This window comes from Xiphophorus hellerii, chromosome 19 (assembly GCF_003331165.1).
Source record: "Xiphophorus hellerii strain 12219 chromosome 19, Xiphophorus_hellerii-4.1, whole genome shotgun sequence".
Lineage (NCBI taxonomy): Eukaryota > Metazoa > Chordata > Actinopteri > Cyprinodontiformes > Poeciliidae > Xiphophorus > Xiphophorus hellerii.
Window position 1 is genome coordinate 7,641,745 of NC_045690.1, and position 215,111 is coordinate 7,856,855.

The 215,111-nt window shown below is 39.9% G+C and overlaps 2 protein-coding genes across 9 annotated transcripts; both read right to left on the reverse strand.

Annotated features, from left to right (window-relative positions):
• Nucleotides 1–6: 6 nt before the first annotated feature.
• On the reverse strand, nucleotides 7–45,006 carry pxdn (peroxidasin). 2 transcript variants are annotated; one of them, XM_032547146.1, is made up of 24 exons: nucleotides 44,746–45,006; nucleotides 37,028–37,099; nucleotides 34,181–34,252; nucleotides 29,284–29,355; nucleotides 26,359–26,430; nucleotides 25,622–25,693; nucleotides 23,722–23,891; nucleotides 20,837–20,954; nucleotides 20,046–20,215; nucleotides 18,542–18,814; nucleotides 17,912–18,187; nucleotides 14,695–14,970; nucleotides 14,292–14,404; nucleotides 13,663–13,819; nucleotides 13,082–13,190; nucleotides 8,705–8,862; nucleotides 6,200–7,206; nucleotides 5,578–6,074; nucleotides 4,616–4,750; nucleotides 4,303–4,511; nucleotides 3,132–3,243; nucleotides 2,882–3,014; nucleotides 1,912–2,025; nucleotides 7–522 (listed from the first exon to the last, which is right to left on the reverse strand). In XM_032547146.1, exons 1-24 carry the CDS (start codon nucleotides 44,928–44,930, stop codon nucleotides 379–381), a joined length of 4,716 nt encoding a protein of 1,571 aa, XP_032403037.1. In that variant the 5' UTR covers nucleotides 44,931–45,006; the 3' UTR covers nucleotides 7–378. The 2 variants fall into 2 exon arrangements, with proteins under 2 accessions (XP_032403037.1, XP_032403038.1); XM_032547147.1 differs by lacking the exon at nucleotides 29,284–29,355.
• Nucleotides 45,007–49,642: 4,636 nt separating this feature from the next.
• Nucleotides 49,643–171,786, reverse strand: myt1lb (myelin transcription factor 1-like, b). Of its 7 annotated transcripts, XM_032547132.1 has the most exons (24): nucleotides 170,847–171,378; nucleotides 127,546–127,659; nucleotides 126,406–126,469; nucleotides 118,873–118,918; nucleotides 116,071–116,104; nucleotides 87,605–88,047; nucleotides 82,717–83,892; nucleotides 77,860–77,994; nucleotides 74,603–74,693; nucleotides 71,835–71,942; nucleotides 70,837–71,063; nucleotides 69,476–69,762; nucleotides 63,113–63,343; nucleotides 59,319–59,440; nucleotides 58,004–58,066; nucleotides 57,287–57,355; nucleotides 56,199–56,261; nucleotides 56,027–56,110; nucleotides 54,965–55,186; nucleotides 54,226–54,320; nucleotides 53,779–53,882; nucleotides 53,535–53,678; nucleotides 52,654–52,716; nucleotides 49,643–52,299 (listed from the first exon to the last, which is right to left on the reverse strand). In XM_032547132.1, exons 4-24 carry the CDS (start codon nucleotides 118,916–118,918, stop codon nucleotides 52,159–52,161), a joined length of 3,948 nt encoding a protein of 1,315 aa, XP_032403023.1. In that variant the 5' UTR covers nucleotides 126,406–126,469; nucleotides 127,546–127,659; nucleotides 170,847–171,378; the 3' UTR covers nucleotides 49,643–52,158. The 7 variants fall into 7 exon arrangements, with proteins under 7 accessions (XP_032403023.1, XP_032403021.1, XP_032403025.1 ...); XM_032547130.1 differs by lacking the exons at nucleotides 126,406–126,469; nucleotides 170,847–171,378 and adding an exon at nucleotides 171,416–171,786; XM_032547134.1 differs by lacking the exon at nucleotides 126,406–126,469 and having other exon boundaries at nucleotides 70,837–70,997; nucleotides 170,847–171,377.
• Between the last annotated feature and the right edge of the window lie 43,325 nt (nucleotides 171,787–215,111).

Consider the following 215,111-nt stretch of genomic DNA (forward strand, 5'->3'; position numbering starts at 1 on the left):
TTCCCTTTCCTGCTTGTCAATGGCAGCTGGTCCTGCATTTTCCCATTGAGAGCAAACAGCACCTCAGTGTCAGAGGACAGCTTTTCTCCATCCTGTTTATATAATCCATTAATCTATTCATTGCTACAGAAGTAAATCCATGGAGTGCGTGTTGACTTATTGCTGAACAATTTCAAACTGAACGCCAGACAAATTTGAAAACAAGAGAAAAACAAAAATTGCTCCCCTGATAAAAAACAAACTGAGAGGCTGTTGGGTTTGTCGAGGTCACCCGTGGCTATGAGTCAGTCCCATCTCCTCTCTTGATTTGTCTGATTTTCTGTGGGTTTCAGACACTAGATTGTCAAGGTGTGAGGTTGTTGGGGAGGGTCCTGAAAGTTACTTGTGGTGGGTGTCAGCTTTTTGCCTCTTGTTGTCATCTTCTTCCTGAAGGCACACAGGGCAGCAGGCACCTTTTAGCTTGATGGGCTGTTTGCACTCCGCAGTTGGACACGACTCGATGAAGCAGGTCACCTGGGCATCCTGAGTAGAGGGGATAGTAATGAAATAGAAATAAATATATATATATATATATTAAAAAAAATCTGAAAAATCAATGTAAACAAATGTTTGGACTCTGATAAGTACAAAGAGTCCAATTTATTATCAGTATAATTATCAGTATAAACCCAGCTGTTCAGTTAAGAGTGCACATCACTGACCATGCCATCCTCATTGTGACATAAGGTAGGGGCAGCATCATGCTGTGGAGGAATCACTCAGAGTTGGTGGGAAGATGAATTATGCTAACTGACATGCAACCCTGGAAGAGATTTCAGACAGGGTGGAGGTTCACCTTCCAGTAGGTCTGCAATGCCATGATCTTTTTCAATTCTGTGATTATTTTTGGTCCTGTCGTGCATGGTGCTCCATATTACCATTCTTATTTGTATTTCATCTTTAGCTTTTCTTTTAAAACCTTCTATTCTCTACTTTGTTTCCCTTTAGGTTTGTTTATAGTAGTAATTTTTCCCTGAGCTTTCTCCACGTTTCCCTCATAGTCCCATCTGTGTTTACACGACCAATCAACCTCGCCAGCATTCAAGCCTCTCACTTTCTGCAGTTGGGTCCTCTTTAACCATCAAACAAGACAAAAAAAACCCCTGAAACAAACAACAAGAGCTACAATAGTATGGTTTAGATGACAGCATCCCCAATTGATGGAATGGGACAGTCAAAGTAGAAACCTAAATACAGTTGAAAATTTGAGGCATGACTTGGAAATGTATGCTAATAGACACTCTCCATCTAATTAGACTGACCTTCAGCTGTAAAGAATGGGTAAACATCTCAGTCTCTACATGGGGAAAGCTGGTAGAGACATGCTCCAAAAGATTTTAAGCTGTAATCATAGCAAAGGGTGTGTTTTTTGAGGATTGACTCGGCTCGACTTTTAAGATTTCCATTTGTAAACAAGAAACAAAACATGAACATCAGAAGGTTTTATTTAAGAGTAACAGTTTGCTTTCACTTGCCTTTTGGGAGTAATCCTGAAAAGCCTCCAATTACACAAAACCATATGGGAAAATGAAATGGAGAAAAGACTTACTGGTGTGTTCGTCAGATGTGTAATGCAAAAATGAACTGAAAAGACGAAACTATAAAGAGATCAGTAGCAGTAAGATTTATCATGAGAGAGGCGTATTACAGGTGTGTGAAGTTACGGTCAGCTGGAAACAGACAAGGAATGAAAGACAGAAACGTGGCAAGAGAAAGTGCACTGGTCCCAGGAAAGTGCAAGAGGCAGAAGGTGCTTTAAAATAGGATAGACATCCCATCATCTGTGAGAAACACAGAAACACTAACAGGATCTGGTTGAGTTCCTGGTGATGTGGGGTGTGTTCTGCCTGCTGCACATCAGTGTACACCTACTCTGCATTCACACGTCGAGCACGAGTCCTTTCTCCAGCGCTCTCTATCTGTCCGCTCGCGCCCCTCGCCGTCTGTGCAGGTGGACTTGTGTAGACGAGCTTCCAGTTTCTTAATCTGCAAAAACACAAAAGACAGTTGCAGTTTGCTAATGTGTCAATTTTTTGGGGGAAAAAATGAACGTAGTAAATCAAAACCTGTAACTAATGGATAAAATGCTCTCGTGCATCAGAACAGATTTTCTTTGCAGACAGCAAAAGTGAACAAATGTCTGCTGTAGGAAAATCTATGACCGCTGTCTGCTGGTCATTCCAGTAAATGCAATGTATGTAATAGCCAATTCAATTCTGAATACATAGGAATATTGTCTTCATGTGTAACTTTTAAATAATCCCATTGGGAAGTAATAAAAGAAAGAGTTTCTTTCTTTTGGAGGTTTCAGAGTTTTAAAATGAGGCAAACATGACATCTGCAGTTAAAAATCTGACAGATTTATAAAATAGTGATAGCTGAACTATTACTGGAGAATACTTTGTAAAGTCAGTCAAAACCTTATCTGTTACCATACTTGCTGTCCCAGATGAAGACTCAAAGTTGAGGTTGTCTTGTGACATCTGTCTTGAATTAGAGTCCACATCCTCATCACTCCATTTTAGTTCAGGCATTATTTAAGTTATCATTTATGTTAGATTTTTTTTGTTTTGCTTTTATTAGCAGGACAGGGAAGATAAACATTTCAGATAATATTGTTGTTTTTCATGTAAGATTTTGCTGTCTTTTATGCAGGATAGCAGGATAAAGAGTGCAAACCAATAAGTTAGGAAGAAAAGCTTAATGTTTTAATATCTGATTTTCATGTGTAATTATAAGCAAAAGCAGTTGAACTCTTGTTGGATTTTCTGCATTAAGGAGGCTTGTTGCATATGTTGCCAGATTGGAAACTCAAATAGTGTCAGTGTGTGTCCAAACACACCTGTTTCCTTAAGCTTGTGATGGTCTTCTGCATGTCTGAGACAAACTCCTGGAAGTCACCAACTGAAGGTTCACTGCTCAACTTGGAGCTCAAAGTGACATTTGAAAGACTGTTTTGAGCTTCTTCCAGAGGGCTGGAAAGATGATTGTAAACATATTGAAAAGTTATAAACTCACATAGGCTATCCATATCAGTGGTATTCTGGCTATGATTGAAAAATATTCAATGAAGAAGAGTCAGTGTTTGCTACCTTGTGTCCTGAATGCTGCTGTCATGTTCCTCCTCCTTGTAGCTGTGCTCAGCTGATCTTCGTCCCCTGAAGTGGTATGACAGAGCATTGAACTGACCCTTGGTTCTGCAGTCTGATGGGAAACAGGTTCAACAAGCAATCAGAAGCTGAACAGACAAGTCCAGTTTTTTGATTCTATTTATGCAGCAGTATGCAATCCATTATAAATAATATAATCCTCATTGGGCCCCAAAAACACTTCCAAACCAAACAGCCTGAAGGTTTCTGACACCAAAATCTTTGTAAAAAAAAAAAAAAAGTTCTACATCTGAGGTTTTCAAGCTTCATGTTAAAAAGTCCAAATCTGATCTCCAGATAACATCAAAGTTATACAACTTGCAATGAGTAAATACCTTTAATTAAGTCTTCTTACAGTTTACAAGCAAAAGAAATGATGGATTCTTTCAGAAATTGTTTGTGAACCTAAGGTGTTCAAATTTTCACAGTGAAGTTTATTTAGTACTTTATTTTTTCATAATGAGTTTCCATAACTAAGCTTTAAAGCTACAATTATGGATTGCTAGAGTTGAAAGAGGGGCTTTGGGTCTCTTCAGTGGCTCTCTTTTACAGTAAACTGTAAAGGTTACACTGACTATGCCCAGAAAACCCCAGATTTCTAAGGTCTTCTCCACAAATTACAAGTTTGAAATGGTTTATGTTTCTGAACCTTGAATTGAGTGATTCCATCTGTGTTTTATACACACATATCCAAGTGTCCTAAAAAAATAAAGCATGAATGAACTTGCCATTTGGTTCTTGTTGCTACATAAAATTTATTTTTCTAGCACAAAAAATTTGTGAAAAAGCTTAAATTGAAGGAACACTGCTTGATGTGTTATTCTGTTGGAGTTCAATAGTATTGCTATAACTAGAAATACTAGTTATAGTATTGCTAGTCTGTTGTAACAGCACACAGACTGTTACAACAGTCTGTGTGACCTACTTAAGCGTGGACTTCAAAGGTTTGTGAACATCACAAAGCTTTGACTGCATCCTGCAGTCAGTGTCCATGATATATTTTTACGGTACTTGCCAGCACAGAATAAATCTGGCAGTTTTACCAGGATTAATTGGCTTTTTTTTTAGAAACATAATCAAAGAAACAGCATAAAGTTGGTTTTGCTGGTCTTACCTTCACAGCAATCCTGCCACATTCGCAAGTCGATCTGAGGAACATCATCACAGTTTCCGTATCTGTGGGGCAGGTCGGAAACTGCGAACACGTCCCGCTGGACCCGAGTGATGTTGTCTCCATTGTCACACACAACTCGAGCTAAGGACGCTTGCTTAAGCTGTGTCAGCTGTGCAGGAGTGAACACACCTGGGTTTTCATACCAGAACCTAATCGAGACCCAAAGACATGATGTGGGACATGACGAAAATAATGAAGAAAATTCTGGTCATATTTCAGTATATCTGGAGATGTGTGCATGATACTTCCTTACCGGTCTCCATCTCGGACACGCTTGAATTGCATTGCGAGCAGACACATGAGGGTAGGACCCAATCTACTGCCAGGGACCAGATCTTCAGCCATCAGGGCTGGGAACAAGTCAACGTTGAGAGGCGTACCGTATAGCCTGTCATACAGAGAAAGCTGTCAGTGCAAGAAAAAAAAAACTGAAGCCACCCTCACCACATAATTAGGACATTTCTGTGCATGAGTTTAAAGGAATGTTTAAAATCAACTCAGATATGTAGAAAATGCATCCTCACACATTTTAAATCCCTGGATTTCTGGATGCTGTTAAACTGAAATAGTCAAGATTGTTATGCTTGACTGGGTCTGACCATTGAAAGGCTGCTCAGAAACTATTAAATATTTTATCTTATACTAAGAAACTGCATTCAGTAAAGGCACAATATATAAGTGGTGAGTGAAGACAACTCAGTTAACTGCTTGCACTGTCTATTTGTAAATTAGTACTGTAGACCTTAAAGATAGTGTAAGTTGTGAGCTTTGCATTCATTTTTTTTCAAATATTAGTGAAATTTTGTTTAACTTTGTATCATTAGTTGCTCTTCCACACCCATCAACAATGTCATCTCTGGTCCCAGTACAGATGTTGTGTGGCTCTGGTATATATCATAATTATAATTTACCAAAAGATTATTTCTGGAAAAAAAAAAAAAAAAGTAGTTTTGTTTGCCAATTCCTAAAATTTCAGATTTAAAAGTAGAATTAATACCAACTTAACAAGTAGAAGAAGGGAAAAAACAAAAATTATTATTTTTTATTTTTTAAATGCGAGAACCCACAAATGTCTTCAGTTAATTTTGCAATAGATTCCTATACAAAAGTCAAACCATCTTCCTGTCACTCAGTAGTTCTCAGTCAATAAATATTCCAAATATAGCATAACATAAAATATACAACAATAATAAGCAGCAATTAGTTCACAGTTACCTTCGTAGTTTTTCTCTGACATCAGGGTTTTTGATTTCATTCTTCAAGTCATCAAAAGTCTGAGCGGTGGTCAGGTTACAAAATGTCCTGTAGTCATTGTATGGTGGTATGCCATGATCCCTTCCTCTCTGAACATTCATGGCAGCCAGATCCAGTGCCACAGCATGGGCCATAGAAAATAACTTCTCAGTCAGCTCAGTGTTCAGCAGTTGGGTGGAAACACGCATCTTGCCAGCAACACCAAACAGTCCACGAAGGAGCGGGTCGATGCCTCCCTCATTCACGATGCGGAAAGGAGAGAAGAAGGCCCGGTGCAGTGATATGTGACCCTGGGTGATAGGTTCGAAGTGCTCATTTAACCTGTAGAGTATTGGGTTGATGAGGGTATGTCCAAAGCGGAAAGCTGCTGTGGCGAAAGAATTGAAGATGCCAGCGTTAACATTGGGGTCATAACCGGTGTACGGCCCTAAAATCCTCATGCCTGCTTCACCGAGTATCTATAGGGAAGAAAAAAAAACGAATTATCTTGTCAGTGTCATCTGACTGGTTATCAAGGAAATATGGAGATATCCATAAATGTGATGAAAATGTCAAAATAAAAGCTTAAGGTCAGAGCAGTTACCTTTGGTAACCAGTGATTGTAGGTGATGTGTTGCATCTGAGCCCCCACTATTTTTCTGGTCTCATGGTAGATGGTGTCGCCGTCCCAGTGGGGATTCAGTCTTAGCAGTTCTGTAGCGATGCGGTTGTGCTCCCTTAACCACACAGTGTGCATAGAAGTCAAGGCAAGTTGTTCATTGGCACGGTGATCTCCAGCCAAGAAGCAAGGGATTGGACTCTCGTTCTCATCCCTCATGCACTCAGTAGGCGGTCCTGTGGCAAATGGAAGAAGTGCCTTCCCTGTTCGTTGTATGATGCCTTGACGAAGAAGCCCCCTGTGGCTGGCCATGTCACGAATCTGCTCTGATTCATGTCGTGAGCTGCCATAGACATTGGAGGCGTCAATGTAGGAGGTGATTTGGTTGATCTGTTCTCTGGGATAAACACTATTCATGAGCAGAGATGTCATCCCGCTACCGCACACTGGGCTGGAACGGACAAAGAACATGCAGCGAGCACCGCTTCGCAGCTGCCGCTGGTCATTGGGTGGGAACTGGATTGGAAAGCACGGCGGGTCATTCGTGCAGACCTGAGCACACAGCTGGCCATCAGAAAACCGAGCCTGACTCAGGGCCACTACTGTGGAGTCCAAGTCGTGGTCCAGGAACTGACCCCACTGCATCAGCATGTGAGTGTAGCGATTATCAGGAGTGATGGTCTCTGTTCCAATCATTGTGGTGGACACCAGCCTAGGCAGGGGCAGTCGATAACCATTATGAACCCTGTCTGTGGTTCCTCTGGGGAGGTTGAAGCCATTGTCGTAAACTGGCTTCAGGAGACGTTCAAACGCAGTGAGTGAGGCACCCCACATGGGGTGTTGCAGGTTGTTGCAGGTCCCATCATGGCTACGGTACTTCTGGTGGAAGCAAATGTCTGAGCAGTTGTTGTTGCGGCGATGGGCTGTGCAGCCAGAGAGATTAGCAATCATTTCCAGAAACCGGGGTGATACCAGATCATTGTAACGAAATGCTGTGAAAACACAAAAATAAATTTACTAAGGAGAGAGGCTAAATGGTAAAAGGTTGCTCAACAAAAAATATCTTTGTTTGCTACTGAGAATAATGTGGTTGTATATATGGTTAGAAAAGATTCTAGTGAGCAAAGGTTTTCTAATGTCTATGTAAACACAACTATAATTCAACAAACTGATAATTGAAAAATGCGTTAATCTCTCAGGCCAATATTACCGTACAATGTCATACACACATTTTGAATGACATTCGTCTGATGATTGAAATACATCATAACACATGAAAGACTGTCTACCAGTCTCATTACCGAAATGTCTGTGTTGAAAGTCAGAAAATCCAACAATTTTAGTTGTACTAATGCTTTTAACTTCTGTGGCTGGGACGAATGTAAGATCAGCCAGATGGATGGACAGACAGAATGATGTTGGGTTAGTTCTCTTTTTAAGAACAAATGCCAAGTATTTGCGACCAAGCTCAAGGTGAGATTTCCTGCATATTCGATGTTCCTGGACATTGTCTGTGTACTATGTGCACTTTTGTAAAAGAAAAATAGGAGAAACTGTATTGCTGACCTATAGGATGAGGCCAAAGTAGAGGAAAAATACTGATTTGTTTCTGTTGCAATTATTGCATTAATTTAGTCTGGAGTCATCATCTAACACTTACAGCATTTAAAATGTATCTTGTATCATTACCATTTCCATAATGAGCTATTACCTCTATACTTTTCTGAAAGAAAATAATGTATATCTGCTTTCCCAGGAAATGTACTACAAAAAAAACCCCAAAACAATCAATATGATACATGCTTTGTTTTCACTGCATTTCGCCTTTGACTCTGTTCTCTAAAATGCATTCGTCTCTTAGCCGGATGTTTTTGCTCTCAGGCACACACTAAAGAGAGCAGAGCAACAAAAATTTTGATATTTATGTGGTAAACAATCAGTTACTGCCCCTGCTCCGCCCAAGTCTACCCACACACACCCCTACACACAGGCCTAATTAAATGTGCAACATGTCATGTTAAACTTTGTCCAGTACTTTGCAGTGATTACATTTTTAAGGGTTTCACACCATGTCATGGGGCCAATAAACCTGTGTAAAGGCTGCTTGTCAACTGCTCCATAGTTACGACACTCTCTCAGGTTAAACTATTGGGGAAATAGAGATGGAAAGCTGTGACAGAGTCAACTGTTGTCACAATAACAAAAAGTCACAGTCAGAGGAGAAGAGGAAATTGGGTTTAAGACAAGCAGGAGACTGAATGGAAATGTCTTACTTACCAAAAACACAGCTTCACTGCTTTGCAAAAGTTTGTATAGCTCTGTATAACATTACAACATAAAACTTCACTGTGTTTTATGTAAGTGACAACCCAAGTAGAACAAAGTGGAAGGATATACATGTATTTCAAATGATTTTTTACAAAGGAAGTACCCTCTAGCATATAGAAACAACTTCTATGAAGCAGTGGTGAAGTTTACAATCAGTCTTACCGGTACCGTTGGTGTCCACCATGAGACCCTGGTTGACGTGGTTTTGGATGAGCAGAAGAGTCTGCTCAAAAATCTCCCCGGCACGAGCCTGCTCCACCGTGTAGGGATCACGTGGATATCGGAAAAGAGCGAGCAGCTCTCCTGGAGTACGAGGCTGACTGGAGAGATGAGGGGCATGAAGATTGTGGGGAAGGCAGAAGATGAGAAGCATATATTAAAATAAAAAACAGAATAGATCAAGAACATATCTTCTCCTAAAATTTTTCAGGTATCAGAGACAGACAGAGCTTGCTATAGTTTCTCCTTTGAAGCATTTCAACAAGAGGAAATGTGTATGCAAACAAAACCTTGCATACACATGTGAGTCGCTTCACTGAGCTTATGAAAAGCCAGTCACTGAGTTTCTGCAGCTTCCACTCACTCAAAAGTGGATATTGGCGTTATTCTAAAATCTTTTGGAGCTCTTTCAGCTCAACCTATCTTCCAAAAAACACTTAACTTCCCTGGCCTTTCCTAAAGAAAAGCATCCAGAAAGCATAATGTCATTTGCTTGCATTATGGGTTATGATACTATTCCACCACACATATAATAGAGCTCTTTCTTCCACACTATTTGCTGTCACTACATGACTTGTTGCAAACAGAAAATTTGAGTTAGGTTTTATTTCAACAATAAACTTTATTTGCTACTTCCGCAAGACCAGGTTTGTGGATTGCTCAACTAGTATCTTTTCTGTCAACAAATCCTTCTAGTTGAGCTGTGGATCTCTGCAGCTCCTCCATAGTTATCATAGACCTCTCAACTGGGGAGATCTTGGGACGATGGTGGCCCAAAATGGCGGCCCTAAAGTGGTAGGATGCTGCAATCAGTGGGTCGCCGGTTGAATTCCCGCTCCACCCACCTTGGGCAAGACACTTCACCCATCTTGCCTGCTGGTGGTGGTTAGAAGGGCCGGTGTCAGACCGCCCCAGGTAATGCAATCCAGTAGCTTGCGATTATCAACATATGAATGCATGTATGAATGAAAATGATTAATTTCATGAAAAACATCTTTGAGTTTTCTAAAAAAGAGCTATTTAAGTCTGACATCCTTAACTGCTTCCATTTGTGGCTGAGCTGGTTTTATGGTAAGATTAAATCCCACACAGGTGGAGTCTATTTATTTATTAGGTTACTTCTGAAAGCAATTTCCTGAACTGGATTTTATTTATGTGTACAAAAGAATAAAGGAGACTCTTATGTTTAAAACCATGTATAATTTTCCTTACACTTTACAATAATGTAATACTTTGTGTTACACATGAAGCCTGTTATTAAAATCCAGTGGTGAGCACACTTCCGATAATCTGTAATGGTAGAGCTAATTTTTCATTTAGCGCTTTAGCACTTATATTTGAAAATGTTCAGTGCACTTAGCTTCCCCTAAATTATTTTTCCAAATAAATTCTAAAGAGCTAATTTATTTCTCTGTTTTGTGACCTCTCAGTTGAATAAAGTTTGAATAAAGTTTGACGTTTATGTTGAAATTTCGATTATCAACTATTAAAAATTCTCAAAGTAGTAATGCGTTTTTATTCATGCTCTTATTTTGAAGTGGGTGAAGACCGTTTACGCAGCAGTTGAGTTTCTTCTCTTTTTTTCCCCAATAATTTTATTTCAAACAAGAAACATATAAGAACAAAATAAAAAATGGACAAAGAGAACAAGATATAAATATAAATAAAATTTCTAAAGATATATATATATATAGATATATATATATATAATACAACAATTCAAAATTGAATTGGTTCTTGGTCTTTCAAGGGCAGACAAAATTGAAATGGGTTGGGGCATATAAATTTGATATTAAGGACTAAATATATAGTCCTGTATATAATTGGAGTTAAGAAAATCTGGAAATTGGGGTTCTGTATCACTTACTCTAGGTCTCATTTTTATATTATAAATAAAACAACATAATTTGTTAAAGTAATTTAATTTATTTTCCTTTAAAAATGTTTGTTATAACCTTCCAGAATATCTTTGTATAGCAATAATTCCAAAACAGATACTCCTCACATTCTCCACCTGTGCTGCGGTGCAGCAAATGATGTTTATTCTGAACCCAGAATGACCAGGCTTACATAAAACATTGCTCCTCTGTCTGTATTTTTTTAGCCATGCTGTTTAAATTCTTGTAGTGTTCTAAAATATTGATAAACTATTTTATAACTGAATAAATAAATAAAAAAACCTATCAATGGTTTAAGTTTTTGGGAAGCAGTGTGCACCACTGTTGAAATTTCGAGGATTTGTCTTGTGTTTTTCAGCAACCTATGTTGTTGAGTCAGACGAAGAAGCATCACTCGTTCCCCATCCCCGCTGTAATTCCTTTTTGTTTCCAGACGACTGACTCAGCCGAAGATAAAGCTGCATCCTATTCTGTGATTGTAATTTAACAAAGCTGGAAATCCCCCTCATCGCAACAGCAGCTATGGCTATGCTGTGTACCGGTGTGAATTTATCATTTTCATGTGCGTGCGCACGCCTGGGTGGGCAGGAGTGTACGGAGTGAGCATGCCAAGAAAAGCACAACTGCTAACCACATCATTCAATAGGATGGAAACTTCTAAAAGGTGAACTGAGGTCATCTCCATTCCTCACAGTGACAGACTTCAATGCCTTTGTTATCACCTTTTGACTCTAATAAGAGCTTCACACAGACAGGAAGGAAAACGAATAAGAGACAAGTTCAAGTAAGACAAAGAAAAGCAATGAAATAGAAATTTATTTCTAGACAAATATGCCTGATGGAGGCATTTGCAAACTAGATGATCTTGAGAGGTGAAAAACATGATTCCTGATCCATGAAGCAACATTTAAGTCATCCGGATGACTTGGGTTTACTTTTATATGCTCAGTTTTTATGTGAAAAAGTCAAGTGCCAACATGAACCGGGGCAAACTTTTGTTTTACACCCCACAATCATGTTGGCCTGCATCAGCTGTGTGTGTGACTGTGTGCTTTAGCACTTGGCCTTCATCGACTAAAAACTATTTTACATTTAATGCAGCACAGTCATTGTATACTGCTATCATCTGAAATATTGAGACATGTGATTTTATTTAACTATTTAAATATACTCCAACTACTTATAATGAAGCTCTTTTAGAAAATACTGTTTTGCTTGATATACTACTTTAATATGCCACTATGATAACCTATAAAGCTTGGAGTTTTGAGTACCTGGAAACATTTGCCACATTTTCTTAGCACAACTTCAATTAGCTTAAGCTAATACATGGCTAATAGACAGCCATGGTTTTGGGGCCTCAAGATGATTCATGAATCAGGGCACAGTTACAAGTCTTGATATTAATTTCAATTCCTTTGAAGTGACATAAAACATCTTTGAGTATACCTGTGGCTTTTTAATATTGTGACGAAAACATTTTTTTTTGAAAAATAAGTTATCCAAAAAAATGAGCAACACAAGCTTCAAAATCTTTTTCATTCCTCGATGTCTAAAGCACAGCTAAAAAAATTTTCATCTTTCAATAGCAACAAGTTCTAAACTAATATTGCGATGACCGGAAAATGCTACTGTGCTGTCATGCTTCGATGGTGGTGGGTTACATTTTCTGAGATTCTTTGGATAAGATCCATGTAAGGGTGGAACTTTTGGCACATTAATATTACCTTCTGATTTGTTCTGAAATATCAATGACAATTACAGAAGCAAAAATCTTGAAAGCAGCTATTGCAAGAATTCTCAGGACATTTTCAATTGAATATCAAGCACTTTGATTGCCTTCTTAAAGGTATTATACGTTAGGCTTAGACAAAAAAAAAAACTTGTAAAAATCATGGTTTGTTGTTTTTCATAAGCCATGCAGGGAACATTAAAATCATGTGAAAAACAGATCAGATCAGACCAAAACTGAACTGTTTGAAATAAAAACAAAACACTTTCTGGCACAAAGCTGACATCGCAGCCTGAGCACATAATCTACATTGTGAGACATGTGGGTGGTAGCATTATGCTGTGGGGATGCATTTTTTGGACGGGAGAGCAGTTCAAAGTTGAGATGAGATAACCCTGAAGGAAAGGAACCCTAAACATGCAGCAGGAGCTTCAATAAAAATGTAGAACACCCAAATCCATGTTTAAGCCTACAAATGCTACAAACCTTTCAGATTTATAATATTCGAAAACAATATATAGTTTTCATTCCTCTTCACTATTATGCCCTTCTTTCTGTTGGTCTGTCACATAAAATCCATATGCTGTTCTTTGATTTTTGGGATTGTTAACATACCAAAATGGAAACAAGTGTGTTTGTGTGATTCGGTGTGTTGTAATATGTTTGCTGTGTGAGTTTATTATGTCCTACCCGTCAAAGAGACGTCTCCTTGTGGACTCAATTGCACTGTCCACAGTACGGATGGCCTGCTCTATGGATGTGCTCACAAATGTGTCTCCCTCTCGGCTGATAGCAGGCACTGACAGAAAAAGATGAACAAATTAATGTAGAATTTAAAACAAAGAGAAGAAAATATAACAGGAGTATGTCTTTGTCTTCTGGTTTCCCTCTCATAAATACATTTAGAAAGTAACTTTGATAAAAATGTTGTGATGCTGACTTTAAAGATGTTTTTTTTTTCTCAACACCGTCAGGCTTCCATGCCTCTAAAAACCATTTCACTGCACATTGATTGACTTTATGGTTCACTAGCAAAGTACTGCAGTCTGACCTCAAGCATTGCACCAGGGAACACAGATACACAGAACTGGCTACATAGATCTGACTAGTCAGCAGTAGCCTGTGACCAGATTACTAAAGGGCATGGTTAAAGATCATTAGCAGGAGTTACTGCTTCAACTCTGAGATTCGGTTTTTACTAAGATAAAAGTGTTATAATGGTTGCTCCATAACAAATTGCACATATACTGTATATATATAAACATTTTTACCTGTGACTGTAAGCACCATTCGAGCAGCCTGGTATCCAATGGGGTTCCGGGCAACACATTCATAGCGTCCAGCATCTGCAGTGCCAACATCTTTCACCTCGAGGTAACCTTCTTCACTGATGTGGAACTTGCCGCTCTCTGTTATCTGAACACCATCCTAAAAGACAAAGCAACTGAGAAGATCAGGGATCTGAGCGCTCCAAGGTCAAATAAATTCACTCTTAGGAGCAGTGGTGGTTCTTGTGTTAATGTCTTCCTTTCCTTGCTTCTGCTGTCCCTAACCAATCAAAACACATGACATTATCTATTTCTTGGGGCACGACAAAAATTCAGGGCAGTGGTGCACAAGGCATGTAAAATAGTTTCCCTATTCTCAGCAAAAACCAGGCACCAACACCCAATTAACTCCACTTGCATAAACGCAATAGAAAACTGGTTCAAGCGTAAAAGATGGACGAGTCATTTTTTTTATCTGGTGTTTGTGCACCCCCCTTTCTAGTGCCCTGGGCAATTGTCAAGATGGCAGTTCTAAAAAACTGATACTGCTCAAGTTCAAACTCAATGTGCTGAGGGACGCCTTTGCCTGAATTCTGTTGTGATAACTAAGAAACTGTCTGAATAATTCTAACCTTGTTCCAGGTGAGGACCGGGCGCGGCTGGCCCCGAGCACTGCAGGAAATCTGCACATCCTGACCAGACTCCACAGTCAGGTCCCTTGGAGCATTTGTGAAAACAGGCGTTACTGAATAAGTTAAAACATACACACACACATGCAAGTTAATAATTTTGCACCACAGCCCAACATAGAAAGTACATACATATATACATATCATTTTGCAATGGACCACCACAAGGAAGAAAACAGGGTTTCATGGCCACAGGCCATATTAATTAAAGTTGTACTTTTATTTCAGGGTGATGTCCAACAGATGGCTTCTGTGTATCAAAAAACCTGTGTTGAGGCAATGCTGCAAATTTTTGTGTTTTTCTTTTTTTTAATATAAGTAATATATTTTTTTAAAAGTTTCTCACCTCTTTGCTCGATGCTAAGCTGCACAGTGGTGCGGACTGTTCCCACCGTGCTCACCGCCTCACATTCATACTGGCCCTCATCGTGTGCAGCAACCCGAGTGATGCGGAGCGTACCGGAGGCCAGGATGACGTGGCGGCGGTCTGAGGGAAGAGGACTTCCACCTCGAGTCCATATGATCAGTGGTGTTGGATAACCGCTTGCCACACAGGGGAAATCCACCGTATTACCCTCCAAGACTGACTGGTCCTGTGGCGTTATGGTGAACTGGGGGGTCGCTGCATAAGAGAGAAGAAGGTAGAAATATATTATATTTAATAATATTCATGTTGTAGATAGAGAATGTGTACATGTAACAGCTTGTGGACTTTTTTTTTTTTACTGAGTGATGCAAAAGGTTTAGATAATTCTTGAAAATCTGATTCCCCAGACGAGGGAGAGATTGTGACTTTTGCACAGGCCTGTAAATCATTGGTCCACTCACCACTGGAGACTGTAGAGCATTGTTAGTCTTTGTGTCATGCTGTACTGTCTAATTTTTCACAATCTAAACTGTCTTCATCATCCCCCCTTTACTTCTCTCATATTTCAGCAAGAGAAAATAAAAAAAAACACAAAAGTACCCCCCCCCCCCCCCCCACACACACACAGATGACATTTTGTACAAGCCTGACTCTAATTAGCTGAAACATATGACTCACTAAAACGAAAAGGACACAACATTTCTGCAGCTGGGAGTGTTTTATTTGATTTTCAGACCACAGCTGCACACAAACTGTTAAGACTACAGAAAAACTGAGAAGCTTAATGAGAAAATCAAAATGTGAAATTCTGTGATAATTCCCATGAGATTCACTTTCTCATCTTACTGTTGAGCTCTGAGCATTGTTTGGAGCTGCAGAGCTGTCATGCTCTGCCACCAGGGTTGTGGTCCAACACACCGCCTTAAACACTGAGGAGCCATTATGCAGCATGTACTTTAAGCCATGTTAACAGCCATTACTACATGGAAAAACATGGTGTCATCTCAGGATTACAGGCTGCCACGCTTTCCTGTGTTATGTCGGGCCTGTAATTTCAGCTGCACACTCAATGAAATCATGTTCACAGGAGGCAATAAAGCTCCGCTACACATAAAACTGAATGGCTTATACTGCGAGGAAAAAAGCCATGCAAACATAGAAGGCATTGTAGTACTGAGCAATCAAGTCCATCACTTCAGCTGAGTTTGTTTTTTTAACTAGTACACAAACTTCTTAAGCCAACCATAAAAAAGACATATGATTTCAATTGTGCACAGGTTTGTAGCTCACAATAGTTAAATTCATTTCTATGCCTCAAAAAAGTATCGAAAAAAAAAAAGCACGAAAGAGCAAAAGTGAGTACAAGACACTTGAGAATGAAGCCAAAACTTTCCAAAGAGTGATTACATAATGTTTGGAACATCTAACTCGGGCATTAATGCATAACATAATGGCCAACTGAAGGGAAAGTAGTAACAACAGTGTCCAGCTTAAAATCCTCCTTAAATTGTCATTCGTACAGTAAAGACTTACATGGGGATTTATCGACGAGCAGGAGAAAGTCAGGAGAAATGCTCAGAGATCTAGCAAGATGGATTAAAAGTACCGGTATTCTGTGGTGAGCCTAGCCTAGTGTTACAAAAATTTCACAAAAAGATCAATCCACCCATTGTCAATATCTGCTTCTAATTGAAGCGTCACAGGGGAGCTAGTGCCTAATTTACAAAAAGATGACTCATCAAGTTGGTCAAATTGAGGTAATCATTGTATTTTTTTTTCTTTTTTGACAAGCATAGGTACTCTGGTGTGAACACGCCATCACGCTAGAGTGTGTTGCTCTATTCACACTCAACAATTTTTTCCAACAGCTTTCATCAAAGGACTTTATCTTAGAAAACTTTGCCATAATTGTGCAAGCCTCACATTTCTATAAAGAATCACTCAATGTTTCACTTGTGTTTTAAATCCCCAAATGGTTTGTTACACTAACTAAACTCTATCAGTCAGACAGTTTAGCCCAAAATGGTATTTGGCCCTTAAAGGTTAATTCAAGGCAAACACTCAGATGGCAGCTCCAGTCAATCGCCTATGGTTATTTCAGACACATATTGAAAACATTTTCCTGCTACTACTGACTACTGAGGGAAACATGCAGGAGGTATGTTTGGATACATAAGTTACTGATTTGCTTAATAAAGCAGGTAAACTTTTGAAAATATTATTTACTTGTAGCAGAACTTTACTGTCTTTTAACTTGTTATATTAAATAAACGTTTATTTCCTCTAATTCCCCCCCAAAATATATATATATATATTTTTTTTTTTTTAATGAGAAAAGCTTAGGAGTACACTGACCAGGGCAAACAACAAATTAGTAATAAATGGGATGCAACACTGCCAGCTCCCAAACACTCGGTGCTTAACTCTCCTCTTGTCTGAAACGATAACACAGCAACAGACTCATTAATGAAAACAATGTGTACTTTTGAAAGGTTTTTGCAACACACTTTTAACACATAACATATAATGTTATATAAAAATAACCCTTTTGCTCCATGGGTGGTTTATGATCTTGTTGCCCAGATGCTTCTTATGCATTATGCTTGTCATTCACACATTATTGTCGAGATGGGGTCTAAAAGTATTCTCTGGGAGAAAAATTTGACTAAAACAGCCATTTTGTATTTTGTGAATACAAATGACCAAGATTCAGAAAGGAGATGAAGTAAGTCAATGTATGACTTTTTACAACAAATTCTTTGGGGAGAGCCCCAGGTTTAGGGCCCCCTAAGCTCTAAGGCCCAATAATGCCCAGGGCAAAAAATGAGAGGGTTGGCATGAATCCAATCAGAATGTTCTGATGGAGGCATTTACATGACACATTTTTATTCAGATAGGCTGTTAATTCTGATTACTTACGTCAAAGTAAACATGGCTGTCGACAGTGAATGGAACGTTTAATAGAACGACTCCTGGATCTGAATCAAAGTTTTTCCAAAACCCAGGCCCTGCACAAACCTTAGTGGTTGGTAGGTCAGTAGTGTGATTCAGAGTGAAAGCTGTACCTCTGTTAGATTCAGTGAAATATTTGATAAATCTCTGAGCAAACCAGATTTCTCTTTTGCATGTACACCAACGATACGGCACTGTGCCGAAGTACTATGAGCTGAGTGATCTGATCCCTTTAGTTTCTCACCTCTTTGCTCAATGTTGAGCTGCACAGTTGCGCGCACTGTCCCCACTGGACTCACTGCCTCACACTCGTACTGGCCTTCGTCATGGGTCGCAACACGAGTTATATGGAGGGTACCAGCAGGCAGAATTGCATGTCGTCGGTCAGAAGGTAGTAAATTTCCACCTCGAGTCCAGACAATCACTGGCTCTGGGTAACCGCTCGCCTCGCAGGGAATATCCACGGTGTCACCCTCCAAAACTGACTGGTCCTGTGGTGTGACGGTAAACTGGGGAGTTGCTGTTCAAAATAGGAGAAAAAATAAAACAACAATATGACAGATAGTTGCAGATCATTACAACTATTAACAAAAAAAAGATTTTCCAAATATTTTTAAAGATTTACAAGAAACTACTTCTCTGTCAAGATGACACAGCTATGTTGTGTTTAGATTGTGATGAATATTTGGAATGAATTTAAGTTTATCCCATGTTTGTTTTTATAAGAATTATGATTGACTCTAATTAAATTTAGCTTAGTTTTTGTGAGATTGATGAATGTTTTTATATGAATAACACAACAGAAAACATTTTTAGGATTTATATAGTAAAAAAAACATTTACACTAATAGAAATCTAAATCTAAAAGCTTTACCTTGGACAATGATGCGTGCTGTAGCATGTATGGTATCCACATTATTGGAGGCGAAGCATGTGTATTGTCCTCCATCTTCTCGGACAACATTCTGGATGTAAAGCCCCCCAGATGGAGTGATGTTGATGCGAGTGTCACTAGGCAATGGCGTGCGGTCACCCTTCGTCCATGTGACTCTTGGCTGTGGCTGACCAGTGGCGCTGCATTCCAGGGTCACGCTCTCACCCACCAGCACCTCCGTGTTCTGGGGTTGAATGACAAAACTTGGCCGGGCTGGAAGAACAAGAGAAGAGGGAGGAGTAAAGTTGAAATGAGGATCAACATAACTTCACTAAGCCCTACAAAGTTCATCAACATTAGAAAATGTTTTCTTCTTTGCAGATGACACAACTACGTTTTGCTAGGGCAAAGTTTTTTCTGTTCCAAATACTACAAAAATCAATAGAAATCCAAATTATGACAACCTGTTACTTCACAAAGCTAAATAGCAAGTTAATCTAGAACCAGACAGTTTTATTAATAAGGGTGTCCTGATCCAATATTGATATCGGAAATCATTGTGATATCAGCCATAATATGAGTATCAGATAATATTGGCCTGCATTGAGCTTGAACTTTAGTACAATTTTCAGATTTCAACACTCTTCAGTGTTTAGAGTATCTATATCAAGCATCTAAATTACTGCCAGAACTTAACTCCACAGTACGGCCCCCAAAAAAATCCAACTGAAGCAAAACAAAAACAAACTCAGTGTTCAAGTTTTGAAAGACAACATAAAACATTTTAAGCAACCAAACAGAGTGATGTATTTGTTGTTGGCAACAACTTTAAAAGTTCTAGAAAACTGGGTTGTAGCTCAGTTACAAAGACCACCTTTGTGTTCATTGACTCAAAACTGAAAACAACTTAACCAATACCAAACAATTTTCAATGTTTATTGAAATAAAATGCAGTGGATATGTATCCTTATTTGGTCAGTGATTACAGTGGAATGAAGAAAATATGTAAGGGATATGTGGTTTACCATCACATAGACAGGAAATGCACAACATCAGTTCTCAGAAACTTCTGATGGGCTCAGTTTCAACCAAAACATGCACAAAAATATTCTGTTATCAGTTGTTTTGCTTTATATTTGTTTTTGTTTTTTTGACACAATAAGTCTCCATAAAGTTAAAACTTGCTTGGCTTACTTTGCTCTTGATAGAGGACAGAGAAGTGCTTGTTGTTGTTTTTTTTTTTTATTGCAATTTAAAATATGCCTCTGTTTGGTAAATTTTGTAACATAATTAACCAGAATATGCTACAATCAAATAATCAACAAGTCATGTCAAAGTAGCCATGCCAACTTTAGCCAGATTTTCCAACACAAACTCACATCCCTGCATTATACTGTAGTTTGTGAAAAGTAATTACTCCCAAATGAGCCTGTATTCAACCTCTATGAGAATGTGTGGGAAACTGCATAACAAGCTGGTAGAGAAAGGAAAGTAGTGGACTTACAGGGGGCTCCAAAGTATCGAAGAGTGACCTCTGAAGTCTTGACTTCCCCAGCTACATTCTTGGCCATGCATTGGTAAACTCCCTGGTCAGTCTCTCTGGTGTCTTGAATCATCAGTGTCCCATCTTCCAGGAGGTTCAGACGATTGTCATCTCGCATATTTAAAGCATTGCTGCAAACAAACAAAACAAAAAAACATGCAAATATTGTTTATTCTAAATGGTTGGATGGTTTTATACTGTGTTTTCTGTGTCCTTGTAATATTATTTGATTTACAAAAATATTCCAAAAATTTTTCGTAGTTCTCAATGGAGCAAAATATAAAAGACTCAGTTGAGGGAAGTGAAAGATATCAAGTATTGGATATAATAAACATAACATACAACATGTGTTAATTCTTCGATGTAAACATCTAAATAATATTTACATTTAGTTTCAGTTGTACATTATTGTTCTAAACAAATATGAAGCCAATGGGGGCCATCACATGGCTCAAAGGTAGAACAACATTTACAGAGGCCATATTTTTCTTTGCAGCTGTCCTGAGTTTTATTCCCAACTGCAGGCTGTTTGTTGCATGTCTCCTTTTTCTTCTCAAGCTAAAAGTGCAATAAAATCTTAGACAATATATAGACAACAGAAAGGTTTGTGAGAAACAAACACCTCAAAATTCCAATAATCCATAGAAAATACATTAATCACTAGGATAGACTACATTTTCTTTTAAAAACTAACATGCGAAATTGGTCTCAGTTCTCTTAATTCATCTTTTTAATGTTTTGATAAATCTTACTTGTTCCTGAGCCAAATAATCTGAGGTTTGGGGTTTCCCTCAGCCCTACAGGTGAAGTAAACAGTGTTTCCTGATGTAACATCGACATCCCGGGGCTCTGAGGTAATCCTTGGTACCTCTGCAACGAGAAAATTCAACAAGAACAATTAATGACAATCACACTAATCAAAGTCCATGCTTTGATTTCACATTTTGTTACCCTAATAATACAGTGGTATACAAAAAAGTTCAGTCAGTTTAATGGCTTTAAGCTACACAGGTCTTATGTCTCCAAACCAAACCACAAAGTTGGCGACGTGGGTGCGTTTGTACTGATATTCTGTGTTGGGTTTTCTTCATATACATAAATCTGCAATCCAGCCAAACATCTCCATTTTAAACTCTCCCATCTGAAGGACATTGTTCTCACAGTTGTGTGCAGCTCAGGTCTTTTCTTGTCATTTTCTGAGAATAATTCCTAAGTGCAGATTGACAAACCCAAAGTGTTTGGAAACAGCCTCATAACCATCCGTAGGGTGAGGGGCAGGAACAACCGCAACCCCAAAATGATTGCTGATATTGTGTCAACAGGAGATAATGCATCTTGAATTAGTTTTCCATAACAACATATGGTAAACTTATTTTTTACCACAACTGTACCGAGCCTTTGTCGAACCAGACCTGTTCTTACATCCATGTTGGAAGAATCTCTAAGCTTATTCAGAGGCCAAATTCCAGAAGTTTCCGACAGGATGTACTTCCTGTACTCAGTGGTGATCTAGATTAATGGTCACCACAAGCATGTGAAATCTAAGACACACAGAAGCAACAAACAAGAACAGTTCCCATGTCCCAAAGGGAGACTCAGCCTCCCACTTTCACAGTGTCTGCTTACCAATTCAGGTCAGAAGCAACTCCTTTAAGCAGTTTCCTCCAAAGTTCTCACACAAGCAACCGCTGTGAGGACGACAGTTTTGCATCCACCAGTAGGTCAATCAATACAAACACCATAACATCTCAACTCCAAAGGGATGGAAGTTGGACTGCAGCTCTTACTAGGCAGCATACCACTCTGCTTACAGGGTCTGAAGTGAACCATGAAGGAAAAGACTGATGGAGAGAGGTGTAGCATGACTTTCACCATGTTTTCAGGAAGACATTCTTCTCCTGGATGTGAGGGAGTGGGAGGGCTACAGTAGGCAGGAGTGGGCACGTTAAGGCCTTTAAAGTTAGTTGCTGTGATTAAACTGTGGTTAAGATACAGTTGCCTGGTTCAGACTGAGGAATTCAGAGGGAGCTGGAGAAAATACAGGTTTACAACAAGTGGATTTAGTTCTGGAGCCCGCATGGAATCAGACTGATTATGGAATTATCTGGGTTTTCTTTTCCACTTTTATCGCAAAGTAGTGTGAATAAACTTACTGTTATTATCTTATCCAAAACAGACAAATTAGAGAACAGATCATTAATCATCCAATAGCTTGCTATACTTCCGTTGTCAATTCTAGAAAGAACAGAACATCAAAAACATGTAATATTCTGCAAAATTAGCACTTGAAAAATGCTCAATGCTGTGAGAGTTAATTCTTGTCTTTACTTAAGTTTGAGAATTAAAATAAAATAGAAAAGAAATGGTAGAGATTATTATTAAATAGCTTCAATGAGCAATAAATTAGCAGCAGTATAAATAATAATTGCTTTTACATTAAAGCAAAAACCATCCCTACTCAACAAATAATTTGACATTCCTTTTGTAAGTGTGAAACTTATGCAAGTTGATTGGAAGGTTCAAATGAAGAAACTTTTCTAATGCCTAGATTGCAGTACAGGTAGAAATGGTGGGACTTCTGTCACAAGTATGAATGCAGATGTTTCTCTATGTCAAGGGTTTCTACACATTTTCCAATTCAAGATGACTGACTTCTTCAGACTTTAATCAATTAAATATTTTTGATCTCTTTTATAACACTTTGGATATGTTTCCATTTCTTTCTTTGACAAACTTAAAGAAACATAAGCACAGTCCATGTTGTTCCAAACTTCTCATGACCTAGTAGGAACATTGCATATGCTTGTTAAATTTAATATTTGTGCTGTAAACATCCTTTCTACTTAAGAAACAAAATAAGATAACTCTTATCCCCTCTCACTGATAAAGTGAACATCTGCTTGTTGTTGCAGTGACCACAGATTGACATTTCCTCCAGCTGGGTTGATTTTTCCAGGAGCAAAACAGCTGCAGAGCTAAGACAAAGAACAGAAACATGCGCCTGTGTGTACATCTGCAGTGTGTGCATAGATTACGAAGTTTATACATGACTCAACACAGGTGCTGCTAGCAGGAAGGAAGGCTAAGCTATTGTCTGTATGTATTAACAATGACTTTATTAGATGCTAAAGAAAGACAAAAACAAATTGGATGGAAGTTGCAATAAAACTTTGCATGAGAAGTTGAGTAAGCATAGACCCAATAAATTTCTGTGGACCAGCGGTATTTGGGCCCCACAAAGCACCAGTGCTTACATAAACTGTAAATATTTTTTGCACAATACACAGGAAAATATCCCTGTTTGTGTACATGACTTCATTTACCAGATTAGATTTTTTTCTTCTTAGTTTCAAAATTAAGCAAACACCGTTTTATTAACTTCTATTGGCACTCTTTCTCTCCTACCTTTGCAATATTTATTTTTTATTTTGTAAAAATACACTGAATTTTGTGGTTGAACAATAATAAAATGTCACAAAGTTCAAGGACTGTGGATACTTTTCCCAGGTGCTATAAAATACCACTGAGGTGAAAACATTAACGCTACAAAGGGCTAAAAGCTGGTTTGAAGAAGCAACATGAAGACACTTTTAAAAAACAATCAAAATAAAGTGTTTATTTTTTCTTCAGTCTTTACCACAATTGAGCTCCTCAGCAGTGAGGGTGGCCACCGATCGGCCCTGTAGTCGACTGGGATGCTCGCAGGTGGCAGCAGCCTGGGCATTTCCTGACTCGGCGTACTGCTTCAGTAGGTCGGCCAGCCACAGCAGCTCACAGTCACAACTTAAAGCGTTAGAGTCCAACCGCCTGCAAACATGGACACAAGCAAAGAGCAAATCAAAAGACGTAAAAGGGCCCCTGGAAGCATCACACATAAATGCATATACATCTTTAAATGACTCAAACATATGCAGGTGTTTTTTGTTCATTATTATCTAATTTCAGTTGAATTGTTTGCAGAAACTAATGCTGTGAGACCCTAATTATCAATAAAATCAAAATGGTTGAAAGTTATAAGATCATAAAAGACTACTTCGATATTTTTGATGAGCAATGGTCCGAGGGCCATGAGGAAGTATGTTCTGATGAACCAAAACAACAAATTCCCCCTTCTCACTTCTGGTACGATGCAGCAGGAGAACATCCCATCAACACCTTCTATTATTTTTTTTTTAGGCTTCCAACAAAATTAAAAGTAAAATAAGCTGTTGCAGCTCATCAGTCATTATTTCCTCCTCATTCGAAGTTGTCAACTCGTAATAGTTGTTCCTCTATGTCCTGATTGTTGTGTTTACTACAGAGTTGTAAATCACTCATATGACAAAAACACCATGACATGTACTGCAGCAGGAGGGGTTTCATAGGAGCTTGTCTTTGAAGGATGTGGTTGAAAATGAACGTGACCGTGCATCAATAGTTCGACTTCGGCTTGACAATATATGCTAGAGTCTGAAGTTTAGATCACTGTTAGAGCAGGCTTTTTGCCTGATTTCCAAAAACGATGGGGCCCACTAGAAAAAACTGGAGCAGGCTGTTTGCCTGTTTAAAGGACAGGCAAATAGGCCTATATAATTTAAGTTTAGGCCTAAATCGGGGTTATGCATGTCATTAATACTGACTGAAGTCTAAAGAGGTATACGATTAGTTTCAGGTATGTTGCTCAGCGGGATACAAAACCAAATGTTTTACTTCGGCTGCATCATAACAAGTCAGGCTTTATAGACAGCACACAATAAAAAAAAAGAAGAAAAAAATCAGAGTGAAAATTTTGTTGACTAGTAAAAGGAAATCTGCTCATTTGGTTCAGGACTGCGTCGGTATTACAGGTGCAGAAATAATAACATCACGTGTTAGAGGCAAGAACACCTCGAAATGCAGCCTGAATAGTTTTGTTTTCAATCCAGTCACACATGCAGCTCAGAGCTGTCGACCTGCGATCACATTAGCTGTGTGCAGCAGTGTTAAAAACACTCCTTTGTGACAGTTCATGAACTACAGTGTGTCTGGCACCACCAAATCCAGCTCAGTGCAAACAGTGGGGCCCACCAGAAAGAAACTGGGACAGATTGTTCTCACTGTGGGAACTGGTCTCGCAGCCTGGACTCCTTTTCTGGTTCAGCTTTACTACAATATGTCACCTAAAAAAGATGCTTTAATTTAATTAACTCAAGAGGTTTTGATGAACAACCTTTGAGGTTTTTAATGATTTTTCACAGTCTAATATTGTTTATATGTTCCTACATAAAAAGCCAAAATCACAGCAAAGTTATTTGTGATTAAATAGGCTTTTGACTTTGTTCTTGAACTCTCATTCAAACATTAGAAGTAAATTTATGAGTGGGAAAATGAACACTAAAACAAGGGCTGAACAGCAGATTTTTTCTCAGAAGATAAAACTCAGTCATTAAAAAAGTTGGCGTCAAGATTAAAAAATGCCATATTTCAGGAGAATATAATCAGCAAGATGCTGTCATTTTAACAAAATATTTCAATGCTGCTCTAAAGATGTGTTTTTATTTAGAATTCTTTTCACTTACAATCGTTTCATGGACTGCAGATGAGCGAAGGTTCCTGGGATGAGCTGTGTTATTCTGTTATTGTGCAAAAACCTGACAGGGAGACAGAAAACAGGAAAATTAACAAGTGACCAATAAAACGGGTAGTGTGGAGACAGGATGTTGTTTTTGGTGACTTAATTTTCCGTTTTTAAAACAGGACAAATATCATTGTCCTTCCAGATAATAGTGCCAACACACATTTTTTTTCCACTGTAGACACAACAAAGCATTTTCCTGCATATGCAAGACTTTTTGATCAATTTGCCACACATTTCTGTATCCTTCCTTTCAGGAAACTGATTCAAAGATCTTTCTTGTCTCTGCTTTGACTGTGTCCATGGAAATCTTCCCCAACAGCGGCTAAACTACGCACCTGGGAATTCCTTCCTTCCCCTATTCCTCTTTTTTTTTCTTTTCTGCAGGTGTTCCATCTATTTGCACAGACTCAAGGCTGCAAGTGCAAATACACCAGGTTTAAAAAATGAAACAAGAACCTAACATATCATTAAGTCTATGAGATACAAGAGAAGGAGGGAGTTTCATAAAACCATGCTAATTATTGCATCTAGCTAAATAAACAAACTCTTATAAACCTAGTAACAGTTAATAAAACAGTTTACTGATTCATAAAAGGAGATTTTAACTGTACTCGTATTGTGTCTGAACTAAATATATTTTATGAATTTTGGCAAAAAGATGAGACAGAGTGCACCTACAGTCGTTCCAACTTCGGCAGATGGCTGAAGGATTCCGGTTCCAAAGAATCGATGCTGTTGAAGTGCAGGTAGCTGAAACAGAACAAAATGTACAAATAGGTATTTCAGGTTTCATGATTATAAATTGTTACATTATTCTATGGAATGGAATGGGTGGGGGCAGGGTGTGGACAGGTTGGGGTTTGGACAATAGTGTGTCAGAAATAACTATGGAGAAAACGGCACTGTGGAACTTGACAGACTGCAGGAGTCTACATGTAAGCATTTATGACATACTTATGTTTAAAATTTAAGGATCCAATTTTAAATTCAAGGAAGTAAAAGTAGAACAATTTCAAGAGAAAATGACTGAAATATGCAATTTATGTAAGGATTCTGACAAACACTTGAGACGAAGTCAAAGCAACTAATTCTGGGTGCTTTCTATTTGGATTTTTTATTAGTGTGAATAATATTTAAATAGTTATGCTCAGTAACTATGCTCAGTAACCAGTTACTGTAAATGCTATTTTTCATTAGATTACAGAAACCTATTTCTTCTCACCTTAAAGTAACTCAAGTGAATTTTTAGCAAACTTCAGCTTTGGTTAGGGAAAAGGTTTGCTATCACTACTGCATTCATACCTGTCAGATGAGTCATGCAGACAAATGAGTAAATTCATAATTATGTCTAATTTCATTCAATTCAGTAGAATAAAGCAGTGGTCAATAAAGCAGTAGAACCATGTCTTATGTAAACAAGATGTAAAAGAAAAAAAAATCAAGTCATTTTTGTTTTGCATATTTCAAACACAAACTGCAGCTAAGGGTATTTTACATCTCAAACAGTTGCATTTTTTTTTCATATGATATGAAATCCGATTTGACCAAATTCTATCAAAATCACCTAATACAATCCAATAATAATGTCAGATTATTGGATTCAGATCCAATATCATAAGGCCAGAGTTTGTCCCAATTAAAATGCAATAAAGTCAAATTCAGTTCATTTGTAATGCTAGTTAGTAAAATGTGATCTACTTAAAAATCTTCATGGAAAAAGGAAAAAAAAAAAGTTTTTTGTTTAGAGAACTACAATATATTAAAATCAGCTTTGCATTTTATCAGATTGGAGACACAAATTATAAATGCAGAAAAAATCAGACAGGTGGATAAAAATAATCAATAAGGTTTCAAATTGGGATTGCTTCCACCTGAGAATCAACACTAATGCAGCAGTAAAACAAACTAAAACAACAAAGAACCTTTTAAACATCAGACATCAGAGAATAAAGCCATGATGAATTTCTTTTAGGCCTAATTCATTGGTGGCTATAAATCATCAGGTTAGGCTGATACAAACCAAAGCCACTGCAACAGCAAATCAGACATGAGACTTAGACACTTATGAATCACAGGAGAATCATCAACCACTGATTTGGGATTTTCCCCATTCAGAACAATGAAGTCACAATGAGACTTCATGCCTTGGCATCTGTTTTAATAGAATTACTGGGATTTACAACTTGCCACCAACACATAAAGTATTCTTTATTGGGGGAAAATTCAACCCAGCTGCTTGGTCTGACACTGAAAATAAATTTTATTACATAGGTTATTTGTTGTTGATTGAGTTAAGAAAGGGCACAGCACATCAAAATCATCGTTAAGATGACCCACTAAAATATATATTGGATTATACTGAGTTAAATTTGTTTCCGACTAAATTAAAAGGATTATTGCATTTTACTGCACATATAATAAAAACAAATTCATTTTCTGTTTTGTCTTAAAATTGGTTTGGTTAAAATTTATTCATTCATGCATTTTGCATCTCAAAACAGTAATCAGTAATCAGGTGTGGTGAATTAATTTGAACTCAGCTATCCAAAGAGATTTAAAGTTCAATCATGATTTCACATTGTAGCCAAACATGGGGCCAAGTTGGTTAGGATGTGTTTTTATTATTATTAATGCATGGAATCACAATTCATACTGAAACATGAACAAAAATGTACAATCTCAGGTTCCCACTGACTGCAGACAACATAAAAATTGAATTAAAGGTAAGAGTTATATATTTTTTTCCAAGCAACATCCCAGTTTGAACTCCTAGTTACTTCTCTTTTACAGCAGGCATCAAGTATTAGTCCAAGGGTCTCCAAATCCCCAAATTGTAGAGATGCACCAATCCGATATTAATAACCGTATCGGTCCCGATATTGAAAGAAGTTCTAGATCGGGTATGGTGACAATGTGCCCGGGCTGTTTTTCAGTATCGGATCGGTATTGGGCGATACTGAGCCTCAGATATATGTATTAGTTTCAAAAGAGAAAAAAGTGGATTGGTGCATCGCTACAAAACTGTGCAATGTTCAGTACTTATGGGAAACAGTTGAACTTTATCACACAAACAAAGCACAAATTATGCATGGTTATCTAGAAAAAAATCACACACACACAAGATTATAGCAAATCATACGGGAGGTGTAAGTTTTGCACCAAGAAGACAGACGTAGGTCAAAGCTTTGTACTACAGTAGTCCTGACTGCAGCACAACACGGCAACATATTAAGTTTTACAGTTTCAGTGGGGTTGGGGCAAAGCTGTCATGATCACCATGCGACTCATGCAGAGGGAGTCAAAGTGGGTCACAGCGCAACAGACAAAGGTCAGGTGCACAAATGGCATGCATAGTGGCAACAAAAAAGGGAAAGAGCCGTCGCATGTAGCAGCATAATGCCCATCTACAACCTAAGAAGCAAAGAACATGCTTTGATTTATGCACTGTATAACTCATAAGCATGTCAGCTTTGCCAGGTTTTGGGATTTCTTTACAGAGATCCTCAGGAGAGGGGAGAGGGGTCAAGCCATGTACAAATGGGCATAAGAAGGCAGAATGCTGCGAGCGAATAGAAAAGGTGAATGAAGAACTCGGTCACTTACAGTTGCTCAAGAGAGACAAGGCCCTTAAATGCTTGTCTGTCAATTGATTGGATTTCATTCTTGTACAAATAGCTGAAAGGAGAGATAATCAGTGACATTAGTAACACTTACACATCTTAATTTTCCCTATTTATAGAGAAAAAGTATTGAGTCCTATAGCATGTTATAAAAATAATTTAATTTGCCCCCAAAAATTAAATAGAGCAACTTTCACAATGGTTTTTACTCCTGGTGATGAATTAAAAACCTTTAAACAAATTCATTCATCCCAATATTGTTTGCCTACAATAAAAAAAGCCACTATCTTCCTGTAAACATGCAAAGCATACAGCTAAAGAATAAAGAGAAATTGTAAAAGGTGATGGCCCAAGAGCTTCCATTATCCTTGTTGATCAATTGACTATTTTTCTTGCTTGCAAATTAATAAAACAAACATTTATGGTATAAACATTTCAATGTATTTCATTAAATAGCAAGCTCTTTCCTCAGTATAAATCACCTTCCACAAGAATAGTTTGAAGTGAAAACTCAATAGTCTCCGAGTTGCACAACAGGCTCACTCAGAATAAGTAGTAAGTTGCTATATCTACATCACAAGGAAACCATTTGCTGTCTTTTCAGTGATCTAAATTGTTACCAAAATATCAAAAACAAATACAAATGTGAGAAATGATCAAAGTAATAAAAAACATAACAAATTTCCGTGGGTGAAATGTTTGCTGCACGTTCCATGTAATAATGTAGAACAGGCTGGAATCATGAACACAATGTTCAGGATCACCAGGCGCCCCTGAAAGGCAAACCACCCTCCTCATGTGCATGTTATTCTTCTGCAATACATGTCAAAGAAATGTGAGCCTAGAAAAGCAATAGCTTCCAGCTGTTCATCCTTTCATCTCCCATCACACACTTCATGATTTTAACCCGGGACTTAATGAGAAATGCAGATCTCCAACAGGACAAGAATTAAATAATAAAAAAAATAACATTAAAACAAGAAGATTACAAAAAGCTGAGTTCTTTCATAGAACAGGAAACCACCAAGACAATTTGAGCTAAACTTTGGTTGAACATAATCACTCTGTAATAAAAATCAAACAAAAGAGTTAAACAGACACATAACAGCAAGATAAAGGACCATTGTATCATGTTTTTGAATGAGTCAGCTGCAAATTATCCCAAAGTTCATAAATCTGAGATAGACATTGGAAATTGTGAAAATGCCTGTCATTCAAGCAGCAGGCACAGTGCCACCCAGACTGCAGCACCATTGGTTAGTATAACCATCTGTGGGTAGACTAAATAGCAAGTTGTCCATTTCGGATTAAATGAGCCATTTTTGTGACTTAAACTTACAACTTTGAAAAGCACTTAAAACCACGTTTACTGTGTCTGTCCAGCACATTCAACAGACTTCAACCGTATTGTTTAGACCAAATAAACAACATCTGCAAATCTAACTTCAAAATACATTCATGAATAAAGAAAATAGACAGACTGAACTTAAAGCGTGATGAGACACTATAACATCAAAACCCAAAGTTAACCAGCAACCAGCAAGAATACAAAAATACTTAGTATGAAAAATGGCCTTGTCTGTCATTCAATTAATCTTCCTTTCCATCGCTTCTAGATCTTACAACCTTTTCCTCTTTGTTGCAGGTAAACTTAAACAACTAATTAATTAACTAAAAGTGTGTTGCTCAAAGAGATCAGATTGAAATGTCTGGAGAATGTTTCAACAACTCTGATGAAATTTGTTCCTTCATCGGCATTAAATCAGAAGGCAAATTACCTTTCACAAAATTGTTCCAACAATAAAGTAATTGTTTTCAAAATGTTATTTTTGAGATGTTTAACTTTTCATTTTCAAGTTTTTCAGATAGTATATTTTGATAAACTACAAAAAAAATAACCAACCAAAATGGATGCAAACACAACACAGTGCTGCAACGTGTAACTTTTAAAGTTCTACATCTATGGAAAAAGAAAACTTTTTGATTCTCTAATTAGAAACAGCATCTGTAAAAGAAAACAATCGGCAAACTCTTTGCATGTTTCCATCAGTCTGATCTGTTTATTGAGCTGGTTCTTACAGAGAAAAGAAAGCTAACCATGAAGCTTTAACTGCATTGAAGATGAATCAGAGACAGCTACACTGTGCTTCAATGAAAGTGAAGAGGTAAGATGGGAACCTCCAGCTTTAAGCTCTGACTAGCAGGAAGATGTAACCAGATACTTCCAACAATCACGAAGGTTCCTGCAGCGGTACAGTCCTCAGATCAGCTGTGTTTTGATGGGGAGGGGCTCCCTAATTAAAAGTGACTAAAACAGCTGCAGGATTTAATTGCAAATATGGGGGAGGACCGTAAGGAATCTGTAGGCTCTTGATTGGAATCCAGTGGAGAGGAAAACAAAAAAGCTGAAATGCTCTTGTCTCGAGCCTCTTGTTTGTTCCTACCTGCTGGGAAGTTGGACTCAAACATTTTTGGGAAACAGTAATTACATCTAATTTCAGTTGTTTTAGGTCAAATGGACCAAACCATTGTGTGGTTGTAGACCTAAATGTGGTCTGCTGTGGAGCCAAAACAAAATTCAGTTTTGTAAAAAGTGAATGTGTTTTTTGGTTGTTTTTTTTTCACTTTTACAATTGCCGTTTCTTTAATTTCACAGATTTAAGAACAAGTCCAGAAAATGTATGTTTGCTCCCAGTATTTACCTAATTTGGAGGTAATCCAAAGTATTATCTTTACCTCCCTTTGACAGGACAATACTAAGTGTTATCTATTAAATATATCTTTTAAAAACAAGCTGAAACCTTCGGAGAGGACCTTAACTAAAAAATGTTAAATTTAAAACATCCAAAGAACATTGACTCCAGTTAGAAACATTCTGTTCTTGATCTTTGCTTGAGAATTGTTTTGATTAAGGGAAACTTTACTTATTCATTCACATCAATGGAAACAGACTAAGTGGGGGACAGACTTTATCCTCTGAAGTCCTTTTCACCTTGGCAAATAACTCAGCTTGCACTGATCTCTAAACAGACACAACTACTTGGCTCCAGTAAGTCTCCTACCAGAGTCAGAGCAATTTTCTGCACACTGCTAAGGCAAATAACTAATTTATACTCAGAGTTCTAAGTGTTTTCAGTTAAACACACTCAAAAAGAAGTGACAACTACTTTTTGTTACTAAGTAGCTGATGTATGACCCAGATCAACTTTACGGTCATATTTAGTAGATTAAAATAAGTATTCCAATGAGGCTTATTTGTGAGGTTTAGTTACTCCAAATACTGTAGCTACCTCTAGATCTTAATAATACTATTTACTAGGCACACATTTTTGGTTTAAAATGTTTTCAATTGGTCTTTTGTAATATTCTAATGTTAAATGTTGGGTTTTCATCAGCTATAAGTGGAAAATTATAAGTAACATAAAACATAACATAAACAAATGCTTAAAATAACAGTTTGTGTGTAATTAATCCATTAAATTGGTTTGACTTAGTGAATTGAGTTACTGAAATAAATTGACTTTCAGTGCTACTCTAATCAATTGAATATGACCATATAGTTGACATACAGAGATTTGTGTCTAGTTGGAAATGCATTAGTCGATTTATGAAGAGTGACAGCATTGTGTTGATTTCCTACAGTAAGTTTTTAATACTATTTTATATGAGAAGCAGTTACAAAGTCACACACGCTACTTGGATGAAATGCAGTGGCTGCACAACACAATTTTACAAACATCCTGAAACAAAGACAACTTAATTTAGGGCTTGCATTTTAAACTCTCATCAACATCTTAGGCTAGTGATCATCACAATTAGCACTGCTAAAAACTACAAAACCTTAAACAGCAATATATGTGTGGCAATGAGAAAAACTAGATTTTACTTTGGTATTTTCAAATGTCTGCTAACACACAAAGACAAGTCAGGTCCAAAACAAGAAACAGCAGAAGTACAAAATGGCTATAAGGTCTTGCTTTCTGTTGTAGCAGCTAAAGTGAGTAGCTATCTCAGTTTCAAATAGGATGTTACATTGTTAGCGCTTCCTTGACGTTCATTAAAAAAGCTTACTTATGTTAATATAGCCCAAGTTGAATCTTTTTCCAACATCCATAGATACCATATAGACGTGTTCTAATAAGCAAAAAAAAAGAGTATATATATATTTATATCTATATGGTTTATTGTTTATGCAAGATTTTTTTTTCTTTAATACAATGTATAATTTGTATTCAAGATCAGATTAGGCTACATATAAAAAAAATAGAGTTAGTGAAATTAAAATAAATATACCAAATATAAAAACCTTCTGTCTGGCACCCAATGGTAATTCTTGCATGAATGGAGCTCTGTGCAAGCCCCTCCTTCTGCTGCCCCCAACCAATTAAAATAAGAAAATGAGATCCTGGGGTCCTGGAGTGCTGTTTATCACAACAGCATGCAAGCTACTCTCCTCATTATTTGCCCCAAGCAGAAGATGCTGCCACCCCATTGACTGCACATGCATAAAAAGGATAGATAACATCCTCAGGACACAGCTGGCATAAGAATACTTTGAACTAAAACTCTTTTTTATAAAGCTACTCCTCCGTCTAGCAACACCTCACTGCAAGAATTTTGCTTCACTATGGGCATATAATTTCCCAAATGACATTCTGCATGATTCATAACAATACCCTCCTTCACAAACACACATAAAAAAAATATGAAAGAGTCAGGCGGAATGATCACCAGGTTCTCCCAGGAGTTAATTTAGCTGTAAGATTGGATAAGAAATACTCAAACGGTTAAGCAAAAATTGGTTTTGTGTCATTTCAGAACCAATGAATAACATCCCTCTTAAACATATAAGGAAACAAAATTAAATGCAGCAAACTTACAGATACTTGAGGTTTTCTAGGTCTTCAAACGCTCCCCTGGGAATCCTTCGTATATGATTGTTGTTGAGGAGACTGTGAAAGAAGAAGTTGCTCTGTCAGTTGCTCTTCTTGAATGTAAAGATAAACCATCAAAGACTTCAAAATGTGCCAAGAGAACCTATTCTGGACTTCAATTAAATCCAGAAAAAAGCTCATTTGATTTAATAACAGGAAAATGTGAGGTTTTTTCCTTCTGCATAGTACATTTCAGCATGTTCTGAAATTGCATCACCTTTTCTGACACATAGGTAACATTGACACTGCTAAATTACAATTTTTTTTTATGAAATTTGTTTGTTTTGTTTTTTTTTTTGTTTTTTTTTTGCATGGTTGTTCATTTTTCCAAATGTATCCGACTTGTATGTGATTGCCTGTGTGAACTGCAAACAACCTAAAAGTGTCCTGCATGCATAGTAGAGGACAGAGAATTGAAAATATAGAATCCTTATCAATGAGGTAAGGAAATTGTAGTACCAAGAAAACTCAGCAAAACTGAAATTTGTTCTAATTTGCAAACTACATCATCACATCATTCTCCAACAACATCACACCCTGTGCAGCACTGTGCAACCATATTAGGATTAATTAACAGGTGCAATCAAAGTCATAAATGGGGTAAAATGCATAATGGCTGCAGATTATCTTGGTGTCACAATTGTTTTATTTCCAATTCACTTTTTAGCAATGTCAAATGAACTTGTTAGGTTCAATAGTCTTGGACAATATGTTGTGTTTGAGTTCTTATAGAATCACAGCATCTGTGAAGAAATATCACTACCAAAGAAAAGTGAAACACTTAAATAACAGATACAGAAAAGTCAAGGAAAGTAACAATAGTTAGGGGAGAGACACAACCAGTGTTCCATATGAGGAACTTATCTTGGTAGTTGGAGACAGAGTTTTGTTTTGTCCTGTTGAGGGACAAATCCTTGACACAGAGCAGGGGTCGACTCCCATGAGGAGCCATTGCAGAACTCAACAGAACAAGCTGAAGAAGTTGGAAAAAAAGAGCAAAATATTTTGTCCAGGAATTAACGCAGGGGCTTTTCTGTCTTTACAGTGGCTAAATGATCCACAATCTGGTACATTCAATATTTTTTGATAGTTTTTTAGGGGTACATTGTACTACTAGGTTTGGACACATTCACCCAGTTTACATCAAGTGTTAGCTCTGAACAGGCCCACTGAAGCTGAACAGTCTGGGGAACCCTGCAGGTGACGATGTGTCTGCTAAGAGTGGAAAATGGCTGTGCTCCAACAACTTAATCTACTTTCTGCCTTTTCAGGAAAAAAACAACCCAACAGAAAGGATCGTTGCAATGAAGACCTGATCTGCTGGTAAAGATTTTATTTATATATTTATATATAAAATAAAATTATTGAAAAATAAAAAGAAATGGAAAACTTTAAATTATCTGGCAAAGGAACAGTTATTTTTCTAATTCTAAAGTTATTTTTACTACTGCTTTTAAGTGTTTAAAGCTTCACCATGACATTGCTACTGATCTGTCAATAATGTTCCCTAACAGACCTTTGAGACCTCCCCAACATGGCTGTATCCATGCTTAAATTACAATATTCAAAAGTGAGCTAAATGGTTCACTTCTGAAGGGAAAGTGGTATTGTGAATTTTGTTTAGGAGAATCATACACTCAATGAACATCTCGCTTCACAGCACATTCTGGGTTTTCTCCCACTGACTTGGATTCCTTTGGTGGAATTTGTACTGGAACCAATTAATAATTTTCTTGGCCAAATGTTTGGGACTAATTTTCTTGAAAATTCAGAGCTGTTCTCTTTAGATTTTAATCAGAAATGTTTCTATTTATCCTTCCTTCAGTTATATGAAGTCAGCCAGTATGACATGCTGCAAGACAGCCCACACCATGAATCTTCTGAAAAAGTCACAAATGTACTTATTGACTCTTGGAGAATTCCTTTGATCATTTCTTTGACTTCTCTACCAGAAATCCTATGAGAGGCGCCTCAGTGTATACGCCTTGTGGTGAAATAATGTTCTGGAATTCAGAATTATGGCTACACTGGTGCTAACAGGAATACCCAGACGTTTAGAAATGCAGCTGTAACCTTTGTCATTACTACACTGCGCAACACAAGGACTTTTTCATTAAGGTTTTTTTTCTTTTCAGTAACCAAACTCTACGCAGTACTTTAATACAAACAGATTTTAGCTGGTTTCTTGGCTTTCTCAGGCTGTTCAACATCCTTTTTGTAAATACTCTATCTCAGGTGTCATTACACACTCATTCATTGAATAATTTGCAATAAATGTATTTGTATGTGTAGACAACTTTATGTGTAGGTTGTGATTTTGCTTGCTTATGAAATATATTTACCGAGAAAAGAAATGCTGGTGCGTTCAGTACTGGTTTTACCCAAAGTGTACATGGAAAGAAAATTGTTTAAAGTTTACAGTGCATGTTTTGCTTTCTTTTGGGTGTATTTCTTTTATTTCACAATATTCTTCAAGAACAGATGAAGAAACAGCTCAACCGCTCAAGCAAATATTTAGATAAGGTGGTGCTTATATAATCACCTGAAAACTGAAAAGATAACTAAAAAAGGAAACATAACAAACCAACATTTCTTATGAATATGAATGTGCTAAATATGTGTGTTAGTGCTAAATATAAGAGAAAAAAACACACAAATGCAGGTGGAGGTGAAAAAAAAATTACTAGAATTTTAGTAATTCTACTAAAATTATATTCTGAACCCAGTTTGTGAAACCACAGAAGAAGAGCTTGGAAATTTTCTTGCTTCTCATACAGAGACAGGGCGACTTACAGTGTGTTGAGGTTCGTTAATCGCCTGAAGGAACCTGGTTGTAAATCCTTGATTTTGTTGAATCTCAGGTCCCTGAAAGAAAAAAAGAGAATGTGTTAATCGTTTAGAATATTTCACTGTGTTAGTACGATATGTGATACCCAATCACCGTCAGGAAAATCCCAAAGTATTACAGGATGCTCATCTCACAAGAATTTCTTTGTTAGGGCTTTAATCTTCTTGGGGGATTTCAATAACGTTTGCCTTAAAGATAACAAGCACAGGGTTGTTTGCTGCAGTCAGCAGGCTTTAGAATCTGTCTCCTGTTTCTCTCTAATTGAATGAGTCTGCAAAAATAGAAAACAAAGCTGACATACTATGACTTTGCATCTTATCTTTTAGAGACTGAAGTGAAATCACTCTTTATTATGTGACATTAGCAGCATTGAAAAAACATGTGAAAAGTGTTGTTTTTTTCTTTTAAAGCTTTTGTGGTACTAGTGGACTTTTTTCACAGCAACAAGTTAAGGTAAGAGGAAGAATGGATGTTCAGCAAAGGTAAAAAAAAAAAAAAGAAGCACCTTCCCCATTAATTTTACCATATGCAAACTTATGAATTTAAAGTACATAAAAAAGTATTTTATCTTAATATAGCATTTTATTGAACAGCTTAATTCAAATACAACCAAAATCAGGTTGCAGACTGACCTTTAATTTCTCAGAATTGAACAGACAAAAACAAGACAGGCAAAAACTCTAAATGTCCCATCATGAACTTTGACATTGGACATATTAACTGAGACCTGTAGAGACTGAAAACGCTCCTGGGTTTGTTGTTGTTTTTTTGAGGATCAGAATGAACTTTCTGAGACCTTCGCGGCTGGAAAAACTGTGAGCTGTCTTCAATGTTTTTCACTTGTATATAATGACTGCCTTGGCAGAATGATGAAGTCCTAACATTTTGGATAAAAACAGTACTGCTTTGTATATCAGTGAAGCAAACTGGTAATTAAACACATATTGTGAGATATGTAACAAAAAGTTAGATCACTTTCAAAAGATTAATGTCAATCCTATGTAAACTGAACCACACAAAAATGTTCAAATGGATCTGAGAAACCGACTACAGTTTGCAGACCTGGGCGTTCTCTAGAAAGCTCAATTGACCCTGTAAGAGTTCAGGCTGCCTCCAAGTGCTGACTTTTCACTGTAAACAATCTCTGCCTGGTTCAGAAAGACATAACATAGTTTTGCTATCTTGCAAAACTGTCAAGACATCGGCCCGATGGAAGGCTTGAGATCAAAATCTTCTAAGTTCTGTAGAAAACCAGCTTTCATTTTGCTTTTGTTTTTTATGTTTCTGCAAATAAAATATTGAAGTTGCTTTTCTTTACTCAATGGGTTATTTAAAGTTTCTTGATTCTGCATGTTTTTAGTTAACTTAATAAATAACAATTATAAAAAAGGAAAAACTTATGCAACACTAAGTCACCTCGTTTTTACTTTTAGTGATGAAAGAAAGCATGAGTCTTGAGGCTTAACTTTACTGTTAAATAGCAAATAGAATACCATATCCGAGTAGGTAAACCTTAAGAGACAAAGCAGAAAAATATTCAAAATATATATTAAAACAAGTGAAGTGGTCTCACCAGGGCCCTAGGGTTTATTTTTGACCAGTGAGTATTTCACAAAGAAACAACAGAAGATCTTTACAAATCCTAAAGTCTGTATTACAATGAACCAGGTCAGTTACAGATGCTTCCTCCAATTGTTTGACACAGCTTGGCTGTAGACTTTGATGGAAGAAACACTGTATAATTTAAGTCTCCAATATGACACTGTTAGCAACATCAACAAACAAGGATGGTCACACTTTTTTGGAAATAAATCCCCACTTAAATGCTCCTGATTCTAGTGTCATCTTAACCCATCTTAGCTGAAGTTGTCAGGATCACAGTAACCCTTTAGAAGTTTTTGTTTGACTTGTACAATTTTTAAAGTCAGTAAAGTTTAAACCACTCTGTGAATTAGAAAGCGTCAAGCACATTCAGAATGAGTTGTCTTCCGTGGATATGAGATACTCTTAGGGAAGGCTTCTCTGCAAGGTAGCATTGCAGGACACATTTTCCAGACATGCTGAGGCAGACACTGTCCTACCTCCTCTGGGCCTGAGGGATGAGAAGCAGGATAAATGAACAAGGCTACGTGCTGATTCAGGCAGCACCTATCAGCAGATAGCACAAATAAGTGCACCAGATTTCGGGTGAGGTCATTCTTATAATGTTTTTAATGATTTAAAAAAAGACACGGTTTCACATATTACAGCTGTAAGAGATAATAGCAGGACATTAGGTGGTTAACTGCACCTCAGATTTTCAGACAGCATTCAAACAACTCTGCTTCTTTCTACAGAAGGCTAAGTAGGGTCAGGCAGAAAGGACAAGATGGAAGGAAATGCTCAACTGATTAGAATGTCCTGAGAGTCTACAAGCTAAACTGAAAACCGACTCTGGATTATGTGTGGAATGTTTAAGTGGCAAAGTGACATCAAGGTGCCTTGGTCTTAGATTTTGTAAAGAAAAATGAAAATCTGCATTCATGTTAGATGTTGATCACTATAAAATACATTTTAAAGACAATTTGTCTTAGCTAAAGCCATGTTAACGCTCTTCTTGCAAGCATGCAACAAAAAAAAAAGTTTAATTCCATGTTACAGTGACTAAAGATTATCCACTATTATGGCAGTCTGTCATCTTACTTAGTCTTTGTTTAGGAACAACTGGAAATTAGAGAGGAAATGACTCACCTCATAGCCAGCAAAAACATAGAGTAAACTATCAGGGACATTTAGCAAGCAAAACATTTTAAACTCATTTAGCAAATTAAGTGACCAAGGAACGCCGTAGTGTTGTTTTAGAAAATTCCAACAATTTCATTAGATTTGTTGTGGAACTCATTAAGGAAGCATGCTAACCCAAAGTAATGAGGTTTGACAGCAAGAAAACCAGAGGGAAGTTTAAAAAATGTATGTTAACAACCCTGTGAAAGGGTTGACAGACCTGTTCTGGCTTTGCCTAAACACATGGCTGGAAAATGAACAGTCTACCAGGCTCAATTACCCACACAGGAAGATAGACCCATAATTCAAGCTGATAAAAACAAAGCCTGAAGTTAAACTCCCCCGTATGGTTTTGCACTAAACTTTGACATTTTTCTCATGAAGTGATTTTGTTTACATGGGATTTTGACACAAGCTAAGTTCATGACTGTTACTTCTTTAGGTGATACAGTGATTATATGCTGTTGGCCACAGATCTTTCCTGTCAATATTCTTGAATTTGCAAAGTTGTCTGTCCATCCATCCATCCGTCCGTCTATGTTAGTGTTGCATTTTTTTTTTACCTAGACCACTGTCTCCTAAACTTATTCCCCAAGACCTACTGCCTTACATGTTTTGAGTGTCTCTCTTAATTAATTAAGAGAAACATGTAGAACATGCCAGGATCCATTAATTTACTCTGCAAACTTTATGACATATTAAAGGATGTACTGTAAATCAGAATAGAATAGAATAGAATAGAATAGAATTCAATCAGCCATTTCATTTAGATTTGTTGCAGCAGAGACACATCTAAACAGCTGTGGTTCCTGATGAGAAACCTAGAATTCTGTTAAAAATGTTCAAAACCAACAATCTTTTGATTGAAGATACTACACTAATACATGACAGTAGAAAACGACCAAATTTTATGTTAATCAGCTTATTCTCAAGCCAAGTGCATACAGCTGATTAGTAATCTGACTACTGCCCCAATAAACTTGCTTTTACACCAGACATATACACAGAAGCCCAGTTTACACAGAGCTGCTCCTCAATTATAAAACTGTAATATTTTTGATGTGATCCAGCTGCTTATTTGTTGTTTCACACTGAGCACTTTGTTCATTGGCGATGGAGACGGGTTAATGTTTACAATGAGGTGGAAGCTAGTGAGGTCTAAGCTAATGGACAAAGGCGCATGTGTGTTTGATGACATATTAAAGTCACAGCACCATATAGTGGCCTGGCATGACAACCCAAGCTGACTCAAAGTGTCATCATCTGAAAATACCAGCAATTTCTAGACAGCGGTCTCATGCAAAGGTAGCCAAGGAGTAGTCTGCATGACAATGCTTTTGGTTTTGTTTAAGATCTTATGTGAAGAAAATTGACCTGTCTATGAAGATATGGCTTTAAGAGATGGACCAGGAGTTACACGAAGTTTTTCTAGATGAGGGTTAAACGAGAATGGTAATCACCCAGCAGAAATTCAAAAGTTGCCAAAATGACACTGTCACTATGTCTTGTAAAGAGTTTATAAATTTACTTATGGTTTTTATGTTGTGGTGACTCTCTTGTCTCTCTCTCAGGTCTCTCTTGTAAATAAGACAACAAGTCTCAAGAGATTTTCCTGTATAAATAAAGGATTATATATTGTGTATAATCATTTCCAGCTCAAATGATTGAAGTAAGTAATTACTGCATAAATAACATTTGACCAATAGCGCCAACAGTAAGAAGTCCAGAGACCCGCAGAACCCAGTGAACTCCTAAGCTGGTAGCAGCAGCGGTAGTAAAGCAAACTGTTGAAGTGGAAGACCTACTTTCAGCAACTGAGAATCTGCCAAATTCCCCTCACAATGGAGTGACTGATCAACAGGATGATCCACCATGTCAAAAAACAGAGGGGTGATGAGCAAGGATCTTGACCTTTGTTTAGAAGCAGAATACTCAAACTATTCATCCATCCATACAACCATGAATACATTGTCAACAGATACTTATCCTTGCAGGGTATTGTAGGGGCTGGTGTCTATGTCCAGGTGTCATCACAGACAAACCCAATATTTCTGGTAATGTTTTACCAGAAAGCTGAGCAGCAAGCGGCTGGTTTATAAATAAAAACAGCTTACTGCTGCTAAGGATTCAGTGCAGAAAGCACTGATTCTTGAGAATTAATATATTTACCATTGAAAAATAAATAAGCTTACAATAAGCAATGAAAAATAAATCTGATGCAGGATAAATGATTCACCTTCCAAGCTCTTGCAGACTGACTGAGTGACAAAAACTCTTTCTCAGAACTCCCCAGCTGTTCTGCTTTAGCAATTCGTGGGAGTAAGGCCAATGGAGCTCCCATCAACAACTGTCTTGGGTCCTATTTCTGTGTGCAAATGAGTAAAGCTTTGGGGATTTCTGCCTTTGCATTCCATAAAGCTGCAGAGACTGACCTCCTCACACAACCTGACTGCAGCACATTCCACCAGAACAGACACCACTGACTCTTCCTGATTCACTCTGTCTGTCTCTCAGGCACACCAGGCCAATGTTTATGATAAATTAGTGGAAAAGAATGGTTGACTTGAAGTAATGGAACATTAATTACTATTGTAATGATGTGAAGCAAGATCATTGTCATTGAAGCAAAAGTATTAAAATAAGAACCTGTTAAATCTGACACACCCAGCCTTTAAATAGTCTTCTTTAAAGGCAATTAACATGTGCCCATTTTAAAATGTTCTTTTTTTCCCCCCAAGTAGTTCTTGACATGTTGTCCTGTGGTGTAGACAGAGATGACTTTTGAAGGCTTTTTCCTAAGTCGGCCATAAACGGAGTGTTGGATACTGGCTAGAAAAAGGAGACGGTGACCCAGTAACAAACAATATATCCTTTTTTTCTGATTCTGGTTATTTACTTATCTCATTTTTGAATATGCAAACACAAACGTTCACAAACAGTGCTTTGTCACTGGTTACTATCAATTCCCAAATTATAACAAAAGGCAGGTTATTTATATACATATTGGCTATGATGCCTATGGCTCAGTAGTCCTCATTTTGTCCTTTTTAGAGTGCCATAAGAAAAATCGGATTCACAATGTGCACACTACATTAGTTCACAAAAATGAAATCCAGACTTTTCAAGCCTACCATTTCCAAGATGCAAAGGAAGTGACAGAAAAGGTTCAAATCATATGCTGACAAAAACATCTACCAAACCTTGCCTGAACTGTTAACAAATCTGTGAGAAGGAATACAGCGGGGTCATTACAGCATTACAGAGAGGGAACGTAATATTCTGTCGCCCCTCAAACAGACAGTCCAAAGAGAAAACAGCTGAATCATTATGATGTAGGCCAGAAGTAATGCAAAAACCAAAGAGTGGAGGAGGGGGACTTTAAACGAGCTCTTGGCGCAAAACGTATTCATTGTTTTTTATGTTTTTGTGCTACAAGACAATGAAACACTGAGTTTTAAGAGTTTAACATGAATAACGAAAAAGATACAAAAATCTAATAACGGAGCTTGAAGGTATAATCTAGCACCCAAAGAGTGAAATAGTTTATGTTTAACAGTGAAGGAAAATAAAGTCTATCTTTAGTTTTTTTTTAGATTCCCCACAACGGTGGCCTGTTTGTCAGAAAATTGGAAACAGTCCTGATCTTTTCGGAGAATATCCCAGGTCAAGTGTCACTATTGCACAAAAGTTTGAAAGAACCTAAAGCTGGAGGATTTGAGACACTGCATTTTCACTTTGACTACAAGTGTCAAACACACAACTTTTTAATGTGATTCCATAAATTGCAGCACATAAAAAGGCTTCCTCGCAGTCTCACCCGGAGAACTGCAGAACTGCAGTTCCGCAGAACTGCAGTTCCGCAGAACTGCAGTTCTCCGGGTCGCTCAAGGAACATTTCAAATGACAGACTAAAAGAAGTCACGTCCTGACATGACGGCCCAGAGAAGCGAAGAGAAGAGTGGGGGGAGCAACAAGTGGCTGCAGCTTCAAAGCCCACAGACATAAAAGCTGGTGGGAAACCAGTTTGCTCTCCTGTGCTGATCATCCCTGTAAAATACAGACCCTTCCTATCGTAGGACTTTCATCTTCCCTTTGAGGGGAATCCGGGCAAACCTCTGTCCACTGCTGTGGACTGACCACAGATATTAGAGGACAGAACTTATTCTGAGTGTGTGGCAAGGGTAACTTGTCCATTTACTGCCATAGAATGTGGCTATTTATAGGGCCACGTTTTTATAGACTGCATTCTGGAGATTTCAGACTGGCACATATCTTGAGGGATTGGCCAGATGTTGAGCTTTGTGTCCAGACAGTCTGTGAAAGGAAACTGTTTAGCACACTCGTGACAAGGAGGCGCCATTCACAAGTGCTTGTTGAGGTAGAAGAATTTCCTTCCTTTCATCTGAGAAGGTCAAACATAGACAACAAAACTAATCAAGGGTTTATTGTCTACACGTTCAACAAATATTCATGCTGGAAATTTTGTCCAGTAAGTAACTTATTATTTGGCTGAACAAGAATTGCTAATTAAATCATACGTGCATACGTGAAATGCTATTGGCTTATGCTGAACGCAGTTGAGGAACCTTATTTTGCAGCTCTGATCCTCCTTAATGAACTCCAACAATCAGGTGAAAACATATTGAGATGTTTGTATTAACCTCTGTTCTAAGATCCCCACATGCCTTTCTACCTAAACGTTTGTGTTAGGACCCACTTTACTGCAATTCCTTATAAATCAATGTGACAAAATACCAGAAGTCCCAAGGCTCAATTTATTTTTATTTTTTCCATGAATGCATTAGATTCTCGGTTTATCCGGTGGAGGGTTCCCGTTAGTAAGTAGAGTGAAGGAGGGGAGAGGGGTAGGGGGGGGGAAACCCAATAAAACGCTACTTACAGAATGGTTGTCTGCGGAGACACAGCCGGCACGGTTTCCAGGTTCAAATGCATACATCTCACCGTGGTTCGGAAACACAAGCAGCGGCTCGGACAGCAAAGCGCAGACTCCGGTCCGCAGGCGATAAGCGCGAAAAGCGCCAGCAGGAGACGCGGAGAACAGAGCTGGCCAGCCCGGATCGCCATTTCCAGCAGTGAGAACCGAGCAGAGAGCTGAGAGCGCCAGCTGCCCCGCTCCAGCACACACACACCCACACACACGCCGGGAGAGGCGGATTCACGCGCGCACACACTGAGACACGCAGCAAGTGGGGCAGGGTTACAATCCTGACAAAGTCCACCCGAATGCTGGACGGGAAAAAAACGCAGATTGCTGAAGTTAATTCATATTAGCTACAGCTTTCTGACCACACAAAGCGAATGCTTTACTTTAATGTAGTCTGTCTGTCTGTCTGTCTGTCTGTCTGTAATAGCAAATGTTTACCACTTTACAATTTCCTAACAATGTACGGTCAGCAGATCGTCCAGTTGAAGCAGGAGCTCAACCTGCAGCATGCAGCCAGAATGCAGCCGATGACTGAGCAACATCAGGCTGAGATCGGGCTTCTAAAAGCACAACATCGGGTGTAAAATCATAAGTAAACTTTGATAAATCACATTTAATGGGAAGTTGACTTCCACTTCACTGGAGCAGAGCAGTAGAATCAAGTTATATCAAACCTATCTGATAACACAAAGTTGGCCAAAAGGAACACATGCCCCAATATAAAAAGAAAAAAAAACTATAAATAAACTCCTTGACATCAAGCATTCTAAAAAAAGTGTTACATAACCTCGGAGATTCTGGAGAACCACAGTGAGAGCCTTCATCGTCTGTTCCAAAAGGTGAAAGAGTGGTGAACTTTCACAGCTGTGGCTGGCTTACCAAAATTACTCCAAGGGTTATTTGATGACTTTCACAGGAGGTCATAAAAGAACTCAGAACAACATCTAAAGCTCTGTCAGCGTCACTTGCCTTGGTTTAGATAAAAGTTCATGATTCAGCAATAACAAAGAATGTAGACAAAATGGGAACCATAGGAACATTCCAAAAACCACAAACATCCATCTCAATTTACCCTAAAAACCTGCAGTAATTAGGTTTTTAAGGTAAATTCTGCTATAATATTATACAAAAAAATCTTGAAGGACAATTTGTCATCAATTCGCAACCTTAACATTAGGCACTCTTGAGTTTTCTTTCACAATGATCTGAAGCACAAAAACAAGAAGGTTTGGAGGAGTGGTTATGTGAACTTTACTTCAATTGGGTTGCCATGACATAGGTTGTTCAAGCTTCAAAACCTCCGTTGTGGCTGAACTAAACCAGCTCTGTAAGAAAAGTGTGGTATAATTCTTCCACAGAAAATATAAAACACATACTACCCGTTTACACAAAAACTAGATGGCAGTTGTTGCCACCAAGTCTGCTAGAGGAAGCCCACCAAATGCATCAAGTTTCTGACTTAACACCAGTCCCTCCTCCAGAACATGTGGTGGTAACGAAAATGTATGACTTTTAATGAAAGAGGCATTTGTTTAATTAAATTAAATTAACATAATTTTCTAATTCCAAAGGACAATAAAATATAAATGATTAAACAGTAGTTAACTTACATCTCATAATAGGTCAACACTTTTAAAAGAGAAGAAGCGTTGACCTTTCCTTGCTTCTTTGCGTCACAGACTTCATGTTTTCAAAGTTTGGGCTTGCTGCCATCTGCTGGAAGATTTGAAAATAATATCTTCCAGCAGAAGCATAGATCTTAGCCAAAGATCTGTGCTATAATATTTTGGGCCTGATCTACAAAGATTCCAAATAAGGAGTGCAAAAAACCCCCCAAAAATCTTGCACGCAATCTGCAAAACTTGCGACTGTAATTGATTGTTGTCCGTACAATTTTGTGGAACACTAAGCAGATCAATCTGATCTGCATCATTGTTTCTCCATACCATAACGCACTGTTATGTCTTGATGCATGCCGAAACAACACCAGCAATCTGGTTCTGGTTCAGTAACTTGCATTGCAGGTCATTACATTTGCATATCCTTCTCCCAGAATTTTTCTTCCTGACTACAAGCACAGTATTTGCATATTCATCAAGATAGGCACTTAATTTTTTGCGCCTCCTTTTCTTCTCATTGCATGTTGTTTGTAGATCAGATTTGCACGTGATTCGAGTTTGCACCTGTTTTTGTACATGCAAATCTTTAAAGATCAGGTCCTTTGAGTACAAATAACATAAGATCATAACATCTAATTTATAAATAATTTTAAAAATACTGTTGTAATTTTAAAGGATATTAAAGGAGTAGGTATGTAGGGTTAGTGTACCGACTAAATGTGGCTTTGACCATCTCCACTCACTCTTCACTTTAAAAAACAAAATGCTTCCAGGTTAAGTTCGTTAGTTGATCTTCGGTCAACTTCTGTCTCAAACTGGAGTCAAGAATTCTCTTTGTTTCTCTTTCTTGTTGTTTTGGGGTTTTATAGGTCAGAGGCAGTTGTATATGTTGTTGTTGGCAAGTCAAACTGTCATTATCAGCTTTTCCTACTAACAATACATTTCCATTTGCTATTGTTTCAGCTTCCTTTTGCTGACGGTCTACAGGCACTGCACTGATTAGCGTTGGCTATGTTTGAGCTCCTCATGGTTTCAGCATAAGCCATGAAACAATAATTTATGACTGCTCTTTGTTGCCAATTAAATAGAGAAGTCCTGTGCTATTTAGGCAGGAGGAAGTCAACTTTCAGGCTCAACAGTCAACAGTGCACCCAAAACCAAATGAGCTGTTGTCTACATCACTGCCCCTCTCCTCCTTGTTCTGTCAGAGGTGACATTTATTTTTAGCTAATTGGGTATAAAACACCAAGTGCTTCATTAGTTCAAATCATGCTGCTACCTAATCAAAGAGGGTCTAGCAGCAGTACAGAAAATTGAGACAATAGTGAGTCCAGCATATCAGTTCAGATCAACAGTCTGGCAGACACTTTGAATAGAAACAAAAGTAACAAAAAAGTCCTAAGATATATTCAGAAATATGACACCTATAAAAACCCAACTCAACAAAATATATAAAATACTACACCCACAAAATTTTTCTTGTGATGGGCTGGCATCCTGCTCAGGGTGTACTCCATTTTTCACACAGTGACAAATGAAGATATTGTAATATAAATGAATTTGTGATTTATATTACAGGTTTAAATTGTGATCTTAGTCTTTTTTATATCCTCAAATATCCTCAAACATTGTTGAGCTAATCACATTTTTTTCCAGGGTATTTGATCAAATCGATTAGTCTCTACACCTTAAATACAGAAGGGTGCCAATTAAATATGAGGAGTTCCAGTTTCACAATTCCACCATCATGTACTGAGTACTAGAAGCATTTCTTCTGAAACATTACAACTGCAGTCTGTCACACATTCAAATTTTAACATACCAAAAACAAACAAAAACATAGAATACAGAATTGATTTGTGTTTGCTTTCCAGTTGTTTTTTTTACAGCTCATGATAAAAATGTGTGTGAAAAGAAAGCAACTGCTATTCCATCTGCCTTCAGCTGGGGGCATAATTAATTAAAACGTGCACAATGGTGGCATCTAGTGGTAAATGCGCAGATTGTAGCTAAACTGAGTGCCCCTCTCACTGAAGCTTTTACTGCATTGAAGAAACATGACAGATTAATAGGATGTAATTCATTTTAATTCATCAAATAGATCCAGCTAATGTTTATCTTTGTAGATAGATTTAACTGGACAGCACTGAAGACAGGTGGACTTGTGAGTGATGTGGAATAGAGTACACATCACTCACAAATACACATTTGTGAGTGAACCACCATTTGAACATCATATTCAAATGAAAAAAAATGATTGTTCAAAGTTTTAATTTATTTAGCTTGTTTTCTGCTATGAGAGTTTTATTAAAAATATAGATATTTTTAAATCCCCATCTTAATTTTGGCACATATCCTTCTCAACTCTACTGAAAAAGAAAATCAAAAGAAAAAAATAAGGAAAAATTAAAACATACAACAACTTGAATCTGTAAGCAAACACAATAATACTAATACTTTGTGATTAGAGTGGGCAACGTCCACGTTGAGATGTGGGATACTGAGAAGACTACCGTCAAAGAAGAATGAATTACATTTTCAAATGATTAGCTGCTATTTTAATGTATTAGTATAGTTTAAGTCTACCAGGTGAAACACTCTTTTGTTCACAGAGTTTATAAAGTAACTTCACACATTTTCTATCATCTGTAAGTTTGGCTAGGCCATTATTATTGATTTTCTTCTGGTGAAGTGAATTATGCTTAGATGTACTGGACTGATGAGAAATTAAGCCTTTATTAGCTTTTGTTCCGAGAAACATAGTGAGAATACCGGACACATTGTTGTTGTTTGCAGTCAAACACATCCAGTTCTTGTCAGAAACTCTGATAGCCCCCCTTCAGAAATGTTGCTGGTCTCAATGCCATCTTCAATCAATTTAGGAGAAATGTCCAGCTTATGCATGTCGATTTAACATATTTTCTCCAAATATAATTAGCTCTGTACCATTGTATATATATAGAACACAGTGGGATTTTTAAAATCACTTTCTCCTGACTTGCATGTACATTAAGCACAGTAAGATCCTTTTGCTCATTTATAAACCTTCTTCAAATTACAGCAATTCCATTCAAATGATCAAACATCTACTGAAATAGCAGAATTTCATCCATTTCACTATAACTGAACACATTTTATCAAAACATCCGTAGCAGTATTTGTGGTGTGCACACCCGCACAACTACAGGATGCCCTTAAAATTATTTTTCATAATAAAGACGCAAAGGAAAGTATTTTACAGGCCTCTGGCAACACATTTTTTTTTCTTTATTCTGAGTAAGATGTGTCAACATCCAGCATGACAAAAATTGTACAAAGTTCACAATTTATAAATGAAATATCACAGCAACTTGTGATCTCACACATTTATAGCAAAATTAAAATGTCAACAAATCCATGCTGTGTAGTACAAAAATAAATCAAACTTCAGTTCCACAGAGAGAGCACAATAGTTTATACAAAATCCTGTCTTTGTTAATGGCGACTGAACTCAACCTCAAAATGAACCGGCTTGAAGAAAATAATAAACTCTAAAGAATTCACAATAATTTATATGAAAATTCAGCATTCTAAATAAGTGACAAACCTCTTGTGTGTCCCTATAGATAGTCACAGATAACTCTTTTCAGATTTATTATTTATGCACCAACGTCTGATGAGCAGCTGGTTTGTGCTTTAAAGTCCCTTTGTCCATTTTTCACCGTTAATGAGAATTAATTCAAAAACTGGTACTAGCTATAACTCTACTGAAGCATTACTATATTGGCAAAAGCTGCAGACACGATGCTGTGGAGAAAAAGGCGTATGCAGTCATGGATGATGGGTAGTAGAGTCCTGAGTGGGGACCCATAAAGTACAATAGATGAGATTCAATCAGGTGAACCACGAGCACCTTTTTGCATTAGCTCTCGAAAAGGCAAATTCTGAACATGATCGCTAACAACTACGGTGACGGAATGGAGGGCTGCCTACTTTTAGTCTGTGAAGGTCTCCAAGCTTTCACCTCCTCTGCTTATTTTGTTTTTCTTTTTCAAACCTTGAACTGATTGACTATTTAATTCTTTGTACAGTGATTAGATATAAAGTGCTGCTGAGGGGGGGATAACTTCATCTTCCTAAAACGTAGCAAAAAAATGAAAGAATTTTAATGTTTTTACAATTGATAACAGCCTAAAATATAACTGCTAAGGTTATAATCCTTCTGTCAGATTTCAGAGTCCTTGTTCCTTCTCTCTTTTTGCTCTCAGTGGGAGGAAATCCACACCTGCAGTGGCTCCAAGCGGTTGGTTGCTCCAATCGTGTGCCGAAGAGGTCACCTGGAAAAATTGCACGCCGCCATATGTAAGGATAATATTTTCAAGGAGAAGTGCAAATAGTCTTACTGGCACATAAGTGGGGACAGCGACCCTGTAAGTCCCGCTCTCTATAAATACTCTCTACAAAACCTTTTCTCCTCCGGCTCTCGGGTAACTGCGTTTAGCTTCTGTAACAACATCAAAACATGGAAACGAAGGTGTCCCTGTGCAAAGTCGTACAGAAAAAAAAAAAGTTCAACTCATATACTTTTTGCTCCTAAAACACAATGTCCAGGTTCCCTCCTCTTTTTTAAAAAGACATTTTGTATTAAAAGATTTGTATAAAAATCAATATTTTACATAGGCTATATTAAAAAGATTCATGTTACCCCGCTATGCTTATAAACAAGAGATTGCATATACCCAACCTTTTTTTTTCTTTTGCAGATTGCATCGCATATACCTCTTTTTAAACAAATGATTTTGTTTTTTTTTTAAATATTGCTGAGACATTTCATGATCCTAGCAACATACCACTGATCAGATTTGATTCTTAAAAAAGGCTAAAATCTTGCCTCTAAAGGTCATTGTCTTTACACATCTTTTCTACCTCCAACTAATTTAGGAATGAGCATGAGAACATGCAAATTGGCTCTGCTAGATACAGTAATGAGGGAGGAGGGGATTTCCACCATCGGGTTTCCGTGTAATGATGTTTACAATATAACTTCATACATTCATACAGACATCAGGTAATTCTCTTTCCCAGAATTCATTTACAGCACCGATTAAAAATGGCCCCACTTACAGTGACACATCTTTACTCTTCATCATAACAAAGCACAAATGATTCTCAAGCATTGTGTAGAAAATAAAGCAATTCGCAAACCAGTTCTTGCTATTTGACAATCTACACGCAGGAAGAAGAAGATAAAGAAGGAGGGGGGAATCATCTCAGTTCATTAAGTCCAGAATCATCCACTAAAAATAAAAAGCTTCTTCCTTGCTTGTAGTTTTTTCTTGTTTCTCGTCGTTACTTTTTTTTTGTCTGAAATGCTTTGTTTTCTCGAGCAATAAAAAGAACCTCTGTTTTCGTTAGCTTACTGTTCAGAAATATACACTAAAAATGTGCATACATGAGCAGCTAGAAACATTACATGACACTATGTCAGCTCATATGAAAACGTACAAAATGTAAATGTCCTCAAAAACTATTTTGCGATTTACTCCTTTACGCTCTTCCTCAAAAGCAAGACTCAAAAACAAAAAAAAAGAGAAAAAAGAAATTATCTTGAGGTATTTTTAAGCATAATACCTCTTTTTTTCTCCAAAGAACAGAATTCAGAATATATATAACACTATATCAAATTACTGCACTGAACTTAGGAGGTCAAACCGTCACTGCCTGTGTCTCTTTCTGTTGCGGAGAACCAACGTGTTCCTTTGCCGAGATGTTACACTTGAATCCCTTGAACTGCTTGCTTGATGTTTTCGAGCAAAGCTTTATTTTCCACACTCTGGTACTGGTCTTGGTTTGTGTAGATATCCGTAAGAGTGGTGACGTAGGCGTCAAAGTTCTGCTCACTTAATGACTCCTGCATGATCAAACACAAAAAATGGTTAGTGACGCTAAAAGTTTTGTGAGATTTTTAAAAACACCCTTTTTGCAGTTCCAGGGTTTTGCAAACCAGAACATAAAATAAACATTGTGTTGTTTACCAGGCTCTCACTAGCACTTAGTTGACAGTTAAACTTTGTTTTATCACTTAAGATTAAACAAAAATATTTTAAAGTTTGTGGTTCTAACATGACGAAATGTGAAAATGCTCATGGACTATGAATACATTTTCATGTGTTCTTGGTTTTTCTGTTGAAGAAAAAGATACAAACTAGAACATTCAATTTCACAACAGGAAAAAGCTTCTCACACGGCCACATGAGATACTTACTTGCTGGTGCATCTGTAAGCAGCTGTTATTCCTCAGAGGAAGCTCTTTTTCTGTCAGAGGTTTCTGCAGGCAGTCAAGAAAGAGAGATTTCTTTAAGCAGGACAAGTTCAAACAAGATGCTATTCCTAAAATCAAACACTAGGTGGCAGTATCTATTAACCAGCCAAATGCTATTGACCTAAAGAAAAAAAAATGCAACTTGAACATAGACAAAAAGCCGTGCGAGGAATCAGGACAAAGCCTTATAGTGATTTAAGAGAGATTAAAAATACTTTTTTTTTTACTTCTTTCATCTGCACACCTCCAGAGATCTAAAAGCAACACAAAATAAGAAAAATGGCCTGCACATTTCAAACAACGTTTGAATCTGTATTTTGTCAGTGATAGATCTATTACGCAAGAAATGATCATAAAAAGAATGGCAGTGTAAGGGACAAAGCGGGACAAAATTGTCTGTGATTGCTTTAAAAACTCTGCAACAAAATGAGCAACAAAAATCGAACGACAGAGAACAGAACAAAATGTCAAAGGAGATAGAAAAGTTGGGATCATATCTTTCAAAAACATCTTCAGCGTGAAATAAAATGACTGCAAAGGCAGATTCTAAGAATTCAACCACTAAAATAACAGTCCTTTAATCATAGCTCCCCTGTAAACGTAAACAAAACCTCAACATATTGTTTTGTTTATGCTGAATTTCAGTTCTCACAGTTGCTGCAACTCATTTCACAACTCCCCCTCAGCCTTTGGAAAGACAAGCGATGCTCCACACTTTAGAGTAAGCATGCACAGAAAGCCGTGGGAAAATATACCACAGAGAAACGCTACGGTTCACTATGTTCTGTGACTTTCTGGCTCGCCCGTTTCCTGGTGGCCCTTACCATATGAGGGAGCTGGACATTAGCTAAACTGTTAATCAGTGAGTGGCTGAGGTTGGCCAGCTCATGCAGCAGAGATTCATTTTGCTGTTCAATCACCTTGTTTTCCTCCTCTATGCACTTCAAGTTGGTCTCCATTGTTGTGATCTGCAGAGAGGAGGGTGGGGTCACAGTGCGTTACATGTTTCCACTTGCCGATTCAAAAAACGACTTCAACGTGGAAGATGGGTGCGGGTGTATGACTCACCTGTGTTCTGAGTTTGATCATGTCAGCCTCCACCTGTGAATTCGATTCACTTAAATCTTTGATTTCATCGTCCAGTTGCTTGATCTCTTCGTCATGATCCAGCCCTGGAGATGATCAGCAGTATTAGTCCCAACCTTATTGTCAGATTTTAAAATCTTTAGAAATGACAAATGTGGTTAAGTTTTTTGGGGAGGTGTTTTGGACGTGTGTGGCGCAACTGGATGATAAAATTATAGCTTCTCTCAAATCTGCACAATTTCTTTCAACCTGTTCCTCCAGATTGGATCCATTCAAATTATTACCCTTGAGTGGCTGTTCATTTGCTGCCTCCCCTCACCCTACACACACAGCACTTTGATTGGTTTATTATCTGTAACTGGAACTCCGCTCTGTAAACCCTTCCATATTCCTTGTTCCTGATTGGCTGCATTGTGTGGCGGAGCTTACCGTTGCTGGCACGTTGGTGCTTTATTGTTAGCATTTCCACTCCCGAGAGCCTGGCTTTCCTCATGGCGGAGGTGGCGCGTGGACAACCCGACAGACTGCAGGCGGCAACCAGAAGCAAGCTTTGTTTCATATGTTGTTCCACATCAAAATACACTGAAAATTGTTAATACAGACTGCCTATATTGTACTTTACATGAATTTAAAGAGACATTCTTCATTGGTGCTTGGGAAATCAGCAACTTTTTAAATAACAGAGTTTTGTTCCGAGAGTAAAAAAATATATAATTGTTGTATATACTTCTATTTTTTCTCTTCACCTGTATTGTTTCTTAGTTGGTTATAAGTAGAGTGAAAATTTAAGAACTGTTAAAATTAAGACTGTAATTTTGATGATTAAGTTTGCAGTGAATGAAAAAAAAAAAAACTGCATCTGGAAAATGACCTAAAAACAGGAAATGTTTGATCACATATGCTTGACGTTAAAATTTTTTGTCTTTTTATTATTTTTTAGGTTTTATTGGCTCTGTTGGCCTTTATTTGATAGTGAATTGACAGGAAAGTGGGGAAGACACTGAAAGAAGGGGAAAGACATGCGGCAAAGGTCGCCAGGCCGGGAATTGAACCTGCGACAGCTGCGTCGAGGACTAAGGCCTCCATATGTGGGTTGTGCTTAACCCCTGCTTTATTAAATCTAACAAAGCTCATGCAGCTGTACTTGATGTACAGCTCTATGACTTACCTCCTATGTGTCAGGAAGCTGCCACTGACATGTCCTGAGCCGTCGCAGCCTGGTGTCGGGCAGGACATGCCCTCTGTTTTTCCAGACTTCCATGTGAACTGGATTCCGTTCAGGTAGCCATCTTTTTGTCTCTTGGCTGCGATGGGGCAACCTGAAGCACTTCTGTGGGATGCATATTTCCCCGTCACGTGTCCCTGACCGTCACAACCTGGGACCGGACACCTGAGAGGGGATGGAGTGAGACTCAGAAATCTTCCCTTTATCATCTAAAAGTTTGGCCGTTTGTAAAGTAGAGTGTGACATTTTGTACCAGAGTTCTTGATTTATATCTTTTGGCCAGCTTTCACCAAAATATATTTTTATGCCTTCATTCCCACAAAACCTTTAAAATATTTAACAAATAATTTGTTTTCAGCAACAGTCTGTTTTAGATTGTTGTTATATTTCCAGATGCCTATCTTTATATGAACACTGTATCCAAAGAGGGTTCGCTATGACAAACTGAATCCAACAGAATGACAAGCTTACGAATGAACAGAGTGTGTTGTTTGTGCTCTGCGCCACCAGAGAAATCAATGCAGCTGCAGGGATGAGGCCACAGAAGCCCATTGTGGGATTTAGGCAGAGTCAATCAATCTCTCTCTGCCTCCATCTTCACTTCTGCTCGCCCGTTTCTTTACTTACATGAGGGTCTACAGGAGTTCGCCAGAGACCACAGAACCACCTCTCTGTAAACTCCTACAACCTTGCACTTCTGAAGGTCCTCCTACACCTTGATACTAGTATTAAAACTTTATATTCTTGGTACATTTGTCTTGTCAGAACTAATTCTGATTTATTCCTGCTTACGGGGATGTGTGAGGTCGAAAGGGAGGATAAGCATGGACTGCACAAGATTTGGTGGGACTGATTATGAATCACATCGAATCTGTTTTGAAGCAGGAAATGAAAAGTCATATGTCACAGGCAGCAGAGGGTGAGCAGCGTTGGTGGCAGGAGGAAGTTCCAGCCTCAGGGTTTAGCGGTCGGACAAAAAACTTATGATCTGTGCCTGCACTATACCTGATGGGCTCCTGGTCCTCCTTATTCTCTTTACTGTGGATGATCTTTATCCCACTTTTCCTGGCCCGCGGACACCCTGAAAGACTGCAGACAAATGACAGTGTTACAAAGCTGACATGGTCAGGAAGAGAGAAGAGTTTGTCACGATGTATCTGCAGACTGTGAGCTGTACCTTCTGTGGGAAGCGTAGTTACCAGTGATATGTCCCGAACCATCACACCCTGGTGTCGGACACCTGGGGCACAAAACATATAGAGGGCTCAGGGCCTAACACAGCTCCCCAGTGTCTTAATGATGCTTATTTAAAAAAAACAAAACTGTTTTTTAAAACCCCTGACAGATTTGCACTTAGAGTAATCTTTTAATAATATCACGTTTCTTTTTACTGGTCGTAATATTAATGTTTTGGGTGGCCCTACCAGAGTCCCAACTTGAATTTGATAAAGAATCTATCGGCATAACTAGAGATTAGAATAATGGAAAGGAGGTCACTCTAAGTTGTGGAACTCCTTGTAAAATATAAATCAAAATAAATTGGAAACTTACAAGAAGCTAGTTGACAATGTGCACAGAGTACAATTGCTGGCAAACATTGGGAATGGCAAACATACTTTTTTTTGTCTAAATGTAAATTAAAACAGACCAATTTTTTAATTTGTGCCTCTGCCTACACATTTCCATTTTATTGTTATGTCCCATTTTATAAACTTCTTGGTTAAATGAATATAATTTAAAATCTAAATCAGCCCTTGGTAAGAATAATTTTATCCAACTCTCATTGTTAAGATATGGAAAATTTCTTAAAATAAATAGTCTTTTTATTGCAGTTGTATAACCACATATTAAAAATGTCCAACCTTCAATTTGAGTACATTTGTAGTTGGGGAAATAATCACATGATAGCATACATATTCCTATTTACCTGACATCCCATGTACTACATTGTACAAACAAACAAAAAAACATTGCCAGTAGTATAGCAATTAGTTTTCCAATACAACAAAAAAGATCACTCAGGCCTGTGGAGACAAACTCCAAAATTGAATCTCGAAATTTTATTTCATTGCACATAAGAAAAACTTCTGAGTGTTTATTTATACTACAAATGCCCATAACAGGGTTCATAAGTAGTCTGGAAAAGTATGCAATTTAAATGAGTATTTCATTAATAAGTATGGAAATAGAAAATCAATCAATCAATCAATCCAAAAGAAGAAGTCAAAGAAAACACAAATATCAATTAGTCATCTAAAACCTTACTTGAGTTCTTGTGCATTGTTGGCTAGCATGCTTCGAATGCTTTTATCAGCCAAAGGACAACCTGAGAGACTGAAAAATACAGCAGCAGAATACCAGATTACTCTAAATGAACAACTATGATTAAAAGACACTGCAGCCACTCTGAAAAACACATGCATGAGTAAAATATCAACCAGGAAATGTAAGGAAGCCATGATGCAAGTGCAAAGAGTTGATTAAGAGAAAACAAAAAGAGAAATGTTAACCCTCTGAATATCTAAAAGTAAACAAATTGAAGCTGTTTTTAAAAAATAAAATTACAATGTTTAACACGTCAGAACTTTTTTGGGAATTGAGAGGCTGTACAAGTCTCAGGATCCATGCAGACTCATCTCACTCTGCAACACTCAGCAGTTCTGCTCAAACCTTTTGAATGGTAAATGCACAGTCTGCACTGGACTGTGAGAAGGTGCCTGGAGGACTAAATAACATCAGCTTAGAAGGCTTTAAACGTGGCCCACTGAGGAAAAACTTAATCCAGGGCTTTACCCCAAAATAAGCATCTGCTCAATATTTAATTATTTTTTTTTTATGTCTTGCTTCGGTACCTCAATATTCAAAGGGCTAACGGAAAACAGTGAAACCCTGCCTACAGACGGTTGACAGCATCGTCGAGGTAAGCTGAAAACAATAAAGAAAAATAGACTTAGAATCCACAAGGAGAAAAGGAAGTCACACCTTCGATGTGAGGTGAAATTGCTCGTCAAGTGACCACTTCCATCACACCCCGGTGTGGGACATCTGCCACCGGAAAAATAGATAGATTTTTTTAAGTCCAAGGGGAAGGAAAGGAAAATGTGAAAATCACAGGAAGAAAGGGGGATTTTTATTTTTTATGGTTTTCATTGTTTCCAGTTTAGCTTCACTGTCTGTGATTAACCTAGTGTTACCTGAGATAGGCTAGTCTTGATGTGGAATGATACTGACAGCTTGAAATGTCTCACACAGATAGCCATTAAATAAAAGTCATATAGCAAGCCAGCAACACAATGTGGGCAGGAAGAGAGCAAAACAGTGGATCACTGAGGTTAACTGAACAGAATGAAGGAAGAAACTACAGGTGCATGTCAATAAATTGGAATATCATAGAAATGTTCATTTATTTCTGTAATTCAATAATAATAATAAAAATGTTCTACACTGTTGGGTCTGGTGTCTCTCATCGTGTTCAATCGCTCACAGATTGACTTTGCACAGTAATTCCATGGTTACTAAAGCTTGGTGCCTTTAGCAGTGTGGGCAGGTGCCAAGACCTATGGAAACAAAATCAGCATCACCATAAAGTTTGTCACCAGAGAAATGCATGGCGTGCTCAAAGATTTTGTATTAGATGGTTGTACAGACCATCTGTCTTTCCAAATCATCAGTTACTGTAGAGGCTTCACACTGGACCATAACTTGGATTCTGTGCCTCTTCACTCTCCCTCCAGATTCTCAGATCTTGATTTCCAAATCAAATAAAAAAAACAATTTTAATCTCAAAAAAGAACATTGGTTGGGCCACTGAGTCTTTCCCTGTAACCCAATTAAGATGCTTCTGACATTGTTTCTGGTTTCGGAGAGGCTTTGTATAACAAATACTGTAGTATCAGTTCAGCTGCTTTTGCATATTTTCTGCCACACATTTCCTTCCACTTAAATGTCCATTAATATGCTTGGATACAGCACTTTGTGAACAGCCAGCTTTTTCAGTAGCACTGACCTCTAATGAACTTGCTTGTGGAGATTATAGGCCATAACATTTTCATTACTTGTAATCCATGATCATCAACAAAATACAGAAGTAAAAGCCTGAAATCTCTTACTCAGCAGGTAGTGAATATATGCAACATACGGGCTTCACTTTCCAAGTACTGTAAATTACAGAAAGAAATGTTCTTCTAGATAATATCCTGATCTATTGAGATGCACCTGTAAATGAAGTGAAAAAAAGCAGAGCATGAGTGGAAAGAAGCAAGTGGGGCTCAGGCAGGAAAAGGACGGGACTCCTTACGTTATCAGGTCCTTCTTACTCTCCTTGCACTGGACGTACTTGGGCTTGGGGCTTGGCATGTTAACATCTGTGGTGAAGGATCGATCCTCCAGCAGATCGTGGAAGGGATCCAGATCATCAGGCTGAAGAGAGGAGAAACACACAAAGTGTTTTCATTAATGTTCACCACAAAAACTGTGCTTCTCTGGTTGTATGTACTCAATAATCTGAAAATGAAAGCTCTTGTTCTGAAGTGAATCGTTCTGTCACCTTTCTTACCTCTTTGTCTACGTTCCACACCCACATACATCATATGCACTTTCAGGCTAAAGAGTTTTGTCAGTTTAGATGCAAATTGGTGAGCCAGTGTGACTATTGAGCCAGTCTAACAGTGCAGTAAAATGGAACAGTAGAGAGGAAATAATGCCGAACAAATGGTGTGAGCGGCCTTACTTGTGATTATGCCCGTGCTTGTAGAGCTAGTGTGTAGGTATGGAGTATTCTGGGAGTCGCCTCTTGTAATGAATCAACTTGCCACTAGATGGCACTGTGGTGTGGGACCATACCACTGTTAGGGTTTGCAGTTTGGGGCTATGCTTTTGTCTGCAGTGCATGCAACCAGGGCACGATGCAAGTTGATGCAAATCCATTTTACCTTTCTATCATATTTTACAGTGTGGGTACAGTAATGGTCATAAAGACAGAAGTCCAAATAAAGACAAAATTGCTCAGCTGAAACCAGTGTCTCCTGGTTTAATTGCACAGAAATGAGATTGATGCATGCATGCAGACAGAGGACACAGAACACAAAAAAGTAGGCTACAAGAATGGGACTTACAAACTCACTCTGACACCCTCCCAAAGAGACAAGGGTTCAGCAGACACGCTCTTATGAATATTCACACACAGGAAAGCAGGCGTGTGCACTTGCAAATGCACGCGCATCAGCGCTCCGACAGGCGCACCCAGCAGTGGTGCATTGATTTCCAGCGGTTCTTTGATGAGATGAGCTATTCCGACTCCCTCCCAAGGTGCTACTTTGCATAATTCATTTTGGAGAGGAGAGAAATGTAAAAACAGAAAGCCAGCATGCAGGGAGCATGGAACAAACAGGGCAGATGACTCTTGTGCATGGGGATGTTGACATCAGTTAATAGACAGATCCATTAGGTTTACCTAAAATTTAAAAATAAAAGCCTTTTTATGACTTTCTACTGATTCTGCAGCAAAGAGTGAGTCAGACCAGAAGGTAGGAGACCAAGAAAACAATGCAAATGTTTGACTTGGAGACTGTGTTTAATCAATGGCTGCAGGGAGATAACCAGACAGTATATTCTCTCAGTTTCGGGAACGGCAACTGCTGCTATATAATTATCATCAGTGACAAAACTGCTCGCTGTTTGTGCTCCATTCTATTCTACCCTCCGCTGCTTGTTATCATTTCTGTCTCCTCACTCAGTCACAAAGATTTCTGAGAAGACAGGTTGTCCGTGCTGGAGCATCATCATGAGCCAAACAGGAGGAGAGTCTACAAAACCGAACATACAAAATTATTATGAATTATTATGAATTTCTTTATGTTTCACTTTCAATTAGCAAAGAAATTCTACTAAATCTTTAAAAATGTCTTGAACAGTTGTTCTCTCTGCTTTCTGGAGCTCTGTCTTAGTTTTACATGGGCAACTATTTAATTCATTCTCTAGCCAGAACTCAAGTTTCTTATGAGTGAATACACAAAGAATTGGTATGTTTTCACTCAATACTCAATACCCTGTTTGAAAACACAAACAGTGAATGAGACAATCGGCAGCAGCCTAATGCATTTACGCATCTACAGTAGAGTTGATAAACATGTTTTGTTGAAGTTCAAACAGAGCACAAGAATGGGTCAAGAAAATCTTAGTTCCTTTAATACAAAGTATGTTTGATGGCTGGTTGTTTACGACCATGTTCATAAGAATAGGAGCACTGTTATGATAATGTCCTGAAGGTGGAGTGTTGGAAACAGTAGTAGATTCTTAAAAGAGACCAATTTCAAAGCATGAAATAGCAATGTCAAATTTATTTTAAGCTATGTGTGATATATACAGCATTCATATCAACTGATGGTAAGAATTAATTGAATGTAATGCCATAAAATGCCACTTTGAGTCGTATCTGGAGTTATGACTTGGTTTTGGGTTTTGTCTATATCTGTTATTTTGGTTAGCTCTGTCTTGTTCCTGTTTTCCTTTAGTTAATTTCTTCTTATTGTTTCTAGTTATTTTTATTTCTTATAGTTATTCTTTGTTTAGTTCTATTATGTATCCTTAGTCTGGTTATTCTTTATTGTTATTTCCTGATCCCCTGTCTACTCTCTCTCGTCCCCTGTGCCACTTTCTCTCTCCGTCTGCTCAGTCTGCTTCTTCCACTTGCACCTGTAATCAATTAGCTCATCAGCCTAGGTCTTTTGTTCAGCATTCAACCTCCTAAGAATGTAGGCTTTTCATTTTCAGTCACTACTTCCCTGATCCCATCACTTCCTTGCTACAATCCCATGTTCTTCTTGTGTTCCTTTGCTGATTTCCTTATTGAGCATTTTTTAATTCTTGCTTTCTGACCTGGTTTTCCACATATCCTCATGTGTATTTTGTTGCACATGAGTATAACACAATACTCCCTTTTTCATCGAAGGGACTATTTTATTCATTAAATCTTCAAACTAATTCCGCCGCCTCCGTTGCCGCTTTTGGGTCCAACATCAACCACTACCCATCATGACACTGTCATACATAATATACCTTCTTAATGCACTTTACTATCCAGTTATTAAATGGAAAATCCAAAAAAATAATCAAAACATTAATCTAACAGAAAGGGCTGAGCTTTTCACATTTTTATGTTAGAAGTTTTTTTTCTTTTTTTGCCGTAGATGATCAATTACGCAGTAATACAATACTATGTTTTTGCATTTTAGCCAATGATGTAAAAACATTATCTTAAAAGGGAATTGAATTGTTTGCATCTTTTAATGTATTTCTAATGCATAAAGTGACTTAAGTGGTCAGATTAAAAATCAGAAAATCAACAATCAACAATTTGTTGATTAATCAATCCTTTATCAGAATAATTGATTGCTAAAAATATCACTAGCTAATGTACTGCATATAAGAACGTTTTTATGCAATAGGTCATTAGAAATCAGAGTTTCAGTAAAGAATTATTCTACATCTATTATGTGTTAACATTGGTATTTTCCACTTAAAAAGGTATTAAAAATAAAATAAAATAAAATAATACATAATAATACAGACAAGTGTCCCAGTCAGGCCAAGGAAACTATAATCTTGAATTTAAAAGGCAAGAAAGATCAGATGTATCATTTTTAGAAGAATCTGTGTTTGGTTCCACTGGTGTCTTAGAACTTCTTTACATACACTGTACATGGTAATGGTTTGCTAATTTGGCTGCTAAGTAGACAGCCACACTTCTCTCAATGGTCAGAGTTAGGTGGCTTGATAAATAACAACTAGATCTCTGTGAAAACAATCAGCAACAAACCATGAACTAAAAGTAAGAGGAAAATACAGTGGTGAAAGAACAAACAAAGACTATAGTATTTTGGTTATATATATACAACCAAAAAAAAAATATATATATATATATATATATATACAGACCAAAAGTTTGGACACACAGTGGTGTCCAAACTTTTCGTCTGTACTGTTTATATGTTATTTTAAAATACTTAATAAAGTTTGTTTGCATTAGTGGGTTCACAAACCTGTAGTTAATCAAATTTTCCAGAGCCACCCTTGAACATTTTCTCTGTTTACCTCTTTCTCATCCTCGTCTATGTGTTTGATCTTGGTGTAGTCTACAGGAAGGTCCCAGCAGTCTGCAGCATCACCCATGCCGTAACAGCGGGAGCCCAGCAGGGCCGCTTGCCTCTGGGGGGACATGGGCTCTAGTGGGGTGAGTACCGAGTCCCCTGCGCCGCCGCCGCACAGACTCTTGCTCATACTCAGGTCCAACGTACCGTTCTCATCAACATCTAGACTGGGGCTCTGGAAGGCATGCATAGGTATGGGGGGAGGGAGGTGGTATGCGTTTATATGTCCAGATTAAGTGAGGAGAAATGGAAGCAGGTTGGATGATTATGGGGAAGGAGAGGATGATGCATAGAACATAAGGAAGGAGAGATGAAGAGAAGGAGATAAAAGACAGAGAGAGGTTCTGATTAATTAGCAATCAAACATGTTCATCTTTACATGGGCAAAGCAGTGCATGATTTTTCCTATGAAAATACATGAAAAGTTCTAAAATCTTCTAAATATTAACTTATTAGGAGAATAAAGTGGTTTAATCACACTTGTAACTTAAATTCCTATTTTTGTTTTGGCCCAAGACTTTGTACAAAAATAAATAAATAAAAAATGACAACAGAATCTTGCGGTGTTGAGTAACAATGTTTGCTCCTAAAAAGGTCAACAGAAGAGGAGGTTCATCAGTTCTCAAGGACGACTGCATCCCTGTGCGAAGCCCTCCTCTATGCCTCTCTGTCTTTCTCTTTCATTCCACGCCTCCATGCTCTGCGCTTTGCAGTCTGAACTGTGTGCGTGTGTTGGGCATGTGTGAACGTAATGTGAGTGGACATCACAAGGGGAGCAAGGCACAAAGGTTAGGGGTGGGGTTGTGAGCAGTGATGAGCAGAAGCAGCAACAACTCGAACTAGACTACTGCAAACCCAAAAATAGAGGTAGAACTCTACAGTGTTCTGGAACAAAGTGGGCCACATCTTCAAGAGCGAAGCGTTCACTTTCCCTACCCACAGTTTAAGTTTCTATTCTAAACTGCACACATTTGTTTGATTTTAAATAAACACTTTAGTTTACTCCCCTCTATAATGACTATATAAGCTTTTTTAGGTAAAGTATTTATGACACATCTATATCTTATTGGTAGTAGAAAGAAATCAGCGTTAACCCAGTTTGAAGAATCAAGGAGACGCTCTCATGGGAGAGTCAAGTTAACTGTAACTCATAGCGGGCAAAAATCAAGAAAGACTTTTCTTGACTTCATCCCATTGTAAAACTGACCTTTCTTACCTGTCTTGATTAAAACCATGAGTGACATCATCACCAAAAATCCACTCTCTAATTGGATGATTAATGTCAATGTTCAAGATGAAGCCAACTTCCCCAACACTGTCAACCCAAAGTCAAGACTGAATCAATTGATCTTATCTAGAAGTTTCTCTTGAAAGTTTAACCAAAATATGTACATGTAAACTCACAAACATGTATTTGAAGAAAAAAATAGCTTTATTTGGAAGTAGTTAGGTGGGATAGCCTTAAACTTTGATGACTGAACCCATTTCCCACAACCCTTGCCTTTGCCCTGTCTCTTAATTCTTCAAATGGGACCTACATCATTCAATGTGATGACCACTTGCTATGTCAATAAGTAATTAAGAAACTGGTTGTGCAAATTATGCATTTTTTCACTCTTTTTTTTTTTACTTTTTGCCATCCCAAAATGAATGCCACCCTGGTCAGTGAGCCATCTGTCTGAGATCCACAATCACTATGGTAAAATCTTCTCAACCAACAACCCTCTGTATTTTTACACATATTTCTGACCCTGGCGAATACTGAATGTGTCCGTCGCCTAACAAACCCTTGGACTTTATTCCACTGATCTGGCACCCAGACAACTTTTGCAGTAATTAAAATGACTAAAAACGTTTTCCAAGGAGATTGAACAATAACTGATGGTTCGAGTGAAGGGAAACTGATGGACCTTTGATTGCCAGAATATTTCAGCAGCCAAAATGCACACAGATAATGGAGCAACAAATAATTTATTGAGTTAACTAGCGACAGCGGTTATAAGCAAAAACCTCATGTTGCAATAATTTTAACAAAGGTTGGACTCTCATAAGAGCTTCTGTTTTAGTCTGGTAAATTAGTAGCCATTCCCTCATTATTTGCCTCTGATCAAATAATGATCAGGAAAAGCTACTAGCTTCCCTCCACCATTAAAATTTGTACAAACATTGTCCAAATTTAGATTAGGAAAAATGATACCAACTCCTCAAAACTACTCCATACAATCGCACCTAAAGAAAAAAAAAAAGCCGTCTCTTTCAGGTTCATGTTTCAGTAGGATGTTTGTGCATGCATTCCTGGATGTTACTGTGCCTTCTTTGCCTCTGACTCCTTCTGCTTATCTCCTCTCTCTTCCTTGTTTTCCCCAACCCCATTTTTCCAGTTTTGTGAAGAGGAAAGCCCGTTATAATTCTGATTCCAGTTGACAGAGTACCCAAGGGTGGATTCTCCTGGTGTCCAAAGCTAAACTCTGTGATGCACTCTGACTCAAATACACAAGGTGATAGATTTACAACTGGACATGAATACTGCAATAAATGTGGTGCAAAAATAAGGCTGGGGATCACTGTTAAAGTAGAAAACAAAGAAAACTTGCTGGATGCTGTTCAAGAACATTAAAAGGTGAGCTAAATAGATCAAGAAGCTAAACATAGTACTACTTGATGTCAAATTGAACTTTCAACATTTTTGCGCAGGTCTGTAAAAATTACAGAGTCAAATTGGAAACTAATGACACTTAAACAGGAATACAAAAAAGATAAAAGCAGAGGACAAGAATAAAATGAAGGAGAAGACAAGAAGGACATTTTGTTGAACAAAGGTCATATTTCTGCAGAGATCCTCACTGGGTGAGGCAGTTAGCAATCTTGTTTTTATTAATGTGTGCAGTACATTGGCCTCTTCTTGTTAGCTGTTTTACTGTGTATCACTGTCACATTAACATGGCCCACCCCTTCATATCAAATTACCAAAGATAATGTGAGAGGACACTGCATCCCGCACTCTCATTACTAGCTGATTCTTTCTACTTTTGCCCTCTGGTAACCCTTGACCTTTGCTGGTAAGACTTGGTCTAAAGGGGGTTTGGATGAGGTTTCCCACTAAAGCGAATCCAGCTTATTTTAATCTGTGTGCTGTGTACATGAGAAGATCTGATTTTGGCTCTTGTGGCAGCAAGTATTCCAGATGGGTTTGGTATGAAAAAAGGAGTGAATCTATCAGTCTTTATGGTGAAGGATCTGATATGCTGTGACCCTGTTTCTCTCCTGGGAACCTTATTATAGCGTGTGGCATCATGGACTCTTTGAAATATCAACTTAAGCAAAAAACTGGTGGCCTGCATCACAAAACCTGCTGAAAGACAATAAGCCTTTCAGCAGGATAAAAATTTGGACTATATCTCCAAAATAAAGAAATGATTCACCGGATGCTAAATTAACTGTATTTTATGGTCATCTCAGTCAGGAACATCTCAGACAAAAGTATTGACTCTGACCACATAAAATGTTATAGAAAAATTCTGGCGGCTGAAAGCTTTTTGCACATCTTTGCAAGGAGGCTGTAAAGAGGACCATTAAAAACTAATATATACTGTGGCTGTTTGTTTAGTTTACACTGGACTCTGAGCAATCTGAACTGTATCAAAACTGGTGATGAAGTTGAGTAAAATTGCGATTCATGACAAAAGTCACATTTTCGCAAAATAAATGAACAAAAAATATAGTGTGTCAAAGTTTTATATTGCAAACTGTTGCTGAACAGTTTGCTTGATTAGAATAACCAAATGTTTTAGCAAGCACAAGCAACTCTCACTTGACCGCTCCCACCTTTGATTTACTCTGAGCCAGAATTTCTCAGGACCTGCTGCCCTGCATATTTTAGATGTTTCTTTGCCTCAACACATCTGATTCAAATGACGCTTCATTAACAAGCATCTGCTGAACTTCATGACCTGCTGAGGAGATAATTCAGTCAGGCATGTTAAAGCAGAGAAGCATGCCAGTGGGAAGGCCTGGACAAGCTCATAGGGGTCGCCAGCAACAAAGGTTCCCGCGGAAACAACAATCCTGTGCAAAATACAATACGTTTTAGACCTTCAGCGACAAATCCAATGAAGTGATTGAGAGAAACAGGCAGATAGACTGGGTGTAGAAAAAAATGAACGAGGTGAGAAAACAAGGTGAGAAAAAGGTGTGCGTGTAAGGCTTCATTCAGACTCAGAAAAAGAACAGCGTGAGCCACAAGGTGAGGTGTTGAGATGAAAGAGGAGGAAGGAAAACAGAATCCTCTGAAGTTTCATATTCTGTCCTGAGAGTTTCCTGCTCATCTCGTCCCAAAGCAGGGGGAGGCGGCTGCGGGTACACACAACGAAATGAGGGGAAACTACAAGAAAAAAAAAAATATAAAGAAAAAAAAAAACAGTCCTGACTGCTTCTGAGCTTGTCCCGCCGAGTTTATTTTGTCTTGAAAATAAGCTTCTTTTGGCCGTTTTCCTTCCCTATCCTCATTGTTGTTTTGCTCTGTTTTCTCCTCCTTCGCTGTGACATTTACAAATCTCTCCCCCTGAGCCCCCTTTCTTTCTATCAGTCTTTATTCTTAACTCCCTCGCTCTGATTTTCCAGCAGTCTCCTCTGTCAACATAAGCCAACGTTACACCTCCACTGTGCACTCCCACTCTGGCCTCCATTTTCCAGCTTAGCATCTGGGCACAGATAATACAGGAGCACTGTCACCTTATCTCCTCAGAAGTGACACACCGGACTCACGCCGTGTCAAACTGCGCTTCGTCCCAGCTCCTATCTGATTCCCAGACGGAAAATAAAGAAAGTGCCTTGCCGAGCCCTGAGTGTAAGACACAGCTCTGGGTCGTTCACAAGTCATGTGCACGCTGGTGCGGTTATATGCAACTCAAATCTCCTTATCTTTGTCAGTTTTCTATGCCAGAATTAGCATAATGAAGGGAGGAAAGGGGTAATCTGGATGTGGATATTTCTGCACCTGCAGCAGGAGGCCACAGCATTACAGAGGAACTATTCAGTACATCTTTGTAAGACTCTTAGAAGTCATATGTGCTTCAGAGTCAAATCAGAAAATGCATCATGATTTCACTATTGAAATTCATTAGAAAAATTTGTCCATATCCATGAAAAAAAAATCTTATTTATTTATTTATTGATTTCAGGAAATAATTTCTCAGTTTCAAAGTAATATGTTGGAGAAATGATTTGCTGCAGTGACCCTTGAAAGAAAGAGCCAAACAAGAGGAGAAGTTTCAAAGTAATTTGTTGAAAATAATGCTGGAAAGCTTACAAGTGTCTCCCTTTTTCCTCAAAATGTATCCACGGTCAATATGGCCAAACACTGGCTTTTGACCTGGGACACAGAACTTGTCTCCTTCCTGAGTAGTTTAATAGTTGGACATTCCTGTTTAGGTTATAGCAGATGGATGCAGCACATTCAAGCAACTGGAAACTGATGAACCAGATGTGCAACTCTTCAATTCCCTTCCAGATAATCTTGGCTGACTTTTTTTGAATTTTTTTATCATGTCAAACAAGAAAGTAGTTCTTGGTGTGGCCTTAAAATACATCCTCAGGACTGCCTACAGTTAACTCATATGTGTCAGCTAACCTATCAGACTTTTCCAAAGCCAAGACATTATCATCGCTATCCCTCATTATTGGAATAGAGTAATCATTCTGTAAGTAAACCAAATTTGAAGACATAAATAAATACACCTCTCACATATTCCTTCTCTTATTATTGTGATATTTAGGAAATAGAAATAATTTTGGTAACTAACTGACCTAAAACAAGAGACATTTGGTCTTATTTTACTGTAGACAGTGAGAAAAAAAAGGTCCATGTGCCTTTACATTTGGTGTAAACTTCTGGTTTCAACTGTATGTTCAATCGTGAAAGTTAAAAGCTATATGCATGAAGGGAGTGGGACTTTCAAACGGCCCCAATTGTTAAAAGCTGCTTCAAGAAGCATGAGACTCAGACTTTCCATCACGGTGAAGGTCTTAACCCCACTGAAGATCTTTGGGATGTTGCAGGAAAAAAAAACTTGAATAGCAATCCGACTCTCCCATCATCTCTACGAGATTGTGGCAAAGTAGCAACCAATCACTGAAATAAATATAGCAACGTTGCCATAGCTTTTCAAAACAATGCCACAGTAAATGTGTGTTGCAATCAAAGCTGGAGGTTGGAATATTAGAGTTGTCTTTTTTACAGTCATTTTATAGTAATTAATTCAACAAGTAAATTTTTGAGTGCATTTAAACCCTGCCCCTCTGCTCCCACCTGTGAACACAAGTCCTGGGGTTTTCCGCCCATGCCATGGGGCATCTCCCGGCAGCGCGTGGAAAGATTGAGGATTGCGGTCGCTGCCATGTGGGCAGCTTCCATGTCATGGCTGTAGTCGAAGCTGCTCTTGCTGCATGTGCTGCTGGCGCTACTGCCCCCTCCACCTCTGCCTCCTCCCGCGCCCCTTCCACCACCCCCACAGCTCAGACTGCTGTTGCTGCTGCTGGGGGCGTAGGTGCTGGTGGTGCTGCTGGCTGAGCTGGAGTTCTTGCAATATCGTTTGGCTGCAGGGACACACAATTAACCAACTTTTTTTTAATTTTTTGCACATCTTGCAATATTTGACCAAACACAATAACTTTTAATGCAAGTGTAATATAATAAAAGTATGATTCACAGAAAAGTGCAAAACATATGAACAAAATTTCTAAATAAGATGAATTTCAGAAATTAAAAAGTCTGCAATAATTAAATTTTTGTTTGCAAGAAGGCAGTCAAATTCATGCATGAGCAGGAAACGGGCTGTAAAATGATTCCCAGAAGGGACTGTGCTTGGGTTACATATTGGCCATAATACTTGGTAGGTTTGATGCAGAACAACTCTGGTTAAAAAGAAGGACCCAAAATTCTATTTAACTGTAAGTTAGAACTCAAATTCTTAACAGCAAATTGAAACCCTTTTAAGATCTATATCAGGTCCCGAGCTGATCTTGCCAATATAGATTGTGTGCCCAAGTGGGCCTTGTATAGGACAACATTATGAGCCCAGGACGATTCAGTAAAATTCACAAACACATCTTGGCTGGATTTTGTGTTATGTTTTGAAGGGTCTTTCTGTGAGAATGGATCACTCTCACAGAAATTTTACTTAAAACCTAAATCTATCTGCCTTGAAAGATAATCCAGTTTTCCATGTCTCATAGAGGCGTTTGTATATTATTAACCAAATAGTATCTGGGACATTTGCTGGATAGAGCTGAGTATCATCTGCATAATGATGGAAGTGAGATGATATTGATCAAATAAAGCATGTACAGAGAGAGCAGACCTAGTCAAGAAACTGTGTAACGTCATAAGTAAAAATGGTAACTATGGTGACAGATCCAATTAACTAAAATCTTTCAGACAGATATGACTAAGACCACCTCACAATTACAAATAAATTAAGATCAAGTAAAGATATTTGGCAAAACCCTGAAAGTTTCAGGGTTTTTTTTTTTTTTTCAAACTTTTGGGAGAAGTCTTCTTGGACAGAAGTAGAGGCAATTCTGAGATAATTCCCTGCATAGATATGTGAAAGAAATCTGACATATTACAATAATCTTTTTAAAGAGTCTTATTCTGCTTTAAAATAGTACCATCATATCCTTTGGGGGATGTGTCCCTGTGCCCGTGAACTTTGGGTGCAATGGCCCGCTTTCCATACACTTGGTGGTTGTTGCTGCCATCAAAAGCGCTGTAGTCGAAGCTGGTCTTGGAGTACTTCTCCAGTTCCTTGGCCAGGTTGGAGCGGGGCGTGCTGGTGGAGACATTGTTCTTGTAACCATACTGTGGATAGTCCAGTTGTTTGACAAAGCACATAGGCCTGGAAAATAAATGACGAGGGGGTGGAAGTTGGACCGAGGCACTGAACATTGCCCAGGGGGAGGAGAAGAAACCTGGTTTTTGGTTAAAAAAAGAAAAATGTGTGGAATGGAGGGAAGAAGAGAACGAGCAGGCTGCTGTGGGAAAATTAATACATGGAGGATGATAGAAGATGGAAAATGACTGAAGGTGCAGGGCTGTTCTGCTCTTCTTTAAGAAAACGAAACTGCTTAGAGTATTTTTAAGTAAATGCAATAAAAGAAAAAAATTGAATCAAGCAATTCTTTTATTTCTCTTTTATGTGCTTTTATCATTTGATGTGCATTTACAGCCTCAATTTAGGCTTGGGAAGAAAACTGTGCCTGATATTCTGTTTGATACGGATATAAAAATTCACAACTACTTATGACTTTTCATCACAGCATTTTCATGTCTATCAAAGACACTCATTCAAAACGCAAGGCCTGAACGATGATAAATGAGGCATATTTTGTTCAACTCTAAAGCGATTTGCCTTCAACAAGCAGAGAAGTGAACGTGCAGTCTCTTGTGTGTATTCTCAGGGGACAGCAGAACTTAAAAATGAAACAAAAAAGGGGAGACATCAAATCTCAATTACAGGATGTACGAGGAAAAAGAAAGAAAGAAATCCCACATGATATGAGTGTTTTTTTTTCTGGGTTTATCTCAGTGCATCATGTCACAACAAATTTCACAGCTTTGTGAAAATTTCAAATTGGACATGAGAAGGAAAGATCTGAGTGAATACTACCTTAAGACTCTGTCAGAGGCTTGGTTGGACTTTGGGCCATTGCAGCTCTGATGCTTCTCTTGGGCTTTTGCCAACTTTTCAGCAGCAGCAATCGGGCATCCAGATAGACTGAAATGAGAAAGGAAATTTAGATTCTACATAGAGCGAACATAATATCAAATGTTTGGCTTGTTAGAAATGCTTGTCATCCTGTCTGTCGAGCTGCCGGAGCGACTGACTGTACATCTGCCTGTCAGCCAGTTTGAAACCCGACTGAAAGCACCTAACTACAGTTCAGGAAGTCTCTGCTTAAAATATGCAGAAATAAAAGATGCAAACTCATTAATTTTCATCACTTTTAACACTTTTGATAACAACGCAGTTGGCAACAGCTTGCATGTTTCTGGTTGAGCAGCTTAAGATAATTCTCAGAATAGATTCTCCCATATGGACAAATCTTAAATTTTTTATATACATTCTACAGCTTGTTGCCTTCAAAGACCAGGAGCTGACAGGAAAACCCACACATGTGGGATGTGTTGTGCAAACCCTATTTTATAAAGAAGAAAAAATGGGGAAGGTTTTCTTCTAATTAGGATTTTGTGCAATTCTAATTTGTTCTGCAACATAGTAATTAATATATTTGGAGTAAATAACTATTAGTGAGAATTTTGAGGATTTAAACTGATGGCCAAACTTATGTAAGCAAGGCCCAATAGTATGGTGGAAGATTATCTTATTAGCAGCATAATTGGTGATAGGTGGGTAACAATACTGGATACGAAAGATTCACCAACAAAGGCATTATCATTCAGAGCAGAGACAGGTCATGCAGCATTTATTTAAGCCAAAATGAAACATCAGCTAACTACAAAACAGTCCCAAAATAATAATAATAAAAAAAAATCAAAAGAGAAAAATGATAGATATGCAACATCCCATGCATTTCTGACTATGTCAATGCAATTTGATGCTGTTTTTTGAAATCAATATTTTGTGTCTGACCAGAGAAGATGCTGTTACATTAAAACATCAAAGGCTTCCACAGCAGAGGACTCATCTAAAACCAGGGCAGAAGAAAAATACAAGGTCTTAAAGTAGAAAACCTTTAATTAGTCTAACAAAAGTAATTTTTAAAATCTTTTTTTGTTTTTTGGGCCTGATGTTATTCATGTTTTGAGAAAGGATTCTTAGGCTTTCATTTTCAATCTAATTTGTATTCTTAATATTAAATAAGAATATTCATGGGAAAAAAAGTGTATTTTATCGGCTCTGATGGCAAGTTCTATTTTGTGTATGTGGGTGTGTAAGTGAGGTTCGTTTCTTTTTGCACTCGTCATACTCCTTTTTGCCACAAGAGGCACTCAGGTGAAATTCTGACTTTTGACTGACTTCTAGCAGACAGAACTACAGTAGATATTTAGAGGTCAGGAGCCAGAGACAAGTCGAGTCCTGCTGTACAACAAAATCCATTCCAAATTTCTATAGATTAATTTATATGGACCGCCAGCCTTCTTTTGATGTGAATGTGCATGTCTAGTTGATGTTTACCAAACATAAATATACATGCTGGAAAGATTCTAGAGAGTCTTGTATTTACTCCCGTTGAGCTGGTTCTCTCTCTCTTCAATGTGTATGGATTGGATTTTTGTAACAGATCAACGTAGAAGTGGAACCAGCATGATAAGTGGCCAACATTTTAAATCCAAATAAAAGTCTCAAAAATAATTTGTTATATGATATTTATTAAGTGATAGAGTAAAACAGGTTGAATTTAAATTGATATTTTTTAAAAACATTTTTGTTTAAAACACTACTTTCTTTAGGTTTATTGCACTAAAACCTTAAAATCTACATGGGTTCGTGGGTCTTACATGCCAAAAATATGGAGAAGGTCAAGGGACATGAGTACTTTTGCAATACATTGTGTAATGGGAATGCATTTAGTTAATCTTAGATATATTTTCTTGCTAACCCGTCATTTTGCTATCTTTAACCTCTATTATTTTCCATCTTGACTGTCAAATGTATCGTGTGAAAAAAATTATTTGTGACAATGGCCTGGAGCCAGTTGTCTTCACGCGCACCTGCCGTGATGAGCACATGCATGGATGAGATTGTGGAAAAAGTGTGAAGTAGTATGTGGAGGTTTATAGCTGATCTTTCGTGCAGAAGTGAAAGTTTACTGTGCGTGGCTGTGTGGTGCCGCAGTTTGTCACCGAGCTCAGCATGGAGTCACCCGTTCTTGGTCCTCCCAGGTCTGCACCTCTCCTGTCACCCTGGCTGAGTGGCAGCAAGGTGCTAATGGCTGCCGCTATGCCCGAATCCCTGAGCATCTGCTGCGGGTGACACTCTTTTTTTTTTTTTTTTTTTTTGCTGTCACCTCACCCCCGTCTGACAGCAGCGCCAAGCAGCTATTTCAGTTCCTACCTCCAAACCTGCACCTGATAGATGGCTTTTTTTTTTTTTGCCTGGAGCTGATGAATGATTTATGCTGTGGGAAGTGTGTCTCGCTGCATTCAAACCAGCCTTAGCTAAATTATGTGATTGTGAAGCAGCTGAATTGTTTTGATCATTCCTAGCGTCCACACACACGCACACAGACATAAAACGTTAAAAAGAATGAATTTACTTACAATCAAATCTAAAAAAAAAAAAAACACTGAAAAAACAAAAAAAATAACTGATGAAAAAAAGAATACCTCAAAGAGGGATGATCAAAAATAATCCCACAGGTAAAAAATGGAAAAAAGGGACAAATACGAGCTTCACACAAGATGAGCTCTTACCTTCTATGAGAGTTTCTGTTGCTATTGACATGGCCGCGTCCCGTGCAGCCAGGCGTAGGACACTTAAGAACATTCTCATACATTGCCACAACTTCGCATAGACAGGAGACAGGAGTGAAAGACAGGGAAGGTTAGGAGCCCTTTACAATCACCCATGAGCGCTATTAGTGTGTGAGGAACCTGGCATTATAAACATCATTAAGAAATGAACCCAAATGACCTCTTTTTCATTTTAATGAACACAAGTTTGAAAGGGCAGGCGAGGTTTCCCACCATATTGCTTCCACTTATCTAGCTCTTTCAAATTAGTATTCATGGAATGAGGGACATTCATGAATAAAAAGATGTCATTTGGGTTTGACAGGACAAAGCCAGTGACAGGAATAGAGGGAATTTTTTGGCGCATGCAAACAGCTTACACTCATGCAAAACAGGAGCCTTAACATCGATATTGGACACAAACAGATGGGATGCAGCTTCTTGACAGTGTGCTTTCTTATCATCCATGCATTATTAGGGCACAAAGTGCAGTCTTCAATACCGTTTACCGTTAAAACAGTCCATAACGCTCTCACATCACCTCAGCAACTAGCCAATTAGATTAATGATCTATGGATGTCCAAGAGGAGCCGTCAGCGCAGCAGGCTTGGGGGAGGAGGAGGAGTCTCCATACTGGTGGCGTGTGGGGCCAAACCCATCGGCATCAGCTTCATCATTATCGCCCCCTTAAACTTTAACCCCACATCATCCTCCTTCCCCTACATACTAATTGGTGTTTGGTGCAGGTAATTGGACAAAGCACCCCCAACTCTCAACATGGCGCAAGACAATACATTATGCATATTCCTAGTTTGTGCTGGCCTTCTGTTAGGGGACAGGACGTGTAACAAAAAATTCAAGCTCTACTCTGAAGAGAAGCCTAAAGTGAATAATGTAATGAATCCAAAGCATGCAGCACAGGATGGTTCGAATAATATTTAGGCTATTTTTGATGTATGCTTGATAGCTTCACCTCTATAACAAAAATTGACACTCATGGATAGTTTACTTTTCTGGTAGTAGGAGTCTGTTACAAGATCTTTCAGCATAAAAATGCCACAGCATTTCTTGTCAAAGTGTACAAATGATTTGTAAGCACTGTAAGAATATCGCTATGTGCTAATAAAACAAAAGTTAGCATCTGCTTTTGAGCCTCTTTTTAACTGAGTCTGGGCCCAGCTAGATCTAGTTCAAAATGTAAAATTTAAACCTGTAAAAATAACTTTCTAAAAACAGATAATCTGATTTACAATTCAAGATTCATAAAATCAGTCTTCTTTTGTGGGAAAATAAAAAACGGGAGTGGTTTCAAATGCTTTTTGTTATTAGGATCATTTAATAATCATAAAAAGCAACCAGTAACAAACTAGTTGAACCTTAAATTAAGTTATTTTACACTTTTTAAAGATTGTTTAAAACAGTGCTTGTCATTTTTGACGACTTTTACTGTGTTTGTGTAAACAAAAAATCTTGAAAAATATTGTTAAAATATGGTCATTTTATTTTCATGAACCCAGTATGGTGTACTGTGTCATTTTGTGAGATAGAAGTATTGTTATTATCTTACTCACTTAATCTGGCCCATTTGTAATCTAATCTGGGCTTAAGTTTTAGGATTTTTATTTCGAGTCTCACAGTTTATTAGCTTATTGTCTTGGATAATGAATAACATTTTATTCAGGATTAAAACACGTTCCCATTGGTTATAGGGAAATCACCTTTTACTCTTTTTTCTCTTTTTAGATTTAATGCTTGCAATAAAACAAAAAGTGAAGATTTCAAACACTGGATCACAACTGCATCACAAAATACAGTTTTCTTCTACTTAAAAAAAAAGAGCAAATAGGCAGAAAGAAATACTCCGAGAACTAATTTAATCGTCATTTTTCACAAGTGTAGTCGAACTGCACTTTGTGATTTCCCAATTACATAAAGTCACTGAATTAATAATACATGCTCCATTCATAACAGAAAATGTCTTAATGGGAAAGAGTAGGAAAGGCTCAACCCTTCAGGTTATCAGATGTAACATATACTATTTACCTTCAACTGTCCTCTTGATGACTGAAAATTCTAAGTCTTGAATTATTCACTTTACATATATGTTTTTTATTTGGAGGATTAAGAACAGAAGAAGCAGCTGTTTTGATTACCCTGCTCAGAGTTTTACTAAAAGGCAGACTGACAGTAGTGGTGGACAGCAGATGGAAGATCTCAATCTAAGCATCTCCAGTTCAGTCTATTCATGACCTTTCCAAGATCTGTTTAAAATCTCCTGGTTCAGGATACCTGCTCTGAGTTATTTTGCAATTTGTTTGGGGTCAAAAACCACACTTGTGTGTGGTCTAGCTCTTTAATAGTTTCTGTTTATTTGAAACTTTAAAAAAAAACAACTTATGTCTGGGTCATGGCACATCCTAACTTAATTTTCATTCCGTCGTTAATGAAAAATACACACGAGACTAGATGAGTGCGCAGCGTGAAAGAGACTGAATCAGCACGCTGAATGCTCTAAAGGGAAAACTCATTTTTCATTCAAGGCTAATGTTTATTGCCACCTCTCTTGATCTGTGGCTTACAGATATGAGACTGCCGTCCTATTCAACAGAATTCAATTGAGCGAGGAATACAAATAAATGAACAGGGTTTATGCCATGGATGACTGAAGCACGCTCAGTGTTATCAAGGTCTGCGAGCATTTTCAAGTTTCAAGAAAATGAAAAAAATTATGACTCTATTAACAGAAAAAAAAGCTCCAGAAATGAACGGAGAGCAAACTGTTTAACCTTTCTTTCCCCTCAGACATGCGCTGACATGCAGTGAGAAAACACACAACCCGACCAGGACTCCGTTCACAATGAGGAAGTGGGATTATCTTATTCTCTCCGTCGCTGTCAGTCAGTGCAGCTGTGTCAAGCAGGCCAGTGAATCTATAACTGACAGCTCTCGACTGTCCTGCCAATTACCGAAACCTCATTTCCCACCTCATCAACAACGGCACCCTTAGCAGACAATCAGAAAACAAAACCACGACCCCGTGCAAAATGTCAGAGGAAGGGTGCAGCTGTAACCCATCCAACCTCTCACAATAAAACAGGTACACAGCGACGTAGCACCAGACATGGCGGCAAGCACAGAGTACATGCTGATTCCTGAACATCGAAGAACAGGGAGGACACTGGCTGAGACTGACTGTTATGTGTAGCTGATTTACTCACTTTCTGGCGGCACTCTGTCTTTGTGCGGACAGCCCGACAGGCTGCGGTGGTGGGGGTACAGGCCTGTCACATGACCCGTTCCGTCACAGCCCGGCGTCGGACATCGGCTCTCCTTCTTGTCTGCGCGGGAAACATCTGTAGACAGAAAGCTTCATGAGACTTTATGAAACTATTAGCTTCACAAAATGACAATTACTCTAAATGTGTTAACTAGTTTAAAAATATTTTAGACATTGAGACCAGAGATCAAAATGCATTTTAATTCTGGTCAGTGTTTCTCCAGCTAGAATCACACTCTCTGAAAATGTATGTTTTTTTAATACTAATTAAGCAAAGGATAATCATGACTAAATAAAAGCAACAACCAGACCTAACATTGAAATAACAGATGTTACTGGGCTACGTGTAAGATTTACGTAATATTAAGAATACAAATATATGGTAAAAGTAAAAGTATATAACCACAGATTAATGCTTACAAGTGAATGTGAATGATGTAGGCAACTTGTGCTGCCGGTGTGTTTAGTTTTTGATTCTATGATTATTACACAACATGTTATTATTTTTACATTCTAAAAATGAGTAATTTCTAAAGATGCAATTTTTGCTTAAGCATAACGCTGCACATCCTTTACTGAGAAAGATAAGTACAGTTTTCAAATCAATACTATTTCATATGTTCAGATGTAACAAATATGCTCATGCCTAATGTGGAGTCTTAAAAAGAAAGAAAACCTCAAGAGTTTCTTTTCAAGTTTGTCTTTCCATTAATTGGTAAATGCTGAAAGTTTGTACTCAGTTTCATACCAATACAATAGTAAGCAAGTGACCTCATAAGTCCCAAAGAAGAATGCCAACTGCATGAATGAGATTTGTAACAGCAACTGCATTTTATTTTATAGTGTCTGTTTGAACTCGGTTTAAATTCAACATATTTCGCAACGATCTGTAATAAAAAAAAGGTCTCCTCATGATGTCTACAACCAAATGAAGTCTATTCTAGACCCAGCTCTATTGTGTTTTAATGTTTTTAATATGTGCTATTTTTCTAGACTTTACTGTGTTGACAGAACTATGGGCAGGAGCCTGTGACAGCCCCTGGAAAAGTAAAGATAGGTAACCCTGAGTAACCTTCTGTCTAACAGAGGACATTTTCTCATCATTTGAAGCAATCTAAGTGCAGAGAGATGTGGAGGTAAGAATCAGCAGGAGTCAAACACCTCGTCTTAGTGAACAAATTCTATCCTCCATGATACTCGCTCCTTCATAGCAGGCTTTATCAGAGGCTAGTTTCAGAATTTGTGAAAGTAGATGACATGCCCGTTTCCAGGCCGGAAAACCTGTGGGATGAACTTGGGTGTGCTTTTGGGGCCAGATTGAAAAATGCTATATTTACAAAAAAAAATCATTTCAAATCAATCATCCATACATTCCAAATTGATCCTGGTTATCAAACAGTACAGCACAAGCTCAAGTAATTATTCAAAGTAATTTAAAAAGTTTCCAAGGAAATCCAGTGGACTACACTGGACATTGACTTGCAGCATTCACTCCTCCTAGACAAGCACATAGCGACAGCAGAAAATCTCCTGCATTGTGTTATTGACTTTGCAGTGATCCCTTATACTGAGCAAGCATGTAGCAACAGTGGAGAGGAAACCTTGAGCAGAATCTGGCACAAAACAAGCAGTCATCTGTCACGACTGACTGTGTATTTGAGGAGATGGAACAAAATGCACAAAAAACACACAAAATTATTTTCTGTGTTCATGAAAGTAAAAAGTTAATAGCAGGAGTGGGAGACAGTCTAATGAAAAGTCTACTAAAATCAAAACTGAAAATCAAGTATAATCTGTTAGATTTTCTAAGGGGTGAAATTAAAGCTTAGAAACTCAAAAGCAATTTTTATCTGACCTCATCATTTTGAATGTTTTCTTTAGCAAATCTGCCTCTATGAGCACGGGTTGTGCTGTGGAGGAAAAGGGGAATAAACAGGATTTCAGACTAGATTGAAATATAGTAGAAAAGTAAGTCTCTTTCTTTCTCTATGTTTATCTTCTGACATTCTACACAGAATCAGAGAGGAAAATTATTTTTTGATATTTTAAATGTTTCGTTATTTTTGTAAAAAAACGTTAGCTTTTTGAGTGCCGAGGACACTCAAAATTACCAAATTATTTTTAATGACCTTCAAATCCACTTTTTTATGTCTTTGTTCGACCAATATCTATTTCTGCATTCGTGTGTGGAACCAGAATGAAATGACTAAAACAAAGACATGCATTTTGCTGAATTAAAATCTCTATTTTCTTATCTGCGTTACGGGTCTCACAACATCAAAAGCACTTTTTGAGACATTCTATTCCACACAAGAAATGAGATTGTCTTTCTCCCCCTAAATCCTGCATCTTATATTTCCTTGAAACTAGATCAGATATGGTTCCAACCAAAATGCATTTAACTGTGCTGATTATTTATTTCATGTTCTGAATGGAATTACAAAAATAAATTTGATTTTTAATGATATTTCAATATACTCAGATGTAACTGTGGAAATGTTGACGTAACAAGGGGAGGAAAGATACACAGTTCTTTCATGTCTTAGACCATTTTCTAATTCACTTCATGTGAACAGATACAAGCCCCTCAGTTGGGTTGCAGTGTTAAAATCAATCGAGTGAAGCAGAAGGGAAGAGTTTGGAAACGACAAAACCGAGAAGTGGCATAGGGCACACGTAATCATACATTTACAAATGAGTCACCAAACTAAATTCCATGTCCCATTCATCAGAAAAGAAGCACCTTATTATCCTTTGGGGCCATCATCCATCTATGCCACATTAGGCCCATGTGAGTTGGGATAAAACTGCAATGTCATGTCTGGCTCTTTTGTCTGGCACCAACACAATCAGGAAGCAAAGTTTTATGTTGATAGGGAACTTGAGCTGCAAGTGAAATGCAGCTTCTTTGTATAATGGCTTCATTATACAATGTTCGCTGTTAATGTTTCAGCAGCACATTGGAAATAATTCTCCATTTCCATACATGTGAGTGCAAGCAGACGTGATGCTCATGCATCCCGCCTGCATCACTTCTATTGTGGAGAGCGGAGGCAGCCAAGTGGAAGGCATATTAGAAAGCAGGGGATATTGATTGTGGCTGGGGACGGGCTGCGCTTTGCATAGCAAATGGCCCCCATTACCATACCATCTCTAGATAATTAATGTGCAGTCAGTGGGCCTGTCGTTCGTTATCGGTCATTTTGATACTGTTCAATTTTCATCTCAACCTCATGCTTCTCTTAGGGAGCCTTGCTTCTCCGCTAGTTTTTATAAATCACACACCGAAACCCTGGTCAACGAGTGTCTGTTACTATCTTGCCTGGGGAAAGATGCTATCGCCTTGCAGCCGTCTTGCATCCTCTCATTATTCCAACATTATCCAGACACAAAGGCCAGGGAAGACTCTTGAAATTAGCATTTGTGTGGCATTTAAGTAGCAATATAAACCTGCTGTGAGTTGTGTGGCATTTGAGGTGTAAAATCATCCCGCTGTGAATTGCCATGCTCTTATTTGTTGCTCTCATTTGATATTATCTATACAGGTGACAATAACTTATCCACTTCGGTCTGTGTATTACTGGTGCAAATGATGAGAAGAATAAAGTATGGTAATGATGATCTGTATTTTCCATAGTGTTGTGCTGTTAAGAAGTGGCCTTGTATTGCAGATTCTAAAAACAGAGGACCCTTGTTTCATGGCTTTTTCCCCCAAACTGTTTGCCTATAGGTTTAAAAATAGGCTGCTTTACCCTGAGCTGCATCACAGGGATGAGATTTGCGGTCCTAACAGGCCATGCAGATTGCCATTACTTATGCCTGACAAGCCTACCCTCTGATGTTTCCATACTGGCCTATTTTACAATATAAGCTGCTGCTGCTGCTGCTCACGCTGGTGCCGGGATTCGAATTTCCAAATTGGCTGAAAAAAAGCTTGTCCCGAGGTTATACTGAGGTTCTCGGAATGCACACGTGTTTGTCTGGTCTCTTCTGCAGAGGAAATGAAATGCAGAATACTGAAAAAGCAAATATTTTACCTGAGCCTGTCTATTGAGAAAAGCCCTACTGTTGTTTGTAGATATGCTTTTTGCAGTATAAAACAAAACCTGGATCTTGGCCTTTGGTCTTTTGGATAATCTTATTTTTTATGCTTTCTTTAGCCTATAAGCTGGATTATTTGGACTGAATTAACTCTTAGATGAGTAAAAATAAAGCATTTTCTCAAGATAATTAGCTAATCAATCAAAATATATATTTTCAGCAACTGTTACTGTTACAGTTTTTTTATACAAAGCCACCTGCAGACTCAGATGATGATCTGAGACAAAAACAATTATAAACATTGACATTTTATTTTTACTTTAACTAAAATAATTTTAAAAATATTCTTCTGATAGTTCAATAGTGCATGTTCATTATGCCAATATTCTAAAGGTAAAAATTATTTCACTTGAAATTATTCTGTTTAAAACACAATAAACGTTCAAAACAAAGGTTTTCAGAATTTCAGAAGACCGTCAAAACATTTGTCATTTGAAAGTCAAACTTAGATTTTTTTATTACTTAAATTCTATTTCTCAACTTAACGTCCAATACATTCAGTAATGAGTGAAGCAGAATTTTAAAGTAGCAAGTAGACAATAATTATTGCATGCAATTATCAGGAACCTACTGGGAAGGTGTAAATAATGCTTTTAAATAAATTACTGTTTTTAATAAATCACAAGGCTAGTTAGATTTTGACAAAAACATGAGACTGGGTTACAAACATAAATCATTTCTAATGGAATCCACTTACCTTTATGGAAGAAAGGCTTCTTCATGCCATCAGGAAGCCGGGCTTTGCGCTCAACACTGTAACCATGACGTGGGCCGTGCTCTTCATGGGTGTACCTCACCCCGTCTCTTCTGGCTGCCTCAGCAGCCATTTTATCCCGCATTGCTTTGGCACGCTCTGACTCTAGTGCAATAGCTTTCTCTAGCAGGGACAGATTCCCCTTTGTCATGTCAAACACTTCCTCCGATCGGTCCGACGTCACCGAGGCCGTGTCCTCGTCAAAGTCCCGGTGGCTGTTGGTGTGATATCGCTCATCGTGTGCACAGCTAGAGAAGGCCTTGGAGCGTGGGCTCAGCTGCTCCTCAAGCTTCATGAGATTGTCCATGTCAGAATAGTTCCTATCAAGAGTCCGTCTGTCGTCTTGGCTGCTGTGGTAATCTCCATAGCCGTGATGCTGGGGTTGCTGATTGGGGTCCCCGCACGAGTAATGATTTTGCTGAGTTGGGCCATTTCGTTCATTAGGCTTTGTTTCACTAAGTTTTCGAGCCAAGTCGAAGCACTGGTTCCTTAGGCACTCCAGACTGCTTAAACACACTTCCTCATCACTGTTTTCTATTTGTCCATTACTGGAGGTCCTTATTTGACCACCATTATGTGCATTTCCACCATTGTGAGAACAGTCAGTGTCATCTCCGTTGCCGGACATTCTGTTCTCAAACTCCTGTCCATCTAAGCTGTCGGACAGAACCGCACCATGACCCTGTGCCAACAGTTTGAGAGAGTCCACTGTTTCTCGAACCACATCGCTGTCAACATCCAAACTCAGATCTTCTCGTTGTGTTTCATCCCCTTCCTCCTCCTCTTCTTCCTCATCCTCTTCCTCCTCTTCGTCATCTTCCTCTTCATCCTCCTCCTCCTCTTCCTCTTCCTCGTCTTCTTCTTCCTCCTCTTCTTCCTCCTCATCATCTTCAGCACTGTGGGACGAGTTGCTGTTCATCTCAGACTCTGTCATGGCGCGATTGGCGGCATCTTCTGCAATCTTCCCCAAGTTAAGGAGGGACTTGGCCACAAGTTCGTCATAGTTTTCATACTCATCATTGTTGTTGTCATCCTTCTCTGTTGCAGGACCGGATTTTCCAACACCACCGCCTCCACCATTGTCTTCGTCCCCCTCACCAGTGCTCATCTGATCTTCCTCTGTTGGGAAGAAAGAAAAAGCATCTTGTAATTCCATTTCCGTCATTCTATTTTACAGCTAAATCGGATTTCTGGGCTTGGACCATCTAAATTGGATAAGGAACTCTTTGCTTCCCCTTAATAATTTACTTTGAGAGTCTTAACAGCAGCTTGTGTTCTAAATTGTGAATCACTGCAGGAAGTTAAATGCAGTGGTTTAGGAAAGTTCCAGGCAAAGATGCTCTATGAATCATGTTTTTACAGTAGGCCCCTGATTCTTTCTGCGCCATTCAGTACTGTGCAAAGGTCTTAACTCATTTCATGAAAAAAATATTTCCAGTGAGGCAAGGATGTTGTAGTCTTTTAAATGGTATTGATCAATATTTGTTTAAGGTTTTTGACAGTTTCTTTAGACTTAAGTGACTTACCTACTTAATCATATATTTTCACGTATATCAAAAGATCTAAAGCGTGTTTAATTGTGAAAACAGTTTCCTCATCACAATATCTCAAGACAACTATTTTTAATCAGTGAGAATTAAAAATAGAAATTTCATGTTTACATTTGAAGTTTGTATAAACTTTAAAAAATGGCTATTTTTGAAGTTTATACAAAGTGTGATTATGTTGTTTTAGAGTATGAAAACAAGTCTTCTTAAATACTAGAGATGGGAGAAATCTTAATTAAAATGTTATAGTTTCAAGTTTTAAAGTCATTCTAACAGTGTTCCTAGTCAGTTTTCACATCAACATTTGATATTTTTTCCAGATTAAACATTTAAAAATATTCTATACATGTGACTTCATCTAATAAAAAATAGATAAATCACAGATGGGTTCATACAACCTTTAGACAAAAGGAAAGGGAACAAATTTTAGAAACAGAAATCTTTTATATTCCATATTCTTTCCTTTTTTCATAAAACTTAAAATGGATTTTGCACACTATGTAGTCATCCCATTTAACATACAATCCAACTGGAACTTGACACATGCCTACTCAGTCTATTATTTTCTATTGAAAAGGTAAATTCAAAGTCATAACGTGATGTTCAAACAGTGACATGATGAACTTCAGTCAGCAGCTATTTATCCTTTGCTTGTAAAGTTCTTTATTTTCATTAAATCATCAGTATCTTTAGAATTTCTTTCAGTGCCTAATTGATTCTGGCAGACTGCAAAGGTTACTGAACCTCTTCTGTCAGTAATTTCAAGCACTCACTCCTGGAGCACTTCCAATCTCTCCTTTCACGTTTCCGACCTGTGCCGTTGAGAGCACATTGCTCATATTGGCACCACATTTGCCTTTTACATTCCTGTAGAGAAAATACACCCGGAGGTCCCCAATAACATGTAGCAAAAGGAACAAAAGTTTGCATCACTTTTGGTAACTTCAAAACCAGAAAGAAATGATGTTAATGAAAAAAAAAATATTTTTACTACCATGACAAAACACAAAGATGTTTGAATATTTCTTGTGAAAATGGTCCTTGTTCTACAAAAGCTTTGTCATCTTTACACACATTTCTACACATCCAAATTTAATGAGAGCAACACAGCTTTGCTGCCTGGCGGGTGAGGGCTTTAGAGCAGGAAGAGGGAACTGTCACGAATGACCAAGCACATATTTTGACAGCGAAAGGCTTCTTACAGCAACCTCGAGCACTAGGGGTTTAATTTTTGATGGTATGAAACATGGCACAGAGAAGCAATTTGAAGAGCAATCAAGGTACACAAAAGGGATATAGAAGCGACACAGATTAAGGAGGGAACAGAGGGATTGCCCTGCCCTGAACTGACGTTGTAGTAGCGACAATGGGTGTGCATGTGAATGAAAAACACAGAAAAGCTCCTGAATTTCGCCTGGAGATTGGTAACTGTGGGCCATCGGTAAATGGGGACAGCAAAGATGATGCATACCGGAAGAGGTCATACATCAAATCCAATGCTCCTCTTTCAATGTTTAATAATTACAGAACGCTAACAAAGTAAGGGTGTGCAGAATTCTTTCTGGCAACAGCAATCTTGTACAACACTTATAAAGGGTAGGTACAGACAACTTGCCTTCGATAGAAGCAGAGTGAGGTCAAAGAGATAGTGGCACAGTCTCAGTGTTCAAGATAAAATCACAGCCATGGGCTCTAATGAAAAGTAGTCTGAAAAGATGTTTTCACATGTCTGCAAGAAAATAGGAGCACAGCGGCGGCAGCGGCGGTGGTGATGCCACATCAACACTTTGGGTAGATGGAGCTGCACGCCAAACAGGGTTAACACACTTCTCTCTCTGAGCTTCACTCTTAATTGGACTTGAAGGCACTGTCAGGTCCAATCGTGATGCGTGGGTGCAAAGCCGAATCTGCTGGAGAGAAACCTGCCAGATCTGCTGTTTGGTGCATCACTGGGGGAAGGAGAGATAACAAACATATGGGGCAGGAGCTTCTGAAATCCCATTGCCAAAACTGGGTGGAATTTTGCAGTGTGTCTTCATGAGACATATATTCAAACTTGAGTGGCTAAAGACTCAATTCTTATTATGTTAGAAGTTTGGTGATATTTCCTCAGGTAGGTTAAGATTTGTTCAGTGTAGAATGATCAAGTAAAGTTTCTACTACTCAAATAAATTTCAAGTTTTGAGTAGAGATTATTAAATACAATTCAGATTTCTTTGAAAATTATGCCTTTCAGGTTAGTGTCATGTTGAAAATGTCAACCCTGATATTTAGTTCATATCTTTAGAAAGTAGTTGAGTATGACAATATTTTTTCACAGGTCTTACACTGGGCACAGAGTGGGTGCCCACTCTCCACTGTCTGAACATGCAGCTATGAAATTCAAAACTCATCAATGAAAAGCTGTAAAAAAAAAACTTTGATGGCAGTCAGTATGAAACAAATGACAGATATTATTTCAGCTATAACTGCAGATGTTCTTCACTGTCTCACTTCATAGTTTGTAATCTTGTTGTCAGACATTTCTCCAACCCTTTAAAAAAATCCATGTCAGACGTTATTGAGAAGATAGTTTAAAAATCTTTTAAAAGTATTTGATGTTATGAATGAAAACACAAGTTCTCAAATTAAAATGAAATTGTACTGTGCATATTTAACCTAAAAATGGATATATGATAGCTTCTATTCTCATAAACTGGATTGATCTTAAGTGAATTTGCACTTGATTGATTTCTGTACAACGGCATATGGAATGAATCGGTTTTATCTGCTGTAATCTGGTATTATATAAACAAACTGAGCTGAAGTGATACTGAATTCAATTATGTGGTTCCAGAGTAATGAGATTTAAGCTTTCTGTGAACATGGTGGCATGCCAGGCTATCTCTGCTGCTGATCATACCAATAAAATCCTGGAGCTCATAACTCAAATGAAAAAGCAATTCTGGTTGCTTGAATACATTCATCATGGGCCTTTTGATATGGACCCACACAATCGGCTATATAAACTATAGTATATCGTTACAACTTCCTGCCGTTGCTACCATTGGGGACACAAACTACATGAACACTTGTACAAAATAAAAGTTTTAGAATAATCTCAGAGAATGATGAGCCAGAGCACACAAAAAACAGTAAAACATTTTCTTCTGTTTAGGGGGGCCTTAAAGCCTATTCTTTGTTTTTGAAAACCTTCTTAGGGATTTGTACAACCATGAAAAAAATTCACAAAATGCACCAAAATTGCTGAATTTATTTCTAACATTGTCCTTTAGTACTCTTACCTAGTGGCTGATTCTGCTCTCCGTCTTCCTCCTCTCCTTCATAGTCCACTTCCTCTATAGCTTCCTCGTCGTCCTCTTCTGCCTCCACCCTCACTTCATCGTTTTCCTCCTCTTCGTCTTGCTCCACCTCTACCTCCTCTTCTTCCTCTCCCTCGTCTCCCTCTCCTCTATCCTCGTCCTCCCCGTCTTCATGCTCCATTTGTTCGACATTATAGTCCATGTAGCCCTCCACGTCTTCCTCTTCAACTTCTCCCTCTTCCTCCACGGCCCCCTCATCATCTTCCTCTTCCCTGTCGTCCATCTCCTCTGTCCCGTCTGTCTCATAGCACTCCTCCATGGTGGAGTTGTCCATGTCATCCAGGTAAGTGCTCCTCTTCGGAGAGGTTTCCAGAGTTTGCCTGTCTAGACCCTTCCTCTTCTTGGCCAAAGGACAGCCGTACACACTGCCGAGGACAAATGAGAGTACCTGTTAGCAATGTTAGCTAAATATAGTGACCTACAAAGGTTATATCCCTTAATTTTCTTAAGCTGTTACATTAGAAATGCAATTTTTTCTAAATTAAGTTTTTGTGATAAACCAACACTTGATAGACCAGTTACAACATAATTGTGAGTTTAACAACAATTAAACAGTTAGAAATCAATTGTTAAACTAAAGCTAACAGAAGTCTTGCTTAATGTTTGCCTTAATTTATGCAGGGGAGATAGAAATCACAGTAAAACATGGTGGTGACAGAATCTTGCTGTGGGAAAACCTTTTCCTTCATAGGGACAGAAAAGCTGCTCAGAGTTAATGGGAATATAGATAGAACGTAATGTAGGGCAGTACTTGAAAATAACTGTTAGAAATCTAGCTAAAAGACTTAAAACTGGGTTGGAGGTTCACCTTCCTCCAGGACAATGACCCCAAACATTCAGAGTGGGCTAAAATCTAGTGGTTTATATAAGAGCATAGTCATCTTTTAGTCAACATGTACACATAAAACACAATTGGGAATCCGTGGAAAAACTTGAAAACTAATGCTCACAGATTCCTTCCAGTCATTGTGACTGGACTTGAGCTATTTTACAAAAATGTTATTCTTGAGATGTGCAAAGCTGGAAGAGGGATACCTCCAAATACTTGCAATCACAGTGAAATGCAGATCTGCAAAGTATTGACTCATGAAGGACCCAAAGGAGTAAATGACACTTTTTTAAAAATTTCTCCAAGAAAAAAAATAAAATTAAAAAATGTGTCTTTTTCATTCCAATCCCCCCAAAATACATAAACATTTGTAGTGATGAAATGCCTAAGTGTGAAAAGCATTCAAGTGGTATAAATACTTTCACGAAGTACTGCAAATATCATTGCTCATGTTAACCTTTATTTTGTAAAGTTTATTTGCAACATTTTGAAAGGAGTTCAATATTGCAGGGTCACAGATGGAAAACAGAGCATCTCAAGTTGTTCTGCCGAGACAGATATCAGGCTTTAATTAGATGTGCTCATTAGCTATTGAGTTGTTATGCTAACGTGATCTTTTTTTTCTTACATTCCCTCACACATGAAGCCCTAAATGAACCAAAGCAAAAGATTTAACATCAGTTTATCCTTAGGCGAAAGAACACCACAATGCCTGCCCTGCAAACACCTCCAAACTCAATTTAGAGTTGTGAAACTTGTTGTGAAAATCTGTGTATTTGCTCAGGCTGTTGATCAGAGGTATCTTATTCCATTTGATTCATCAAACCTGAGAGAGTCCTGGAGCATGTGCCTGATTTCAGAAATCATCCACACAGTCAGTGTTTTGAGCTTTTTGAGCTGTCAAATGAACCCAAAAGGCTCTGGTCACATTCACTCAGCTATGAAATATCCCCAGCTTCTTTTCTGTGCACAACGTCAACACTAAAACAAGAAACTTTAAGTGAATGGTGAGATTTGAACTGAAACAACAACAGCAAACTGATAAGTCTACACCACCTACTTTTCTCATATTCCAATCCAGTTCTATTCAATAGCCTATCCATACTCAGTCAGTCAAGGCTAAATCTCGCCCAATCTGGGGATTCCTTAATGGTCTGACCCCCTGCACCACCCGCGACCAGGGGCCTCATTTCATTAATCTAAGCCTACATGGAAACTCATTCCCTGCCTGACAAGCTCTCCCCCCCAGGGCAGCGAGAGGGTTTGTGGGACAGTGAAGGAGGGGGGGTTGAGACTGAGCTGCAGCACAGTGATCAATAGTGCTTGTGACCAAACATCTCGAAAGCACATTAAAATGCCACTCATCCTGGCTCCTCTGTTCCATGGCCCTCTCCAAATAAATCAAGGGCCAGTCCCAGCAGGCAGGCGGGCAAGCAGGAGAGGAGGGGCAGAAAGGGAGAGAAGTGGTGTGAAAGGTAGATAGACACGGGTTCTCACTCCCTCCTCTCCTGCTTTGTCACCTGGCCTTGCTTTTCTACCTGTTTTTTTTTTTAACAATAAAACAGTCTGAAGGCAATGTTTCTTGTCAAGCTTTGAGCTGCAATGTGGCTCTGTGCCTGACAGGTCTTAATGCAACTACATCCAAAAATAAAAAATAAAAAAAGGTCATGTTGTTGAACTGAATAATTGCTGCAACATCAGCTAATGGACAGCAAATAATATGAGGTGGGCTGTGTATTTTTTCATTAAAAGGAGTCAAGTACGCATTATTATTTTAGGGGCAGGCTTGTACAACCACTGGAAGTGTACCACCTTAATGTGCGCAAATGAATTTTAATTGCAGTGGTGACAGGACAGTGCAGTCTGGCCTTCCTTTGTCAGATTAATAGTTTCCCCAACAAGATCAGCTTGTTCTTGTAGAACCACAGAAGGTGAATTTTTATTCCCAGAGGGAGGTTTTTGGGATCTCTAAAAACGAGAAGCAATTGTTGGGTTCTTGTTGAGCTCAGTACATATTTTGTAACATGTCTGTCGCATATTCTAGAATGATTAGTTGTTGTTGGCTAGTTTAGAAATGAAGAAAGCTTTCAAATGTCATACTAGGTGTGTTAATACTGCTATCTATAGCATTAAATGTTGATAGCTAATATGTTGAACTTTCAATATGAGTCTCTTTTATCCAAATAAATTATTACAGGTTTTGAAAAAGGTGAAAGTGAAAGCCATCACAGCCTTAAGATGGATATGATATGATAGGCTGTTATAGATTGTTTACATTTTTAAAAACTAGACCTCTAACATATGAAAAAAATGTGTTATAAACATAGTAACATTTTTCTAATGCAACATAGCTCTTACTTTACCAAAATCAATGGTTGACGAAGTTTAACTATGGAGATATCGACTTTCAGATTGCCAGCTACTACGGTATCGGCATGGATACCATGGGCTAATCAGCGAATGTGGTGAGATGCCAGATGAATCGATCGCGTGCAATACCCGGCTGGGTCTGGCTTGTACCACCCAAGAAGTGGTTCCAAAGATGGGGAGGAATCTGACAAGATCTCTGAATGGAGACAAATCTGACTGGGGAAGAACTGATTAAAGCCATGTTTGTTGTGCATCCCTCCAACGTATGCACCAGAACGAACGCTGCAGCCTCAGTATAAAATTCTGCCCAACAAAACCTTTTTTTTTGTTGGGCAACATATTTTTTTAACAAATCTAAAATGGTATCTGATAGGTGCAGGATAGGTACTGCAGTTCTCACACCCCATGTATACCATTCCTATGCTCAAAATCTAACACATTTAACAAACTGTTTCTCAGATATTAAAGCAAATACCATAAGATTACATCAGGCAATCTCATACTGCATTTTACTAACCGTCTGTCTGATTATACATCAATACATTGACAAACAAAGCAAAATAGACACAGCGTGATAACAGCATCATTAACATAATTTTCTTTGGTTTGAGAAAACTTTATAAACTGCTGTTCAATCTTAGATTTTTACAGTTAATTTTATGTTGAGTGTTGTTTAATTGTCAATTTTAGTATTCTAAATAAAAGCCAGCAATACAACAAAGATTGCTTTGTGGATAGGCATGATCATGAGGCAAACTTATTTGATAAAGTAGAAACCGATTGGTTCATGAACAGTGCTATAATTCACAACAGATTATTATCGCTGTAAGAGCTGAGCTCTTAAGTGTCCTTTAGATGTCGGGCTGTTGCTATATGATGAAAAGGTATGTTTGCCTTGCTCCTAGCGAGCCCCATGATGACTAAACCTGCAGGAAGCCTCCGCAGCTTCCCACGTTCTTCCAATCCTGCCACAGAGTGACCTTGTCGGCAATGTTCCTCATCACAGGCCTTGCATCCCACTCACTGCACTTAGCAATTAAAATTCCTCAAGTAATTAAATGGTATTTTACTTGAAAAGAGGACTAATTCAGCTGGAAATGTGAAGAAAAAACAAGACAATGAGAAAATACTGCACCATTCTAAGTTGCTTTAACACCCCCCCCACCTTCCTGGCAGAATGACAAAAATCTTCCGTGAGGCACGTGCAGGATGGGAGGCAGCAATCAAGAGGAGAAAAGAGCTTCAGACCACAAAAAGACCACTTGATTTTCTATAAAGTGGGCATCCTTAGCATTACAAGATGGAACAAATTCTATTACAGTGTGAACAAGAGGCCCCCTTAATGCAGAATAGCCCCGTCAGGAGGCATTGTACTGAACGGGCTCCAGTTCCTGGAGAATTAACGTGAAACAGGGGAGAGGAGTGGCAGGAGACAGAGAGCTCCTGTTTGGCTAATTTCAGTCGACAGTTGAGCGACTGCTGGAATGCGACACCGTTCCACGGTACCTTTATTAGCAGTCATATTAGCGGCTGTTCGCAGCGGGGGCAAAAGCTTTAGCCGGTCATTAGCATCACACACTATTTGTCTCCCTGATGCACGGATGAAGGTGCTGTAGCTGCTCCCCCTGCCTCCTTTCTCCTTCATCTTTTCTTTCTGCCATCTTTATGTTTGCCATTCCTACATTCCTCTGCATTATTTCAATATTTTAAGATTTTCAAGCGTAAATTGGTCTCAGCATTAGTGTTTGTGCCATTTTTCCCTAGTTTCTCTAACACTGCTACTGTCTTCACTGCACTTATTCCTCCACAGAGCAGACTGGAGACAGAGGGAATGCACCACCTCCGACTGTGCTCCCTATCCAGCAAGAGGATCTATAGACACGTGTGGCAGAGCCCCGTCTCCATGGTGATACCCTCCAGAAACCCACGAGGGATTCGCCATCCTCACAGCCAGTCAGCCAGCCAGTGAGGAAAAACGAGAGAGAACGGCAGGCAGGGAGAGAAAATGAGGGGTGGGGAGGGAAATTAGAGGCTATAGGAAGTGAGACAGATGGGAGAATGTATGCTTTTTTGTGCATTTCTGTATGGAGGCCTCTTTCATGTGTGCACAAACCTGGGAAATATAGGGTATAGGAGGGCTAAAGAAAAGGAAGGTTTTGCGTGTAAAAGAGGAGTGAGGATCATTTCAGAGCTGTCAGGCTTCTCCCAGTAGCAGAGGAGAACAAAAGGCAGTGTCTTGGTGCAGGAGGCTCAGTAAGTGCATGGCAGACGCCACGATTTGGGGCGTTTGCTGGCAGCTCAGTCTCCAGCTTGCATATTTGCTGTTTTGGTCCATTCATGAGCACAGGAATGACGACCAGACTCATAAAATATCACCTCAAATAGCCTTAGTCTTGACATAATTCCCTTCTATGAAGCTCAAATGATGCTTGCGTATAATAATGTGTCTTCCTGGATTTACAAAGCCAACATTTGACAAATGACACTCTTCCTTGATCAATGGTGCTGAAATAACAGACATGCTTTTCACTGCAATGGCATAACAACTGCTGGTTTGGGTAATTTACAAAAGGCCAAAAACTGATGTGAGTGATGTCTTAAATTTATACCTCATGTCATGATTTGAATATTAGTTGTGCTCACCCTTAGTCAATGCTTATAGAGATGCACCCAGTAGAGTTTTATTGCTACTTCTGAATAGCAATGAAAATGAAAATATGAACTTAATTTTCTGGTCAGTGAATGCAACATGCTAAAGTAAAATTGGGCAGTGCCAACAAAAACACAGTTGAAGTTGTTACTAAGTGAAATGGCTATATTTTTAGTACTCACAGGGTGTTAGAAATGAAATACAAAAAAAAGCTGTTAGAAGCTGAGAAGCTACGGTTTGTACCTTTTTTTTTCTTTGTAAGCATGTTCATTGTTTAATTAGGCTACTAATTAACCTAAGCCAGAAAGATATATCAGTATAAAGCATGAAAGCTTTATATTGACCCAAAGTTGTCCTAGTTTATCATCGTGAGAAGTCCATTTCTTAACATGCTGGCTTTTTATCTTTTGGCAGTCTTTTGAAATTATAATGGTAAAGTTGTACTCAGCAGGAAACACACATTATGTGTGTTTTTTATAGTAAGTCATAATACTTGTGCTAATGGACCATATACGATCAATGCTAAATACACAGAAACATAAGGACGGAGCCTTCTGTCTATCTTTTGTGTTCCTTTCTTGCATTTTTTAGTTCTTCGTCAAGGAGTTTGGGGATGAATACCCAAACACAACAAAGAAATCAATACTACTGATAATTGTGGGGCAGTTTAGCACAATAGAGCTCACATTTTATCAGCAAAAGAAACAAAGAAAAAGACAATGACAGAAATGGTTCCACCTGTCACTCCACGATCTGTCCTGGATGCACAATCCGTACCATCAGCTTATTTCTGCTGAATTGGACAAAGCTATTGATTTGAGTGGAATTTGTAGAAAATATATAATGCAAAAATAGAAAGAAATTTTAGAAGATTTGAAAAACGGTAGTGAACAGTAATCTGTCTTGTGAAAGAGTAAATTTACAGATCTTAAAAAGAAATCAGAAAAACACCCAAAATTAGAATCAGTACGCTAGAACTTCCCTAGAACCTTTTTTTCCCCCCACACAGCAAGTTCTAAAGTTCCCACAAAGCTCCAACTTCTTGTCCCCGTATGATCAGTTCTGGCTCCAAAAGGGATGACAGGCAAATGCAAAATATAATTCTTGAAATTCACAAACCCATCAATAATGTAAACTTGGTTCCTTCCATTTTTGTACAGCCTTCTACTCCTCCTCTCAACTTATCTGTACATGTTTCTGCCTAAGCACAGCACAATGACAAGCAACCTTTCCAGTTGGCAAGTTCCATGTGTTTAGGAAAATCTTCCAACATTTATCCACTAAACCCACCCAAAGTGTTGGCTGCTCATTTTTTTCTGCCTTGTGTGCTAATTACCAAACCAAAGTGTTTTTGTTGCTTAGTTAGAGGTTTTTCTCTATGGTGGAGAGCAAATTGGAACCGCTGAAGATAGGAGGGATGAATCAGGATTGCACAGATCATTTATGTTTCACCAGCCGAGATGCCAAAATTTTGATTCTGATTTGCAAAGGGAAAGGGATGTAGTTTACAATGTTTTCTTCATTCAATGTTAAGCTGGATTTAATTCTTGTTTAGATATTCTTTTGACTCCATTTTGTCTTACATCTTCACATAAAGTACTTGCTTAAATATGCTTGCCATCTTTATTCGTGGCTGCCAAAGAAATGAAGGGTTATTGAAGTGACAACATTTCACAGAATGCAGTCTGCGAACAAGTTTTCTGTGTTTTAATCTGAATAAGACCCAATAAAACGCATTTATTTATTTAAATAGTCATATTTAATAAATTGGAATATTATGGAAAACAGCATGTATTTCAGTAACTCAAAGTGAAACACATTACATATATTATTCACATACAGATATTTTAACTAATTCTCATTACTTTCCGCTTACAACTAATGAAATCACAACATTTTAGATTAGAATGTTACATTGGCACAATAAAAGTGTTTAATACAGAAATGTTTGCTTAAGGAATAGTATGTTTATTATCTGCTTAAGGATTGTTACATTAGCCTCATCAACACATATTCAGATTTTTTTTAATATGATGGGATTTTTTGGTAAAGAAAAATCCACACTAATTTTTATTAACCTTCATATTTTTGTTTCCTGTATATTTTCCAGAAGACTGTGCAGCTCTCGTTTCCAACTGGAGACTGGCCATGTCAATCCCCTCCCATTCCAAAAGAAATAGTCTTGGCTGGTGAAGACCAAGTGAGAGACACCGCTCAACATTTGTCAGAAAACTGTATAGTTACATTTTAATATTTTATTAAATAATCTGTGTATTTACAGCAATAAGTGTTTAAGTAAAAAAAAAAAAAATCATAGTCCTAAACTTTGAAATGTATCTCTTTGTAAACATGTTGTTTATGTCAGAGATGCATACAACTTTAAGACAGCTGCGTTATCAACTAAAAGAATATTAGTATTTATATTATACAAGCTATTTTACATAATTCACTTGAGGAAGTCATGGGGAGGAGAGCTCATCGAGCAGCTGATTCTAGACTGTAATGTGGCTATCTGTCATCCTGCTACTAAAATCACTCCCGGATTAGCCAGGTAAGGAGTCTTTCCACCAGCGTAATGACTTCAATCAATCACCTCAACTCTCAGATGCATAAGGAAAGAACAGCTAGGTAGCTGCTAGCCCATCAGCCATTTTCTGAGGAGGACTTCCCTCTTCTTTTTTTTTTTTCATGTGTCTACCGAAGCCACTGAGGAGGCTGTCACAGTAGCTGTTTGTTTGGAAGAACTGATGGAGTGATGAAGCAATTTTTGGCTGTGATGAACCACCTGAGTGAAGATATATTAGCTGTGTTTCTATTTTGTTTATTTCTTACCTGCTGTGGAACATAATCATTACCTGATTAGAGCCAATAAAATACATTACAGATTCTTATCACTAAGTGCCTTATTGCTCGGAGTTCTTCACATTCTGTTTGCATGTAAGAAAACCAGAGTGATTTGCCAATTATCAATTGTAAAGCAATGATTACAATACAGGAAGTAGAATAAAATTAAAGGGATATAAAGGAAACTGAATCAATATTTTTAAAGAATTTAAGAAAAGTGCTGAAAATAAAAATAATTAAATCGCAACGGGAAAACTTCTCCTTTTGTTCTATTAGCAATTGATTTATATTTTTTCTGGCCGAGTCCATTCGTATTAGCATGGTAAAAAATATAGCCCCTTGTTCTGCATTTCTACTGTTGAGAAATGATTGCTTCCTGGATTTTGTTGAAGGATTTTGTTGCAGTTTTAAACTTTACCCAATTGCTAATGTTTGGCTGTGATGTATGTAATGCACCAGTTTGATGCTTTGAAGCTTATCTCTCTTCCTACACTGCAAAGAGAGAACTGCCAAGCCAAACGAAATGGCTGGAAATGTTAATTCAATATTTGGAAATTTGGTCAACATGGACTAAATGACTGTATTCACTTCCTCCGTTGCCATTGACAAACTGCAGCCCTATATAAGCAGAATATAGTGCAGAAAACCAATATCAATGTACTTAACTTCTGTTCACTGATTGGACTGGTTGAAATTCAAATGGAGAAATTAAAATGGAGCACTGAACAAACATGAGAATTGAATATTGTGCTACACATTTTTCTGTGACTTTTTAACTTATCTGCAAAGAGCTTTCCAGTAAGATACAATTGCTGGAAATTCTGATGGTGACACTGACTATTAAGTGTCACCATCTGGAAAAAAATGTACTACTGGAAAGTAGTAACTTATTGGTTTAAAAATTTTATACCATTATTATTATTCAATTATTTGCTTTATCTCATTTGGAATGTCCAAAATTACCAAGTAACACCTGTTACATTATTGTTTTCAACAAGGTATGGTAAGTACGGTTTGATTCCCTAAGAAAATTATTATTGAATTGATGGGTGTTTTTCTAGACTTTTATCAAAATGAAAAGTAGACAAATATTATAGGTAACAAGTCACAAAAAGGGCAATACTCAGAAGGTGTACATCTTTTCATGTGATTTATTAATTATAACCATCACAACCAGCCTTGGTGGTTACAGTAGTTCCTCAATAACGTAACAGAGTAAAGACTCTTCCTTTTATGAGGCCAATTCTGTTTCATATTTGCTAAGCCTCGTCTTTCCACCAGTGGAGGAGGGCTTTATGACACTGATGTAATTCTGTTGGCAGCTGCTGTGGAAGGGAAGGCATGCCGGAAGGAGGAGGAAGAAAGATCCAGAAATGGGTATGAAATGGGTTCAGAGGTTAGGGGTCAGGATGAGCCTGAGCCTGGAGGTGGCCCTGAGTCGCTAACCCATTCAGAAAGCGCCACCTCCCCTCTCCACTGCCAAGGTCCCACCCACCCCCAAGTCCCCACGGCACGCTCGGCACTAACCGTACATGATCTGCCATTCCCTTTGATGTTGTTCCACCGGGAGGCAGTTATAAAAATAAAAAAGAAAAAAAGCGGGGATAGGAGAAAAAAAAAGCATAAACACCACCTGTTTATCTGACGTCAGGTAATGTCAGAAAGGCAGTTTGCAGGCTTGTCATAAAGCACAGAAGGCAAATGAGGGGGAGCATTTACAAAGGGAAAAAATAAACAAATACGTGCACGCCACTGTAAATTTGGCAGCCGTACTGTTGAAGGGCTTTCAAAGCCTGCTTTAAACTGTGTTAGAGGACAGAATATGCAGCAGAACAAATAAATAAATTAATTAAGTTCTAGCAGGCGAAGAAAGAGACTCGGTGATGTAGAGTAGACAATATAATAGTGTTTTAGTGAACTGTCATTACAGCAGTGATTGTATTTGAGCAGACCAATCTGTGTCCGGCTCAGTCGTGCTGCTGAAGTGATAACAGCTGAATCAGAGCTAAACTGAAATGAACCCCGAGGCACCATGCACAGTCTGAAGTGTATAAACTAATGACAGAGCTGACAGATCCAACCAGCTCAGTTCCTTTCACCCCCAGCCCACACACTTTCGTTTTTTTTGGTGATATAAAGCTTTCCCATTAAATATGGAAATTTCTGTTTCGGTGACAGATACTTCACGGAGGGGGGCTGATGGCATGCACTGTGTTTTTTGGAACGGGAAGTGGCAGATTTTGATTAATGCGACCTTATCTGGTGCTGCACATGGAGACAGAGGGCTTCCTGAGCTTGGTGGGGGTGGATGGATGCCTGTTCTTTCTTTACCAGCCATCTCTCTCTTCAATTTGCTATTACTCTGCATTTCTTCTGTTTTCATTTTGCTTTTGTTTTTCCTTTGCCGTTGTCATCCGAATTCTTGCTTTACTGCATGCTTTTCTAGGCTATCTGCTGATACTACATGACTCCTCTTTGGACTCCCTATCATTGCATCTCAGTCAATTAGAATATATGTTACTCAATCAGGAGGAAGAGTTCCCACTTATCAGTTGTCCATCAAACAGTAACTCACCTCCATATGGAGGGAAGTCACTAAAGACCATTGCTAAAACATTCAGGAATGAATGAAGAAGTGGTTAATGTTGGAACAGAGATTGTTCCAACATTGAGTGGTTTATAAAGCAAAGCTCATTCAAGACTTTTGTAGATACACACAAGGTGAACATTGCCACTACAGACACATATAACTTTTCCATTGCTTGTGCTAAACCACTCCAGAATCAATGGAGTGATTTCTGGCCAATCAACTAACTTGCCTGACCCAAACCTCAAATGTATGGAGGAAGATGAGAGACACCAGACAAAATATTGCAGATATGCTACAGGCTGATATTAAAGCAACCTGGGCTTTTCTTAACATGCTCTGTGCCACACTGTAATGCTGCAAGAAGTACCAACCAAGTATGTCTGCGTGCACTGTACATCTCAGGGACATACCAATATGTTTCAGTACGAAAATATTTTTGTATAAAAATAATCTTATTAAATCAGTCTTAAGCAATATTAGAATTAGAAGCCATAATAAAAATTATAAAAATGATTAGGAATTAAGCCTTGAAATAGCCATATAATTTGGTAATATATCATAAAAGTTTCACTTTTTGAATCAAATGACTGAATTAAGTAAATTTTTAGTGGTATTCTAATTTACTGAGATGCACATATAGATGTATTTGGGCTGCTTCATTCCATCTATAGTTTCCAAATCCTCCTCCTTCTCTCCTTGTCCCTGCCAGAGACTGAGGTGCAGTGGTGCTGCTTCCCTCTGTCGCTCCATCACTCCCTGGCCCACTTCCAATGCTTTTAGTGAGAGCTATCTGTCAAGTTATGAATAATACAGGCCCAAGGCTGGTGTTAGCTTGCTAGCTAGCTATGTGGAATCCAAATGAGGTCTACAGCAGGAAGAGAGCACTTGACTTTTAGCTCGCTACCACGCTCTCCCTACCAAGACAGGCAATTACTCAGCCCACAGCCCCAGCTGCAGCCGTGGCAATCATAAACGTAACCCCTCACATCCCTGTCTGCATACACGCTCTGAAGCTGGGCACATTTTGCATGTATAAGCACACACTCCAATCCCCAGGTTCCAACAATGCTACAATTGTCTATGCAGAGACACAAAACAAAGCTCACTCGCCTTACATGACAGTAAATCCATATCTATTCTGGGGGTTGGAGGGGCGAAAATACAGTGTGCATTTAGAAATTTTCCATAAAGTGAAGAGTGATAAATGAGCCGAGCACTTTTGAAATTGTTTTTTATGGAGGACAACGACAAACTGAAGGAACTGTGTCTGTCACTCTACTGTCAGGAGTTTGAGACATGAGCTCCAAAAATCTATTAATCAGCGGCGGAGTTCCTTCATCATGTCTTATCTGTTAATTAACAGAAGACGCAGCGTCCACCTTTATCGTGCTCATTCCACAGGGCTATCACGTGTATCAGGTATATGACACATGCATGGTTGCATAATTAGCTTTGCACCTAGGCATCTTTAGGTGACAGTGTTAACCCATCCATCACTGCTTCTAATCATCTGCTGGAGAAGAAGTGTGGGATGTAATTACAGAGTGCTAGGCAACGACAGGCTTCACAGGTAAAAATAGTCACGCAGGATGAGAGACCTCGGTATGTGTTTGGCATGTGGGGTGTGTGTGTGTAGTATGCATGCCTGTGAGTATTGAGGTAATGAGATCTAGTTAGTGATGCTCCAGAGTGTCTTATTAACAAATAATAACAGCACTCCTTTGTTTTTTACTTCTCCTCCCATCTATTATTCACACCTCACAGATTTACTCATGATTCATTTATAGGAGCATCTTGTGCAACCTAGAAACTAAATGTCACCCAAAACATTCCCTGTTAGGTGCATCTGAGAGCATGTACATTATGTTTCTCCATCTGAGATGCGTACAAAGAAACAATTCTCAACTAGGTTTAAGCATGTGGGTTGAATCTTGCTGTCGCAATCCAACAAGATTGTGTGTGGGTGTGTGTGGGCGTGTGTGTGTGTGTGTGTGGTGGTGTGGTGGTGGTGGTGGTGGGGGGGGGGGGGGGGGGGGGGGGGGGAGATCCAGCTTTGCCTGCATGTGCGCGCGCACATAAGAACCAGTGACAGAGTGCTATTGAACCAGATGAGTTGGATCTTGCCGGATCAGTAACGAGGGCTGTAGTGAGGCCATTCTGCCATTCAAGCCCCCTGTTGCGAAATCAGCATGAGGCCCTGTGTACTTTAGTTGGATTTTCTTTCCGCTGAAATTGCCAGGTTGGAGAGCGGCACTCAGCTGGGAATGCTGCTCTACATGTGAAGTAGGTTGTGTGTGCGCGTACATGTGTGTGTGAGCATGTCTACATTTGTGTCATCATGTTGAGAGGTCTTTCGTAAGCGTGGATGTGCAGCATGTGTGAGTGTGTATCTCTATCTGCTCTCTTTCTCCAGGTGAAGAGTCTATTCGGAGGGCGCCGCTTCAGTCGAGAGCCCTTCATGTCAGCCTGGCAGCACTTTACTCAGGAAGAGGTGGACTTAAAGTTCACCATCTGTCTTGGCTGCAAACACTCAGTGCAACTACAAGTAGTTTCATACCTATGTCTACATATAAATACATTTAAACCTGGAAAATAATCTTAAGGCAATGTTTGACTGAATTTATTTATTTGGTTCATGTGCAGGATCGTCAATGGCTAATTTCCGTTGGTAGTCTCCAGAGGAGGTCTAGCACAAATTGCTAATAAAATAGAGGACAAATACAAAATAAAACCTAAAGAGAAATATACAGAGCTAAAGAAGAAGAAATGTCATTCTGTAGAATTTCTAATACAATTTCATGTAACACAGAAAACAAAAAAGTAGAGATGCTCTAATCCAGAATTTTCACTGCCAATGATACCCATATCACAGCTTGCATTACTGTTTACCAAAATTGCTAAATGTATGTTTGCATTATACTGTAAAACTACTAAGTCTGTATTCAGATTGCCGAGACTCGGGACAGGGTATATGATATAATGAGCTTTAAAGAAGGTCATTAATTATTTATGAATGCGGCCATAACTGCTCAGTGTGTACAGTCGTGTGTAACCTGCCAAGGGACTACATTTGCAAATTAGTTTTAGCTACAATCTTGAACTAGATCTGCTGCAGGTTTCTCCCTTTAAAATTGAGCTTTCCTTTCCCTGCCATGCTACATACATGCCCAGTATGAGGGACTGCTGCAAAGTCATTGACACATTGAAAGAAACTGTTCACTGTCACTATAAGTTCGTCCAGGAGGAGTGAATTCTGCAAGACAATAACTTGATGCAATCTGCTTGGTTTCCTTAGACAGAAAACTTTTTCACCAGTTTGAATGATAAACTGAACTTGACTGCTTTGTTTGATCAACTAGTATCAACTGGAATGTATGTATGACTGAATTGAATAGACAATTTTTAGAAAGTGCTTGGAGATGACATTTTGTGAATGGTGCAATGTAAATAATCTGAACTGAATTGATGGCTTCACTTTACATCACTTTTCTATTAGCAAAGTTAGCACTGACTTGCATCTTTAATCTGAACAACAACCTCAACAGTGTAATTTATAGCTTGTAAATAGTTCTGTGAACTGTCATATCTAAATATATATTTTTTTGATATATTTATCTCTACAATATAAAAGATTAACATGTACATTTTGTCTAAGTGTGCAAAAACTTCGATTCAAAAATGTATTCTTATGGCGGTTCCTGTGTTTAAGTATTGAAGAAGCAAATACAGTACAATTTGACATTTTAACTATTGAAACACACTTGAAGCAGTACTGATCAACAGTACGATGACTTGGACCCATTCATAGCACTGATTCAGAAAATGTTTTTAAGCAAATCTGCTTGGATATGCCAGTCAAGTACAAGGGGGACTAAATTTAGGAAACTTTAAAATATTATATAAGACATGAAACCATTTCATAGAAAACAATACCACAGCTTAAATTATAGACTTCTTTCCAAGGTGTATCTTAAAAAGACAAATAAATTAAAAGGTCGTAAAGAACGTAAAAAAAAAACATATCAGAAGTTGACCAACAATTTTCTGTTCTACCATTACAAATGTAAGAATTTTCATAAAAATTTAGCAAAAATTTGGCGTGCTGTGGTGGCATAGGGGTTAGCGCGACCCACGTTTGGAGGCACTGAGTCCTCAACGCGGCCGTCGTGGGTTCGATTCCCAGACCCGGTGACATTTGCATATTTGCAATGTCAAGATATGTAATCTTTGCATTACATATCTTCCCCCTTTCCTGTCAGCCTACTTTCATATAAGGGACACTAGAGCCCACAAAAAATACCCCTGGAGGGGAGGAAAAAAAATTAGCAAAAATATCTCATTTATTTGTCATTAACCTAAAACATGTACAAAGCCACAGTTACAAAGTCTTGCATAGCACTAATAAAACTTATGTCTGCTAAATTCTGTTTGAGCTATTACTATGATGAGCACTTCAAGCAAGACACCCTCCTGAATCTGTTTGATATTTACTTTTCAGTAAACTGAAGGACTGTCAGAGTTTGACATTTCCACTTCTGAAACTATCAGACCAGCACATCTGGCACAAGTCATTTAAAACCTTGTTTGTGTTGATGTTCAGTTTGATCTACAGTAAATTATTGTAACCACATCTAGATTCCTAAATAAATAAGTTACTGGCACTTGACTGATTGTCGCCATTACTAGTGATAAGCAATTTAACAGCTGTACCTAACAGAGAGACCACTAAGTGTCCAGTGTGCACGTTTGTTTTTTTCCTCAGTTCTGCAGTTCCTGCAGCTGATATATGTGTGTTTGAAGTGTTTATAACAGCTTCTGGATCAAGGAGGTATTTGGAGGTAAACCAGAAGCTATTGTAGTTCACAGTGTGAAAACTCTCACAATGCTTGCAAACGTGGCCAACTCGTGGATAGTTTTGATTCTTTTATTACCTTTGTTGACAAAAATGAATGTACAGCCCACTTTTGGGAGGCATACTTTTTGACTAAAAGAGGATTGATGTGAGAGTAGTTTCTGTTAAGATGATGTCCACCAGTTACGTTTATCCCTACAATGATCTGTCACTCTTCTTGTCCACTTCCTGCTGCTGAACTCGTTGAGTCATTGTGCCACTCTGCTGGTTACTAGCTGCTCGCATATCAGTCTGAGTGCTTTCAGTGCATGACAGAGTGGAGGGAGTAGAGATGACGGTGTGCGTGCGTGCGTGTGTGCGTGCGAGGGAGTAAAGAGTATCCCAGCTGCAGAAATGGCATTTAAGTGTCTCTCCCCTTGCACTCCAATAGTACTGCAGACCCATTACCTCAGTGCATGCCTCCATGTGCAGCTACAAATGTGTTCCCGAGCTATTCCTCCAATCATCTTGGTGCTCCCATGCAACTCACCCGTCTACCTTTCTGTTCCGATCTTTTTCTCATTCATCATGCTTCCCTTCCTGTCCTCCTGCCAGAGGTCTTTACTAAGGTGTAATTTAGCCCCCGCTGTTCTCTAATTTCTGCCGTAGTCGGGAGGGGCGTGGCTGGCCACCTGACACCAGGGATACAATCTGTCAATCATTACCCACAGCCAGGAAATTGCGTTCAAAGTGAGAGTAATTATCAAGCGTGCCCCGTGTGGGCCAAATTGAACACCTTCTCGGTTTGGCACGCAGAGAGAAATATGTCTTCAGTGGCAAGGCCAGGTGGATTTGTGAGGTTTTTATTGTTGCTGAGAGCAAGGTGAGCGCTCTTCGCCTCTCGCTGCATCTTATCCTTGGGTTCTGTCCTCATTCTTCATTTATCATTATCAAATCCTTAAATATTCTTTTAATGTGCTCTCCCCTGGCCCACCTCCGATGTCTAGCAAATCAAACAAAGAAAACATATAAAATGACTAGTTATTAGAAAAACACCACATCTCTGTAGTCCAGTGAAGATGTCTCCAAAGCAAAAGTATAATGACAGCAGTGTAATAATATAGTTAAGAAAATCATGACAATATAAGAAGGTTGTGCGAACAAAAGAAGCATTTTGAATTTCTATTTGTGAAACCTGGAAAGACAATGTGGAACAAACCCTCCATAAATACATTTCAGCATATTGTACTCAAAGTAGCTGTAAACTGCCTCTTCACCTCCTGTGGGCTTTAGAAAATTTACCAGTAGATAATAAATTTTGACCAATTACAGGTCTCTTTTGCTTTTTTCCACAGTTTCTTACATGTTGTTGGCAACCCTTAGCAAACAACTGTGAATTATTTCTAAAGTGACTGATCTGGAGTTATAGTGACAAACTTTTTCATACCAGCAGTGTTAGAGCAACAACAATGAAGAAGACATTAAAAGTATTATGTTCAAATCCTCAGTGGTTTTGAATGTTGGCTCCAAACCTCCAACACTGAGACCAAATAACCAAAAGGCCTGTGGTTACTAGACAAAATACAAGGAACTAAAACAATTTATAAACAGCTACAATATTTAGTTGTGATGTAACAAAATATTGTAATATCTTATAACACTGAATTATATTCTATCTGTGAAATATTGTTCAACTATATACCCAACAGGACTTTGCCATCCAAGAATAACAATAACGAGACACTGGTTTAATGTTCCCTAACACACAGAGAATCAGTCTGCATGACTTCTGAGGTGCAAAAAAAAAGACAGAGTTTGCCCGGAAAAAATTTAAAGTAGTGTGATAAGAACTGAGAAGGGTGAAAAAAGGAAAACAGCAGCTGAATTGACATCACTGTTTCCAGATTTGGAACCCTCCAGCTTTATATTCTCTCTCTATGATTATCTTGATCTTTAACAATTTAAACTTAAGCTTAATACCAAGACCACCTTTGTGTGAACTGTGTGAATTTTGCTTACTTTGCATATCAAATTTCAGACACAAAATTTAAATCATATTCAGGACATGAGCTCCAGCGTTTGCTTTACCGTCTCGTGGCCGTGGCCTTTTTAATTAACGTCAGACACTGAAGCCTGTCATAAGCATCTTAGTCAATCACCGGCATCAGTGTCGACTCATCTGCAGCCCACTGCTAACCAAACCTTGTTAGAACAAGAACTGCATGGCTGACCTATTAACCTCATAATTAACAATGTGTCTCTTCTGCTGTAAATTGGAAAGTTAGAAGTGGCTCGATGAGTTAGACTGCAGCATTGCACTGCTTTTATCTGTATAACTACAAATACACAGTGGATACTCTCTGCCTGCAGCAGGCTTATGCAGAATAATAACAGAACCAGGGAGCAGACACAATTCAGTCTAATATATTGGTTTATATGGTTAGGATAGGAGCCTTTGTTTATATTGATATATTGTAGGGAAGAAAGAGTGATATATTATCAATAATGAGTCAGTCTCCACAAAGATGGATCTCTGTGTGCAACTGCTGACTCATATTAAACAGCTATCAAATGGGAATAGCAATTTGCAAATGTGATTTTTTCACATTTGCAAAAAATGTGAAAAAATCACAGGTCAGGGTGCCCTAAATGTTTCGACTGTGTTCATTCTTTTTTTTGAATGAAGCACATTTAATCTCTTCCAGTAACAGCAGTGCCAGAAGGAATGCCATCATTAAGTTGAAAGTTACCTAAAGACGTTAACATCGCTCCTTTGTGGTCGTGCAAACTGCTGGCTGTGACTCGGTGACATCACTCATATCCTTTTGTGCTCTTCTTAGGCTTCCACTACAGTTTATTCCACTTTTGTTTTGAAGGAATTTATCCTTCACATTTATCCATCTTGTCACAATAAAAGAAAATAATAAAAATTATTGTCAATTTTGGTGGTTTAAATGTAAAAAACTTGCTTCGATAAATTTGCACACATGAAAAAGGGCTGACAAAAGGCGATATCCTCCAATGAATTGAAGCACACTTCCAGAATTTGCCTGTAAGCATGTTTAGGAATTGAAAATAATACATTAGAAGCACACTTTCATTTGATAAGTGCCAGATATTTATTTTGTTGACCCTTACTTGGATCCTATTTTTCCATTTCTAATTGCAGTATTGATATTGAGTACATATATTTGGTGACACATTTTTTATCTTGAAATTTGATGCTGGTCCTATTCAATAATTTTTATTTTTTTTTTCAAATGCATTTGTATTGTATTTTTTGTAACCAACTGTTTTAACTGCATGATTGCCCGGACACTTGTAAAAGAAATCTTTGATCTCAAGGAGCTCTATCCCGACTAAATAAAGGTTGAAGAAGAAAACGAAGATACCTAGAAATGCTTCACACTTCTGCTAAAGTGTGCTATGGAAATAAAAGTAGATAACTGTTATTGAGAACAGAACCGGAAGCTGCAGTTCGGTCCATTCAGTTAGAAAGACCATCTGGTGTTTCTATAACTATAAACTAACAACTTTACACAGATTGGTGGAAAAACATATAAAGACAACTCGTTTTTTCAAACTTTTCTTCTTCCATAGACTACAAAAATACACACACAGCTCTGAAAATTGCATCAGTTTTTTCAACTTATGTTACATTTATTCATAGAGAAAATCTTAATGTTTTATTCCTAGGAAATAAACTATGTGCACACATCTAGTTTAAAAGCTTGACATACTTGCTAGGATTCGGGTGTGCCCATCAAGATATTACTCTACTTAAGAGTATTTGCACTGTAGCTGATATTACACTCAGCTCACTTAATTCATTTGGATTGGTGATGACAACTAACTTTTATGAGTTCAGTTAACTTAAAATGTAAGATTTCATCTGAAATGAAAACTTATTTTACTTAGTACGTTTTACTTTCAGACTTAGTAAAACAATTAAGTTTACTGCAGCTTTAATACTCTACGTCACATATTATGATATAAACTTTGCTTGACATTCACAGAACATAAATCCCACAGTACCAACGACAGTCCAACCGCCATTTCTCTTGAGAATCGACTGCTGACGGCATTGAAAGTTGGGAGTGTGCATTTTCTTTATTTAAGAGGAGTTGTGTTACTTATGAATATTCAATATCTCTCAGATGTTAACTTTCTGACACAGAGCCAAGCAATTCTAATGGCTACTTAGAAGGCAGTGATGACTAAAGTAAAGTTTTCATAATTCAAAACAAGTCTGACTTCAAACACCAGTAATTTTGAACTGCATATTTAAAGCTGCACAACGTCACTGACAACAACCAGCCCACATTATAATTTTGGCACCAATATGATTTACCATTTTTTGTGTTTAAGAAAATATTGTAAATTAATATGTAATGTAAACATTCACATAAAGTTTCCTTATAAGGTTTGAGCTGTTTGATAAACTGCAGCTGTTGCCTATAAAAAAAAGAAATCAATACTACTTCACTCTACAATCTAGAAAGCTACTGATTAAACCAAGAAGTATTCATAATCATTCACAACCCTAGGCATGTAGAAAAGCAACATTCCTTATGAAGTTGCCAAAGAAATATTTAGTAAGTAGGGTTTAATGCAAGCAACGTATCAAGCACTTCACATAACTAAAAATTGGTTTCAAGTTGTGTCAAATATTTGAGGATGTTGGAGGTATTTCATCCTTTTAATGTGAGTAAAGTTTTGAACATGTTACAACTGGTCCAAGCATCATCTATTTTTGTGAAATATGAAAATATTTTGAAGTGCTTTAGCAGCGATGCCATCCTTGGATATTTCTTAAAGCAAAATATGGAGCATGTACAATACATCATCATGCTTAACAATTTCAAGGAATTGAATTACTGAGAACCGGTTCTCGATTCCCATCCCAATCCTATTTGGAAAACTAAAACAACTTGCAAAAGCACACATATAAAATAATTTATGTTAATATATATTTTTCAAAATGAGTCATAATGTACATTTGGAAAATTCTATTATTGATGTGAAAAAACTTAAAACTTTGATTTGATTTTAAATAAAATTCAGTCTCTATTTGAAAGAAACTAAATGATTTGAGTATGTCTGACTTAAATTTGTCCAGGCTAACAAGTAAACTTAAAGCAATTACTTGTTACTAATTAAAGCATTTTTAAGTTGGATCAACTATTGTCTTTTGTCAGTGTAGGACCAGTACAGATTATTTGAAACTGTGCAACCAGATTATATCTTGCTGCAAAATGGAAGATAGTGTGTGTAGTCTACATAAAGACATTATGAATGCACCGTTACTACAACATGTTAATGTCTGCAGAGTCTTCTGGCATTTTCAGGACCTGAAATCTAAATGTGAAGTGCAGAGAGAGGTGGAGAATATGGATGCACCAACGTTAAAGGCTCCAAAATTGGGGCGGAGGAGGGGGGGAAGAGAACGAAGGAGCTAATTAACATATTAATGACCCCACCTTCCTACAGCTTCTGTCGGATAGTCCAAATACTTTGATAAGTATGCAAATGAGAGCTGCACCATCTGAAGAGGGAATTAGCTCTGCCTGAGACAGCCGAAGGAAGAGGAGGAGGGGGTAAGCGGAGAAAAGCACGGAAGAAAGAAAGGAAGGAAGGGAGGAAGAGAGCGTTAGAAGGGGTAGGAAAACCAAAAAAGGGACAGGAAGGAGAAGAGAAGAGGAGTGAGAGAAACCAAATCCAGAGAGAGTGAGATGGGAGGGCATCTCAGGCAAAGTGATGAACTGATATCTTCTTGTTTGTTTTAGCTCTCTTTAATTATCTGATCTGCTCGTCAGTTTGCGTGCGTGTGTTGGTGTAGAGGCGGTGATGGAGAACAGGGGAAAAAAGCTTTTCATTCCTGCTCTCAAATCAATATGACAGTGTCCATCAGAGCTGCAGCGACAGGTTTAAGTTTCGCAAGCAAGACTGAGGCTGATGATGTGAAGAAATGACCATGAACAGAGCAAAGCAAGGTAATATAACATTCTGCAAAAAGCAAGAGCAGAGAAGCAAAAACCTAAAGTAGTAAAATACAGTATGTATGTATGAATGGTGCACAAACACCCAGAGTAGACCCAATTTTGTTTCATTAAAATATGTTGTATTATAACGGGCAGTGACTACAGATTACATCAAGTATAAAGATAGAAATCTTTAGCAGTGATCTGCTTTATCTAATCACAAAGAAAATAAATAAATAAAGCCAAAGAACATGAGATAAATGATGTAATGTATATCTTCCAAAGAGGAAACTTACTGAAATCTTTAAAACTGACAGTTTCACTACCCATGTATATCAAGGGAATTAACTATTTACCTCCTTTAAGTATGCAAATGAGAGCTGCACCACTGTGGTGACTGTAACTGTGGTGTTGAGACATTCACCAGTGTGTAATTTGCAGAAGAATATTTTGAATAATGTGCAGGAAAATTAAGAAACACTACAGTCCTGCATAATGGGAGGTTCAGATCTATTTCAGTCTAAATGTTACAGCTCCGCTTCCTGAGCTGCACAGAAATATCTGCACAAATCTTGGCCTTTGTTAAAAAAATACAAAAAAAAAACAAAAAACGAAGGAAATTCTTCACTGAGCATTAGCACCATAATTAGCAAGACCCTGTTCTGTCCTAGTTATGTAAGATGGCTGTTTTGTCTTTTGAAATTGGATTACCGCAGGAGAAACCATTTATTTCCAGAAATGGGGAAATTTTTCTTTTCATCCTAGCGACTTCACTATAAAGTCTCCGGTATAAAGATATCCTTTGCTATTCAACTCAGGCGCCATACTTACACACCCCAATAAACATGATTAGCATGGCAGACTGTAAATATGCAAATGAGAGGGAAGATGTGTGGAGAATGTTTATAGTTGGAGCTTTGAGTGTCGCACAAACTCTCCACCCTGCCCATTGTCTGAAAAGCAAGATGGGGTTAAAAAGGGGGCCTCTGTTAAATTTACCCTTATTTTTATTCTTTCATAAAGTAATTCATCCATATAGTTTTTAATACAAAGGAATGCATTATTATCAACCTTTTCCCTACTTTAACTGGAACAACAAAATATGATACATTAGCTAGTGAACTCCAACATACCTCAAGAGTCAAAATGGTGGATTGGTGAGTAAAAAGTCTGACATGAACCCAAAAGCCAAGAGAGTTGTAACTGGTCCATTACTGACTAATATATAATGTATGACACTGAATTAAAAAGTTAATCAAAGTCTACAAAATGGACTGCAGGGCTCAACTGACAAGCTTGTGTATGAGCACATGCAATGCAAGTTGAAAACCTCAGGAAAACCTTCTTAAATCTGCAGCTAAGTTGTGGAAATCATAGTCCAAAGTTTATTCATCTGAATATATTTATGTTGCTTACTGGAACAGAATTCTGCAATACCTAAAGACTGAGGTCCACTTGGACCAAAAGTACCTTTATATGGTAGTTCTAGGCATTTCTTTGTAGAAAGTACACCAATGAATAAGCTACTTATTTTATAATTGAATAATTAGACATGTTGCTGGATTGTATTTTATTTTATGGCATGGACAAAAAAAAAACAAACAGAAAATCATACAACTGAAAACATTTGTATTACAATGTTTTATGTTATTTTATTTTATTTTTTGTTTTTTTTACCCCTCCAGGGGGTCTTTTGTGGGCTCTAGTGTCCCTTAAATGATAGTAGGCTGACAGGAAACAGGGAAGGAGAGGGAGGAAGACATGCGGCAAATGTCGTCGGGTCAGGGAGTCGAACCCGCGACGGCCGCGCCGAGGACTCAAGGCCTCCAAATATGGGTCGCGCTAACCACTACGCCACCACGGCACGCCCGTTTTATGTTATTTTTAATCAGGCTTTTCTAGACCAGATTATCTTTTCTTTGACTACGTTTTGATCCAGACCTTAATGATTTTATCATCTGTATGGCAAACAGTGACAGTACTTATATCAGTGAAGAGTGCATTGGTTGACCCATTGCATGACTATGTTATGACCCCACTATGACCATGTTGTGACCCTGCTATGAATATATTATCTTCCTATGTCACTACCATAAATATGCTATGACACTCCTAAGAATTATAACAATGTGATGACCACACAGCCATGATACAAACATGATGTTGCTATGACCTTACTATAACTATGGCTAGTCCTACTTTCTGGACACTGACATATGGCCCTAAAACTGTTAGAAACTTTCACAATGGAGAGTTAAGAAAACTTCAAATAATTAATTCAAACATACGTCTCCTCATGTTTAGTGAAATGGACAAACATTTTTTTTCCTGGCTTTTAGTTTTGTTCTATATGTAACAAAAGAGAAACGAGGCAATGAAAGATGAGGTAGATATAGTCTGAAATGACAGATCAAAGCCTTTTTAGAAAAATGTATTGCACTTAAAATTATAGTATATAAAGCACTCAAACAGCAAAATGTTAATTTCTTGACTATACAACACAGAATTTGTGTGGATTTGAATAGGACCTAGCATACAAACATAGGTCAAGATTAAACTAGACACATTTTTTCCAAAAAAAACCAACTCTGTACACACTGAGTCAGCACTACAACTGCAATTTAAATATGCAAGAAGGGAAATGAATTCTCCTTTTAGAACAATTCCTTACAAAAACATAATTCCTATTTAATTCCCAAACAAACAAAGAAAAATAGAATGTCATATTTAAGCACATTAAGACACTTACAGCTCCGAACGTGATGCAAAGTCGGGCATTTTTGCCCCGAAGACTAGCAGCTCTTTGGGGAGAGAGGCCATCGAGCAGTGTTATCGACATTATAGACGCCCCAGCCTGGAGATAGGCTTCACATCGATCCCCTGATTAATTACTATCTGCAGGCACCAGCACGGTGAGGAGAAGAAGGTGAGACAGGCGGGAGGATAGGAAGAAAAGTGAGAGAATGATAGAAAATGAGGATAGGGTGTGAGAGGAGGGTGGATGAAGGATTGGAAGAGTCCGGCTTGTATTATCTATGAATATCAGCTAAAGGCTACACAGTAATCTTCGAGGTGGAATATTATTTATTGATACATGGGTAGGCTGGGAAGCTTATCTAAGCTGCAACCACCTCCGAACACCGCCAAGGACAAAATAAAATTTACACATTACTGGGGTGGAAACAACTTGCAAAGACAAGTAGAGGGCACTGAAGAATCCAACCATGAATTCCCAACTGGGTTATACACCCTCTGTAAATACCAGTGAAAATAACAACATGTGAAATACAGACATGTACTCCAACCTCTTTTAGCATGCAGAACAAACTATCAAACACTGAATTGTTGATAAGTACCCTGAATAGAAAGCTTCAATGATCATTGGGTAGTCAGTAAAAAGCTAAAGTCCTAGCGTTAGTCTTCCATTTGAGTCTAGCTTAAGACTGGGCTGTATATTTAAATAATGTGCAGGAAAGAGTCCATTTCATGTTCTCATTAAATCATATAAAGTTAATCCATGTCTAAATAAAAGAATAAGTCGAACAGAGGTAGCGCAGTCCATCCCCTCAGACAGTAAACAGGGCTGAAGGTGCGTCAAAGCAGCATCTGGCCGCAGTATAAAAATATCGTATAATATACAATATAATGATAAATTATTATGGTACTGCTCAGTATGTGTTTGCAGTGTTTGCTTTTGTGCTAAATAAAAATTAAAAGTTTATATGATATAGTGCACAACAGTAAGAACACCTGCTTTCGTAACAGATTACATACATTTAAGCAAGTATAAGGCTTCTCATAAAAAATATTAAATGCAAAAGGATTTACAAAACATTCATATTCACCAAGTTAAGCGAAAATAGGAGGCTACAGATGGTCATAAATTAACAGTTGTTTAGGAGCCACAAGAGCCGGCTGTCTGGAAAGAATCAAATGTCCCATCACTGTTTGGCATTCTCGCAACTAATTCAGAAAATGTTAAAGAAAAATAAAATACAGGAAATACAACAATATTCTGGACAAATTTACTCTGAAGGGTGTTATATTGTCTCCCACAGATTAATTTAATGTTTCTAAGGGCATAAGGCTTATTGAATCATTTATACTTTCTCAGGGTTTAAACAGTACAAACAAAATAATATAAAACATTGTCAGAATGCTTCTGTAAAAGTAAATGTCTATAGTAAATACAAACAATTTAAAAAAAAAAAAAAAATACAGAAATGTAATTTCCATCTGCATCAAACATTCCCTGGGTGTCATTAATAAAATCCCCTATGAGATATTCCAAGAGCTCAGACAGACAGAATGAATCAGATCACGCTGCCAAAATCACAGCAATTATGTTCTTGGAAAATAAAAGTTAACTAAGACCTTAGTTTTGTCAAACTAGAGTCCAAAAACACTTCTGTAGAATATTTTAAAAAGAAAGGAGACACACACCCTTTATCAGACTAAACAAAGATGCTGGCAAAGGATCTCCTCCATCCTGCCAGACCTATAAATATTTAGAAGCATCGGGGCTTTAAACAGTAACAAATACTCTCCAGCCTTCTGTAAAAAGGCTAGAGAGAGGATGCAGGTAGTAGACGCTGCAGGAACTGTTCACTGTTTGCTACTAACTCTACTTCACCGGACTAGAGCTGGCTGCTACTTATGTGCTCACTGACATTTTCCATGCATCCCAAACTGCAGCAAAACAACACACAGGAGACCAACAATAGTCTTAAGTGACTTGACAGAAGGCAGAAATCTTATAATGCTGCAAATACATCAGGAAGAGCAGTAGTTGCACTTTAAATAAAATCCTTGTTTTAGTGTGACAATAGCTCTATTTTATGTTTTTTTCAGGTCTTAAATAATATTACGCAAACATAACCAGCTTAAATATAACATTTAGTTTGGAAATTATATTCATTATTGTCCAAACCAGCCTGGCCCTCTATAAAGAAAAGTAATTGATGCACTTCTTAAATCATTATTTAACTACAATTACCTACATTTTTGTGTTCAGTTTCATGAACCAGACCAAAGACAAATTACTATCTAACTTGTAACTGTAACTGTCAGCTAAGATTTTCAATAGCAGCATAATGTGAAATCTAAGGAAATTCAAGAATTCTTTCAAATTTTTTAGCATCTTTGTAGAGAGGATCACCAAGATGTTTCTAAGGCTTTCCAATGCGAGAGAACCACAGTGTGAGCTTTTATCAACAGATAGAGAAAACATGCCAGAGTGGTGAACCTTCCCAGGAGGCTCTGGCTTACCAAAATTATTTCAAGAGTGCACTGAATAGTAGGAGGTTACAAAAATATCCTAACTTAATATCTAATCTGAATATGCATACTTGCTGAAGAAAAACTTAAGATTTAATGATTCAACAATAAAAGTGAGTGAGCAAAATTGGTTTCCATAGAAAAGTTCCCAGAAAAAATTGTAAATGGCTTTACTCAAATTTGCCACAAAATAGCAAAAAATTATGATCTCCAAGACTTTTGGAAAAATGTTCTGTGGATTACTGAGAACAAATAGAAAGGAGGAGCTTCTCACCCCCCCCCCCCCCCCCCCCCCCATTACATTTGGTTCAAACTAACCCAGAGACTCAAAGAAGAAGAGTCCAACATGGTGGTAGTAGTGTGTTGGTCTGCAGCTGGATGACATCAATGAATTTGAATTCTTAGCCACGAATTCTGCTTGATACCAGAAAATCTTGTTGGCGAATATTCAACTCTCAGACAAAGGCAGTGATACTTAACCCGCCAGTAAGTCCATCTACAAATGGCATAAAAAAAAAATCCTCGATAGTGAGGTGGAACACACATTGCCAATTATCATAAATGCATAAGGGTGGCCAAGGGTGGTCGCAACAACTGCAGCATTACTTTTTTTTACGCAGAGTTGGCTTGGATAGCCTTTTCCCTTTTAAAAGCTAATCATCACATTTTTGGCAAAACGTGCAACAATTTGTGGCTTATTTTGTCAGTTTTCTTCCAATCATGTGTTCTGACAATGAAGATGCCTAAAGACAGGGAAAGAAACTGTCACTGCACAAAACTGGCTTGAAGAGAAAAATAAAGAGGAACAAAAGAAAAAAAAGGTAGATCAGACCTCTGTCACACATGTGAGGACAAACAGCGGAGAGAAAGAGGAAACATCTCATTTTGGTAATAAGGTGACTGGTACTCTCTACCTCTCTGTGCTGAGACAACAATAGGCAAATTGTGTGCGGGTGTGCGCAGGCGTGTGTGTGTGTGTGTACAGGAGCGTCATGCACTTTTCCATTCTCACTGACCTGAAAAGTTCTGTTAATGCTGGATCCACAGGCACTGAGGGAGAAGCAGAGAGACGGAGAGAATCATTATGAAACGACACCGGCTCCAGCTGAACACACAAGCCATAACACACATAAAGGGAACCTGCTGAAATGTTGATCTCTGTGACTTTCCGTCTGCGTAGGTTTGCCATAAAATAAATTAACCATGAAACACTTGAAACACTTAAAGCTGGAAACATGTGGGAATAAGTCAGTCAGCATCTAATAAAATGTGTTTTATTTTGATGTTAAAAAGTATATTTTCATTATTTCTGTTCACAAATATAAATGTATTGTGTTTAATCTTTTTAAATGGCTTAGATTAAATAACTTTGCATATATTAGCATATACTACATGCAAAATTATACAAAAAAATTTTTCTTCATTTATTTTTTAAATACATTTTTCTAACGTTTTTTTTTCTTCATCCAAATAGATGACACACAGCATCTATCTATTTATATAACTTTTCCAGGCGAGAGGTTTTGACCACCCACAAGCATAACTTGGTGGGTTACATAAAAGTAGAATTTTGGCAAAATTGACAAATTTAGTGAGAAATTTAAGCAAATGCATTTGATAAAAGATTTTTCATCTTGGGCACCTCATCTAACAAGCAATATACAAATCATCTCATACAGTTTCAGAGAGATATGGTGACATTTGTAATAGACGCACATCACAGATGTTTGACGTTTAAGAACAAGTCATTTGATCAATAGCAATCCATTGAGCAACAGTTGCGCCGTCAATGTTGAAGCTGCACAAAGACTTCATTTTTTACATAGCTTTGCCTTAGACCTTGGGATTTTTTTTTTCTAACATCAAATAATTTTGTCTTTGTAATTTCATTTATGTCATGCACAAAGAACAGAATATTTATTTTTCTAAATATGATTTGTGGATTCTAAGGATGGTCAGACACTTTTCATGGCAACACTTTGTGGTAAGCTATAATACATGTGAATTTTACTGGTAAAAATTTAGATGACACAACACTGTCAGAATATATCTGGATGATTATTGGGGACACAGATTTGCTTGTATTTGTAAAATAGAAATTTACAATACTCTGCATTTCAAAGTGATAGGGTTGTAATTATGAGATCAGTCCCTTTATGTTCTTGTTTGTTTTCACCTGCCAAATATTGGCTTATTCACATTTATAATTAAACCTCCAAAACAGATTTGAATGTCAAATAAATGTCGACTTTCATACCAAAAAGCAGGTGCAATGTGATCTTAAATGTACAACCACAGTCAAGAATTTGCTTAGGCACATTATGTCTACACATCCAAACCAAAAAGGAGTTACATTATTTATAAAAGTGAAGCTTCAGTGAATGTCAGTCATGTTCATCTAAATCAAGATTGAGCCTTCTAAACAATGTCTACATTGAACCAAGATAAGCAAAAGATCCAAGCTGTCAACTGTGTTTTACAAGACTAATATCTCCTCCCATTGAACTAACTGTCTGTACATGCTGGATAGATTTTTGCCATTTTTGATAATTGAAAAGTATTTTGTGTTGTAATTTTGCCCAATGCAGTATGTTATTCTTATAATCTTTTACGTTAACCATGCCTGACTGACGTATCACTTTGATGTTGTTACACCTGAATTCCCCCACAGTGGGAAAGTAAAGGATATTTATTTTCTTCTAAGTCCGTAAGTTCATGTACTGTATGTCCTTACTTGTTGGAAATTAAGGTTAAAATTAATTATACTAAATGCAACTTTTTCATGATATCCAAGGGGCATCTTTGTGGTAAGAGCACAACTCATATTTCAGTGAGTTAATTGCCAAAGGAAATAGCCTGAGTGTAAGTCAATTTGCAGTCATGTGTGGCAGTTTGGTTGGAGGACATGTGTAGTGATGAACAGCTGCGATTTATTTAATGATTTTTTTTCTTTGCAAATACAAATTCAACTCTATACCTCATTATATCACAGAGGCATTTTGTTGTCAATAAACAACCATTGCAACGCAACTCAAATTTTCAATGGCACTTTAGATAAAACAAATGTGCTGCTTCAGCTGCCAGTAGAAATCGAATATTTGGACATTAATTTTGACAAAATATTAAAAGTTGCTTGTATAAAAACCATGACTCACAAAGTCATATCTAAAGTGTGGCCTTGAAAAGTAAAGAACATTTAGTTATGTTTCTATGGGAAGTTATGCAGTTTAACAAAAGAAAGGAAACACTGTAGCTTATATAGTCCAAAATGACCTGTAATATCAGAAAACTTTAACATCTTGCTGGAGGAGTGCATAACTTCTGAGATTTTCATTAAAATTTTAGAATTTAAATTAATATTTTTTTTTTCCCTTTTTGGAAAACAATGTTAGGTACTTTAACACAGGTATTAAAAGATGAACCAAAAGGAGCATCATCTCACCTTTCATTTAATTTTATTCACTTAGAAAACACATGTCCTCAGCTTTGTCAACAACATAAAAGTGAGTCATTGTTTTGCGAACTGAAAATAAGAGGCATCTATTCAATGAAACCCTCCGTTTATTCTGATTTGTGTTCCATGCCACTGCGATTTCTGCCAATGTTTTATTTTGAGGCGTTGAGAAGGTGGACTTCTGTTGCTGTTAGATACATATAAAGTGAAGATAGAGGAGGAGTGAACAGCGAGAGAAAGCAACTGGAGTGTAACTGCTCAGGATCTGCGTGTCTGCGTGTGTGTGCATATACGCGTCTGTGTTGGGAGAGTGAAGGTCACCCTGAATAGAGGTGTGTGTTTCTGTGTGTATGTGTGCAGATACCTTTGGAGCGTGTGCGATGGCGCTTATCGTCTGCATCCACCTCCATCTGCAAAAAAGGCACAAACAAGCTGTTCAACACAACAGACAGACCGGTGAAATTATCTTTAATTTGGATACATGTTCTCTCAGGTTCAGAGTGCTATTTCCACCCTGTCAGGCATTTCAGTTCGCACCTGATGTGCCAGAAGGTTTCATGTAGATGACTGATGGGCAGCATTAGTGTGAATGATTAAAGTGATTTAGAGACTGCACAGTCGATTTTTCTTATTTTATTTTCTTACTGGATAGATGTAACCCGAAAAGCCTTTTTGTAAGCCCATCTGATGAATTGACATGAACCCAGTATGCGTTATATATGATTCAATGTAGCCTGTAGTTGCAGTCCCCATTACATCCCAGCTCTTACTAAATTAAGGTATTTACATTAACAAGCAATAAGATGTAAGATAATTAACTCAAACAAGTAAATCGGGTAAAATAAAAGTGCCAGCAATCATTTCGAAACAGAATTTTAATAATAATAGATTTTATTTATAATGCCAAGTTTATCTTGAGATTTCAAAGGGTCATACATAAAACAAGCAATTATAATTTTAACCCAGTCAAGGTGTAAATACCAAATATGTCCTGCCAATATTTAAAAGTACCTTTGGTTACTGCAGTGAACTTTTCCATATTCTGTCAAGTTACTAAATACTTAGTTTTCAAGCTTATGTTATCTCATAAACCTCTGAGTCCTTCAAAGAGCTGCTGGATTCAAACTGACTTTAAATTAAACTCGGATGGACTCTACTAAATAGATCACTTCTGAAGGCAATTGGTCGTACCAGACTGATTTGCAGTTTTCCATTAACTGCATACCACACTCATCATATTTTTATTTTAAGAAAAGAAATGCAAATCAATTTATCATTATGCACAACTTTGTTGTTCTGTCACATAAAGTCACAATAAACATATTGAACATTTGGTTCTAACATAAGAAAATGGGGAAAATGTCAGGGTTGAACAAAGATTTTGCAAATTGAGCTACATTACAGATCCCACAGCATGATCAAGAAGATGTCCTTAGCTTATATGCAACCTTATTCATTTGGGTCATTCTTGGCAAATCACATATCATTTAAACAGAATTTGTTCACTTTTATTCTTAAAGTGAGTTTAAAGGTTTTGTAAAAGTCTTTTAAATCTAAAAATGTTTTCTTGAAACCATCAATACCACTGGGTGCCAAACATCTCTCTTTCACTCAAAAAGTATCAGCTTCTCTCCAAAAAGTCAATAAATTATTCCCCAAAGTCTCTGTGGTGTCATTAGGAAGATCCAATCCTTCTGATCGACAAGCCAGCCTTCTTTTAAATATACTTCTCCAGTTAAGTATGTTGACCTCCTGTGTCCCAGTGGAAACATTTTGGAAATGACTGGTCCAGCTGAGATTTATCTTCTCTCACAGCTTTCTTGAGAAAGCAAGCACTCTAGAGATTTCTTGCTTCTAACTATTATGTGATGAAGTATTCTGACTAATTTTAAAGTGATATATTTTTGGAGTACACATCCATTTTCAACACACTTTTTCCAGGGTTTTTTTTTTTCTTGTTGCTTTTTTAGCTTTCAATATCTGTTATGCTGAAGTGATGACATTTGAAACAGCCTTTAGTATTCTTTAAGGTAAGGTCGGTCGAGGTAGGAATCTTCTTTCTTCTGATTATACATACATTGCCTGCTCTTCGAAACCGGGTTTATTGTCTGAGAGATAGCTCAAGACAACCTAAATACGTAGTTATGCAGTTACAGGCTTAGGCTGCTGGAGACACAATATCCACTTTTTCTCACTCTGCTACATTCTCCTACTACTCTCCAATTTTGAATTACAAGTGTTATTCCAGCCTTCAGCTGTATGTTCTCTCTCTGCTTTTTTTCTTCATAAAAGCTCAATCATGTCTATTGTTCTGTTTAGCTGTGATACCTTCCTGAAGTAGGACATCAGTAGTGCTATTTTTTATTCAATAAGTAGGGACACCGGCATATACCTGGCTGTGTTTCTGTCCAAGAAAATGCCACTGAAAGAGCTACTATTGCCTTTAATCTGTTAACACAGAAAGTATGTTAAACAAAAGTGTTTCTGTGTTGTTTCTTTTGTATAGGCGTCGTCTTCTCAAATCCCCAGACTGATGGCCGTTCACACAGTCAAGTTCTGTTGGGCTTTCCTCCTGTTAAATAGGAGTTTTTCCTATCCACTGTTGCTACATGCATGCTCATTCTGGTCTGCTAATGTCCTGTACTTGTATGGTGCTCCAAAGCACTTCACATTACATTCAGTCATTCCACCATTCAAGCACACATTCACACATTGATGATGGCAAGCTACTGAATAGTAGCCTCAGCTGCCCTGAGACAGTCTTACTATATGAGGGATGACAAAGTAAATGTATCACAATGTTTGTGATTGACTACTGTCACTACATTCGACGAGTGAATGCTGTAAGTGTGTCATTTGATGCAATCTCCTGAGATTACTTAGAATTTTTGTAAACAGTTCAAATAAACTTATTGAAAAAAATCCAGTAGGATCCACTGTAATCTATGTACTTAACTTGTAATCTGTCTGTATATTTACAGGGGGTGCTTTTTTGCATCCATAATATTAAACCATTAAAGTTGCTTTCACATCACCACAGCTTTTCAGGATAAACTTGAAGACTCTAAAATGATTTTGATGAAGATTCGTTTTTACTAATAATTTTTTCAATTTATATTATATTTCACATTTTCCATTCCAGATACAAATTACTTCTTTTTTGTACCTAGATTTAAGTTCTTTATAATGCTGTAATTACATGATGCAAAAGCATCATGTAATTACAGTGACTATGTTTCTTATGCGGTCTGTGATTACAATGACTGAATTGCCAGGGGTGAATTATTTTTCTTGGAAATTACTCAAAATCAACATAAATTCCACAGAGACTCATATTTTTGCCAGAACTGATGAACTGACTAATAGATAAGTTTGGGAATTGCCTTCAAAATCTTCACTGTTAACCCTATTCCAAAAAGGCTCTAGGATATGTTTAATGAGTATTCATATTTTACCATTTTTCTTGCTTTTTGACTGAAATAATGCCAGAAATTTTACTGTGAATTTTATTTAGCATCTTTTGTCCTTGTGTCCAAGAAATCGTCAGACTGTTTGTATATTCATTTTGCAGTTGTGTTGATTTTTCCTCTAAAAACTGGTCTATGACACAGAATGTTCAAGCTGTTTTTACACCAGAGTAAGCATTTTCCTGACTTTCTTTTACAGCTATCAGACAAACATATCTCTTTCCTATATAGCTTTATCACCTCAACAACAGATCATAAATTGTGAAGGAACTTGAATGCCAATGAACATTCTTCTGTTATTTCCAGATGCCTCTAAATGTTCCTGCTTGCCAGGATTGGAAGATGACGGGGGCCGTGTTTGGATGTCTCGTTTTATTCAACATGATTTATTAACAGCATGCTTGCTTTACTGTAGAGCCTCTCAGTACTAATGGTGTGCTTCTTTATGAACGCCTATAAATGTTTCAACGGGAGAAAAATAAAAAGATGAAACACAAAGATAGCTTATAAATCTTCTCAGTGTAGAAAAGAAGGAAGCAACATATGGGATTTTGGTTATGGCAAAGAATCTGTGGATGAGGAAGTGAAACACTAATTTTAACTAGTGTACATGGAGGAAAAAATGTTTTCATGACTTTTAATATTATTGTGGGTTAAAATAAGTAAATCCCATTATTCAATAGTTTGTTCTGCCTTTGCCTGTAATAACATGAAGACTTAATCTGTCTCTCAAAATATAGTCTAGACATTTTTTAGTTTACTTTTTGTAGTAAAATTGCTTCATGTCAGTGATATTTTATTTGGTATTTGTTTCTGCAACAGCATTTTAATCAGGTTGAGGTTTGGACTTTGACTGGGCCACTGAAAAAAATATTTTTATTTTATTTTATTTATTTATTTATTTTTCTTAGTCATTGTGTCCTACATTTTTACATTTTAATCTAAGTCTTGTGATTTCTAGATATACAATTGCAGACCAAAATAGTGATGCTACATACATTAGAGAGAAAACATCCTTTCTCCAGAAAGCCATTGAATACAAGCCATTTTTTCATCCATTTTCCATCTGAGCTTTAACATTTTGCATGCTAACTGATGCATGTAGCGATTAAGATAGAGTTATTGGGTTTCTTGCAATTTTCCTCACCACTATTTAGTTTGACCTTGGAGAGGTAGCTGTTTTGAATGTATACCTCTTGTGAAAAATCTATTATGCTATTGAATGATGGACTTCAACACTGTCTGTTCCAGTTCAAGAACATTTATAATCCTCCTTTAGGAAAAAAAATATATTCCAGTGGAGACGCGAGATTGTGCCTTTTTAGCATTTATTTATGTCACAGAACAAAAAGAAATATGTATCAATGTGATGCAATTATTTTAAAGCTCTGTTTTATTACCAGGATCACTTGTGACACATTATAGGAAGACAAAATTTTGCTTTAATTATATTTTTCCTAATTAAGTAAATTAAATGATCAAGCAGCGCCTTCATTAAAAAAAAAATAAAAAATGACAATGTTATAGCTGTATTTCAAACTTTTGCTCCAAATGGTAAATAAAAGGCAACAGCTGCGTTTTAAAAGAGAAACTTGTTAGAAAATGACTACTGGTCTAAGAAAACATCTACTTTATCTGATGGTCTTGAAGGGTAGTCCAAAGGGATAATTCATAGTGTGGAAAATTTAATTTTGTGAATTACTGCTCCATTTTCAAAATAAGTCAAGAATAAAGTAGAATATGTTCAAGAGGAACATTATGATGTGCTTGGCATGCCATCCTCCAAATTTATCTGTTCCTGATCAGATTCAGTGATCAACAGCTGCCAGCTAGCTGAATCCAAGGCTTAGGAATGTTTTTTCAGACATCAGTGGCTCACATCACAGTGAAGATGTATTGGTATTAACTCTGGTTTTGCTTGAAATACATTGATGTTCCTATTACTTGAGACTTGACTTGGCAGCACAGTAATATAACAAGAAGAAAAGACAAGAATCTAAGAGACGACTTTAAGTCAGCTGCAAGATTTGAACATATTAGCTGTTGGTTTTAATCATTAAGACCTGATGCAATATTTGGGTTCAACAATTCCTAGGGATTGAATTAATTAAAATGAAAAGCAGGTAAAAAGAAATAAATAAATAGTCTAAGCCTTTAGATAGAAGAACAAGACTTGCTTTGGATTTAAATAAAAATTTGGAAAGTCCACCCCCACAGACCAGTTCTGACTTTTTAACTAGGCCTTTAACACTATATCCAAAGGAATAGTTGAAAACAACAGCGATAATAACAGCAGCAAATTCTTCGCCTCCACTTTCTCGTCAGAGCTGAGCCCAGGAAACCTGCAGGCCTCTGACGTACCACACGCCACTGTGGCTCACCGTATGTCGCAGCCCTTCATACCCTGTCTGGCTTTTATGGTCTCTTAGGACCCCAGGAAAAAATGTCACAGCTGTAATGAAGGTTAGTCTGCTTATTGAGGATTAGTTGAAGCCCGCTCCTCCCCCATCTGTGTCTCAATTAGACCCCTGGATCAATGGCTTTATATTCTGAGACAAATAAACACACAGTTATGTTGATCCCACGGCTTCAAGAGTGATAGAGATGATCAAATCTGTACCATTTTGTACGTTTCTCACAATGAGCTTTGGTTATTTTTCTACCGTTTGGTAAAAAAATTTAAAAAAAATAAAATAAAATAAATAGAATAATTATTTTATTTTTAAGGTAATAAATAAAAATTTATTATTTTGTAGAAAAAAAAAGCTTTGGCCACTTTTCTACATTTTGGTCAAAATAAATAAAACAACCACCTCTTTCGAAAAAATGTTTTAGGCAAAAATAAAGGCAAAAAATGACTAGGGCCTTTATTTTAGGAAGAGGCTTAAGAATACATTTTAAAATAAATAAAGGCCTGATATTAATTTATTGTGAAGAGTTTTCGAAAACATACTTTTTAAATTATATTTGACTTGTGCAATCATCAGTTTATTCTTTCAATGGGATTATTCGCCTTTTAATTCCCTCCTCTTCAGTAATTTAAACCTGCAGCAAACAGAATTTAAAAAACTCCAGGACAATGTATTCAACTTGACTTTTTAGTTTTTACAGTGGTCGGAATGTTGTTACGAGTTTTTTATTTGCATACATGTATATATTTTTTTCCATAAAGTCATATCATGTAGTATATGTTTCACAAAGATTCTTCACTTTCTAGAGACTCAGAAAGTGCTCTACTTTAAAAAGTGTCATCTAGAGGGAGGTAAAATAAACTTTTAATTCCACAAAGATATTGCAAACAGAAGAGGTTTAAATAGCGTGTGTGTTGGCACTGATCGAAGACTGCATCAATAGAAAGCAAAATGTAAATTAAAATGGCTTTGCTTGTTATTAGAAGGTCTTCACTGTTTGCAAGGAATGTCTTTTTGTCTTCCTCAAAAAGTTTTTATTTTGATTGAAGAGAATGGATTTTACAAGAAATAAAACGTTATTATTATCACTGCAATATGATGCATGGTAGAAGTATTTCCTATTGGGTTGTGAGGGAGTTGGGGCTCTCAGACATCAGTCTTAGCAAGTTGTGTCATTGTCAGTTTTGAGAGAATGTGCTTCAGTCATGTGGCTCCCAGCTCCACCTTAAGTCACACACATGCTCACATTCATAGGCTGCTGTTCTGCACAGAGCTGCAGTGCAAAGCTGCACAGGCATTATCGAATTTCACTTCAAACACATATTTACACCATGCATCGTGTAGTGACAGCAAACATGTGTGCCTGAGCGATGCTAAGTGCATCTGAATTAGTGTGAAGGGTTGTGGCGATAGCATCTGAGTGGCTGCTGAGCGAAAAAGAGGGTGAAAGCGACGGAGGCAGACGGGCCAAAATTTGGCACCGATTCCTAAATACTGTGGAAAATGGCTGTGGTTGGTTGGGTAAGGGCAGCTGTGCAGCACTCAAAAGCGGTTAGAGCGAGAAAAGCTGTGATTTGAGCACAATAAAACTATTTATCAGCTGGCCTGGTGATGCCAAAATGCAGCTGTAGTGAAGGCTTTTCTGCACAGAATGCATAGAGGTCCTTCCACAAGTGTTTACAACACTTTTTTCACATTTATCCTGTAACAACCACAAACTTCAATGTACTGTACTGTACTTTGTAGGAACTTTATGTGATATACCAACACAAAGTAGTCCAGTTGTGAAGTGGAAAAAAAACGATACAAGCTCAGCTGGAAAGAGAGCATCTGTGAAGAGCACAATGTTTTTAGAGTAACAGAGTTCCCAAACAGTCCAGAAGATATTATGTTTTTCCTCCCTTATGCCCTTATGTTCTTCTTTCCTAACTACTTTGCACCATTCCTTCCTTCCTACCTATTATGTGCCTCTTCTTCTTTCCTTCCAATTATGTGTCCTTCTCATCCTGTTGTTCCTACCTTTTTTCCTTCCTTTCCATCTGTCCTTCATAACTTTCCATTGCTGTGTTGTCCTCTCTTCTTCCTGTAAAGGAAACCTTACTAAGAGGTTTACTTTCTTACTAATGACATTCCTTCCTCTCTCCACTGTTTTTTTTCTACTCTTTTCGTATCTCTATATTTCTTTACTTGGTTTAGTCATTTCATATATATATGAATCTTTACAGAAGAAAATATCTGGCTAAATAATTTTTTTTGGTGCAGATCTACTTTAGTGGATGTTGATTTGAGGGTCTTCGTATCCGAAAGTGTCATAATACGTGTGTTGGTTTATTGTTAACCAACTTGTTTCTACAGTGTCCTTGGCTGTTCTGAAAGGTGCTTTAAATAAAATGTATTGTAATATTATTATCAAGTGTTTGGCATTAGCCCATTTTGCACTTTAATTCCTTTCATGAACAGTTCTAATTTATTTCAACAGAATTCCACTACAAAAAACGCATTGAACATCTGCAGAACTCTTACTTTAAATGCAAATTTTAAGCCAGTACTACCAAAATTTTAAATGACTTTAAGTGATTCTTTTTGGAATTGAAAGTCAATCTTGCATCTTTGTGTCATATCAAATAGTTGTAATCCAGCAGGCAGACAAAACAGAACTGTTTTTGAAACTTTATCAAACTAAACAAAAAAAAAAAATCACAGAAAAATCCTAAAAAAAGGAGAAAAAAATCAAAATGAATTTTATCAGCAGACCCAGTGTTCTCAATAATGGCACCTGCTGTAAGCCATTTACAGAGCTGGAAATCTATTCCTCCTCGTCACGAGAAACAAACTAAAAAAAAGTAAAAGTAAAATAAGGATGACTGATCATGAAAAAGTTGGGTTTTGGTGAACAAACAGCACACATAGTACCTTAGAACCAAGTGTCTTATTTCACTTTTTTCTAAGCTTTTTTTCCCCATAATTTCCAAAATTATTTTTACAATTATTATCGTCAACAAAGGCAAGGCTGTTGTACTGATATGTTTTAGATTTGTCTGAATTTCTTTGAGAACAATATAAACAGTAGAGTTCGATCATTGAATGAACCAGAGAAATGTGATAGCGTGTGAACTGTGGAAGCTGAAGCGGATCACGTGTGCAGACAGAAAGATCTACCTGAAATGTTTTGGACTTCAGACAGCTCTTTGGTCCCGACTCCTTCTGCCACCGTGATGTACTGACGTTCAGCTATAGATGAACGGCTCACCACGTCTCCTCCAAACTCATTTTCTACACATGGGGGAGAAGGGAGAGGAAGAAGAGGGAGAGCATGCATCATTAAAATCATTTCCAGAACAATCACATTCAGGCACAGCCATGACAGAATTTGAAATTTCCTCTACTCCTTTGACTCCAGGCTCATGAATAGTCATATAGCGTCAGCTATGCGGCACGCGGCAGAGCGAACACTGATTTCCGCCATAACGACGGTCGCGTGTCGTGTGCGATAGGCTTGGCAACATGGGGTAATTAGCTAGATCTATCATCTGCAGCAGGAAGTGGGGACAAATATAGCTAATGATCCGTGCCTGCCTCCATGATTTCTCTCCTCAGCTCTCCATCCTTGGCTGAGCTGAAGGAGCAAATAGGAAGCAGGAAAAAAAAAGAGGTGGGGGTCGATTGCTGTAAAGATAAAATAACCTAAAGCTCCAAAAGAGATAAAGATGGAAGAGATGAAGGTGTTAGTACTGAGCATGCTGGAGAACTGTCTTCCTTTCTTTCTTTCTGCTTTTTTTTCTTTTCCACTGCTGCTAATTGAGAAGATGTACAGCAGGGAACAGATGAGGTGTTGATGGTGAACAGGGAGAATCACAAAGAAGAAGGAGGGCCCCCACAGGGAGACCGCCAGACGGACGGTAACGCACACACACATTCACACAGTCATTCCCCACCTATCTCAAAGCAGCTTAAATCAAAACAAAAGCCGGTCCCTCAGGACAAACGCAAGCTCCGGCTGAGCTCAAGTCAGGCGTTATGTAAAAGGCTGTGCTTACGTACACACACGGACTTTACTTTCAACCGGCAGGAGTTCCTCCTCTACTCTTCATCATGCCACACACCTCTGCTTTCCTCTCCCTTTGTAGTGTACATAATAAGCGTGGAAACAGAGAGAGCGGCTTGTAAGGGGACAGCGCAAACAACTTTCAAAATGGCTATTAACAGGAAGCCCTAATGGGAAACAATGGGACACTCGTGCTATATTTTCATTTACTACTGCAGCCCTGCTGTCTTTTGTTTCATGAAAAATGCATCAAAGGCTGGTTTGTATTTGATTACAGCCTCTGGAGCGCCCCAAAAGCATTTTTATGAAGAAAAAAAATGCAATAAAACAAACGTAAAGTGGATTTGGTTACTGGTATGTGCTACCTTGTGAATATAAAATATGTATAACTTCAGATAAAAAGAGTGTCTCTAGTGGTAAAACACACCTGGTTTCTAAACTGTATTTGACAAAATCTATTGGAGCTTAGATAACTTCTGGCAAAATAAATCCCATTCCTGTCAAACTTTGAAAGAACTAGTTCAAAGTTCAGTTCACAAAGATTAAAAATGTATTTATTCTTGTTTATCATTTACTATTTAAAATTCACAACTTGGTTTACACTCTCATAGTTCAGGTACATTAATATTTCATAAGATAAAGTCTTATAAAAATTATTTCAAAAGTTGGGAATGTCATGTGATGATTAGCATATTATTCATTAAGTTCTTCTCTGCCAACTTCCTACATTGAACTACTTCTCTCTTCCTTTTGCTCACATATATTTTATCATAGTATGGTCAAATTTTAAAGTTTTTATGATGCCATTTCAGTCAAAAACTGGCTGAAAAAGATCCCAATAAAACCCATGTATCATGAAAGTTTTGTTTATTCTCTTCACTTACTGGTGTAAGCATAATCCAAAGAAGCCCCGCACTCCTTCGTAGGAATGGGATAGTTGTTGGTAGCAAGGCATAGTGAAATTCATTGGTTGTAACTAAAATGTTTGTTGTGCTAATCTCCAAGCACTAATCAATAGTATTTCCACAAACACACTATATCGGTATAGTTTTTAGATATTTAGTGGAAACAATTGTTAAAGCATTAAAACAATAACTTCAATGTCAATGATCAAATGTGTACAATTTAATTACAGTAGCTGCAAGGAAATTATTTGTTTTTATATATAGTGAGATACATTTTTTAAATAACTGGTAAGCAGTATAGCTAAATTTCTTCATATTTTAATCTGCTACAATAATTGCACACCTGCAGACATGTCTTTCGCCGCTTGGACATGTTCAAACATAAATACATGTTCAGTTGTTTGCTGTTATTCAGATGAAGGTTAACCTGTGGCTTCAGCTGGTGTCTGTAAAAGATGGATAAATTCTGCAGTCAGAGGATAAATTTCCAAATGATCAGAAATCAAGAAAAATGTGGATGAAAAATCTAAATTTAAACCACCCATCCCAAAGGTGTTATTTTAATAAAACTTAGGGAAGATGAAAATCCTTACCCAACTGTTTGGGCTGAGTCAACTAACCAAGAAGAAATTGACTTCTGACAAGGATTAACAGTCATGATGAAAACAGATCTGGTATGCAGCAAATATAAAATTTATAACTAACAAAAAGCGTATTCTACAGCCTAAATGCAAGGCACACAAACAGCAGACAAAGAGCTCCTTCAGTTGTCCAACTGAAGTACGGGCAACTCTCTTCTGCTTACAGTAGCCAAAGTATATTCAAAAAGTCTCAATTACTGAGCCCCACCAAGGTGAACCACACTCAGTCCACATTCATTAGTAAAAAACAACCTCTGTCAGTTCAAAGTTCACAGATAATATGAACCCAGCCGATGTGCAGCACTGCTTCGAGCTCATAAAATACAACACACACAAGCACACACATCGCTGGCCTCTCTGTCTTTATAATCAGAGTGTAAGTGATGGGTCTGTCCTCTGATGAAGGTCTTCATGTGGAGGCTGATGACAAATCACAGCTCTCTGACGCTTCATCAGGACACAGCCTACATTCCTCTTTTGTGTGTGTGGACCAGAAAAAAAAGATGAGGGAGGTGAGAGGAGAAAAGCAAGAAAGAGTGATAGAAAGACAGAAATAAAAGGAAAAAATAGATTATACCAGACAGTGTTCAAAAGCATCAACGCAATGTGTGCCCCTGTAAATACTGGTGGTGCTTACAGCGTATGGGTCTGTTCAGCTTCTTTCTAGTCTGCAGGTTTAAGCACCAAGGACAGCGACAGACAGGAAGAATTGGCCTTCAGCTGTAATGGGAACACACACATACACACCCCGACATGGATATTCTTCACATTTGTTAGAAAGGACTGCAGGAACTCTCCTCAGACCCAGAATCCCAGGTGTGTGTCTTTAAAGTATGATTTTGTCGTAGTCTTTTCCTCTGAGAAAACAGGTCACGTCTGGCCTTTATTGAGCTTCTTTGTCTATCAAAGCAAGACTCTGACACACCACAATAAAACCCAGTGTATAAAAATGTACAGCAACGCAGCATGGCATGATTAGCACACACACACACACACACCCCCACCCGCCCACACACAATAAATGCAAATCTTATATACTGAAAGACAAATGATAAAGATAAGGGAGTGCTCACATATAGGCACTTATTACAAGAGAGAAACATGCTTTATTCATGCGATGTGTGTGCGCACACAGCTAGCTTCTTCTCTCAGGCTTTGAGACTGACTGGGGCTGCCTGACCTACATTCAAGAAGATGAAATCTCTCTTTCTGCTGCTCTCCAGTCTGTGTTCTTCTCAGACGCTTGTTCACGCAGCCAAGATGAAGAAGCAGCTGTGATTTCTCAAGCCCGAAATGTACCCTCGGACTGGGGACGGACAGAGCAACAGCAATGTGCGTTTGATGGATTTCAGAGGGAGGTGATGGAAGGCTCTCTACTGCATATCAGAGATCCCTTCATCTATCCTCTGCTCTTTATCCATGTACATACATTATTTACATCCCCATGAGGTCACCAAATTCAGCTCAGAGGAGGGGACAGAGATTAAATATGTCACATTTCACATCAAGTATGTGGTGAGAGGGGCCCGAAACTAGGAACAAAATGGACTGGAATCTTTTGACACCACAATGCAAAATGTTATGTTTTTATACTTCAGAGCATCTCCTTAAATGTAATTTAATTACAAATGTGGCAGCAGGAAAAATGGCTGAAACATTTGTCTTGCTCTTAGTATTAGCAACAATAACCAATCTTAGCTTCTCATCTGACTTGCTGTGTTTCATGATGGAGATGCAGAAAACTTGAAAATGCAGTAAATATGCTATGCAAAAACGTAACTTGACTTTACTAAAGAAGACTCCCATTTAATCCACAAGTGAGTATTTTTAGTCGCTAAGCAAATGTAAAATGTTTTGTGAAGGCCTGAAACGTTTGTTTCATGAGTAGAGAAAAATCATCATGGAGACCAAAGAGCACAGCCACTTCGGACATCCCAAACAGAACTGTTCAAGTCATCTTCTGAAAATGGAAAAAGTATGACACATAAACCAACAAGTGGAGAATAAGAGACGCGGTCAAGAGGCTTCTGGTAATTCTGCAGGAGCTGCAGCCCATAGCTCAGGAAGCAGAGCTACCAGAGCTGAGCAACAATGGCTTTGCTTTGTGCCGTTGTTTTGTTCAGATGAGGACATGATAAATATGTGCCTGTTTACTCTGCATCCTCACAGTCCTCTCTGTAAAACATAGTGTTGGCAGCACCATGCTCTGGGTGGGGTCGATACGAATGCATGTCACATGTTTCAGATTTTAATTTTCTTTGTGTTTGTCACAGAAATCCAATAAAAGTTTATTGCAATTTGGATTTTTAACAAAAAAGCATGCATTATTTTTCCAAACGATTGCAGAAAATCAACTGATCATCTTTTGAATATAAAATGATTTTTCCACAGTTATCCATGTACCTTCACAGTGGTCAACATAATGTGCCATATGCTTTCTAGCTACACATATTAGGCATTTGATTTTCTCATGTGTCAAACACAGTCAAGAGGCTTATGGTAATTCTGGAGGAGCTGCTGCCATTTTAACCTGAATAAAAGAAAAAATATGCTGAACCTGACAGTTTAAATCTCTTTTATTAGAATGTGTTGCTTTTTACCATCCATTCCAGAACATACTTATAGTTAGATGATATTAAAACAACACAATGGACTTCTAAGAGACAAACTTATACATTGCTTTATAAAGCTATTCATACCCCTTGGAGTTAAAAAGAATGTTGTCCCACAGCATGATGTTGCCATTACCATGATTAAGCATAGAGATGACATGTTCAGGGAGTACTATAAGCAAAAGAGAAGGAAATATAGCACTTCCAGATAACCGTTATTTTCACTTCTCTTGTTCAGAGCTGTATCAATGCTGAGACGGCACTCGAAGCTCAGCTTATCTATAAAACGATTTTTGAATTTTCTAGGTCTTGTAGGGTGAAAGAAAATGAGTTAGATGTGTATTTTTACACCCAATCATAATGCTTTCTAAACTTCAGCCAATTATATTGTATTACCTAAGTACCGGTAACGCCTAGCTTTAACGTTTTAATTTCTGGAGCAAATTACAGAGTGTCAACTGTCCTCAGACAGCTGAATTGAAAATAACTATTTTACTGAGATTTTTATTGGTTGTAAACCATGTTGCTCCTGGTGTGCTACTTTTAAAATATTCTTCCAGAATCTTTGGACTTTTGTTTTATTTCATATTATATTAAGATTTCTGTTTTTCTTCTTAGTTTTAATCTAAACTAGTACAATTCCAACATTAATCTAGTTTTGTACATCACATTTGCATGTTCAACTTGACCAGAACTTCTGGATAAAGAGGTCCTGTTTCTCAGAGGGACTTTTCCGGTAGAAATTAATACAGATATATGCAGAGGATTTTCAGGGCAATATTCGCCAACAAATCAGCAGCTGAATAGTCAGCTTTAGATGTGAGGGGGCCAACAGATGCCAGTGTTCTTCTAAAAAGCACAAAATTTGAAAAATAATCAAAGTAACAAGACAAATGCAGAAAACTCTCTCTTTGTCTTCTACTCTTACGTTCCCCCACCTCAAAGACAGTCTTTGTATATGATCCATCTCCTTTTAAAAGCAGGACAAAGAAGATTTACTAACATCAACACCGACATAAATGACAGTAACCTGTATTACTTTTCTGGAACGGGCATCAATAAGTAAATAGACAAGAATATTGACATGTTTCCACACTTCAGCTGTGGAAACATGCCTCATCCTTTCTGTGCTTGGGTTTAATTGCTTATATCTGAGAACTGTACAATTATAGCTCCTGTTTTTGTTTAATTTTGATGCAGCTGCCGTTTCATGCGCAATGATTGCTGGAAACATGCAGCTGTGACGCAGTACAATGCTTTAACAATTGATTTCAAGAGCAACCACAAATGTGCTTAATGTGCACGACTTGGACAACAGGTCACAAATGAATGCATGCCGGTGTGCATTATTTGCAATATTTTTGCAAAATATGAGATCATCTTGACAAGAATATCAGCTGACTTTTTAGATCCATAACCCTTTCATACCTTGTTATGGTGTGGGATTAGTTTCTCTTTGTTCAGCCACAGAGAGAGCAGAGCCACTGTCTTGATTCATATTCACATTAGAATGTGTTTGTTGTTGTTATTTTAGGAGTGAGGCAGCTCAGAAGGGAGCTCCCTGTGCCCAGACTGCTCCGAGTTTATTTATTCAGAAGGTTCTCACTGTAAAAAAAAGAAAAAAAGAAAAAAGAGGCTGATCCACTATATCTCTAAACTAAACCACCAAAATCCTCCAAATCCCAGTGAAGCATTACGTTGACCACACTGTCAAAACTGTAATGCGGCAGAAACCAGTCGAGGAAATCCCATGACCCTAATTCAAGACAACTTTAATATTACAGGAGGCTTTTTCCTCTTAAAAAATAACTTGTAGATTGAAACTATAGAGTAAGAAGTGCAAAGCAGAGGGAAAACCATTTTTATCCATGAACTCTTGTTAGTAAAAAGTACAAATTTAACAGATACACAATAGCTCATTTTATTTACCTGACTCTTGTAATCAACATTTTTTATTTATTAATGCATTTTTTGCTATTTTTATTCTTATGTATTATTACATTAGGGATCTGGGCTTTAATCATATCTTTACTACTCTATTTTGTTTGGATAATTTTCATATTAGACTGACATGTGAGGCTGCCGTGATAGTCGTTATAATTGACTAATAATAAAAATAAAGAATCAACATTTTTGGTGATAAGATTTTTCATGAATCTGTCTAGCTTCATTTTTTTTACATTATGCATTTTTAAATGAGATCTAAACTGAGGGAGTTCTTCAAGTGGGATAAGATTTAATGGAGGGAATTAGGGAATCTCAAAGATTTTGTTGTGAGTTGCAGCAGTACAAGCACAATGCATGATGAACAACTGATGAGTGCTAATTTAGGCCCATGATCTATCTACTATATATCTTTGTGAATAAATTTTTGAGGAAACTGTAAGCCCTCCATTAGGCTGATTGTCCCTGTGTTAGTGTGCAAGGTTTGTGTAGATGACCAAATAGTTTAATTTTGATCCCTTTTCACTGTGCAGATGGTAATATCTCAATGCATAAAATTTAAAACAAAAACTTACCAAAGACATAATGCTAATAAATACAATTCATTTTGAAATAACGATTTTTATTGTTTTAACAGATTTGTGTAATGGGAAATTATATTCAAGTGATTCATGCCAGCTTGTAAAAGTGAATGTGTGTGATTGCCTATTTTACACGACATAAAGTAAAAAATAGAGCTCCAGATTTCAGCTCACAAAAAATGTCTCACAACACAATGTTTTTTCATTTTTTAAAAGCATTGATCAGTGGAGAGTTGCTGCTGCAAAGCAGGTCAGGTTTCGAGATCAGATTTGCAATAATGAAATTGAATATACCACTCTTGAAGAGCAATCCAGCCCTTTGCTCCTTTTTGCAGATCACCACACCTACTCAACACTGAGCTGTTATGTCTGCAGAAAATACACTATTATTTTAATGTTTGTTCTCAGATTCTCACTTTTGTCTGTTGCTTCTTTTTCATGTCTGGTCTACATCTTAATTTGATGTTACAACACTGTGCCGTGACTTCTTGGTGTACATGACATTGGTGTACGTTTCTGGAATGCCTGTCTTTGCAGCGCCCTTGGTGTTTTTCCTGATGTAATAAAGTATTTTTAGTTTGTCACCTGTCTGCACCGCCTGTTGCAGACCTGCATTTGGGTCCTGGAACCATTCATCACATCTCGGACATGTGAGGCAGAGCTCCTACAAAGTAGGTGAAACCAGAGTCACATTAAAAGAGAAGTTTGCTCTGTGAAAGCAAGCTTCTGGATGTCACATACTCAATATAATTGATTAACTGATAATTTTTTCTGAAATTGTGAATAAAATTATCTGTTCATAAGTTATAAAACTAAAGTAAAAAAAAAAAAAAAGAATTGTAATGCCTATGTTTGTGTCCTGAATCATATCACTTATCGTTTTTTCTTCAAATGTACTTTAGCTGATCTTACTGAAGCCATGGATGGAGATAAAAACCGCTCATCTATAAAGAGTCCACCACTTAAAGTCCCCTATAATAAATCAACACATAAAATAATTTATCTGGATTGTAATCTATTGCTGGAATGCTTAAAATACATGAATTAATTGCTTTTCAGATTAACCCTATTTCAGGAAATATCTTCAGACGCAGCTGGGACATCGGAGGATCTCTGTTTTAAGGGTTAAAGATGCTATCAAGTAGTGAAGAGGACCGGCTCTTTTTGACGTCCGCTGCTCCTATTAAGGAGAAAAAGCGATCCAAGGCAAAAGTAGTGTCTGACACACTTTTCCTCTCAAGGACATGAGAGATGGAACTGACCGCGAGCTTGACCCACCGAGCTTTGCCATGCTTGCAAACAGAAACAGATACACATGCAAGCCAGCAGTCTGTGGGAGTCTATAAAGAAATATATAAAATGCACCCAGGAGCACATGCAGCACACTCGTTATTAGCTCTGCCCTCCCGATAAGACACAAATGCGCGCACACACAAAGCAAAAAAAAAGAAAGAAACTGCACTCCCACTCTTCTTTCTCAAGGGAGGCGTCTGCTCTTCGAATGCAGAGAGTGGGGGAAATAACATCGGGCAAACAGCCGCCGCAATTACCCACAGTGGGGTAATCACCAGCACAATGCACTATGCCTCGGCTGCCTCGGAGAGAGAGCGAAATACTCAGGTGAGAAAAGAAGCCAGACAGCAATCAGCCCAGCAGGAAGATGAGGAGAGAGACAGAGGAGAGAGACAGAACAGAGCAAAGGGCCATTCCTTTAATTTCCAAGGGAGAGCCAGGGCCTTAATTACTTGATGAGTCTCCTCTTGCTTTCTCTCTCAGCTCTGCGGCTGTAAAAAGGTGCGTGTCTGGGAGAAAAAGAGAGGCTTGTGTACATGTGGCCCATTATCAGAGCGGGAAGACTCCAATCACCTCTTAGCACTGATAGCAAGTGAAGAGAACAACATTGCGGAGAGAGCGCAGGGGAAGGGTGGACGGGGGGACAGAGTGGTAGAGAGGGGTGATTTACGCCTTTAGAAGTGTTAACACCATCTCTCATTCCCAGCAGCTATAGAACACCAAGGTCGAGGAGTGACACAACTGAGACAGGAAAACAAAGAGCCCAATGCCGCCTCTGCCTATAGGAAAAAAAGCATGATGTTTGTTACATTGGATGCATTCAATAGTTCAGTTTGCAACATGAGTAGTGATCATTCATCATCATGTTAATGACATTCCAAAATGAAGAACAACATGTGTGCATCTGTGAATTAGAATTGTATGTAGAAATGTGAGTCTTCTGAAAAGTGTCTCCATATCCCATACTGTATCTGCAGTTGGGTCTCTTTGTGTATTTCTTGCATCAATTCAGTGTGGCATTGAGGGGATTAGTCTACAGCTCTGCTGATGTGTTTCTGAAGCCCAGGTTGATTTAATAGCAGCCTTTAGCTGCAGCCTCGGCTCCCATATCTCTCATTTTTCTCTTGACAATACTCCGTAGGTTCTCTGTGGAGTTCGGGTTTGATTGATGAACAATCAAGCATTCTGGATCCATACTCTTTAATGGTACTGGGATTTTTGTTATTGTTGGCAGGTACCAAGTCACACAGTTGACCAATACCAGCAGATAACATGGTTCCACAAAGCATCTCTGACTGTGGAAACTTCAGTCTGTACCTGAAGCAATATGGATTCTGTGCCTCTTTGTTTTCACTTCAGTTTCTGGTACCTTGATTTTCAAATAGAATTGAAAAATTGACTTTCATCTGAAGACAGGAGTAGTCTAACACGTTTGCTACCTAGCCTTAGTAAGCTTAGTTAAGCTTCTGATCTTGTCTCTAGAATCATCTAGGAAAAGGACAAGGACTTGCTTGCTTACTTATAAGTGCTCTGTAGTATGAAGTCCATGGAACTGCTTTTCATACAGCACCCCCCGTTTTTCATCAGTTGTGAATATATTGTTACGTGAAGTTAAGCAGTGACATCAGTCAAATCCTCAAATTCCTGTAGTAAAGCCATTAGCAGTCACATCAGATAAGTTAATCCACAGATGACTACATTTTTTTTTGTTCAGGTAATGCTGTGTATTACTGAGAAGAAAGGATGCACAGTGGCTCCGGCATCTCCAAAAGGCAAAGAAAACCTGAACAATCCACCAAAAATATCATCAATGAGGCCTCAAGCTGATTGGGAAAAGATTTAGACATCCCTTCAACTACATCCGATCGATCTTACATTGTAATTTAATGAACTCAAATTTATTACAGCAATTGTCTTTTGGGCTCATTATTTCATGTATGTAATATCCAGGATGGCACGTTCTAATTGCTACAATTGCATTTCTGCCCCCTAAACCCAGTTAGATATGCTGCTAAAACCTGGAAAGACTGTTCTGTTTCTTTGTTTTTTTTTCCTTTTGACACAGGCACCCAAAAGTATAAATAAACTATTACACTTTTTATGTTTTAAAAGGTTTGTTGGAAACCCTATTTTGTATAATTACCTATTAAGTAGCAACTAAAGATAATAAATAAGTAGAAATGTACCAAGAAATCATTCAGATACTAGAATGAGCCCATTTGCCCTTCACTGGATCTGTTCAGTGGAAACACTAAATAGAGTATAACTTTATTTTCTTATTTGCTTAAAAGCATTCAATGAAACTAAGAACTCCCAACACTTTATCTCCATCATTCCATCAACCAACAGCATCCATTTATTACTATGAAGTGTATTAAAGAACCAACTTTTTCTTTTTTTCACGTGGTATTCTATTTAAGAAAGAAAAAAGTCAGAAAATGTCAAAAGGAATATCATCAGGTCAGTTTTAAAAGGACACAAATAATCTCATCGGCCAGCGAAAGCCTGATCAGTGGATCTTCGCAAAAATAAATAGTGATTATAAGTTAAATACAAAATACTAAAATTATAATTGAATCAAGGAGGCGTATTTCTTTTTCCACTCCAATACAGCCAATAAGGCAACACAATGTTACCTTATTGTTTTTCATAAGGTAATATTATGCAAAACATAATAAACTTCACATTAGCAGATTTGGTTCCTTTTGTTGTCAGGTAGCATTTACTTGACAGAATCGTGTTTTTCCGAAAATAAACTGAAAGCTAAACTTAAACACTAGTTAAGTGATTTGAATGTGTTTACAGAAAGTAACATAAAATGTGTATAAAAGCTCAATAAAAGCAGCATTTCACTTGTGAAAGTGAAAAAGATTGTTGGCCTATTTAGAGATCTTCATAACAATATGTAATCAAGATTTGCAGCTGGTTTTATAAAAAAAATAAATAAATAAATAAAAAAAATCAACCCTTGGATGGACGATCTATATGAAGTATCACTGTGTCTTTTTTTTTTAATCAGCCAGCATACATGAGCTCTGGTTCAGACTTGATAAAATGCTAGCAAACCTCTTTGAAAAGCACCAAGACGATATTTGCTAAGATACTTCAGTGAAATTCACAATTTCTTAGTTAAGTCAGTGACCTCAAGTTAAACAGACAATGATGTAAACCTCAAAAAAATATAATCCAGCCCTAAAATTTAAGCAGAATTATATTTCTAGACAGCATCTATTGCTTCACTTTTACTCAGACATTTCAGAATAAGCAAATCTGAATGTATTGCTGAGAAACGATATTAGATCCTAGGCCTGATACCCCTGCACAATGCTGTTTGTCAGTGCAGGCTGAATCCTTATTTACAGAGTAGTATATGATCCCTCCTCAGGAGACAGACGGAGGGATCAATCTTTGGAAGTAGATCTACGCAGGAAAATGGATGGCAAAGCGTCTTTGAAGGTTAGCAGTCTTTTATCACATCAGATTGGAGTTTAACCCTGGGCAATGTAAAAAACTGACGCTGTGTTTGCTGCTCTCGGTCGTACCGTTTTTAGTGTTGCTCTAGCATGGTGTTAGTCATTGTGGTATTCCCCATGTTATTATAAGTAGATTGAGTCTACTTATGTGTCAATCTGATACCAATTAGTGTGCGTCTGCAAGCAGGCTTACAGAATAGAGCACTTGCATGTCATTTTGTTCTGCTTGGAAAACAATGCAACTCCTCGTGGGTGAAAACAATGCCGCAAATGTAACTATGGCAAACTGGAAATAGAAATAGTAATCAATACTTAAAAAATTGCTCAACTGCATTTTTGGACAAGAAAGAAAAAGACAAAAAAGCTCGTTTGGCATTCAAACGATAGAACAAATTACCAAAGACATTTGTATTTTCAGGCTACTTGAAGACAGGGTTGTAGACTGTTGAACCAGGTAAGTCATAATGAACATGCCAATAATCACCAATCAGTCTCCATGGTCAATACCAGCTCCCAGTTTTGTTTGAGGTCTGACTCAAAATTCCGACGTTATTTTTTTTCTAGTCAATTCATTGGAGCTGTTCATGTACTTTAAAAGAGGCAAACAGAATAAACATTCTTATATCTAGTACTATTTAGCAATTATGGTATACTAACAATAATGTAGAAGTTTTCTTTTTATGTCAGACAAAACTGTACCCCATAAAGTAGCATGGGAAACTGCATAAACTATCTGTGTTCTGCGGTATCTTCCACCAAAAAAGGGGGAAGCTTTGCAATCTTCTTTTTTTAAAAACAAATTGATCCATTTCTACCCCTCAGAGTAAAGATGTTCTTAGATATTGTATTTGCTGCTTAGGCGTGTACATATGTTGATGTTGGGTAGACAGTTTTGAAGGGTACTATGTCTGTGGCCAAATATTTTGTATAGAAGTCAAGCGAAACTGTAAAATGTTATTTTACTGACACCTTAAACAACACAGATCCTCTTCTCTTCATGATGGGCTAAAATTTGATGGATCACTTTTTCAAATTCTGACAAAAAATGCTTCTTTATGGCCAGTGATCAGAAAAACTATGTTTATATATCCAAACTTAAAAGATCACATGAAAAGTTGATATTTATTATGGAAGTAACATTTTCGTTTTGCACCATAACTGTCATTTATTTTTTCTTTTCATAGATAAATTAATGGTTACAATTTCCAAACTACACCGTGTTCCAAATTATTATGCAAATTGGATTAAAGTGTCATAAAGATTACATTTTTTGTTGTGTTATTAAATTTATAGACGGTATTGTGTGTCAGGGCTCTTTGAATCACTATAATTAATTTCAGAGAGCTGGGTTGATTAGTTTGTCTGGTGAGCTCAATTAAAGGAAATCTACTTAAGAAGGATGTTCCACATTATTAAGCAGGCCACAGGTTTCAAGCGATATGGGAAAGAGAAAGGATCTATCTGCTGACGAAAATCATCAGATAGTGTAGTGCCGTATGATAAGGTATGAAAACATTAGATATTTAACAAAAACTGAAGCGTTATCATTGTACTGTGAAGAGATTTGTGGCTGATTCAGAAAAAAGATGGGTTTGTACAGATAAAGGCATAATGACGAAGGCTTCTGTTAGATACATTAATCTGATTAAGAGAGCAGCTGTTAAAATGCCCTTTCAAAGCAGCAAACAGTTATTTGAAGCTGCTGGTGCCTCTGGAACCTCAAGGTGGAGGATCCTCCAGAGACTTGCGGTGCATGAACCTACTATTGGGCCCCTAACCAGAGCTCACAAGCAGAAACGGTGGCAGTGGGCCCAGCCGTACATGAAGATTAATTTTCAAACAGACTTGTTCACTGATGACTGCTGTGCAACCCTGGATGGTCCAGATGGACGCAGTAGTGGATTGGTGGTGGATGGCCACCACATCCCAACACGGCCGTGACGTCAGCTAGGAGGTGGTGGAGTCATTATTTAGCCCGAAATTATGGGGAGAGAATAATTGGTCGACCCCTTCAGAGTCCCTTAAGGTGTGAAAATTATCTCAGCAGAGTATATGGACTTTCTGACTGATCACTTTCTTTTATGGTTCAAAAAGAAGAGCCGGACCTACAGTAGCAAAATCATCTTCATGCATGACAATGCACCATCTCATGATGCAAGGAATACCACTGTGTCATTGGCTGCTAAGGGCATGAAAGGGGAGAAATTCATGGTGTGGTCACCATCCTCCTCTGACCTCAACCCTATTGAGAACCTTTGGAGTTTCCTCAAGCAGAAGATCTGAGGGTGGAATGCAGTTCATATCAAAACAGCAGCTCTGGGAAGGTATTCTGGCATCCTGCAAAGAAATTCAAGCAGAAACTTTCCACAAACTCACAAGTTCAATGGATGCAAGAATTGTGCAGGTGATGTCAAAAAACGGGTCCTATGTTCACATGTAACTCGGTCTGTTAAGATGTTTTTGATTGAAATAGCTTTTGATTTTAGTACATGTGACCACTTAATGCTGCACATTCAAAGAATGACCGTTTGCAGTTCTTTATAATCCATAAAATGTTTAGAAAATCTGCTGTGCATAATAATTTGGAACAGTGCATTTTGAGATTTTTATTTTTTTTAAAAAATAATACTGTTCTCATTGGGAGATTTGTTCAGTAAAATTTGATTTATACTGTAATAGTTCATGACTTGAAAATTATACTGATCATGATTTGCATTGACCATTTAGGAAAATCTGAGAAAATATCACTTGCATAATAATTTGGAACATGGTGTATATACTGAAGGATATTTGAGTCAAGATCAAATGCAGTCCAGACCTATTATTTAACACTGAAATAACTTTCAGTACTGTTTGTGCCTAACAAACAGTAGAAGTATTTTGAACTTTAGACTAGAAATGCAGTCCAGACAATTGAACGTTTGTTTAGCCCAGATAAGAATCTATGAAGCTTTAGCATGGTTAGAGGCTAACCGCTAGCTAGTTGTTCACACTGAATGAAAAAAATTCATATCTTGTCTATCATTTGGTACCAGTCTTTGTCACAGACAAGGATTCACCTTCACATTTGACACCGATAAAAGCGTTTCCTTAAGTCAACACACAAAGTTAACAACATACAACAAATAGGTAGTACTACACTAAGTGAAACAGATTTAACGTTTTGATGAAGAATACTAGGGAGTTAAAATACTGTGCAACAATATACTGTCACATCAATCACAAAGGGAGTTTTCTTAAATTTGTGCTCAAATGAGTTGCAGGTGGCATTTAAATCACCACTTACTGCCCCTACATGGAGAGTTTGCTTTCTTCTATTAGAATTTTAGCATTCCTCTCTTGATACAGATTTTTGCTTCAAATGGGTGAAAAATATCCAGAATAATGCGGTTTCCCTATACAGTCTAACACCTGTCTTGATTTTGATGACTGATTGCGAGTGTCGCTGTTTTCATCTGATTGCTCCTTATTCTCAATTAACTGATGAGCTCCATTGTTATTTTCTCTACGTTCTCTCATTCTGTCTCTGTCTTCCTAACACCCACCACACACACACACACACCCACGCACTTCTACCCTGTCTCCCTCTTGCCAACCCACCCCCAGCCCCTGCTTGACTGCAAGTGTGTACCCAGAATACCAATGATGCAGGCTGCAGATAGATAGGGCTGTCTGTCACATGACCCTATATGTCCTGGGGCTTTACCCCAGGATGACAGCAGGCAGACACACACACACGCACGCCCGCATACGCACACTGAGGTACCCCCAGCATGGCACGCTGTATCTCACCGAAGCATGGCAGTGAGGCAAACACAGACGCACATATTCAGGCAAGCTAATGGGCATGCACACACTGAATCACCGCAGGGGAGTGAGCCAGGCAGAGAGAGAGAGAGAGAAAGAGAGCACTGCCACTGTTCACACATTCTTGCTCTCCCTCTTACTGTCCTGCAGGCAAGGTAGAAAAACACTGAATATCTCCCTTTCCTCCCGCTCCATCCATTTCAAACATGCATGCACGTCTTCCTGTGGGAAGGCACCCCACCAATGTTTCTCACACAAACACATTCGTCACTGACAAACCTCCACACAGTCAATGGGTATCCTGTGGCACCAAAAATAGCAGCCTAATGGAAAAAATGTCCCCTCACTTTTCCCCCATCAAATAAGGTCTATATTTCCAGTGTGGGAGTCAAAAAGTGCCGGCCAACGTAAGACAGAATTTGTTTAGACTTGAATGAATCACACGGTAATTCAGAAAAGCCGAGGGAGAGCCGAGGAGCATGCAGACACATACACACATGCAGGAATAATGTGCCCTCTTGACAGCCTGAAGCCCTGTCTGCAAGCTCCAGGCTGGAAACTTGCAGAGAATGTTGACAAAGATAGAAAGGTTGCTGATGTCTGCAGTACATCCCTGATTGCATCACTATTTCTGTGATTCTCTATATTTTTAGTCAGTTCACTTGATGTGTTTTTCCTTTTGTTTTGTGTGTGTGTGTGTGTCTAAGAATAGAAGTGCCTTCAAACAGAAGTAACCGGTCTCATATTAAATATATAATACAAACTAAGTTAACTGTGACTAAATTTAAATTAGACATACAACTTTAAACCTCTTGTTGTATATGGGCAAGTTTAATGAGTTGGTGTTCCTAACTCCACCTTTGAGTAAAACGTGCCAGATGTTTGTGGTCCTATTTATTATGAAATTAGAATGAAAGCCAAACAAAGCATTAATAATAAAAGAATTTGTGTTGTATATAAGATTTCAATTTAAATAAAATGCTAACTTGTTGGTGAAAATCCTGCCCTTAATCAAATAGGTCCCATTCTTTTGTGCTGACAGGACAAATTTGTACCAATAGTAAATTGCCATAGCGGGTCTCAGTTAGGACACCTTATCCAGGGAGAATGAGTAGTGCCAAAAAATAAGGGGAAATAAAATTTAATAGATGTTAATAAAATCAAATTTAGAAAATGGACAATTTAATATTTACTTTTGTCTTTCACAAGACAAAAATAAATGAAGAAACAGTAGTAAATCAACAACAGCATATTTTGTAAATGCACCAACAATACAAAATAAAAGTTTTTTGCTTTTTTAATTAACTGAAAATTATTTAAGGTTAGTTTGGTTTTATACTTCTACATTTACTTTAAATTATTTTTACTTTCTCAGCAGCACTTCTGTTATTCCAAGCAAGACCAGCCAAAAGGCTAAGCTAAGGTGTGGGGAAAATCTTTGACCAAGTGTTGTAATCCATTTGATGTTGGAACAGCCCACTGGAGTGGGAGGGTTTATTTGACTCATATGGGCCATCTTTTACCTGTATGCTGCAGGGTAGGTGCTAGTTGTGGGAGTTAGGTGGTCTGGGTTAAAAAATAAAAATGAATAAATGCCCTAAGCAGAAGAAAATATTCAACAGGTAAAAACAGAATTTTGAAGGGGCGGTACAGCTATTTTAATTAAAAACTATGCTAACAATTCCACTGTCAGGCAAAAAAATAGATTTTAGATTCTGTGAAAGCCATATTACTTGAACTTGAAACATACTTATGCTAGTTCATAAATAAATGAAGGACAAGATCTGCATTGAAAATAAGGTGGATTCCATTCCTGAGGTACTGAAGTAGTGGTAGAGGGCATCCACATCCTTCATGAAACAACTGACTAATTACCAAATCATAGAGTAAATAAGTGTCACCAAAATTAACAAATCCTTCCTCTAAAATGTAAGATTCCTATAGCAACAGGGAAAACAATTTGTGTGTCCTTTTCCAGTAAAAGCTTGACGCTGGCGCTCCCTGTGTTCGGTCTGTGATAAATTGGGGACAACCCTCATAAAGCAGCACTTATCTAGACATTCCAGCTGGTACACCTTGTTTCTCTTTATTCCAAGAATATAAACCTTTGCCACTGTCCCTGAAACAAATACATCGAATCTTTATAAATGTGGCAACAAATTTGGACTCTGAGATTCTGCCAGAGTTTTGCCAGCGACAGCAAGTTGCCCGCTCATTTCAATAATTATTGAGTTGGCAGTCGCTATACCAGGCTCACATGCCCACACTGAAATACAAGCTGAAAAACAATCTTCTGTGTATGTGTATGTGTGGGTGTGCCGGCGTGTGTGTGTCTGTGGACGTGCAGGTTTGCGTGTGCTCGGCATCTTCTGCAGCATCCTTTTGTTTCCCTCATGCTTCTCCAACACCTGTTCTGAAATATGTATCTGTGCATTTCTGGATTCTTGTTGGGAAACTTGTTATGTTGATATCACACTGCGTGTTGCAGCGACATCAAGGTGACAGCTTGAAAAAAAGTGGGATGTTTTTTATGCAAATGAAGCTAGGAATGAAGCTGAAAGAGGGAAAGCACGGCCTGTACAGGTATGCGCCGAGCGTTTGAGGTGCTGGGGTAGTTTCTGCATGTGCCTGTGGGAATTCGAGAGCAGTTGTGTCTGTGTGTGTGCGTGTGGGCGTGTGTGTGTGTGTAAGGGGGGGATGCACTTGTGCATATGTGAGTGGGCTCAGGTGGGTTGTGAACTCGGCAGATGGACATTTGGAGCAGCTTTGCACCCTGAAGCAAAACACACACGAGCACAAACACATTCACACTCCCACGCACGCCTGTAACATTAACCTCGTGTAACTCTAGCCAAGTGAAAGCCAGAGGAAAAATAAAAAATAAAAACCTCCTCAGCACCTCAAATCACATATCGACATACTTATCCGGTATTTCAACTGTCCAAACACAGGGTAAGTCAAAACCACCATAATAATCTAACATTTCCTCTGTGTCCTGAAAAAACCTCCACAGGCTTTAGAGATGGTTCCTGGGAGCATCAAAGCATTTTCAGCTGGCCTGTCTGGAAATATGAGCATGAAATGAGTAACTGCTATACTCAGCTCTGTTAAACAAAGTAAATCAAACCGTTTCAATAAGGCCATTTTAGTTTATTTTACTCTGCTTGTCTCTAAACTCTTTCATTAATCCCAAAATATAAATTGTTTTTGCTTCATTTGGCTCTGACTGCTCTTTTTATTGGCTATGTTCCACTCATTCATATTGCAGCTGATTGGTAAAGTATATCTTGCTCCAGACTTAAATTTTCAGAGTAATAACAGTGAGATTAATGCAAAAATGAAGGAGTTAAATTAGGCTGGAGCTGAGCACCAGCAAAGTGCAAATTCTAGTTTTTACCTTTGGCTTTAGAGATGTACAAAAAAAATCATGTTGAGCTGTATCAGAAGTTTACAGCTTGAATGGCTAGTTTAGAATTCAACAATCAGATCTTTTTCCTTTTTTTATCAGTGAACACATCATACATAAGCACTACCACATTCCACTGGCAACAACACTTTAGTACAGAAGAAGATTAGGGACTCTGGAAAAAAAGAAAGAATTCTTACCCTTTGTTCAGGATTCTGAGAACGAAAAGAATCAAATCTAAATTATGACTGCTATGTACTGTCTCAGCTGAAGAATCCCGAAGTAAACAAAATTCACAAAAAAATAATCTTTTTTATACATATGTATTTTTATTATTAAATCTTCTACCTTGAATTGTTATAGGAGTTTAAAGTAATTACATATCTTCTTGTAACAAAGGCAAGTGATTTGATTTTACAAGACTGGTTACACCGGATAACTATAGTCTGTGTCCAAGTCTATAATGTTGTTTCAATTGATAAAAATACAAAAGTCTTCATTAATCTGAGGATTTTTTTAAAAATTTGGTTTCAGAAATTCTCTCAGACTGTTCTTCAAAGAAGAAAAAGAAAGGGTTTTCATAAATTCCTCTACAAAAAAAAAAGTGAAAAACTTTCATTCCTGTTTCTCAGTGATGACACGGCTGTTTGCTGCTATGAATCCTCTTTTTTTGTTCTATATTTGCCATCTCTCATCCCGCCATGCCACTGTTTGCGAAAAGTCCCTCCCTTTCCATGCACATCTTTCCAAACCCAGCTGGGTGATGGAGGGATGAAGGGCTTGGGGGATGTAGATGGAGGCTGTTCTCTCCCTGAGGAGCCTCTTCTGCCAACCCTGTGCCACAGATCAACAGTCAGCCAGCCAGCCGTGCACTGACCTCATCCCTCTCCCTCTCACTCCCACTATTTCTGTCTCCTCCTATCTCGCTCTGCCTCTCTGCCAGAGGCCATTGCCGTCCCCATGTCTCCTTCCTACGCCAACTGCCTGCTCGCTACCAACAGTGCATGTCTGTCTGGCAACCTCTCCGCCTGCCTGTCTGCTGCTCTGTGCGCCCGTCTCTCCTCTTAGGCTTTCTGTTATTCTTCCAGTCCTACTGTCTGTCGGTCTGTCTACGTCCCTGTCTCTCTGCCAGTCGCTTCCTCCATCCAATATCCCTCCACCGGAAAGCAGCCAGCCTGTCAGCCGCTCTGCCAATCTGCCCGACTATCTGCCTGTCTATTTGTCATCTGTGTGCGTCTCTATTTGTTTGCCTGCACGTCTATCTGCTGGTTTACCTGTCTGTCCATCCATCTGTTTATTAGCTCTTCTTACTGTTCAGATTACATTAAAATGCCAAACAACCTCTAACCCCATTCCATACAAGAAAGATTTTATTTGAATTTCTGAAAGATAAACTGACATGCAAGATAAAAGATGTAGTAGTATGATTTATTCAATTATATGTTTTAATTCATAGAGCTTTTGAATTAAATATCTGTGCAAGGTTGAGTGGAAACATTGTTATTTTGTCTATTAGAAGGCAACTCCTGTAAAACAAAAGCAGTGTAGGATTTAACACCTTGTTATTTACATGAGTGCGCTCTGTCTTTTGCTTCCTCTCAATCTACTCCACATGAGACTGGAAATAAAGACTGAAACTGATTCATGATTATATTAGCAACTACCGTAATGTGTTTTACATACTTTGTATTTTAGTCACAGCTTATGTTTATGTTTTATTCCTCAATACCACGGCCATAGATAGGTGTTGCAAAATAACTTTGGCTATGCATGGCATCCTTTGGATTACATTTGAAGCAAGGCCCACTGCATTTGTTCAACTATTAAATACACTAATAAAACAAAATAAAAAACATAAAGGATGTGTCCTCATGAAAGGTCTTCTTTCATTTCAAAAGAACAGTTTGTTTGTGGTTTCTCAAAACTTTTTACAAAACATAGCTCCATAACTGTATCAGGCCTGTACGTGGCACTGCAACACCGACATGTGAAAACAAAAAGAACAGAGAACAAGTCATGGAGCATGATAATAACAATGTGTGTTTGACATGTATTAGAAGTTGAAGCTCAGATCTGGGATGAAATCAGCAATCCATTGGGATTTAGTGTTTGCAACAGCCAGACCTACTGCTACGTGTCGGTTCTTCACTATGTGGGGTAAAGAAGCCCATGACAGGACCTTCTGTTCATTGAGAAGAGTAAGAACGCTGCAGGCTTTTGTTTCAGTTTCTAAAACTCTCAAAAAACACCAGAAAAGTTGGTTGAATTGTTACTCGCTGCTTTCTCACAAGAAACTAAGAACTAGAAAGGTCTGAATGTTTGCTAAACATAGCAACAAAGTAAATACGCCGCTTATGTTTATGGTAAGGGTAGAACCAGTTTGCATGTTGCATGTTAACATTTTGATCCCTTCGAAAACAAAGCATTTAGCATTAGGCCTTGAGACAGCAAGAACTTGACAACACTTTAAGCAACTGTGTATTCAGAGGCAGACTTACCATGTAGGCAAAGTCGTCTGCTATTTGGGGTTCCCAAACATTAAGCACCACCTCTCTTTGGTGGCCTCCAACATTGCCCATGTATTATTAATGTATGTTCAAAAGGAAATAACTATAGTTTAAAATGAAAACAATAACAAAAAAGTAACACAATGCACAATCATCTTCTGCGCTCTCCCCCACATCTTTCCACAAACTTAAATGTCAACAACAACAAAAAAAAGAAAACTTCCTGTACATGCAGCATTAAGCTTGAATGAGAAGCAGGATGGCACAGACACAGGAAAGATTGAATTAGATGACCATCAATGGATTTAGTTAAATTCAGTTCACTTAAAATGGAACCAACTCAAACCAGTTGAAGTCCCTGCTGGCATGACAACTTCTTGAATAGTAGAAAACCAGCACTAATAAAAGAAAAGTCTTAAACACAACTTTGTACACAATTTCACACCTGACATTTTACAATGAGGCGCAAGCTTCCGGAGCCTATAGGCTTTCTTGAGTTCATCTCTTCTCATCCAGGGAATGACGCATCACAGTTTTTGAAGGTTTCTTTCTTGGCACATAATAATTCCTCATTCACTGTCTTTCTAAACAGAATGCCCGAAGCTTCCCCATCTCCCAATGCTTAGTCATCACACCAACTTCCTGTTAATCTTCCTCGTTCACAGCTCGTTCATAGCTCTTTGTGGCTTTAAGAAGATGTTAGCTGAATTAAAATGCAGACTCTCCAACCTCATTCATTCCATCCAATCCATCTCTATCCCTCCATGTCCTCTCCTATTCTTGTTTCAACAGGAGAGTGGGAGAACATTTGACTGGCTCCTCTCAAGCAAAGACTGCACTGCATGCTCGCTCGGCAGTCAAGGACAACTCTAATAGAGGTAGAACAAAAGAAAAGGGGAGAGGGGCAGAAAGAGACCCATAAAAAAAACAAGCTTGCTGTGTTGCAAGTGGTTTTTGAAACATATTGCGAGATAATAATTGGATGTACATCACTTTTCCATGGTGCTGACTTCTGTCGTGAAACACTATCCACAGTTAGGAAAGAAGATTTTGATCTGCCAGACATCACAATCTGCAAATTTCCCCTTGATGCAACCTGATTGGTGACTAGCATTTATATTCTTAAGACAAACTAGGGACTCCTTCCAATTTGTATTCCAATTCATCAACCAGTAGTGTGCATTTTGATTTGCTTAAAAAAATCTCATCCAAAGCAAGACCTGTGTCTACATATTCACCACAAAGTCAAAGTGGTTCGCAGACCAGGTTTTTCCTCTTTTCATCGTCTTCTGAAGGGTGTGCCTGGACCGGATCTCAAAGTGCAGTCATGGAAAAGAGAATGTTAAGATTGGGAAGCTTTGGGTCTCATGTTTGCTTTTGCAGATGATGTGGTTCTATTGATATCTGTAACTCCTGATCTTCAGTGCGCACTGGAGCAGTTTGCATCCAAGTGTAAGGTGAGTGGAATGGGAGTCAGTCATATTTCTTAACTGGAAAATGATGGATTGCTCAAATGGATGAGTGCCTTGTTCATGAGAAATGGTAAGATATGGAAGAAGACTGATTGGGGCGTTGTCTGCAGTAAGGCAGGCATTTCTTCTGTCTGTTGGGATCAAGAAAGAGCTGAGGCAAAGAGCAAAGCCCTCACTTTAACAATCTGTATAGTTTCAAACCTCAATTACGGCAATTTGGTATGAATCATGGCAAAAAAAATCCCAAAAATAATATTCTGAAATGAAATTCAGACTCGTACTCAGCCTTAGACACAAAGTGAGGGGCTTGGAGTGGAGCTGTGGCTTCTCTGGACCAAAAGGAGTCAGCTAAGGTGGTTCCAACATGTGACCAGGTTTTTCCTTGATATGCTTTTCCCCTGGACATGTTTTTTAAGGCATCTCCCAAAGCTACGAGACCCAGAATGACTACAAATCTCCTCTGCTTTATAGGACAACCTGACAATGGCCTAAAGAGTGTGGCCCCAGTGACCCAATCACATGGGTGGGTTGAAGAGTGACATACTGTGACATTCACGCAAACATGGGCACATCTTTAAATTATTTTCTTTTCTTTTGGGTTTACAACCATTACCCATAGCATATGGCTTTTTCTCTTTTATGTGTTATACTCACAACACAGGTTTATCAACACATTGGTGATAAATTCCACCAGTGTCTTTGAAAAGGTCTATTTTGTCATCATAAACTGTTTTCCAACATTTGTCTGTATTCAATAGAATCCCAGGAACATTTTTCTGCATTAAATGTTAAACAGCTACTTTTATGTGATGGTGCTATATTGTAGTCTCTTTGTAACCCTTCTCCTCTGTAGTACTCAAATTATACGTGACATCCCTTTAAAAAAAAAGAAAGAAGTAGAAACAATGAAGTATACGGTGCGCTTCCTGATTTCTTTCTTCTCCGTGACACCTTGGTGTTTGTGTTTACCATCATTCCCACAGTAAGAACGGAGCTCGCTGTGAGCACATTTAAATGCTTCTGCAGCTCCATAGTTAATCCCTGTTGTGGATTGGCCCAGTTAGTAGTTTCCAGCTTCTGAAAATGAAAACTGAGGATGAGTTTGGAGGAGTGGGGGGTTGTTGGGTATATATCTCTCCATTTATAATGATAAACCCAGCCCATGTTTCTGCTGTGCTGATAGATGTTATCTATGTCAGCCTTTGTTTCCTTCTCTCTCCTCCTCTTCCTTCTTCCATTCTGTTCCCTCTGTTTCAGTCTCCTGTTCATTCCCCGTTCTTCCTCTTGTTCTCCTCCCTCTTCTTTCAATCTGGTGCCCAGATGCAGCGAAGGCAGCTGTGCTGCTCTTTAAAGTGTGCCCGCTTTACTGTTGGCATGAAAAAAATAAAAAAACAACCCCCACCCCCATAGGCATCCATCTTTCCTTCCTCTGAAATGAGATGAAAGACAGTGTGCTGTGCTTTTAGAAAGGAAAGGGTTAACCAGCGCCAAAGCTCCTCACTAATAACCACCAATTATCGAACAGTACAAGAAAAGAAAAATAAAAAATGACCCTCTCTCTGTCAGCCAAGCCTTGTTAGCCCAGAGGTAAATAGCTAGCTAGTTTCTCAACAAGAGTAGTCCAAATTAGGTCCCTACAGGTTTGTAATTCCACTGTTTGCTAGACATGATATAGAAACCTCCTGATCACGCTAACAAGCTAAACGTGCTGGGTGGCTGTTTGGCAGCTCATCTCCAGACTGTCAGCTGAGAGAATGACGGTATAGACAGCTAGCTGGGGATCTCATTTGAGCCGGTTAATCAGACGCCGCTGAGCTTTGCGCTTAGGTGGAGTCCCCCTGAGACAAAAGCCTGGGAGACGAGGGAAGTGCAACATCTGACTCTGCCAGGGAAGATGCACCCAAACATGGGGGCTGAGGGAGAAGCTGGCAATCTGTGGGAGTCGGGGCTGTAATTAGGTGCCCTGAGCCTGACACCCACAAGCTTCGAACGAGACTGCCTTCCTACCCTCTGCAAACAGTCGCCTGGACACCTACACAACTACACACACATGTACACTCACGAGTATTTACAGGTACATAATGTATGAAATGTTTGTTAATGAACACGCAACTGGACAGATTATTCTCAGGAGTGCTTACAAATAGTGAAAAAAAAACAACTAATCTTTCAAAACCCAAAGTGAGGAACATCTCATGATAATGAAATACTACAATGCTTCTCAACAAAGGAAAGTGTTCCTCCTTTGCTGTAATCTTGTCAGGTACAGTAAATGGAAGCCTTTTCTATGAGCCATTGATGTGATGGTGTGTCTTTTAAGCTTGAAAATGCATAAAGAAATCTTTACTTCTACAAAGAAGATGCTAACTAGCTAAGCTTTCTATGAAGTTTCCAATGTATGCTAATCATGAAGAGTGTGCTTCATTGTTGTACACTGAACAGTAATCCTGTAAAACAGTTTAAAATTTGTTTATTGTAAATGTGAAAACAAATAAAAATACATATTTTTTGGTATTATGATTACCCTACAATTATAATTTTAAAAGAAATAAGCAGAAAAATGACAAGAGCTAGTTCAATCTAAACTGAATTAAACTACAATGACTATGATTCTTTGAATTTAAGCACCATTTTTGATTAGTAAAACCTTTTTTTCTCTATTTGTCAAAAGAACTGTAATTTTTGGCTTCTTGAAATTTTTATTTAAATTTTTCCATTGTTTTATCACCTGAGCTGGAGTTACAGTGACATCTCTATGATGCAATGCCTTTTAGGCAAGGAACTGCATCGAATAAGCTCAGTGTACAAAGTAGATGTGTAACATAAACAATAAACCAGTTATTTTTTAACATGCTTTCACCACCAATTACAAAAATAGGTCAGACTTCTGTCCTCCCACATAGAGATTCAAAGGCATTTGATCTTACAAGAGTATTGATATGATACTGCTTCAATTTTTTTAATAAAAGAAAGCAAGTTTTGATCATTTTTAGATAAAATTGAGTATTTGAACATATTGTTCATTTTAGTTATTTGTAAGAAGATAAAGAATGGTGAACTATCACAAAATTGTGGACATATAACTGATCTGTGATAGATGACAAAAAAAGCTAAATGGAGCTAAAGAACTTTGCTAAAAATATTTTTAGCAGAGGAAGTATTCCCATTGAGTTATTTTCACTCCTCCACAAAAAAGGCCTGCTGTATTGGCTTTCATCGTCATCTTTAACTGATTACTATTCTGTTTTAAAAACTATATACAAGAACACCATTATAGTTTTTTTCCCCCCAAGTCTACCCATATTGAGTGGTAATAAATTATTCATATTAGCAGCAAAGGCGACGTCATGTTTGCTGTGTAAAAGAGCAAGTCATGCAAGATCGAGTTCTACGAATATTTTATAACAAAAGACGAAATGATTACAAAGTTGACATTTTCAACTGTCATTTGTGCCTTTTACGTGCAATTAGGACGGTTAACACAGCCAGCAAGTAAAACAACAGCTTCTATGTGTTTTCCATCCTGAATATGGATCCATACCATATTTCTGAATGTTGGCAAAAAAAATGTATCTAACATGCTCCATAACATATAGAGCTTAAAAACGCAACATAGCTATATATACCATCCTATATATTGTTCAGCCTTCCTGTCTCAGATTTTCTCAGCCTGAATGAACTTCATACATATCCCGACACATCATGTAAAACAGATTTCTTTTAAAAGCTTTTATTTTATTTTATTTTCACATTCCGACTACTGTAAAAACTCTACTGTAAAACATCTCACTGAACATATTAAAATTTTAGTCTTCTTCACTCAGCAACCGGGTCCACACTGAAAAGTGGTGTTGCTGATGAAGTCTTGTAGTACTTACGGTAAGTATAGAGCATTTTAGATCCCCTGCACCTCCCAAAAAAAATTTATTTTCTGATTATCTAGTTGTCAGTTTGGGTCAACTTAAGATCGGATAATCTGCGCCACCAACTGATTTTTCAGTGTATCTCTGATTTAATTTTCATTCCAAGCATTTGCTTTGTATGCTGCAAAAGCTTTCTTTGCATGGTAAAGCCTGACACTTCTTAAGGTTGTGATATAAGTAAGCATTCATAGCAGATTGAATGACTACCCCTTAAGAACGTCTCCCCGATTCTTCAAACTTGGACCAACTGGACTTTCATCTGGTGAAGGTAACATATTGACTGCCCTAACTACACAACCTCACCTTCAAAAAAGGTTCAACTACCTACTTGGATGAAAAATTTCTATTTCATAAGTACGGTTGTGTTAAGTATTTCTAAATAAGTGTTCATGTCGGTACACATACAGGAAGTTGCACTAAGGATGCAGCGGCCAAAACATAAGCTTACTTGCCAATAACCTTTCTGCTGTGGACAAAAATAGAAACCAAAAATTCATTCCCGTGAGTCACACAGAGAGAAAAAGACCTCGCTATCTCCACTGCAGAGCCTGTCTCCCCATCTCCCCTGGTCCATGAGAGCAGAACACACTGGAGCGCTGGCTTTTGACCACGGCAATTTTAATCAGTCTTTTTCACACTTCATTGGGAATTCATCGCCGCCTTCCCCCTTCAAACATTGTTTGGGAGAGTTATCAGCAGCAGGCAGCATATCCGGTAATTATACATGCAAGGTAACGCTGGGAGCTGGGCTGAATTTTTCAGCCAAGTGTATGTGCTGCTGAGAACACCGGAAGGTATGACTGCTTCATAATGCTGGGAGTGCAGTGGTCATGACAGAAGAACGCTCTCTGGCAGTCACATCACGAGACCACCTTTTTAGTGGATAAGATAGTAGGGAAAAATAAGTTAAATTCAACTTGATTTGCATTACACTAAGATGTTCCATTAGAATGCCAAAGGTGATATTCGTTAATGTAAATCCATTTGAATGAATTAAAGCAGATTGCTGTGATACAAAGACAAGCCCACAGCAGATGGAGAGTGTGAGTGTTTCAGCACATTACATATTTGAAAGTGTTGCAGAGGCATGGTGCAAACACTACTCGAGACTAGATTGCTAAAAATTTTGATGGTTCAATGTGATTGTTTACTGTGTGAGTAAGAGGCCAGCTGTTAATATGTTCAGAATACAGAGCCAGGAAAATACAAAAAAATAAAATAAAATAAAATAATGCACACAAACAGAACAACACATGCACCAAGTCCACCAGTCAGACACAAGTGGGTGCTCCAGGGGAACACAGCGGTGGAGGCACAACAGTGACTCATCCAAACGGTCACACACGCACGCACATCCTCCGTGGCAGTCAGACTGTCAGATAGCATCACCGCCGCGCCTTTGGAGTACTGTTGACAGGTGTGGCCCGCCAGTCACGCATGCACACACCAGCCAGCCACGTCCTCCAACCCCTCGCCTGACAGGAAGCCACATGTAATAATGCACCCCATTCTCAGACCCCGTGCATTCAACAGAGGCAAAAATGAAAGCCTGTATGTTTTGCCCAGGTGCATGGATGTTTATGTACACTACATGCATGAAATAATCTGAGGTGTGTCTATGGCATGTCAAGGCCAATCTGTGACGAGGATACAAATATGGAGCTTTGAATAGTGGACAGAAAGACATTGAGACAGCTCAGGCTATACAGTGAGATGAATACAAGAACACAGAGACTGAGTAATTCTCTCTTTACTTTGTGTGGGTTGTACAATATGGAGTTATATAGGTGTATTATGTATTTTTCTTATTAGAAAATGTCTTAAGAGTGGGGTAGAGCTATTGACACTGCACTCTATGGCTGTATAGAGAGGCTATATATGCAAAGCAAATTTTAAACCAAAGAACTGAGCTTCTGCAAGTGTGAAAACATACAATGCCTTTCAAAGTTACTAAGTCTCCTTGAACTTTTTCACACTTTGGCAAATTATAAATTTGAATATAAATGTTTTATTGGAATTTATGTCAAAACCTACTAAAATTTGCACATAATTGTGAAGATTAAAAAAAGAGAAAAGTCTAGCCTATACATTCAGCCCGTCCTCAGTAAATATGTCTCCTCCAGCTTTGCACATGTACACTACATTTTTGCCCATTCTTTTTTTGCTAAATAGTTCAGAATCAGATTAAATGGGAAGTATCTGTAAATATCAGTTTTCAAATTAAACCACAGATTCTACAATAGATTTCGGCCTGGACTTTGACTGAGCCATTCTAAGCCATTTCACTTATTCAGTTCAAGCTTTATGTATAGGACATGGAATCCTGATGCCAGTCAAAAAAAGTAAGTGAGCATGTATTAGATTTCCTCTTGGTTCAACAGACCTAAACCAAATGAACAGGTATCGAGCCCTAATATGAGACATCTGCCTAACTTGATGACTTGAGATAATTCAGCTGTAGTGCAGCAGGAACATGCCTGTAACACAAAGGACACAGACTTTTGAGGACTGGATAAGGTCAGCCCATGTAACTGTCTGCTAAGAGATGAACCTCTGTTCTGGTCTCAAGTATTTTGCATCATCCTAAGGCTTTTCGTCCTGGATTGCCCTGCAATTAGAGCCATACATCTTCATATCATCTCTGACTAACAGCATGATTCTTTCATAACTTTGTTTTACCGGTTTGGGTCTGACCTGACTATTCTTATTATCCAAGACCTTGCTGTGTCCACTACCTGACTTGAATCAAACTGCAAATGTAACCTCTTATGGCTTTCCATTGACAATTCTCAGTTTATTAATGGATTTTATTTAGTGGTATCAGAGTAAATACATATGCGAGCCACATTTTTTAGATTTTACATGTGAACTTTAAATGTGGCTGTAACCTCTCAACGTGTGAGAAAGTTCTAAAGGTATGAATGCTTTTACAATGCATCATACAGCAAAGCAGCACATCAAAGCAGGAGGCCAGTACCATAAACGGAGCTTGAAAGTCTGAATGAGCTTGCTACCTGTATCACTATTCATTGCTCACTCCTAATTAGAGGTCCATATGTTTGGAGGGAGACACAATAGCGTGTAAACACTCACAAAGGCGCATGCAACACATCCAAACACATGAACAGATGGACAAAACGCACACACACAGACATTCAAACACAGACAACAGCCACCCACACCCGTGCACATCCCTCAGAACACGCACACACGCCCGCACACACACAGACGTATACAGCCCACTCTTCTGCCTTTAAGCAGTCTCGTCCAGTTACTACAAAGCCCACCAGGAACTCTTTGCAGATCAAATAATCATGCCTTCCATCTGTTTCCATTTCTCTGCATTAGCTTAGCAAAAGGCACCCCATAGAACATGTTAAGAAGTGCTGCAGCCATTGGTAAAATAATGATTTCTTTCTCAGCCCACAGCTCCTCACAATCTCCGTCCAGAGCCGATCCAGCGACAAGGAGTAGATATGTTCAGTCCTTACAGCCTTCTACAATGTCATCTTGACGCAATATATTGTAGGGCTCAACACTTAAATGAGCTTTTAATAGCATATGAATAGTTATTTTGATGCTGTTATGAAATACACTTTAGGTTATGGAGCAAAGATACATCTCATAAATGTTTTCATGAATCCTTTTGGGACATCTTTGATTTAGCTTTGCTGCTTTTGCAGTGAGAAAAGGAATCACTTCCTATTCCTGTATCTTTTCTTCTTTGACTAAGCAAGGGTGTATAATCTACTAATTTGACATGTTCAATTACTAAGACGGCCTGAAAAGACATAATGCACAAACTGTGGGATAAAAATGAGTAAGTGAAAATGATAATTTCACCATCTTCCTCACACAGCGAGGTGGGAAGACGAGATTCAGCCTGCGAGAGTAAGTGCCATCTCGCCATTGAGCCGAGGCAGAGTGGCGGTGGTGATGTCGTTCAGAGGGTGAAGGGGGGGAGATGTTTGGTCTCTGTTATGCAAGATGGAAATGAGTTTGCCACGGTCTGCTGTAGCCAAGCTATTCTGGAGCGACTCACATCGGAAAACGCTGGGCCGAGCAGGAAAATTAGGTCACATACACGGGGCAGGGCAGAGCTGTCTTACAGGGAGGGGGGAGCGAGTTAGCGAGCAAAACGGCGGCAAGGGCTAAGACTAAAGAAGCAAAACGTGTTGCACTATTTATTCAGGGCAAGGGGCTGCTCAGATTTGAGTAAAACGAACAAGATGCTGGAGCTTAGAGATGAGAAACCAAAGAAGCGTTTTAACAGAGACCTGGCAATGACCTGAATACATAGCAGCAATGGAAGGGGGAAGCGAAGAGCTGGCTCTGAGTGCTTAGCTTCATATTTCTCCTGCATTTTGCAGCAGATCACACTATACTCTATGACTCTGTTGCCTGTGTAAAGAAAGTGATGCTGACACAGGGATCTGATTTATTATGCATGATACTGTGGGGCACAATTGGTGAGGAAGAATGAGAAGCGATGGCATCCTCCTTGTTAACAGTAAATATGCGGTCCATCCATCTCGTTAACCACTGAACTGAGATAAAGAAGGGAGGGAAAAAAACTTACACTGACATCCTTTCCTCCCTCCTCACTGTTATATTTGGACTAATCATACAATTGAACAGGGAAAATCCTGTTACAGGGAATTGGTTAGGAATGAAAAGGAAGATGCAATGCAGTTAGAACTAGAGCGAAAGAATTGACAAGGAGGGTACAAAGGGAGACAATGAGGCAAAGGAGGAGCTGCAGAGAGAATCTGTGAGCGTGCAGGGCCAGAAACAAGACAGACATGCTATGATAAAGGTAAGACAGTGGGAGCAGAGGACAAGCAGTCATGGGAGAGCATTCCCAGCTGTAACTAGAAGACCCAGAGGTGCACTGTCAGCACTTTCAGGAGACCACTTCTGAGGCGACCTGCAGGTGGAAGGTGGAAATGCCCTACTTTCAGGAGTGCCTACGAACAAACTCACACCTTCCAAGCATCCACAGGAGACTCGTGTACTTAGCTTACAAATGAACACACTACGATTATGGTACATGTTCCAAACCACCTTGTTTCTACACTAATTTTATCTCTAACAATCTTGGTGAGGTTACATGAGCGATTTGGAAAGTTAAAAGAGTGCTGTTTAATACCAAACTGTGGGTCACTACAATTTTGATTTGCTGAATTCTTTATTACAGTACAATTCTTAATGGGGTATGGTAACCAACAAATTCAGAACATTTTGGAAATGACCTACACTGATTAATCTTCTGCTGTTCCGGAAATCCTTTCCAGGTGGGCAGTGAAGCTGTTATTTTGGGAGGTAGGTCATTTCAGTATGATGAATGTGCCGATTCATCCTCACAGAGCACATAAGAAACTGAAGCTGGAGATTTTAATAATAAAACTACAGCAACAGTTGCACTGTTCATATATTAGAGATTTAGTACGATAAAACATGACTTATTACTGAAGAAGCTTTCATCATGGAGTGGAATTATTGCCGAAATTATCATGGTCCTGCAACTAACAGGGAAAGCTACAGAAGCACATCTTTTATATTAACAAGCACTGTTACAGCCTACTTTATTGATTGTTATTACTAAGAGCATGAAGCCTTGTGGGCTGATTACAGATGGTTTATTTTTTTTATTCACCTCAACAGTAACACAGACACAGAAAATTTTGGCATCTGTATTATTAGACTGTGACTCTTCCAATCCTCTGCCCAATCCTTTGTGACAAGTAGAGTGTGTGTAATTACCTAATAAGCTTGTATTATGGAGATTCAATGTTTATTCTAATGAAAATTTGGCATTTCTAAAATACATTTTCTTTGCTTAGAGGGCAATAAAAAGCTTCTTAACACATTACGGCCTCCTGTCAAAATGCCCAATATATATACTTTTTGAAATTAGTTAACTGGGCTAACCTTAAAATATTAAAGTTACCACTGACTGAAAAATGCAACACTGATTTACTCAAAACCCTGTAGGGTTACGGAAATATTTTTTAAGGCAGTTTCAGATAGAGTAGGCCTTTACTTAGCAGATAAAATATTGATAGTTTGACTTTTTGGGTCAATATCCCTTGGAAAAGACCAAGGGATATTGGTCTTATCCAATATCCCTTGGAAAAGACCAATCAGAAATGGCAGCTAATTTTCAAGCTTAAATTGACCAAAAATGTTTTTAAAAAGTAATTGACCTTAAGCTGCTCAACCTCCTTTGACTTACACCTGGATCATTTGTGTTTTAACACCTTCCAGATTGGTACTGGCATAGTTAGCATACAGAACAAGTTACACATAAAATCAGATCAAATTTTGTAGCATCAACAATGTAACACCAAGACCTCAATGTTTGTTCATTGGTTCCTGAAACATATGTGAAACACAAATGTGACTCTTCTGAGTATTCCTCTGTCTATTTAGAAAGATGTTGTCCTATATGTGGCCATCATTTCAGAAACTGTGTGCTCCAAGTCCTTCATAAAAAGTACTAATACTAGTCTTGGCTGGTGGGGTTTAGGCACCCAAAAGACTTTTTATAGTGGAGCGCCCTTATCCAAATGATTAAAAGGTGAAAGGTCAACTGCATGGCAGCTCTTCTTCATTTTAGGTATCATTTCTAAACACTCTATAGTTAAATTAGTTGAATTTTTATAACTTGCTGGTTCTAACCTCTAAATATTGTTTATACTTTTGGATTTCAGCTATTCTTTTTAATAGATGTATCTACTAAAATCATAAAAAATCTGTGCTTTGTGTATTTAAAAAGGATGTACTTAAAAGGGGTGCATTGTTTTTTAACCAAGATTTTATGTATTATTTTACAAAGTCTACTACACAAAGCTAATGTACAGAATGCAACCCAGATGCAATATTATCACTACTTATGTTAGCATTAACAACTACTGTAGATTGCAGATTTTTAAGAATTCTTTTCAAGACACTTTCACACATTTCTTCCCTAAAAAAATGAGAACAAATCTTATTGCGTTCTGAGCAAGATAGTCCTTTATTCCTTCCCATGGCTGCAGTCTAAAAGATGGAAGAGCTCATATCTTTGCATTACCGTAATAATCACAATATGACTACCTACTGAATAAAATTTAATTTCTAATTTGACTGGTTGCATGTTGCTGCCCACCTTTAGTCTGAGCTCTTTTCAGTGAAGAATCAAATCAATAAGGACAATTCTAACAGCACATAAACCTGTGAAATTATAAGGTTAGAGATCAGCACTTAGCTAGACTCAATGAGGCTAATAACCACAGAGCATGCCAGAAACCTAGGTGTCATAAAGGACTTAGATCTACATTTAAATAACCAATAACATTGATAAATCAACCCTTGATTGTCTTAGAAATATTTTCAGAATATTTTTAAGACAGGATAAAAAGACAACTGCATGTTTTTATTTTAAGTAGTTTAGATGTGATTGTAACTAGTCTTTACCAGCCTCTGTAATAAAATCAATCAGGCTGCTGCTGCTCATCAAAAATGCTGCTGCCAGAGTCCTGACCCACACCAAGGAAATTGATCATGTCACACCAGTGCACTTTCTGTGTTTTTAAGAAGGAAAGACTTTAAAAACCCTCTATAAGACATTGAATGGTATTGGGCAACAACAGATTTCAGAGCTATGTAGTTTTGACCATAAAGTCATTAGCAATCTCCTTAATGAGTTCAGCATGACAAGAAGAGAAAGTAGCATTTAATCTTCAACTCTGGAACAAACTTTCTGAAAATGTGCATTTTGCTGGAGCTTTTAATTAATTTATCCTTGGACTGAAAATATTAATGCAACTTTTCCATGAAGATAACTTAATTTTATCAGTTCATTTTGAAGCAGTCACTCTTTGTTTTCTTTTTATGCTTAAATTTTTTTAATGAAATGAATGTCATTATTGTCTTTAATGTACTTTATTTTTCTTTCGTTTATTCTCCTGTAAAGCACTTTAAATTACTTTGTATGAATGGGGCTATACAAATAAATTTGCTATGCCTAATTAATTTACTGTCGACTGCATCTCTGACAAATAGTTGACAACAAAGAACGTGCTTTTAGTAGGAGCCCATTTTATCCAAACTTACGGGCTTTTTACATTCAGAAAGGCCTCAAACAATGAAAATAAATCAAAAGTTAGCGCTTGACAAAATCCTGTTCACATTCGAGTTTGATTTTCTAAGCTGGTCAAAGCTCGGCATAAACACTAAGTGGTCAAATTGAATCTAAATCATTGTTGCCCAAACAAAAGCTGTATGTTCACGAAGCAAAGCTATTGATCTGGGCTGTGTTTCCCATGGGTCTCTGTGGAAGTCTGCCTGCGTGTCAATATTTATGCATTTATGTCTGTTTATGTTCCAACTGTTGCCAACGCTTGGTTCAACTTGAATATTTGCATGCATTTATGTGAAGTTGCCTGCGCTCCACGAGCCCATTTGTCAATATGTGTGTTTGCGTGCGCTCGTGCAATGCGCAGTCAGTCCTAAAGAGGGGCCGCGCTGCTGTCATGCGATGACACCTCTCATTTGCTGCTGTCCCGTGAAGCGGAGCTGAAGGCAGAGGTCAGGCCACCCTCACAGAGACACTGCAGCTCAGAGCGCATCATGTCTGCCTGCCTCGCGGAGCCGCGCGCGAGCACTAGCGCGCACGTATTCTTGCACATAACGATCACAAGACCCTCATTTGCATACACACGAGCACAGATGTGTGCTTGTTAGAGCTCCACAAATCATTTAGATTTTCAATTAACTGCGCTTCTTTGACCTTCAACACACACCCCAAAAACTTCACAATGATAACATACTATTTGATCATAAAAAAATATGTTTTTCTATCATCACTTTGAGCATGCTCAATGCAAGCATAACCTTGTATTAGTAACTCTCTGGAATCTTCTTTATAAATGAAATGCAATATACAGTGCCTCAATCGGTAATAAACCTCTGTCCCAACACAACCAGCCTTCTCCCCCTTCCCACTCCTGTAAGCCATCCATTTGTCTTGACCGGTGTCACATGTCGTCATCAATTCCCCATTAGACAGAATAATATTCACCCAATATTGCCAGCGTGTGACTGGGAGATTTCAGAGTGATCAAAACCGACAAATCGGATTTACGGTGCTCGCATAAATGAACAGACTGAGCCCTCCCTGATTGCCCTGTTGAATAATGGATGCCTGTTTGGTAATCATTTTCCAATATCGCAGCGCTTTTACACAAGCTCGGCCCGTCCTGTTCTTTTGGTTTTAGTTTCCTTTCTTTTGTTTCTCTACGGTGGATCTGTGTGCCTCTTTGACCTAATGAGTCTGGGGACGAGTTGAACTCTCAGTGATGACGCTCAGCTGATAGCGTCATTACTGAGGAGGCGGGTGTTGTTATCACTGAAACATCTCCTTTTATGATTCATGTTATCATTGTCTAGAGAAACAAAAGGTCAGATGGTTCTGATGCTACATCTGATTCAATCGCAAAACTTTTTCCAGACTTTTTGCTAAAAGTACAAATCCATTTGGACATACCGGAATCACATATTTAGAGAAAACCAAGTAAAACAAACTGAAGACACTTAGCAAGTATGCACGATAAACAAAAACAACACCACAGTAGGCTAACATTAATTTCCTTCTTATGTGTTGTTATGATATTTTAAAATAAATTATATAATTCTAAATGATCAGGTTAATGCCGACATCAAAAGTACAACAAAATAAACAAGACACTGATATTTGGTAGGCCTAATAATAAATTCATATCACAAGACACCTTGTCACTAAGTTATTTGATATTTTTGCCTTTTATTTCTTACATAGATGTTAATATAAAGGTAAGACAGTGAAAAGATGATGATTCAGGATCCCAATATAATAAATGCAGCAGTATTTCTAGTCAAAGTGAAATCTCTTTAAGCGTCATGTCAATTTGTTTATCAAAATAAATACAAGCCAGTGTTAGTAACTGGAGGCGAGTATTTTAAGCTGGATGTCTGTTATCTGTTTTTGAGACTTTTACATTAAAGAAAGATAGTTGCCTTACTGTACTGACCGATGAGTGTTAAACTGAACAGTTAAGCTTTGTGAACAACTAACGTTCTATTGTGGAAATGCATAAACATAACTTCTGCACAGATTCCAGATTCTTTAAAACACTGTTTATTATTCTTGACATCGTCTTGACTTTTTTTTTTTTTTGTCAACACACTTCATCAGCAACTGATTTTCCGGGTATGTTTGTGATTTAGAAAACTGAAGTCTGACTTCAGCATATAATCGGCCACAGCAAGCATAAAAAAAATACTGGCTTTTCTAGTGTTGCCCCAATCAGTGAGTAAGTGATTGAAACCAGACTATTTTCCCTTGGTTGGTAATTTGAGAGAAGAAATGTTGAAAATTCTGTTTTTCAATGTACTATGTGGGTCTTTATTTGAAACTACCATTGCTATAAAAAAAATAATTATTATATTTCAATTGTTCCTTGATTGGATATACATTTAAGATTCAATATTGAGTATTCAAAGAACATTTTAAACATTTCTATGTATTAGTTTGGAATATGTCAAATCGCAATCATAACCATATTAGTGAGCACAACATCACAATAGCAAACAATAACTCCAATCTAATATTTGGGAATGTATTATTTTTTTAAGTCGCGCATTCACATTTTGCACATTAGTAATACATTTACCAAATGGATGAATTCTAACTACCCATATTTCCCACGTCAGATTTATATTTTTTGTGTCTAAGAAATTGTATAAGAAAGCTAAAAACTTCCCCAAAAATGTAAGTTAATCGTAATCGATTTCACAATTTTTAACGAAAGTGAGGAAATTGAATTTCACTGATATCAGTATAGAAAGTGATAAATTAGCTCAGTTTTATACTTCTTGTAAAATCTGATTAAAATGGTACAACTCTGCCCCCTGCTGACCATATAACTCAGGTGTGCCTTCAGTGAACATTAGTAAGTGTACAGTCTCTTGTTTCAGACGAAACAAGGTCAACATTTTTCGCAGATGTTTTTCTTTTTTTTTCTTCCTAATATTTGCAGATGGCTAGCATTGTTCCGTTTCATTTTCTATCATTTATGATTATGCAACCTTGAGGTTATATTAAATGTTGTGCTAAACCTTAATGTAATCCTATGACACCAAAGCAATCAGACTCGTGTTCCCTGCTCTGATGATATCATAGCACCGTTCTGCTCAGCTTCTCCTGAGCTCGTAATTTTCTTCAAGGCACAGTTGTGCTGCTAATGGGAAGAGGCCAAAGCAGGTTATGAAAATCTTTATTTACAGCTAGCTGACAGGCTGTGTGAAGTAGGTCACAGCATCTCCTGAAATGGAACGAACCTTGCTCACACCGTTTAATACTTTTCTTCTGGCAGCTCGCAGCTTCACAAAGGCTCCAAAGGGAAAGACACAAACGCTTTTCAGTCCAACTCAGCAAGGGCATCTTGTGTCAACTTGTAATATATATAAAAAAAACATGTTCATCTGCAGAAAACACAGGGTTTTTTTCAAAGATAATAAAAACACGAGAAATTTGTGAATTTTTCTGTTGCTCTAAATACTTAGTATTCAACTGGTTGGGTTTCCGCAGCAGGTGAACAACGTATCCCCTGAATGTTATCAAACCATAAAAAGGAGCTGAGCTGCACAGCCTGGTATTAATCAGGATGCTGCCATACATCAAATGATCTCCATGGCCTGCAGATAAGGCAGGTTAATATAAAGCTACTGGAGCCTCGTCGGGGCACTTTATGCTCATCATCACACAGTCAGACATCTGCAACTTATACAACATGTCAGACGCTCCTGGAAAGGTGTGTAGCCAGCGAAGTCCCCCTGTGGTGATGGATGCCTGTGGGAGGCTGTTATGCCACAAGGTGAAAATGTCCATTAATCAGCTCCACTTCCTTCACTGCCTTGGCTTTCCCATTACCAGCACACTCCAAGCACCCTGATTGGTTTTTAATTGGCCTGCCCGCCAGGAGATAGATCACGTTTTCCCCGAGGAAAAGAACAAAAACGAGTGTGTTTGTGTGTATGTGTGAGAGACGGGGGCACCTGTGATTTTTCTGGAGGAATACCCTCATAGAAAGAACAGTCAATCCATTACTTATTGTATACAAATAAAAGCTTAAATCAAGGCATTGGCTGGTAACTGGTATAAAGGTATGTCAATGTTGTTAACTACAACAGTTACACGGCTGTTGTAGTTCTACAACTACAATCTTAAAATTGTTGGAACTTCTTTTGATAAAATGTCAAAGAAAATCCTGAGGTAAACAGAGGCTTTTTTTCTTTCGTTATTCACAGTTTAAAGAGTTAGGCAGTGTTTCCCCTCCGTGACACGTCACTGTGCATTGCTAGCTTAAAGAAGGCTCCAGAGGGTTTTCTGCACTTACAAGAACAACAAATTCAGTTGCTTGGAAACTTTTCGTAAAAGTGTCATGATGTGGGAATCATTTTCATTAGGTTAACTATGTTTTAAAACACAGTAGCATCTTTGTTAAGCAGAAGAGTGCAAGACTGGCTATGCAAATAAATAACCCATCTATTTGCTTATGTTTGAGAATATTTTTGATAATGAAAAACACAAAGTAATGCTGTGGGAACTGAAAGAAAAGTAGTGGAAGTAGCTTCTTTTAAGCATCCAGCTGCAGGCTAGGTGCCGGAGCAGGTGGCCTTACTAATTAGCTAACTAATATGGGCTTTGTCTTCAAAAGGGTATGCTATTCTGTACAATAAGCACTTAAACATCAATGAATTTTTAAAAAAAGTGTTTCATTTATATTTTTGGACAGGTCTGGGTTCAAATCAAATTAACAGTCTTTCAAATATTGCTCTAATGGCAAAAATCTAAAGTTATTTTATCAGCACATGTAGAATAATGGTTGGTTAATTTTAAAATGTTTATTTTTTTTTAAATCTTGAAACTGGTGTTTTTTTTCAATATCATCATTAACAGGAATCTCATATTGGCCCACACCTAAGTTAATTCATTATTATTTATCATTAAAATGGAAGGAAAGACTCTGTTTCAAAATGACCTAATTATTGTTTTTTCAACTAGTTCAATCCAAATCAAGAGCTTGGATCAGAATAAGGAATATACCATAATTAATAATGTGTATACTGGCAGGCGCAGCAGGAGTGTATGTGTGAAGGACGCGGGAGCAGCTACATCTTACACTGAGTAGATGTCAGTATTGACAATATGTCTGCTCAAATAGATCATTCTTCTCTGCACCCTAGCGTGACCATGTCACTGAGACTGATTGGAAGACCACATTGATTCCCTTCAGTATCTCCACATGCACATTTACAAAGTCGGTGTAACGACAAGCAGGTCCTACTGGCCTTCGCAAAATTACTCATAAAAACAAAAATGAGTATTTAAACCTCTACAAATATTCTTTATTTTAAAGGAAAAATAACTACAGAGGGGTAAAGTAGAATATAAGCCATCCCACAGCAAGGAGCCAGGATCATCAGCTCTGCACTAGAGCGATTCAGTGGTGTGGAGCTGAAAGAAGCACAGTCTGGAACTGCATCTAGTACACCAGCAAGTCTTGCTCTAAGGGACTAGGAAGTTTTCCACTGCATCTAAGGTTTATTTCAGACTAAATAACATTTTGTTTGTCTTTTACAGAAATTATTTTGTAAAGCTAATAAACTGTATATGTAAATAAGTCTCTTCAATTTTAAATACGTCAGCTATTAGATGTTACATCACAATGATCATTAAAAAGAAAGTGTATGGGGATTAGAGATCCACCAATCTGACTTTTCCTGACCTATACTGATTTCAGGTTTTCTTGTCTGAAGCCCTTTTCCGGCTTTAAATAAACTAAAAAAAAGTTAACTAAAGTACATGTTGTTGGTTGATGCTCCCACCAGAAACGGGAGGAGTTTGTAGTTTTGGTGCATTCAACAAACATGGAAAAAAAAAAAGATTTTTCAGAAGTAGACCTGATGTCCATTCGGGAGGGAAAAGTGGCCAAATCTGATAATCAATTCTCTGGCAGATTGATTGGCGCATCACTAATGAGGATCACACTCATCTTAAATGATGGTCTTCTTCCAACCAAACCGATGCTAATCAAACAAAAAAGAAAAAAATGTCCCAGTGGCTTCCCCTTCATTTACTTTTGGTGTAATTTACAGTTTAAAGAAATGGAAAATGTACTTTTCTTATAATAATATCATTCATAAACACTGATTGCATGCAGCAGTGGTTCAGAATATTCAGGAAATTTATGTTGTTGAAGAACAGTCTTTCATGCTTTATTTTATCATGTATTTACAGTCACATTAAGTTGAAGTGCTCAGGCATGCCAGACAAGTAGACTTATAATGTTTCTCACCATCTGACCCATCCTTGTCAGTTGCATAAAGGGGATCCCCAGGAGGCTTTTTACTGCTAAAGGACTCTGCACTTTTCCTCACAGTAAGAGTGAACAGTGCATCTTATAACCCAATGGTTCAATCTTGCACCGAGTTTCCTCCTGGCTCCAGCTCTAACCAGACCGTTATGATTAACAGGGGCTGGGTCCGTTTGCTGTTATTCCACAGCAAGGGAGAGAAAGAGAGATGAGCAGAAATGGCAGGGAGGGAGTTCCTGCGACGTTGGACCTGGTAAGACCCAGGTAGCGTGCTTTCCCACTATAATTTAATCACATTCAGCTGTCTGCCTGTCCTTGGCTCAGCTCAGCATAGCACATCAGGCACTGCGGTGGCACAAACACGAGCATTCCCAATAACAAGCAAGACATCGCCTTCCTCTCGCATCTTTAAGAAGATCCCGGAGAACACGGCTTCACATCCCGCTGACCAGCTCATGTCAGTCTCTATACACACATGGAGGGAAACTGAACTAAATACACCAACAATCATTGTTACAGTCTGATGAAACAGTGATGAAAACATTACCTCAACACGTAAAGCGTCTTCCCTGCAATTTAATGGACACTCCGGGTAAAATATTACTGAAAACCATGACGAAAGGATAAAATTCTTTGTGTATCGCCAGAAGTCTCCAACTTCTTGATTATGCTGTTTGTTGACATGAAGAGCACTTAGTTGGGCGCACTTTGCGCTCAAGCATTGTTATGTGTCCTGATAGAAAAGAGGCAAGTTGTATTGCATCTCTGTAAATACCACCCACGGGAGCACACACAACATCAGCACTGTACTTTCCTTAAGACTAACTCCCAAAACAAGCACAAAACAGAGACAAAATGGACTTGTGCATGAGCTATGCCAGCCATGTAACTCAAATACAGAACCTACCGTTATTTGGAGCCAAATAGTTTCATCTAAACTTTTTTTTTTTTTTACAGTTTCCTCCTTGTCCAACTTTTTAGTTTATCTCCATTACTTCAGATGCATAGGCTTGCACTAAAAGTGACTGAAAACTTAAGGAATTTGCACAATTTTAAACAATCAAATGTTCTAAAACAGAAACATTTGTATGTTGGTATTTTATTAGTTCTTAGCAGAATTTTAAGAGCTTGATGACAAGAAAAGCTCATTCTAAGTTTGGATTGCGAGAATTACCCGCACCAGAAGAAGAAAAACTTCTAGAACTTCTCTTTAAATTCGCACTAGTATCATCAGAATTTGACTGCCATAGATTGAAGAAGACATTTTCTGTTTTTAGAGCACAAATCACTGTCAGGAGCTGACTGTTCCCGTGAACTACAAGAAACCACATACAACAATCCCAGTCTAACAGACAGCACATGGAAGGACAAAGTGTGGCAAGCGGAGTCCAGTATCAGCCAACAACAATGGAAAAGACGCAAAATGCCATGAGCAAAGCAGAAGGTACCTACCAACTGCAGTCGTGTCTTTAAACTTTTCCTCCTCCTCTGCTATTATTTCCCTTTATTTCACTCCCAATGAATTCCCTTACTGAGCTCACTGCAAAGTTCTGCTCTCCTCTTGCATGCAAATCATTTTTCACGACTTGAGAGATGACTGTGGGAAGGAGAGAGAGCAAGAGAGAGAGAGAGAGAGAGAAGAAGAGAGTGTGAGCGGAGGCAGAAAGGATGACAGAGGGGCGGAGGAGTGGAGATAATGGTTGGGAGGCAGACGACCAATGGGCCTGGAGCCTAATGGGGAGGAAAAGGGAAAAAAAAAAAAAAAAAAAAAAACAGGAATCAGGACACACCAATGAGGCGCAGCCTGGAGAGGGAGCACAGTCCGGAGGAGAGGAGACTGAGAGAAAGAGGGAGCTCGCATGGAGAGATAGAGATGGAGGGAGGGAGAGAGAGAAGAACCATGCATAGAGGATGAGCACGGCAGGAGGAAAGAGGCAAGAATCCCAGGCGAGATGGAGAGGCTGCAGATCAGAAAGAACAAAAAGAAAAAGACAGAGAGAGGAAGGAAGGAGCTGACTTACCCGGGTACAGCCAGTGGCATCCTTCACACACTGCCTTCCAGACTCCACACACACATTCACCCACCCGGTGATAGAGGCGCACGCCGTGCTGCCGCTGAGACCAACCAATAGCAAAAACAACAAAGGAGAGGACTGCCAGAGCCGACTGGTATACCCTAAAGCAATTGTTCCTGTGCGCGTGTGTATGTGTGTGTGTCAGGGGGAGAAACTGGGGGGGTGTACGAGCATGTGTTTGTGCAGAGAGAGAGAGACAGCTGAAGGAAGCTGTATCGCTCCGTTCTTGGTCCTATACAAGCTGAACTGCTTCCCTCCTCTCTATCTAATGTGTATCTGGCTCTTCTCTGTATACTCGGCATGTATGTATCCTCCAACACCCTCCCGCCCCTGCGCTCCCTCTGCCTGCTAATGCACCCTCCCTTCCCCTTCTTATACATTTATTCAGGGCTGCAGACTGTCTGCTCTCAGAGTCAGATCTTCCCACGGGGAAGAGATGGAGGGGAGGAAGGGTAGAGAGTGAGGGAGAACAGAGGAGGGCTGGAGCCATGTGGAACATCTTCGGTGCATTCATTTTAAATGCACACATTTGTGTGAGAAATCAGGTTCAGTTCGGCTAAAGTGCATAATGTTAAGACCAGAGTGAAGAATCCTCTGGAAGCAGCCCAGAAAAAGAGAAAGTGTAAGGACTTGCAGGGAAGACAACTTCCAAAAGGAAAAAAACGTATCTAGTGTAGACAAGGCACAAATCACACAGAAAGATGCCGGAGCAATGATCTGAGGCAGAGTTGGCTATAGGCACAGGCAGTAAAATGCTATCAAAAGTGTTCCTTGCACCTTTTTATATTTTCTCATGTAACGAACACAAACACATAAATTACAACTATAACTTTTGATGGAACAACAGAAAATCCTTGTGATATGTGAAAGTAAAAGTACTGTATATATGATTTTAAGTTTTTAAAACAATTTAAAGTGTGATGTGCATATATTCAGTCCCCTGCTTATAGAGTTTGCACAACCACTTTTCATGACAATTAACAGTGTAAAACCTTTATGTTTTCATTTTTGCTCAATCTTCTATTCAAAATAGCTGACACTTAGTCAGATTTAATGGATAGCTTCTCTTTACATGAATTTTCAAGGGTTTTTTTTGCCCTGTATTTAGCTCCATCCATCTTCCTTTCAGCTGTCCTGCTTGTTGTCCTGCTGAAGGAAGTCGTCCTCACAATATGATCCTGCAATTAGCAGTTTCTCAGTGGGCATGGTGTGTCAAGGGTGCTGATTTTCCATGTCACATATCATTTTGCATGCAGGCCCACAATTTTAATGTTTGTTGTTCCACATGTTTGCTGTGCCCCTTACATAAAGTGTGGCAATTCCTAACATTTAACAATCTTATTTAAATTAATTGTCCATATAGGATATATCTGAGGAGTACAACTAATAATTGTCCTGTGAACAAATTCTTCCATGTGAGCTGTGAATCTGTGCAGCTACAATAGTTTTACCGTGGAGCTGCTTCTTTTTAAGTTACACTTGTCTGGCCTTCCAGCTTAGGTGATAGCAACAAATAACACATATAATATTTTACCATACAAATTTTTACATGTGGTAAAAAGGTAACTATGCACATCATTTTGCTACCTTTAGGATGAAACATGGTGTTGGGAGTATCATGCTGTGGAGAGGCTCTTCTTCAGAATAGATGGGAGGCAGGCCAGACTTAATGGGAAAATGAAATACAGGACAATCGTTAAAAAAATGCTCTTGGAGAATAAAAAAAAACTGAGAACAGAATGGAAATTCACCAAATTGTCAACCAGTCGCCATTTTCGTGAACATCAAACATTAAAAATATTTGGCAAGCTGTTTTATTTCTTTTAAAAGCAACTGATGACAATGAAAAGCAGGCATTGGGGTAAGTAAATGACGGGGGAAGCACAAAAACATTAACTAACCCAGGTACCATGTGAGAATAAAACTACCAACTAACCAACCCTATAAAACCCACTGACTGTGACATATTTGGCTTCATTCAGGCTGCTGAGAGAGATACAAGATGTAAACCTAAAGAAAGTCTCCAGTTGATTGCTGGCTTGCTGTTAATTAACGCCCTCCCTCACCAGCTTCTTAACTTCGAGGCTGGCTGAGCACCAGAATTGAAGAGTAGAGAAGATGAATGAGTATTGAAACAGGCTATCTGCAGCCATGTGTACAGCGATGAGCCCCGCTCACAAAGCAGGGGACGCTGTTTACAATATAATCATGCTCAAACCATAAAGAGAGTGACATTCATGTGCACTCTCATGTGAACGAAAATGGGAATAACGATGCAATAATTTCCATATTTACTCCGATTTGCAAACACAGGGAATGCTAATTTGATCCCTGAGACATCGTCATAATTAGATTATAAATTAGGTTCATTTCTTACCGGACAAGAGGTGCTAATTCATTCATTTTCTCGTAGTGAGATGGGTACTACTGAAAATGCAAAAGCCCTCCAGGCAGAGGTGCATATTTGGGACTCCTCACTCGGTTCAGATAAGTAATAACATTTTCAAATGAAGCCACATAAATATTCAGATTTGAATCCAAAAACATGGGCATATGCTCCTCATACCGATAATATGAAGCATATTGTTTTGATGTTCATCATAACAGTAAACAAATCAAATGCCACCCAGCAATGTTTTACAGAACCAACAAGCTCTGCTCTCTCCAGGAACACTGCCAGGCAGCTGAAGAAGGCATGATAAGTACTCCTGTGGGTTGGGACACAGGCACCCTCAGGGCATTCAATATTACCAAATTCAAATTTTTATTTGGCTATGTTAATGCCAATCAAACACAATTAATTTGCCCTACTATCTTAAATAAACAATTGGGAGGAATGGGCACAACCCAACAAACAGGGAATACTATGGTTAATCTGTATACATTTAGAGATACCAGCTGGAAATAAGAATCTATTCAGAACCAGAGGTATGAATAATACAGCAGGGAAGTGCTAACTGTTAGAAATATAAAGGTAGCTTTTCATTTTCAGGTGCAAAAGTAATTATAGAGTGAACAAAAGCTGCAGCATGTACCTTTTACAAAAATATGTTGTTTACATGTTTGTTAAAACTGTCACCATGTGGTAATTGTATGGGACAGGTGATCTTTAAAAAAAAAAAAAAAAATGTGTTCATGATAGAGAAGTTCCAGGAGAACTATTTATCCACTGTCATTGGTGGCCATGCTAACTAGCCTTAGCAATCATGGTAGGCTCCGTTGATGAAACAGCGCAGCGTAGCAGAAATCTGTCACTCACGAGTCTGGTCCCAATGGGCTCTTTGCACGTACATTCGCAAGAGCGAAAAGCGGCTTTCTTGCTTCCGCTTTGAGTTACCTGACAGCTAAAAAAGAAAGTCGTACTTCAGAAGCAAATAAAGCAATATCATGAACATTGTTGTCTTCCAAATATAATGGGCTTTTAAGTTTTCATGAATTTCCAAACTATCTTGAATTAAGAAGACGGTGGCTTGTAAATATTCGTTGTGACAAGTAAAAGCTAACGCCACCTCACAGCTAAGTTTCCAGCCTTCACTTCACTCCGGATCAGTTTCTTCAGCCTAAAACTACCGGTGAGAGAAAGATGGTAAATAAAGGAGTCGTCCCTGTTATTTCCATGGAACCACTTATGTATTGAACCTGAAAGAGCAAATGGATGGGAACGAGTGAGCAGACCAGATCCAGACAGCCAAGCATGCTTGTTGTACACACTGCTGTAAACACCATCATATTTGAGCTCTTCACAAGAAGCATGCAAAAGTAATAAAACTAAATAACACGGAGACCTTAAGGAACACAGCCATATTTTTCTAAAAGCAACAACTTTGAACCTGAGAACTGTCAGCTGAACTCAAACTCTGACACCAGAGCTGCTCTACTGTTAAGCTATGGGGCTTGTTGTGCTTCCTCATGCTTCGGAAGCAAGAAGCCCGGACCGTAATCTCCCCAGTTACTTGATCTCTAACGACAATAAACACACATAATATACTTGAAAATAAACACAAAATAAGGTAAAAACATTGTCCGTTAGAAGTGATTAAAATTTAGATACTTAAATAGCACATTTTTATAAGAAATTCTCTGAGAATATTGCCTACTAGCATAAGCTAAAGTTAATGTTGGTCACAAAGTTTAATGAAAGTAATAATCACCTTCAAATATATAACGAGGCGCACATCTTAAAACCGTTCTCCAGCTTACTTGTTGGGGCTTTGGATCGAGGTACATCATTAACATTACCTTGGGCAAGCCCTGCAAGCACCTAGTGTAAAATGCCATTTTCTATAGACCGGAAGCGACCGAGCCCTTATCCCCGAACACGGAAGCTGACATGCAAAGGGGGTCCCCTTGTTCTTCTTCTTCTTTCTGATTTAGCCGGTGTCATCTAACGTTAGGATGTATCATCGCCATCTGCTGGAGTGTGAACCAGAGTATCTCCCTTTTTGAACCTAAAAAAAATACATATTCTGATATTCTGTGTGTATATATATATTTGTTATTGCAAGCTTGTAACCAGCACACTCAAACCCTTGTTCACTTCAACTGAGTACACACTTCATAGAGGGTCATAGAGTGTAGTGTAAGTATTAGGACCAGGTTTATGTGTGACAGCAGGACCATAGGGGAAGCCAGAGGAGCTTGACTCTTTTTTAAAGATTATCTGGCTTATAGTTTGCTGTCACAACATTGTGATCATATTAACAAATATGTAAAAAAAAAAAAAAAAAACAAGCATATTTTTTTAATAAAAGTTACTGCATTCGTGACTTTTAAAAATCCTATGTTGGTATTGTGGAACTTTGTGAATGTATTAACCTTTTCTGTACTTTATAGTAGTTATTTGGAGACTTTGGGAGGATTGATAAGATAACTTTGTATTTTCCACCAATGGAAATCCATTTTGGTCAAGCAGATTTGCAAATAGGTGAGAGCTGAAATCCATCCTGCAAATACAACAGGCAGAATAAATGGCTACTAGAAAAATCTGAATGTTAAGGAAATTTTTTCAACCAACATAATTGTTTGGAAAAAATCAAATTAAATACCCTTATGATTTAGGTTGGAATGAAAGTTATTTTGGTATGTTTTGGTATATGGTAGGTCACATTAAAACTAATAACTTTTTACAATTCATCAAAAATTGTTTGAACAATCTATGCTTTAAATATGGTTGTAAGCTAAATTGTATATCTAAAATCATTCAAATTCAACTGAGAGCAAAGGCCAAAAGGGAGGAACTGAAGCAAGCGTCAAAGCTGCAATGAGAATGGGAGGAGCAGCGCTTGTTGTTGAGTTTAGAGGTGTTGATGTTGCAGAGTGGAAGCAAGCGAGCACTAGGGAGCTAAAAGAGTGGGGGAGGAAGACGCCTGTTGTGTGTTGAGACTTGAGATGATAGCATGGAGAAGGTGAGGGCCTGTTGTTCAGTGGGACTGAGGGAGGAGAGCAGGTGGGCCGAGGGGGAGGAGAGGGAGAGACGTGTGTAAGGGGGAGAAGAAGTAGTATTGCTGGTGTATTGGGAGTAAGAAAATGAAGGAACAACAAGCTTCAGCCTACTTATGTACAGTGTACTCGTGTGTTATTGAGAGAGAGAGTGAGAGACAGAGAGAGAGAGAGAGAGGGAGAGAGAAAGAAAGAGAGAGAGAAAGAGATGCTTGGGTCTTCGCTATGGGATGACAAATGTGCCAGACATAAAAGACCATAGAGCAAAGAAATCCACAGGGAGCCTCTGTACCTGTACACAACCACATCTGCACACAGTAGCAGCAGCAGACAACAGAGGCTTCAGGTGATAAACACACCAACACATGCATACAGACTGTGCAGGACTACATTTGCACTCACAAAATCAAATTTCTCCATTTGAAATTTACACTTATACTCCTTTCTATGCTTGTAAGTATCTAATTCTGGAGCATCCAAAGCAGTTTCTTTAGTGCTTTTATTTGGAAAAAAAGTTACTTTTCTGAAGAAGGCAGAATGGCTGCAACTTCTATTAACTTTTTATGTGATTATCTTGAGATTCCAGGTTAACTGATAAGTAATTTCAACATAACTAAAAAGGTTATCTCTTTTATACAGAAAAAATAACTAAACATAAAAAACAAAATTTACTTCCCAATGATCAGGAGATGATCAGTGCTAAGACGATGGTTCTTGTGTCCCTTCGGTTTAATCACAATCTTGGCCCCCCAATGTTTTGATCAATGATAAATATTCCTTGATGTGACATTTTCAGTTTGAATCCATGCTTGCACAAGCATAAAATGCAAACCCAGGCCAGAATTTTAACCCAGGATGTTTTTGTTGAAAACCAACAGCAGTAAGAAATCCACTAATGTTCAACCCTAACCTTATACATCTAAAATATTTTATTTTCAAGAACCTAGAAATAGATTTTGTTTGTATTTGATGAGTTTTTTCCCCCTTTAAATCTTGACCAGGTTGAAAAATCTACAAATTATCTACAGCTCAGAGTCAATTAAAGTTTTTTGTTTGTTTTGTTGTGTTTGGTTCAGTGTTTTTACAGGGTCCATTTCAAATAAAAGGATGCAAAAAGTTTCCATCATTTATCTTCACCAGTGTGGCAAGGGCTTTTGAAACTGCAGCGCATCCAGCAGGTGAGCGTCCATCTATCCATTAGCTACACCCACTTACCCTGAAGAGGGTCGAGGGTTACAGCCTGTTCCTGCTGACACTGTGTGAGAGGCGGACAGCACCCTGGACACATTTCTGGTCCCTCACAGGACTAACATGCATTCAGTCAGCCATGTACACTCACATCTAATTTAGAAGTTTGAGACTGTGGGGGAGAAATAAACCCACACAGGTGCATTAAAAGGGCCATAATTTGTTTTAAGCAATCCATTGAACCACTGTGTTGTCTGCAGACAAGAAGTATTCAACAACTCTATTTTTCATGATACAAATGCTTGCAAAAACAGTGTGTTTTCTAGAAGAAAACAAGTGTTTCTGTTCCTCAAGGGTTGGAAAGCTCATCAAAAGGATGCAGTGTTGGTGGTTTGATTTAAACAAAGTTTCACAGAAGAAGGTTTAATTCTTTGTCTTGGCCTGCTGAATGTGGCAAAGACAAGATTGAGACATAACTGACTTTGCATTAAATCACAATGAAATGGTTTCTCAGTATCTGTTAAGACACAGCATACTATAAATATGCATAAATCCTGATGTGAGAACCCCAGCACATTGTGGGAAATGCACTGCTTTCTGTATCTATGTATATATTATATATACATAAGACAAATCAAAAAAATTTTAGTTTTTTTTTTTTTTTTTTTTGTTTTGTTTGTTTTTTGTTGTTTTGATCCATAGCTGAGAAAAAGGGGCAGATATTATAAGATTATTTTCTTCTTTCTGCTACCTTTCATTTCATTTTTTTAAATTATTATTTTTTTTTTCTTTGTATTAAAAATTTTTTTATTTGTATTGAATGAAATGAATAAAGAAAATAATAATAATAAAAAAAAATAATAATAATATTGACTTTTGTATGTATTTAACCCTTCAATATGCCAGACAAACCTGGTTATCTGGTAATACCAAATATTTTATATCCATGTGAAAAAATGCTGCAGCATGAGTGCTGCAGATCTCACATATCAAATATTTCAAGGTTGAAAGTATGTTTTTCTTTAAAAATCTAAAAGAATTTATTAAAAATATTTTCATTTCTGCATCTTTTTTAACTAGTCTGATAAAGATTACAGGTAGGATTCCCAGAAAACAAAGCTCTTTTACTTTCCCATCTTTTTTGTCACTGGGAGGCCTTAAAAACACGTGGACAAGTTTAGAAACACTCTTAAGCCTCGGAGTACTACGCATAAAACTAAACAAAATGTGCTTCTCAAAGTGGCTTACAAATGAGACCTTGCCATCGAAGGTGGCTACCTCAGCTTCCATACCAAGTACTTTTGGGGTAAGTGCCTTGCCCAAGGACACTTGGACATGTGATGTGAAATGAGATTAAATATCAAGACTCAGGAATATCAGAAAACACAGTCAAGCACCTGAATTCCAGCTGCACAAACACTTTACCTTCAAAGTCGGCCTTATTTTAAGGTCCATAACTATTTTCACAACATCTGGGCCCACAAGAACACACCCACATACATTTTCTGATGTGAAAATATGCAGTTACACATGCAATCACAATGGCAGTTGCAAATACACACACAGGCACAGCCACATGCTTATGTTAATTTGAAATCATCAACACGAGAACAAAGGCATGGCAAGAGGGCATACATAAACATTACATGTCCGCAGATTATGCAGACACATGCACACATATAAGCTCTGATAAACACTCAAACACACACATCCACCCCATTTGCCTCATTCACAGAGGTAAGACCACGCATCATTTCACCCTCTCACTCTCTTTCTCTCTCAAGTCCCCAAATCCATGGCATATGACCTTCTGTGAGACAGATAAAGAATGTGCTTATCAGTCATGCAAATGAGGCTGAATTCATTTTCCACAACAGATGGCCCCATAGATAATGATGATGGAGGAGAGAAAATTAAATGTCTCTCGCTCGGTGACCATGGCAACCGCGCCTCTGCGGCGTAATATCAATAATAAGTGTGCCGCATAATAAGGTTGTCAGTCCTGTGAATCAAAACCTCCCATGATGGGACAGACCGAGAGGAGTGGGGAGTGTCTTGAAAAGTTTGGCTGACACTCTACAGAGGTCTGGTCAAGTCAGATCATTTCAACTTTTTCTCTCTTTCAAATATATCCGCCTCTTTTTATGCTAATAGTTCTGGCAAAGCTTTATTTGTTGCGTATTATTTCACTGTTACTGCTACTGTTATGATTGCTATACTGGGAATGAGCATGCACAGAAAACAGCTAAATATTCCAAGGACCCTTTAATTTTTTCAGTTGTTTAACTGAAATACTGCATCAGCAGGAAGTCTTCAAACCCCCAAATCCCAAAACACTGGGGACCTGCATGCTAGAGGAAACCATGAAAGGACTGATTGCAATCATGATTGTAAGAATCTGGCAATATGCAAATGGGAACCAGGAGAATATACAGGATTGCAATAACAAATTAAATTTGGGTGTGCAAATTACAAACTGAGAACAGGAGAAAAAATAAAAAACAGGGCTTGTGGAGGTGGGAAGTTCATAGAATTGGCACTGGAGCTTGTTGAGGGGTTGGAACTGTTTCATTGTGGAGTTCCTCTGATTTGTTGGCTCATTTGGACCATGGGAATTTTTTTTTGGGGGGGGGGCCCTATCTATGGAAGGGGTCAGTCTCTCAGCCAGGGTTTATGGGCTCCAGCCCAGAATTAAGGGGGGGCACCTCTTGGGACCAGGGGCCGATTGCTCCCCTGGGGTATAGCTTGTGTATGGTGTCCATTTTTGTTTGTGTTTACATTGAGGGTGTGTGTGTGTGAGTGTAAGTGTTTATGGGGATGAGGTTAGTAACATGTGATTCTGTCTGTGTGTGCTTGTTTATCTATCAGGCTGGGTCTTGGGCTGCCCCCTTTCCATCTTGGGTCTCCTATCATATGTGGGGTCTATTTTCCCCTGTCGCATTTCTTGCCAGTAGTGGCTGATGCCTCTGCCTGCCGGTGTGTTTATTGGTTCTCAGTAACCAGGGCTGGCTGCTCTGGTATTTACCAGCTCACTCCTGGTGACTCCTTCACAAGGACTTTGCATTGACTTCCATTCACTTTTTCATATGATTCACATGTGCATACTCTAAAAATAGGGTTAAAGTCTACAGCTAGGTTTTATGTAAGTCTTCAGAGTAAGGTCAATTTTTTTATTTACGTACTTAGCAGTAGATTATACCTATTCTTAGAAAGTGTATTTATCCACAAATTAGATGTTTTTAGATATCTTCACCCCCAAATGCTCACAAGAAAAAAATCATAACAGAAAAAGAAAAACACAAAAGCCAAGACAGACACAACAAGCATCAGAAGGTCTTTTACTTTTGCATTGCAAAAGTCTGAAAATTTATTTGAGGAATATTGGTAAAATCTAATTATTTTACACCTACTTGTGAATATTACCTAGGAAAGGATTTTTAGTTGTGGGTATGCAAATTAGAAATTATTTGACTGCTTATATATGAGTAATACCATTTCAAGAAACACTCTCAGTATGTGATCGGGACAAATTGTTACCAGGGCTAAGTTACTGCTGAAGTTTTACTTTCCCAAAAAAATTGAGAAAAAGTGCATGAATTGATGCATTTTGTACACTAACATTATAAATCTTAATAGCAAACACTGAGAAAAATGTAAAAGTCTTAGAGATAAAGTGGACAAGTCAGCTTATTAAATGCTGTTTTTAAACTCTATCCTCCTCACTGCTGCCAAATCAACTTTGTGTTTGTTTGATAGCACCAATGCATTACCTATGTCACTTTGTACATGTATTTCAGACAGATGCTTCTCCAATATACCCAAATGGTCTAATGTCCTGGGTTTGAGGTTATAGATTACAAAGCAACAAAACAATCTTAGTTCAGGACCATATTTGATTTGTTAAAATATGCTAATTTTCAACAGTGAGAGCTCCAGTGTTTTTGCTTAACCGTTAGTCTAATTACAGAGCTGATTTATTTTCCCCATTATTTCATCTCAAGTCCCAGCATTGCCAATCCTGATAAAAACAGTGATTATTACACAAGCATGAACATGAATGGAAATTTGAGCTTACACTACACCAGTCTAACTAGCCTAATCAAGAATTGTTAAAAAAAAATAGTGATAAACAGTAGGTTGATTTTTGCTCTGCATGAAATTGCATTAGTTGGCTCTCTTGTCCAGCAATTTCACTTTACTGGTCAGCTATTTATGCTAACTTTGTAGTTTCACTTAAACTTGGATGCATGGTACACAAACATGGAACAATTACTTCAACAACTAGCCTTTCACATTCACATTCACATTACAGACACACAACAAACAGAACATTTTATAACAGCAACAAAAAAAATTGTTTTTCTTGTCCAGAAGGTATAAGTGTGGTTTATAATCTTTCAGCAGTTGACCATCAAACAACTCTTGGGAAGGGAGTTGCCATTTTGAGCACTTGGTCTCAATATATTTGCAAAAGGTGCATTTAGTGTCATTGGTAATCATTGATGACAATGGTCTTTTTCGCTGCTTTCACAATAGGTCCCAAAACATACTCACCATTTTCTCATCTAGACAAAAGTATATCGGCCTTCATATGGTTTCAGAAACATTGCTAGACATTCAAGACTTAAACACAACAGTCTCTTTTGTCCCCATGCTGTATTCATACTTGAAGCTGTAAAGAATCCATTCTGTTATCCAGTGGATAAACATTGTCACAGCAATGGTAAAAGTTGTTTGCTTTGGCTGCAAACTGTGTACTGCTTACAACCTTTAGACATAGACATACATTTTTTATACTGTTTGCACTAAATTCATGTTGGAGTAGTCACACAAAGAACCAATTACAATGTAGATTGAATAAACATGAAAATCAGTTAACCTTTTTTTTTTGTCTTTCAGAATAAAAGGTAAAGAATAGGAACCAATGTGACCCTGCAACGATAAGGGGTGTAGGTTATCCTGCAATAGTCAGCCCCGCCCACTCCTCACTACTCCCCAGGGCTGCCTACTGACCAGTTCTCCGTCTAACAGGTCCGGAAAATCTCTGAGTCCTGGGTATTACCCTAAGAGTACTCTATAAGAGATAATCTATTTAAACTGGTGGCGAAAGTGGTTCGTCTAGCTCTAACTACCTCCAATCCAGAAGTTATGACCCTTTACAGTTAAGAAACAATCAGCTGAGTAGCCCTCGCAGCTGCATAATTCCAATAACCACTTCTGTTAACGGTAGCCCACTTTCTAAATCATAACTTGCACTTGGAATCGGCTAGATTATGTTTAGTGACTTAGATGTAAGTCCCAGGGTCATTATCTACTCTCACCAAAGGAAATTATGAAGCCTCCTATTTACTGGAATCATGTACATTAGTTTTACCTTGATTAAAAGAACTGGACAAAGATTAAATGACTCTATTAATTCCAATGTCCACCAACCTCATCAGAATTTTGTAGTATAAATTTATTAAGCAAGCTTAAGCAGGGATATGCGACATACAAATCAATTATCAATCGTATATGGATCAAAAACAGTGTAATAAAATTTACATGTACAATCATACCACTCTGTCTCCTTTCCCTAGGAGTTAAGTCGCAAGTTCTGAAATAGAATTTCAATGAGCAGATTCAACTCATACCCAGAAGATGGTGGATCTTTTGGCAACAGGAATTTCTTGCATCCTTGGTTGAGGTCTTTGCCTGGTGTGGAAAAAACCCTCCTCAGAAAGGAAGCAAAGCAGAAAGGGTCTGAATCCTTTTGCAAAACCCAGTTCTTTATCCCTGAGGGACCTTTGTCCTTCCTCCAAGTCTTGTTGCAGAGTTTGAAAAGGCTGGGTTGAGACGAGACCAGCGGTCGAATAAAGAACCAGAGATGGGGCGATGGAACCCAGTCCGTTCTTAGCGGTGTGAAGTCCGAGCTTCCCCGTGGTACTGAAGTGCGGTCCGTAGCTTAATCTGCTCCTATGTGAGTTGTTTCTCCTTCTGCGCCGCCGGACTGGGAACAGCTGGTTCCTCTTTTCAGCCCCTTTTTATGCCTCTCCTCACCATGTGTGTGTATGGGAAGGTTTGGCCTACGTGACTTCCTTCACGGCCGCTGTGTCTCATGAAAAAGTCCCCCCCCATTTCTCAACCCGCTTGCTGACCACAGTGGAATTTCCCGTCCTTCTCCTTTCTTCCTGTGCTCCTTGGCCATCTGTTCAGAACTGCTTGCGACATTTCCTGTTTTCAGGGCTGTACTGCACATTCGTCTTCGCTATATTCTATAACTCACTTTATCTATTAAAACTCAGTAAACACATTCAACTTGTTGTTAAATTGATTTCAGATGATTATAACTTCATATTCATTGACAATAAATCACATCTTTTCCTTGTTGTTAATCATTAACATAATCATTACATATTTAAATCATTACAGATCATTAATCAGAGATGCTTTGCAGAAAGTTATTGAGTGATTACTTATATTCATGTTATTCAGACTTATTCAACTTAATTAACTTTTAATCAAACTACAGGATTACTTTATTTCTTCCAAGCCATTATGCATCTTTTTCTGCGTGTGCCTGGAAAGATCTCATACCCTTATGCCAGTTTTCTTGACACCCCCTCCATGAGATCGGACGGTGCTGCGCAGAAAACACAGAGTCCAAAGTCAAAAGAGATCAAGTCCATCACCACAAGTGGCAGTGAGGATGTCCCGCTCATAGCAGGTAACCGGAGACGATGAAGGTGTCCAGGAATCCACAACCTCATACTCCGACAGATTGGATGGCGGAGAAAGCCAGTGTTCTGCACCCAAATCGTTGTCAAGGGTAGTGTCACCTGAGACGGAAAGGGCGGAACGCTCCAGCGGAGGCTGCAGAGGCGAAGGCAAGTCCATGCCGAAGTCTGGCAGCGAGGACGGGTTGTTGCAGTAGCCTTCCAATTCAGCCAGCAGATTCTGGAAATCCATATCACTTGGTGATGGAGATGAAGGGGAAAGGATGTCGTCAGTCTGGCATGCTTGGGGAGATGAACTGAGGTTCTCAGTTTGGGTACCTCTCTCGTTAGTCGCACTGCTGGTTTGGCATCCGACGTCGATAAACAAATCTGGAGACCCGGGACGTGTAGGCGGAAGGTAGTCGCCCACCGCCACAAGTCGGCCGTCCAACAGATGTAAAGTTGGGAGGCATTGCCGAGTAATTTGGTGTTCCCATAACTTATGAATCACGGGCAGCCGTAGTCCCGTGTATAACGGAGATGTTGTGAAGTCGTCGTCGTCTAGGCCAAACGCAGAGGTCCAGACGATTTTGTGCACCCGTTCAAGGGATCTAGAGGTGGAATCCGCTATGTAGGGCAAATCCTCCAGCCCTGTGGCGCAGAGGATTGCCGTTACATTGGTAAAGTTGGCGTTCACGCATTTGTGACACCAGCGGGAAGACGATGCAACCCAAATGAATCCATAAGATTCTGCAGTTATTCCACACCCCACACAGCAGGTTGATGCCTGAGGAGAAACAGTAACCCAGGTAACTTCATGATCAGTGGTTATTGATTAACTACATGTACTTACAACGACGAAAATGCAAAAGCGAAAGCTGAGAGAGTAGGCTGGTTTAAGCCCGTGTGCCGGCTTGTTTTGCGAGCCAAGGTGAATTAATCACAGGAGCCGGAATGTCATGATCCGGAGCGGGTTCACCTCGATCATAGACATGAGCTGAATCATGGAATATTGCCGCGTAGGTCATCAGCCATACAACAATGGCTAGGTCCGAGGTCTCACGGAGCCAGTAGAGGACCACCAGGATCCCCCAAACCGTTGCCCAAAGAGCCAGAATTATCCATTTCTGCATCCAAATTCGCCTTCCCCGACCCTTGATAGACAAGGCCTGGCGCGCTAAATAGATGAGGATAGATACTGCGAATAGCCCTTCTAGAATAGCTGTGAGGATCTTAAATGGGGCGGCTCGGGTAGCTTGTGTGCCCCCAATGACCAATTCCAGTATCAGGGCTATGGTGTCGGTGATGAGCCATAGGCAAACCACAACGCCCCTGCGCCAATTAATGCGGGTACGGCCCATCAAGTAACAAGCAAAAAGGGATGAAGCCAACCCCCACTTGTGGAGGACGACGGGACGGAGGATCAGCTTGGCATATCCTTGTAGCGCGACAAAGATCCTCATAGGGTGTTCCCTAGGCCAAGGACCGGTGTGGCAGAAGACTACCCAGGCCAGGGTAATCCCTAAATGCTCAAGGGTACTCACTTGAGTTGGTGCAAAAAGTGAGTTAGGATTCGACGGGTTGGTTGAAGAGTTAGTCGAGGAGTTGGTGTCGGTGTCCATGATGTCCGATGATGGTTGCTCTGGATCAGGTCTTCTCGGCAGCTGCGGTGAAGGTGGAATGGCTCGCAGGCACACGGCAGCTCTCTCTTATGCAGAAGTAGGCTCCTCCTTCGGGGGAAGGGGCTGGTAGTTCCTCTTTTTACAACGACACAGTGCTTTTAGCCACGCCTCCAGGACGATTTTACCGATGATCAACGCCACAGCGACGCCCAGGAGGCCCAAGAGGTATGGCCACAGCAGACTCAAAGCACTCATCAACCATTGTTCAACAATGTTGAGGCCCTCTTCCACCACATGAGCAACTTCTTCCGCAACCTCAGAAATAGCGGCCACCAATGTTGCCCCCATAGTCTCGTACCAGTAACAATCATGTTGATCAGGGCCTTCGCCACATTTTTGCCAATTCTCTGTAGTGGTTGAGCAGGTGAGATTGGAGTACAAAAGGTTAGGGCCTACCCAGTCAAACCCTGAATCTATGTTGCCATCACACAGACTTTTACGGAAAGCATGTCCTTCTGCGATGGCTATAAGGGAGTCAGGGATGAACGGAACAGGAAGACCAAGTATACTCTTGCGCTTCTGGAGATGATATCCTAGAATTGCATCGGTGCAGGTTCCTCCGCTCACTATCGCCCTTCGCCATGTTCCATTGAACTTTCGCCAAGTAACCTCAGAAGAGTGAGTGTCATACTCGTCTGCATAGTGGTCTTTGCAGTGACTTTCCCAACCTCGGAGCTCTGCGCAGGGTCGTCTGGCCAATCCTATTACACATTCAAGGATATTTCTGGTGTTGTTTTTACAAGTCATGCGCCAAGGTCTAGGGCTGACGTAACTGGCCGGTCTCCAAAAAATCCCAGGCCAAATCATGCGTTCCTTAGAGTAGACCGTAGCGATGTATTGGTACTGTACCCAATAGTTTGTTGATTCTGTAAGGCATGGTGTTACCCAGGCTTCAACCTCATGTTGTTGGAGTCCCCACCACTCGTAGTCCCATTTTCGATAGTAATCCTCGTACCAGGCTCGTAGGGCCCATTTGGCCGTAGGAGCTTTATCAGGATCCGGGCAGTTATACCTCCAGGTAGAGTGCAAAGCGTTGCCAACCTGCCAGAGGTCGCACCGTGGTGATGAGAGGGTTTTCTTCCAGCAGGTATCATTTAGGCTCTCAAAAATTCTGTGTGCAACACACTTGTCAATTTTTGCAAAGTCCGTTTTAGGAACGGTGAGAAGGTCATCAGGAGTCGGAAGGCGCTGCGTACGCAAGTTGGCAATGTATAGATCCGTTAATCCAGTGTGAGAACGAACTGTCCCCTCTGGGAAGTCTCCCATAAAGAACGTTTGGTCTTTGGCTATGTATGTCCACGGGAACGTGTTGTTCAGCCAGGGTTCAATTTCTGTACGGTGTGGACGTGTAGAGTGCCAAAAATCAGCCCAGTACTCTTCTATGGCTGATACTATGTAATTCTGTCCTACACATTTCACAAACTTGTTCCAGAGGCAAGGATTTAACCAAAGAAAGTGGTGTTTGTAACAGTGCTGTTGCTCGGCCTGATACATAAACTGTCTAGGTCCTTGTCTGATCAGGAAAGCCGTCATGTTAGTCAAATTGGCTGGTGTAGGCGAAATCGTTGCATTGACTGGAAGAGTGCCTCGGGAGGCATTTCGGAAGGTCCAGTTCCCCGGCGGTACAGTTGGGATGGTGTCATCCACCCTGCAATTCAGGTGATAATCTCCCCAAAACTCCTCTCGGGGAAGCCAGGCTCGACAGCCTGAGGACCTGTGTGGGGCTGGGTATACTACTTCGGTATCCCAGTACCCTTGATTTGGCAACAGTAGCAGCGACCTACAGGCCATGTTGCAATGCCATTCTGGCATACCTCGGTCCGGGTGAATCCAGTTGCATCTGACGGTCCGTCGTTCTTTGTTTTGCAGAACCCGTATCCAGCAGAGCACTCCGGTGTCGAGGAAGTCATAGTTGTAGATCTCCCAGGTGCGATTCAGAAGGTCGTCCAGAGTGGAGTCGTTCAATCCGAAAGCTCGGCGTTCCACGTACTTTTTACCGTTGTCTTTGGCGAACAGTCCGGTTCGATCCTGGACAGAAGTTTCGTTGTCCCATGGTACAAAAATAGCCGTGGTGTTTGTGTTCCAACAATTGAAGTTGGCGTACTTGGAATGTCCGTAGGTGACTCTTGTATGCGTGAGATACCACGGTCCAACTCCGATGAAGTAGAAGATAGTAGCAAGAACAGCAGCAGCAAACAGCAGGGCAAGGAGCGTTAGCAGCCCTTTCAGGCATAGGGATTTTCCGGTTATCGTAGTCGTTTTCCGTAGCAAAGGTTCGTTAGAGGTTTCCGAGTCGTCGTCAGTGTCAGTAGAGCTGTCCGATTCCGATGTAACATCCAGCAACTCCGGGTCTGTAGGCCGGCGCTTCATGCCGATAGCATCCATCTTGGCCAGATTAGTGCTTCTCTGGGGTCTGATGTATCAGGCTTTGCGCAGACTTTCCTCAAAGCCTTGAGGTGGCCCTGGTTGGCAGGGTTCTTTCCAACCCGTCTGGTGGCCCTTCTCTGCTGCAGGGCTGTAAATATGGGAGAGGGGTAGGGTAAATCAGGTTCCAACCCCCTCCACACCCACTTCCAGTGGAACACCCTCCAGTAATCCGGCCGAGGAAACGGGCCTTGGGCGGTGCCAGTTTTCAGCGCCTGGTCATACCAGGATTCGTGTTTGTACCCTATTGGGGCAGGCACTGAAACGTAGGTGTACAATGATTGTCCATGCAGAGTTAGCCTGGTGCGGTACCCCCAGGATGACGGAGTATAAATCCTCTGGTGTGGTGGATTGGGGTAGACCCTGTCAATTTCCAATTTCAATGGAAGCTTGGTGTTATTAAATATATAACATTCTGGATTCGTTTCTCTCTGTATTATGGTTTTCGCCATGCTTGGTGATGTGGTCCAAATGATCATGTCATTAACTGTAATTTCACAATACAGTCCTTGCAGTGGTTCAAGATAATGGGGACCCCACCTAACACGCAGCTCGATCCCCCGTACCCTGAAATACACTGTATTAAAAGTCCATGGTAGAGATCTTGGACACATGGGGGAGATTGATGCAAAATTAACCGTGTTTTCAGATCCTCTTCCTTGCCAAGCAGGCGGTGCGGTAGGGATAAATATATGTGGCTTCGTGGGAGGGGGCGTCGTGTATTCTTCACTTTCCTCCACCTGTTTTGTGTTTTGGAAATTGGTGGGTCGGAGATATATGAGATATTTGAGAAAATAGGCCTCGGTAAGCGGATTGGAAACAGTGAAATCTTCTCTTGGCATATCGAGTAGAATGGAGGTGGTAGGGAGTCTTAAAAACGGGCCTCTGTCTGATAGTCCCGATGAGACTCCAACCCCCACTTTGAACAATCTAGTCACAAAACACTGTCTCCCCTTTCGCTTTTTGGGTTTTTTGCTGACCTTTAGACTTGACGACTCGTTTTTCTCCTTCCGGTGCGTCCATCAGTTTTGGTTTGTCTTTCTCCATGGAAATGCTAAGGCGAGCTTCTGCCAGGCGTGAGTTTTGGGTTTCTTCTTGGGAGGCTCCGACTCCGTACTGGACACGGTGGCGTAAGTCTGCTCGTCTGGTACCACTTTGATGGCGGCTCCGACTGAATAGATCCCTTTATAGGGGACGGTGATCATGCGCACTGACAGCTGGACTTGACAGGAGGTGCTAGGATCAGAGGGCGTGCCCGCCCTGTGAGCCACGCCTCCCGGGTGTTGCAAAACTCCATCCCGAAACTGGGATTCCGCTGTCACCCAGTAGAGGCAAGACTTCTCCTTTGGTCTTACCGCATTGCTGCCCCATCCGTCCACTTCAGTGGTGTAGTAATACATATCTGAGCTGCGCACCCCATCTTCTCTTGGTACATCCGGCAGATCTACTATTGGTATTGTGCAGTCGTTGATGACCTCCAAAATTAGATGTGCCCAGGTGGTCAGTTCCCAGGGGCCTGTCCACCCACCGTTAACGGCTTGCTCTCGGGCGTCATCTGGGAGTGCACTGAGCTCCTCGGCTGATGGTTGGTATGCATGAGGCCGATGTACCCGGAAGACCACAGGAGAGTGGTTGGCATTCAATGGTGGAAATGACAGGGAAGCTCTAGCAGCGTCATACGGCCAGGCGGCTTGAACAGAATCCCACAGGACATCATGCGGTCCTTCTTCCCTCCTCCATACCCATGGGTCCAGTTCTTCTGGAGTGTTCGGAGGAGCGGAAGGTCCTGGTAATATTATCGGTATGGGGCTCCCATAGTTCGATTGCACTCGCCCGTAGGTTCTGTAATACCGCAGCGAGCTGTAGAACCTTGTCACTTGCCACCCTTCCGCTTCGCCTGTCAGTGTTACCTCTCCGCTCCTTAGCTGTTCCTCGCACACAGGACAGTGGTGTAGCTCATTTCCATCCCACGTGCAATAACAAGTTCTTGGTTCTTCCTTGAGCAACCCCCATTGGGTTTCCAACTTAAGCCGGGGCAGGTAACCCACTCGGCAGTTCCCACAGATTGTATTGTTCAACACCGTGACCGGGGAGACGCAAAGATGTTGTAGCATCTCTGCGGTAGCCCCCTGGTGCCTTGGCTTCTCACGGCCCGGTCCTTCCCAGATAATGGGGAGATGGTGGTCCGTTAAACAAACCGGGCAGCCGCTTTTAGCTTTCCCCCAACCCAGCATCTCTCTCTCCTCCGACAGGACTCCATTTTTAGCCCAATCCAATTTCTTCAGGGCTCGTCCTGCCCAAATCCCTGAAGGTGTTCTTCTAATTACAACCACCCCTTTCACGGTGGCCAGTCCGAGATAGGGTGGAACGGTACATGATTCACTGGCCATTTCACCGGCTTCTGTTTCACTTTAGTCAGGAACTGGCTTGAGCTGCTCAACTCCTTGGATCCCTCTTCTTTCCAGCAATACTGTGTTCCTGTCCAGTACTTGCTTGACGATGTCAGTTGTGTCAAACTTGGGTTTCACTGCTGCATGCACAGGTTGCTCTCTTGCTTTGACCCACACGCGCTGTCCCTCTCGGAATGGCACTCTGGGCGTCAGCTTCTCCTTTTTGTCGCTGGAGCCCCGCCCCACTTCCTTCGTGGTGAACGGCCGTTGGTTGAGTTCCATCGCAGGGGCGGGTCTTTCGGCTCTGCTTCTGTCATTCAGGGCCTGCCCTATTTCCACCGCTTGGGTGCTCCAGCTGTTGGTGTTAGCATTTTTAGCTATCCAGCTTTTCACTAACCCAATGGCTCGTTCCACCACTCCGTTAGCTTGTGGGGTGTAGGGTGGCGAGTAAACTCGCATTACTCCATACTTCTGACACCACTGGTCAACCTGTGAATTACGGAAATGAGTCCCATTGTCCGTGCGCAGTTCTTTCGGGATTCCCAGGGCACTGCATACTTGTTCCAGCATGCCGACAACACTATTGCCGTTCGCTTTCCTGGCTGCTTTTGTAGTTACAAACCCCGACATAGAATCCACCAGCACTAAGAGGTACTTTTCACCTCTCCTTCCTGTTATCCCCATGGGACCTGCAACATCCATGCAGACTGAGCCCCAGGGGACCGTGCTTTTGATGGACAACCCATCCATCCGCTGCCCTCGGCGACCTGCGTTGTATTGACCACACACTTCACAGTCCCTTAGCACGCGTTGGACTTGTTTTACTGGGATCCAAAGATCTTGCTCCTCCAGTTCCTTACGAGTAGGTCGCACGCCTGCATGTCCAAGGGCCTCATGCACGCTCCGCACGACCTCGACCACGTATTCTTCTGGGACCTCCCGTCCTCTGGGAGTACTGTCCCACTTCTCGGTACCGACAAAGACGATCTTTCTTTGTTGGACATAACAGTCCACTTCATCATTCCCACGCCAATGAGCTCCCTCATGCGTGTGTGCTCTTTGATGCTCAACATCTATTTCCAACTGCAGTTTTAGCTCAGCAATCTTTTTCCACAAGTCTTTGTGTGCCACTGGCCTGCCCTTTGCTGTCTCGAAACCATTTTCTTCCCAAATGGCCAAGTCCTCTCTAAGGGCCTGAGCACAGTAGTAACTGTCGGTCACTAACCTGGCACTTTTGATTTTCCTTTTCACCAGCTCCAGCAATCCTTCCAGTACTGCCGTCACTTCTCCGGCTTGAGCGCTACCGGGGGCTTTTCCTTTCTGACGGCATTTCTCTTTGCCATCCTGCTTCAGAATAAATCCCCAGTATGCCGACTGGTCGGACCCCTTTCTGGATCCATCGGTGTAGATTGTCCATTCCGGTTGTCCTGGCTTCTCAGGTGTTTCTTGTGGTTTTTTCTTACTGGTGGGTTGTGCTGGCCCAATTTCAAGCTCCGGGTCCAGCAAGATGTCCTCCCATCTTCCCCACCGAGTATTGGTTGCTTTAGTACTTTCCACAGTCCCTTTTCTTAGGTACTTGTGAACTTGGCTTTGTGTGATGACTTTAACTGGTTGTCCTTGTGCTAAATCTTTCAGCACACCCCAATAGCGGGCTAACACCGCTAGCTCCTTCTCTTCCTGCGGGTATTTCTTCTCAACCGAAGTGAGGGTGTAGCTCCACAGGGTAACCAAGCCTCCATTTTCATTACTCACTTTGATCATGGCATCGTCATTCTCGCAGCTGATCTCTGCCACCAGTCTTTCTGATAAACTTCTTGGCTCCAGTCTCACGGCTGCTTGAATGGCCTTTCTCAGTTCCTCTAGGTTCTGTTGATTGGCTGCTGTCCAAACCCAGGGTCTTTTTCCGTCTTTCTCATCGTCCTCACTTTTCCTCAGGCAGTGGTACAAGGGTTTGGCATATTTCTGATAGTTGGGCACATGGTCTCTGACATAGTTGCACAATCCCAATATTTTCTGTAGGTCATTTTCTGACTGAGGCGGTTGAATGTTCGTCAGCTTTTCTCTGTACCCATCAGAGAGTCCCAAGTCCGACGTGACTTGGAAACCCAGATAATTCACTTGGAACTGTCCAAATTGACATTTCTTGAGGTTTAACTTCAACCCTGCCTTGGTGAGGTTTTCAACTACTTTTTGTAGCCTTTCTAAGTGTTCTTCTTCTGTGTCATCAGCAATGAAAACATCATCAATGTACACAGTTGCTCCTACGTCCCCCAGTACTTCCATCACTGCTGACTGGAACACATTTGGGGAGTTCTTGTAGCCCTGGGGTAACCTTTGCCACACATAGCTTTTGCCTTTGTGGGTGAATGCAGTTTTACCTTGCGATTGTCTGGCTAGGCGTAGGGAGAAAAATCCATTAGCTAGGTCGATGCAAGACTTGAACTTCTTGACTCGGAGAGTTTTCAGCGCTCCTTGTGGATTGATTAGACTGGCTCGGTTTGCTATTGTTCTCCGATTCAGGGCCTTGAAGTTGATAACTGGCCTCCAACCCCCTCCAGCCGATTCAGGTTTCTTCACCGCCTGGATGGGGCTGTTGGTGATCGGGTTGAGTTCCTCTCTGATGATCTCTAGGGCACTCAGTTCCTTCACGATCTTGTCCATCTCCTCGACTGCTCCTGGGTTCAACGGGTACTGCCGAACAGGTGGATGAACCCCACCTTCGATGTGATGAACGAACTTTGGGCCCAAATCTCCACAATCGTTCTTGAACCGTGCTACCTGCGCCGTAACGATGATCTCACGCAGCTTCTCTTTCCCAGCCGGGGAGAAGTCACTCTCTTCAAGTTTCTGTTCTGTCACCGTTGGTATGTCGACCGGTTTGTACCAGTCTTGCTTTTCTGATCCTGCTTGGGTCGGGCCGACTTTCACCAATCTTGCTTTCAAGCTTGTCAGCCTTCGCTCCAGTCGGCGATGTGTGCCTTTCTTTTTACTGAGTTCGTCTAAGTCTTTTACTGTGAGGAGATTGTAGGGACCTTTCACCCACACTACTCCTTTCCAGGTCCCATACGGCATTTCTTCTACTTTTCCATTAGCAAACTGAACCTTCAGGTGTCCTGCTGTTTTTAGGTCTTTGCGGGTCATAGACACCTCCGCTCCTGTGTCCACCAGGTAGGGTACTCCCTCCACTTTAGCGTAGATTTCGTCCCCCTCCCAGTAGGCATTCTCTAGAATGACCCGCGACCTGGACGCCATTACTTTGGTGACCCTCCGGCCCCGGCTTTACGGGACTCACGGAGGGCCGTCCTCTCTTCTGGGCTCAATTTCCTATACTCCTCATCTGTCAGGAACTGACCTTTTCCTGGCTGGTTTGATGAAGCCGGAGGGTTGGTCGGTTTCCCTTGTGGTCCTGGTGGTTTCTGCTGGAACGGCCGGTTCCGGAAGTTGGATGGCGGTGCTCCTTGTTGAAACGGTCTGCTCTGGAAGTTGGATGGCGGTGCTCCTTGCTGGAACGGTCTACCCTGGAAGTTAGATGGTTGTCTGATGTTAACCCTTCCAGGTGGCTTTGCCGGTTGGCTAGCCTCCTTCTTCCTTTTGTCCTCGTAGTACTGCTGTTCCAGGTCGAATCCTTGCACTGCTACATCCATCTGAGCGACTGTTGTGCTTCTTACTGGCAACTTCACGAACACGATCTCTCCTCTGCGTCCTTTTGTCACCTCTCGCAGTACTTTCACATACCTTGCAGGGGAAACGGTCTGCTTAAGTGTGTGCCACAGCGGTTCCAACCTGCTTCCCTTGTCCAGCCGTCCTCTGGCTCTCTTCACCTGGGACTCTTCATCATCCATGTCCTCCAACACCAGCCTTTCGTAGTTGCTCTGTGCTGAATCTGTTCCAACCATCGGGTCCGAGGTCACGCTGGTCAGCCACAACTTTTTGGCTCCCTCGTGGTTGGTGGTAGACAGCACGGTTGGCCAAACATCTTTCAGATACTCCTCATTGTTTTCGTCTGCGTTTTTACTCCTGATCACCAGCCTTAGATTCTTCAGCTCGGCGTAAGCGTCCTGTCCCGTATTAGTGGCAGGTAGCTGAGCTGACACCTCTGGTTGTCTCGCCGGGATCTGCGGTCCTGGCTCCGAAGATGTCGCCTGAGGTTCCTCTTCATCAGCCGACACTTCGTCCAGCTGCTGTTGAGTGTCCCTGGAGTACTTGTAGGCGGCTTTCTTCAGTCGTCGCAGCATCACATCATACATAATTCCAATGTATGCGTTCCTGAAGTTGGTAGTCAGGGAATAGTGTGCTGTCAGGGTGGAGCAGGATGGTGTCATCAGGATGTTAGCACATTCTCCGATTGTTGCTTCCACCTCGAGCTGCACCCGGTCTCCCAACCTGCTGGCCCATCCTGCCGGGATCTGGTACTCGGTTTGGCCGATCTCTGGTACATACGTACGCCGTCCGTCCTTAGCCTGCACTGGACCCCAGGTCACGTCTCTCGCCAGTCTTTCAGAAGATTTCTCGATGTCAAAGGTCTCCATTTCTTTCTTCCTACCCCGGTGCTGTCCTGTTCGGAGTGTCTTGTGCTCTGTCGGTGGTTGCTTCGGGTCGGAGAAGACACTGCCGTGATCACTTTCTTCTTCTTCTTTTCCAGGATGCTCGATCTCCGGCTGCTCCTCTTCGTCCTCCGAGTCGCTGAGATCCTCATACTGCCGTTGTCGAAGAGGTTCTCTCCCAGGGGAGTTCAGCGGTCGAATCTTAGCTGGTTTCATCGGTCCTTCTTTTTTCGGGACCGTCAGTTGCTCATTCTTGACTCTTCCCACATTGGGTTTTTTCAGTTCACTGCGGCTCTCTTCAAACGAGAATTCCTTAATGTACCTTGCTGTGGAGGACCCTGGTTCAACAGGTGCCTCCTTTATCTTTATCCTGGGTGGCTGCACGGCCTTGGCTTTACCTATCTGGGTGGTATTCGAAGCCTCACTCTGGGGAATTTTTAAGGGATATTTTTTGATTTCTTGTGATGGATGGCTAATGCGGCATTGCTCCTCCATCTCAGCCGCCAATTTCACCCCTCGCTCAGTGCGGAGTCGATGCAGACGGGGGTCCACCACCACCACCACCTCTTTGAACACGAAGAAATGACTGTTGGTCCTGGTTATATTCACCACTCCGCTCTCTGCAATCGACCTGGCGGTGTCCCTTGGTAAGTCCGGTGATCTCAGTCCCTGCACGCTCACCATCACTCTTCTCATGCTTTCGTTGCTGGCCATCACTAGGCCCCGCTCGAGTCCGTGCCACATCTTCTTCCGATATTCTTCTAGACTCTCTCCTTTTTGGTATATGCCAATCGGGACTAGGATTACAGCGCCATAAGGGAGACCGTAGCCTTTCATTATTATTACGTCTCCTCGAGTTGCTGGACTACAAGAGGCTTCCAGCAATCTTAAATCCGCTTTGTAACATTTTCCTGCCTGGTCCTTAAGGTTGCGACGGAAGTTTTTGTTGTGGATCTTGTATCTGTCATCGGTGAACACAACTAGTCCATCACCCTCAAGATCCCATATTCCTCCAATAAACTGATAAATCATGTGCCCGGATTGCAGCCTTATGCTGACGGCTCCTGGTGGTATTTCGGCTAATTCTCGGGCCATCCTCCAGGCGTCCGATTTCTGAGTCTTCTTCTTGGGGCGGCCGGGGCCCCACTGCTCCTCGTCCGATTCCTCCCCGTCCTCGTCGGAACTGCTGGCCGCTGAAGTTTTCGTAGGTGGCTGTGGAGGCCTCCTCTCCGTGCTGTGGACTCGGGGATGAAACCCGAGCTCCGGGTCCCGTTGAGGGGACCATTCCTTGGCCGCCTCCTCCATCGCTGCCCACTGCTCCTTAGTGAGACTGTCGACGAGCTGTCCCTCGGGGTCGTCCTCATTGGCCGGTGCAGGTGGGATGTCCTCGTTCCGCGATGGACCCGGTGGAGCTGAGGGACCCTCATCGTTGTCGTCGCTGCCGCTGTCGCTGCTGTCACCGCCGTCGTTGTCGTCGCTGCCGCCCGTCAGGTCTATCAGAACCCTCGAAGGTTGCTCCCGCTGGTGAGTCGGTGTCGTGGCTCTGCTGGGCAGTCGGGACGGAGCCTCGGCCACCTCCGACCCTGCCTCTTCGAGGGCCCGCTCCTTCTTCTTGGTTTCCTTGAAGGTCAGGAGCCTCTGTAGGGCCTCCTTGCATTCTTTGTACTGACTCACACCCCTAGCGAGATGGTTCACCAGGATCCCGTCGATGCCTGCTGCCAAAGTAGCGGTTTTCACTACTCTGTCGTACTTTTCAGAGGGGCTGTAGACAATCCGCAACTCGCCAGCCGTCCATCCCTCCAGGAGCTCGGCGAACCATTCCAGCCATTCTTTAACCTCCGGCTTCTTGGTAACTTTCACCGGGCATTTGACGACCCCCAGTCGGTGACCATTCCTAAGCCGGGAGCAGTAGTACATCTGAGTCTGTATCAAGTATTTCATTGTGTCCAGAGCAGTGTCCTGATTGTAGTGAGACTCAAAGAACATCTTCTTATTTGTCTCAATCCAGGATTCTAATCCATCACCGAGTAATATTAACATTACCGGTAATTGTGACAATGTGGATTGGGAAAGAAGGGATTGACGATTTTTCCCGCCTTGGCCGATGTTGCTTGCCTCTTGTTCCATTGCTGGCTTCTGTAGGGGATTCAGTTCCCCTCTTTCTTCTTCCTCACTCATAGTTGTCTTTGTCTTCGAGTCGCCTATCCCCCAAAGCCTCTCTTTGCGCTTTCGAGTAGGGATGGGTCCAGGCTGTGTTGGCTACTGGCTTCACTGTCTGGATCTGGTCATTCTATCCTCAGTAGAAGCTTTCCCTCACCTGTATGCTATACAGTTACTGCGAGGGTTGTGACTGATGGCCTTATCAGTCACCACTAACTCTCTTCCCTAAGAGTTAGAAACCCAAGTGAGCTATTCAGAGTCTCACATCTGTTTTTACTGACTTGGTGTCTTTGGGGCCCGCCTACTCAGTTGTGCGCCGCCCCACGTTGGGCGCCATGTAGGTTATCCTGCAATAGTCAGCCCCGCCCACTCCTCACTACTCCCCAGGGCTGCCTACTGACCAGTTCTCCGTCTAACAGGTCCGGAAAATCTCTGAGTCCTGGGTATTACCCTAAGAGTACTCTATAAGAGATAATCTATTTAAACTGGTGGCGAAAGTGGTTCGTCTAGCTCTAACTACCTCCAATCCAGAAGTTATGACCCTTTACAGTTAAGAAACAATCAGCTGAGTAGCCCTCGCAGCTGCATAATTCCAATAACCACTTCTGTTAACGGTAGCCCACTTTCTAAATCATAACTTGCACTTGGAATCGGCTAGATTATGTTTAGTGACTTAGATGTAAGTCCCAGGGTCATTATCTACTCTCACCAAAGGAAATTATGAAGCCTCCTATTTACTGGAATCATGTACATTAGTTTTACCTTGATTAAAAGAACTGGACAAAGATTAAATGACTCTATTAATTCCAATGTCCACCAACCTCATCAGAATTTTGTAGTATAAATTTATTAAGCAAGCTTAAGCAGGGATATGCGACATACAAATCAATTATCAATCGTATATGGATCAAAAACAGTGTAATAAAATTTACATGTACAATCATACCACTCTGTCTCCTTTCCCTAGGAGTTAAGTCGCAAGTTCTGAAATAGAATTTCAATGAGCAGATTCAACTCATACCCAGAAGATGGTGGATCTTTTGGCAACAGGAATTTCTTGCATCCTTGGTTGAGGTCTTTGCCTGGTGTGGAAAAAACCCTCCTCAGAAAGGAAGCAAAGCAGAAAGGGTCTGAATCCTTTTGCAAAACCCAGTTCTTTATCCCTGAGGGACCTTTGTCCTTCCTCCAAGTCTTGTTGCAGAGTTTGAAAAGGCTGGGTTGAGACGAGACCAGCGGTCGAATAAAGAACCAGAGATGGGGCGATGGAACCCAGTCCGTTCTTAGCGGTGTGAAGTCCGAGCTTCCCCGTGGTACTGAAGTGCGGTCCGTAGCTTAATCTGCTCCTATGTGAGTTGTTTCTCCTTCTGCGCCGCCGGACTGGGAACAGCTGGTTCCTCTTTTCAGCCCCTTTTTATGCCTCTCCTCACCATGTGTGTGTATGGGAAGGTTTGGCCTACGTGACTTCCTTCACGGCCGCTGTGTCTCATGAAAAAGTCCCCCCCCATTTCTCAACCCGCTTGCTGACCACAGTGGAATTTCCCGTCCTTCTCCTTTCTTCCTGTGCTCCTTGGCCATCTGTTCAGAACTGCTTGCGACATTTCCTGTTTTCAGGGCTGTACTGCACATTCGTCTTCGCTATATTCTATAACTCACTTTATCTATTAAAACTCAGTAAACACATTCAACTTGTTGTTAAATTGATTTCAGATGATTATAACTTCATATTCATTGACAATAAATCACATCTTTTCCTTGTTGTTAATCATTAACATAATCATTACATATTTAAATCATTACAGATCATTAATCAGAGATGCTTTGCAGAAAGTTATTGAGTGATTACTTATATTCATGTTATTCAGACTTATTCAACTTAATTAACTTTTAATCAAACTACAGGATTACTTTATTTCTTCCAAGCCATTATGCATCTTTTTCTGCGTGTGCCTGGAAAGATCTCATACCCTTATGCCAGTTTTCTTGACACCCCCTCCATGAGATCGGACGGTGCTGCGCAGAAAACACAGAGTCCAAAGTCAAAAGAGATCAAGTCCATCACCACAAGTGGCAGTGAGGATGTCCCGCTCATAGCAGGTAACCGGAGACGATGAAGGTGTCCAGGAATCCACAACCTCATACTCCGACAGATTGGATGGCGGAGAAAGCCAGTGTTCTGCACCCAAATCGTTGTCAAGGGTAGTGTCACCTGAGACGGAAAGGGCGGAACGCTCCAGCGGAGGCTGCAGAGGCGAAGGCAAGTCCATGCCGAAGTCTGGCAGCGAGGACGGGTTGTTGCAGTAGCCTTCCAATTCAGCCAGCAGATTCTGGAAATCCATATCACTTGGTGATGGAGATGAAGGGGAAAGGATGTCGTCAGTCTGGCATGCTTGGGGAGATGAACTGAGGTTCTCAGTTTGGGTACCTCTCTCGTTAGTCGCACTGCTGGTTTGGCATCCGACGTCGATAAACAAATCTGGAGACCCGGGACGTGTAGGCGGAAGGTAGTCGCCCACCGCCACAAGTCGGCCGTCCAACAGATGTAAAGTTGGGAGGCATTGCCGAGTAATTTGGTGTTCCCATAACTTATGAATCACGGGCAGCCGTAGTCCCGTGTATAACGGAGATGTTGTGAAGTCGTCGTCGTCTAGGCCAAACGCAGAGGTCCAGACGATTTTGTGCACCCGTTCAAGGGATCTAGAGGTGGAATCCGCTATGTAGGGCAAATCCTCCAGCCCTGTGGCGCAGAGGATTGCCGTTACATTGGTAAAGTTGGCGTTCACGCATTTGTGACACCAGCGGGAAGACGATGCAACCCAAATGAATCCATAAGATTCTGCAGTTATTCCACACCCCACACAGCAGGTTGATGCCTGAGGAGAAACAGTAACCCAGGTAACTTCATGATCAGTGGTTATTGATTAACTACATGTACTTACAACGACGAAAATGCAAAAGCGAAAGCTGAGAGAGTAGGCTGGTTTAAGCCCGTGTGCCGGCTTGTTTTGCGAGCCAAGGTGAATTAATCACAGGAGCCGGAATGTCATGATCCGGAGCGGGTTCACCTCGATCATAGACATGAGCTGAATCATGGAATATTGCCGCGTAGGTCATCAGCCATACAACAATGGCTAGGTCCGAGGTCTCACGGAGCCAGTAGAGGACCACCAGGATCCCCCAAACCGTTGCCCAAAGAGCCAGAATTATCCATTTCTGCATCCAAATTCGCCTTCCCCGACCCTTGATAGACAAGGCCTGGCGCGCTAAATAGATGAGGATAGATACTGCGAATAGCCCTTCTAGAATAGCTGTGAGGATCTTAAATGGGGCGGCTCGGGTAGCTTGTGTGCCCCCAATGACCAATTCCAGTATCAGGGCTATGGTGTCGGTGATGAGCCATAGGCAAACCACAACGCCCCTGCGCCAATTAATGCGGGTACGGCCCATCAAGTAACAAGCAAAAAGGGATGAAGCCAACCCCCACTTGTGGAGGACGACGGGACGGAGGATCAGCTTGGCATATCCTTGTAGCGCGACAAAGATCCTCATAGGGTGTTCCCTAGGCCAAGGACCGGTGTGGCAGAAGACTACCCAGGCCAGGGTAATCCCTAAATGCTCAAGGGTACTCACTTGAGTTGGTGCAAAAAGTGAGTTAGGATTCGACGGGTTGGTTGAAGAGTTAGTCGAGGAGTTGGTGTCGGTGTCCATGATGTCCGATGATGGTTGCTCTGGATCAGGTCTTCTCGGCAGCTGCGGTGAAGGTGGAATGGCTCGCAGGCACACGGCAGCTCTCTCTTATGCAGAAGTAGGCTCCTCCTTCGGGGGAAGGGGCTGGTAGTTCCTCTTTTTACAACGACACAGTGCTTTTAGCCACGCCTCCAGGACGATTTTACCGATGATCAACGCCACAGCGACGCCCAGGAGGCCCAAGAGGTATGGCCACAGCAGACTCAAAGCACTCATCAACCATTGTTCAACAATGTTGAGGCCCTCTTCCACCACATGAGCAACTTCTTCCGCAACCTCAGAAATAGCGGCCACCAATGTTGCCCCCATAGTCTCGTACCAGTAACAATCATGTTGATCAGGGCCTTCGCCACATTTTTGCCAATTCTCTGTAGTGGTTGAGCAGGTGAGATTGGAGTACAAAAGGTTAGGGCCTACCCAGTCAAACCCTGAATCTATGTTGCCATCACACAGACTTTTACGGAAAGCATGTCCTTCTGCGATGGCTATAAGGGAGTCAGGGATGAACGGAACAGGAAGACCAAGTATACTCTTGCGCTTCTGGAGATGATATCCTAGAATTGCATCGGTGCAGGTTCCTCCGCTCACTATCGCCCTTCGCCATGTTCCATTGAACTTTCGCCAAGTAACCTCAGAAGAGTGAGTGTCATACTCGTCTGCATAGTGGTCTTTGCAGTGACTTTCCCAACCTCGGAGCTCTGCGCAGGGTCGTCTGGCCAATCCTATTACACATTCAAGGATATTTCTGGTGTTGTTTTTACAAGTCATGCGCCAAGGTCTAGGGCTGACGTAACTGGCCGGTCTCCAAAAAATCCCAGGCCAAATCATGCGTTCCTTAGAGTAGACCGTAGCGATGTATTGGTACTGTACCCAATAGTTTGTTGATTCTGTAAGGCATGGTGTTACCCAGGCTTCAACCTCATGTTGTTGGAGTCCCCACCACTCGTAGTCCCATTTTCGATAGTAATCCTCGTACCAGGCTCGTAGGGCCCATTTGGCCGTAGGAGCTTTATCAGGATCCGGGCAGTTATACCTCCAGGTAGAGTGCAAAGCGTTGCCAACCTGCCAGAGGTCGCACCGTGGTGATGAGAGGGTTTTCTTCCAGCAGGTATCATTTAGGCTCTCAAAAATTCTGTGTGCAACACACTTGTCAATTTTTGCAAAGTCCGTTTTAGGAACGGTGAGAAGGTCATCAGGAGTCGGAAGGCGCTGCGTACGCAAGTTGGCAATGTATAGATCCGTTAATCCAGTGTGAGAACGAACTGTCCCCTCTGGGAAGTCTCCCATAAAGAACGTTTGGTCTTTGGCTATGTATGTCCACGGGAACGTGTTGTTCAGCCAGGGTTCAATTTCTGTACGGTGTGGACGTGTAGAGTGCCAAAAATCAGCCCAGTACTCTTCTATGGCTGATACTATGTAATTCTGTCCTACACATTTCACAAACTTGTTCCAGAGGCAAGGATTTAACCAAAGAAAGTGGTGTTTGTAACAGTGCTGTTGCTCGGCCTGATACATAAACTGTCTAGGTCCTTGTCTGATCAGGAAAGCCGTCATGTTAGTCAAATTGGCTGGTGTAGGCGAAATCGTTGCATTGACTGGAAGAGTGCCTCGGGAGGCATTTCGGAAGGTCCAGTTCCCCGGCGGTACAGTTGGGATGGTGTCATCCACCCTGCAATTCAGGTGATAATCTCCCCAAAACTCCTCTCGGGGAAGCCAGGCTCGACAGCCTGAGGACCTGTGTGGGGCTGGGTATACTACTTCGGTATCCCAGTACCCTTGATTTGGCAACAGTAGCAGCGACCTACAGGCCATGTTGCAATGCCATTCTGGCATACCTCGGTCCGGGTGAATCCAGTTGCATCTGACGGTCCGTCGTTCTTTGTTTTGCAGAACCCGTATCCAGCAGAGCACTCCGGTGTCGAGGAAGTCATAGTTGTAGATCTCCCAGGTGCGATTCAGAAGGTCGTCCAGAGTGGAGTCGTTCAATCCGAAAGCTCGGCGTTCCACGTACTTTTTACCGTTGTCTTTGGCGAACAGTCCGGTTCGATCCTGGACAGAAGTTTCGTTGTCCCATGGTACAAAAATAGCCGTGGTGTTTGTGTTCCAACAATTGAAGTTGGCGTACTTGGAATGTCCGTAGGTGACTCTTGTATGCGTGAGATACCACGGTCCAACTCCGATGAAGTAGAAGATAGTAGCAAGAACAGCAGCAGCAAACAGCAGGGCAAGGAGCGTTAGCAGCCCTTTCAGGCATAGGGATTTTCCGGTTATCGTAGTCGTTTTCCGTAGCAAAGGTTCGTTAGAGGTTTCCGAGTCGTCGTCAGTGTCAGTAGAGCTGTCCGATTCCGATGTAACATCCAGCAACTCCGGGTCTGTAGGCCGGCGCTTCATGCCGATAGCATCCATCTTGGCCAGATTAGTGCTTCTCTGGGGTCTGATGTATCAGGCTTTGCGCAGACTTTCCTCAAAGCCTTGAGGTGGCCCTGGTTGGCAGGGTTCTTTCCAACCCGTCTGGTGGCCCTTCTCTGCTGCAGGGCTGTAAATATGGGAGAGGGGTAGGGTAAATCAGGTTCCAACCCCCTCCACACCCACTTCCAGTGGAACACCCTCCAGTAATCCGGCCGAGGAAACGGGCCTTGGGCGGTGCCAGTTTTCAGCGCCTGGTCATACCAGGATTCGTGTTTGTACCCTATTGGGGCAGGCACTGAAACGTAGGTGTACAATGATTGTCCATGCAGAGTTAGCCTGGTGCGGTACCCCCAGGATGACGGAGTATAAATCCTCTGGTGTGGTGGATTGGGGTAGACCCTGTCAATTTCCAATTTCAATGGAAGCTTGGTGTTATTAAATATATAACATTCTGGATTCGTTTCTCTCTGTATTATGGTTTTCGCCATGCTTGGTGATGTGGTCCAAATGATCATGTCATTAACTGTAATTTCACAATACAGTCCTTGCAGTGGTTCAAGATAATGGGGACCCCACCTAACACGCAGCTCGATCCCCCGTACCCTGAAATACACTGTATTAAAAGTCCATGGTAGAGATCTTGGACACATGGGGGAGATTGATGCAAAATTAACCGTGTTTTCAGATCCTCTTCCTTGCCAAGCAGGCGGTGCGGTAGGGATAAATATATGTGGCTTCGTGGGAGGGGGCGTCGTGTATTCTTCACTTTCCTCCACCTGTTTTGTGTTTTGGAAATTGGTGGGTCGGAGATATATGAGATATTTGAGAAAATAGGCCTCGGTAAGCGGATTGGAAACAGTGAAATCTTCTCTTGGCATATCGAGTAGAATGGAGGTGGTAGGGAGTCTTAAAAACGGGCCTCTGTCTGATAGTCCCGATGAGACTCCAACCCCCACTTTGAACAATCTAGTCACAAAACACTGTCTCCCCTTTCGCTTTTTGGGTTTTTGCTGACCTTTAGACTTGACGACTCGTTTTTCTCCTTCCGGTGCGTCCATCAGTTTTGGTTTGTCTTTCTCCATGGAAATGCTAAGGCGAGCTTCTGCCAGGCGTGAGTTTTGGGTTTCTTCTTGGGAGGCTCCGACTCCGTACTGGACACGGTGGCGTAAGTCTGCTCGTCTGGTACCACTTTGATGGCGGCTCCGACTGAATAGATCCCTTTATAGGGGACGGTGATCATGCGCACTGACAGCTGGACTTGACAGGAGGTGCTAGGATCAGAGGGCGTGCCCGCCCTGTGAGCCACGCCTCCCGGGTGTTGCAAAACTCCATCCCGAAACTGGGATTCCGCTGTCACCCAGTAGAGGCAAGACTTCTCCTTTGGTCTTACCGCATTGCTGCCCCATCCGTCCACTTCAGTGGTGTAGTAATACATATCTGAGCTGCGCACCCCATCTTCTCTTGGTACATCCGGCAGATCTACTATTGGTATTGTGCAGTCGTTGATGACCTCCAAAATTAGATGTGCCCAGGTGGTCAGTTCCCAGGGGCCTGTCCACCCACCGTTAACGGCTTGCTCTCGGGCGTCATCTGGGAGTGCACTGAGCTCCTCGGCTGATGGTTGGTATGCATGAGGCCGATGTACCCGGAAGACCACAGGAGAGTGGTTGGCATTCAATGGTGGAAATGACAGGGAAGCTCTAGCAGCGTCATACGGCCAGGCGGCTTGAACAGAATCCCACAGGACATCATGCGGTCCTTCTTCCCTCCTCCATACCCATGGGTCCAGTTCTTCTGGAGTGTTCGGAGGAGCGGAAGGTCCTGGTAATATTATCGGTATGGGGCTCCCATAGTTCGATTGCACTCGCCCGTAGGTTCTGTAATACCGCAGCGAGCTGTAGAACCTTGTCACTTGCCACCCTTCCGCTTCGCCTGTCAGTGTTACCTCTCCGCTCCTTAGCTGTTCCTCGCACACAGGACAGTGGTGTAGCTCATTTCCATCCCACGTGCAATAACAAGTTCTTGGTTCTTCCTTGAGCAACCCCCATTGGGTTTCCAACTTAAGCCGGGGCAGGTAACCCACTCGGCAGTTCCCACAGATTGTATTGTTCAACACCGTGACCGGGGAGACGCGAAGATGTTGTAGCATCTCTGCGGTAGCCCCCTGGTGCCTTGGCTTCTCACGGCCCGGTCCTTCCCAGATAATGGGGAGATGGTGGTCCGTTAAACAAACCGGGCAGCCGCTTTTAGCTTTCCCCCAACCCAGCATCTCTCTCTCCTCCGACAGGACTCCATTTTTAGCCCAATCCAATTTCTTCAGGGCTCGTCCTGCCCAAATCCCTGAAGGTGTTCTTCTAATTACAACCACCCCTTTCACGGTGGCCAGTCCGAGATAGGGTGGAACGGTACATGATTCACTGGCCATTTCACCGGCTTCTGTTTCACTTTAGTCAGGAACTGGCTTGAGCTGCTCAACTCCTTGGATCCCTCTTCTTTCCAGCAATACTGTGTTCCTGTCCAGTACTTGCTTGACGATGTCAGTTGTGTCAAACTTGGGTTTCACTGCTGCATGCACAGGTTGCTCTCTTGCTTTGACCCACACGCGCTGTCCCTCTCGGAATGGCACTCTGGGCGTCAGCTTCTCCTTTTTGTCGCTGGAGCCCCGCCCCACTTCCTTCGTGGTGAACGGCCGTTGGTTGAGTTCCATCGCAGGGGCGGGTCTTTCGGCTCTGCTTCTGTCATTCAGGGCCTGCCCTATTTCCACCGCTTGGGTGCTCCAGCTGTTGGTGTTAGCATTTTTAGCTATCCAGCTTTTCACTAACCCAATGGCTCGTTCCACCACTCCGTTAGCTTGTGGGGTGTAGGGTGGCGAGTAAACTCGCATTACTCCATACTTCTGACACCACTGGTCAACCTGTGAATTACGGAAATGAGTCCCATTGTCCGTGCGCAGTTCTTTCGGGATTCCCAGGGCACTGCATACTTGTTCCAGCATGCCGACAACACTATTGCCGTTCGCTTTCCTGGCTGCTTTTGTAGTTACAAACCCCGACATAGAATCCACCAGCACTAAGAGGTACTTTTCACCTCTCCTTCCTGTTATCCCCATGGGACCTGCAACATCCATGCAGACTGAGCCCCAGGGGACCGTGCTTTTGATGGACAACCCATCCATCCGCTGCCCTCGGCGACCTGCGTTGTATTGACCACACACTTCACAGTCCCTTAGCACGCGTTGGACTTGTTTTACTGGGATCCAAAGATCTTGCTCCTCCAGTTCCTTACGAGTAGGTCGCACGCCTGCATGTCCAAGGGCCTCATGCACGCTCCGCACGACCTCGACCACGTATTCTTCTGGGACCTCCCGTCCTCTGGGAGTACTGTCCCACTTCTCGGTACCGACAAAGACGATCTTTCTTTGTTGGACATAACAGTCCACTTCATCATTCCCACGCCAATGAGCTCCCTCATGCGTGTGTGCTCTTTGATGCTCAACATCTATTTCCAACTGCAGTTTTAGCTCAGCAATCTTTTTCCACAAGTCTTTGTGTGCCACTGGCCTGCCCTTTGCTGTCTCGAAACCATTTTCTTCCCAAATGGCCAAGTCCTCTCTAAGGGCCTGAGCACAGTAGTAACTGTCGGTCACTAACCTGGCACTTTTGATTTTCCTTTTCACCAGCTCCAGCAATCCTTCCAGTACTGCCGTCACTTCTCCGGCTTGAGCGCTACCGGGGGCTTTTCCTTTCTGACGGCATTTCTCTTTGCCATCCTGCTTCAGAATAAATCCCCAGTATGCCGACTGGTCGGACCCCTTTCTGGATCCATCGGTGTAGATTGTCCATTCCGGTTGTCCTGGCTTCTCAGGTGTTTCTTGTGGTTTTTTCTTACTGGTGGGTTGTGCTGGCCCAATTTCAAGCTCCGGGTCCAGCAAGATGTCCTCCCATCTTCCCCACCGAGTATTGGTTGCTTTAGTACTTTCCACAGTCCCTTTTCTTAGGTACTTGTGAACTTGGCTTTGTGTGATGACTTTAACTGGTTGTCCTTGTGCTAAATCTTTCAGCACACCCCAATAGCGGGCTAACACCGCTAGCTCCTTCTCTTCCTGCGGGTATTTCTTCTCAACCGAAGTGAGGGTGTAGCTCCACAGGGTAACCAAGCCTCCATTTTCATTACTCACTTTGATCATGGCATCGTCATTCTCGCAGCTGATCTCTGCCACCAGTCTTTCTGATAAACTTCTTGGCTCCAGTCTCACGGCTGCTTGAATGGCCTTTCTCAGTTCCTCTAGGTTCTGTTGATTGGCTGCTGTCCAAACCCAGGGTCTTTTTCCGTCTTTCTCATCGTCCTCACTTTTCCTCAGGCAGTGGTACAAGGGTTTGGCATATTTCTGATAGTTGGGCACATGGTCTCTGACATAGTTGCACAATCCCAATATTTTCTGTAGGTCATTTTCTGACTGAGGCGGTTGAATGTTCGTCAGCTTTTCTCTGTACCCATCAGAGAGTCCCAAGTCCGACGTGACTTGGAAACCCAGATAATTCACTTGGAACTGTCCAAATTGACATTTCTTGAGGTTTAACTTCAACCCTGCCTTGGTGAGGTTTTCAACTACTTTTTGTAGCCTTTCTAAGTGTTCTTCTTCTGTGTCATCAGCAATGAAAACATCATCAATGTACACAGTTGCTCCTACGTCCCCCAGTACTTCCATCACTGCTGACTGGAACACATTTGGGGAGTTCTTGTAGCCCTGGGGTAACCTTTGCCACACATAGCTTTTGCCTTTGTGGGTGAATGCAGTTTTACCTTGCGATTGTCTGGCTAGGCGTAGGGAGAAAAATCCATTAGCTAGGTCGATGCAAGACTTGAACTTCTTGACTCGGAGAGTTTTCAGCGCTCCTTGTGGATTGATTAGACTGGCTCGGTTTGCTATTGTTCTCCGATTCAGGGCCTTGAAGTTGATAACTGGCCTCCAACCCCCTCCAGCCGATTCAGGTTTCTTCACCGCCTGGATGGGGCTGTTGGTGATCGGGTTGAGTTCCTCTCTGATGATCTCTAGGGCACTCAGTTCCTTCACGATCTTGTCCATCTCCTCGACTGCTCCTGGGTTCAACGGGTACTGCCGAACAGGTGGATGAACCCCACCTTCGATGTGATGAACGAACTTTGGGCCCAAATCTCCACAATCGTTCTTGAACCGTGCTACCTGCGCCGTAACGATGATCTCACGCAGCTTCTCTTTCCCAGCCGGGGAGAAGTCACTCTCTTCAAGTTTCTGTTCTGTCACCGTTGGTATGTCGACCGGTTTGTACCAGTCTTGCTTTTCTGATCCTGCTTGGGTCGGGCCGACTTTCACCAATCTTGCTTTCAAGCTTGTCAGCCTTCGCTCCAGTCGGCGATGTGTGCCTTTCTTTTTACTGAGTTCGTCTAAGTCTTTTACTGTGAGGAGATTGTAGGGACCTTTCACCCACACTACTCCTTTCCAGGTCCCATACGGCATTTCTTCTACTTTTCCATTAGCAAACTGAACCTTCAGGTGTCCTGCTGTTTTTAGGTCTTTGCGGGTCATAGACACCTCCGCTCCTGTGTCCACCAGGTAGGGTACTCCCTCCACTTTAGCGTAGATTTCGTCCCCCTCCCAGTAGGCATTCTCTAGAATGACCCGCGACCTGGACGCCATTACTTTGGTGACCCTCCGGCCCCGGCTTTACGGGACTCACGGAGGGCCGTCCTCTCTTCTGGGCTCAATTTCCTATACTCCTCATCTGTCAAGAACTGACCTTTTCCTGGCTGGTTTGATGAAGCCGGCGGGTTGGTCGGTTTCCCTTGTGGTCCTGGTGGTTTCTGCTGGAACGGCCGGTTCCGGAAGTTGGATGGCGGTGCTCCTTGTTGAAACGGTCTGCTCTGGAAGTTGGATGGCGGTGCTCCTTGCTGGAACGGTCTACCCTGGAAGTTAGATGGTTGTCTGATGTTAACCCTTCCAGGTGGCTTTGCCGGTTGGCTAGCCTCCTTCTTCCTTTTGTCCTCGTAGTACTGCTGTTCCAGGTCGAATCCTTGCACTGCTACATCCATCTGAGCGACTGTTGTGCTTCTCACTGGCAACTTCACGAACACAATCTCTCCTCTGCGTCCTTTGGTCACCTCTCGCAGTACTTTCACATACCTTGCAGGGGAAACGGTCTGCTTAAGTGTGTGCCACAGCGGTTCCAACCTGCTTCCCTTGTCCAGCCGTCCTCTGGCTCTCTTCACCTGGGACTCTTCATCATCCATGTCCTCCAACACCAGCCTTTCATAGTTGCTCTGTGCTGAATCTGTTCCAACCATCGGGTCCGAGGTCACGCTGGTCAGCCACAACTTTTTGGCTCCCTCATGGTTGGTGGTAGACAGCACGGTTGGCCAAACATCTTTCAGATACTCCTCATTGTTTTCGTCTGCGTTTTTACTCCTAATCACCAGCCTTAGATTCTTCAGCTCGGCGTAAGCGTCCTGTCCCGTATTAGTGGCAGGTAGCTGAGCTGACACCTCTGGTTGTCTCGCCGGGATCTGCGGTCCTGGCTCCGAAGACTGTCGCCTGAGGTTCCTCTTCATCAGCCGACACTTCGTCCAGCTGCTGTTGAGTGTCCCTGGAGTACTTGTAGGCGGCTTTCTTCAGTCGTCGCAGCATCACATCATACATAATTCCAATGTATGCGTTCCTGAAGTTGGTAGTCAGGGAATAGTGTGCTGTCAGGGTGGAGCAGGATGGTGTCATCAGGATGTTAGCACATTCTCCGATTGTCGCTTCCACCTCGAGCTGCACCCGGTCTCCCAACCTGCTGGCCCATCCTGCCGGGATCTGGTACTCAGGTTTGGCCGATCTCTGGTACATACGTACGCCGTCCGTCCTTAGCCTGCACTGGACCCCAGGTCACGTCTCTCGCCAGTCTTTCAGAAGATTTCTCGATGTCAAAGGTCTCCATTTCTTTCTTCTACCCCGGTGCTGTCCTGTTCGGAGTGTCTTGTGCTCTGTCGGTGGTTGCTTCGGGTCGGAGAAGACACTGCCGTGATCACTTTCCTCTTCTTCTTCTCCAGGATGCTCGATCTCCGGCTGCTCCTCTTCGTCCTCCGAGTCGCTGATATCCTCATACTGCTGTTGTCGAAGAGGTTCTCTCCCAGGGGGAGTTCAGCGGTCGAATCTTAGCTGGTTTCATCAGGTCCTTCTTCTTTCGGGACCGTCGGCTGCTCATTCTTGACTCTTCCCACATTGGGTTTTTTCAGTTCACTGCGGCTCTCTTCAAACGAGAATTCCTTAATGTACCTTGCTGTGGAGGAACCCTGGTTCAACAGGTGCCTCCTTTATCTTTATCCTGGGTGGCTGCACGGCCTTGGCTTTACCTATCTGGGTGGTATTCGAAGCCTCACTCTGGGGAATTTTTAAGGGATATTTTTTGATTTCTTGTGATGGATGGCTAATGCGGCATTGCTCCTCCATCTCAGCCGCCAATTTCACCCCTCGCTCAGTGCGGAGTCGATGCAGACGGGGGTCCACCACCACCACCACCTCTTTGAACACGAAGAAATGACTGTTGGTCCTGGTTATATTCACCACTCCGCTCTCTGCAATCGACCTGGCGGTGTCCCTTGGTAAGTCCGGTGATCTCAGTCCCTGCACGCTCACCATCACTCTTCTCATGCTTTCGTTGCTGGCCATCACTAGGCCCCGCTCGAGTCCGTGCCACATCTTCTTCCGATATTCTTCTAGACTCTCTCCTTTTTGGTATATGCCAATCGGGACTAGGATTACAGCGCCATAAGGGAGACCGTAGCCTTTCATTATTATTACGTCTCCTCGAGTTGCTGGACTACAAGAGGCTTCCAGCAATCTTAAATCCGCTTTGTAACATTTTCCTGCCTGGTCCTTAAGGTTGCGACGGAAGTTTTTGTTGTGGATCTTGTATCTGTCATCGGTGAACACAACTAGTCCATCACCCTCAAGATCCCATATTCCTCCAATAAACTGATAAATCATGTGCCCGGATTGCAGCCTTATGCTGACGGCTCCTGGTGGTATTTCGGCTAATTCTCGGGCCATCCTCCAGGCGTCCGATTTCTGAGTCTTCTTCTTGGGGCGGCCGGGGCCCCACTGCTCCTCGTCCGATTCCTCCCTCGTCCTCGTCGGAACTGCTGGCCGCTGAAGTTTTCGTAGGTGGCTGTGGAGGCCTCCTCTCCGTGCTGTGGACTCGGGGATGAAACCCGAGCTCCGGGTCCCGTTGAGGGGACCATTCCTTGGCCGCCTCCTCCATCGCTGCCCACTGCTCCTTAGTGAGACTGTCGACGAGCTGTCCCTCGGGGTCGTCCTCATTGGCCGGTGCAGGTGGGATGTCCTCGTTCCGCGATGGACCCGGTGGAGCTGAGGGACCCTCATCGTTGTCGTCGCTGCCGCTGTCGCTGCTGTCACCCGCCGTCGTTGTCGTCGCTGCCGCCCGTCAGGTCTATCAGAACCCTCGAAGGTTGCTCCCGCTGGTGAGTCGGTGTCGTGGCTCTGCTGGGCAGTCGGGACGGAGCCTCGGCCACCTCCGACCCTGCCTCTTCGAGGGCCCGCTCCTTCTTCTTGGTTTCCTTGAAGGTCAGGAGCCTCTGTAGGGCCTCCTTGCATTCTTTGTACTGACTCACACCCCCTAGCGAGATGGTTCACCAGGATCCCGTCGATGCCTGCTGCCAAAGTAGCGGTTTTCACTACTCTGTCGTACTTTTCAGAGGGGCTGTAGACAATCCGCAACTCGCCAGCCGTCCATCCCTCCAGGAGCTCGGCGAACCATTCCAGCCATTCTTTAACCTCCGGCTTCTTGGTAACTTTCACCGGGCATTTGACGACCCCCAGTCGGTGACCATTCCTAAGCCGGGAGCAGTAGTACATCTGAGTCTGTATCAAGTATTTCATTGTGTCCAGAGCAGTGTCCTGATTGTAGTGAGACTCAAAGAACATCTTCTTATTTGTCTCAATCCAGGATTCTAATCCATCACCGAGTAATATTAACATTACCGGTAAGTGTGACAATGTGGATTGGGAAAGAAGGGATTGACGAATCTTTCCCGCCTTGGCCGATGTTGCTTGCCTCTTGTTCCATTGCTGGCTTTTGTAGGGGCTTCAGTTCCCCTCCTTCTTCTTCTCACTCATAGTTGTCTTTGTCTTCGAGTCGCCTATCCCCCAAAGCCTCTCTTTGCGCTTTCGAGTAGGGATGGGTCCAGGCTGTGTTGGCTACTGGCTTCACTGTCTGGATCTGGTCATTCTATCCTCAGTAGAAGCTTTCCCTCACCTGTATGCTATACAGTTACTGCGAGGGTTGTGACTGATGGCCTTATCAGTCACCACTAACTCTCTTCCCTAAGAGTTAGCAACCCAAGTGAGCTATTCAGAGTCTCACATCTGTTTTTACTGACTTGGTGTCTTTGGGGCCCGCCTACTCAGTTGTGCGCCGCCCCACGTTGGGCGCCATGTAGGTTATCCTGCAATAGTCAGCCCCGCCCACTCCTCACTACTCCCCAGGGCTGCCTACTGACCAGTTCTCCGTCTAACAGGTCCGGAAAATCTCTGAGTCCTGGGTATTACCCTAAGAGTACTCTATAAGAGATAATCTATTTAAACTGGTAGGCGAAAGTGGACTTCGTCTAGCTCTAACTACCTCCAATCCAGAAGTTATGACCCTTTACAGTTAAGAAACAATCAGCTGAGTAGCCCTCGCAGCTGCATAATTCCAATAACCACTTCTGTTAACGGTAGCCCACTTTCTAAATCATAACTTGCACTTGGAACCGGCTAGATTATGTTTAGTGACTTAGATGTAAGTCCCAGGGTCATTATTTACTCTCACCAAAGGAAATTATGAAGCCTCCTATTTACTGGAATCATGTACATTAGTTTTACCTTGATTAAAAGAACTGGACAAAGATTAAATGACTCTATTAATTCCAATGTCCACCAACCTCATTAGAATTTTGTAGTATAAATTTATTAAGCAAGCTTAAGCAGGGATATGCGACATACAAATCAATTATCAATCGTATATAGATCAAAAACAGTGTAATAAAATTTACATGTACAATCATACTACTCTGTCTCCTTTCCCTAAGAGTTAAGTCGCAAGTTCTGAAATAGGAATTTCAATGAGCAGATTCAACTCATACCCAGACGATGGATGGATCTTTTGGCAACAGGAATTTCTTGCATCCTTGGTTGAGGTCTTTGCTCTGTGTGGAAAAAACCCTCCTTAGAAAGGAACAAAGCAGAAAGGGTCTGAATCCTTTTTGCAAAACCCAGTTCTTTATCCTGAGGGACCTTTGTCCTTCCTCCAAGTCTTGTTGCAGAGTTTGAAAGTGCTGAGTTGAGACGAGACCAGCGGTCAAATAAAGAACCAGAGATGGGGCGATGGAACCCAGTCCGTTCTTAGCGGTGTGAAGTCCGAGCTTCCCCGTGGTACTGAAGTGCGGTCCGTAGCTTAATCTGCTCCTATGTGAGTTGTTTCTCCTTCTGCGCCGCCGGACTGGGAACAGCTGGTTCCTCTTTTCAGCCCCTTTTTATGCCTCTCCTCACCATGTGTGTGTATGGGAAGGTTTGGCCTACGTGACTTCCTTCACGGCCGCTGTGTCTCATGAAAAAGTCCCCCCCCATTTCTCAACCCGCTTGCTGACCACAGTGGAATTTCCCGTCCTTCTCCTTTCTTCCTGTGCTCCTTGGCCATCTGTTCAGAACTGCTTGCGACATTTCCTGTTTTCAGGGCTGTACTGCACATTCGTCTTCGCTATATTCTATAACTCACTTTATCTATTAAAACTCAGTAACACATTCAACTTGTTGTTAAATTGATTTCAGATGATTATAACTTCATATTCATTGACAATAAATCACATCTTTTCCTTGTTGTTAATCATTAACATAATCATTACATATTTAAATCATTACAGATCATTAATCAGAGATGCTTTGCAGAAAG

Coding starts and splice junctions, on each gene's coding strand:
- myt1lb (XM_032547130.1), bottom strand. CDS start 118,918: ATGGAGGTGGATGCAGACGATAAGCGCCATCGCACACGCTCCAAAG. Junction 54,321..54,964: donor AGCTTCCTGACACATAGGAG/GTAAGTCATAGA, acceptor TGCCGCCTGCAG/TCTGTCGGGTTGTCCACGCG. Junction 52,300..52,653: donor GCTTACAGATGCACCAGCAA/GTAAGTATCTCA, acceptor TTGATCATGCAG/GAGTCATTAAGTGAGCAGAA.
- pxdn (XM_032547146.1), bottom strand. CDS start 44,930: ATGGCGATCCGGGCTGGCCAGCTCTGTTCTCCGCGTCTCCTGCTGGCG. Junction 26,431..29,283: donor CTTGTCTCTCTTGAGCAACT/GTAAGTGACCGA, acceptor GTTCTGTTTCAG/CTACCTGCACTTCAACAGCA. Junction 4,751..5,577: donor GTCAGAGAAAAACTACGAAG/GTAACTGTGAAC, acceptor TCTGTATGACAG/GCTATACGGTACGCCTCTCA.